Below are 288,358 nucleotides of genomic sequence, written 5' to 3'. Positions count from 1 at the left end.
AATTTAAAAACCTATCTTGAAGTTTCTACACTATTCTATTTCTGTGTCATCCCTTTCTGAAAACTAACTATATGTAATCCTATTAATGTATTAGCCTCTTTTATACTTAGTGATTTTTATGTATTTCAACCAACTTTTGACTGGCTCACCCCTGTATTTGTTCCATTTGCTATAAATATTTCTAAATAGATATACTCTGAACTGGTAGGTACAATTCACAGATTCCCTGGAGTTAAGCAATATCCCAATTCCATAAAGGAGACTTCATGGATTTTGCAATGTTGCTATTGAATATGGCTTATTTGTTATCAGTCTTAATAATATTTTTGTTCTTATTCATTTAATATTTTTCAGCTCTTACATTTTTAAATGATCTGGCATATTTAACTGTGGGCTCATTATATGTTCATTAAAATCTAAAATTTCTTGTTAATCTGCATCATGTAAGACAGACAAAACACATGCTGGATGAAGATTGCCATGACCATACCTTCATTCAATTTATCCTTGATGAGACTGGATTTATTTGGAAGCAAGAAAATCACAGTGAACAGCTATATTATACTTAATTTAAGATTCATCTACCCATATTACAGGGATAGAATTAAATTTAAAGTTGGATTTTAAAATGCTCCTTACCTGATTTTTCAGTTCTTCAATGGTTTGGTAGTATTTGCTGTAGTCCCGAGGCTCCCACTGGCTTGAGTTGCCATGCTTTTCATACCACTCCTTGATTTTACCTTCCAGCTCATAGTTTGATTCTTCCAGAGCCCGAACTTTGTCAAGGTAGGAAGCCAGCCGGTCATTCAGATTCTGCATGGTTACTTTTTCATTTCCAGAGAGAAGGCCACCATCTCCTCCAAATCCACCACCAAAGCCTCCTCCATAGCCACCTCCACCAAAGCTGCCCCCACCGAAACTGCCACCTCCAAAGCTGCCTCCTCCATAGCCCCCACTTCCATAGCCCCCACTTCCATAGCCCCCACCAAAGCTGCTGCTTCCGAAGCCTCCACCAAAGCTACCTCCACCATAACCTCCTCCTATTCCTCCAAAGCCATCTGAAGAGCCCCCAAAACAGCCTCCACCAGAGCTCCCACGGCTAAAAGAGCCACCACTGAAGCCCCCTGAGCTATATCCTCCACCAAGGGAGCCTTTGCTGCTTGAAATTCTGAGGGATGATCCTCCTCCACCTCCTCCCCTCCACTGCGGGAGGAAGAGTACTGCTTGCTTGAGCTGTATCGAACAGACATGTTGATGCTGTTGAGCTCAGGGAGTGCCTGCTACCAAGGACAGTGGCAAGCCTTTATATACTGAGAGGGTGTGCCTCTCAGATGTTAGGGTTTGCTTACTTGCATGGTTTTCTTTTTGTCAACTTAGCATCTTTGACTCATGATTGCATAAATTATCTTCAGTAATAACCAATACCAATATGTATGCTTTTGAATATGCCCTAAGAAAAAACAGGAGATTTACTATGTTGAAATTGAAAAATGGGTGGAGTTCAGATGAGCATGTTTCATTATTCTTTTTGTCTTTTGAAGAACATTGGGCAACTATTAAAATCCTTTTTCCTCAGCATTAATTAAGTTTGCACAGAATGTTTGCAAAGTTTTGGGGAAAAAAATTTAGCTACAAAATTATGGTTAAAATAAGATTTAAATAATTTATGCTTTAAACTGTTTTAATTAATTGGAACAACAAGTAGCATGAAGACTACCAGAATCATGCTATAGTAAGAATATCTTGTAAAAACCTTTAACCAACCAAAAAGAAAATAAAAACATATGGAAATAATTTAATTAGCATCCAAGAGTTGCTGCATATAAGAAGTAAAAGCCTAAAAAGCACAATTTAGGAAATTATATGTATGTGTGTTTGTTAGGGAATCTTTTATTTGGAGAGTGAAAATATATTAATATATATTTTTAAATTTTTTTAATTGTACATGGATATAATACCTTTACTTTATTTATTTGTATGTGGTGCTGAGAATCAAACCCAGGGCCTTGCATGTGCTAGGCGAGCACTCTACCACTGAGCCACAACCCCAGCCCATATATTAATATTTTGTCTAAAATATTGGAAGTAAATATTGATTGAGAAATTTAAAATTTAATGATTTCATTGTTTTTAACATTAAAAAATCTGAAATATGTAGGGTAGAAACTGGTCACACCAGAAATGCCAATCAAGTGATTTTAGAGTGGGAAATTTGTATCATGTATCTGCCAACCTGGGGCTGAGTTTCTACTAGGTAGGCAATCAATCAGTCATGCTTATCTAATGCAGCCCTAATAAAATTTCTGCACATGGAGACTTGGGTCAACTTGCTTGGTTGGCAATACTCTCTCTATATAGTCATATATATCAACACTGAGAAGGTACAATATCCTGAGACATTTGGAACCCTCCGTGTCCTTGCCTTACAATAAACTATAACCACGAGTATGATAGCCAAAAAAAATCTGAAATATGACGTAATCCTGGGTTATTTTGTTTCTAAATTCCTCATAATTAAATTTTTTTAATGAAGACTAGCATACAGAAATTCTTAGCACAAGAACCAAAAAAATCTAATCTCAATACTAATTTCTAGTACCTTACAATAAGTTTTGATTGACCAGAAAAAGAGAATTTAGATACGGTAGTTTACAAGTAAATATTTGCTTGCAAAAATATATATCCATGGTAAAGAGTACTTGCTTAAAAAGTTATGAACTATAGTTGTATGTTTCTTAATAAACAAAACATTTTCTTAGGTGTACTGTTTACAGAATCTGGTATAATAACAGTTTGTCTAGTGAAGTATTTAATTGAAACTTTATTAATGCATGATATGAAATTTTGTAATGCTTTTTGTGATACTATAATGTAAAATACTCTGGAACAAACTGCTGAGGATAGAGATGGTGGTTATCATCTGTAATTTGTATCTCAGGAAGCTAAAGCTGATAGAGGTGATGATTTTTTTCCTAAAGGCATGTAATAGATGGTTGAACTGATTATAAGTTTGGTTCCTTGACTTTGACTTTCTTAGTATATCAATGTGTATATGTATTCTCAGTTGTGGTGTATTTGGTCTGATAATACTGAATGTCTCTAATTCTTACCATGAACTTCTCCCCATGGAAACAAAATAAAACAGGAATAACTTTGAGAAGCTTGAAGATATTGAAAGAATAGGGATTTGGCACTCATTATTATATTGAGAATTGCCTTTTTAAATTAAATTTATAGCTGTATCTTCAAGTTTATGATCTAAAGAAATAGTTTCTGCAGGGAAAGGGAATGTGGTTGAGAGCATTAATGAAGAGTTGATTGTTAGAGTGGAGATTACTACCCAACAAATTGCAACTCCTCCAACTTGTTGGTACATGGTGCAGGTGGAATTTAAGCTGAGCGTTGGGAAGGATAAGTGGGGTTTTTCAATGTGTGCAACATAATTGAGAGAACTGTTCTGGGAAGTGGGGACTGTGAATATGCCAAGCTGGTAGAGACTCCAAATGGACCAGTTTGGCTGGAACAGATTGTTCATATTCGTCAATGTATTCATTCCTTCAACAGGTTTTATTGAGCACATGCAATTTGACCTGGGTTTACATAGGTGACTAAGATATAGTTCTTGCTCCTTGAGGAGTTCATAGTCAACCTGGAGAGGCAAACAAACATACATATGAATCAGGGATAATAATACAGAGTCATCTAGGCTACATCTGAGGCATGGGTAGGGGGCTGAGGGAATGCAGAATGGCATTCCATCAATCTGGTGAAAGGAGACAGGCAGGGAAAGGAGGTGTACACTTGATGGATTCTATGTCCTCCTTCTCTTCAAAGTAGGAATAATAACTTTTGCTTAGCCTATAGAGTTATACTGGGGATCAAATGAGTTTAATTAATATAAAACATTTAAAACAGTGGTTGTCATACATAGAATAAGAGCTTAATAAATGGTTTTGTTCTCATTATTACTTTTACTGTAATCTCTGTTTCTTAGAGTCTGACCACTGTCCAATCCACAGTCAGCCTGCAAAATATGAATGAATGAAAGGATAGAGTTGGAAGTTGGAAAATGGCCAGTGAGGAGGAAAACATGGCTTTGCAGGAGAGTAAGGGCCAGGGGAAGCTGTTGAGTCTGACTGCTATGTAATGAACTACACCATCCGTTTTTCACTGGATGATACTTTAATTTCTGACTTCATTCTTTTTTTCCTGCACCCACCAAGTCACCATTTTTTGTTGCTTTGGCCATATCGGATGTATTTCTTTCTTTCTCTAATATCACTGCAAACCCCTAATCCGGCTTTCACCACTTCTCTCAGGATTACTTCACCAGCTTCTGAAGTATTTTTTTTTTTTTTTTTTGGCTCATCACTATGTCAGTTAAGTTCTATCCTGTTCACTGTGGCATGATTAGTAATGTTCTTAAAAAAGTATTGTCATCACTTCACCAGCATTCTCAAGCCTCTGTGGATGGATTAAGTCTTTTCTATAATGTTGCTTGCTCGTCCAACCTCATGCCCCTGCGGTAAGGGTGGTAGAGTGGAAGGAGTGCTGCATTCTCCTCAGGAGGTGATTATGTGGCCTTGAGCAAGACACTCAGCCTTTCTGTGTCTCAGTTTATTGTCCCATAAAATATGGATAATACTAATATTAAATATTAAAATATATATGATGATAATAAATAATTATAATCTGTGATCCAAGGGAAAATGTTAGCATTTCCTTAAAAAAACCCTTTAATTATAAGCAGACCTTTCTTTTCGCTCTGGACCAAGACATTATGCTTTGTTCCATTTAGGACCTTTGTTGCTCTTGGTGAGGAGTGCCTTTTTTACCTTTCGCTGGCTTATTCAAATCATTCTACCTGAGCTTCAAACTCAAGCTTAAATGTCATCTCCTTCATGAGATTTCTCACCATTAGTCTACTTCATGGCCATCTCTTTCTTCCCATTTCCTGTGTTGTACATCTGATTATTTTATAATGTTATAATACTCTGGCTTCATTATTGTTCCTAATGCAACATGGTACTTAACTTCTTCCATAGAAGGGAGGGTGCCTTATAGTCTTCCTGTACTGCTGGGTACTCAGTGTTTTCTGAATATTTTCATATCACTTTATGCCTTTTCCCACTTTTTTCTTCACCTTTATTTTGTTCTCTCAACTTTTGTCCTATATATTTTGCTATTGCCAAAAATTTAAACAAAGACTGGTTGGAGACAACTAACTTAATTTTGCTTTGAAAGAAATGATGCTTTTAGAATTGAGGATATTGTGTAAAAATGCTAAGAAATCTAAGATTCTACATAGGAATTTTGAGATAGCTTAAAGAATATAAAATATATACCTAGAATAAATGTACTTTATATATGTAATGTTTCGTAAAGAAAACATTTTGACTTTCACTTTTTCTTCTTCATTAATGGTTATTTTTTTGGCCATGAAGTTACTGAGATGATCTTGAGGCTAGTAAACCATTAAAATCTGTGGTTCTAATCTAAAATTTGATTTTCATATATTAGGAGAATAGAAAGTTCCGGTTGGGTTTCTGGTTAGCTAGCCTATAAGTATGATGTAATTTAAGGATTAAATATAACACGACTTAACTTTTAAACTTCGTTGACCTGTCATAGGTTTCTGTTTTTGGTTAAGTTCATTCTGTGAAAGACAATTTCTCAATACAAATAACCTGCATTAGGAGAAGTTATTGATATAGAATAGAAAGCAGAAATATAATACTCTTTTTAGTTTTCATATAAGATAGTAAAAACTGAAAGTACTAAACCAACCAACCAATCAAACTCTACAGACCCCAGTGTTAAATATTGAAATTAAACATTGTCAAAAATTCAGTGGCTATTTCTCCTGCCTCATAAATTTAAAAAAATTCCTTTAGGTCCAGTTGTGTTTTTCATCCAAATCAATAATTTCACGGATGGCTGCGTGTGGACCATTGGCACGTTTGGATATAACTTCTTGTTAAGTTTTAGCTAGGGAGTTTGGGCCAATCTAAATAGAATGGAGAAAATTTTAGATTAGAAATGGTGCACACTGAGGTTAAAGTTCATAGAGAAAGTAATAATCCCCTACTCTGATGACTTTAAGTGAATATATGTGAGATATATATATACATTTAAGGGAAAAGTCTTATGAAGTTAAATTAATGTCTTAATTTTATTGTTTAGAGATTTTAAAAAATGCTTCATAACAAATGAAACTCCTTCTTTGAATCACTTTGGGAGAGGTTGGAATTGCAGAGGAAAAGATTTAAATAATTATTTAAATGTAACATATGGTAAAGGGGAAATTTATCATAATCTTTTTGGCTCCTCAGGGCTGATGGTTGATAATGCCCAAAGACCATTTAATTTTTTTGGATTACACAAATTTGCAGATAACATTGCAAAGTTAGTTCTAAGATTGAGTTTATAGAGCTATTCAGACTTTTTTATGATCCAGGGCCTGTGCTAAGCATTTACCTGCATTTTTCTCATTAAATCCTGATATCAGCTTTATGAGGTAGCTTTTTAAAACAGTTATTAAAGTAAGTGATTTGCCCCAAATTATTCTATAAAGGGGCTCCACTGGGATTTGAACACAGGTATATCTTCTGAGCCTTTGCTTTATTTAGTACAATGACTCTTTCGAAGTAACCTGATATTGTATTTTCCAGCATTGTGACTTAGAAAATTATTAAGTACATAAGGGATTTTATTTCCCTTTTCAGAGTGGACAAGCTTTCTTTATTATCATTGTTTTGTGATTAAAAACACTCTAATATAAAAAGAAAAAGAACTAATGAGACTAGATTTCCTGCCCTTGAAGAGGTTAGGCATGTAGGTCTTGCCTGTACCCAGCCTAGACTCTGCCCCAACTTCCTGAGGGTTCCTTTTGCTTGGATTTCTGGAGGTTCCTAACTTTGTCAGGATTGTCCTTAGTCCCAGCATCGTCATTAAAATAAATCACAGCAATTAGCCCCATGCATAACTGCTCTGTTAATCCTTTTATGCAACTGGCTTTTCCAGGTGCTGGTAATACCAGTTATGGAGATTAATCCCTTTTCATCAGGTTTTTACTCTAAGTCCTAGGGAATACAATGGTGAACTCATGATATATGTCTGAATTAATTCAATAGGTTCTATTGCTTTGGAATTCTCCAACTTCCATATTCAAAAGCTATCAAACTTTTTTGTGTCTTTCACAGATATTATCAATATTTCCCATATTGATCATTTTGGTTAAATGTGGAGCTAAGTAGAATTTTCTGGTCTTAAAACGTAGATAAATAAGTGAATATTTATAGAGTTATAAGATGTTAGGCTTTTTAAATTAATTAATTGGCTAGTTAATTGAAAATTTTTTTCAAGAATGAAGACCCCACAGTCTATATTGGGATGGATTGTTACATTCTATCACATTGATACCACCAAGGTGCTCTAAGCAGAAGAATAGCATGAATAACAAGAACTTTCATTACTAATGTTTATTTAACATTTGTTGTGCCAAAAATTGTGTTAAGGGCTTTATGTACATTTTCTCATGTAACCCACTTTATTCTGTAAACCAGATACTATCCCTTGTATACAGAGGAGGGAATTAACACTTAATAGTGGTTATAGGGTATACACAGAGTAAGACAACTAATAAGTTAGTAGCCAAGCCAGAATTCACACCAGATTGTCTGTCTCTAGATCTTACATTCTTTACCATGATCTTTCACTGATGGATATTTAATTAGACTTGGATTTGTGGTTTTAAAGGCCGTCCAGAAATGCAAATAACAGTGGTATGGGTGGAATCTGTTATTATAGCAGGTCTGTTTTAGTATAGGCTGACATTTTCTATGTATAAATGAACTAAATGGAATTTTAAGGTAAAAATTTAAAGAATGTTTTTCTTTGTTGAGCTTATTTTTATGTGCCCTTCAATCTTATGGGACTCTCACTGGCCCTGGTTTTAATAAATGTCATGCATGCCTCATGATCAGAGGTCCTTTCAGGTGCAGTATCCGAGCATGCATTGATCCTAGATATCTATGCAGACTTGAAACTGGATAGAGTTGCTTTTGGACAAGATGGTAAAGCTGATAGTTTGTCACTGGTGTCTCCAACTCTATTTTTTCTTCCTCTTCTCTAGGTTGAACTATGTCTGCATTTCTTGGAGCTATGACTTTTTGTCTTTAACTTCTTTTTTTCTCTGTCTAGGGAGGATATATGATATTGTTCATCCATACTAATAGAAACGTAACCACCGTATGTTGTTTCGAGAACCTTGGTATTTGCATTTTGAGTTTTCCTTTTAATTGTGAAATGAGAGATTGTTCCTTATGTTAGGAATTTCAGTTCTTGGTAAGAAAAAGGAGAGAAATTATTTTGGGCATAAATCTGCTGAAATTACACTTGGCCCACTTAAAAAGCCATCCTTAAACAAAAATGTAATTTAGTTTTTTTATTATTATTTATAATGCATGTGGTGGAGTACACTGAAGAAAAGGTACAAGTATCTCACGTTTACCCTCTTTTTACTCTATAGTCAGATACTTTCTGCTTCACTATCCACAGCTCAAGAGTTCTGTTCCTGTAGTCTCCTCAGCATTTTAGGAAGTTGCCTCCTCTTCAGAATTTCCCCCCTCCCTCCCCCTCCTTTCTTTCCTTCCTTCCTTCCCCTCCCTCCCTCCCTCCCTCCCTTCCTTCCTTCCTTCCTTTCTTTATTTTTGGTATGGAGCATTGAACCTAGGATTGCTTCACCACTGAACTACATTCCAGCCCTGCAGCACCCATTTAAAAAAAAAAAACATTTTGAGACAGGTTCTCACTGAGTTGCTTAAGGTCTTGCTAAGTTCCTGAGGTTAGCCTCAAAATTGAAATCTTCCTGCCTCAGCCCCCTGAGTTGCTGGGATTAAAGGTGTGCACCACCACACTTAGCTCTCTGAAAGCTTTTGAGGATGTTATCCCTGATCAACTCCGCCCTAGGTGCTCAATTCATTTGTTTGTGCCTTTTATTGGTAAGGGGAAGACTTCCTCAGTGGGTCCCCTCTTTGGGATCGATCTGTCTCTCTTGAAAATATTTCACCTTTTGTCTCCATGACTCGATTTTCCATCTACTTTTGTCTTTTGGCTGACTCCTCATTCCCCTCTTTTTCTTATTTGAGGTCCTTTTTGTGTTGTGTTCCCAGATAGCCATTTTGTTCCTCAGTAGCTTCCCCTTTCCTTCAATGCTTTGCCATCCCCTGGCCTCTCTTTTCTTCTCACCCATCATACCCTTCCTTTCCTTCTCCTTCTCATCTACTCCACTCCATCCCATATTAATCAAAGGCCCATTCTTTGCCTTTGAGACTCCGACAAGGTGGGCTTCAGGTTGGAGTTGGAGATGTGCTGGGGAAATGCCCCAGTTACACAGCTGATGGGAAGGCATAAACCCTGCTGTGTTCCAGGGACATGGTGACGAAGGACCCAAACTAAATGCATCAAGACGCAGCTGACCTACATTTAAGACCTTGAAATAAGTGATAGATACCCTATGTTTGGAGAAGAGAGGAGCCTGCGGGGCTGGCTGGAAAAAACCAATCCAGCAGAACCTATCTTGTAGAAGAGAAAACTATCATGTCTGTAGATCTGGAAGAGGCCCAATCGCATGTATACCTGTCAACACACGTGTATCGTGTTGGCATTGTATGCCATCTATGAGCTGTGTAAGGACAAATTTGTGAACTTTTATAAAGGCATGTGAGCTGGAAACTCTGATTCTCTACTTTTTCTAAAACTCTCTGGGTGAATTGCAACCTGTACTACGTGTGAAACTGTCATACACAGCCAAGGTGAGCAATTTTCCCAAGTGGAGGAAAAGTTACTGCTCCTACTGGATTACCTTTTCCAGGTGTCTGTGCACCTAACTGACTAAATATGCTACAGACTGTAGAACGTTGGGAATTTATAAATGACCTGATATGCAAATAGAGCAGAAGTCATAGATATTTACTTCTATCTTGTTCCCAATCCATTAGATACTAACTTAGATTTAAACTTGATTCCTTCAGAAATACAGTTGGATCAGTTATTGAATAGTACTTCTGTTCCTGTCTTTGAATAGCATTTTTCAGATGGGTCACACTTAAATCAATCTTTCTGGCAAAAAATGAAAGAACCTTGAGTTTTATTGTATCTCAGTGGTGGTGAAATCAGTCTTTAACAAACAGTTAATGTAAGAACTGTGCACATAATAAATAGACCTAGGATTCCAGCTGGCATGGTGTCTGATTTTAGATTGAATGACAACCAGCTATGGTATTTTCTGTTTTCAAGGGATGGTGGGGGGGAGAGTCACAGAAATGGAAATGTAGGGTTTTTTTCTTTTTTTTAAAAAAAGATGCTATTTAAAATAGTCTTGAGCGTGAAGTGCCCTATTTTTGGATTTAGGTCATTTGACATGCTTTTTTAAGATGAAAAAAAAAAAAAAAAACAGACCAGGGGTAGCTGCATTGGAGGTTAACATCAGGAGGACTCTGCCCAGTGTGGGAACTTGTTTTTCTACTGCCTTGGCTGCTACACAGGCAGCTCAGTGACTCTGCCTCTTCCCTAGCCCCTCTGAGAACACCATCTTCCAGACTGGGGAGCAGAATAGAAACCAAATGAGTCTTCCCACTTCAGGTACAGCTCTGTGTTTTATTTCCTCATTACTCATGCCAGTAGACAGGAAGCTTCAGATGCTAGACCATAGCTCTGCCCTTAAACCCCCTCTCTCTCATTCCCTACTTCACTTTCTTAGGCAGAAGTCCTGACAGGGATCTGGCCCCAAGGATTATAAAGATATTTGCTTCTTTTTACTCATCTTCCAGTATTTCATCAGCAAGGGATGCTGGGACATTGTGAGTGAGAGCAGGACAGAAACCTTGAGAAATAAGGGGGTCCTTTGGCTGTGCACATTGGATGCTAAGATTCACGTGCTGGGGTGTGCCCTCCTCAGACAACACTGCTTCTTACACCTTCACTCACCAGCTCACCACAGGGGAGTTCACATGTTTCAACAGCCGTAACACATGTTCCATCCCAATAAGAGACACCAGATTTCCACTAGGCCTTTTAATATCAATCCACCTTAGATCTCTTCTGTTACATCTGTCATATGTTTTTAATATCTCAATATATACAAAGTCATCTTATTTTTTAAATCTCTACCAGGTAGATGTTTGTATATTAATACCTTTAGTTATTATTTGAGAACCTCATTTATCTCAAGTAACCTAATCGGGAGCAACTTAAAGTGTGAAGCTCTTTTAAATGTCACTCAGATGTAATAAAGGTGTTCAACGGTGGATTTACCAGTAGGAATTTGATCTGTTTTGAATTTTCTGTCTACTCTGTTATTGTTGATCATTTCCAGGGTTTCACCTCATGTACCTTAGGTATTGAATACAGATCTGTAAAAATTGGTGTGAATATAAACAGGTAGAAAGGAAGGCAGAGTGTCGGGGAAATGCTCAAAGATCTCCAGCCACCAACAGGCCTCAGAGAAAACTCTTTAACAATTAGCTAGCCCTTGTTAGTCACACAGAAGATTTCACTCACTTGGTAGCTAGTGGGCTCAGACACAACTTTTGAAGTACCTTCCAAGTAGGGGTGTCATATCAATCCTATCAGAAGGCTATCTCCAGGCTCCATTCTTTTAATATCAATCAAGGACCCACAATCATGTTTGTCTAAGCCATTAACTTTTACTTATATTTTAATCTTTGTCCTCTTTCCCAGTAGATTACTTTTTCTTAAAGTGACAAGGAGCCGTCAATTGGCTTGGTGTCGTGGCATTTCTGTATCCTCCTCCCTTCTGCTAGTGATGGTCTAAAATTTGGGGGCCAATGGCTATATGCTGGACCGGTAGTCAGTGACGGGTATGATCCAATTGCAGTGGTATCAACCTAAGACAGGAGGCTGACGCCTAAAGGTCAGTTTTCCGATGACGGGTAAGAACCATATGTTGAATTGGACAACCTACCAGGCACGGTCCTTAAGCCACATTAACCTCACTCCCCCACTGGCACCAAGGCCAAATTTGGGGGCCAACAGAGGTGAGGCAAAGAACCTCACCCCCCTACTGGTGCATAGACCTATCCACAAGTATGGCTGTATGCTGGACCGGTAGTCAGTGACGGGTATGATTCAATTGCAGTGGTATCAACCTAAGACAGGAGGCTGACGCCTAAAGGTCAGTTTTCCGATGACGGGTAAGAACCATATGTTGAATTGGACAACCTACCAGGCACGGTCCTTAAGCCACATTGCTTGTTGTTTAATTAATCAGAAGGGGGGAGATGCTGGGAGCCATTAGCCAAGTAAGTAGGTATGACAGTTTCCTTGCCAGCGTACCCCATGTTGCAGTGACATTGAATGTAGGTGACCTTGCTCAAGGACCAGGGCGGATTAGGGTGTTCCGGGTTTAAGATAATCGTGTTTAGGGCGTTCCCAGTTTAGGTTCCAGGTTTAAGGTTTAAGATTATTCCTCCTGGGAATAGGGCGTATCTTGCTGCCTGAGTTCCCCTTGAGTTCTCACGGGATTCAGACAATATATTTTGGGAGACAGAAGCCCAGTGGGTGTGGATTTGGGCAGAGAACGTGGATTTCCCCAGAACGTGATTGTAGACGGCTGGTGTGAGTTCGGGAATAAAGAGTTGCTGTTTGAATCTACAAGCTGTGTGGTGGCTCGTGATTGTGTGCCCAGCCAGACACACTGCGGCATTTGTGCCCAGCCAGACTGTGGCATTGACAAGATCTGCGGTCATGTTTTTATTCATTTAACATGTAATTATTGACTGACCTGAGCTGGACTGAGTTCTGTGCTGGAGGTAGATCTTTGACAAGGCCAAGCTTCTTCTACCTTCCTGCATGTTAGGTTATACTGAGGGAAGATAGTTCACCCTCCCCATACACACAGAGATTAATAAAATGAAATAATACCGATTATTAGTATTGTGAAGGAAGTTAATGAAGCATGAAGAGACGAAACTGGATCAGAGCAAGTTAAGTATGAGGATGAGGAGAACTCTGTGGAAGAGTGTTATAGTTCAGGATTGAGAAATGAGAAGGCCAACTGTAGAAGGAAGGGGGGGAGAGAATTCCAAAATCAAGGGGCCCGTGTGTGCAATGGTCCCACGTGAGAAAGAGCTTAGTCTGACAGATGGTAAAAAAAAAAAAAACAACAAAAAAAAAAAACAAAACAAAACGAAAAACAGTTGTCATATTACAAGTGTGAAGAGCTGAGCAGTGGGCCTCTGAGATAGTAGAAGTGTGCTTGGGTTTTATTTCTAGGGCAATGCAGAGCTATTAGTGGGCTTTAAGTGGAGAAGAAACCAATGTGCTGGCTTTGAGACAAGAAGGCTGCTGCCAGGAGAATTGCCCGAGAGGGAGAGGCTCCCAGGTTGAAGACTGATGTCTCAGTGTTGGGCAGGGGTGACTGGAGTGTCACTGAGAATAGCAGCAGCAGATGTTGCTAAATCCACACATTGGGCGGGATTGAAAGAGGAAAGGTCTCTATTCAGCAACAGAGGAGATACTTCTGTGGGGTCCAGTTTGTGTGAGTGGGGAGTAGGTTGGCCATTAGAGCTACATCTGCCCTTGTTAGGTTGGAGCCTTGTTTCATAAAGGGTACAATGCATAGGCAGCTCTTCTGGCAAGATAATATAATAACATAATGGTTATATTACACAGTGAGATTATATGTCTCTGGATTTTGATATTGGTTAAAATTATGTATATGAAATGTGCACACTTATGCAATATGGTTGTGTTTTAGGCTAGAGCTTCTTGGTTCCCTATCAAGTCATTTAGGGAGAGAAAAAAAAAATTTTGACAATATGGGTGTCCCAGTCTTTTTTCTGTTCCTACACAAAACACCAGAGGCTAGTGATGTGTAAGAGATTAATTTTACTAACAGTTCTGGAAGTCCAGGAACATGATATGACAAGGAGTCAGCCTCTGGTGAGGGCCTGGTGCTATAACATACCATGGCAGAGAAGTGAAGGGTAGGAAGCAATCACGTGTGAAAGGAGCATGTGTGCAGGGAATCAACAGAGAGGTTCCAGGCTCACTTTATAACAACCCACTCTGGTGGAAACTTATCCAATCCTGTGAGACCTGAAAGATCTAATCCAGTTTCCAGAGAATTAACCTATTCTCTTGGGAAAAAAAAAAACAAAAAAAAACTATTTATTCATTCAAGAGGATGGTGCCCTCCATGAGCTAATCACCTCCCACTGAGCCCCACCTCTTTAATGTCCCACCACACCTCAGTCTAACTCTGTTGGAGACCCTGATTCTAACACAGGAAGCTTTAGGGAACAGATCACACCCAAACCACAGCAATGGGTGTTACTTTAATGTCTTTGTATAATTTTGTTACTTACAGAAGTCACATGCCCAACCTGTATAAAAATGTAGGAGATGAATTGATAAGAGAATGTGATGTATAATATGTAACTCAAGGGACATGCTGTCTGAGTTCCATTCTCAGACCCACATTAGTTACCTCTGTGAGCACCCACGATATAATGCAGATAACAATGGTGCCTACTTTTAATAGAGTTGGTGTAATCCCATGATCCCATCCAACCTTCAGCCTGATGCCTGCAGTATGTAAGGAAATAGTAAATGTTAACTGACTGTGGTAATTTCAGCATTAGAAAGTAATCTAGACTTGCTTTTGTTTTCCTCTCTTGTTTTACAGAGGAGAAAGCCTTAGCCTTGTGTTTCATGAAATATGTCAACTCAGCTTGTTAGAGATAGTCCCAGACTTGGGGTACTCTTTTCTTTAAACCCTCAGTGACTGCTCTGCAGAATTCCTTTTCCTTAGAAGAATGACATGTCACCACATGCTAAGACTGAATTTGGATGCTGTAGGGTGGGGTGGGAGGGATTGAGATATCTGGAAAGAGAGAGAATACCACCCTCCCAAATGCAGAATACTGGTAAGATAAAGAAAATCAGAGACATGTGGAGTATGAAATGGATAAGAAGATGCCTATCTTTGGATTGAAAATCTGAGATTTGTTAGGAAGATGAATCGGCTAAGAATCCAAAGCTAAGTATTATCTACAAAAATACTTAATAATAAATTAGACATCACTAAGACACAAATTCAAGAATGGGCTGCTTCCAGAGGGTCTTAAAATCTCTGTAACTTTAATTTGATAACAAAGAAACCTTGAAAACTTTGGGATGAGAAAAACCATCACGAAGGGTGAATGAGACATAGCAGAAATACTCAACATGTCAAACATTTCACTTAAGTAGAATGAGAGCATCTCCTGGGACTTCATGTGTGTGTAATGTTTCTCAGAAGGAAAATAATTATATTCAGGTTTATTGAGGGCCTGAGAACGTGGGTATTAAGAATGGGGTCATGCAGTCTGCGAACCTTTTTTTTTTTTTTTTTTTTCAAAAAGCCTTTGGCAAATAGAGACAGCAGAGAGTCCTGCATCCTTATACCCATAGAACACATTCATTGAAATTATTCAAAGGAAACTCTGTAGAAAGCTCAGCTAGGAACATAAATTGATGTCACATTTAGAAAGAAGAAAAACGGGTGGGAAAGGATAGAGTAACTGGAAAGGTTTCAAATCAATGAACAATCCAAATGGCAAAGAATTCTATTGCTAAAAACAGTCTAAAGCAATTCATGTAGGTATCTTTCCAGCAAATGAGTGTCTACTAAGTACAAATAACTGTTAAGAGTTCTGAAAAACATAGATGTGGAGAAACCATGAATCTTACCCCCAAAGAGCTCAGAGTTCAGTCAGAAAGATGACAATCATGCCTCCACCCATTTATATGTGGGGTGTTCATTAAGCATGCATGAAACAGACTACACTTTCTCCACATCCAACCTTGATCACAGACACTGCACATCAACCCTGCCCTCTTTCCACTCAATTGTCCATTACTCTGCAACCAGTTGCATCCAGATTATCATCTTTTGTACATTTCTGTCATTTCTTATCTCAAAGTTTTAAGATTCCTTGAGCATTCTGTTTTATATTTCTCATAACACCTAGGAAAGCAGCTTACACTTAACAGGCAAGATAAATGATTCTCTTTGTTTGAGTCAATACTAAAATAAAACCTAATCTGTAAAACTACATTATTTTTCAGTCAATGAAAGATACCAAAATCTGATCAGATTTCTAATTCAAGGAGTTCTGAGGAAAGGAGTTTGGGGGGACCTAGAGAGAACTTCAGTTTTAAGAAGAACTTCTTTCATGAGACAGAGAATTAGAGCCATAGAGTATCAGGAGGGGAGACCTGGAGAAGGGACATAACTGAGAGAGTCACAGGTTTTGTTTCATAGTGGCAGGGCTGGGACAAGGATACAGCCACTGTGACTTGAGATGAGGAGTGAAGTGTAGGGGCAGTAAGTTATTTTATCAGGATAGACATGAATCAGACAAAATGAAGGCCTGAAATATGAACCATCTTCTACAAACTACTAATCCCTTGGTAGGTGTGGGGTGGGTTGACATGGAGCATGCAGTGGAAACCTGGAGGAGTTAGGGTATGGACATTCCTGTTGTTCTTCCTAGGCTTCATTGGTCTCACTTTCCAAATCTGTAAAGTGGACATAAATTTTATATTTCTGGGAACATCATGGAACTTGATTTTTTTCTTAAATGAACATAAAGCACTTAGAATCATTCTAGGTAGAGATGGAAGACTCAAACTTTTATTGTTTTTATAATTTTAACCACAATAATACATAGAGCACTTGCCTGGCATGTATAAGACATATGACTATCTCTGAACTATAGCTTTAGCTCTCATTTACTTTTCTTTTTTTTTTTTTTTCCTTTTGTACCAGGGATTGAACTCAGGGGCACTCAACCACTGAGCCACATCCCCAGCCCTTTTTTGTATTTTTAAATTTAGAGATAGGGTCTCACTGAGCTGCTTAGTACCTCTCTGTTGCTGAGGCTGACTTTGAACTCAAGATTCTCCTGCCTCAGCCTCCCCAGCTGCTGGGATTACAGGCCTGCACCACCACACCACTACCAAAAGTAATTAATTAATTAAACTATTAAATAAAGTATAGGCTGGCTTCTTCACATTCTTTTGAGGCAGGTTTTAGGTTTTGGCTTATTTCTCTTCCTACACCCCTACACATCCTAAATTCAACTCAGTTTCAAAGCTTTTCCTTTAGAATTAAATCAGCAAAACCCCTCAAATTGACATAATAGTGTTTTGGGTGTCTTTTTGTTTTGAGTTGTAGGCTTATGTCTCTGAGTTCTTGCCTTAGGGATTTTGGTGCAGTAATTTTTTTTGGGGGGGGGGGGCAGTTGCTAGGATTTCAGGAATTTAACCCAGGGGCGCTTTAGAACTCATCCTCCTCCTGCCTCAGCCTCCTGAGCTGCTGGGATTACAGGAATGCATCACCGCTCCTTGCTGTCCCAGCCCTTTTTATCTTTTTTTTTGTGTGTGTGATATTGGTGATTGAACTCGGGCACTCAACCACTGAGTCACATCCACAGCCCTATTTTGTATTTTATTTAGAGACAGGGTCTCACTGAGTGAGTTGTTTAGCGTCTCACCATTGCTGAGGCTGGCTTTGAATTGCAATCCTCCTGTCTCAGCCTCCCGAGCTGCTGGGATTACAGGCATGTGCCACTGTGCCCAGCCTTTATTTTTTTCTTTTGAGATGAAGATTCACTAAGTTGCTGAGGCTGTCCTTGAATTTGTGATCTTCATGCCTCAGCCTCCTGAGTTTCTGGGAGGCACGCAGTACCATGGCTGGCTTTATTTTGCTTTTTTACCGTCAGTAACATTATGTAAGTCACAAAGTGAGTATGAATTCCTTTGATACAGTAGGTAGAAAATCCATATCTATTTTTCACTCGTGTGATTTTTACTTCTTATCTGTTTCTTTCCTTCCCATATGGTTGGCATTGTCGTTGACACTGTTCCTGGTATTTGCAGTCATTTGTTTTATCTCTTGTTTTCCATTTACTTTTAGTTAAATAAAATTAAATTGAAAGATTTCTTAACTTTTTTTTTAAAGTCCTGGGAAATAAAACAAATTAGATAGTCAGTTACTATTTCAAAACATGAGTCTAGGAATGATTTGGCTTAGTTGATCCTTTTCTTCTCTGTGGATGTCAAATTGTCAGGTTCCTTCTGGTGATAGGTTTCACTTGGTCCTGACTACAATTAGGTGAATGGAATTTGTGTAGAATCTGCTTCATAAGTATGTTAGCCATGGCTAAACACTCTTATAATATTTTGTTTGACCATTTACAGTACTGATACCCTGTTTCTCTAATCCAGAGACGTGGTTCTTTCTAGTTCCAACTATTCCTTTCTTAAACTTTGGGCACATTTATCTTTCTCGGAGTACTTGGTGACTAAGGGCTGCAGAGGGATTCACCTTCCCATCAATGTTTCTGTTTGCTTTTAAAAGGATACTCCTGAATGAACCAAAGTGTGGAACCATAGGGTTTTGGTCATAGGATCATTTGCTCTATTGGCTGCTTACTCCTGGTCAGGTTTATGCCCTGATAGGTATTCATGGGAAATCTTGTTATATAATTTGACTATTTTGGAGGGGGGACGAGTACTGGGGATGGAACCTAGGGCTTCCTTAGCACTCTACCACTGAACTACATTTACAGCCCTTTTTAATTGTATTTTGAGACAGAGTCTGACTAAATTGCCCGGGCTTGCCTTGAATTCCTGATCCTCCTGCCTCAGCCTTCCAAGTGTCTGGCAATTTCCAAGTACATTTCACCATGCCCTACTAAAATCCCAAAATTCTATTTAGGCATTAATACTATCAGAGAATGAGTAGTGGTGTTAAAATATAAATCCTCAAGGGCTGGGGATATAGCTCATTTGGTAGAGTGCCTTGTATGTACAAGGCCCTGGGTTTAATCCCCAGCACCCCCCCACACACACACACACACCAAAAAAAAAAAAAAAAAAAAGAAAGAAAGAAAGAAATATATTTATCTCCTCAAGAAGGAAGCTCTTTAGAATCAAATCTGCCATATTATTTTCTAAGTTTGTGTGTAGGCTTTTGGGAATGTTGATCATGCAGAATAAAGTAACAGTGGGAAAATGCCATACATGCAAGAAGAGTTCCCTTAAGTATACTCGGACACTCCATATATTACTGTAAAATATACAAGATATAAATTTACTATTTTAGCCTTTTTTTTTTTTTTCTGTAGTGGAATTGAACTCAGGGGTACTTTACCTTTTTATTTTTTATTTTGAGACAGGATCTTGCTAAGTTGCTTATGGGCCTCTTTAAGTTGCTTTGGCTGGTCTTGAGCTTGTGATCTTTCCGCCTTTTAGGCATATAGTGGCATTAAATGTATATAATTATACAACTATAACCAATATCCATGTCCAGAACTTTTTCATTTTCCCAAAGTGAAACTTCATACCCATTAAATGATAACTCCTTTCCATCCCCTGGCAACCTCCATTCTGTTTCCTTCCTTCCTTCCTTTCTTTTTTTAATCTACAAAATGTTCTATTTACTACTTTTACTTTTAACATTCTTTGTGTACTTCTAAACATCTAGAAAGACTAGATGTTTCAAATAGGACCTAAGTTTGTTCACTGTGTACATAGTAGTGTTAAGTAAACTACCACAACAATGGTTATATCCAAAAGTTTTTTCTAAGTAGGAGCCTCCTGAAGTAGAAGATTTTATTTCTCTGCACCATTCTCTTTTTCTGACTCTGTTTCACTACTCTAGTTACGTCATTTGAATGAAATCATACAGTATTTGTCCTTTTGTGATTACCTTATTTGATCAGGGTTCATCCATGTTGAAGTTTATGTCAGAATTTCCTTTTCTTTTTGGTGGTGCTGGGGATTGTACCCAGGGCCTTGTGCATTCAAGACAAGCATTCTACCAACTGAGCTATATCCCCAGCCCAGAATTTCCTTTTTTATTTTTATTAAGTCTAGGATTCTGTTGTAAGTAAATACCACATCTTATTTATCCATCTGTTGATGGACACTGGGATTGCTTTCACCTTTTTTTTTTTTTTTGTTACCAGGGATTGAACCCAGAGGTGCTTAACCACTGAGCCACTCTATATTATATTTTCTTTAGAGACAAGGTCTCTCTGAGTTACTTAGGAACTTGCTAAATTGCTGAGACTGGCTTTGAACTCAGGATCCTCTTTCTCAGCCCAAGCCACTGGGATTACAGGTGTGTGCCACCATGCCTGGCTTACCTTTTGATTATCGTGAATAATGCTGCTGTAAACATAAATGTTTAGAGTCCCTGCTTTAATTCTTTTTTTCTTTTTAATATTTATTTTTAAGGTGCATTTATTTTTATGTGGTGCTGAGGATCGAACCTGGGTCCCAGCCCTCTGCTTTAATTCTTTTGGCATGGTCTGGGCATGGTGACACATGTTCTCATACCCAAGGGCTTCCGGTGCATTCCCTGGGCCTGCATCCTAGCCTGGTCTGGTCTTATTAGGTTAAGCTGCTTTTCACAAATTCCTGTGAGCACAATTGAACAATATCACTACATAGCTGCATGTTACCTGTCCCTTAACTCCTTGTTGCTGGCCTTGGCCCACCTGCCCTTATTATCACTGTTAGAGTATCAACCTTAGCACGGAACCTCACACATTGTAAATGTTCAACACAAACAGGGGCAAGGGGGTGGAAAGGGGAACCTCCTTCCTGGACCATCACAGGCTCTTAACCTTCTCTTGAAGCATTATAGACTTTATCTTCAGAAGGCTAAACTAGAACATCCACCATCTGAGACCAACACCAACCAGTTTAACACATGAACCAAAGAACTGAGAAGGACCATTCCATTTAAGTGTGTACTATATTGCAGTAGCTAAGCTGACAAATCAGTGTTAAACCTGGATTCAAATTCTCCTGAAGCCTCCTACTAGCTCTGTTTGAGTGAGTTACTTAACCTCCGTGCAGCTTATTTGACAAGAGCACTGTGAAGGTAAAATGACTCCCTGTGTCCAGCACTGGTGTTCAGTGTTAGCAAGTGCTTTCATTGGAAGGCTTCCATTGCGGATCTGCCATCATATCCCCTGCCCCCACTAAATTTTCTCTCCTTTCTCCTTCCCTTCTAAAAATGAATTTTAGGTTGCAGCATCTGACCCTGGAAATTGCCCTGCTTCACAATCGTCGGTTTCAGGTCAACTGAGGAGTCTTGCCAAAGGCACCTGGAGAATCACAACCCCCTAGTGCCATCTCCAACTGCTCCCTGCCGGCCCAGTGGGTAACAGACCCTGGGCTATGACGGCTACCCCACTGGAGCACAGGGAGGTCTCCTGGTGCTGAGGGATCAATATGTGGTGGAATCAGGACCAAAGAGACGATGGTTCAAATTCCAGCTCTACTAAGAGTAAAGGGGGTATTTAACATCCACCTCCGAAGTTAGGGAGCCCTGCAGCCCCCGCTTCCTGTACAAGGACCACTTCTGCCCTCTAGTAGTCTCTCAGTGAATTGCACAGCAGATAGGGCAGGGGGAGGAGCTTGTTCCCACTTCTCAATCTACCTGATGCTGGGTTCTCAACCCTGCCCAACCCTTAACTTCCTTTTCACAAGATTCATTTTGTGTAACAATACTAATTTTTAAGTATTTTAAGTACTTTTTCTGAGGTGTTGATAATACAGTAAACTGCATAACTTACAGAGTACAATTTGATAACTTTGGACATATAGACATGCCTGGAATTATTATCAAAATCAAGATAGTGAACATATCCATTTCTTCCCAAGTTTCCTTTTGCTCCTTGATGACCCCCTCCTTTCCCTTCCTACTTCCCCAGTTCCCAAGTACCTACAGCTCTGCTCTCTGTCATTATAGATCAGTTTACACGATTCTAGTTTTGTTCAAATGGAATTATATAGATTGTGTTAGCTTTTTCTGACAAGAACAAGTACCTGAGACATGAATGAAGTATCATTTTCTAATAGTGCTGAGATTATCATTTCTGCACGTTTTTGTGCTCCTATTCATGATTCTGGAGGTACTAAAAAAATTAGTATAGTTTTGCCTGAGAGGCCTCTGAGCAACACTGAAGTAAAAACTGAAAGTGGATTTTAAGGAAGGAAACGGAAGGGGAAAATGTCAGAGGCTCAATACTTGGGAGGGGAGGAGCCCCGCGTGCCATGAGTGGGTGGTTAAGGGTTCTTCACACCAAAAGCTGCTCCCAAAGCCAGTGCCTGTGGGATGGGGGCAGGGATAAGGAACCAAACACTGATCTAGGATACAAAGGGGAGGCTTCAGCTGAAGGTGCCAAGAACCAGGGGGATCGGGACACAGAGCTCACAATTAACACTGAAAGCCGGGGGTCCTGTGGCAGCTTCCCAATTCTTGTCCCCTCCAGGGTCTACCAGCTCAGCAGTGGAAAACCTAAGTGGAGCAGCACCAAAATAGAGAGAGCTCTCTTCCCACACTTCTGCTTCTCCTGGGGTGGGGGGCCAGGGATGTGTCTAAACAGACCAACAGGAGTCTGCTTGCAATTTACCCCTAACCAACAAGGCACAGAGGGCGCAGTATCAGACTTCTCCAGTGGAGAATAAGAACTTGTAAAATTCTTACTGGTATAAATAGCATCTATAATCTAATGTTGTGGCCACCCAAATCTATAAGCAAAGAATGCCACTGCCCAAATAGTTGGAAGTCAGTACAACATTAAATCCCTCAGGGCAGCTGGCTCCCTCCTTGGACCTGAGCAAGCGTGAAGGTGCTGTTGGAAGGCCTGGCCCCCAGCAGCTTAGGTTGGGAGGGCCCTCATATCTAAACAAATCTCCAGTGACTACTCTGCTGGGCTTCAGGGGAATTAAAAAAAAAAAATGGTGTTTCTGCTCTCTCAAGTAATTGTGACCCGAAGAAGTTAACAGAACCAAGGAATGTGACATAGACTGCCTCATTTAAGCTCCTCCTAGTCACAGCAGTCCCATTTTATTATCTCCACCTGACAGATAAGGACATGGAAGTTGATAAGGTCAAGCAACTATCATAGGTGCCATGGCTCACAGTGGCCTGGCTCCATAGCCCCCAGGGTAATGCCAACCCCAGCTCAAGGGAATTCCTGAGTGAGTGCCATCCTTAGAGCCAGGACTCCAAGGTGGGCTGGGAGAAAGACACTTCACCTGGGGGCCCAGGCTGGGATGCAGGGACAGCAAGACCAGCCTGGAAGCAAGGATTACAGGAGAGTGGCAGAGCTTGAGGTCTGAGAAGGAGAAAGCAGGGTGGCCTTCAATGAAACGCTGCTTCAATCTATGGCCTCTGTGGTGGGCCAAGAATAAACACGCCACAGAGAATTAGGGTCTGAAGCAGACCTTCTAAGCCAGGCCACAGAGGGAGGCAGGTGTGTGTGGAAGGTGGCCCTGGCAGACTGCCTGGAAGAGCCCTTGGCCCTGGCTACAGCTCCTGGTTGACCACCTCACCCTTTGCCACATGCTGCTGCTCCATGTACCAGTGGATTCTCAGAGCTTCCTGAGACCTGCTCTACACACTGGGCATCAGAGGAAGAGGAAAAGGGATACATACTGTAGTCAGTCATGCCTGGCAACATGCCTAGATCCTGGAAGCTGGGTTCCTTCAAAGTTAACCTCATGCTGTCCAACAGGTAAAATCCAGCCCCTGGCTCAAGAACCAGGGATGCAAGCCTAATCCACAATTTCAGTGGCCTAAACCACTCCCTCAAGCCTTATAGACAGAGCCCTTAAGCTTCAAAGTTTCCCTTTCCTCAACCAGTTATAAGGACCCTAAGGGCATAGACTTCAATAATCTGTATAGTAGCTTGGATCCATTAATACCTCATTAACTAATTAGCTGAGAGTAACACAGCACTCATTAGGAGAAGCTATCAATAATTAAGTGCTCTGGCCAAGGACCAGTCTGCTAAAACAAACAAAATAAACTGAAGTTAAGAGCGGTCAGCTGGGCGTGGGGGATATTCACCAGCAATCCCAGCAACTTGGGAAGCTGAGGCAGAAGGATCCCAAGTTCAAGACCAGCCTCAGCAACTTAGGGAGAACCTGTCTCAAAATTAAAAGGGTGAGAACATAGTTCACTGGTAGAGTGCTCCTGGGTTCAGGAAAAAAGAGAGAGAGATGGGGGGAAGGGAGACAAATAACTTGATAAGAGACAAATAACTTGCCTAAAATTAAGGGTTAGAAAGCCACAAAATTACTAACAGCTAAGAGGAATTCAGAACAGCCATTTCACAATTTACAAAACAGAACCAAGACTTTGAGGCTCAGGCCACAATTCAGGATACCTCTACCTTTCTTTGTAGGAAGCCCAAGCAGCCTACTTATTCACAGCTCTTCCACAGTACTTCAAGGAGGCAGGAACGTGACCATCAATGACGTAAGAACTTTCTGGTGGAAACTAATGGAGGCTTTGGTCACTGTTCCATTATCCATTTGGTGGCTCAGACCCTAAATCTGCCACTAGACCAGCTGGTGTCATTTCCTGTCCTCAGAATATCCCTTATTGACACCAAAAACCAAACTGGAAAGAACCATGGCTTCACTGAAAGAGAGAACTTGGGCAACACTACTAGGGAAAGAATGGCAGGGGAAAGGTGACTACCACTATTTAGGAAACCCTGAATCACAATAAGGCTATCTTCACCCCTAAGCTGACATTAATTCAACCTTCTGCTGCTTTCCAAAGTAAACAAAGCAAGTTTCTCTGATCTCGTTTTCCAATCTCATTTAATTCTTAGGGATGATCCATAAAGATGATCATCACTATTTTACAGAGGAGAAAATAGAAGTTAAATATAAATAAGGCTCAGCTAAGGGACAGAATTCTCTGGTCTCCTTGTCCTTTCATCATATCAAACTATCCTAGGTCTTTGGCTTGAAAGTTTTTAAGGAAACTACTATTTCCAGACTCTTCAGAGCTGTGGTCAGAAGCTCTGCTTATAAGGCCTGTAAGCAACAAGACACAATCCTGTGATCAGATTCATAGTCCCAAACAGCTAAGCCCAAGTCCTTCTCAGGGTACCTGAGTTTCACAGCTGTCTTTTCTAAATGTTTCAACACCAGGAAAAAACCGTCCTAGTTGTTTTTCTTCATTATACTGCTTGTCCTTCTATATACAGAATGTCCAATTTCATTTCCTCCAGAGATCAAGGAAGAAATAAAAAGAGAAGAACAGCTTAGACAAGACTTACATTAAATGAAGAAATGGATAAGCTGACGTTACCACTCTCAAAACATTCAACCCATCAGTAAACAGCAACCTATTCTCTTCAGAGAATTCTCAGCCTCTCCTAACAGCCTTCTGTCTACTGTCTGAATCTTACCATGGTTGTTCAGAACAACAGACTGGTGTTTATGCCATCTAACTGCTGTACTAACTGATGAGTCATGTTATTTCACTGGGAAAAGAATGACAAAGTTATCTTCTGATTCGGAAAGGCAGCTGATCTTTCAGACATGTGAGTGCTGAATGAGTAAACAGCATCTCCTTCTATATGAAGCAAGGTGGATTTCTGGACCAGTGTCCTTCCTGGATGGGGTGGGGTGGAGGGAGAGGATAAGTCCTTCAGAACAATAATTTCAAATGAAATTTGCTGGAGGATGAGGCAGTGTGTGGTGGTACACCACTGTAATCCCGGGCTGAGGCAGGAGGATCACAAGTTTGAGGCCAGCCTCAGCAATTTGGCGAGGCCTTAAGCAACTAGGTGAGACCCTGTCTCAAAATAAAAATAGAAAGGGCTGGGGGTGTGACTCAGTGGTTAAGTGCCCCAGGGTTCAATTTCCAGTTAAAAAAAAGAAAAGAAGAAGAAAAAATACACTGGAGGGTGAGAAATTTCTAGCTTGTAATTCTTGGACCAAGGATTAGTGGGCAAAGGCAGAATTGTGAAAATGGTAAACACTGAATATCTTTCTTTCCTCCCTCCTTCTTTCCATCCAAAAACAACTATTTCCCCATATTCTTGTCCCATGTGCTGTAGAATTCTAACAAAGTGTAAATTCTGGTTTTGTTGTTTGTTTACTGGAGCTTGAATCCAAGAGCACTTTACCACTGAGCTACATCCCCAGACCTTTTGATTTTTATGACAGTCTCACCAAGTTGCCCAGGCTGGCCTCAAACTTGCAATACTCCTGACTCAGCCTCCCAAGTCACTGGTGTGTACCACCATGCCTGACAAGGAACAAACTCTGAATGAAAGAAAATAGTAACTCTGCCTGAGTCATTCACATTGCATTTCTATACCTAGAACTGTGCTTAGCACACAGTAGTACTTGGAAAATGCTTGTTGAATGACTTGATGAATAAAATTAAAACAGGGCATAGTGCAGGTAGATTCATTTTTAAGACTGTGGAAAACTGAGGTACACCATTCTGAAGTGGTAGGGGTACTGTGGAACTCCCGCCATTAAACAAAGCTGCCAGTAAGGGTGAAAGCCATTCATGTAAGTCACATCTTAATGGCAGGATATTGAAGGTAGCAGTGTATTCAGTTTTCAAAAGAAAAGACCATAGTGACAAGCAAAGACAATGGGTCCTCTTGGGGGCCCTATAAATCCTGCCAGGGCTTGGGGTGTAGCTCAGTGTAAGCATGTGCAAGGCCCTGGATTAGATCTCAGCACCAAAAAAAATAAACAAACTGCCATCAAATGGCTAACCCTTCTGAAACCAGGTCATCAGAATTCAGAGGAAATGTACATCAAAAAGTCCCCAGGAAACTAACCACTGAGCATGAGCCCTAGGTGCCTCAGAAACATCCCTCTGCCTCAGTTACTGTGAGATAATGTGGCTTCCTGTGTTCATGAAACCCAAATGGCTAAAATTCAATGACCCAGCACAGAAAAGAGGAAGCAATTCAACAGCTTCTGCACCCACCTACACTTCAGCTTCCTCAGGACCCACCACCTCTACTGTTCACATGTAACATGCCTCTGACACCATGTGATCCCTGTGTTTAGTGCTGGAACTGATCTGCCATCAGCTCTGGCAAGGAGCACTGGGACAGGATCCTCCACAAGTGCCAGGACAAGACACATGGCCATGGCTCTGTAATTACAGCCAACCCCACTGGCATTCCCTGAGGTTCTCCAGAGCCAGAATACCAGTCAAAAGGAAGCAAGGGCTTCATCTGCCCCAGGGTGAGTGAGCTGGGTGAGGGACCATCTCTCACCTTGCAGGAATTTCAGTGACACCTACCATTCCAACAGTCAACACAAGTAATATAATATGAACGGTGAAAAAACAATCCCTGGGGACAGGTATAAGGACCAGACATCAGGGTTGGGGTTGTGGCTCAGTGGTAGAGCGCCCGCCTAGCACGGGCAAGGCCCTGGGTTCGATCCTCAGCACCACATAAAAATAAATAAACAAAATAAAGGTATTGTGTACCACTAAAAAATAAATAATAATAATAATAATAAAAGGACCAGACACCAGGAAAAATCTCTGACCCAAGAGTAGAGGAACTCTACTCCCCTGCACTCATTAACCAAACAAGCTGCATGGTCTATCAAGCTGCTCACCTCTGAGCAAGCACCTAGACTTGACTGTTCAGGGTTAGCTGGTGGGGTTGGCAGGGAGCTCTGCACTACAATTTCAGGCTGAATGGGAGCTGTCAAGGGAAGAATGGGCAGAGTTGATGTGAAGAGTTGCTACGGGGACAAAAGGTGAAAGGACATGGAGGATCTCTGTTAATAAAAAGGAAGAGGGTGATAGGAACTGAGGCAACTAGAGATGGGGACAGATAAAGACTTAGGAATGGGGTTTCCTCGCGATGGTAGAGGAGGGAAAAGAAATACATAATGAGCTAGGAAGGTAAGGGCAAAGTCTGTGAAGAAGCTACACATAAAATTTGGGAGAAGGCTGAAAGAGGAGTTAACACAAAGCGGGTGAGCTCAACAGGGCATGAGAGGAGGAGAGAGGTAGACGTTTGGGATAAACAGACCTTAGGGGGCTGGGTAGACATTGGGAGCTGGGGATGAGAGAGCTGAGCCAGAAAAGGGGAAACATGAATGGTGAATTTAGGGGAGGTTTGTGCGGAGTATTAGGATTGCCAGGGGGGTTGTGGGGTGAGGATTAGATAAAAAGGAGGTAAGGGATACATCCAGATCGGAGTTGCAACTAGGTTAAAGAGAGGTCACGAGTGAGGCTGCATTTATGCAAGACCGGTGGTAAGAAGATGGGAGCAAGAGCTGAGGTTGGGTCACGGGTAGGAGAAAATGGACGGAACAGGCCAGCGGTGGCAGCGCGGACCGAAGGCTACGGTGGGAGCCCGGTGCGGGCTGGGAGGGCAGAGGGCTCCGAAGCCGGACTGTCTCGAGGCAACCAAGATCTCTGGGATCACCGGGAGGGCTGGAGTACCTACTGCCCGTTGGCTCGATCGGCATCAACTGAGCGACTCTGGGGTAGTGACTTAGCCTCACAAAGCCGACGACAGTCCACTTGAGTAGTACCAATAATACCCACTCTTAATACCTACTCTTCCTTTGCCTCCCGAAGGCATCAGTCCAACCCAGTGGGTAGAGCCTGGGCTCAAATTGGAGCCTTCCTCCTGGCTTTTAAGAGCCGGGAATACACACGTATTTTGAAGGCACCTAATACCACGTGATCACCTTGAGGTTTCTCTGGGCAGTCTCATGTGTTCAACACAATCCTGAAGACCTGAAGCCCAGGGGTTCGCTTTTCCTCTTCCAGCCTTGTAGTTGTTTGTTTTCTTGAATAAAAGGCTGAGATGATCCCTTAAGTTTGCTTCTGGCCTGGTCTTTTTGTGCTAACAGGCACCAACTTGGACCCCCACCTCTGCAGAGAAGCCTCTGTCCCTCTCTCTCTCTGTTCTATTCTTTAAATAAAACTTTTTGTGCTTGCCTTGGAGTTTCTTGGGTGTTCAGTCTTCAACACTGGGGGAACAGGATTCAAACTTGATTCTCAACACAGGTATCACTAAATGTGATTTATTACCAACTTTGTTGCTAAAGATGGGAGTGGAGAAATGCTTGCATCTTTTGCAAATTATCACTTGTAATCCTGTAGTTGTGGATGGTGCTGGATGAGGCCGGAAGTGGGTAGGTTTGGGGTTGGATGGAGTTGAAGGGAGCTGAGTACACATGTGACCCTAAGTGGGGTCAGGAGAGGCTGATGCAGTCCATATGAATGGAGAAGTAGCTTTATACATGTTTTCCAAAATAAAAGCTCAAGGAGGAAAATCTAGGGAAATTACTGCTCTAGCATGTTCTTTACCCTATCCTGCTAGATGTCCAAGGGTCAACATTTTAAAAATGAAAAACCACTAAACCAATATTAATTTTCTACCAGCTTTTAAAGGGTGGAGAATCCCCTACGAAGACAGGGTATATGTTTGCACATGATTTGAAGGCTTGGTAAGAAAAGCACAGCTTGGCCCCACAGTGCAGCAAGTTCAATGATTCAAATATTCTGGCAACCCCAATACCTGATGAGAGGGGCCAGAAGGTGGAAGATCTTCATGGGCATGAGGTCAACTAAGTTTCAAATGATTGGTTCTTGAACCAGAAAGAGCGCACCAGAATAACTGGTATTTTATTTAGAAATCCACACTCCTGGAAGATGATGTGTTTTCTGGCCCTCTGAAAGATGATTATTTACACTGGGGCATGAGGCCTAGAAGCTCTTTCCAACTCTGCACACACTGCCTCTTACAGAAGCATGGCTGCCATAGAGGATTCTAGCTCTAGACCAGCTCTACTTGCCTATGCCCTTGTTGTTTATATACACATATTTAACTATTTACATGTTACTTTTTACCACATGGCTAGGATTGGTTGTGAATTTTGCACCGTTTAATATGAGAAAAAAAAGTATTTTATAAGCACTGATGAGAAGCCAATATTAGAAAATAAAATTTGCCAGTCGCTTGAGGCAAGACAGATTTACTCTCCGCCGCCCTCAGTAGGAGCAGAGGTCTGTGATGGGGCTTTATCCCTGGGAGAAGAACAAAGCCAAGGTTGTTACTCTTGAAAGGAGCAATTAAGCTTTTCCTTACCTCTTCACTTGAGAATTTTATATCACCCCCAGTCACTTACCTAGCATCCTTATTGAAAATCTCATCCTCATCATCTGTGCCATGTTTTTCTTACGTGTGGCATTGAGAGGTCTGTACGTATCTCTAAGCCAAAGTGGCCACCTTTACCAGAAAAAGCCCTCCTAGAAAACAGAAAGTGGAACATTAATTCTGCTTCCCGCTGCCTTCCCTGGCCACAGCACTGGGTTCTCTTCAGATTTACCTGATTTTCACTTTCCGTTGAGCTTCTCCTACACAGAAACCCGAAACAGCTCCTGGGGGGAAACACATGCACAAGACAATTAGTGATGGATGCCATTTTTCATGTCTTTTTGTAATGTGCACCTTTGGTCTTTTTAGGACAAAGCCTATACCTTAGTTCATAAGCACAATGAGCAAAATCATGCTAGACCTGGGGTCCTAAAAACAATTCCCTGCATGCTGGGCTACCAGAACTCTCTATGTATGTTCCCAAAGAGCCACATGAGCATAGGCAGGATTAGCAACTCTGCTTACCCTCTTGGCTAAGTACCTTGTACAGTACACAACCATACTGGGCTGAAGTGTTTTACTCTCTCCAGAGCCTTTCACATCAGTCCTCTTTGGACTTAAATCTCAACATGTATCATCATTTTGGGGTGGGGAGCAGGGTGGCTCTTGAGGTAGAAGGTGTTTCTATTTCCTAGCTGCTTTATCCTACAAGTTGTATTACATCAAGTAAATACCAAAGTCCAATTAGTAAAGTTGTCTAGCTCACTGATTTCCATATTGCAGGCTGTCACTTATGATTGAGTTGTAAAATCAGTTTAGACATATACATAACAAAAAAACAATAGGAAAAAAAACCTGTGCATTGTTTCAAACATTGCTGATGTTTACATTGAAATGTGTCTACTAATTCACAATATCAAATGTTGCTCACAGCCCAAGTGTGGGTATAATTAATGGAGAAGTACCTAGCTGGAAAGGAACCATTTTCTGACACTAACTGTGATCACAGGGTAAGATATTTTCCCTTTCTTATTCTCCGTTTCTTATTATAAAAGGAAGAGACAAACTACTATTTCTAAGCTCCCTGTTAAAATTCTATGAAATCTAGGTAAAAGGAATAGAGAGTGGGGGTGAGAAGGTGACCAGTAAGGCAAGAAGGTAAAGTTTTCCTACCACCTGGAGGAAGGACTCATACATTCTACTTCTACTTCCGCCAGCCTGGAAGGGGAATAGCACAGCACGCTAATGACCCAAGGTCTTCCCTGTCCCTGAAAGCCTCAAAGAAGGGCTCCAGCTGAGTCTGATGCACGTGAACAGTGGGAGCAGGCACAGCCCAAACCTCTTGCCCTCCACTCTCTTTCCTTAAGGACTGGAGACAGCAGATGCATCCCTGCTAGTGCCTTTGACCTCAGCAGGCTGGGAAACTAGTTTTCCTGGAGCCAGGGGAGACATGAGAGGAAGTATTCTTCGTGCCTTTAGCAGTTTCCTCACTGTTAAGATTGAAATAGATGAGTTCTAAAATTCTCATTTAGGGGCTGGGGTTGTGGCTCAGCGGTAGAGCGCTCGCCTAGCATGTGCGATCCTGGGTTCGATCCTCAGCACCATGTAAAAATAAATAAAGATATTGTGTCCAACTAAAAACAGAAAGTGGAACATTAATTCTGCTTCCCGCTGCCTTCCCTGGCCACAGCACTGGGTTCTCTTCAGATTTACCTGATTTTCACTTTCCGTTGAGCTTCTCCTACGCAGAAACCCGAAACAGCTCCTGGGGGGAAACACATGCACAAGACAATTAGTGATGGATGCCATTTTTCATGTCTTTTTGTAATGTGCACCTTTGGTCTTTTTAGGACAAAGCCTATACCTTAGTTCATAAGCACAATGAGCAAAATCATGCTAGACCTGGGGTCCTAAAAACAATTCCCTGCATGCTGGGCTACCAGAACTCTCTATGTATGTTCCCAAAGAGCCACATGAGCATAGGCAGGATTAGCAACTCTGCTTACCCTCTTGGCTAAGTACCTTGTACAGTACACAACCATACTGGGCTGAAGTGTTTTACTCTCTCCAGAGCCTTTCACATCAGTCCTCTTTGGACTTAAATCTCAACATGTATCATCATTTTGGGGTGGGGAGCAGGGTGGCTCTTGAGGTAGAAGGTGTTTCTATTTCCTAGCTGCTTTATCCTACAAGTTGTATTACATCAAGTAAATACCAAAGTCCAATTAGTAAAGTTGTCTAGCTCACTGATTTCCATATTGCAGGCTGTCACTTATGATTGAGTTGTAAAATCAGTTTAGACATATACATAACAAAAAAACAATAGGAAAAAAAACCTGTGCATTGTTTCAAACATTGCTGATGTTTACATTGAAATGTGTCTACTAATTCACAATATCAAATGTTGCTCACAGCCCAAGTGTGGGTATAATTAATGGAGAAGTACCTAGCTGGAAAGGAACCATTTTCTGACACTAACTGTGATCACAGGGTAAGATATTTTCCCTTTCTTATTCTCCGTTTCTTATTATAAAAGGAAGAGACAAACTACTATTTCTAAGCTCCCTGTTAAAATTCTATGAAATCTAGGTAAAAGGAATAGAGAGTGGGGGTGAGAAGGTGACCAGTAAGGCAAGAAGGTAAAGTTTTCCTACCACCTGGAGGAAGGACTCATACATTCTACTTCTACTTCCGCCAGCCTGGAAGGGGAATAGCACAGCACGCTAATGACCCAAGGTCTTCCCTGTCCCTGAAAGCCTCAAAGAAGGGCTCCAGCTGAGTCTGATGCACGTGAACAGTGGGAGCAGGCACAGCCCAAACCTCTTGCCCTCCACTCTCTTTCCTTAAGGACTGGAGACAGCAGATGCATCCCTGCTAGTGCCTTTGACCTCAGCAGGCTGGGAAACTAGTTTTCCTGGAGCCAGGGGAGACATGAGAGGAAGTATTCTTCGTGCCTTTAGCAGTTTCCTCACTGTTAAGATTGAAATAGATGAGTTCTAAAATTCTCATTTAGGGGCTGGGGTTGTGGCTCAGCGGTAGAGCGCTCGCCTAGCATGTGCGATCCTGGGTTCGATCCTCAGCACCATGTAAAAATAAATAAAGATATTGTGTCCAACTAAAAAATAAATATTAAAAATAAAATAAAATTCTCATTTAAACACTGCCAGGCTCATAGTTACCTTAAGGACTTTTCTTCATCATCTTGTGGTGCTGTTTTATGGGAATAAATCTGTTTTGGAAGAAAATACAGTCATAAGTATCACAATGACCACTAATCTCCAAGTCTCTATTCATTCCTTATATTTATTTTAAGTCTTATCTACCCAGTGAGATAATAACTTTTCTGAGGGCAGGAATTCTATCCTTTTAATGGTTCTCTGACTCTTTCATAGTACCTAGCTTAGGGTCTTGCATGCAGCTGGCACTTAATATATTTTATTGACTGTTTTAGATAAAATCCAACAGATAATTCCTAATAAAAACACTTAATAGTAGAAAAAGAAAGAACTACTTAACTTGATAAACATGTCTGCCAGAACTTTAAACAACAGTGTCGTTTTAAAATCAAGAATAAGAGTAGGAGGATGCCTGTTATTGCTGCTGTTCAACCTCATTGAGGAGGTCTTAATCAATGCAGTATGAAAAATAAATGAGGGCATAAATGGGGAAAGGAACTGAAACTATATATCAAAATGGATTCTACTGTCATGTATAACTAAAACGATCCAATTAAAAAATCTATGTAGTGAAAATACTAAAATTCAGCTGGATGTGGTGGCACACACTTATATTCCCAGCAGTAGATATTAAGGCAAAAAGATCAAGTTTAAGGCCAGCCTGGGTAACTTTGAAATACCCTGTCTTAAAATAAAAAATATTTTTTAAATTTTTTTTATTGTAGCTCAGTGGTAGAGCACTTGCCTACCATGCGTGAGGCACTTGGTTTACCGCATAAAAATAAATATGGAAGGAAATGCTTCCTTCTAAAAAATAAAAATAAAAAAGACTGGGAGTGCAGCTCGGTGGTGGAGTGCCCCTGAGTTCAATCCCTAGCACCACAATAAATAAATAAATAAATAAATAAATGCACATTAAGAAGAAATGAATATATGGCATGAGATTACATGTTCCCAGAATGTTGTAGAGATGTTAATTCGCAAATTCATTTTCAAATTCAATCTAGTCCTATTCAAATTCAAAGACAGTTTTTTTTTGTTTGTTTGTTTTTGTTTTTATTTTGTTTTTCTTTTGGCAGAGAAAATATATAAGAATAGTGATGAAATGTACGAAATGATCAGGAGAGCAGGAGCTTGCCCTACCAAATATATAGCTTGAAATATGTTATAAAGCAACTGGAATTAAGTGGTGTGATGTTAGTACTGGCACTGTGTTAGATTCTCAGCAACACATACAAACAAACAAACAAATAAATAAATAAATAAATAAATAAATGTCCATTGACAACCTATTGAGAAAAGTAATAAACCATCATGTAAGCAAACAGAAGGTAAACAGAAGCCAGAGCCAGGAATATACTATTATCACTAGGACCTGCTCTGGAGTAGCCTGATGAGAATTTAGCTGCAGTGCTTTACCTGAACACCTACTTAGACAATACCTCACACTGGAGGAGGAGGAAGCTGTGTGGATCCACTGAGTCTACATATAGCACTTTTATCTTTTAGCCCTCTCCTTTTACCCCAGGGTGATGACTGCTGCTTGAGAGTGAAGTCATTTCTTGTCATTTCAGTAACAAGGAAAGAAATCAGTGGTAGAATGAAAGTACATCAAAACTTTACAAAAATGAGAGTAACAAATTGTGGACATGGTTTTGGGTTGGACAAATTTTGCTACGATGACATCTCTGGCCATATTAGTCTTAATTTCTTAAGAAATTATAGCTTGTTCTCTTGGTTTCAATTTCTCAAAGATTCCCTGGAAATGAAGTTCCTTTAAAAGTCTCTGGGGCTGGGCACTGTGAAGCACACTTATAATCCCAGCTGCTTGGGAGGCTGAGGCAAAAGGATTGTGAGTTCAAAGCCAGCCTCATCAATTTATCGAGGTACTAAGCAACTCAGTGAGACCCTGTCTCTAAGTAAAATACAAAAAAGGGCTGGAGATGTGGCTCAATGTTCAAACACCCCTGGGTTCAATCCCTGGTACCAAAAAGTAAAATAAAAAAAAATAAATAAAAATCCCTAGAATATATTTTTCAATAAAAGAACAAAGCATAACTCAGTGTTAGTGACTGAAGAGAAATGTCAAGTAGTACGTGGGGAAGGAACTTTGATTTTCAGGGTATACGTTCTAAATCTATTACAATGATAAGATGTATTCTGGAAACCTGAATTGATTGTTGTCCTTACCTGAATCACACAGAAAATTATAATCAAAATCATCGCCACTACAGTCACAGATATTGTCAAGATGAGTTTGTTGTTATAACCATATCCCGGGACTCCTTTTGTGAGCTAAAAGAAAGAAAAAGAATGTTAACTATTCAAAATTTCCATTCTTCCAGGTGAATAGCTTGCAGTTTCTTAAAGAACACACCAAATTTAATATGTTACATCTTATTATCACACATTTTTCTTCCTATTATTTGTTTATCTTGTGTGTTAAGTCCACTTTATTCTCTAATGGAACAAAATGGGGATCACTGTCTTGGGCAAAGTTATGTGGCCAAGACAAGATGTGGACTAGAAGCCCCTGGTCTTCCCGCTTGAATGCTTCAATTGTATACCCTAAATGATGAAAAAGTCTGGGCTTCTTGTTCAATAGTTTCCCTCACCTCACTTGTCTCCTCATGCTCTTTGTTATCACCCTGGGAGTAGGAGACTCAGCTTGATCAGAACCTAGAGAAGAACCTGTCACATCCTCACCTTCTGGAGATAGATATAGTTCCATATAGCTATAGGGAACGATGAAAGAGCTACAGGCTTCTTCTTCGCCCTAGAACGTTTAGTGGGTTTTGGAGTCGAGGTGAGTTCCAGGTCCAAAGGTTGAAATGTAACACTGGGTGATGTTAAATCCTGAGCTTGATTCTGACTTAGGACCTCAGTTGAAGTTTCCATCTGAGTTGTGGTTGCTTGTTGGGCTGAAGAAAATCCAAAGTTTTCAGGGAATCCTGGAGACTGGGAAGGGGCATTCGACTGGGTTGGATAAAATGTAACTTGCTGGGTGGAAACTGGCTCAACTTCTTTAGTGGCTTCTGAAGGTACAGTAACTATCAGAGCCTCATGTTGAACTGTGGTTTTAGGCAAATTTGAAGACCCACTTCTGAACATTACTTCTAGATCTTGAGGTGAAAATGACATGGAATCACTGAAGGAAGCAATAGTCGGGACAAATGTGGATTCTGGAGGTTTAGTTGGGAGTGTTTCCTGGACTGGTGGAAGTTCAACACTCACGGGGGGCGTTGAGGGCAGAGATGAGCTCTCCTGCTGACTTGATAAAGATTCCTCAGGCAGCTCTTCAAGCTGACTGGGGACCTCTTGATCAATTGGAGGTTGTTCCTCCTCTAGAGGGGGGCTTGGCTGAGGTTCCAACTGCTCAGGGGACACTGAGGACTCATCTAGGGTCTCCTGTTGCGCTGAAGTTTCAACCTCACTATTCAATTCTGGAGTAGGAGACTCAGCTTGATCAGAACCTAGAGAAGAACCTGTCACATCCTCACCTTCTGGAGATTGACCTACATCGTTAGGGAGCTCTGGAGGCACAGTTGGGGCTTCAGGCTGGGATGCAGAAGGTCCTGACTCATTAGTTGGAATTGAGGGAGGAACTATAGCCTCACCATTGATCATAGAAGTTCCCACCTCTGTAGTGGGTTCAGGTGTTATAGTCATTAGTACATCTGCAGGTTCACCGGTCACACTGGGCAAGTCTAGAGATTGCACTGGTACTTCCAGCTGGCTTTCAGAAGACTGGTCCTCCCCAGGAGACTCAGAAGGCTCAGTTGAGGTCTCTTGCTCACTGAGAGAAGGTTCAGTCTCCACAGGAGGGCCCGGAGGCTGAGCTGGGGTCTCTTGCTGGGTCAGAGAAGGTTCTACCTCCTCCACATACTCTGGAGGCTGAACTGGGGCCTCCTGAACTGGGGCCTCCTGAACTGGGGCCTCTGGCTGAACTGGGGCCTCCTGAACTGGAGCCTCTGGCTGAACTGGGGCCTCCTGAACTGGAGCCTCTGGCTGAACTGGGGCCTCCTGAACTGGAGCCTCCTGAACTGGGGCCTCTGGCTGAACTGGGGCCTCCTGCTGGGCTAGAGAAGATTCGGCCTCCTTGGTAGGTTCCGAAGTTATGGTAATTTCCACGTCTGCAGGCCTACCTGTAACACTGGGCAAGTTATAATAATGAACTTGATCCTGACCTAGAGATGGAACTACAGGTAGAGTTGGTAGAGTTTCAGCTATATTCTCCATAGGGGACTTGGGAGCTTGAACTGGAGTCTCTTGCTCAGCTAAAGAGGGTTCAGAGAGCTCTGAAGTCTGAGCTGGAGCCTCTTTTTGGGTTGATGAAGGTCCTACTACTTCAAGACCCTCTGAAGGCTGGGTTGGGGCCTGCTCCTGGCCTGAAGGAAGGTGAATCTCTTTATCTGCCTGCGGAGTTACGGTAACCAGATCTGCAGGTTTACTTGTGACAACCGGCTGAGTGTCACTTCTTAGAGATGAAAGCTTATGATGCATTGATGCTTCACCTCCTAGAGCCTCCTGGTCCTCAGGAACTTCTTGCTGGGACGAAGAGGACTGGAGCTCCTCAGGAGTCTCTTGGGCCTCCACAGAAGGTTCAACCTGGTCAGGAGTTTCTGGAGACTCCTCTGAGTTCTCCTGGGATTCCGGAGGTAGGTTGCCAGAAGAAGCTACATCTGTACTTGGATACACATAATCATCCTGCAAGTTGTTCTGAAGCTGAAGTTTTGCAAATTGCTTTGGAGTTCCACCAACAACTTTAGCAAATCTCGGATGCTGAGCTACATCCTTCTTCAGATTCAGTGGTGAAACAATAAACTTTGCTGCTTTTGCACTCTATCTAGAGGTGGAACAAGTACTTCAAATGACTGGTGATCTGTAGACTGATGCAGATTGACAGTATGAATCTTACTTTTGAGTCGAGCATTGGAACCAATTCTGGGAGCCTCTCTTTCGGAATTAGTTTGTCTTGATGCAGCAAACTGATCCATCTCTGGGGCCGGCTCTCCAGGTGAAACCCTGCCCAAGAATGGAAGCAAACTGTCAGTTAACTTCCGTGGTGAGTCCAACATCTGGGAGCGAGCAGAGGACCCCAGGTCATCAAAGACTCCCGGGTCTGCCGGGGGTGTAAGCGCATGGGGCGATAAGGGTGGGAGTTCAGAGGAGAGCAGAGACCAGGGCTTGATAGGCCCTGGGTGCTCAGCGGTCAGCTGGAGAGGGTCCTGGGGCGACTCCAGAGGCTGAGCTGCCTGGACCAGCAGCCACAATGGTTGCCACGTGAGGAGAAGCCCTGGTGCCCAGAGGCGCAGCAGGGACATGACGTGCGGAGGCTTCGGGGCACAGCGACCTAGGCCAATGGGGCGCGGGGCGCGCCTGTGGGAGCCTAACCGCCTGTGGGAGCCTAACCGTTATGGCAGCCCCTTGAGGCGAGCCTGGGAAACCTCAGTGGCCCCGCCCCACCCTTTATTTATGACACCTTTGATTATGACACCTTTATTAGGCTCAACCTTTATTAGGCTCGCTCAGACCGGGAGCCTTTTCCCACAATCAACCAACCCAAGCTTCCCTTCCCCAAGCAGGGGCCACAATCGACCCCCACAGGCCCCCTCCCCTACATCGAAGCAGGATCTGGGCCCTAGATGTGGGTGGCACCAGGACTCTAGCAGCCCATTGGGTGGGGGGCGGCAGAGATTCCCAAGGAAGTCACAGGACTGAGCCTCTGGGGATATTCAGTAGTGCTAGTCCAGTTCTGGCGGCCTGAATTCTTCCTCTTCCAGGCTGAAATCCCAGAGATATTCTTCCTCCCCTTGGCTATACTGCTTCCAAGAGAAGCAAGTGACCTGTAAAATGAGGGCCAGTTAGGTTAACAGGCAGACTACACATTAAGGTTATTTATTCCAAAATGTTGCCATTTGCTCTAAACTCTCTATCCTATTTCATGTTTGATAATTAATTCATCACTCTGTTAGGCTGGGGCTACCATTGAAATCAGTGATGACTCCGAAATTTCTGTAGGAGGGGTTTTAGGCAGTGGGCAATTCAGTCTGAGAAAGGGGTGTGAATCCGTGTGGACAGCCCTTTACACTGGCATGGGAAAACATCTCCTTCCCACCTTGGCTCAGGTAGGCGTGACAACACCACTTTTTTAAAGGTGACTTTTTTTTTTTTTTTTAAGAGAGAGGAGAGAGGAGAGAGTGAGTGAGTTTTGGCATCTAGTGGCCAGACACCAGGGATGCTGTTAAACATCTACAATATACAGGACAAAACTCCACAGCAAGAATTTTCCAGCCCAAAATGTCAATAGCATTGAAGTTGTGAAGCCCTGTTTTAGAGAAGTAAATATCACAAGTATTTTTTGAGCATTCACTGTTTTATAGCTAAGGCTCTGCATGTATAAACGCAGAAATATAAGTCATAAGTCAGGATCTTCCACAGCAAGATTTCTTTAGTGTGTGGAAAAAGTATTGAGATTACATTTAATCATATATAAGTTAGAATCACTGCCAAATGATAAATGTTCTGAAAGAATATCTTTTTTCTTCTCCTTCTTCTTTGGCTTATCTTTTTTGTAGAAACCTTGGTTGCAATTTACTGACAGAACTGAGCTTTGGAACATTTCAGGCATGGCATGGACTGCAGTTTTTACACAAGTTGTAAGTGAAATAGAAGATACACGCATGTACAAAAAAAACCCCAAAACTATGTGTTAAAAACATTATACAGTTATTGGTTAGCTGTCTTAAGAAGTATGTCTTAAGATCCATTCATTCTTTTCAAATGAGGAAACTAAGGTACAGAGAGGCCAAGACACTTGTAATTTATATAGGACATGCTCTGCTTTCCCTAGCACTGATCTCTGGCATAGATAATAGAAAGCATCATGCAAGCAACACCCAAATTAGCATTGCCATGGTCTTCTCAGTGATGATGCTCTGACATGTGAATTGTCCTTGAATTTCATTTTTGAGTTTAACTCTGATTCCATCTCACATTTAGAGTCCCTAACTGCTTAAATATATGCAACAGGGCTACAAAGAATGAAGTTTAGCATAAAGCCCTCCAGGGAGCACAGATGTAGGTGCTTTCTCAATGGAAAGCAGAAACGAATTCTTTTAAACCTCATTCAGGGGACCTCTCTCCCCAATCACCCAGAGCATTATTTTTCTAAAAATACCTGCCTCTGAAGTCATGAATTGTATGTAGGCAGTAGGAGTCTTTGAGGTGTGAGAAAGTGTAAAAAATATTTGTAAAGAAAATACATTGCTCTGACCTAATTACATATACTTTCTTTTCTGACTACCCTCAACAAGAAGTATGGGTTTTATTTCCTTTCAGCTCAAAAGGGAATTTTGTTTTTACTTATTTATTTGATTTGTTTTGTTTTTCGGTGCTGGGGATGGAACCCAGGGGCCTTGGGCATTCTAGCCAAGCACTCTGGCACTGAGCAACATATACCCCTAACCCTGAAAGGGATTTAAGACTCAAGGTGAAAGTTCTCCCCTCAACTCAATTTTGGAAAAAATTGCTCACCTGTCTCGTGGATCAGAAATCCAGGTTCACATGGTTCATTTTGGGTTCCATGAAGGGATGGTTATGGTATGCCTGGAGCTGGATTAACTTTTCCTTCAGATGCTCATTTATTGCAGCCACCTCCTCCCCTTCATCAATTTGCTGAAGCCTAACTTGGGGAAAGAATATGGAGGGTCTACTTTTCAAACAAAGCAGGGATGAGTGGTGGGTCAGAAAAGACTCATAATGGAGGAGGCAACAACTTATCTCTAGTTTCTGTGTTCATCTGAACAGAAAAAAGCATTTGCTTCATGATGAGAAATCAGAGCCAAATGGCAATGGACATTAACACTCATGCAGTGCGAATGGAGCTCTGCCTCTCAGACCAATTCATAGTTGCTTTCATAAATTGGCACAATGAGCCAGACAAGGTGCACAGCTGTGGTCCCAGCCATTTGGGAGGCTAAGACAGGAGCTCAAGGCCAATCTGGGCAACATAGTAAGACCTGTCTCTTAAAAAAGAAGAAAAGAGCTGGGCACAGTGACACACGCCTATAATCCCAGCAGCTAGGAGGCTGAGGCAGGTGGATTATGCATTTAAAGCCAGCCTCAGCAAGTTAGCAAAGTCCCTAAGTAACTCAGTGAGACCTTGTCTCTAAATAAAATACAAAAAAGAGCTGGGGGTATGGCTCAGTGGTTAAGTGCCCCTGAGTTCAATCCCCAGTACCAAAAAGAGAGAGAGAGAAAAAAAAAAAAAAAAGATTGGCGCAATGGTCACGATCCACCAAGTGTGTATTGGGAGCTGAGCACTTTTGTTTTGGGTAAAATTTTTCTAATAGATAAAGCCATTTTGCTTCAGGAAACACTTGCCATAGTGAGAGATAAGCTTCTTAAATTTCTTTCCAAAGGCAACTTGCCAAGGGAAGATGCCAGTAATTTTATGATCAATATGAATGTACTGGGGTGTTTATAAGTTAAAATACCAATTTTCTCTGAACTATAAAAGTTTGTACAGAGGTCTCAGCTGGTGTAGATATATCATGAATTGAATGGAACCTAAGTTCTGGGTCTCCTCCCTTGCTCAGGTCTCTTGTAAGGTTCTGATTGGGGCCCTCACAATTTCTTTTTCTTTTTCCTTTCCTTTTTTTTTTTTTTTTTTTTTGGTTGGTACTGGGGATTGAACTCAGGGGCCCTCAACCACTGAGCCACATCCCCAGCCCTATTTTGTATTTTATTTAGAGACAGGGTCTCACTGAGTTGTGTAGTGCCTCTCCATTGCCAAGGCTGGCTTTGAACTCGCGATCTTCCTCCTTCAGCCTCTCAAGCCACTGAGATTACAGGCGTGTGACACCACACCCGGCCCTCCCAATTTCTATATACATAAATTTTGCATGTTTTTATCAGAGGTCATTTCCCAAATTAGATAAGTTTCAGGCCCCACAAATTAGATAAGTTTCAGGCCCTGTACCTGCTCTGTCTTGTGAATGGGGAAACATGGAAATAAGAAAATTGATATAACACACCACAAAAAAGCAACATTACAAAGCACAATTCAGGATATTCAATGCATTCATAAGGTTGTGCAACAATCGCCATTATCTACCTGAACGTTTCCATCACTCCAAAAGGAAACATGGTTCCAGTTAGCTATCACTTTCTCTTTCTTTCTCCCCACAGTCCCTGGCATTCACTACTTTCTGTCCTTCTGGATTTGCCTATACTGGACATTTCACATAGACAAGTTATATTGTAACGGCCTTTTATATCTGGCTTTCACATGGTTTATTGTTTCCTAGGTTCACCCTTGTAACAGTTATCAGTACTTTCTACAGCTGAATAATATCCCATTGTATAGATGTACCATTATATCAATTCATCTAAACATTAATTAATGAATATTTGGGATGTTTCTACTTTGAGGCTATTATGAATAATGCCAGTTTTTGTGTAGACACATGTTTTTAATTCTAGGGTACATACCTAGGAAGGGAATTCTAGGGTGCATACCTAGGAAGGGAATTGGTGGGTCATGTGGTAACTATAGTTAACTTCTTTGAGGAATTCCCAGACCGTTTTCCACAGTGGCTTCACCATTTTACGTTCCCAGCTACAAAGTATGAGGGTTCAGGTTTCTCTGTATTTTTGTCAACACTTGTTATTATCTGTCTTATTTTTATTTAAAGCCTTATATTAAGGAACAATGCTTAACCAGTCTTTCTCTTCATAACATTATGAGTATAAAGTAGTATCTTGTGGTTTTAATTTGCATTTTCCTAATGACTTGAGAAACTGAGCATTCTCTTCATGAGCATGTTGGCCTTTACATATCTTATTTGAAGAAATGTTTATTTATGACTTCCCCATTTTAAAATTGAGTTGTCTTTTTTTTCTGAGTTATAGGAGTTCTTTATACATTTTGGGTATTCTGTGTATTATCAGCTATATGATCTATAAATATTTTATCCCCTTCTATAAGTTGTCATTTCACCTTCTTAATAGTGTCCTTCAAAGCATAAAACTTTTAAATTTTGATACAATCTAATTTACCTAATTTTTCCATTGGTTATTTATACTTTTGGTGTCATATCTGAGAACCTTTTAACCTAAAACAAGGTTGTGAGCATTTACTCCTATATTTTATCCTAAGAGTTTTTTGTTGTTGTTGTTGTTGTTTTGGGGTACTGGGGATTGAGCTCAGGGGCACTCAACCACTAAACCACCCCCCAGCCCTATTTTGAATTTTTTTTTAGAGACAGGGTCTCACTGAATTGCTTAGCACCTCCCTGTTGCTGAGGCTGGCTTTGAACTCATGATCCTCCTGCTTCAGCCTCCTGAGCCATTGGGATTACAGGGTGCACCACCGCACCCAGCTGGGCTATTTTTCAAAGCTATCACTGAGCTAGAGAGTGAGGAATGGAAGAACAACACAAATCTCACTGTTCGTATAGAAATTCAGCTGTTTTTCTGGAATAAATGCTTCTTAGTTTGCTGTAAGTCTTTGATTAAATTTCCAGAACACTGGAAAAAGTGATTTTGACCATTTTGCCATTTTGTTGTTGTTGTTGTTGCCTTTGTGGAGGGATGTATTTTCAGATATCCTTACTCCACCAATTTTCACTGATGTCACCTATAAAAAGGTTTTAAATCTCTACAGTCTCAGTTCTGTGGGCTAATTATTTAATCATGGAAAATAATTAGGGAAAAGAAGTAGAAGTATAATTCTCATAGACTTTTCCAGATGAGCAGATGAAGTTTATCGAGGCATTTCTGAATTTAGTTCTCTCAAAGCTAAGGTTAAAGTAACATCTGTCTTCTGTCTTAACCCCCCCCCCCCTTTTTTTTCTTTATATGGGCTTTGGGGTCAGAAATGAGTTCAAATTCCAGCTTTGCTTCTTACTAGTTTGGTGGCCCTAGGATAAGTTATATAACCTCCCTGTGCCTCAGTTTCTTCATTTGTAAAATGGGGTCATGATAACATTTACCACATAAGCTTATTATGAGGATTAAATATGAAATGCTGATCATAGATGCCTGGCAGCCTAATAGATGTTAGCTGCAATAATTATTCTTAAAAACTATAAGTAAATAGCAGAAAAATCAGTAGAGTAGAAGGGAGAGAACAGGGGGAAGGAGAAGAGGGGGAACAGGGAGTACTAGGGACCGAATTAGAGCAAATTATATTACATGCTTTTATAATTATGTTAAAATGAATCCTAAAATGTTATGAATAATTATAAAGAAACAACTAAAAAAATGTTCTAGCCAGGTTCAGTAAGACATTCCTATAAACTCCAGTAGCTCAGGAGTCTGAGGCAGGAGGATCACAAGTTCAAAGCCAGCCTTAGCAACTTAGTGAGGCTGTATCTTAAAACATAAAAAGGGCTAGAGATATGGCTCAGTGGTTAAGTTCCCCTGGGTACTATTTCTGGTGACCCCTCAAAAAGTGTTCTGTAGGAATACACTAATGATTCTTGAGTAGAGTTAAGCTAAAGTCAGATTTTCTTTTTCTTTTTTCCTATTTCTTTTGTCTTTTTGTTTTCTGTTTGCTTGCTTTAATGAATTGAAGAAATATCTTTCAGTATTTTAAAGTAAACATTTGCATAAAAATAAATTTACACTGGGAGGCTGAGGCAAGAGGACTGCAAGTTTGAGGCAAGCTTCAGCCAGCCTCTGGGTCCCCTTCCCATTTGTTTTGTTTTTCTCTTTTCTGTATGGTAAACAAATATAGCAAAGTGCAGTGACCGCAATTCTCTGTGAATCTTTACAAGTGCTCTCCTGATTGTGACCACCCCCTGGACGCTCGGAGCCTGTCCAGGACCGCGTGTGATCTCCTCTCGCCCATTCCTAGCAGGTGCCTCCTCAGTGGAGTCCTGAGGCCTGCGGTCTGCCGAGTCAGCTTCTCCAGCGTGACAGAAAGTCCACAGGGGTCGTTCATGTTGTGTGTCTCCGTAATTTATTTTTCATTTTGGTGTTGTTAAGTGTTGTGTGGTGTAAATACACCGTGGCTTGTTTACTCATTCTCCTGGTTAATCTCCAAATTTTGATGATTTCAAATAATGTTTCTGTGAATATTCTGGACATGTTTTTAGTGGATAATGCAATCATTTATCTTAGGCGACATATACTGGGCTTTCATAATCTTGGCAAACGTGTGAGAGTTGCTGCTGTTAAATAGACTTTTTGAGGAGAATTAGAAAATATCCTTCAAGAAATGACCCAGTGTATTTTCCTCAACAAGGACAAGAGTTTGTGGTTGGTTGTGAGTTTTTTCCTAATGGGTTATTGAATATATCCTCCAAAAGAAGGAAATAATTCAGAACATAGAATTTTGTTGACTATATCATGACAGATGGAACCACACAATAATTAAACCACATATTTTATTAGAATACATGTCAGTGCTTTTTACTTAAATCTATAATTAAAAGGTGCACATTGTCTTCAAGAGCAGTGTGCTGAAGATCTGAAACCACTGGTTTCTAACTCTGCTTCTGTAACTGTGAGGCTTAGGCAAGTTTTGTGTCAGCTGCTGACCCCTTTAGATCTTAATTTTTTTGTTTGAACATAGGCATGATGGACAGGAGTCTGGTCCATGTGATCTCTTAGCTTCTGTCCAGTTTCTGTCAATTAGATATGTAAGGAAACAGAACACATGGATTCTTTATTCTATGATTTTAAAGAATCCATGTGTTCTGTTTCCTTACATATCTAATTAAAAATTAATCTAATTAAATTTCGCTGACTGAAGAAAAAAAGATAAATACATGATTTGAAGTCATGAAAGTGAATCTAAAATTTTAGATTACTGAGATGATATTGGGTATATTAAATTAAAAATTGTGTGTTTTTGAAAAAAAAAAAAACACTAAAAACTTCATGGCAACTTCTTTGGTTCTGTAATGTGTCACAGATGTGGCCCCTCAGCTACGCATAGTGGGAATCCTGAGGGACAGTCCACTTGTAACGTTGCGAAGGTTCCACGTTGGTCAGGGTTGTCAAAGTCAGCTTGAGATGCTTACAAGTGCGACTCTTCAGACCCTTCATTGACGGGGCTTCACATGTGGTGGGCCTTTTCCTTAAAGTTCTCAGGAGGTGCTGTGGTGTACGGGGAAAAGCTCGTTAGCTGTTTCTGTGATGATTGAAGGTAGACATTTCCTGTCACAGTCTTGCCATTTTAAAATCTAATTCCCTCATTACATCCACATGAGACTAAGTGGGGTTTGGTATTATGCTCTTTCTTCCTGCAGAAATGTATGATTATTTTTAGCAATGCAAAGTACTATGAATGCATAAGCAGAAAGCAGAGGTTAGGCATACAGATTCTGTGAAGTCGAGCTGTATTTAAAACCACGGTGTTCTCATGCTCTTTTAGTGTTACAGCCTAATAGTTTTATTACCAAGTGATGACACACAGTATATCTGCTTGGAAATGGACTGCAGGAATTTCTCATGTTGCATATTTTAATGTTCAGTGAAAAAGATGAATTGATTATAACTTTATAATTGGTCTAAGGACATCAAGAGTGAAATGGCTAGTGAATGTAAGGTTTTTAAAAAATTTTTTAAGAAACAATTTTTATTTATTTTGAAAGTCTTCTATTTTGCACAGGAAATTTAAAAGAAGATTAGGCACTAGCATGGTATTTGAATAGTATCCTTCCCTCTTTGAGTGATTGATCTTGTTAGTTGATCATGCATCTTATCTACCCTAAAAAGGGTTTTCTTTTCAGGCTCTGTATATACTTTGTAATATTCATTATTTGTCTTTGTTTTATTTAGCTTTATTTTTGTCTCTGTGACCAAAACAGCCAACAAGAACAACTTAGAGGAAGAAAAGTTTATTTGGGCCTCTTGAGTTCAGAGGTGCCTGACTCAACTTCTGTAGGCCTAAGAGGAGTGGGCACATGAAGGAGGAAGGGCCCAGCCAAGGAAAGCTGCTCCCCTCATAGCAAGATCGAACCAGGAGGGGGTGACCTGGAGGATGCACCCTTCCAGGGCACACCTCCAGTGAGCCTCCAGCCACACCCCAGCTGTATGTCGTTACCTCCCACTCATTTAAGCTGTGACTGGGCACAACTCTGATAATCCAATGATTTCATCTCCAAACATTCGTGCATTAACAGGAGCTTTGGGGGATACCTCATATCCAAACCATGACATTCTCCACTTGACCCCTCAAAACTCATGTTCGTCTCACAATGCAAAATGTATTTATCTTACCTCTAAGAATCCCATAGTTTTGAAAGTTCTATCACTTTCCGAAACTTCAAGTCCAAAATCTCACCTGAGGCTCTAGGCAAACTCTTGTGAGCACCTGTAAAGATCAAAAGGAAGGCCAGGTGGCACATGCCTGTAATCCAGTTGGTCAGGAGGATTGTGAGTTTCAAAGTCAGTTCTCAGCAACTTACCAAGGCCCTGAGCAACTCGGCAAGACCCTGTCCCAAAATAAAATATAAAAAAGGGCTGTAGATGTGGCTTAGTGGTTAAGCACCCCTGAGTTTCAATCCATGGTACCAAAAAAAAAAAAAAAATCAAAAGGAAGCTATATATCCAATATACAGCGCACAGAGTGAATATTCCTATCCCAAAAGGAAGGAAGAAGGGGTGGGACCCAAAGTAAGACCACACTCTAGCTGGGCAAACGGGTCACGTAGCCCTACCCTCAGCTTGGTGTGTGCTCTCTGAAGGGCTCGGGTGGCCCCCTCTGTGGCCTAATTGCCACCCACACTGTGTCCTTTTTACCCTGTCTCTCTGCAGCCAGCAGCTTTTCTGGGCAGACAGTCCACGTTCCCCTCCGTGATGACGGAAATCCAGTTACTAGTTTATTAAGAAAAAAAATAAAGCCAAACACCCAAATGTGAATCTCCCACTCGCCGCAGTTCTGGTGAGCTGTGTCAGGTGTCACAGCTGGCTTTGCCTCCCTGCACTTAGCTGACAGTGTGTCCACGTGTTCCTTTGGCTCAGGTGGACCCGTCCCTGGTGTGGATTTGTTCATCTGGGACGTGCTCTCCCACTGCTTGGCACCATTCCTCCAGGGACACCCTTGTTAAGCAGTGGCCACGTTTTCCTCTGGTGAACTGGGCACATGGGTGAATTCCACGGAGAGTGATCTAGAGGCGTCTGAGGAAGGGACAAAAGTCATCTTCTGCACACACAGAAAACCACCTGTGGTTCTCCCCCGTCTCCGTCCTGGTTCGCTGCAGCGCGTCACACATTCTGTTATTTCTTGTTACTCTGTCTTCTGTATTCTCAGACTCCTGCCATCTTTTAAAATATTAAAAGCCAGATTGTTTAATTTGGCAATCATTTTTTCTCACCTAATGTAGAAGGAAATTCTTGGTGTCTACTACACTATGTTAAATCTCCATTGTGATTTGCTGTGTTTATCCAATCCGTAAGATAAGTAGAGTGCATTGATATTATGTATTTAGAGTGCATTTGATCACTGGAAATATTTGGTCATTGGAAAGAACTGGAGAGAACTTTGCAAATTAAGCTCAGTTATCTAAATTTTTATATCAGTTAGCTTTTTCTCTCTCTGACAAAATTACTCAACAAAAACAGCTCCGGAAGAAAGGTTTATCTTGGCTGCTGGTTTCAGAGGTTCAGTGCTTGGTCCATTGCTGTGGGCCTAAGACGAGGCACAGCATCCTAGCGGGAGCACACGGTGACAGTGACGGTGACGGTGACGGAAAGCTGGTCAGCTCTTGAAGCAGGGAAGGTGAGAGACGGAGGAGGAGGGACAAGATACAGTCCCCAAGGGTACACCCCCAGCGACCCACCTCCTCTAGCCACACCCCACCTGCCTACAGTTAACTCCCAGCACAGCAGTCTTATCAGATGGATCAATCCACTGACTAGGTTACAGCTCTCATATTGGAATTATCTCATCTCTGAACATTCCCTGCACTAAATGGGGAGCTTTGAGGGGACACTTTATATCCAAACCACAACAGTGGTGAACTTTAATCTCCAAATGCTTGTGATCAAATGACTGCTTCTGTTATCACTAGGCAGAACCTTGCCAAAGGGTGCATTAGATATTTATATTTGTAGAGGCTACAGAATGACAGAAAAGAGGAAAATAAAAGTCTTCCTTTCTCCCTCTCAACTGAAGAAGTGTATTTTAATTGCATGAAATTACAATTTTCATTTGATTAAAAAAAATAACTGTTGTAAAGGCTTAAGTCTTAAAAAGTGAATTTGGCTCATGGAATGGGACTTTCTCCTGGTTTTTCTGTTCATGCTAGAAGAGCTGTCTGATTTTTATCTTTTGAAGCCCAAGTGTTTAAAAAGCAGCAGGTTCGGATCTCAGAAAACGATCTGACAAGGTGTTTTGAGACAAGCTGGCCTGGCACGTACTAACTGGAAATGCATACATTTTAGTTCCATTTAAAGAGCTGACGTGGGAAGGCAGTTTTACCAAGTGAAAACGTTGTAGAAACGGGGAGAAGATATGTTGCTCATTGTTGCCCTATAAAACATTATATTCCTCTTTATTAATTTATACTTAAAATTCATGTTATTCAATAGCAAAAGATTCTCATGAAATTGTCACCTAATTTCAGGTAAAAGCCATTTAGTTTAAGCATTTGAAATACTTGAAGTATCCACACATTTCTGATAAAACTGAATGCTATGGCTTGGATGGGACTTAGGTATGTCCCCCAAGAGTTCCTGTGTTGAAACTTAGTCCCAGTAGTGGGGCGTTAACAGGGCAGAAACTACTTTATCTAGGGTGTGTAGTGGTGGGGCCTCCGGGGGGTGATGAGGACCAGATAAGGTGGTGCCCCCTTTAAAGGAGAGGGGGAGAGACCAGAACACACGTGCACTCCGGTCTCTTGTCGTGTGATGCCTAGAATCACCTTGGACTCTGCTCACACAAGGGCCATCATCGGATGTGGCCCTTGGATTTTCTGTTTGTAAGCCAGAACCTCTTTTTTTTTTTTTTTTTTTTTTTAAACAAAGCGTTCAGAAATTTTGTTATAATATGGACTGATACACTGACCAAAGGAAATTTTGCAGATTGTAAAAATTGGAAACTACATTTAATGTATATTATATGGTATATAAATATATGCACACGTACATACAGTTCCTGATTTATGATGGATTCATGCATGATTTTCAACTTTACAAAGGTACAAAAGCAACAAGCACTGAGTACAAACTGTACTTTAGATTTGAATTTTGATTCTTTACTGGGCTATATGGTGTGCCCTGTAATACTCTCTTGGGGTGACAGCCCAGGCTGTAGCACTCCCAGGCCTGCAACTGGAGAGTGCCCAGATGCTGTGTGGGAGAAATAGAGAGAGAACCTGGTGGTTCATGGTCAGTGTTCAGCCTTAATTGAATCACTTGTAGCACTTTTCTTTTTCCTGCTCTAATTATAAAATTGGCCTTTATCCATTCCTCTAGGTCATCACCTGAACTCCTCCAATCAGAGTGAAGGGCAGCCCTGCCTTAGGTTTGAGATAAAAGCAGGTGGACTGCCCACTCAGGTGCGCCCGCTAACCCCATTCCTAGCTCTCTCGCCACCCAGAAGTAAAGGTTGGCCTTGCCCACCACTTTCAAGCGTGTGTTTGATGTGCTAGGATGTTGGGTAGACTGTTAGGTGCAGTTTTTACTTCTGATATTTTCTGTGATGTGCTCACTGGGATATAACCCAGTGTTAGCTGAGGAACATCTGCATTTTATCTCATTTTGTGAAGACTGCTCTCCAATGTTTCCTTCCTCCCCAACTCTCAGAAATGGTTTGTTGTTAATACTTTTGTGCAAATTAGTTCATCTATTTTTCAAGAATTATTACAGGGTTAGGAAGGACCACAGATGGATCCGTCCATAGGAGGTATACTTTCGGAGACCCATCTGCTCCGGCAGTGGCAGGGAAGGAAGACGTTTACATTCTAGCCCCACCATTGTGCTCTGGGCCTGTGACCGACTTGCTGAGTCTTACATGAGTAAGATGCAACCTCCCAGGGGTGTCCTAGAGCCTCAGTGGCTACTGAATGAAACTCAGAACAGCGTCCAACACATAGAATTGGTCATCCTTGAATTTGCCCCTCAGGTGTAAGGTGTTGGGAACTTGGTCTCCAGAGCAGCAATCTTGAGAGGAGGAGCTTCGGGAGGTGACTGAGGCACTTGGTTCCTCCATTCATGGGAGAGTGGAGCAGAGGGCTCCCTGAGAGGGGCTCTGTTGTAGAGGCGAGCCCTGTGGTGTTCCTGCTGTGGCCTTACCATAAATCACCCTGCTTTGGTGTTCCAGGACAGCCACAGGTAACAGACTAACACAGGTGCGAAATGCTAGTATTACTGGTACACTGCTGTTATTGTCCAGTGGTCTTTAGTGGGGTTAGGAGGCCAGTAACAGGCCATGGCCTATACCCGGTTCCCTCAGGGCTCTGGGGTAGGTGGTGACAAGTTAGGGGAAAGCACCTGGGGACAAATGTCTCATTGCACAGATACAGTCTCTCTGGTGGTTCTTCTGCTTCGCCCCCGGAAGAAGGGATGAAAAGTCGGCCCTGGCTCCTCAGGGACTCCGGGACACTCTCTCTTCTCTTCCCTGGTGACTGGGTTTCCCTGGGAGATGAGGTTTTAGGGATGGAGACCAAGGGCATAGCACTTTTGGAAGAATTTCCTTCAGACCAGGAACTCCAGAGAGCCCTACCCTGTGGTTGGGGGGAGTAACCAGGGCCTGTTAGAGACCCTGCTCCTCACGCAGCCCCGTGTCCCTTAGTTCAAAGCACCCAGCCTGTTGAGGTGTCTCACATGACAGCCTGCTTCCTGAGCCCCAGGTCACTACTATTTGGAAGGGACGGGCCTTCTTGTTCCTCAGTAGTCCTCCATCTAAATGACTTCTCGGGGTCCCGGGTTTCAGCCTTGCTTGCATTAGGGGGATTGGGGAGGGGGCCTGCTGCGGGCCCTCCTTCCTCCTTCCTCCTTCCTCCTTTCTCTTTCCTCTTCATTGTTCAGCTCTTCTCCCACAAGCCCTTCCTTTCATGTCTGTCTGTTCTTTCCATTCTCACCTCTGAGCTCCAGGGACTGCCTTTCTCTGATGTGCAGAACCCCAGCACTGGTGGGAGGTGTTTTGCTGATCCCACAGCCTCTCATTGTGTGTTTTCATATTCAGATTTCTCCCTCCTGTTATGCTAATGTGCAAGCTTGGGAGGGGGGGGGGTGGTAGTAAGTGCCTGGGTGATTTGGACCCTGTTTAGAAGGAAGGTTTTCTTTCTCTACTTTTGAAGAAATAGAGCTCATCCCTGAGGATGAATTGTCAAGAAACATTGTTAGCTTAATATTTTGGTCTTTGAAAATCATTTCACATTCCCCAAGCCCACTCGATAGAATCAGATACATTTTTATAATTTAGTTTTTTCAAAATGATGTAAGAGTAATGAATTTTTCTTTTAATAATCTTTTTTTAGGGGGGGCAGGGGGCGATAATTAGCGTTTCTTCTATCTTTGGTTTTCAAACATCTTAACAGGAATATGGCATTTCTTTTATATTATGGGAAATCATTTATTTTTTAATGTTTTCCTGTTATATTATGTGCACTGGTTATGCATCCTTTTCTAAAGGAATGTAACAAGTTTAGCCCTGTAAAATCCTATAAGCCCAACCATCAAATGGACAAATTTCTCTTTAGAATGATTTCAAACAAAAGTGCATTTACTACAAGAGTAAATACATAGAGAATCATTAACTACTCCCCGTGGGCTTTTTTTTCCCAAATGTACAAGTTGTACAAGTGATTAATAGAAGTCTAAAAAAATTGCGTGTCACTGGGCTACTTTATAAAATATAACATGCAATAATTTTAAATAAACATTTTATGTAACATATAACATAAAATATATATTTGTCAAAATTAAAGTCACATCAATTTAGGATCTTAAGCATTTGTTTTACATACAGAAGAACAGTTGTGAACTGGGAAACCGCAAACCAAAAAGTGGCCTGCAGTCTCCATTTCATGTCAGTCACAGAACAGTTTATTGGGCATAAAGGAGGGCAACTTGGACCTTTTTTCAGGATGATCAGTCATGATTTAAAAAAAAAAAAAAAAAAAAAACTGGTAAGTTGATTTGTTTATAGTTGAGTGGTTTAATTTCATTGCATCATGAGGATGAGGACAAAAAACTCAGACTGGTCTTTTGGTGTTTATGGTTAGGTTTTGGGGGGGTGGGATCAGAATTTCCTATGAACAGTTGACCTGGAGCTGCTGAACTCTGGCCTCTGTTTGCATTTCTGCCAGTTCACATGTCTTACCTCTTGCTGTTTGCCTAGAAAATGTTTTGTTTATGATTCAAAATTGAGCTCTCCCATGGGTGAAACCTTGGCTGCCCATCTAACAGAATTCCTGCTTTCCCTTCCCCATTGTACCTTGGTAAATGAAGTTCTTTTCCATTCTAGGACTTACTGAAAGTCTGTTAGGAAAAAGGACCTTCCCTGGACAGGCTTCAGTTCTGAATCCACTGAGTCTCCTCCTGTTAATTATAGACATTGAATTTGAACAGTCTCTAAATGCTTTTTTTTTTTTTTTTTTTTTTGGATCTGTAAGATGAGATGTGTCATTCCATCCATAAAACAATTAATTGGGGTTCTCCAGAGATGCATATAATACATGTGCGTATATACACACACGGCACATGTACACAGGTGGGTGGGTGGGTAGGTAGACGGACGGGTGGGAAAGTTTATTATGGGAATTAGCTTGTCACAGTGAGAGACTGCCATTTGCTTACTGGGGGACTAGGAAAGCCAGTGGTGTAGCTGACCCTGAGTCAGATGACTTAACAACCAAGGGATTCACTGGTGTAAGTCCAAATAACCGAAAGCCGAGGTACCAGGAGTACCTGTGTCCAGAGTAAGAGAAGATGGCAGTCTCATCTCTGGAGAGAATCCCCCTTTCCTCTGCTGTTTTGTTCCATTTGGGACATCCATGGATTAGATGACGTCCACCCCCACTGACGAGGGGAGAGCATCTTTTACTCTGTCTGCTGATCTGAATGGTAGTCCCTCCTGGAAACACCCTCACAGACACCCAGAAATAAAAAATCACCAATTATCTGGGCATCCCTTAGCCCAATCAAGTTGACGTTTAATGTGAGTTATCAGAGCCAGTAAAGGTAACTGTTGTTAATAAATGACCCCTAAAACTCAGTGGCTTATATCAACCAAAAATTCTTGCTCAGGCTGGACATCCATCATGGATGGATTGTCTACATCCAAGTTGTCTTCTCTCCACAATTTAGAAGGGGGAAAGAGAAAAGCACTGGCGTAACCTACATATGCAATTTCTCTCCCTATTTTATTGGCATGGCAAGTCACATGCTACTCCTGAGTGTGGGGGAGTAGACTGCACCCCAGAGATGGAGCACAGATGGGATCCCACTACTTCTACAGAGTCCTTGGCAAACAGTAATACAATCGCCAAAGAAATCCCAGAAGTGCCTGTTGAGCACTGCTCCTGCATGGTGAGGAGCTGGAGGAGATAGATACATGGAGCTACCTGCAGAGCGCCTGATATTGAGCAGGAGGCAATTACGTATTCATTCATCTGCTCATACAGTGTAGAGGGGCGTGTTATCAGCTTTTCATCCCAAATCCTAGAAAGACGGTTTGATGTTCCACAAGTCTTGCTTAGCTGCGTACATACCACACCACGTACATACCATGTCACTCATAACTAAAGCAGTTAAATCACTAGGCCATTCAGCAAGACGGTACAGTTACCTAAGGTAACCTTCAGTTTGGATAATCAGACCATAGATACATCAAGGATCTTAAAGTGAACCTTTAGCATCTGCCTTTCCATTAGACTCCTTAATTATTTATGTCATGTTTTAGAGAAGCCAATAGAACTATCTCAGCGGATTGTTTAACTGCCTTTTCCCCATTAAATTGATCAGCTGTCAATTTGTTCTTTTAGTGTTTCACATACTCAATCTTTCTTTTAAATGGGAAGAAAGGCAATTCTAGGTGGATTGTGCCTCTTTTTGGAAAGTGTATCTATTCATGTTATAGACAGCATTTGGATCACAACAGTTTGCTGTTAGCTTTTTTCTTTGTTGTCTTAAGCTAATACAGTACTGATAACTTTTTGGTATGTGTTCAGTTTCGTGAATTTTAACTTTGATGTAGATTTGGGCAGCTGCCCCTACAATCATGATACAAGAGCTTTCTTGGCCTTGGTCTTATCGGAGCAGAGTAATAATTTTAAAATAAGATAAAATGCTAATGATGTCAGTTGAAAATAAATTGTGTGTACAACCACAACTTTCAGCCTTTTGGCATTAGCATGAAGTCGTGCGATGTGTGTTGATGTGCAGAAAGATTGGCTGATGCTGAGCTGGAGAGGTGTGGGGGAGGGGCGCCCGCGTGCCCAGGTCTGAGAAAGCTCATTAAAAGGGATGTTTTATCTCAACCTGCTTTACCGCATATCCTGAAGATGTGAACCCTTTACAGTTTAAAAGTGAATTTCCTATTACGATGAAGTTACAGGTCAACTGTAGATTAGACTGTTCACGCCTCCAATCCTGTCCATTCTGGAGGTAAGGACGGGAATTTCCCTTCTGAGGCTTTCTCCTCCCCTTTCTGATGCTTTTAGTGGTAATTTATTATTAAATCTCCGAGTGTAAATGCAGGTCCTGGTGATTCACTTAATGGCTGTTATAATGATATAATTAAGTGATGGATGAAATATGCCTCGGGTCCTGTTCTGTCTGGACTTGTGTGACTTTGCGGCTGTTGAAGGTGACTCTAGAAACAGGACCTCCGGAGAACACGGGTGCTGCCTTCTCCAGTGTTCCCTGGGCGTGTTGCAGGACTGGCTGGAAATCATGGTGCATGCTGCATGATGGTGTCATCTCGTCGCTCCTGCTGTAGCTCAAGGGTGCGTGCCAGCACTGAGAAGCAGACAGAGAAGTAAAGATAAGCAAGTTCTGCCCTGGGCGTGAAGGTGTGTGGTGCGACTGCGGCAGAGAGATGTGGAGACTGCGGTGAGCTAGGGCACGGAGCCGTGAGCTTCCAGCTGTCTGAACAAAAACAGATAGAAAACCAGTCACATGACATTTCCACAGCAGGAAGGGGCCTTGGAAACATGCTCAGCCGAGTCAGCCAGGCACCAGAGCACAAAGTCTGTATGCCGCTGCTCTGAGGCACCTTGAACGGTCTGCTTCAGAGGTAGCAGGTAGATGGGGGCTTGCCAGGGACGGGGTGCTGGGAGTGGGAGCGACAGTTAATGTGTATCGAGTTTCAGATTGGGAGGGTGAAAATGTTCTGCAGATGCTTAGAGGGTGATGGCTGTACGGGTTTTACTGTCCCTAATGTCACTGAACTGTTCACTTAAACATAGTTGAAATTTTAAGTGTTATATATATTTTGCCAAAACCAGGAATTTAAAAACCCACATAATATCATCTATATCTCATTCTTCTCATTTTAAAAGAACCGATTATTTTTTGGTTTGGTATTTGTTTTTGTGGGCACCAGTGAGCTAATGCCCTCAGCCCTTTTTCAATTTAACATGGTCTCACCAAATTGGTAAGTCTGGCCTTGAACTTGTGATCCTTCTGCCTTGGCCTCCCCAATTGCTGGGATTCCATGTGGGTGCCACCATGCCTGGCTTTTTTTTTTTTTTTTTTTTTTTCTTAAGGAAGTGTCTTAGATGACCTTAAACCAGTATAGAAGCACAGAGCTCAGCATTGTGAACTACAGGAGAGCAGGGCCTTCTCATGATAGTCGTCAGTGTGAGTGTAAAGGAATCTGACCAAGTATTACACGTTATACTTTCACGTCCTGAGGACTTTGGTAGCCAGTAGTGTAAATATTCAAAACCAGGTAAAATATGGTGATTAATTTGAACATACCCACATATAGGACAGTTCTTTAAAACAAGATTGTTTCCATTCAATTATTTACTTTCCCTCCTTAGTATATTAAGAGAACATAGCAGACATTGAGTTTGTGAAATGAGCCGGTCAGGTGGACGGCACCCCTGCCATGTTGATCAGGGAGGAGCCAGTTCTCCAGGCCCTGCCATCTGTGTCTTAGAAGCCTGGAGACATGGACCTCTGAATTATCAGTGGCCTTATGTTCCAATAGACGCTGTCTCCATGCTGCTCACTGTCAGAGCTCCGATGATGGGAGCACACGCAGGTGCACAGTCGTGCCACCACTACCTGCCCTCTGCCCAGGCGCTCAGCCAGCTCGGAGCAGAGTGCGTCCATGCTTCATCAGAGCTAGGTGCTCCCCAGCCTCGGGAGCCTGGACCCCACATTATCTCCATGGGGAAGTACGTTGGGATTCTGTATGTCAGTCTTCCTCCATAGGCACACCTGGATCACCATCATTTACTTGCACAATAGGCCAGTGGCTCTGTGAGGAGGGTATTATCAATACCTCCACTTCATAGATGAGGAAACCAAGGCACAGAGGCTACGGGCAAGTTTGTTTTATAAAGTGTTAAGATGTCGTCTCTCACTTCACCTCTGTCTAGTATGAGACAACCACATGTGGGTTGGCCTCTGGGCCTTCTGTTCTGTTCCACTGGTCCTCGTGTCTGTACCATGCGGTTCTTGTCACTCTAACTCTGTAGTATAACGTGAGGACTGCATTATGATGCCTCCTGCTTTGCTCTTCTTGCTGAGGGTTGTTGTGGCTATTTGGGGTCTTATTTTTCGAAATGAATTTTGAACTGTGTTTTTAGTTCTGTGAAGAATGTCATGGGTATCTATATTGGCAGAAAGCCTTTTAAAAAATATTTTGTAGTTGTAGATGGACGGCATGTCTTTGTTTATTTTTATGTGGTGTTAAGGATCGAACCCAATGCCTCACATGTGCAAGGCAAGTGCTCTACCACTGAGCTACTGCCCCAGCCCAGGAAAGCCTTTTCAATAAATGGTGCTGGGAAACCCAGAAATCCATATGTAGAAGAATGAAATTTGACCCCGTCTCTCACCCTGCACAAAAGTCAACTCAAAGTAGATAAAAGACCTGGGAATTAAACCAGAAACTCTGCAACTGATTGAAGAAAAATGTAGGAGTGCTACCTGCTCCTCAGACAGGGCGTTCATATCCAGGATATACGAAGAACTCAGAACTTAACACCAAAAACAAATCACCCAGTCTACAAATGGGCAAAAAAACTAAACAGACACTTCTCAAAAAAGAAATACAAATAGTCAACAAATATATGAAAAAACTGTTCACCATCTCTAGCAATTAGGGAAATGCAAATCAAAACTATATTGAAATTTCATCTCACCCCAGTCAGCATGGCAATTATTAAGAATACAAGTAATAATAATGTTGGGCAAAGATGTAGGGGAAACGGTCCATTCATACATTGTTGGTGGGACTGCAAATTAGTACAGCCATTCTGGAAAGCAGTATGGAGATTGCTCTAAAGACTAGGAATGGAACCACCATATGATCCATGTAGCTCACTCCTTGGTATATATCCAGAGGATTTAAATCAGCCTACTTCAGTGACGCCGCCACATCAATGTTTATAGCAGCTTAGTTCACAATAGCAAAGTTATGGAACCAACCTAGGTGCCCTTAAATGAATGGATAAAGAAAAAGTGATATTCTCTCTTTCTCTCTCTGTCCCCCTCCCCCCGCCTCACACACACACACACACACACACACACACACACAATGGAGTATTACTCAGCAAAGAAGAAGAATGATATTAAGTCAAAAGTTTTCTCTGATATGCAGAAGGTAATCCAAAATGGGGTGAGAGGAAAGGACAAAAAAGGGGAGGGGCAGAGAATTTCATCAAAATAGAGGAAAGATCAGTAGAACAGACCATGGAGATCGAGTGGGAAGAAGGAGGGATGGATTAGGGAAGAACAGGGGAATGAATCTCTCTGAACTTTTGTATGCACATGATGAATACACTGCGATGGATCCCAACATCAAATACATTCACCACACTAATAGAAAACAAAACCTAAATAAATCGCAGAAAGGTCAATGGAGTAGAGGGAGGGAGCAGGAAGAGGGGGAAGGGACAGGGGAGTGCTGGGGACTGAATCAGCACATTCTATTCCATGCTTTGTGAGTATGTAAAAATGCATCCTGATGTCATATATAACTAGAAAAAATCAATTAAAAGGGACAGCATGTCATTTGTCACCATAGTAGATACACTGAAAGGCCTCTAAAGCTGGTGCACCTGCCCCACCCTGTTAGAGCATAAGGTCTTTTTGCAGTTATTTTCCTTAAGCGTTTTGGGATCCTGTTCAGTGTGAACACCTGAGAAGCAGAGAGCACGTTTGGGCAGCGTGTTTTCTGTAGGGCACGTGGGACGAGGCCATTCTGCCAACAGTGCCTGTGCAGTCGGTGCTGAGCCAGAATGAACAGCTACCGAGTGCTCAGCCCAGAAATGGAAGTCTGTGAAGGTGAACCGCTGTTTGACCACTGGGTAGGGAGTCAGCTGCAATCCCAGTTTAGTAACGCAGAGATTCCTAGCACAGGAACCCCAGGATTTCTGTAGGAGAAACTGTAGATAAAGGATAGCTGTGAGTACTTCTATTTGGTAATCCAAACTCCTTAATGGAAAGAACTTTTCTAAAAACAACTGAGCTTCTGCTAAGAAGCCAACTGATTCAATTCCTCTGTCTCCTTGTACTTCAGTAGAAAAGCTGATGTTCCCAGTGAGCATAAAGAAGATAGGGACGCAGGGGGCCAGGTTGATTCTCATGCAGGGCTGACTGGTAACCAAGAGGTAACCATGAGAATTGGCCAGCTCTTGGCTCTAAGATCCTTCACAGTGTCGTCTTGAGGACCAAAGGCTATAACACATGTGCAAGTGTCATACTTTCAAAGCTGGGCACACACAGGTTATTAAAGAGCAGCTCGTCCCGACTCTGTGCATGGTCTGTCTCTCATGGGTGACCTGGCTGTGTGCGGTGGAGAAGGGCTCAGTTTGTCATTGCTTACGGCCTGTGCAAATGGTTACGTTACCCTGGCTTTACAAGTCTGCCACTCTTCTTTGTACCCACGTAGGATCCTCGGAGATTTTAAGACATTGAGTTTCCTAGTTTCATTCACTGTAATTTGTTCTCTTCAGTTTTGTGTCTGAGGTTCTTCTCTTTCCCTTCTCTCCAACTCTGCAACTTAAATGTAGGTACCCAGTGTCGAACCAGCTGATCTCATTGGTCACATACCTTTCCATAGTAGGTACCAAAATTATACATGATCGATCAGTAACCGAGTGCAGTAAGAAAAAAGAAATATTAAGTAATAATTTAACAATACTTTATAAATAATAAAGTGATGTTAACAACAACAAATGTGTTGCCCTAACCTAAATCTAGAAACTTCCTCCAATCAAATGCACAGGTCTCAACTGCTGCTCAAATCTTGCTGTTTTCCTTCTTACTTGATAAAGCAGAATAGGAAATTGGGAGGTGAAGGAGGAGTGATGTTTACCTTGAAGTACTTCAAAATGCTTTTGTTCTTTAGGCATCTTTTGATTTTATGTCCTTTTTTTTTTTGGTTACCTAAGAGGGACAGTGAACGCGAGGAGTGAACCTGAGAAGGGATTCTTCTGTGGGCTCCTGGAAGGGATACTAACTCGCCACATGTCATCGTAGAAATCGCCAGCCGAGGCTCCCTTGGAGAGCGCTGAAGCCCATTTTCAGCTGTTTTGTGCTCGCACCAGGTGCTGATCTCGGGGAAATCACCCTGATTTGCTGCAGGGATTAATGTCTCCTCCTTCCGTTTCTTTAAGGAAATGGCGAAGACCCTTAACCATCCCCGAGTCTACTCCTTCCTGCACATACCCGTCCAGTCCGCCTCCGACAGCGTGCTCATGGCCATGAAAAGAGAATACTGCGTGGCTGACTTCCGAAGAGTCGTGGATTTCCTGAAGGAGAAGTAAGTCTGCTGGCACTTGTGAAAGTCACCATTTCTCTTCGTTCAGAAGTGGGTGGGGACGAGTAACTTAGCGCAGCTCACGGGGAAAGGTGCCAGGGAGAAGGTGGGTCTCGAGGCTTGTAGGCCCTCCTTCCCTTGGGCACTTTCGCTGTGGGTTCTCCTGTCCCCGCAGTTTGTGCCCCTGCCACCTGTGCAGGTCGCCCTATGTGTTGTCTAGTCTCTAAGGAAGTGTGAGCCGTGGTTATTTTCATACCTCACCTGGTGGATGAAACCTGTGTTGGCTTTGCTCTGCTTTAAGTCTCCTGAGAGCTTTCTGAAGTCATGAGTGGGTTTTGAGATGGACATAGGGACCAAGTCGTGGCACTAAAAAATGGGTGATTTTCTACTGACTTGCATTTTTTGAGGAGTGCTGGAGCGTCGTTGCTTTTACCCACTGATCCCAGTTAGTTACTTGTGATGTCAAGGAGGCGGGAGGATTCTGGTGTTCAAATTCCTACTGACCAAAGTTAAGGCATGTTTTCATAGTCCCAGATGTGAATGGTAGTTTAGTTTCCGTAAAGAACACTTGCAGCCCGTAATTATGTTCTTCAGAATCCTGCTCAAACGGGGAAGGGTCTGAGATTAGGCCAGGCAGGGAGCAGAGGTGCCCGCCAAGGCCCCGAGACCGTCCCAAGCCCAGGCCACGGTTCACCCTCAGGGAACTTGTCTTTCATCTTGGTGTATTTTGGGGTCTCCTCACTTTCCATAGATTTTTCCACTGTTGTTTTTCTTGATTAAGATACAACTTTTTATTTCCATCTTCTTGTTTATAATTGCATACCTTTGTACCATGTCGAAGGACTACATAGATATGGTTGCTCTGTACTGATGGTAAGCAATTACTTTTTCCACCTATAATTAGTCATTCATCCGCATAAAATTGTTTTAAGATATTTTTCTTCTTCTTTTTACTCTTTTCTCATCTTTCCTTTATGTGTCTCTTAATTTTTTTTCCACCTCTAGACTTTTTTTGATTATCCTAACCCTAGAAATAGGCACTTGGTGGGCATCCACACAAATGCAGCCAATCATTCAAATATTCAATGTAGTGGAAAGAAAGCATATTTATTCCAAGATACCATGATTATAGTCCGTATATATATACAGCTTCAAAACAGCAGAATAGCAACGCTCTCTACCGTGTCTAATACTCTTGGATCTCTAACAGAACTGGTCAAGGCTAAAGAACACACATTTTTATATTAAACATCTCTTGTTGGTCTATGGCCTGACCTTGATGTTATTCAAGCTTTTGTAGGTAACTTGTCTCAGGAGAGTCGTTGAAGGCACGCTGGCACTGGTGAATGGAATGTGTTCAGAATTGGAAAAAAAAAAAAAATTGTTACACCTGTGAGATTCCTTCTCTTGCTTATTGAAACAGCAGCCGATAACGCACACACTTCGCACATCTTGCACAAGGCTTTGCCAAGCACAGACATGCAGCCCTGGTGAGGAACAGACCCGGAGGCTTCCCAGATCGGCTGTTGCATTGTGCGGTGGAGTGAGCTGAAGGAATCATCACTGCTCTGGCCTTCCTTTGGGCGAGCGCTGACTCAGTTTGTGGAATTACTGTGGCTATTTACCTAGACAGCATTTGCCAACAAGTTCAGTCCTTTCAATTGCTCTGTAGATGGACATGTTGAATCTGCTGCATCTTGAACAGTCTGAGCAGCCTCCTTGAGCTTTGTGGAGGTCAGAGAGGATGAGCACATCGAGGCGTTAGAAAATGATTTCTTGCCATCGTTCATTGACTACATTCAGTTCAGGGTCTTTTCTTTGGACTTTCAACTATCTGAGTAGCTTTTCTAGAAGTATGTGACTAACTAGAGATCCTAGAACAAAGTTCTCTGCCCAGTGATCTCCAGAGCAGAGAAGTTTGAGAGGATGATGGACACGCCTGGAGAAGACCTTGCCTCCTCCCATACAGCCCAGCCTTCATTTCAGTTTTAAGTGCTATTAATTCCTGGAATATAGATAAACCTCCAGTCAGTCAGGGTTTTAACAGATGAAAATTAACTCTGTATTGTGTATGTGCAAGCACAGAATCAATCCTGCTGGATAAATTCACATTTAGATAGTAACTAATATATATTGGAAAACTAGAGTAAGCAGCCAATATGATATACTTACTTTGTATAGCAGATAACTGAGAAAATTTGAGGTTCTCTACTTGGAAAAAGTCCAATTATTGCTGTTAATGTAACGAAGTGATCATTGCATAGCTTTAGGCAGCTCATTGGAACCCTAAAATTGTCTGTTTCCTCCAGTCCATTTTGTTGCTTATGGGAGTAGTACAGCCCTTTCCCATGGGGTGGTATGTTCCAGCTTCTCTCTTCAGTGGGAGGAAGTTTCCTGTCCTCTTGGGAGGACACTGATCCAGTGAGTAACTTTCCATTATGGTGGATGTTTAGGCAGAGGTGAAGTATATGAAGCAGACTTCTGATCTTTATTTTCTTACTTTAGACTAGTGCAGCTTTGTGACAGATTAGTGCTTGTTTTGTAAACACCACGGTTTCAGGGCTTCTGTGGAGGCACCAGTCAGGATGTGCCCCGTGTGTTCATCCTAAGAAGGTGTGACCTGTCAGTATGCCCAGCACTCGTTCATAACACACCCCGACTTAAAATGGCAGGTTTGCTCCTTTCTTATCTGTTTGCTCTATGAATCCTGTATAAATGTGGCCCTTTTCATTTCCTTCTCTTTTCCCCTAAAGTCTTTGAACCTTTTTTAGGTTTTTGTAATGAAATTTTCACTAATAAGCGGAGCTTCTGCCTTTCTCTCCTTCCTCAAGAGGCTTCTCAGCTCTTCACGTCGGGAATGAAGGAGGAGGCATTTCCTAGACTGTTTCCACAAAAAGCCCATCTTCAGAAGAACCTGTAGGATTTAAGGCAAAAATCCAAACTAGGAATTTACCTGAAGCTATAGACTCTTAAGCTCTCCATCCGTTGGTGTTTGTGGAGCCCTGTGTCTCAAACAGTAGAGGTGAAGTCTTTTGAATTAATGTTCCTTATGTTGCACATGGCCCCCTTTCAGCTGGGAGCCATGGAAGCTGACATTTGAGCCAACTTGAAGCCTAGTCATTATTCTCTGCAGTTGTTCGAACGTTGGCAGCCGTCCTCCCCACAGCAGCTGGATTGAAGATAACCTGGTGGTGTTGGCACATGTCGAGGCATATGGGGATTTATTAAATCATGCAACCTTTGTGAAAAAAGGGTGTCTAAATTACTTAATATACTAATTTAAAACAGCTGGTCTTGAGCAGACACTCATGACTTAAATGATTCTTTTCAGTTTTATTAATCCAGTTGAACATTAAGTAATTAGATGTTTTTATTTAAATGAATAAGATGATTTCTTGAAGTACATAATGGGATTTACAGGGTCTTGGAAGAAAACTACTTAGAACAAAGTAAGAGGTGCAGTTCTGATTCAAAAAAAATGTTTCATGTTTTTTAATAAGTACCTCATCAATTTTACTACATTCATAAATTGTCACAACTGGTTTCACTGTTCTCCTTTTAATGTTACTGGGATTTTTTTTTTCAAGTGTAAAATTTGGACGGTGATTTTGAGATACTTACTTCCCAGTTCTGGGATTCTTAGAGTGCATTATGTGAAGTATGATATGATTAGGGTTCTCAGGCCGCGTGGCCTTGGACATGGGCTGTAACTGGGGACCCCTCATTTGCAAGGCAGTGATTGCACAAAAACCCTCACCAGCATAAGCCACATAGTAGCATTCGGTCAGGAATCAACACCGTGCAGAGCGCTTCTCTCAAGCATATGTTCGAAAGCTAAGTAAAGGAATCTGAAACCTCAAATTCACACATAAAAGTGTGAAAAAATTATGAAAGACATCCTATTGATTTATATGTTTTAAGAAGTGAATCAGATTATGTATCCAGTGTCTTTTTGGTTTATGTTATTTAGACCCTAACAGTCAACATCTCTGTCCTCCTCGGGCTTGGAGACATTTTGGGTGATTAGTGAGCAGTAGCAGGTTGCATCTTATTATAGCGCTTGTGTTGACTTTTTATCCCATGACATTGTTAATGTCAGAATTCGCCATGATCACTTGTCAAAGTCCTGTGCACCTCTGAGTTTATTTGTAAAACATTAACCCTTTTTAGTGTGTGACATTGGTTCTCATCCCTCTAAGTTTACAGAGACTGCCCAGGGAATTGCCACAGCTAACAACTGGTGAGCACCTGGGGAGGAAGAGAAGGGGTGGACCCACGAGGTGGCTTTCCCCTGACAGCTGGTCATCCTCTGACCCCTCCGCCTGGCACTCATGCACAGAAGTGGCACAAGGGCATGAAGCCGGTCTCAGGCTGGCAGGAGATCTCAGAGTCACAGTGGTGACTCACATGGCCTATCCTATCCGGTGACCTACTTTTCCAGTCTGTCTGCAAATAATAATGCTAATTCATTAACATCCCAAGTCATTTTCCTTTCCTGTCGTTAGTCTGGGCTGCCCCGTGCTCTTACGGGAACAGATCTGATGAAAGTTGTTAAATTTGTATTTTATTCCATCTTGTCCATCTAGTTTCATTCCTAGTGGCTTAGAAACTGAAGTAGCAATTTTTATCAGAACAGGAGAAAAGATCTTGAAAAAATAAAAAAGAAGGATTCAGCAAGGATTAGGCAAGTAAGCTTGCTTCCAGCTGTACCCTGGGTGGGTTGCTGCTCCCGGAGGGGGCACCTCCAGATGGACTTGGGCAGAGCAGCCCCTCACAGCTGTTTCCTGGGGGCCTTCATCGTCTCTGATAGCCAGGTGGTTGAGGTGTCCCAGAGGTATGGGGCACTATCGTATCTGTTGTCAAATTTCTTCTGAAGGAGAGAACTTCTTTTCCCTTTCCTATATTGCTACACCCTGAGTTTCTCAAGAGGATGACGGCAGCATGGGAACAGTTATCTAATAGGGAAACACATGCACTTTCTTTTCAACTCAGCACTGTGTATGCGGATGATTATATGCCAGGTAGATTTTGGCATCCTGTGCTAATACCATATGATTTGGGGACTACCCCAAAGTTAGTCCACGGGTTGAATGTGAGCAGACTTCCAGACAGCCTAGCTTTCCATTTTGTGTCTAGTTTGGTCAAGAGAATAATCTATCATTCCCAAACTCCTTCCACCCTAAATCCTTTCTTTGGGATATGACTGTGTTCTCCTTCTCAGAAACCAGAAGCTCTGGTCCTTTAATCTTGGGGTACTTCCCTCCTGAGTGCTGTGGCCCAGCCACCAGGGTCCCTCCTCCGTCTGTGGTGCAGTGAGCCCTTCTCTGGTCTTGGGGTGCTTTCCTCGTGCGGCGTATGCGGCCCCCCACATGTTGCTGCAGACTCTGCGTTTTATGGCGTGAATGTCCGGGTTCCAAATGGCCAAAAGCCTGCCGCAGGGCCAAGCCGCAGGGACTGGCCCTAGTTTCTGCCATGGCTCCTCCCCGTTCCGGCCGCACAGGTAGCGGTTGTCTGCCTGGAACTGAGGTCCTGCAGCGATGGCGGGCGACAGCGCTCCCACACAGGAGGAAGGCCACATCTGAGGTCCGCGCAGGGCCCTGCAGTTAGCCAGGCTCTGATGAGCCCCGGCTCAGAGCCATCGCCACCCACCTGGTCCCCTCAGGGCGCCCTGTGTCCCATGCAGCAGGAACCTGCATCCAGCCAAGGCGCAGGGCGTTCCCCCCGACCGGGGCTGAAGAGGGCCGCACAGGTCCCCACCTGGCTCCTTGGTGTCCCCTGTCTTAGGACGTGGCAATGTGGGTGACCGAGACGGGGAATGAGGAGGAGGCGTTGGGGCGGCGAAGCCCGGCTTGCGCTCAGGCTGGAGCTTGGGAAGCCACGTAGGGAGGGTCCGGGGGCCAGAGGGAGACGAGGGCGGGGGTGGGGGTCACCAGGACCTGAGCAGTGGAGAAAGCTGGGGACGACGAGGTCATCCAGAGGAAGGAGACGAGCGGCAGAGAAGAGCAGGGCAGGGAGCCCGAGTTGGAGAGATGGAAGGTTCTGGACAGGTCCAGAGGCAGAGCCGGAGGTTGGGGGAGACCTTGGAGGGATAGCTCCAGGGAAGCCAAGGGACGGTGCAGCTCTAGGAACAGCAGGTGCCAATGGTCACCTGTCAACCAGAGTGACCTCCTGCAAGCAAGCGCTGGGCCGGGTGCTCTGGGGATTAAGAAGAAGAAGAAAAAAGTCCAATTATTCTCTCTCCCAACTACCACAGGGGTTCAAAAGCAGTTGCAGTGTCCTAGGTCTACACTCAGAAGTCTTCACAGTCTCCTGTTGACAGCTGTGTCCCCGATGCCTAGCATAGCACTCGGGTTGTCCTCTGACATCCCCGCCCCCACCACACCTTTCTACACTGCTGACAAGAGACCCCAAATCAAGAAACTGGGAAGCATGCACTTGTTGAATGAATAACAGTTACTCGGGAACCCAGAAGAGTAAGTCAGGGCGATATTTTCATTGTTTTAATTAAAGCTGTGTTTTCTTTCATAAACAAGAAAATATCCTGCTCCTTGCAGGGAAACTGATATATTCCCTTTCAGGGAACCCACTTTTCCTTCTAGAGACTTTGTCTTCGTGATCCCCTGCTGCCTAATAGCTAGCATACTTATTAGGCAATATTAATTGAACCTATAATATGTTGAAAGCAAAGAGGTAAGTGCTTTGCAGGGCCTCACTCCTTTAATCCCCACAATTGCACCTGTTAGAAAATATTATCACCCCTATTTATAGGTAAGGAGAGGTTAAGTGACTTGCCCAGAGTCACAGAGCCGACAGCTGGCAGAGTTCAGAGGTGGCCTCTAGCCTCTAACTCTGCGAACTCTATTCATCGTCATTTGTGATTGTTTCCGAGTGGATAATGTTTGGAAACTGTAGAAACTGATAACTTTGTAAAAATGATACCATGCAATCAATCAGAACTTTTAAAATTATACATGCCTTAGAGCTGGGGTGTGACTCAGTGCTAGAGCACTGGCCTCGCACGCATGAGGCACTGGGTTTGATCCTCAGCACCACATGAAAATAAATAAATAAAATAAAGATATTTAAAACAAAAAGACTCATTACACATGCCTTAATGCACCCTCCCCTGCCTCCCTCCCCTCCCTTTAACTCTCCCCCTCCCTCAGGCTGAGGGCTGCTGGGTTAGGGGAGATAAAGAGGCCCCATGAGAACTGGACCAAAAGAAGAAAACCGTAAAAGCAAGCAATGAGGGTTTAATCTGGAGGATGTTTTGAATTACAAAATTGCCTGTTTAGAGTCAATGCCCTGGGGACGCTTAGTTGCAGGGCTTTTTCCCCCAAAGTCCTCCTGTCGTCTTCCTCCTTATCCTTTTTTCCCCAGAATCGGGAAGCCAAATATCCAGATGGAGCTCAAGCCCCCTGCAGTCCTGGCTCCCAGCGCTGCCTGTCCTCGTCACCTGTCACAGGCACGAGGAGAGTCGGCTCTTGGTGCTGTTGGAGGCTCCTGGGGCACATCCTCCCTATTTGCTCGACTCTAGGACCTTGGGTTCTTTCTGAGAACCAGCAGGGCATCGAGGGAGCATGGAGTCCTCCGTGTTCTCCTGGGCTTTGCGGCAGGCACTGCTACTAAGACGACAGTGGACGGTAGGAAGAAGGCTGGTGGTGGACCACAGTTACTGTTTTTAAAGAGTGAACCTCAGATTCCCCAGATCTGGCCAATTTAAATTCTGGAAGTGAGATCCCATAAAATCTTCATGAATCATTAATTTCCCAAAGACGTAACTTGTACATTTATTTGACTAATATTTATTTGTTCTAGACTGTCAGACACTCATTAGGGATTAACCATAGGAGATTTGTGAAACTTGGTAACTGTCTTTAAGGGAATGACTGTGTGTGTGTGTGAGAGGGAGAGAGGGGGAGGGGGGGAGAGAGGGAGAGGAGAGACAGAGATCCTTTTATTTTTTTGAGAGACAGTCTTGCTAATATCACCCACGCTGGCCTTGAATTTGTGATTCTCCTGCCTAAGTCTCCCAAGCAGTGGGGTTACAGGAGTGGCCCACTGTGCCCTGCTAAAGTTTTATTTTTTTAAGTTTCTGTAACCCGCTTGCCCCTAGTATGGGTTCCTCATTGCTAAGTGCAATCAGAAGGATCCCTATGATGGTTGACATTCTTTCTCTCTCCTGACACTGTTACAACATAGGCGTAGCCCTTAGTTGGCCTTCTGAGTCTCAGCAGGTGATGATTTGACCTAGCATTTTGCTAGCCTACTACAATAATTAGCTTTCTATTCTGCAATGTGAATCCTGGTAACCTGCCGCCCAGCTAAACTGAGGCCATAGTTTTAGGTTTAGAGTATCACACCTTAGATTTAATTTGTTTGAGCTTCGAGTGACCAAAAATAAAATATTATCTCAAGCAAGATTGCCGCAGTCCGGCTTCAGCAAAATAAACGGGGGGTGACGATCAACTTGTGTACATTGATACAGCAGGAGTGGGAGCCGTTTATTGTAGGACAACAGAGGTATTTATACATTCCACACAGTTTATCTTAATTAACATAAACTAGATACAGCAGTCAACCCATAAGGAATCTCCACACTTAATGGCTCGCTGGCGCCACCTCACAAACCACTCCCCCTGGCAAAATACCAGGCGCCATCCTGACTTGTTTACAGACTCTAACACAAGATATATTTTATTCTTTCACATAAAAAAAAAAATACTACAAGTGGCATGTCCAGAGTATCCAGGGTCTTAGGATTCTGTCTTGTTGTTCCGATCTCCTCAGCAGGAATTTCTCTCTCCAGTCCCAGGCTCTGCTTAAAGTCCGACCCTCAAGGCTGCATTCTAGCCAGCTAGTGCGTCCCCCTCCTACCACCTCAGATGTCGTACGTGACACTTCCACTTAGTTGGCGTTGGCCATTCCTAGCCTGGAAATACAGCATCTATTCCAGGCATCTATGTGTCTAGCTCAGAATTTGTTTTTCTGGAAGAAGAGGGGAATGGGTATGGAGGGGCCATTGCTTTAGTCGGCTTTTTCACCACTGCGCCCAAAAGACTTGACAAGAACAATTTTAGGGAGAAGTTTCTTTGACTTTGGTCTCAGAGGTCTCAGTCTACAGACAGCCGACTCCGTTGCCGTGTGCCTGAGGTGGGGCAGAACATCAGGTGGACAGGTGTGGTGGGGGAGGAAAGCAGCTCAGAACGTGCAACAGGAAGGCAGGGAGAACTCTGCTCACCAGGGAAAACTGGAAACCCCCAGTGCACGCCCAGGGACCTCCAGCCACACTCTGCCTGCCCACCGTTACCCTCCAGTAACCCTGTCGGGGGCTGGTGCGCTGCCTAGGCCAAGATCTCCCAACCCCGTCTTCTCACCTCTGAACTTCCTCGCACATCTCACACATGAACTTCTGGGGAACATCGCATGTCTTCACCCTAACAGCCACCAGAGTGTCTACTGCAACATGAACTTTTAAAAATTTCACATGTTGCAGTTAGCAATTGCCCCTAAGAAGAACGAATTTAATAATCACACGCCAAGCACCTAGTTTCTCTCTGACGTTAGACCTGGCTTCGCACAGGCTCCTGCCAGTGTCTCTAGAGCGCTTGCCAAGTGCGTATGAGACCCCTCAAAGGAAATCCTTTAGAAAGTATGTTTTCATCCTGCTGCCCAGTAATGACTCTTTCTTATACACTTGTTAGTGATTCAGTCTTTTAGTTGTATCGTGGGCAAAATATTGACTTCTTAGAGTTTCTTCCTGGAGACATGTTTTCATTGAGCAGCAAGTTTGATCTCCTGTTGACAGTTCGGCCCACTGGGTTTCTTTCTTTTTCTCTTGCAAGTAACTAACTGGTGCTTTTAGGACTCCTGATAACATTCAGTCCTAGGTGACAACAGCGTCATTTAAATGTGCAGGCTCTGAGTGGTGGGCAGAGATGCCTGTGCCTAGGGTGTGGCTTGGTAGGTGCCACCTGCCTCCAGAACCTCACATGGACAGGCCTGTGCTTCAGAGCAAAATAATGATGTTCAGTAGAATAGAAAGCAGTATTTTCTTCCCGGAGCTGGCTTGTTAATTCTTCTCTGGACGACAGTGATTTGTTATTGTTTTTGTAAGCAAGCTTGTTCCGCTGAGCTGTTTTGTATTTTTTAAATGATCAGCTTTCATACTGCATTGTTGTCCCTGTTTAGCAGCAAAAATTGTTCTTAATTCCCTTTCTTGGGTGCCTAATTTAAAAGACTATAAAATCTAATCCTTCTGAGATGTTTTCAAGGGTGTAGGCTGGGGTTATGAACGCTGTTAGGTTTGGTGAGCAGCAGGAATTTGACATTTGTATGAATAAGAATAATGTCCACCTTCTCAAAGCTAATGTAGACCTGCAAGGGACCTCGGCCTCTGTGCTTGCGCGGGCCAGAAGTCAGTGGGGCCATACAGGAGGGCCTGTGGGTGCATAGCAATAGGGTAATGTGAATTTCCACCTTCCCCAAAACAAATTGCTGGGATGTTGTCCTCTTTAGAGAGGTGTGGATTAATAGCACTTCTTACATAGGTAGCTAAACACAGAATCCAAGAGTGTTTCCAGAAAATAATATCAAGCCAGGGGAATACACCTAATAATTCAGTCAAGTGTCTGCAGTTAGGTTGTGCACTCTACACTGGTGTATTTGCAAATAGTTTTTTTTTTCCTTTTTTATGAAAGAACTGCTGAGAAAAATAAAGGAAAAATGATTCCAAATGAAGCAGTTGCTTGCTAATTTGCCTGAAACAAAGTGCTAAAACCAAAATTCATTAAATCGTTTAAAACATGAACATGTAATGTTATAATTTTTGTTGATTTCTGTTTTCTTCATGTCGCCTTAGTAGAATGTATTTTTATAAAAATGAAATTGCCTTTTATTAAGTCTTGGATTAGCTCCTGTCTATATACTGAAAGTTATATTTGATGTAAAATGGAAGGATTGCTTATGCTTTTTTTTTTTTTTCCTTTTCCTGGACTGGGGCTTAACCCAGGGCCTCGCACATGCTAGGCCACACCACGGAGCTACATCCCCATCCCTTTGTATTTGGAGATGTGCTCAGTAGGTTGCCCAGGCTGCTCTCGAGCTTGCCTCAGCCGCCTCTGAGTGGCTGGGATCACTGGCACACAGATGGTCTGCTCCCGTACAGGTGGGATGTCGTCCTTGGGTGCTTTTGGTAAAATGAACTCATTTAGATCACAACAAACTTTTGTTTCTAATCAGTACTTTTGGATTTTGAGTGTGAAGGGAGGGCGGGTCTGTGGTCTGCGACCCTCAAGTACAGAGATGTCATGTGAAGAAGGTTTGCTTTTTAGTGGCAAATGGCCCATTTCCTTAGTGCTCTCCCCTGTCATGCTCCTTGTTTTTTAGGGTGGGCTTTTTGTTATGTTTTGTTTTGTTTTAATAAGTTGGTATCTATTTTCCTAATCCATGAACTGTCCCTTTTCTTTCTGTGTCTTAAGAGACATGGTTTCTACGGGTGCCTGTTTGTTCCAATACTGTACAGACAGCCCATGACCCTAATGAGCTTCCCTGTTGCATTCTTTACGCTGCTGGGTGAGGTGCTGCGTGTAGATGTAGAGTTCCTGGCAGGATTTCATTTTGCATTAAAAGATAGTCTTGAGGCTACATAGCACAGATATTAGTGATGTAGGTGTATGAAATGTAAATGATACTGTTACCACAAGCTCTGAGGGTCACTCAGCTGTCACACAGCCTGTGGTTGTGCTGGTGTGGGTGATTCAATACATGGGCTCGTACTCTGTGCCTTGCAGTGATTTTTTTTTGTTTTTCCTAAAAACAACAACAACAAAAAAAACCTTCCTACTCAATTAATTGGATGTACATAGGAAACATTATCCAAACTCTGGTAGACGAAATGGAGCCTAGTTAAACTCATGCTTCAGAATGCTTCATGTGCCAGCAGGCCACTAGGAGATGCTAAATAGCAACATGGCCATTTAATTTATTTCTACTAGCATTGAGGAAATAATCCTAAAAGTGTCTTCCTGCTTAGTTTTTTACCTTTTTGCTCCCCCGCCCCCGACAGTTCTATTTGCACAGTGGTTATGGTCTCCCTTCCACACCCCAAACAATAAAATACATGTTACCCAGTACATACTTTATCTCCAGAGGAAAAATGCTTCTCTAACACCAGTATTTTAAGTGATGTAGTTAGAAGTCTGAGGAACTTTCTTTCCTTCTTCTAAAGAGAGTGGGGGCTTGAAGGTAAGATAGCTTTGGCCAGTTCACCTTGCACGGTCACAAGCATGTCCAGGGAGGAGAAGCTTAGAAGGCGTGCACTGTCTGATTTCATTTCCACCTGAAGCGCAGAGACATGGACTTTTCCCCTCCCTTTCACGTTTATGGCCAGGTCTGTTCACTCAGAATGTCAGTGGAAGTAGGGAAGTTGGTTGGTTTTACTGACAAGAGCCTGTATCTTCAGTGGCTTTTTTTGTTTTGTTTTTTTGTTTTTGACAGAAGGGGTCTCTAACAGAGTCACAGATGCTATTATCTAAATAAAAATGAAGACCAAAGGAAAAATGCTGAAGGCACCATCCTGTGAGCCCAGACACTTGGGAGAAGTGAAGTACCACTGGAACGTTCTCCCAAGCGTGGCTTCTTGTGGTAGTAATTGCAGTCAGAATGGTGGTGATGCAGGAATGGAGCACAGCCTAGGGTCAGCTGAGCTGGTTTAAATTTGTGATCTTGATCAAATTTCCTGACTTGGCCTACCTTGGTGCACCCCACCTGGATCACGGCACTATCAACACCTAGAAGATGGGAATCTGGTGCAGGTTTGGTGGAATCCGACACTCGGGGACCATTTACTCTAAGATGCATGAAACAGTACGGAGGAAGAAAAACAGCAAAAGCATTTTCCTGTTTTGTTTTCTCCGAGTTTTCTAATGTGTGCTGTTAGGGAGCAGGTGAATTTCCCGGGGATGGGTGAGTGGGGTGCCTGGAACAGCTGTGCACTCATGAATGTCCACCAGGAACGATGTCATCAGTCGGGGTCTTTGTTTTCAAGTCACCCCCAGTAGTTTGAGCCCTCCCGACATGCCAGTCTTTCCTCTTGTGAACGTCGCTTTCCTGGGACACCTGCAGTCCTGGTCCCTGGTGGCTCATCTCATATAACGTCATTTCCATTAAAGTGTTGTTGGTGAAAATACCTGGAACATTATCTTTCTTAAGTGTAATTTGTGTCTGACCAGGGTCTTTGGGGTCCTAAAGCAAAAGAAGTAACAAAATGACAAAATAACAAAATGAAGGGACTCCGGCGGGCCAGTGTGCAGATGCTGTTTGTGTATGGTTTAGTGTCCCCAAATGCTCACATGCTGGAAGCTCTGCCTCCAGGGTGGTGGTGTCAAGGTGAAGGGACCTTTAAGAAGTAGATAGAGCCCAGCAGAGGGCCTTTGGCATCAGTATCCTGAGAACAGAACAGCAAGTCTGGCCCCTGAATCTCCCTTGTTTCCTGTCTCTCCATGTGACCACTCCTTTCTGCACACAGCCAGTTCTCTTTCTGCTTCTTTGCCTTGTGGTGAGACAACCAGGCATCCATTGCCAGGAAGCTGATGTCGTGCTGTTTTGACCCTCCAGCTACCAAAGTCATGAGCCAAATAAACTAGTCTTTTCTTTATAAACTAGTCAGCTTCAGTTATTTTGTTATAGCAACAGAAAAAGGACTAATACAGGAAGACATTTTGTTTAGAAAGAAATTTCATCAGTTGTGGTCCCTGAGCAGAAATTGTATGTGCTTCTGATAGACACACCAGCACTCTTTAGACAAGCTGCCAGGCTGCAGAAGGGTAATGATTACCAACGCTGCTTCCTCCTTGCTGGTGTGAAATTTACTTACACTTAAAATCAGCATTAGCTCTTTGATCTTCAAATAGTGTTAAACATTATCTCATCCTACTGTTAGCTTAAAAATAAATAAAAATAAACAGTGTTTATTCCAAGTTGTTCTACAGGTTCATGCCTAGTTACAGAGTTAATTTTGAGCATTATTTGCAGGGGGTGAATTATGTTTAAGAGTCTCATGGACTGGCTGCTGCCCAGAGTCCTGAGAGATGTAATCAGTTTCAGTTAATTCTAACAATAGATTGTGGCGGGAACTCAGCTCAGTGGCGGGTTGACTGCACCCACACTGTTGATTCAGGTTGTCAAGAACTTGACTCATGCTCAGACCTGACACCGGCTTGGGTCAGCTGGCCGAGCTCTACGCCGTTACCAGTAAGCCCAGCTGCTTTTGTGTGTGTGCACAGGGCGGGGGTGACCCCTCAGGTCAAGCTCTCCCTCCTGGTGTCCCTGCAGACTCCAGGGCCGCGCCCTGGGGCCCTGGTGCCTTTTGCTGTGTTCAGACCTCAGGTTCTGCATACCACTCAGGCCCTGCCTGGTCATCTCGGGGGCCTGTGGGAAGCGCTGGTGCCTGGTGCTCTCTGCTCAGTTCTAGCCGTTGTTGCTGAGGTTTAATGAGAAAGGCGTCATTGTTTTCTGTTTCGTCATCCTCGTCCATACCCTTAGCACTTCATGGTTCACAGAAACTCATGCCTGTCCAGCCTATTCTGGGCGAGGGCAGAGCAGGAATCACATCGTATCAGCATTAATCACTCTCTGCCTGTTGATTAGATCGCTCGGGTTAAACACCGGTGGGAAGAGTGATCTCAGGGTGAAGGCATGAGGAAAAATACAGGGGAAGAGCAGTTTGTTTACATTCTTTTTTCTTATAATGTTTGGAGGTAAATATTTCTGTACTCATAATTTATTTATTTTTTCTACCATTAGCCTTTGACATCAATAGTAGCAGTTTTTTATTTTGAAAAATATATACACAAACAAATGGAAGTTGTCGCCCCCTGGGATACATTTTTGCCCTGAGTTGAAGCCCCTGTGTGGGTGTGGGTGTGGGTGTGGGTGTGGTGGTCAGATGAGAGGGTGCCTGGTCTGACAGTGAGTGCAGTACAGAGCAGAACCTCACGGGGAGGGGCCCCAGGTGACTGTGACCGCAGGCTCTCCTGTTGGTACCTGGCTCTGTGTCTCGGGGAGCCTCGGCTTGCTGTTGAATTTTAATATGTGGCATTTCCTTTCTTATTAATTTTTAAGTAAATAGGTGAAGATATGACAAAATAGCAAGGCTTGGCAGTTATATTTTAACCAAGAAAAGAAGAAATACAGCTTCTCTTAGTTGATATCTGCTGTGTTTCACATCACTGTTATGAGATAAAGATTCACTTTAGCGATGAGTCAATTAAAAAAAACCAAAAAAACAAGCATTAGCAGTTTTCTTTCCTGAGACACGGTACAGAGCAGTTTGGTAGGTGACATGGGCCTGTGCAGTTGTGATGTATTAACAGAATTTGTTTTTCTGCACTCGGGAATCAAAGCAGTTTACAGAGACACATGTGAGGTGTAGGAGTTTAAAAAATGCAGTTGAAGAAACCAAAGGACACGATTACTGTAGGCAGATTCCAATGTCAAGGTCATTATCCCAGCCACAGGCCTCCAGTCCCAAACACCGTTAGACGGGAGTGTGTGTCACCCAGGCTCTCTAGAAGCCAGTCAGAGAGGCCAGGTACTATCAGTTACAGGACTGAGGCATGTGGAGGGCTGACGTGTCTGCATGCAGGGTCACAGCTGGCCGTTCCTGAGACTGACTCACAACAGTTCCTCCTGCCACCCCTTCACAGCACACGTGTCCTCATCGCTGGCCCCAGGAGAACTGTTCCCTCTCCCTCGCTGCAGGTGAGGTGCTGGGTCACGTGCAGGAAAAAGTCCAAGCACACAGCGTGTTCAGAGCCCGACTAAATCAAGAACAGATTCAGACGGGACCAGAGACCACGTATTCTTCCGCATCTGTTGACGTCTTCATCAAGTACTGAGTAGTAGAAAACCTGGTCTTACATTACCCAAGTACTACCTGGAAAAAAGATGCCTTTCATTGCTAGTAAGGACAGATACCCAGGGTCTGGGGTGGACACTTGTCTAATGTGGTCAGCTGTACATGTTTCCAAATGGCAAGAGAAGGGATGCCCTGAAAGTTCTAGAAGAAGAAAGGAAGGGATATTCATCCATCTTTTCATTCTTTAAAACTTACTTCAATACAATAAAAATAAGAAAGAATAGCTAGAACAGATATAAGTCTTTAAGAAAAAAAACAAAATCATGTACAAAAGCAGGTGGGTAAGAGTAGTTAATTAAAAACGTGTCTGGCTGTTCATTACACTGGTAAAGGTACTCTCTTAGCCCATTTTCATAGTTTGAAAACCAAAGAGAAGTTTGAAAAGAAAGACAAGTTGGGGGAGGTGACCCGTGGCCCGAGCCTCGGCCAACCAAGCAAATCTGAGGATCTTTCTTCCGCATCAGCACAGGTTGGGAAAGATCCATTTGTCTTCATCTAGAACTTTCTGCCATCCATTCTGGCTTCTCTTTCCACACGTAGATTTTGATTTGTTTATTTGTTTGGTGATGGGAAGGTAATGAGCGATGAAATGAAGTGACCAAAGGCAGAATTCAGACTGCTGCTTCTCCAGGCCACTGCACTGACTGTCCCAGGGTGTTCTTGGAGTAGTTGGGTGCTCCAGCCCTGCGCTTGGACCCGAGCACTAGAGGGGTGTTACAAGTCCCCGTCGCTGTTTCTAGCTGCAGAGAAGTGCGCCCCGACAAAGTGCTGCCTCCCCCACTGCCTGACAGCGGGCTCTTCCTCTGCTTGCTTTTCTGTTGGCTTAGACTTTAGAGAAGAAAGAATACGATGAATATTAAGTTTCACCTGTTTATGTTGTTCTCTGAACTCACACCTGAATCCCTATTAATTCGTATTCATTCCTCATCATTTCTATGACTCAGTATCATTCCATAGAGTTAGACCATTTTTTATAGGTTATGTGATGTTTTGAGTTTACTTCCTGTCTTTGCATTGTCCTCAAATACTTTGTCCTTAAATATGTGGGTTGTTTCATTTTCTAACTATCACAGAAAGAGGGCGTTTCTGTAATGTTTATTTTTTCAAGGTAGAGACCATTGAAGCAAGTTAAAATTAATTAAGTACCTATGTGTCATATTGTGGCAAGTAATATACTAATGGCAGATAATATAAAACTAGCATAGAGCACATCTGCGATTTGTTTTATAGGTTCACTGTAAATTCACTGCATATCCTTATAAATTTTGGTCATTTTGTGGAGTTCATTTGAAATAGGTAATGAAGACATTTGGAAGGCAAGAAGTAGGTTTTATTGGTGAATTGGAGAAATGACTCTGTCTTCCACTTGAGTCCCATCTTTTTTAAAAAATATTTTTTCGTTGTTGATGACCTTTATTTTTATAGTATTTATTCAATGTGGTGCTGAGAATTGACTCCAGTGCCTCACAGAGGCTAGCCAAGTGCTCTTCCACTGAGCTACAACCCCATCCCGAGTCCCACCTTTGGAATGAGAGAATTTGGTTAAGCAAACTCCGAGGCTCACCTTTGTTCTAGAATTCCCCACTTTGGTAACTTGGAACCTTTCCACCCAGTGACTGTGATCTGTTGGTGCCTGATGGTCTGTTCTTTCTTGGTCTTACGGTACTCGAGTCACGGTCGGTGTTCCACTGAACCCATGAGAGCAGGCCGGCTGCGTGAGCACGTTCCAGGAATTCCCTGGGGAGGGTGGTGGAGATGCCTGCGTGTGGACCCAGACACCTGTGCCGTGCCGGCTAGGATGTTATCAGAGGACACGTTTCCTCTCCAGACACTCAGGTCATCTGGTCATCTTGATCTGTTATCGGAGCGAGTTTATGCAGTACGTTGCTGGTCACAGTGGTGACTTGCTGCTCGAGGGGCCCGGAGACTCCCCAGCGAGCCCCAGCCCTGTGTGCTCCCATCCCTGGGCCTCTCCCGGTTCTCTGGTCTTCGACTTCTGCCCAGCCTGCACCTGTGGTCCTCTTGTGGTCATGGCTCCCACAGCAGCCCAGAGTCCTTCCTCCTGACCCCATCGGGCTCCTCCAGCACCCCCCACTCTTCACATCTGGCTTGAACCTCACCAAAGAACGTGGCAGTTGGTCTCTGTTGAGCCCTCTCTGTGGCTCGCTGCTCCGCTCTCCTTTGTAGTCCCTCTGCAGCGTGCCATCGGCCACCATGGGGTCAGTTCACCCCAGTTTCCGTGCTGACTGCCTAACCTGTCCTCGGCAGCCACACGGGGCCTCCCAGCGAGGCCACCTCAGGTGCCCTGCTCATCAACCTGAGGTGGCAGGGATGTGCTGGCCAGCTCCTCCTCCTCCCTGCGTGGGACCTTGTCGCCCCTCCCTTCAGCACACTGAGGCACGTGCTAATGCAGGGAGATGAGAGGTGGTGGGACAGCGAGGGAGACTGATTGTCAGCCTGGTTCTGGAAAACAGTCAGGGACAGGGCACACAGTCCGCAGGAGGCCCTGGCCAGGACTGTGAGGTGGAACTGTCTGGGCCACCCCTGCTGAGTACGACCAGAGGGGAGGAAGTAGGATGGAGAACACAGGAGCCGGGAAGGCATCCGGTGGACCCGGGGGCTGGGGGTGTGGAGGAGGAATGGGGAAGGTCCTCTGGGCAGAGGGGAGACCCGGTGGCCTGGGTGCTAGGACATCTGAAGGAGGCGAGTGGTGGGGACCTTGGGGCACAGGGGTGCAGGCAGCCCTGGGTCTGTAAGTCCTTCTGGACTGCTGGAAGAGCTTCCCGTTTGGTCACTCTCCCCAAGTCTGACTCGCCTCCTAGGATCCCAGCAGTGCTGCGCGCCCCAGGTCAGGGTCTGCTCTGGGCCAGTGACCGGGACTCATCTTCAGAGCTCAGCTGGGGTTGGCCGGTCTGCTCGGCCACCAGACTGCAGCTGCACAGGGAGCCCACAGAGGCTTGTTGCCTGAGGGCTCTGGGGGCTGGAGTCCCAGGTCAGGGCAAGGGCAGGTTCTGTCTCTGGCGAGAGCCCTTCTACTGACCTGCACCAGCCGCCTTCCCGCTGTGTCCTCCCTTGGCCTGTCCTCCGCTGTGGCACAGGAAGCCATCTCTCTGGCGTCTTCCTTTCCTTGTTAGGGTGCCAGTGCTAGGGGCCAGGTTCCGCCCCTACGACCCCTGTCAACCTCAGGGGCTGCGAGCGATGTGTTTGGGGTTAGGGTTTTGATGCATGGATTTTATGGGGGTGAAGTCCCATCTACTGGCTGGGTATTGTCCTCGATTTGCACTTTCAAAAACAGAGACTTACAGTGGCTCTGAGTCACATGGCTAGTGGCAGGTGCCTGCTAGGCCGTAACTGGATGACACTGCAGCTTCAGCTTGTTGGTGAAGAGGGAGACGCACATAGTAGGGCCCTGTGATTTCTCTTCATTGTTCTTACGCTTTTAGGTGATCAAGACTTAAAATGTGGAGATAATGAGATTGGCACCGTTTTTCTTTTTGCTTCTTATATCCAGCATTTCACTGGAGGCTTCAAGCTCCTTTTTCTTTTTCTTTTTCTTTTTTCTTAATTGTAGATGGACACAATACCTTTATTTTACTTGTGTATTTTTGTGTGGTGCCGGGGATTGAACCCAGTGCCTCACACATGCTAGGCAAGCGCTCTGCTACTGAGCCCCAGCCCAGCCCCTCATTGTTTTTTTTCTGGTTTGAATGTGGATCACTCTTAGAATGAACGTGAACAGAAAGGAGAGATGCTGTAAGAGTGAAAGTAGGCAGTGGGAGTCGGGGGCACACTCACCCTCAAGAATGAGGCGGTGACACGGGGGTCAGTCTCCCCAACTTTTAGGTAACGTGGCAGCGTCAGTCCCACGTTTTAGAGTACCCCTATGATCCAAGCACTTCCGACACTGAGGCAGAAGACTACGGCCAGCCTCAGCCACTTATCAAGAACTTGTCTCAAAAATGAGAAAGGATGGGGCTGTGGCTCAGTGGTAGAGCGCTTGCCTAGCTCGTGCGAGGCACTGGGTCTGATCCTCAGCACCACATAAAAAAATAAATAAATAAAGGTATTGTGTCCAACTACAGCTTAAAAAAAGAGAGAGAGAAGGGAGGGCCCTTGAGGCTCAGCAGTAAGGCACCCTGGGCTCAATCCCCAGCACCACAGGGGAAACAAAGTGTGCATATGGGAAATTTTTTCAAAAAGTTTAGAAGGGAGCACTTTGAAAAGTCATCCCCTCGCCCTGATGGGCGGGGGAAAGAGCCCATCGAATCTCCTGCCTGTCCCCTGTCACTGAAAGCCAGGGTGCAGGAGGAGTTGCCCCATTTCATGCTCTGCATGTTTGTTATCTCTTGCCTCAAATTGAGGCGCTTAGGATAGTACCCACACGTCATCTCCGTCTGTGTGGATGGAAGTCTGGCTAGTACCAGCGGGTTCCTCTCCTCCGGGTCTCATGGCTCTGGAATGAAGGTATTGGTCTGGATGAGGCCCTGCCACCTCAGTCCCACCTCACTGCACTGGGTCAGGCCCTGCCACCTCTGTCCCACCTCACTGCACTTGCAGATGGTGACTCTGTCCTCTGGGAATTGACAGAATTCATATCCTGACAGTTTTGTGGCCTGTTCCTGCCGGTGGGCTGGCTGGGAGCATCCTTAGCTCCTGGAGGAGCTCCGAGTGCCTTCCACGTGGCTCCCTGGTGGTTTACACCCGGAGGCTGGCTTCCCTCCAGGCCAGCGGAGCCCGTCTCTGACTCCCCCAGCCAGCAGTGGGAGGGAGTACATGGGGTTAATCTGGTTGTCTTAAGATGTCCCCTGACCTGGGACCTTGATAGCACTCCCAAGACCCTTGTGTAGTGTTACCCAGATTGGAGTTGGGTGGACTAGCCAGGAGCAGAGCCCCGCATGCCAGGGCCCATGCGCTGGGACCATTTGGAGACGTGCCATCTTGCTGTGGAGGTTCCTGCCAGCCCTGTCCCCTCAGCCCCTCCTTCCTGCCGTCCTGGTGCTGTTCTTGTGCTGACAACCTGTGGACCTGGCTCAGCCCAACCTCGTCTCAGGCTCAGAACCTCCCAGCCCATTTTGCGCCTGTCAGTAGCTGGGAGTATAGTTGGGAAGTTGTGGTTCTTGGTTTCTCTGCAGGACGGGATGGTGTCTGTGGGCTTGGCATGAGTTTTGGAGAGAGCTGCAGGTAAGAAGCCTTAGCTGTTCCATTTCATTTCTTTACTCCCCAGAAGCTCAGAAGCGGGCTGGGGCTCTGTCCAGTTTTGCTTAACAAGTTACTTAACCGTTCAGTTCTCTGGTCTCCCAAATGGGTCTGATTATACCGGTCTTCATCAATTTGTTGTAAAAATTAAGTAATTTTTAAAAAATACTCCAAACATTTAAATAACGCCAGGTCTGTAGTAGTCACTTAATAAATGTTTACAAATGGTTTCCGTTGAAGATCATCTCCTAAGAGTTTCTGCCTTTTGCATTTGGCTGGATAGGAGGGGTGCCTCCAGTGAGGGTGTCCCCAATGCCAATTGCAGCACGATCATCAGGGCGCATTAGTGTGCCACTCTGGAAGGTGGTTGGGTTTCTGAAGAGAGTATAGTTGGGAAGTTGTGGAAGGCCAGGCTGGTGAACTGTGGTGGACCCAGATTTTGATGGGCTCAGAAGCCCCGCCTGTGTGTTTAGACTCGGGGCAGTCAGTGAATAAGCGACCATGTTTTCCAGCAGGCTGAGGCGTTGAGTTGTGTGCTGGGTCTGCTGATGAGCTCCGAGCTGGCAGCGGAAATAGGGAGGACTGCAAGCTCTGCGGACATGTCCAAGCTAATGCTTGACTAGTTCCAAAGAACACAACAGATGAGTTAAAATCAACTCAGGTTTTCTAACTCTAGTGAACAGAAACCATTGATATCATTGGAAAAAAGGTACCCAAAAATTTCAAGAGAGAGAGAAGGGGCCATTGGATGTGGAGGAGAGACTTCAAAGGTACCAGCTTTGTGAGGTTTAGAGAACCTCAGGAAGGAAACACTTGGAATAGTTTTCAAGTCAGCCTGAAAGCCAAGCTAGGGAAGGAGTGCTGCAAGAGGAGGCCCTGGTGTGTCACTTTCTTGGGTACCTTCCCTGCCTGCCTCGTGGGTCAGGCCCTGCTGCCTCTGTCCCACCTCACTGCACTTGCAGATGGTGGCTCAAGGCCGTCAGCACTGCTCCAGATCTGGCTTGGATGTAGTTGCACGGTACATTTGTGAAATGGGCAGCTACAGTGGATGTTCAGTAGTGTCAAATGTAGGTAGGTCGGTCATGTAGAATTAGGACAGAAAGGAGCATTTGCGGATTTGCCGGGACTGAGATCTGAATTTTATCAGCATGATGGGGCAGGAGCCAGGATATAGACTGCTTACCAGAAGATTAAAAGTGAGGAAGAAAAAGCAGCAGCTACAGCCTGTCCTTGTAGAAATTTGGAACAGAAAATGTCTGGAACCAGCCAGAGAAAGGGTTTGAGGAGCCACAAGACAAGCTGGGTTGATCTGGTCCTTCACTGCAAGGACAGCACGCTTGGAATCATGAGGGGACTTGCAAGGCAAGAGAGGAGACGGGACAAAGACTGTGCCCTGCTCAGGTTCTAGAAGCCTGGGATCCAGAGCACGGCTGCTGAAACAAGACTCCTCAGCAGATGTGTCTTCAGAATCTGGAAAGAAGTTACGGAAAATTAAGCCAAACCACGCTGGGTTCTGAAGGTGAGATGGAGTTCTGGGGCTGCCAGGTGGTCTCTGTCCTCTGGGCTGTGGAGACAATGTCATCTTCTGTAGCCACGTGTTGGCTTTGTCATCGTCACTCTTGAGAGCTCCAGTCTTACCTTTGAGCCTTCGATGTCTTCTCACAGGAGACTTTAACATCCTTCAAGTCTTTTCAATAAAAAATATTTATAAAATAAAACTCCATGTTTGGAATTACACGTGCTAAGTTTCAAGTAAGTGGCCAACTAAGGCAGCTCACAGACGAGCTAGTCTGGTAAGTGCAAAGAAAAAAGTAACCTGATCTTAGCAAATTATTTTTGTTGCTTGTATTTTAAAAAATAACCAATCTTGGTTTGACTTGATAAATACAATTATAGAAGTCAAATATGACATTTTCCCTATCTAAAAAAAAAAAAAAGGTCACAAGGGTACGAAAATTCATTTTAGGAATCTTATTTGTAAATTGTAAACTCAATTACTTCAAAAAAATATTTTAATTTACAAAGTTTACAGTACAGTAGATTATTACACATCACATATGAGGCGATACTGTCTTTTACCGGGCTTATTATAGTGAAATAGAACAAAATTGAAATGGCATTTAAGAATTTTTCATATCGAAATATTTATTCTGTTAATGTTTGTGCATATTGATCTTTATACTTATGATTCTGTATGGATTTTATTTTAGTATCTCTCTATCTAAAGCAATCTCAAGTAGTCATGGCAAAGTATAATTAAACATGACTTCAAGAGTTAGTTTTTCAGTAAGCAAGAGTCCGAGTCTGAGGTTGAAGACTGGGGTGGTTTAAAACCCACTCAGCTTTTCTTTATAGAATTATTCAGAATAAATCCTGATTGTCATGAAAATAAGACACATCCAGCCCGGTGCCTTGTGGGAATCTCCTGAACAGTGATGTCTTGTTTACTGTTTAGAACATTATTCAGCATCTACGTAGTTTGTTTTGAGCATAACTCATGTTTGAGAGGAAGGTTTTACATGAATTTCAAGCTAATTAGGATCATTAGATAAGCATCTAGTCTGGGAATCAGCAGGCTTCTTTGGTTAAAAAAAAAAAAAAATTGAACACATACATTTTTTTACACACACAAACCCATTCGCATATGTATGTATTTTTATACATGTATATTTTAAAGAAGGAAAACACGTTTGTATTGATAAAATTGAAAATATTAATATGATTTATTAAAATATAGGTTTGCTATTAAGAATGGGATTGCTTTGTTTGGGATAACATTTTACTCAATGCAGTAAAAAGTTTAATATTCCCTATCAGCAAAATCAGTTGTTAATATTGATTTTTCAGTGCTAATAAATAATGAGGTTTTATGTATTTCACCTTTGAAAATGTCTCTTAACACAGATGCATGCTGCCAAATGTTAGTATCAATTTGTGATCAAAGCATATCATTATTTGAACTAAGCGTATTTATCAACTGAAAGGCATTTATAGAATTCTACTAGATTCTTCTATTTCTACAATTAGATCAGTCACTTTCAATTGAAAATAGATGTAAGCTTCTCTCAGTGGCACAGTTCAATGGATTTTTAAATATGGACATTTCCTTTGCATTTGCATTGAGATCTGAAATATGCTGTAAGTGACCTCAGAAAATATCTGCTACGATTTTTTGTGGGAATGGAGAATACATTTTACTTTGTTATTGTAAATATAGAATGCAAAATTTATTTTAGGTTGAATTTCTTAAGAAACATTATTAAGTCTGTAGCAAAACTAACTTACAAGTGATTCTTAATAATGATTTTAGGCAGTTCTCCATCTGAGGAAAAAATTCAGTCTTGGTCATGAGAAAAAAAAAAAAAAAAAGGTCCCATAAAGTGTACTAGTACTAAATCATCAAACTACTGTGTAGCGGGATGAGTTAAGATAGTCTTTTTTTTTTTTTTTAACAAAAGTTCACAGAACTGATGAAAGTTATTCTGAGAATGAAATGTACTTTCGACATATGTATGATATTTGAATATTTTACAAAATACCTGCTGAGGAATAATACAAAGGCTTATATTTCACAAACTTTGTAATTTGTTCATCTAAACCTTTTTGTGTTTCACGTATTTTTTAGCCACCATCAGTTGTAGCACATCATAGCAGATTCCACTTCAGATTGTAATGAATTAGTGTTGTTTCAACTGCTTTGAAAATCTTCTCTGTAGTTGTTCCATGAAAACTGTTTAAACAGGCAAATTTTACTCATTTCCATTTCGACCTTGACTTTACAAATAGCAACTTAGCAGTATTAGTGAAATTAGTCAATTCCTCAAATCATCAAAGCCAAGTAAAACCACTCAAAATAATTGCTTGTTTTTGAATTGATTGCTGATGTTTGTTCCAGTGTCCTGAACTCAGTGCATGTAGAACATTTAAAGGATGGTAGGGAAGGAGGTGATGCTGGGGAGTCAGATGGTGCTGGGCCTTTCTGCTTGGGTTCACAATGCCTGCCTGAAGTTACAGCTTCCAGGACGTTGGTTTGGGGATTTTTAAAGTTTGTTTGCTTTGCCTCATTGATAGTTCTTTAATGGGGGAAAAAAATCTAAAGGGGAAGCTCCATATATAAGGATTAAATCTGAAGCTGTTTTTGTTGAGTCAGCATAGGAGGCCTATAACACCATGTCTCTACAGGGCCATTCGAGCTCTTTCCCTTTCCTGCAGAATAAGCTGAAAACCACTGTTTTAGCCCTGAACATAAATAGGAGGGGAACATACGATATGTGTTGTTTGAGCAGAGTACCTTTGCATTATGAGAGGAGAGGAAGGGTGCTGATTTGATCCTCCCTCGTGTGTTAGACAAAGAGCAGGTGTTTTTGAGCATCATTTCATTCACTCTTCATGGTAATTGGGTATTTCACTTTTATAAAATGAGGAAAGGAAAATTTAAGGGTTTGTTTTTAAGTTCTATCACTTTCAGTTGCCAACTCCCTGTACAATGCCGTCCAGTAGAACTTTGCACAAGGATGGAAATATTCTACATCGATGCTGTCAAATATGGTATGCTGGCTGTTGGGCACCTGAAAGGTATCTAGGACAACTGAGGAACTGAAGCGTTAACTTTGTTTTCAGCTCACTTTAATTTGGATAGCCTCGTGTAGTTAGCTCCTATTGTGTTGGACAGTTCAGCTCTAGTTAATGGCCTTGTTCAAACTGGTTCGTTCTCCAGTAGTTCGTCCTTAGTTTGTTAATTGCTTTGAAGGCTTATTATGCAATTTACATTTATCTTAAAATATGAAATGTATTACATTAATATTTAATTTCAACTATCCCAGATAAAAAATTGAGAGTCACATCTCAGTAGATATTATTTATGGGAATTGATTTTTCTTCCTTACAAAGGAACTTTGAAGTCTTCCATTGACTTATGTGTGTATGAAACACCTCTTCTGTGCCAGGCACTGAGCTCTGGACCCCCGGAATGTGTGGCATGAGAGACAGACATGGTCACTGTCCTCAAAGGACTTGAGTCTTAGTGGGGGAAATAAAACAAGTAATAAGCAATTGTGATAGAACATTAGAAAATACAGAGGGTTTAGCTGCTTGAAAAAAGCACAGAGTAAAGTTTAAATTCAAGGATGTTCTAGAAGAAAGCTCTTTGAGGTCTGAATAGAGCAGAAGCTAGTCCAGTCAAATAGACTCAGAAGAGCAGTAAGAAAAAGTGCTATATGTGTGGAGGCCCAGGCCAGAAAGCATGGGGTCTGAAAAAGGGAAAGGAAGTTCAGTGGGTGGAACTGTGCAAGGTCTGATGCCCCTGTGACCCACTCTGTGGGGTCCAGCCTCCTGTGCACCCAGCAGCACAGAGAAAGCGGGAGTGGCCAGGGCTGGAACGGAAAAATCAGCACAGCACATAAACCCAGAAGATAGTTAGGGTTTTAATTAAAAATTTCTACAGCGATATTCCTGTGTTATTACAATTCCTTGGTTAATTAATTCAAGCTTCACAGAAATTTCTGAATATCAGTAAAAGTAGAGCATAAATCTACATCTTAAGAGACTAGATATGCTCTGCAAATGTTGATTTTCTTCTTGCATTTCAGAGATCTCCGTGTTGGACACATCTGAAACTCCTTTGACATGGCCATCTCTTTTTTCTCAAACTGCCCTTACAGAGCACAATACCACAAAGGTGAATTTGAAAGATGGTCAATCTAAAGAGCTTTTCCTTGTTTTATATTTAACCCTTACTTTTCTCACCTATGATTAAAGAAAATATTATCTGGTATACCCAGCAGTAGTAATAGCATGATTTAGCAATGAATACTCAGGAATTAGTAGTGTACATTTATCCTCACATTCAGCCTCTCAGTTGAGAGCTGAGTCTTCTGAAGGGGCTTATACATGTCTCATGTAAGTGGCATGAGCTTAGTCCATGTTGGTCACGTGGCTACCCCTAATTTCACTCAGCAGTTGGTTTTCTTGTTCTTACACTGTTAACCTGAGGAGAATCGCAGCCACTGAGAGAATCCAGCTTGGAATGATCACTTTATAAAACAGAAAGGACAGGTAGAGGTCAGATACTTTTATATCTGTATATTTTTGTATGTTTAGTTTCTTGCTAAACATTAATGCACTTTGTGGTTCCAAAAGGATTTGATCAATTTTAATTTTTGAAAGGATATCTTAAAAATATGATTTCTGAACAATATTACATTCTGAATGAGTTAGTGTTAGGCAAAAAAAAGGGAGAGATAATGCAAAAATGTGGTTGAAACACGGAGGACTGAACCATATAAACCAATGTCAGTCAGAAGACACGCTGTGTGATTTTCTCTTTTGATGTCTGCTACCCCATTTTTTTCTGTTCATGCATGACAGTTTTAATGTCTTACATGAAGAGTTATAAAAAATTAGTATAGCTTCAGTGGCTGATTTTGTGCAGCAAACATTAAGTCAGTTCCCATGAACATCCCCCCGGTGCAACCCTTAATAAATGCAGACTTTATTTTTAGTAATGACCTTTCGTAATGTGAGCCTTGATCCGTTGAGATGCTGTTCACTTTTGATGCATCTCCAAATCCCTTTTTTTATGCATTTTAAATCAAAACACGCTTGCTCTGAATTTATGCATGTGGATAGACGGAGATGTAATTTAAACACATCTGTTCAAATATGCATTTCAGATCAACTTGGTGCCAGTTCTCATAATACGATGGAGTTTTTGAGGGGTATTATATCCCTAAAGTACACAGCAGATGGTATTTATTAGAGAATGAATAGAAATGAAGTTTAAGGATGTTGAGCTTTTTGTCTTAAGTCACTCATTTTTCAGTCATAAAGCAATAATGGTCTAAAGGCCTGAGTCCCCGTGATAAACCTGAGTGTGCCACTGTTCTCTGTGAGATGAATGTCAGTCAAGTTGAGATCCGATGTTGTTTTTGTTGAGTAGTCAACGTCACTGTGAAAAGTGAGATGAGAACGAGGTGGAATACATAATAAGCTATTAACAGTTAGTTGCTTGCTCCAGTTAATATTTCATGTCATGTAAATTATAGATGCAGGTGGCTCCAGTTGCCTCACTATTGATGCTTATTTGCTTGAGGACTACGTCAACAAATCGTTTTAGGTACATTAAACCATCTTATGCTTTGGATCATTGTCTCAGTTTCTAAAGTAATATTTCTTTATTAATCTTCAAAACTAGCCTTTCTTTCCTCAAATGCTTGTACTGGGAAGATGTGACGTCATCTATCCGTAAGATGTGACCTGGAGTTAATGTACAGAAATTCATTACTTTTCAGATTTACCAGCTGCTATTACAGGTTGTACCTAAACAACTGTCGTTTCAGTAAATGTAGAAGAATGTGACAGGCACCTCATTTCTCGCACCCCTCTGAAGCCTCGTGCCCTCACGTACCTTCATGCCCTCACCTGCGGGTGAGGAGCTGCAGAGAGGGATAACAAACCAAATCTCTGCCTGCCTACCTTTCTCCTGCATTTGGTAGGAAGCTGTGTTCTCACATCTGCAATCAGTTGCAAGTAAACCAGGCTGAGATGACTTGGAAGCTACTATTGACTTCTGTACACACCACCACAAGTAAGTCTCTTTCTCATAGATTTAGACAGAGTGCGAAAGGAATGTGATGATTTGTTAGGTAACCTGCAGTTATGTTAGGCAGTAATAGAAAACATTTTAAAATATTTGAAATAATATAATTGCTTTGCACGGAGAACACGTACACGAATAAAAGATGTTAGCAGGTGTCCTGCCGGTATGGAATCTCACGCTGTTGTATTGATTGGGAATATGCACACCATCAGCAGATTTGAATTTGTAAAAAGTAATCGAAACAGAAGGTTTGAATAAAAAACTCAAGCTTAAAATCATGTAATGTGGCGCTGGGATTGTGGCTCAGCGGTAGAGCGTTCGCCTAGCACGGGCGGGACCCGGGTTCAATCCTCAGCACCACATAAAAATAAAGGCATTGTGTTGTGTCCATCTATATCTAACGCCTTTAAACAATTTCCAATTTTATACAAATTTGTGTATCAAATTTCTATGTTGGGTTTTTATCACTGATAGTATGAAAATGATATTTGTTTTTCTTGTTATTTCAATTTTTTCTTAAGATGTCTTACCACTTAGCATAGAAATACTTAGCACATTTGGTATTGGATCATTTGATAAAAGTTTTTGGTAGCATTTTTAATTTTTGACATATAGGAACTTGATGTTCAGTATTATCTCTGGGCTACCATATTTGTGGATAGTTGCAAAATCACATTATTATAGTTAAATTTCCTTTCTGTTTTGTGATCATCAGTAAAGTCAATTTTGAGAAATTATTTTGAAACAGTGTTAGCTTCTTGTATTTCCTTTTCAAATCTTTAATGTGGAAATTATTTTTGAAGCGTGCATGTAATCCAAGAGTAGAGGGGGTTTGGTGTGCATTTTGAACCTGATAAAGAAAATAATGCTCAACTAGAAAGTTCAGAGCTTCCTGGTGAAAGTATTTTTCTTATTTTTCCCCCTCTTCTTCTGCAGTATTTTTCTCTCTTCAATTTTTTCCACTACCAGGGAAAATTTCGAGTCTAAGTGTCCCGGTCTTAATCCATTCTGAGATTGCGGTGGCTTCTTCCCTCATTAAATCCAGCCGCACACTCATCTGCCCTCTGGCTTATCTTAGAACTTCATGCCTCTTTCCAGCCTCCCTGCCCCCACCACACCTCCCCTCTGCTTCTCTGCGGGCACTTCTTCAGCAGCCCTGGGCCTCCAGCCCTGGGAGATGAACTCTGGATGTCACCTGTCTCCCGTCTGTCCGCACTGGGTAGGTATGTGGGCTAATGGCCTCCTTCTCTTTTGGGTCACTTCCAGGACTGGAACCCTGGCGTTGTCTGGCTTCCCTGCTTTTCGTGTCCACCTCTTCCCACCACCAACCGCCTCCACCCAGCCTTCGCCCCAGTCCATCACACTTCCAGGGGTTGTGCTCCTCCTCCTGCCGCTTCCCCTCTGCCCCTGCCTGTCACAGAGATCAACGTTGTCTTGTGCTCGGTTCGAAAGTTCTCTCCAGAATCTTCTCCCTGATGTCCAGCTGTGAAAGCCTTGCTCCTCCCCGCAAAACCTGAGGTGTCAACTTTTAGCTGCTGCTCTTGATGCTGCTTCTGCCCTTCGCTGGAGCCCAGGGCTCCTGTCTGTGTGCACCAGGCCCATGGTGGCGGGGCTTGGTGGTTTTTACCTGAATGCCTCGTCATGCTTCTCCTCCTGCTGAGAGTGTTTGCTCCTGCCTGTACTGGGCCACCCAGTCCTGTGGCACGTGTCTGATGAGCGTGTGGAATGTGGATAGTCCAGATTGAGATGTGGCATAGGTATGAATTACATGCCAGATTTCAAGTCTTTATATATATATATATATATATATATATTATATAAATAAATTTAACATTTCCCATTAGTTTTTATATTGACTACATGTCGAAATGATATCGTATACATGTTGGCTTAAGAAGGTATTGATTTCACCTCTTGCATCTCTGCCTCCTGCACACTGTGTCGTGGGGTCTGTTTTCTAAAGCTCTCACTTATGCGTGATGACTTGAGTTATGTTTATTTACCTGGAGGTCACACAGTCCTGAGCAATGAGCTCATCATTTGGAACCACACTGCTAGATTCAGATCGCACCACTGATACCTACTAACTTTGTGACCTGGGGGATGTCATGTAACCTCTTTGAGCTTCAACAAAAAAAAAATATTTTTTTAAAAAATAGAGATTATAGAATACCCACCATGTTGAGGATTAAATGAGTGTGTGTGTGCAAAGCACTTAAACAGGCCCTGGCCCAGGGATGGTGCTGAGCCAGGCAGAGGTGAAACCTAATGATGGGTCAGTCCACTGCTCTGAAGTAACTGGTTGTTGGCTGTAGGCAGGGGGGGGGTGTGCCTGGAGGAGGTGGATGTCACCCCCTGAGGGTGTGACTCTGGGCAGTTGAACCCTCTGCTTCCTGGTGCCATGTCTTGAGTCGCTTCTTCCTCCTCATCTAGGGCCCACAGCTATGAAGTCTACCATCTATGGACTGAGCCCTCTGTTGAGCCCCAAATGAACTTCTTCTCCTCTGATTGTTCTTGTCAGGTCTTTGGTCCCAGTCATGAAAAAGCTGACAGAAACACTTGGGTCAGTCCACCATCTTTACATCAAGCCTTCACCCTGTAGACCTTTCGGGTGCGTTCACACCCTTGCAGTGTGTGTACACTGGTGGTCACAGGCAAAACGTTGGACTTTAGGTTCTCTCAGATCATAAACCAAAAGTCGTCTGTGCATGCAAAAATTAATACTAGCATATTAATTATGTTCTAATTAATCTTCATAAATTGTAATCAATAATAAAATCATTAATTATTATTTTAAATGATTTGCGAGGACTGTTAGCAATTTTTTCTCTCATGGTACTGGAGATGGAACCCAGGGCCCCACACATTCTAGCCTCTACCTCTGGGCCCCCCCAGCCTGAATCAGCAGTGTTGAGAGGCAGGAGTTAGCGTTCAACTTCTGATTCCTCCTTGCAAAACTTTGCCTTTCTGAACCTCTGCAAAGTAAACATATCACCCGCTTTTATAGGGTTGTTTTGATGTTTTAGTCTCATAATTAATTTGTGCTGCTAACAAAATAACCTGATTCAGGTAGTTCATACACAATAGTAATTTATTTCTCATGGTTCCAGGGATTAACAAGTTCAAGTTCAAGGCACTGCAGGTTGGGGTCTAGTGAAGTCGCATTTCTCACAGGTGATGCCATCTAGGTGTTCCCATGTGGCAGAAGAGACAGCAAGAGAGATGGCCTCCTTCAACTGGAGTCCCTTAACCAATGCTGATCCTCAGGACCTTGCCCCGTCCTGAAACCGAAGGCACACCTCTGCATGCTGTAGCACTGGAGATTCAGTTTCAACGTGAATTTTGAAAGGGACGCCATGATGCCAACTCTATGCTGATAGAGATAGTGTAGAGAAAGGGCCCTTTGTGAGTGACCCTTCCAGGGCCTCAGTGGCCGTGCTGACTAGTCACATGATTGACAGGTGCTTTGGTTTGTGCCTCTGCTTTGAGACCACTAGAGTTTCCTAAATGTTCCTAAGGTTCCTCTGCCAAGAACGATGGCACTTTTATGCGGGACATGCAGTAAAGTGTTAAACATTAACAGGATTTTTTGTGTTCTTGCTGAGCCAGGGGTGAGTTCTGCCTACTAATGGCTCTCGTCTCCCAGGATCCCCTCTTTCCCTCGTTTCAGCACCACTGAAAACGAGCCTGTTGGCATCTGATCTTTCACTTTGTGTTGGCTGTTGGCACCGGTGTGGGCTCTGTGGAGAGGTGTTCTGTACTTCTCCTCCTTGCCTTCAATGATAAATGTGTGGGTAAAGCACAGGAGCCCGAGGTCCGAATCCCAGAGCAGCTCTGCTGTACAGTGGCTCTGTCCCCCTGGGAGGAGGGACCTTCTCCCAGTGCCCTTGCTCTGCAACCCTAGAGGAACCTGTGTTGAAGGAGGAAGCATGTGAAGATGGCGTTAAGTGGGTTTTCATTTAGCAGCGGTGGGGTTGTCAGCCAGCTCTCCTGCATCTAGACCAGGGTCTCAAAGGCACTGCACAAAGGCACCTGATGGTCACTGTTTCAGGGAAAGGAGGCCTTTTGGAACAAATGTGTCCAGCACTAGTCAGTATCCACAGCTCTCCATCAGGGGAGGCGGCTCATCACTTCAGATCACAGACTCACTAAATGGACAGTGAGGACTCAGATCCAGGATTTACCTTTAATGTCGTGTGATCTTAGGTAGGTACCTTAACCTCTCTGTGCTTCTGCTGCCGCATCTATAAATTGAGGAAAAATTTTGCAGTGTGATTGACTTCTCTGGGGATTAACAAGCCACTATGTGAGAAGCACTTAACAGAGCACCTGGCAGAGTAAGCACTCAAGAGCATTCGCCGACTCACCTGTTCTCCTAGATTCAGGGAGGCTGGTGTCAGGAAGTGCCGTAATGTCAGTGTGCTAGTGAGTCTGTGACTGAGGCCGCGCTGATCCCTCACGATGGCTGGGGTCTAGGTAGTGTCCTGATGCTCCCTGAGGGTGGCTTTGTTCTTGAGGTTCGCAGTGCTTCTTGGTTTGGGATCTGCTCCCACCAGCATGGCTGCTGACAAGGAGTGTGGGAAGCAGGCTGCCACCCCAAGCGGCTGGGTGGCAGGAAGCAAGTGGGGTGCGCGGGAGCTGGGGAGCGCATGCAGGTCAGTGAAGCCCATCTTGGGCAGCGCCAGGTGGCTGTGTGGACGTAGGAGCTGGAACAACTGCAGCCGACAGGCACCCAGGAAGCCGTGTCCTAAAGCGTCACAGGCCCTTGACATCAAGCCGGGTGTCTGATGAACAGGCGCGTCATGGGAGTTCTCTGTGGCAACAGACGTCCTCATGGATGCTCACGACTGAGGGCCGCTGGAGAGCGTGTCATCCGCTTAGTAAATAAATTTGGAATGATGGGGTCACCGTCTTCAAGCAGAGTTGAGCAGCAGTGACCTGGCGTCACAGACGCCCCACAGCTCTTGCCCAGCTCCCCAGCCTCTAGGGGTACCTGCTCCCCCACATTTTAACTAAGCTCTGCACATGAACTCATGTCATTTAATGTAAGCGTCACTCCGTCTCGCCATTCTCATTATGCGTAGATATAGAAATTTAAGGGGCAGGAACGCTCATCACACTTTTTAAAAAAATGTTCACTTAGAAAGTGATGCCATCATCGTAAGCAGCTTGGTCATCTCGTGCTTCTTCATAAGGTCTGTCCAGACTTTCCCCCAGAAGAACCTCGTTGTGTATAAAGCCCTGTGAAGCCCGGCTGCCTCCTCTGCCGCTGTTTAACTTCCAGGACTTAGACTATTCATGTTGACATCAGTCACAGCAAAGACTGATCACTATCACCACTAAGTAGGCACACAGACTTGCTTCATTGGGTGTGTGGATTCGGTTCCCCGCCCTTCTCGGCTCCCCCTGCACGTCGCCCCAGTTCTGGGAGCACCTCTGCCCAGCTCGGCTTCCTGGGGGGATGCGGCCTCGTTGCCACAGTGGGCATGAGCATGGGTCAGCTTGTCCACCAGGGCGTGGAGCTCCTCGGAGGCTGAGACAAGGATCCAAGGGGAGAAGCACCCTGCGGATCCTCATGGGATGTCGCAGGAGTACCAAGGGAACGGGGTGAAGTAAGGTGCCCGGGGAAAGTCCATCAGAGCGGGGCCCAGGTGCATACTCCAGAAAGGTGCTGAGATGGTGTCTCAGGAGGTCACTCAGAGAGCAGGTCTAGAGAGCCGTGTGTGCCACTGCCCCTCAAGTTCACCCTGCAAGGTCCCTGGGAGCATATGTCCAAGACCAGAGTCCTGGACCAGGTTGGTTGGAGGCTCGGCAGACGGCCAGTGTTTCTGGTTCTCTGGGCCATGTGGTCTCTGTGGCAACTGTCACATCCACTCAGCTCTCACTTGGAACTGCAGCAGACAGCATGTAAATGAATGAGCAAGGCGTGCCCCAAAAAGTTTATGTATAAAATAGACATCAGTTAGATTTGGCATAGGAGCTCTACTTTACCAGCCTCTGACCTGATCAGGATCAACTGAGTTAAAAAACAAAGTGAGTTCAACTAATAAGTAATAAAGAAAGTAATAATGAAGCATTCTGTGTTTGATTTAGAGAATTTTTCATTTCTATCACTCAGGTGTAACATCTCATCTCTCCTTATGTGTGTGCAAACGTGCACACACTCATTCCCATTTGTATGTGTCTACCAGTAGCAGGGTGATGGTGCCGTACAGATCGTACCTTAGAATGGCACATGACTTGGAGTACAGTGTCTCCAGGTGCCAGTTCTGGATGCAACACACCATTACAAGTGATGATGTGGCTGGGCACAGGGCAAGGGCCCAGAACCCCAGACACTGAGGAGACTGAGGCAGGAAGGTTGCAGGTTGAGGCCAGCCTTAGCAACTTGGCAAGGCCCCATCTCAAAAGATAGAAAGTGCTGGAGTACATCTCAGTGGTAGAGCACCCCTGGGTTCAATCCCCAATTTAAAAAAAAAAGTAATAATTTGCCCGATTTCTTCCTACTAGTAAACTGGAGACTAGGGCCAACTGCATTGTCTTTATAATTTTATAAATTATTTCTTCCTGAGTCCTGATGGTTAGTCATTTTCCATTTGTGCTTTCCAGAATGAGAGCTATGCTTTGGATTTAAGTCTCTCAAATTTCAATAAGTGGTTTTTTGAAAGTTTAATTTTAAAAGATTTAAGAAACTTGCCCAACTCTGTAGTTTTGTGCCCTGTCCTGATATTCGTTTAATTGGTTCTGCTAATGTGAATGCCCTTTCAAATATGAAAAAATAAAGCAAGAGGGAAAAGTTGATTATTTCTGTAATTGGATTTTCTCTTGAATAAAATGATTTCACCCACTTTATCTTTCTGACTTCAGGGATGGGGGCGGGGACCAGTTTCCTTTCATATAGTAGGCAGCGGCGGAAGCGGAGGTAGTCTGTTCCAGGGTATCAGAACGGCGACCTGGTTTTGGTTGTAATTAATTACTGATGCTGAATGTACACCGGCCCCTGCTTTCATTCCCAAATGTAAATTTCCACTGTGGGCAAAATAATTCCATCCAGGAAGAATTCTAATTACTTTAGTAATTATCATCTTATCTCCAAATGGAATTCAGACATTTGCTGCCGTTTATGAATGTTAGAAATGTTTCATTTCCTTTTCACCTTGAATAACAGAAAAATACACATCACTGAATCCGGCCTCATTGAACCTTATAATTCACGTTACCATAGAAACAGGAAAACTCATATAAGAATTGTGTTAACAGTACCGCAGACAGTAAATACCTTCACTTTAACCAGCAGTGCCATAAAAAATGATTTTAATAACAGATGTGTAAAAATTCTGTGAAATTTAATCTGGCTCCTTTTAAATATTATAACAGTGTTACGCAGTGTGCTTACTTTTAATTTTTAAAGCAGTATCTTTGGTCTTCTGTAAGTCTTTGTGCTTATTTTATTCCAAAATATTTGCTGTGGAACACAAGCATGATGTTACAGGATGAAAAACTTACTTAACACAGTATGTATTTAGTTTTTAGTTAAGAGCAATGATTCATTTGGGTTTTGCTTGAAGCCAACTGTATATTTTGGATTTATACGAGGCTTAGAAATGTCACGGGTGACATGAGATGCAGTGGCATCACATCTTTGGGTTGTCCCTACCTGCCCCCTTATTTTTTGCCTCTGTTTTTTTCTGAGTTTAGGAAACAATTTCCCCATATACTTGATCAGTTTTTGCTACAGGAATTTAATAGTTTTGTTGTTTTATCACTTTTAATCCTGATCTCTCAGTATCCAGACATTTATGAAACGTTACCAGATCCCTTGCTGTTTTTTCCCATATATTTCTTCCTTCACTCCTGTCGCACATATTCCCTTCTTTCTTCAAAAAAGTAAAAATCTACCAAATTTAGCCAAATGACTCACCTAGATAATTTTGGTTTATTATAAGTTGATTTGTTACTTTTAATAACAAGGAATAGTTAGGGCTGGGTTTGTGGCTCAGTGGTAGAGAGCTGGTCCAGCACTTGTGGGGCACTGGGTTCAATCCTCAGCACCACATAAAAATAAATTAATAAAATAAAGGTATCATGTTCAACTACAACTAAAAATTTTAAAAAGGGAATAATTAAAAACTACCAAATTTTCGTCAGGCAGAGGTCTTTGAAAGTCTACTTTTAATTATAAATATCATGACAATATGTTAATTACACAGTAGCATGCAGGTTTTGCCTATATTTGAAAACAGTTTCTTTAAACAAGTAGATTTAAACTTCTCTCTACAGGGCAGAAATTGCTGGAGGTATTCTGTGAGAAATGTCACACTTGATATATATTAACAGGAATACATTTATAGTCTTATTGTTTTCAGTTTCCAGACAAATCAGGTTGAGGCTTTGTTTTGTGAGTCTTTTTATTATTATCTTCCTCTTTGAAACTTTATCCTAAGAGAATGTGGTGTGTGTCGGTGGGCCTCACTGAAGTGGCAGGAGCTCAGCATCATGAGTTTGATGGGCTTCATCAGGGTGTCGTCAGGAAGAGAAACTGCTGTTTGCTAACAGAGGATATTTAATACAGGAAATTGGTCATAGAGACATTAGAAAGCTAGAAAACGCCAGTTTTCATCTTCTTAGAATCACATAATAATTGACAGGATGGTGCCTCATTTTACATTTGTGATCTTCTCTTAGGTTAACTGTATGAAGATGATCATTTCTACTCAGATTACTCAGATACTTTACCTTCTCTGTTAATGAAATCTGTGTGTTTTTGTTTTTAAGTCAAAGATTTCCTAGTATCCTGCAGTTCATCTTTCTTACATTTTTTGGTTGATCCAAAAGCATTACAGAAATGTTTACAATTTGTATTTGAGTCACAGAAGCCTTTAAGATTCAAAAGAAAACTATGAACACTTTCTCCATAAAAGTATATGTACGTTTCTATGTGTAATTTTGGGGGGCCCAGACACCAAGAAAATGAACCTTAGAGTGAAATTTTAAAAAAGAGCAGCGTTGGCAATGCCCTTTGTTTATTCTGCATGCCCGAGGTTGGTACTTGTTACATGTACGGCTGTCTGAACTATATTTTGTACATCCACATGGTCCTTCCATGAGCTCCTAGTAGGAGAGTGATTCTGTGTCCTTCAGCAGTGAATGGCGTACTTAGAAGGACAGAGGGATGGGTGGATGGATGATGCATGAACTGATGGATGGGAAAATACTCATGCATTGCAACAAACTTCCCCAAACAAAATTGTGTGTAGAACTGCTACTTTAGCTGAATACTTTTTAAGTGAAAATTTGCCTGAGTTTAGATCATCTTTAGTTTTCAACTTCTATTGACCTGTTTTTACTAGTGCAGTCAGTTTTGTCATAATTCACTTTCATAAACAGAAAAAAATGCAAAGTATGATTCTTCATTAGATATTGGAAGACTTGGTCAGGTTTCACTGCAGCCAGAATGTTGCTCATATCTAGAGCATTTTAAAATTTCTTAACTTTACACATAAACCATCTCACCAAATGTCAATGTCTTCCAATTTTAGTGAATATTGTTTGTGGTAAGAAAATCAAACTTGTTATATAAGCTCTCTGTAAGTATGTTTTATATTCTGATTATACACTCCTTCTATAAATTCTTTTCTGTTTTGAACTGAGGGGTCCTTTTATTTTTTAATTTGAGGCAGAGTCTAAGTTGCTCAAGCTGGCCTAGAACTTGCCACCCTTCTGCCTAGGTCTCCTGAGTAGCTGGACTGACAGGTGTGCACCACCACACTGGCATCCTTCTATATAATTTCCTAATATTGAGCCGTGGCACCAGGTCACAAGGCACTTGAACAGAAACATGAGCCATATGTGTGCTGGAAGGGGAGAGCCCAGGTTGGGGAGATGTTCCCCACTCATCAAGCAGTAGGTCAGTATAAGTATTCCTGTCTGTGGATGGCTCAGAAAGAGGAAGAAGCAGTAGTGTCAGAGGAAGGAAACTGAGATCCAGGAAGATTTGCGCCCAGGGTACCAGCCACATTAGCACCAGGTGTCTTCCTCATCTGAGCCTCAGGAGGAGGATAAAGGCTCATCCCTTCTTAGACTGTTGTGAGGATCAACTGAGCGCAAGACACACAGAACAGCAGCCAGCACCCAGCAGGCGTGATTGGATGGCCACTTGCTCTCCCATTCTGCTGTCATATGTACCTAATTAGAATGAATGAATGAATGAATCAATGAATCAATGAATGAATCAATGACCTTAGGAAGAATAAGTTCAGCCAGTAGCCATCTTGGGTTTGAATCATTGGTATTCACAGGGCTGGTAGAGAGCCGGCCCAGACCAGGTGGGACGGTTTGGGTAGGAATTCCAGTCCCACCAGCAGTACTCAGGGTGACCTTTTACAATTCACTTAACTTTGATGGATCATGATTACCTTCTTTTTAAATGTGATTCCAAATATACCAGCTGGCAGTACTGTATTTCAGCAAATTGATATACAAGTATTGTTACTAATAATGGTTTTGTTTTCTGTTAATTTATGATCCTCTAGTGCTCATAGAGCATCAAAGCAGGGAGCACATCAGTGAGTCAGGTAAAAAGGAAGATGGCCATGGATGGGGACTGAAAACTTCAGAATGGGTCCCTCCTTCACACCCCAGCTTGTCTGTGACTGTTGGTAATTTACTTTTCTGAATCTTAGTTATCTAAGGTTATTATGGTCATGTCTCGTGGAGACTGAAATAGAATCTACCTCACAAGAAGGTGGTATTAAAGAAGGTATAAGTTGTTAACATATTGTCTGACTCTTAGTATTTCTATAATAAATGGTACTTGGTAGCATTTCTGACCTAGTTACAGTAATGTAGCAGATTCAGTTCTGCACTGTGTGGTCTGCACCATATTGAACAATGTATTAATTAAGCTTCTCTATGAATGCCTTTAACTATACCTGTTTTATGGAAGAGAAAACTGAAGCATATTAAGGCTGAATAGTGTGCAGCAAGATGGGGTGGAAGGTCTTAGTTACCTGAGGGAAGGTTTTGCAAGCAGCCCTGTTAAGGGATCAGGAATGGACTAGCCTTTTTTTTTTTTTTTTGGTCTGAATGACTATGGCTTTTTAACCTTTATTATAATGTTTTGATGCTTTTTCTGTTTTTAGCCCCAGTTGTTTAAGAATTTTTTTTTTTTCATAAAATCATGAAAAAAAATTTAGAATTGCTGAAAAAGTCCCTAGGTTGATGTGAAAATGTTGCATTGTTTCTCAGGTTTCCTGTCAGTGGACTGATTGTTTAGTGTCACACGATAGTATTTGGCAAATAGGTCCAAGTTTTCTTTCAATTATTTGCTGATTTCTGGCTCTGAACCTAATTCCTTGCAGCCTTAGCCTTGCCTTTCAGCCTCCTTACCTTCAGTTCCTCTCTGTCCGCATTTAATTGACTACATCCCCATCAAAAGTTCAAGTCCTGGGACCTGTTAGAAGAATACATTATGGAGGATTCCTGCTTTCCATGTCTTCAAAAAGTCTGCCTCCCACACAAATGTTTGACAGATTTGTTGTTGGTCTCATCTAGACAGCATCAGACATTCACCCAGTGTTGAGCAGAGAGTGTGAAGGTTTGTAGTAAATGCATTTATGGTGCAGCTACCAACAGGATCTGATTTTGACACTGGGATTGTTCCACAGTGCTTCTTGATGCCTGTGTTATTTAGTCCTTCTCCGGCGCTAAGTCTTGGGCAGCCTTGACTAGCTTCTGTCTCCTACAAGGTATGCTATTTCTGGAAGTTTCAGAGGAGTGGAGTAATAGGTAGCCCTTTTGTCCACCTTCGTCTCCTGTTTTTGAGATCATCCGTGCTGGTGCAGGCTCCACCCGTGGCTCTTTTACTTGAAGCACCTTTCCACGGTGTGTGCATGCCACATCTTGTTTTCCCTTGCACAGCCGACACACGTGTGGACTGTTTCCAGGTTGGGTGTTATGAAGAATCCCACCCTGAAAATCCACGTGCAGAGCGGGGCATGGCCGTAGGTTTTCATTTCTCCTTGGTAGATAACTAGGAGTGGAATCGCTGGTCACAGTGTTGTGTTTAACTCTTTAAGAAATTGCCCCAATGTTTTCTAAGGTGACCACATCAGGTCACCTTCCTGTCCAGGATGGATTGGGTTCAGTTCCTCTGCATGTGCACCGACTTCTCAGCCCTTTCAGAAGAGCCTTGTGTTGTGTGTGGCCCTTGACGGGCGTGGTGCCCTCGCCTGGCAACTGGTGGCTCTTTAAGACTTTCGTGGAGAACCCTTGGTCACAGGCCTTTCCCCATGTGGGACTGTATTCCTCATCCTGTCAGTGAGCCGAAGAGATCTGAATGAATCCTGGGAATAAGTCTTTTCATGAAATATAAGATTTAGGAATATTGTCTCCTAATCTGTGGCTTGTCTTTTCAGTTTTTAGCGTTTTCTTATAAAGAGATTTATTAGTTTATCTAGTTTTTCTTTCTTTCTTTTTGCAATTGGTGTTACAGCTAATAAATCGTTTCCTAACGTGAGGCCACAAAGATTTTCTCCCTTACTTCTTCCTACAAGTTAAATAATTCTAGCTCCTACATTTGGGTCTGTGATACATATTGAAATTTCTTATTATATTAAGTAAGGGCCTAGTAAGTTTGGGACTGTGCGTGTGGCACCCAGTTCTAGCATCATATTAACAAGAGCACTGTGTTTCTTTCCTCATTGAGTTGCTTTGGCAGTTTTGTTGAAAACTGCTGCCACACTGTATTGGTATTATTAAAATTTATAATAAATATTTACATCAGATTCATTCATTCTACCAATTTAAAAAAAAATGTTTTCACTCTTCTGAAGTTCTTTGCCTATCTATATAAATTTTGGAATCAGCTTGTAAACTTGTGTAGAAAAACATGCTGGTGTTTGTTAGCAGCTGCATTGAATCTCTAAACCAGTTTAAAGAGATTTCAATCTTCCACTCAGTGAGAATGTTCTATTTTTCTTTTTGATTTCTCTCTGCAAATTTTAAGAAAATTTATTTCTTTCATTTGTAGCATACAGCACTTCTCAAATTTATTCGTAGGTTTAGTTATTCTGTGGTTTTCTTGACTTCATTTTCAGATGGATCATTCCTGAGATATAAAAATTCAGCTGAGTTTTGCGTGTTGGCCTCGGCCTCTGCCTCTCAACTCTCTCATTCTGGAAGGTCACTGGGTTCCTTAGAGTCTCTGAGCATGAGCTCATGCCACCTGCCCTGGGGACACTTGCCTTCCCCCTTCAGCGGCCATGCCTTCACCCCCGTCCTCTCCTCTGTGCTGACACGCCCATTGGTCGATTGGGTTGAAGAAGGAGACGGAGATGCTCTGGCCATTGCCAATCCTGGAAACGCTCTCGGTCTCTCACATATAAGTATAGGGGCTGCAGGTGCCATGGATGTCTGCTGGGTCGTGGGAGTTTTCTGAATCTCTTAAACTCCCAGGAGGCCTTTTAAAGTCCTTGAGTATGGTTCATCACATTGAGGGTATTTGCCTGTGTCAGACCAGCCTTGTGTTAAAATGGGTCATGGCATACAGTCCTCCTTCCCTGTCGCTGAGTCTGTTTGCTAATACTATTAAGAACCCTGATCCTGCTCTGAGAGAGACTGGTCTAGAATCACTGCTCATCTTGGGTTCCCATAGCAGGGTAATGCTGGACTCATAATGGGTTCTTTTTCCCGTCTCTCTTAATAGTTTCTGTGGTCAATTTTACTGTCTCTTAAATGTTTAATAGAATTCACCCTAAAGCCACCTGAGTCTGCCTTGTTTTGTCTCAGTGACAAGATGTTAAATCACAAATTCAATTTTGTAATAGTATAATCAGATTTTCTGTTGTTTTTTTTTTTCTGGAGCCCATTTTATAGCTTAATTTTTCAAAGAATTCGCCCAATTCATCTAAATTGTGAATGGGTTGGCATAGTTGTTATGATACACTGAATGTTTTCTTAATGTTGGTGGCATCTGTGGTGACATCCTCTCCTTCATGCCTGATGTGGTCATCTGTATGATCCTCCTTCTTGGCGCAGCTAGTACCTTAGTTAGTAAGTTATTGAAGTTTTCTTTACAAAAATACAACTTTTGCTTTTATTGATTTTTTTTTCCTTCTGTTTTCATTGATTTCTTCTCTTATTTTTTCATCTCTGTTTTACCTGGAGTTAGGTTTGCTCCTCTTTATTAGCTTCTTGAGACTAAAAGCTTAGATTATTGACTATACCTTTCTTAGATACCAGTTCTATGAATTTCTAAGAAGTGCATTAACTGCATAGCACATATTTACATGTTTTCAACTCTACTCAGTTCAAGATATTGTGTTCCCTGTCTACCTCCAGTTTACTTTTCTGAAAAGTTTTGAATAATTGTCCTGAAATAAATCTTGGCAGGACTCAAAAAGATGTCTTTTAATTATGTTTTAGTTATGCTTATATAATTTTGATGGCTCTGATCTCTGACTCTGGAGATAAGCAGCTTTTGCATTGGTCCTACTTTTTTCACATGGAATTCAAAGCTCATAATTTATTGATTTAAAATAGCATCACTTTTTCATGTTTTTGCCAGTAAAACAACAAATTGCAAATGGAAGTCTTGAGATGAATTAAAGTACCTTTTAAGTAGTATCTCAAGTGTTCAAAGTGTGTAAATTTACATATTTTTATTCTAGGCAAAATAATAAACTCTTGAAATATTTAAGGATTCTTCAATACCAGCCTAGAACTTGCAAATAGTATGTCCTCCCTTTATGTGTTCCTGATATATTTTCCTAACTGAGCATATCACTGCTTCCAATAAGGTCAGGTGCATAATTGCAATCTTTCTTATTCCATTCCAAGTTATTTAACAAACCAATTTTGCCAGTAAATGTAAGATAGAAAAAGAGTGGGTCAAAATTTCCCTGTTACTTAAACTAATTGAACATTTTTTTTATCTTTATCTTTCAGAATTATTCTCTGAAACTACTATGAAAACATGAATATAGAAAGTTTAAAAAAATTTAAAACATAAACTAATGATCTCATACATTGCATTCATAGCTTCAGTAAAATTGTGGAAATGATAATTTTAAAAATTTGAATGTTTTGAAAATTCATACATCTTAAACACAGTGTTTATCCAGAATTAGCATCTTGCATAGTTGGATTAATATTCTCTTTTACACTCCTTATGATTTCTTCTTTGCTACTTAAATCATGTGATATTGTTAGAATTTGCTCCACTTCAAATTTCTGTGATTTTCCCATACATAGGAGAATTATTTCCTACGTAAATTAACAGTATGAGATTTGCTTTCCTGAGGGGCCAAATGATTTTCAAGAGTGTAAGTAGCATCATTTGCATATATAAAATTAATGTCTAGATAGATGAGCCTCACCTCACGCTAATGTGTAGCCTTCACTTTCAAAACATGGTCTAGGAAATTAGCTCATCTTGTTTAGTGGATGGGACGCTAGGCTTTGCGTTTGTTTTAGGGGGGATTTGTTTTTGTTTTACTGCCATGTGTTTTCTTTCTAAATAAAACCTTGCTGATATAAATCTAAAAAAAGAAATTAACTTATGTTCTTATGTACTTTGAAACCAATTAAACTGCTTCTGCTCTAAAATATTGACTATAATAAGTCACTAAATCATGCCAACCCCTCCCCTCCTGAGTCATTGATCCACTTTTTGTGTCAGTTATCAAATACCTGGGTGAACAGAACATCCCCTCTGTTAACATTATGACTCCACTGGACCCCGAGGCCAAAGTCAGCAGGTGTTGCTTAATGTTACCAGCTCTGCTGGGCAGGATCAAGGGGGACAGCGGAAATCAGGAAGGGGCTTTCCTGCGGGAATTCCCTGCGCTGTATTGCCAAGTTCATTCCAATTCATAGGTTGGGACAAGGACCAATTGTCTCTGTCTCTGCAGTCTTTCACTGGCATTCTTTTTCTTCTAATTTCCCAGGGGAGACGGGCTTCTCTGTCATTATCTGCTATGATCTGTTACTTCTATTCTTAGTTGTGAATTTCTTTTGATTAGGTGTAGTTAAAAGGCAAGTGGAAGTCTGGCTAATTGAATATTATTTATGTAACTTTCCTGTTCCACATGCTTCAGTTAGTCCAGAGAAGTGGGCTTTTTATTGCACCTTACTGTAGGAAGCATATGATTTTATGCTTTTTTAAAATGCAGTTTTGATAATTGCCCTTTAAAGAAGAAAAATGCATTTATATCAGTAAAATTAAAATTTTTTTTCTTTTGCCACAGAGAAAAGTTCTAGTCTTTGGAATTTGTCTTACTAATTAAAGTTTGGCCAAATTAATAGCTAGATGAGACAAAGAAGAAATCAGAAGTGAAATATTTCCTAAATAAATTTTTCATCCTTCTTTGAGTGTGCAAAGTGTGGAAAACTGTTGTTCTTATGGTGGTGCCTGTATGGAGAACTTAGTGATTTGACTTTCCTCCATAAAACATCCCTGTTCTCTCTTCTGCCCCCAAACTGTTGAATTCATCTATATAGAATTATATTTATATGATAGGAAATCTGATGTGGGTTTTTATTGTGTGATTTGAAATGTTTTTTTTTTTCTTGTTCATGGATTCAGAATAATATTAAATTTTTGAATTCTTTTAATACATTTTTTATTCAAAAGTTTAATGTTAAGTTGTTGCTGTTGAAGTACGAGAGGACTTTGTAGCATACTTTGGAGAAACTGGCCCACACAGAAATGACCCCGAGACCCTCACATTGGGCCTGTGAAAGACAAAGGCACCTGCTACCCAGTCACTCTGTGATAAAAAGCTCTTCGTGCTTTGCCCTTACAAATGAAGGGAGATCAAAAATCACTGTGCTCTCATAGAATGTCTCAAACCATGAGGGAGACCAAGTACCAGCACCTGGAGGAAAGAGGGACTGACTGCTGGAGTGAGTCAATACTTTTTTTTTTTTCAGTTACAGTTGAAAGAGTTGCTTAAGTAAATCTTCCAGAAAATAGAACAATAGCTAAAACATGAAAAATAAGAACAAACTGAGGACCAATCCTAAAGTCTCAACATTCAAAAATGTGGAATCCTTAGGAAAGAAAAATTGCAGAAGAAATTAAACAAGATAGTTTCCTAGACTGACAGAATGATTCCGCTGGGCCTTACCTTGTGTGAATGTTTAGAGACCTAAAATCATGAAATTTTAAAACATTGAAAATTTGTAACCTGAAAGTCTATGAAGAGAGGATTGTGGAGCACCTATAAGAACTGTGTGGGGCCTCATCGGTCTCTCTCCTGCCACCCTCTTTGGAAAAGTACCCAGTTCCATGTGCATGTACCAAGGTGAAGCTAAGGAAGATCAACCCCAGCACGTCTCTGATAATCTGAGGTTACATTCTCAGTCCTGAACTCTGCGCCGATTTTTAAAATCTGAACAACTTCCTCAAGTGTTTCCACGGCAACCAGTGGTTGTTTGCTTTATTGGTAGAACCGTAGTCAGGTGTGTGCCCAAGCCTTTATTCCCCTGGACTCTCAAGGCAGGAAGATCCCAAATTTGAGATCAGCCTCAACATTTTACTATTTAGGACTTTTAAAAAATGATTTGCGAATTTCCTTTTCTTAAAATGTAAAGAATAATGTTTTGGGTTTTTTTTTTTTTTAACCTGACAGAGAAATGGAATAATTAGGGCTTGCCGTCAACCTCTTACTCTCTTGTCTTGTTATTTTCTAGAGTTCCTGGAATAACTATTGCTACAGATATCATCTGTGGTTTTCCTGGAGAAACAGATGAGGATTTTCAAGAAACGGTGAAGCTGGTTGAAGAGTACAAATTTCCAAGCCTCTTTATTAACCAGTTTTACCCAAGACCCGGAACTCCTGCTGCAAAACTGGAGCAGGTGCCAGCACAAGTGGTAAGATATTTCCTCATTAGGTGTTAGTTGGTGCCGATGCAATGCCCGCCCAAGGGTCCTGGCTCATGGGGTAACCCTTGAGTTTCAAAATATGAGAATCCCAAGTTGGAATCAGGGTAGGGGGCAGGACCACAGAAGAGTCAAATGACCTTCGGTAACTAAAGATGGCTAAATATCACCTTTTTCTTCGTTTGAGGAGTGAGGCTTAAATATCATCCTGAAAAAAAAAATTAACTATTATGCAGTATTTGCCTGCGTGTAGGAGATTGTTGGAGGTTTCAAAATTAGGCAGCATTTAAATATTTAAATGTCTAAATTTAAATATCTAATATTAAACGCAGAGAGCATGAGTTGCAGTAGCCTAGCAGGCCCCAGGTTCCATCCCCATTAACACTCTCTCTCTCTCACACACACACACACACAGACACACACACATACACACACACACCACACACACAGACACACAGACATACACACCACACACACACATACACATACACATACACACCACACACACACATACACACACACCACACACACACACAGACACACACACATACCACACACACATACACACACACATACAACACACACATACACACACACACCACACACACACATATACAGACACACACAAAAGTTGCAACATTTACGTTGCACTACCAAGACTTATGATGAAGTCATGGTAACCCACTTTGTGTGCTGATGAAAAGATTAACAGAGAGACTGACGTTCCAAGACAGACCCTGACCTACACAGACACTCAATTTACTATAAAGGTGACCAAGCAGAGAAGCGAGGAAAGAATGAAATTTTTCAATACATGGCACTGGCTCAAGTGGAAGTCCTCTCGGGAAAGCACCACAACCAAACCCTGAACCTCCTCCTAGTGCACCTCCTGCCACAAGAGGAGTAAGCTCCAGGGAGGCGACAGGTCCAAGGGTGGAAGCTTTCTAGAACAGTCCAAAGGAGGGTCTCTTATGACGCCGTGGAGAAGGACACCGTTTCTTAAACAGAACGCGGACGGCAGGACTCTAACAAGACAGGAACCTGCACCAGGCTCAAATGAAGACTGTGGCTCTCAGAGCACCAGGAGGAGGGCGTGGACACAGGCCGCAGGGTGGGGGAATCTAGAGTGGCCTCCGCCTGTGGGGAGCAGCACCCATGTCACATACAACTCCTGTGAACTGGGTGGGGACAAATCCAACTGCTAGGCACGCAGGTGAGCAGGCAAAACACCCAAACTGCACCTCAGGGGAAGGTACGCAAGTAGCTAGTAACCTGTGCCCCATACCACAGCCACAGGGGAATGTAAAGCCGAGGGGATGCCGCCACGTGTGGACACCGAAACAGGGCTGCCAAGCGCTGCCGAATTTCTATGCCTTGCCATGGGGACTGTAAAGTCACTCAACTACTTGGGAACTCTGTTTGACAAAATCTAGTAAAGTCAATCCATTACATTTCCCATGACTCAGCAATCACACTCCTTGGTAAACACAAAAAAACCCTTCTCAAACCAGTGGGTAAAAGCAAGAATGTTGCCAGCTGTATCAGTGACACTATTATTTACATGCTGAAAATACCTACTTCCATTTTAATAAGACGGATAATTCATGCTGTATGCAATGGAACACTATTTGCCCATGAGAATGGTTAAGTTACAGCTACATTTAAAAACAGGCTAGATTCACCAACTTAATATTTAGAAAAAAAGTCAAATTCAAACACTGATAAATTCTTCCATTCACATCAAGTTTAAAAACAGTTCAAACCAATTTACAGAGTTAGGATGATGGAAAGTGGCTTGCTCTGGGGATGGAAGAGGAGAGAAATGCATTCACAGCACGACAGGACCCTCTGACAGCTAGTACAGTTCCAGTGTGAGTGTCTGTGTCTATGTGTGAGTGTGAGTTTGAGAGTGTGTGTGCGTGGTGCTGGGGATTGAACCCGGGGCCTTGGGCATGCGAGGCAAGCACTCTACCAACTGAGCTACATCCCCAGTCCCTCAACTCTTCTTGAAAATTATTGTACTTATTTCTGTTCCTCTGCTTTTCTAAATTTGTCAAATTTTACTGGAAATTCTGTGGACTTTAATTTAGGATGATGATGATCCTGTTGAGCATTCTGAGAGCACTTAACATGGCATATAAAGCTTTCTGATTCTGAATGAAAATCTCTCTTCAGGGATCTTGATCTTCTCCAGCTTGTGTCAGTCATGTTTCAGAGTCATCTGCATACGAGTCTCATAGATCACTGAAAGTCGTTCTCTTTGATATTATTTTCATTTTTGTCATTTAGAATTGGATGATTTAAATGTATTTACCTTTTATTTGTGTTGTTAATTCTAATTGGCTTTCTGTATTTTTAGATTCTATGTATGCTGTTATGTCATTAGATGGTTATAGTGTCATTTTAGCCTTTCCAATCCTCAGAATTTTTTATTCCGTGTTTTCACTGGGTTGGCCAAAATGGCCAGCATGCTCACAGATAGAACTGACCACCTTCATCTTGTTCAAACCTGAGGGCAGGGCATTCCAGCACTGAGTAAAAGTCAGCTGTGGCAGGTTTGGGGTTAGAGAAGTTCCTTTCTCCTCCTAGTTTTCTGAGAGTTTGGAGATATTTTATGAAGACTTTGCACTGTTGTCCATGGAAGGTATTGATCTGTGGTTTCCTTGGAATCTCTTCTTGATGTTGACATCAGAGTAACATTGGCCTCATCAAACGACTTGGGAAATATTTTCTCTTCTACATTTTTCTAGAAGACTCTGCACAGAACTGGTTTATTTCTTCCTTCAATATTTGTAGAGTTGCCTGTTGGGGTAAGCTGGATTCTAAGTTGGCCCCCCAAATTCCCTCATCCCCTTCGCCCCTAGGTCCGTCCCCACATGACCCCACGTGGGACTGTGAATTTGACATCGGTCTGCCCTCCGACTTCTTGGCCTGCCCTCTTGAGATGACTTTTCGGTTTTATGAAGGGAAGCGCGTGTTTGCAGTGGGTTGATTTCTCAGCCTGACCTGCCATAAATATCAGGAGTCCAGCAGCCTCTCTTCCTTTTGGGCTCTGTCCTGTGTGGGCTTTGCAGGGCCGGGCCTGGAACCCAGGGCTCACCCACTCTGGGCACACACTCATCACAGCCCTGTCCCAGCCTCTGCCCCCTTTTAATCTGTGTTTGCACTTTTATAATCTTGTGTGTGTGTGTTCTGAAGTAATTTCTCAAGAACTCTGTGGGTCTCCCTGGGTTTCTGTGGGATAGAAGCTGCCCCCACAGGTCTCACTGAGATGGCCCCTCCCTGCGTGGCCTGCTGCTTGAGCGCATCTCACTTGGGAGGACTTTCCTTGGGCTCTCTCATGAGGTCTGGAAACCTCGACCATCCTCCTCAGAGGTTTTTTTCCTGCTTCATTTTCTCCCATGTCTCCCTCTGGGATTTTAATGGTATATGTTGATATTTTCATTATGTCCCTCAATGTCTGGTGTGTCTTCTCCCATACTCTCCATACTTGTTCTCTGTATTTCTGTCTGGGTATTTTCTTGTTCCCTGCTAGTTACTTCATATTCAGAATCAATACAACAGCATCTTGGTCCCTGAGGAGCAGCACCAGTTACCACCCAGGAGGCTGTGTGTTATGCAGCTCTCTGTCACTGTGACAAAATACCTGAGCTAATCAACTTATAAAGATGGGAGGTTTATATTGGCTCGTGGTTTCAGATGTTCTTGTTCATGCTCAGTTGGCTCCTCTGGTTTCAGGCTGTGGCTGCACTGGTTACCGTGGTGGGATTGTGTGGCAGAGGAGACCGTTCACCTCCTGACAGCCAGGAAGCAAGAGAGGAAGGGGGTGATTGGGTCCCCAGGTCCCCTTCAGGGCATCACTCCCAGTGACCTAACTTCTTTTTGCCACCATCTCCCAGTAACATCACAAGATGGGAACCAACCTTTCCACTCATGGGCCTTTCGGTGTGTTCAAGATCCAAACTATAGGAAACTGCTAGAAACTCAGACTCTCGCGCCCTGTCCTGTCCTGTACCTGCTCACTCGTGATCTCGCTCTCTCTCTCTCTCTTTTGTTTTTTTTTGTGGTGCTGGGGATTGAACCCAGGGCCTTGTTCATGCAAGGCAACCATTCTACCAACTGAGCTACATCCCCAGCCCCATCCCTCCTAATCTTTAATTAAAGATTAATTGAGTAATTAAGTTATTTATTTAATTATTTCATCATTAAAATTTGTGAAGTGCTGTTCTAATTCACTAATCCTTTCTTCATTTGCTTTGGTCTGCTGTCAAACGCACATATAGAATTTCTAATTTTAGTTAATTTACTTTTTTGAGGGGTGGTAGGTACTGGTAATTGAACCCAGGGGCACTCAACCACCAAGCCACACCCCCAGACCTTATTTGTATTTTATCTAGAGACAGGATCTCTCTGAGTTGCTTAGTGCCTCACTTTTGCTGAGACTGGCTTTGAACTCACTATCCTCCTGCCTTGGCCTCCCAAGCTGCTGGGATTACAGGCATGCACCACTGCGCGCACAGCCTTACTTTTTGCTTCTAGGTCTACAGTTGGATTATTTTTCAAGGATTCCAGGGTTCTGGTGAAATTCTTTTTAATGTCCTGTTACATCTTGCACCTGTGACTCAGTTATCCAAAAGTGCATTCTGCAGTCTCCGGTAGCTGCATCTAAGTTTGATTTGTTCTATTGTCTTTTTCTTTTCTTGATCTTGATCATCGGTCTTCTCTCTCTCTAGTAAATTTTTTATTGAATAATGATTGTGATTTATAGCACAAAACAAGCACCAAGCCATTTGGGTTCCAGACCTCACTGTGTCCTCTCTGAGGCAGGGTTATGTTACCTCTGTCGGAGGTCAGGCCCGGAGTTCTAGTCTGAGACTGCCCCCTCTATTTCGGATGAGCCCATGGGACCTGAGTGTTTTCTCAGTTCCTAGCTTTTGCTCAGCTGCTCCGCTGCTCAGTGACAAGGCCACTTCCACAGGATAAATCTCTAGAAGAGAAAAGGGCTGCACTTATTGAACGCTCCTTCCCCTTCCACCCCATTCCCCTTCTGCTCCAGGCCTCATTCCTTGTAGCCTTTTGAGGCTCAAATCATACGTACCGTAAGAAGCATTCATCTTGTGAGTGTTCTTGGCAAGAGCGCTGCTCTGGTGCAAGCCAGTCTGCCTCACAAGGAGTAGGTCCGCTGCCCGGAATCGGCTTTCGAATGCTCTCCCTGTCTTGCCTTTCATTTTCTGAACATAGCCCTATAGTGCTCCCTTGCATATTCAGACTTACGCAGCCCTGGCGTGGCAGATCTTAAAGATTTCATTGCTAAAGTGGGTTTAGGCGTTCAGGGAAATGGAGCCGGAAGGGCACAGGCTGGCCCAGTCTTCCCGGCCCCATACATGCCCAACATCCCCTGCCAGCGTGGCGCAGTCCCCTCGGCAACACACCGTTTTCACCCCGGATCCAGGGCTTACGTGGGTTCCCTCTGGGTGGGGTACCTTCTGTGGGCGTCGATAAGCACGTCCTGATGGGCACCCACCACGATGGCACCTGCATGATGGCACTCCTTTGCTCTGAAAATCCTCTGTTCTGCATGGCCATCCTCCTCCCCTGACCCTGGACAGCCACTGGCCCTTTTACTGTCGGCCTGGTTTCACCTTTTCCTGACTTCCATGTTTGGGAACAAGCAGTGTGTAGGCTCTTCAGACTGGTTTCTGGCACTTAGTAAAATGGATGTGATCCTCCGTGGCTTTTCCTGGCTTGGCAGCTCACTTCATGTGAGCACCAACCATTCAGTGCTGAATAACCCAGATGTGCCCCAGTTGATCCATTACCTCCTGAGGGACAGCTTGGTCACTTCCAGGCTTTGGTGATGCTCCTGAAGCTGCTATAGACATCTGTGCGCAGGTTTCTGAGTGACACCGTTTCAGCTCAGTAGTGGGGGTGTCGGAGAGTGTGGTTGCTGGTCACATGGTTGAGATCTGCGAGGAACTGCCACACGGCCTTCCAGGGGGCTGGCCTTAGTGTGTCCCAGCAGCCCTGAGTGGGGCTTCTGTTGCTTCACATCCTCCAGGACATTTCGCTCTCTGTGTTCTGGTGTCAGCCCTTGCAGTTGTGCGGGCTGGTGTGTAGCTTACTTCTTACTTTGGGCCAGTGTTTTCTGCGCCTGGAATCCAGCAGGGCTTGCTCTCTTGCGCTGAGCTCCACCCCGCATAGCACATTGTATCCTAATGTGGGATCCGCTGATGCCGCGTTATCTTCCTGTACCTGGGTTTGTCCTGTGTGTTTTTTCTTAGACGAGGTGTCTGTTCATGTCCCTTGCACATCTGTGTTCCCTTACTGATCGGTTTTAGGAGTTCTTTGTGCAGTTTGGACAGCAGTCCTTTCTTAGATGTGCGGATTGTCTTGTCCTTTTCTTGAAGCAGAATCTTTTTAGGGGGTTGTTTGCTGGGAAAGTTACTATTTTCGACTGCACTTCAAATCGAAGCAGCAGCTGTAGGTTCCGGGTTGCTGGGGCCTTCTTATGAAGCGGTTTTACTTTATCATTTAATTCCACTATTTTGTCCTGAGGGATCAATATCTTAGGATGTTTTTAATGAATTTTTGGTTTGGTCAGTTTTTAGGATTGTTCACCTCGCCATGAAGCTGATGCTTCAGTAAACCTATTTGATATTCTCCCAGGGCCACTGAAGTTGGGAGACGTCAAACAAATTTTCTCTCACTCCAGGGCTGGAGATACAAAGGCAGGCCCCAATCCCCACACCCTGCTGAGGAGCCCCCCCCCTCACTTCTTTACAGCACCTGGAGGTTTGCCGGCTCTCTCTGATGCTCATTGGCTGAGACACCAGCCTCTGCCTCACTGTCACAGGCTGTCCTGTGTCTTATGTGACTCTTTCTTACTAGGACCACCAGTCCTTTTGGACTCGGGCCCACCTGCTCCTCACCTTAACTCATCCTATCCATAACACCCTAAATCTTTGGACTTGTTTAAGTTCCTTTTATTTTATAGTGTTAATATGCATGTTTACGGGTAAATAAATTGCAAAAATATCAGTACACAAGTAATATTAATGTAGATTTTTTTCCATTTTTTTATTGGTGCATTATAATTGTAACCAATGGTGGGGTTTGTTGTTACATATTTGGACATACACACATGTGACAGTAACTTGACCAATATCATTCCCCAGTATTTTCCCTCTCTTTTCCCCTCTCCTGTCAGTGATTTCTTTCCACTATTCTGTTAATGTCCCTTTGATTTTTTTCATGAGACCCCACACGCACATTCTTTTTTCTTTCTAGTTTCTACATATGACAGAAAATATGGGGTTTTTAACCTTCTGAGATTGACTTATTTCATTTAACATAATGGTCTCTAGTTCCATCTACTTTACTGCAAATGCCATGATTTCATTTTTTTTCTTTATGGCTGATATGTAACCACATTTTCTTTATCCACTCATCTGTTGAGAGACTCCTAGGCTGGTTCCCTAGTTTGGCTGTTGTGAATTGTGCTGCTGTAAAAGTGGGTGTGTGGGTGTGTCACTGTAGTGTGATGACTTCAGTTCCTCAGGGTAAATACCCAGGAGTGGTACAGCTGGGCTGTAAGGTGCTCCAGGCCTAGGATTTGGAGAGCTTCCGTGCTGATTTTCATAGCCGTTATAGTCATTTCCATTCCCACCAACAGGTAAAAGTGTGTCTTTTCCTCCATCGTCTCCAGCATTTATTCTTGTTTGTATGTACTCTTGATGGCTGCCATTCTTACTGAAGGGAGATGAAATCTAGGGTATAGTTTTGGTTTGCTTTTCCCTAATTGCTAATGATTACCAAACCCTATTCCTAAGTAAGGTCCCACTCAGAGGTACTAGGATATAGGACTTCAAAACAACCTTTTGGGGGGATATGCTCCAATCCCCAGCACTCCTCTGTGTTTCTATAATGATGCTATAAGTAAACTGTTGCACTGGAGGTTTATCTCTATACAATTCAGAAGCTTAAATAAAAGAACTAAGTATTAGAGAGGAAAGTTTAGAGATCTGCGGTCAAGACAAGACACATCTTGTACAGTGAGTCTTATTGCTACTCCTAAATTTACCAAAAAATAGTAGTTGTTATTCGCCTATGTCAGGTAGTTTTTGAAACTAGAATCCACTAAACTACAACACTGCTGGAGCATGGTGACAATTATGTCCTGTTTGATTTACTTCTAGTTTCCTTGCCTGCCCTCCTCCCCTGCCCCAAGGAGAAACAGTGAGGGTGAGTTCTAAGTCATTGTTGGAGGTGGAGCCCACCACCCCTGTTCAAGTGACAGCTTCCTTTTCTGCCTGTAGCGTGACAGTGAGAGATTTCATTTCTGCTAAGCACAAATCTCCAAATATATTTTCCCTGTGTCAGAAAATAGATTTCAATATAGTTTCCCCTTTTCTCATAACTGCTTTTACATAAATACTATCATTAATATAAATTAATTTCAGTGTTTGAAAGTATTATAATAGAGAACTGCTAGGTGACTTGGGTTATGTATTTTTCTTAATCATGTAAATCACCAAAGGGGTAAAGTACTGGCTGGTCTAAATTTGCAGTTTGTAAGGCAAGGGTTAAATTCTTTGCCAATCCTGAAAAAAAGAGTCAAACATTCTTAAGTTCTATGAGGAAAAAAAAGTAGATAATGCATTGTCACGATCAGGGTAAACTGCATTTTTTTCTTAGCTTTTGCAAGATTAATTGTATATAAGATATTTGATAGTGAAATCACTTGAACCAAGTAAGACTTGGAGATGAAAGGTCAAATTGTGCACGTATGCCTTCCCTGTTCCATGAAGTCTTCCTTCAAAAGTCTTCCAATAGTGTTCTACAGTTGTGGCTGAGCTTCTGGGTCTGCCTACTAGAAAAGGCACTGAAGTCTAAAAACTCTTTTGTTCCTATGCTATCGATCCCTGACTTACCTTGGTAGAAAAATTTGATGAAAAATAAATTGTAATGAAATCTTTAAGAGGTCCAAGACTTGGAAAAACTTTCCAGGTGTCAAGGGGGGCTGCCGGAAAGGTTTCCAGTGTTTCCCTGTAGTGGTAAGTCCACCCACTTGCTGACCCTCCTTATTTCAGTGAACATAGTGTCTCCCATTTCCATCCATGTTGCTGCAAGTGACAGGATTTATTCTCTTTGTGACTGAATAGCATTTGTCTATGGGAGGGACAGGCAGACAGAGACATTTTCCTTGTTCATTTACCTGTAGCTGGACACCCAGATTTGCATATCCTGGCTATTGTGAAAAGCAGGAGGGCAGATAGCTCTTTGGCTTGCTGATTCTGTTCCTTTGGAATGTACCCCCTGCAGTGGAATTGTCACTCCATTTTAACTCAGGTGGAGAGAAGGTGGACTGTCTGGGCATGCTCAGTTGCTGCTCGGTGCAGTCACCAGGATCCTTGCAGGAGGAAGACAAGAGGGTCACAGTTAAAAAGAGAGAGAAGCAGAGGTCAGATGGGTGCATTTTGCAGGTCGAGCATGCAAAGAGGCTGGAGAAGCTGGGAAGGCAACCGTGGGTTCTCCCCAGACCCTGCAGAAGCCCAGCCCTCCCAAAAGCCTTGCTTTTATCGCATTCAATTTATTTTCTATTTCTCACCTCTAGCTGCAAGATAAGAGATTGATTGTTTTGCACTAAATTTGTGGTAGCCTGTCCCTGCAGCAGGGCTACATTTGTGACCGGTTCTGGGGTATTTCCATCTGAGAGTGTTGTCTGGCTTTTGGAGACAACTGGGCTACTTGATCTGTGGCTCCTTCTATTCCTCAGGGTTTGCTGTGCCACTGGACACACGATCACCCTAGGGCTTAGCAAGGTGCTTCCCTGCAGGCACAGTGATTGTCAGGCCCAATCAGAGGGACAGAACAGAACTTGTAGAGTTAGCATTTGTTCAGCCATGAGCATGTCAGGCATTGCTCAGGGCACTTTGTATGTAGTATGGAAGCTCCTTCTCACAGCAGCCCTGAAGAAGGCCACTGTTAGGTCACTTTACGTACCAGGAGACTGAGCTCAGAGCAAGGAGTTCACCTGCCAAAGATCACACAGAAGAGCCCCCACCTGCCTCTACACCCCTCTGTCTTAACCGTGCCTCCCCACCCCCTGCCACTTCCTGCACCCACATCCTCTGACCTTGTGCAGGGCTCGGCCTGTTCCCTATTCCTCTTCTCAGCCCAGACTCCTTTGTCATCCTCCTGCGTGTCTGGGGACAGGGCAGCCAACAGAAGTGGGGTCATCTGTGCTCTTCATTTAGGCCTCCACTTAGTCTTCCCGGGTCACCCCAGCCCTGTTTTCCTATTCCTCAGTGTTCCCAGAAGGTTCTGCCCACAGCTATACCACGGCTCATCATGAACTGCGGTCATTGTCCTTATATCTCTAGGCTTTTAGAAATTTTGAGGCCATTTTTCTGTGTCGCTTGATAAAATACCTGGTACGCAACAGAAACCAAGTACAGGTTCAACCAACAGATGCTATAAAATTTAATTCTAAAGGCTGAGATGCTGTCATCCGTGAGGAATGGAGGGCACCCGTGTGGGAGAGAAAGAAGGCTTGCCCGTTACAGTGAGCAGCGGGGCAAGAGACCTGGGCATCAAGGAAATGCGGAACATTTAAAGAGCATGAAATTCATTTATCTGGGGCAGTAAGGTGTGTTACTGGGGTTGATGTATGTTTTGGGTGAGGTGAAGGACAACATGCAAAAATAAGGTTGCTGTTATCCAATGAGTCAGGAACTCCAGGCAAGGCTTAGATAAGATGGCCCGGAGGCTGAGGCAGGAGAGTTGCGAGTTCAAGGCCAGCCTCAGCAACTTTGCAAGATCCTGTACAAAAATAAAAACGAAAAGGGTTGGAGACGGAGCGCAAATGTACTGGGGATTGAACTCAGGGTAAAATGCCCCAGATTCAATACTAGCTTTAAACTGTCTTGAGGTAGTAGAGAGCACCAAGTAGTTGTGCTCATGTGTTTGTTCTAGAAAGTTCATCCTAGTACTATGTAGAGGATGAAGTGGAGAGGGGGCGAAGGAGATTTTGCAAAGGACAGGGTTGGAAATCATGTAGTAAGTGGATTTTAGGGATCTCTGCAACTCATTCCAAAACCCTAGACAAACATTCCTGTTTGGCCTTAATAATTCTGAGCCCTAGACTTAGCGAGCTGCGTGTCAGCAATGCCACTGTGTGTTCTATGGGAACATTAAGTCACTGAACAGAAGGTCCCTTCACTGGCTTTTTGTGTACCCCAGACCCTCAGAGCAGACATGGGAGGGAAGAGCATCTTACAGGGCTGGTGAGCAGTTCCTGAGATGGAGACACCCAAGCACAGACCGAGCCTTTGCCCCAGCCTTGCTCCTGAGGGTCCTGAGGGTCCTGAGATTGCTTCCTGGACCAGGCCTTTGAAGTAGAACCCCCCACGCACACCCAACTTGCCCTTCTGTCGACTCCCTTTGACTCCCACTTGGTTTTCTCCCTTTCCAAACTGCTTTCCCTGGGCAGTCTCGGTATTGGCTCTTTCCTTGTACTCTCTCCATCTTTCTTTGTGTTTTTGCTGTTCTGAGCCCCACAAGGTAAGTTTACTAACTGTGTGTCTGAGTGGGTCAGGGGTTGCACCTGCAGAAAACTCTGCAGGTTGGAGAACATTTGAAAAGCTGAAACTCTGGGTAGATCTTTTCCCTCCCTTTCTTTTTTCTTTCTTTCTTTCTGTTGCACCCTTAAGTCAAATGCTTCCCTTTTATCCTTTTATCTGCTCTTACATTCAAAAACTAAAGAAATGGAGGTGAGAATGTCTAGAACTTTGAAGAATGTGAAAATAACAGAGATTATTGTTAAACCTCAGCCATGCACAGGGTGCTAGCCTTAGCTGTATTTTTGCTGAAGCTTGCTCCTGCTGGCTGGGCTCTGTCCTTGGCTGTTCAATATACCCCTTTGATTGTCCGCCATCTTGCACCTGAAATGTTAGGTTAGCAAATGTGGTTAGTCCAGAGCAGACTGAAGCAGAGTCCTGGCACTCTCATGAGAGGACAGTGCTGTTTCTAAGGAGGAAGTGCTCCCCAGGGTGGACACTGCAGGACTAGGGCCATGGGCCCAGGCATCCCTTGCTCCCCAGGGACCTGCCCCAGTCCAGTGCCACCAGGAACCTGCTGTGCATTTTTATGCCCACAGGAGACTGTAATTAAGAGCCTGCTCCTGGTTCCTCTCAGTGGGATGCTCTGTCAGAATCCGGACCTTCTTTGTGTTTCTTCACTGTTCCCCTGATTCTCTGTGCTGTGACCTGACCTCTTGACTACCTGCCCAACTTTTTCTTCAGTTCTGGTGTGACATAGATGAACTGAATTCTATTATCAAGAAAATTGACTTCTTCCAGCAGTCAGACCAGAGCCAGCCTGTTTACTTAGCGGGTGTAGACTTAACCCAGGATGGAGCCACTTGTTCCTGGGTTGGTTTTTGTTCAGGATGGTAAAGATAAGGGGGGAAACAGATTTTTGTTTGATATGGAGAGCTTTTTCCTATGGCTCTTTCGTTAATCATAAGCCTTTTCAAGAAGAAATCAGTGATGGCCCTGTTTGGGGACTCATGGATGGCCATGGGAATCAGCATTTCAGTTGTCTTGAGCAGTCCACCGTAGAGTCAGTGCACTCTGAGGACCTTGAGTGCAGTGTGGCAGCCTTCATCTGTGCTGTGTGAGCTCGTGGAAAGTCGCTCAAACCAACCAACAAAACCCATAGCTTATTATAAATGTTTGCTTTTTGGCTTTCCTTTTGGCATTTATTTTTATCCTTCTTATGAATTTCTAATTGCCAAAAGAGTAAGAAGATTGGTGGTTATAAGTTTTTTTCCTAAGATGCCATGTAGTGGTGAATATAAGGGTTGAGAAAGAGGGGATTTATATTAAATAGAGAATGTAAATTCTATGCTTTGAAAACTCATTTTTATTGTATTTCAATCTAACTTTTTTCTAGCAGTGATTACATGGTTTATACAAGTTTCAAAAATATTGCAAGGATCTACATAATTCTTTTATGCCTTTTATATGAACTTGATTTATTAAAATTATAATATTCAATTTGAACTCATTTTTATTACCTTAATAGCAACTTGAGAAGTGAGTAGACTTTTTGGAGTATGTTCCAAAATGAAAGAATCTTACAGTGCTATATCTTATTTTTTGACCTTATATTTTTTTCTGTGATAACTGTGGTTTGTGAACATCTTTCTATTTATAATCTTCCCAGGGACTTAAAAGTATAGCTCCAAGTATTAGAGCTAATGCTAAACGTGTGTTCAGGTCAACAGGACACACCGGCATCCTAACATGCGACTCTTGGCTCACTCTTGCCCACTGGGATCATGTGCATTTCATAATTAAGGACAGACTCATCAAGTGTGAGCAGGCCGGCAGTCAGGAGGGTAAACTGCGCTGGACCGTGTTCCATCCGAGACCTTAGAATCCAGGAGTCAGACCTGATTCTTCATTTTGGTTGTCATAATAAAGTGTCTTCAGGGCACCATGAGAAGAGCTTGAAAGTTGCGAGTGTCAGCAGCAGCGAGCTCTGAGCCTCTCCCTGCTTGTCTCCTGGTCGCCTTTCACCACATCCTGGTGCCTCATCCCTGTGCTCTGCAGACCAGTCAGCTGAGGCTCAGAGAAGCTCCTTTGCACAGCTACTAAGTGAGATGATGGAGACTCCTTTCTTTCTGACTATTGTTCCTTGATGTTATAGACAGTAAATATTTATATCAGAATTTCAAAATAATGTTATGACCAAAAATGGTATTGACTTTCAAGACGTTTTGCTCTTATGGCAATTTTGTCTTGTAGCTCAGTGGAGGCCCAGAGTCACTCGCCCTCACTGGGAGGCGGGGGAGGGGAGCGGAGCCCAGTGGAAGCCCTCTGTGCTTGGTTTTCTGTCTCACAGTGTGATCTCTCCCTCTCACGTGTGTGTTCACACCATTGTGGTCACATCCTTCATGAGGGCCTCACGAGAGAGGAGCTGATACCAGCACAATGCCCTAGAACTGTCATTACAAATTACCCAGCCTCAGGCATTACATTACAGTAATGGAAAATGGACTAATGTAGGTGCATGTGAAGATAAAGACCTTGGAAGATGCTGGGGTTGAATAAGAAAAAGCAGTAAAAAGAACATACAGCTCCCCGCCACTATGCATAGATTGACAAAGAACCTCCGACATTTCATAGAAATAAAAAGGTCAGTGAAGAAGTTACTGGTGGGCAGTGGCGCTCACTGATCAAGGAAGCCAATAGATTCAGACTCTGGATGAAAGTAAGGGCACTAAATTACCCATAAAACGGATGGAGCAGAATTCACAAATCTTTGAGTGAATGAGTGAATCTTATCCTGAAAATATAGTGATGAACACTTTAAAAATATAAAGCTCTACAGAGATGCCACAAAAATCTGGCCCTTCCACAAAGCAACTCCTAGCAAATGCAAAAGATAGTATCTAATTCCTTGCATCTTATCAGATCATGATGGAATGATATTAGAAATCAACACAAACCATACAGATACTATATGAGCATAGGGAGATTAAACAATACTCTTTTGAATGATGAGTGGTTGATAGATGAAATCAAGGGAGAAATTTAAAAATTCTTAGTCTTAAGTGAGAATATGGTATAATATACCTAATATTCCAGAACCTCTGGGACACTGTGAAGGCAGAGCGAAGAGAAAAGTGTATAGCTCATGAGTGCCTACGCAGGAAAATCAGAAAGATCCAAATTAACAACCTGATAATGCATCTGAAGGCCTGTGAAAAGACAAATTCCAAAAACTGTAAAAGGAGAGAAATAATTAAGATCAGAGCAGAAATCAATGAAGTTGAAAAGTAAAAAAGAAAAAACAAAAAACAAAAAAGAATGATGCCAGATGCAGTGGCACATGCCTGTAATCCCAGGGGTTCAGGAGGCTGAGATAGGAGGATCGCAGGTTCAAAGCCAGCCTCAGCAACTCGGTGAGACTCTGTCTGTAAATAAAATACAAAATAGGGCTGGGAGTGTTGCTTAGTGGTCGAGTGCCTCTGAGTTCATTCCCCAGTACCCCACCCTACTTCCCCCCCCCCAAAAAAAAAATCAATGAAACAAAGTTGGTTCTTTGAAAAGATAAAGATTGATGAGTCTTTTTCCAAACCAGCCAAAAGAAAAAGGGACACCTACCAAATTAATAAAATTTGAGATGAAAAAGGAGAAATCAACTAAGACATCTCAGAAATCCAGCAGATCATTAGGGACTATTTTGAAAAAATATACCCAACTTCTGGGAAACCTAGAAGAAATGGACATGTTTCCAGACAGATATGATGTGCCAAAACTGAATCAAGAGGACATAGAAAACCTAACAGACCAGTAACTAGCAATGAGGTACAAGCAGTAATAAAAAGTCTTTCAAAATGAAAACCCCAGGACCCAATAGATTCTCAGCTGAATTCTACCAAACCGTTAAAGAGGAACTTTGCCAATACTCCTCAAAGTATTAAATGATATAGAAAGGGATGCAATACTTCCAACTTCATACTATGAAGCCAGTGTCATACTCACACCAAAACCAGGTAAGGATTCGTCAAGGAAAGAGAACTACAGACACATCCTGATGAACGAAATAATGCAGAAATCCTCAGTACAATATTAGCAAGTCTTGTTCAACAACATAATGAAGAGATTGTACACCTCTGGAGTAAACCGAGTTGGTTTACTCCAGAGGTGCAAGAATGGCTTAATGTACACAAATCCGTAAATGTCACTTGTCACATTAACAGAATTAAGGATGAAAATCACTTGGTAATTGCAATAGATGACGAGAAGGTTTTTGACCAAATGCAGCACCCATTCATGATAAAAACACTGAATAAGCTACAGGGACAAGGAACCTACCTCAACACTGTAAAGGCTATGTATGAAAACCAAACTCAACCTCATAGTAAGTGAGGAAAGCTGAAAGCATTTTCTTTAAAATCTGGAAAAAAACAAGTATGTTCATTCTCACTGCTACTGTTTCATGTAGTCCTAGAAATTGTAGCCAGAGCAGTTAAGCAAGAGAAGGAAATTAAAGGGATAAGGAAAGGAAGAAGTCAAATGATCACTGTTTGCAGAAGGTATGATCCTATACCTGTAAGATACAAAAACTCCACCAAAATACTGTAGAGCTAATGAACAAATTTGGCAAAGTAGCAGGTTGCAAAATCAACATACAAACATCAATAGCTTTCCTGTATGCCAGTACCAAATCTGCTGAGAAATTAGGAAAACAATTCCATTAACAATAGCCTCAAAGGAAAAAAAAAAAACCCTAGGAATAAATCTAACGAAGGAGGTGAAAGTCCTCTATGATGAAAACTATAGAACCTGAAGAAAGAAATTGAAGAAGAACAAGTCAGAAGATGGACGGACTTCCCATGTTTATGGACAGGCAGAGTTAATGTTGTTAAATTGATCATACTACCAAAAGCAATACATGGATTCAAAGCAATCCACATCAAAATACCTATTAAATTTTTTCACAGACCTAAGGAAAAAACCATCCTAAACTTCATTTGGAAGAATAAAAGACCCAGAATACCTGAAGCAATCTTAAGCCAAAAAATCATTGCTGGAGCCATCATAATACCTAACTAAACTGCATGGTACTGGTATAAAAATAAACACACAGACACATACTGTATGGTACAGAAGACACAGAAACATATCATGCATCTATAATCATCTGATCCTCAACAAAGGCACCAAAGACTTTGAGAAAAGATAACCAGTTGTTTCAGCACCGTTTGTTTAAAAGACTATCCATTTGTAGAATTAGATGGACCCTTATCTCTCACCCTGCACAAAAATCAACTTAAATTGAATCCCAGACTTCAGAATTAGACCAGAAACTGTGCAATTCCTAGGAGAAAATATAGGGTTAACTCTCCTGCTTTTAGGCGCAGGCAATGACTTTTCAACAGGACCCTTAAAATTCGAGAAATAATGTTAAGAGTTAATAAATGAGGTAGCATCAAATTAAAAAGCTTCTGCACGGCAAAGAAAACAATTCGGAATGTGAATAAAAATCCTACAGAAAGGGAGAAAACCTAGCTGCTCTTCTGACAGAGGATTAATATTTAGAATATATAAAGAGCTCAAAAAACTTGAAGCTAAAAAGCAAATAGCCCAATTAATAAATGAAAAAATGAGTTATATAGACACATCTCAAAAGAAGAAATACAAATGGCCAACAAATACATAAGAGAATGGTCAACATCATTAACAAAATGGGAAATACAAATCAAAACAATGCTGAGATTTCTTCTCACTCCAGTCACAATGGCAGTCATCAAGAATATAAATAATAATGCTGGGAGGATGGAGAAATGGGATCACTTTACACTGTTGGGGGGACTGTAGATTTGTTCAACCCCTATGGAAGTCAGTATGGAGGTCAAAGTCTAGGCATGGGACTGTCATATGACCCAGCTACACCACTCCTCAGTACTTACCCTGAAGCATTAAAGTCATCTCACTGCAGTGACACATGCATTTCCATGGTTACAACAGCACGGTTCACAGTTGCCACCCTGGGATCCAGCCTAGCTGTCCATCAGTGGATGAAAGGATAAAGAAAATGTGGTAGATAGACACAGTGGAGTTTTATTCAGCCATAAAGGAAAATGGTTGGAACTTGAGACCATCATATTAAGCAAAATAAGCCAAACTCAGTAGGTTGAGGGTCCCGTATTTCTCTCACATGTAGAATCTAGTGAGGAAACAGGAAAAGGAAGATGGGGGTGGATATTGCATGAAGATCAAAGGGAGATCAATAGAGGAAAGGGACAAGGGAGGGGGAGGTTGAGGGAGGAGGAAGCGCTGGGGAATAATATTGATCAAAACTGTCGTGTTGTATATTGTGTTCACGTACAAATATGTACCCACAAATCCAGTCCGTATATACAGCTGTAATGCACCAATTAAAACAAAGTGTGAAAGAGAAATAGAAGTTCAGCCTTTGACATTGATTGCACTCACTTTAAGTTCACTTCCTTTACAGCATCGCAGGTAGGCCATGAGCTAAGAGACTCTTTTTCATCCTAAACATGTGTATTTTAAGCCGTTTGTCTCTAAGGAAAACCACACGTACCCATCGTAGAATCCTGTCCCTGTCAGAAAGCAGAAAGCAAGTGACACCCAAGAAGTGGGTGGCAGGGTCGTGTCTCCCTCAGCTCTTCCCTTGCAGACGTTGGGAAAGGAGAGGGGGCCAGGTGGGAAGACTGGCAGAGCTGGGGGCTGCAGCCCACGGCTGGGCTGAGCCCCTGACAATCTGCAGACTCCCTCAGAGAGGAGAGGGCCTGCGAGAGAGCAGCAGTGCTTCAGCCTTGGGGTGCTGGGGTGGCCTGTGGGAGCATCATTTCTGCCTATTTCTTCATTCCTGAAAATGGCCAAGCCTGGCACTTAGTGTAGGAACCTGCATGGTCCGGGGTCTTTTTTCTTACTCAGATGAATGTGGATTAATCTCCGAGGAAGCATTTTTTTTTTTTTAAATATGTTTTTGGGTTGCGGTTGTAGCTCAGCAGTAGAGCGTTGACGTAGCACATTACAAAGCCCTGGGTTCAATCATCAGCACCACATAAAAGTAAAAAATAAAGGTATTGTGTCCAACTACAACTAGAAAATAAATATATTTAAAAATATATGTTTTAGTTGTAGGTGGACACAATGCCTTTATTTATTTTTATGTGATGCTGAGATGGAACCCAGTTCCTCACACGTGCCAGGCAAGTGCTCTACCACTGAGCCACAACCCCGCCCAAGGAAGCAGTCTTTAACAGGCACTGTGTACATGCCTGGGATTTTTCGAGGCTGCAGGGAGAGCTCAGCCTCTCTATTCCCACTGTGGCCTCTCCTGTTTCCTAGCCCCTCCCCTGCATTCCCCTACCCTCCCCCACCACACACACACACACACACACACACACACCTGCACTCTTCCTGCTCTGGCTGAAAATACCACTTTGTGAAAAGCCAGCCTCAGACATTTCCACCCACTAGCCATCTCTGTGGTAACCTCTCGCTGTACATAAAATATAATGGACTGATTTCTGAATTGACATAAAGTCGAGAGAATGGGGAAGATAGGACTGTATATTAAATTGTCTGCTGGTTATCAAATAAAGACTCCTTTGTCATAAAGGCCAAAGATAAAAAGAAAATATGTATGTTTAATATATGGAACAAAAATAAGTCTATTTTTGACTTAGTACTTGAGGAGAAGATAGGTCAAAAAGCCCAGCCACCCCTGAAATGAATTTCAGACTCTGGTTATTGGTGTGCTGGGGCAGAGGAGATATCAGAGATGTTGCATTGCTGATAGAAATGATTTTTTACAGTAGGTGCTAAATTAGATGTGGAAAGTAGGAGAGTTATCAAACCGACATTGTCACGTCTGACCTTCCAGGTCCCAGTCACAGGATCATCATAAAAACGAGTTGCGTGCTTATCCAGAGACGCAGCAATAACTGGCACAGAACAATTTTCCAGGCTCTCCTCAAATGCGGGTGACCCCAGGGGCTTTTCAGGGTCACGAAGGAGTTGCATTGGTTTTGATCAGTTTTTAGAGCTGTATAGCAGCTTATCTGTGGGTCACAGAAATTTCGTTTTCTCTATTCTTTTTTCATCATTTCTTACCCCTGGGCACTGTGTGGATTCGCCTCTGGAAGGCTGGTCCCAGGCATGAGTGTTAATAGGGTTTGTGCAATCCTGCATTGCACGCCTAGATCAATCCCTGAATGGTGGATTCACTAAGGACACATTACCATCTCTCCATAAGTCAGATTATCTTTAGCAACAATTTAGAAGTGCACAGAACTCTAGGAGGCTGATTAGTAAAACCCACATGCATTGATCTTACCCAGTTGCAAAATGTTACTCTCTGTCCTTGGTACAACTCTAACTTGACTTCATTTTTTGTTTTCTTTTTGCTTAATTGTAAACAGTCTTTACTTAATTTACAGCTATCAGACACCATTATTAAGCAAATGGAAAAAAGCTAAAATCCCCTCCCCTACCTCCCTGATTTCAAAAAATTTATCACATGGAACCTTAAAGACAGAAATGAAAGCAGAGTAGTACACAGTCGGCACGTTTGTGGCCCTGAGCAGCCTGCTGGGTCTGAGGAGGGAGCCAACCTTGGAGTTTCACCACTAGCTCTATTAACCCTCCTGAATGTCACCAGGGAAGACATGCCGTACACTAGAGCCATGTCTTATGCTCTAGAAGTAACAGTGAAACCTCTTCCAGCCTCGGTAATGCTGTACCTGGGAAACACAGGTTGGGTTTCCCTCACCTGAAATGCTTTGCACCAGGATTCCAGGATTCAAGGTTTTCAGTGTTTGGAATATTTTTATAGACTTTAACTGCTGAATATCTCTAATCAGAAATCTGAAATCCAAGGATGTCAGATTTTTGGACTCAACCAGTACTGAAATTGTTGGAAACAAAATTTAGTTAGATTAAACTTTTCTTTCTTTGCTTTGTCAAACAGTTTCTTCAAAGTAAGCACAGGGAAGGGAAGACCTTCGTAGGACACAATATTTATTCTTACACTCTCAGGTGCTTGGGTATGTTATAAAAACAAAACCAGCATCTACTACATGGAGAGATGATAGTCATCTAACTACATTCCAAACTGTTACTGGTTGGTTTATTATTTAAGGTAAGGTAAACCACAATAAAAACTGAAAATTTGTGTCCCTCCTAATATTTTTCTACCAAGCACAAGATACCAAGTGATGTCATTCCCTTATCCTATGTAGAACTTTTTTGGAAAAAAAAGTTTGAGAGTGCAAACATGCTAATAAATTCATGGCTACAGTATAAATTGAATTAAAGCAACATCCCATGGCAACATGTTTCAAATTCGGAGTATTTTACAGTTCTCACCTGAAGGAACCATTTGTAGTTTTAAAAGTAGTAATTATATCCACAGTGAAAGTTTGCATTTAATTTAGTAACCTTTTTAAGAACCATGAAAAGGTCTTTCTTTGCCGTAGCCACTTTGTGAGCAGAATATTAATATTCAGAATTGTGGGAACATGGCAAACATTTCAGTACTTGCTGTGTCTGGTTCCTGGTTAAGGATCTCCATTGATGGTATTCCTCAGGTTCTTAACCTCTGTTGAGTCCCGCAGCCTCGTCTGGGGTACTCACTGGTACAGTGTCTGCAGTGTGGTCGGCAGGTGTGGAATGAGATGTGTGAATGGGATTTCCAGTTAATGGATTGCATTGTGGAACTCAGAATGGATTTTAGATGGAGCACGTGAGAATGAGGCAGAACCCTGGCTGGGAATAGGAGGAAGAGAAAGAAACACATTGAATATAAATGCAGAGAGCAGTGATCAGGTGGTGCTCAGGTGGTCTCAGTCCCCAGATACACAGGGATCGGGGGACTGGGAGAATGCATGGGGGCGTGGGAGTCTGCAGGGTGAATGAGGACAAAGAAACAGGGAAACCGAGGTTACTAAAAAGTGCTTTTGTGTCATGAGTTTAGTCTCGTCAGCAAGGGTATCCCCGGCTGAGAGCTTGAGAAAGTAGAAGGCCCTCTGCAGGTGACTCTGAAATGTGGGATGAAGGGGTGGCCACCTTGACATCTCCCACATGCAAGCACTGTAGTGAACGGGTACAGAGGAGGGGCCGTTCCTCAAGGAGTTAACACAATGAGAACAGCTAAGAAACTGCAGGAATGCATAGTTAAAAAGTTTGCTTTGGGTAGAGGATCCGGCTTGGAGGAACCCACGTGGAGAAGGTGGTGGAGAGGTTCTTGGCCAAGGAGTGGCTTAGTGAGATGTGGAGTCAGGACGACACAGGTCTGTCAGGAGCAAGGCATTGTCTCCGGTGTCAGTGGCGAAAGTGGGACAAGCTTTAATGATAACTGGAAACTTGATTCTTTGCACAATAGGAAATCCTTGAAGGTTCCTAAAGAAAAGTGTGATGTTAGATGACTGTGCACTAGAAAAACTCACTCTGGCCTCAGTAAAGGGGTGGTCCAAGCAACGTTTCTGACCCTGGCTTCACATTATGTTCACCTCAGAAGATTTTTCAAATCCCAATTCCCAGGTGATTTTGCAGGCAGGGTTGTAAAAGAATGATATGGAGCTGAGATTGGCAAAGTCTAGAAAAGAGGCAGCTACTAAATGTTTTCCCCTTTGCTGGCCCGTATAGCCCCAAAGCATAGATATTACATGAGGAACTAATGTGGTTGTGTTCCAGTACAACTATACATAAGTTGTAAAACCAAATTGGACAGTGTATAAAACTAGAGGCCAGCTGGGCATGGTGGCCTGTAATCCCAGCAACTGAGGAGGCTGAGGCAGGAGCATCACAAATTCAAACAAGGCCTCAGCAACTTACCAAGGCTCTAAGCAACTGAGTGAGACCCTGTCTCAAAATGGGGGTGGGGGGAACAAGACAAAAAAACATTTTTTTTTCTTGTTTGTTTTTAGGGTTGGGGATTTAGCTGGGTGGTTAAGTGCCCTTGAGTTCCATTCCCAAGGCCAAATTTTTTAAAAAAGGAGCCGGGGAGGCCAGCAGTGTTTGGCCCATAGGCCATATCTTGCCAACGCTTGATTCAGATTGGGCTCAGGTAGTCCAGAAAAGAAAGCATTGCTACAGTAATCCAGATAAGAGTTCAAGCTTGCTCTCCTGTTGTGGTCATTTAGAGGACAGAGTGAAGGTTAGTGATATGGAGTTGATATTTATAGTGACTCATGGTCTTGCATGCCACTTTGGGCACCCAGAAGTCGCCCTACAAAGGACGTGTGAATGAGCCATTGTGCAGTGTGTGCTTCTTGGTGCCCTTTGACTTGGTCCATTTGCTGTGCAGGGATTTGAGTCTGTTGAAAGCCTGTTTCCGTCCTGTTGCTTATAATGGCTGCTCATTTTAGCAACAACTAGTACCTTCTCTCCTAGTGCCTGCCGTGCCCTTGTTGCTGAAAAATGACCTTTTCTTGTAAATTACTGTTCTCTTTAGAAAATAAGGTGAGCTTGACAGGACAAAGTGTGGCTGTTTCTGCGTTATCTACTCAGGTACCCTGAGGTAGTGCCGATTTCCCCTTCGCCTTCCTTGCCGCCTCCTTAAGGACCTACCAGGGAAGTGGCGCCTGCTCTGCCTCCACCCCAGTCCCTGGCCCTGTGAGCCTGAGGGGCTGACGGTTGCACCTTCCTTCCACTGAGGTCGGTTTAGAAACCATAAGGCTGAAACCTGCTGCTGGGCTTTACAGTCAGCTGTGCGCTCTCACGTTGGCCTGGTCATTTTCTTCGAATACCATCTCAGTTGGGTGAACAAATTGACTCACCTACTTTCTAACCTGTGCTCTTAGACTCTGGCCATGTGGGTGTCCTCTAAGAAAGGCTTACACTGTCCCCTGCTCCCTGAATTCGCTGCAGCTGGATGGAGATGAGGAAATTCAAGACTCATCCGAGCCTTATGGCCACCTCAGTTACTTTGCTGGTCTTACTAGAGGCTAAGCTTGTTTTTCTTCCATTTCCCTACTGTCACAGGGGGTCATTTCTCAAAGAAGAACAAGGAAGTATTTTATATGCCTTATGGAAAAAGCAGAGGGGCTGGGGGAGCGCTCCCTGGGTGCAAGGCCTGGTTCAGTCCCTGCGTAGAGGGACAGCAGGTGAGGTGGTGGGCTTTGCCTGCTTCCCTGTGTGTTTTGTTTTATCACAACCATATTTTACATCAGGTGGTGGGCTTTGCCTGCTTCCCTGTGTGTTTTGTTTTATCACAACCATATTTCACATCATTGATTTTTACAATTGATCTCTAAACTTTGTGGTTCATTGTTTTAAAGCTGATGAATCCATTCCCCCTGTTCGACCTGGATCTTGACTGAGTGTTACCATCTTAGCGACACCCTCAGCACAGCACAATAGAATAGTAAGACTGAGATCGAGTGCTGGTATTGTCGAGCGCTCTTAATGAAGCTCTCTGGTGTTCTGTACATGAATAACAAAGTGGAGGTTCAGGTTTGCTAAAGTAGCTTTCCATTTATTTTACAGAAGCACTCACCAGCTGAGGGACTAGATAGATAGCAGTAGCCTGTCCTGCAGCCGAAGCCTCAGTGTCCCCAGAGGAATTCCCACGTGTGGAGTGCGTCTTTAAGTCAAGGAAGAGGCCAGGAAATAAGGCAGAGCTTCAGGCATGAGAGGCTAGGCAGGACGTGCCCGTAGGCTCCAGAAGGCAGAGCGCAGCAGCTGAAAGGCAGCGGGTGCTCTAGCAGCTCAGAGGTTAAAGAGTTGGAAGTCACCTTAGAGATGATCCTGGCTGGTGGCTTCACTTTCCACATGTTGGAAATACCCTCCAGCTTGCCAGCGTCCACAGAACCAGTGAAATCGGAGAGCCTGAGGAGCAGGAAGGAACTCTGGTGAATTCTAAAGGTTACCTGGTGACCTAACCCGCAGCAAGGCCGAGAAGCGCCAGCCTCCCTCAGTTTGTGTAGGAAGTTCAGAGTGAACACCTCGCCCAGGGTCCACAGCCATTGCTTCCAAGGACTTCAACCTGTCTCCTCCTCCTTGCTCTGTACGCGCCTGTCATCTCGCCCCTGCCCTGCTTTAAATGACACCAGGGTGCTCACGACTCCCAGGTCTGTGGCCACATCTCTCTCTGAGCACCCACCCTCACATCCGACTCCTCTCCTTCTCTCTCCCTGTTTTCCAGCCACTGCAGCCTCATGGTATTTGAGACTGAACCAGGTCCTCAGACCCACTTCTCATTCTAGATTCGCGTCATGAGCCAAGCCAGAAACTCGACCTTGTCTTCTGCTTCTCCCTCTTGTTCTGTAACTAGTCGCCGATGTTGTCCCTCCCGCCCCTTGGCTAGTTCTCAGTCTGCCCACCTTCTCCCTGGCCCTCCTCCTCTGGGCCATCTGTTCCTTCAGCACAGTCACGGTAGCCTCGGGTGCCCCTGTCCTTGGTCTCCAGCCTGCTCCCACGTGGCCTGTATCTCCAGCACCACTAGGAGGCTCTTTGGGAGATGCAAGTCTGATTGTTCATCGCCCGTTCATCTGGCCCGTTTCATGTGTCCTAATCACTTGGCCATGCTCCCCACCCAGCACTGGGGGTTGAACCAGTGCTTTACCCCTGAGCTTCGTCACCAGCCCTTTTCATTTTGGATTGTGAGGTAGGACCTTGCTGATTTACCCAGGCTGGCCTTGAACTTGAGATCCTCCTGCCTCTGCTCCCAATTTGCTGGGATGACAAGGTGGGATGACAAGTGATCCCTCTGTGTCTGCAGGCCAGCTCCTTAATCAGCCTTGCCCCTTCCCTTTGTCCCCTGTGCCTGTGTGAGTCTGCTTCCTTACAGCCCTCACCTGGTGTGACCTCACCTGGCGTGACCTAGCTGTAGACTCAGTTGGGTTTTCTTTTACTTTTATCAAGAAACTGTCCAGTAGGCAACAATATTTTTCTTCTCCAACCAATTATTGTCACATTGCACACTGAAGTTAATGGGCCCAGGATGCCCACATGCTACCACCGGAACCTGCCATTCAGGAAGTGTAAAAGAAGACCTCAGGGCAGACCCGGAGCTCCCTCAGCATGGGTCACATCTTTGGTCCTGAAACCTTCCCTTGCTTGGCAAGGGTTTGGGGCCACCTCATTTCCTGTCCCTACTCCAGTTCCCCTATTGCTAAGCCCCGGTCCTCACCTTCACTCTCCCAGGCCTGACCAGTTCTTCACCAACGACCTTCTGGCTGTCGCCATGTGAATTTTGTCTTTTCTTGACCTCCCAGCTGTTTACACCCCATGCCTTAGGGTATGGCCTCCCCACTGTGGGTCGCAGAAGTCCTGGACTCCCAGCTTTTACCTTGGAACCCTGACCCCGGTATCTCTTGGGACTTCTTTAGAAGGCAGCTCCCCTGTTCCCACAGGCCATCACTATCCTGGTGCCTCGGGCACCCTGCGTGGCACAGAGGCACGCCAGGAAAAACCCGAGTGTCCAGTCTGCAGCTGTCTTGGCTCCTGATCTTTACCTTTCTGCTGCTAACTGCCGGCTGACCAGCTAACCACTTCTTACCATCTTTGCCAGCAAGGGAACCGGAACTAATGAGTGTGTTGAAACCCAAGCCTCCTCCTTGGACTTCTTACCATAAAGGGTGATGAAGGCTTGCTGAACACCTCAATGCTGTTCCAACATGCCAAAGATATATCAGTTCTCAGCCTTTGGGCTGCACCATTTGAAAATCTTTTTTTTAATGAAGTCCATGGCCATATTATAGCTTTACTTTATAGCAGTATTTTATTTAAGAAAGATGTAATCTGCATCTAGAGAAAGGGCACAGAAATCATTGCATTTGTATGGGAAACCAGAATAAGTACGTAACTGTTGGTCAAATTCAGTTGACTGTGTGTCTTCACGTTCAAACGGCAGCTTCTCATTTCATCTGGAGCCGCCTCCAGGTCTGAGCTCTGGTGTATACCTCTGGTCAAATTGAAGTGCTTATGTCATCTGGCAACTGGGCTGTTCACAATGCTCCCTTGGGGCCTTTCGTTTTGTGTGGTTTTTGTCTGAAAGGAGGATTACTCATGAGTAGAAGAAACAGGGTCATCAGTGTCTTGGGTCCTCAGAGTGGAATAAAAGCAGTTTGTAAAGTGCAGTCCCTGTAGGAGAGGGTGTCCTGCCTCTCAGGATACTCAGGTTTTACCAGACTTGCACGCTGACGCCTCTTTTTGGGACCCGGCTGCAGCCCGCGGAGACTGCAGCACCCAGCATGCACTTTTCAACATCTTCTCACCATCATGGCCTGTGCCTTGGCTCAGTGACGAAGGTGACTCGAGGGACCTGGTCCAATTCTGGGAGAAACGTTTGTGGCCCTCACTGCACTTTGGGCACGGTTGCTCAAGTTCATCACTGCACTTGTTTCACATGTTTACTTTTCAAACACTTGGAGAATGAACAGGTGGTTGCATGACTGTGGTGTTTGTTTTAACAGGCTGAAAGGTGGAGGTAACTTAGACATGTCCTATGATGCAATAGGAAAATACCCAATTATTCCGTTTTGGGCTCAGCTTTGGGTTTCAGTTAAAACTGCTGATGGCAAAGCTCAGCAGGTCTTGCCGAGTAGCACTCTGGCAGCTGCTGCATGGGAAGTGGGCTCGCTGGTAACAGTGGCCTGGTCTTGGTTACCTGTGACCTTCCCAGTGGCTGCAGTGCGGGAACTTGGTGAGGGAGCTCCTCTCAGAGCCTCTGAGATCACCTGTGCCACTGTGACTCCCGAGGAGCTGGAAGCCCCCATCTGTTCGGCATGCTCTAGAATCCAGCTTGCAGGACCCTCGGCCTGAGTGGAGAACACGCTGAAGGCAAATCCCCAAAACGACAGCTGATTGTTGCCACCTCATCCTCATCCATTCAGGACAGAGGCCAGGATGGGCTTTGGAACCACCATCACCAAGCAAGTGGAAGGAGCAGGGGTTTCACTGGATAGCTAATCACTCACGATTTCAGGGTGTTTCTTCCTGAACCTCAATGACTTTAAGATTACGGGTGAACACACACCGCCTTTATGATTCACAGCCAACTCTACTGGTGTATGACCAAGTTGTTTTCAGTAACAACAGGGCTGGGGGACATTGTTTCCCTCGTGGCTTCTTCTGAGCCACTCCAAGTAGCTTTGTATTTCCCTCCAGAACTTATGCAAAGTCGCTTATGATAGAAGGCGTTAGGGCTGGGGCGTAGCTCATTGGTAGAGCACGTGCTTAACACACATGAGGCCCCAGGTTCCATTTCAGCACCAAAACCAGAAAGGGTAGGGGGCGTGTGGTTCTTGGCTGTGAACATGGAGGTGCCAAACCCACACACCAAGGTCACACAAAGATCACACAAAGCAACTTGCTTATCTATCTGCCAGCTCAAACTAGTAGCTCAACCATTTCTAAGACTGACGAGTCCTTGGGACACTTCCTAAATTAAATATTGATATGCTGTGCCTATTTTATCTTCCCTGGCACCATTTCCTTTCTGGAAAAAAAATAAAATGTTCCCCAGTGTGGTATATCAATTCCTCTACCAAAGGAAGTGTTAGTATTCGTGAAGCATAAGCCAAGAATAGTTACATCAGCTAAGTGTGTAAAAGGAGAGGGAGAGAGAATCGCCAGCTCATGAAAACTTAGACGGCAAGTGATGTGTTCAAAGCAGATCCCAAGGCTCCCAGAGCAGCCTTTCATAGCCAAGGGAGCTGCATCCAGTCCCTGGAAGGTGCAGCTCACTGAGCAGCACTCTGCAGGGGAGAAGGAGGGCTAAGTGACTCCCAAGCCAAGGGGTCAGAAGGACCATCCAAGCGCAGGACACACAGGGCAGGAATTTCGGCAGAATCTGGGAGGGGTGACTTTCAGTGGGTATCAAAATTGAAAGTAGTTCTGGAATAGTGCACTGGCCTCTGGGAGACGACGAGTGTGACGACTGATTTGAACATCAGAGGTGCTGTTGAGCGGGGTGGCTGCAGAAGTTGCACAGGTCCCTGCAGGGGATCTGCTGTGACCCCCAGCACTGGGGAGGTGTGGTGACGTGCCCACAAGGGTAACCAAGTACGTAGGGCGTGCTCCCCGATGCCAGGTGGATACCAGGCAAGGAGTCTCTCCCAAGCCAGACAGAAGCAGCCCCAGCACCTGGTGATTGGAAGATCAGAGGAGAAGCAGGACAGGGGCGGTGTTAAGGACACGTGGACGACCGCCTTCATGACAGAATTTTAAGATGTGGCAGCGGGCTAATTCTATGATGGAAAACAATTACGTAGAATAAATTATCAGCAGCTGAGAACGTTTCATATCCATTCTAAAAATGTGTGCGTGCACACATGGACACGTGGAAGACTCGGCCCCGGGCACAAAGCTGTTCGTAGTGGTTGTGGGGTGGGCAGGTCACAGTGGAGGAGAAAGAAAGCCATGGCTCTAGTTGGCTGTAATGAGAGACGCCCACACTTCCCACTTGTTGCAGGAGGTGGACAGGGGACTTGAATAGCGCTATTCAGCTTGAAAGGTGCTCATCATTACAGATGTCAGGTCATGTGTATAATTCAGATGTACTTATTCATTAATTTAGCCAACGTTTATTGAGTGCCTACTGTAAGGGACACTGTGCACAGCACCTGGGCTCTGTAGCAGAGAAAGAACAAAGTGCTTTCACCTCGTGGACTCGGGCACACAGGCTCAGGCTGTGCCAAGGAACCGAGTGGCAGAGCCTCCAAGGGGATGCATGTGGCCAGTTCTGAGGAGGAGCACTTGTTGCTACAGTGAAATCAAAAGTGACCAAAATGCATGTTGAGTTTTCTTTATTTTTACTATTTTTTTCTTTCAGTCGCTGAGTCATGCATTCTGTGATAGTTTTTGATGATAATTGGTTTTAATTTTGAAACTTAGAAAGAGGGTGCACAGCCGCTTTGTGACTGTGATCTGCATGACCGTCACGTCACTGGTTTCTGCTCTTACCCATTTGTCCCCTCAGCTTGCACAAAGGAAGAATCTCTGAATAAATCTCTGTACAGATGGATGCAGGCTTGTGTGCCTGGTGTGAACTGTGCCACCATCAACCTCAACGCTTATCTTTTTCTTCCACAGAAGAAACAGAGGACCAAAGACCTTTCTCGGGTGTTTCACTCCTACAGTCCGTACGATCACAAGGTAAGAGGAGCACGCTGTCATGCCTCGGGTGTTGGTTATTGGTGATGATTGGCATTTTAATATGAAAACCTCCAGGATTGTATTCAGTAATGATACCTTCAGACTGAGGTCTTTCTGAACATGGAGCACAGTTTTTATCAATGTATGCTTATTTTAAAGTACACTTACCCGTTAAATTTATGTTTCAATTTAAATTGTCAATGCCTATAAAGATAACAGAAAATTTGAATTTCTAAACTAAAATAATTATATTTCATTTACATTAAAAGCCATTGATAGGGCTGGGACTGTCACTTAGTGGTAGATCACTTGCTTAGCACATGGGTTCTATCTCTAATACCGCCAAAAAAAAATTATCAACATGCCAGTGACATCTCAAAAACTGAAAAGACAGATTTGGGGTATTTGTTTGGTTTTTGCTATTTTGTTGTTATAGTTGTTGTTTTTGGTTAGTTTTGTGTATTATTTCCAAACAGTCCAGTGAGTAAACTAGGTTTTTAGATTGGTAAAGGTAGTTGAAACGTTGACTGCCAAATCTTGATTACCCATTGCTCTGGTTGTTATTTTCCTAAATGATAATCCTTACAAAAAGTGTGCAGCATTATATCTGAAATATTTACTATTAAGAGTTTTGCTGGGCCAGTGTGGTAGTGCACACCTGTATTCCCAGTGACTCGGGAAGCTGAGGCAGGAGGATCACAAGCTCAAGGCCAGCCCCAGCAATTTAGTGAGGCCCTAAGCAACTTAGTGAGACCCTGTCTTAAAATTTAAAAAAAAAAAAAAATTAAAAGAGCTGGTGATGTAACTGACTGGTAAAGCACCCCTAGGTTCAATCCCTAGCACAAAAATAAATAAATAAATAAATAAACAGATTTTGAAAAGAAAGTTTTGCTGGACAGAATAAGACCAAAAACTTTCATGGCCTCCATGTACCATGGCCTGCTTTATGAAGACTTTTGGTCATTCTTGCTTCATTTTATACCCACGCTTTCCATCCCCTCCCCATTTGAAGAGTTCCCAGATTTCTAAGTATTTTACTATATATTTATAAAAGATAAGGACTCCCTTATAAAAAAATCACATACTTTAATTCATTTTTGAGAAAATGCTTAACTCTTCATGGGAATATATCACAAGATCTGTAAGACTCATGTTAAGCTTCTGAGCTAAGTGAGGTTCCAATAAATCTGCTAATTTGAGGTGATTTCAGGAGCAAACGAAAAATGTGCACAGTTGAAATGCTAATATAAACTGAAATCTTATTCTATGAAATTATAGGCTGACATGTGGTGGGGATTGTTTAACTATCCAAAATAAGTGGTGTGAAGGCCACTTCTCTCAGCTGGGAGCAGAGTTGTCTGCCTCTGGAGGAGGTGCTCATGGAAGCAAAGAGAACTGAATGGTTTCTGGTGTTTCTAAAGTGACCATTGACTTAAGAACCAGAAATTTGTAAAAAATGTTTATGCTGAACATGACCATAGCGCCAGGCAACACTAAGTCATTTCTTTTTTTTTTTTTTTTAATTTTATTGTTGGTTGTTCAAAACATTACACAGTCATTTCAACTTAGCATTTTTGAAGCTAAATCAGTCACTTTGCAGAGCGTAGAACTTTGTTGGTGACTGAGAGGGCCAGTGACCTCTGACCATGCCGGGGTCGGAGCAGGCTGATGGGTAATGCAACAGCAGAAGGAACCCGACTGGCCAGATTACTGATGGGCTGTTGCCTTTGGGGGGGGGGGGAGATAAAGCCTTTAATTAACCCCAGCACTGGCTAAAGTTAGCGTTTAGCCCCAGCAACACACACACACAGGCTGTGACATATCAAAGGTTTTGCATGGCTTGCCTAACTTTTGCCCACTTCTAACATTCCTGAATTTGTAGTTCAGGGAAATTCCACGACTCTTTTATTAGAACTCCTGATGGAACCTGGCCATCTGCAGCCCTCCTGGCTTCCTCTTCATATCCTTTGTGGCACTGTATCAAAGTCACCTCCGATTATTTTGGCTTCTCTTGTGAAGACTTCATTCCGCTACAAATTAGTCATCAGGCAATGAAGAGTTGGATATCCCTGCTGGATGCAGTTCCCTTTGATCTTTGCTTTAACCTTGGTAATAAATTATTGTAAGTAGGTAGGTTGTTTGATGAGTGATTTCTGAAGCTCCAGGTTTGGTCTGTTGGCTTTCTGTTTCTTATTGTGTGTGTGTGTGTGTGTGTGTGTGTGTAGTGAAGGAAAAAGGGAACTTTTGTTGTAGGCAGCCCCTGGGCCCTTTGTAACCTCCTCCGATTTTCTCAGGCAGCATTCAGGCAACTCTAACCAGGTTACTCTTGACTTCTTCTCTTGTTTGGCCTGTCCACCAAGACTGGAACCATATAAAGTAACAGGCACTGTGTTCTCAATTTAGCATGCTGTTTTTCCCCATAAATAAAATAATAGAGGGTTGTGTTTCAAGTTACTTTGTCATTTTAATTACCCAATTACATTCAAGCAAATTAGTTCTAGGCAGATAGGTTTTATTGTAAAAACATTTTACAAGGTGTGGTTAACGTTGGTTCTAACATCTCATGCTCAATGAGCTCGCTAGAGTGATCGTCAGAAAAACACACACAATTGTAAATGAAAGCTTCTACAAAGCACAAACCAGTTGCTTTCGATTTGCTTTCTGAAAGTCAAAGAGGGGGTGAGTTGGGACAGTGAAATAAGAGGGACAACTGCTGATCAACAATGGTGAGGGATGGGCTTGTGGTGGCTTCTCCTGTGTATCTTGTCATATGATTGAAATTTTCCATAATAAGAAAGATGCAAAAGTAAAATGAACCCTCGTTGCCCCGGGGAGCGCATGCTCCGATTCTCTTCCTTGCTGGCTAAACCCCTTTAGAGTTAATTTTCTCCTTGACCTACATTTGTCCCAGGGGAGGAACACTCAGCATTCAGTGGGTTCATCATGCTGAGTAAACTAAAAAATGCCACTCCTGCTCCAAAGTTGGCCTGATTTCCTGGGATTTCTTCCCAAATTATAGTGGGTCATTTAAATGCTAGCCTTGCCTCCTAGAAACTGTTAAAGCGGTTCTAATTACAGGGGTAGCCAGCGCGACCGTTTTGTTCTTGGTGAGTCAGCTATATCACTCTTTCCTGCCCCCAGCCCAGATTGCTCCTGCCTGACCCCAGACACAGGAAAGTCACCAGGTTAAACAAACGTATTGTTCGAGTGAGGCCAGGTGCGTTTCTTAATCATACCCCAAAACCCTTGCTGAGGTTGTAAGTGGTCAGTTGGTTTTCTCTGAAATGCTGTTGCAAAAAGCAAACAAAGCTCAAAGCAAAAAGTGTGCCCAGAATAAGTCCTAGGAAATGCATCATTCCTTACACTAAGAAACGTGGCTCCAGATTGGAAGAATTTTATTTCAGACTTTTGTCTCTGGTTTCATGTCCAATTTTTAAAAATTGTTTTCAGGAATTCTTCTAGTCTTTAAAAAAAAAAAAAAAAAACTTGCACAGAAAGGCTTGACCAGAGCCGGTTCCCATTTATCTGTAATAAAAGGGAACATTAGTAAATGTAATCCAAAAGAGTAGGTAATCTGATTGTATTTTAGGCATTCTTTCCCACGTGATTTTAATAAATAGCAAACATGGCTTGTGGTTTCTGAAAGCATGTCGTAATCCCTACCGGGAAAGGTCGCAGGGCAGAGGCCTTCCAGGTCACAGAAGGTCAACCTTCCGTGGGTTTCCTTCAAGTAAGTCACAAGTGAGAGAAGGCTACAATTACAACACTTTATACCAGCCATGTGTGGTGTGTCCTTGGCCTGAAGAAAATCTTAGCGTCTCTTTTTTTTTCTTTCTTTTTGTTCGATTTTATCAGAATTGTGTGTTCAGGGGGAAATCTACGTTTATTAGCCATATGCAGATGTTTAGAATCTAATATAAAATCATAAAATATGAAAATGCTTGGAAGGAAAAAGAAAATTCTGTTTAAGTCTGTGACAGTTTACAACATGTGGAAATTTGAGTAAATTCCTAAATGCAATTCATCGTTGTGACTTAACATCTACTCCACCATTAGAGTGAGCCTTCAATAGGTTGTCACTATTGCGCTGTATGTGCCTTGTGAAGAGGGCATCTCGTTTTCATGTTGGTCATCTTTTCACAGGTACAGTCATAGATCAAGGTGTGCTGAGGGGGTCATGTAGTTCATAGCTCCGTGTTGGGCTTTGCTTTGTGTCTGGTGACTGACCGTTATTTTAACTATCTTTCTCCATACCTAGATTTATCTCAACTAAGCTTAAGTAAATTCATGCGTGTCCAGGGGGCAGCTCTGAGTGAGTGCTCTTGGTAAGGTCACTCTGTGTGGAAGGAGGGAGAACTAGCTAGTCCTGTGCTCAGCCAGCACTGTGCCAGTCTGGGCGGTTCGAACCCAGCTTGGAATTTGCAAGAAAGCCAGGCAGGCTGCTCAAAGCATTATTTCATTCTCTCCCGCGACCCCATTACTTCTTCAGCCCTCATCTACCCACACCCCATTCTTTTCCAAAAAAATCAGTTCTACAAAGGTAGAGTCCCGGTTACCCACGCCACAGTCAGCCTAACAGAGGGTGGCTATTGCTTCGGGAATTCAGAGCTTCAGAGAGCAGTGACAGCACACTAAACGCAAGCAAGGACAGGTTGTAAGACTGCAGGTCGTTAACAGGGGAACTCGAAAATTGCAGCGTCCCAGAGCACTTAGCTTAGACCCAAGCCCAGAGCTCCCAGTACAGGCTAGTAGTCCCAGGGGGAAACAATTGGGATTAATTTACATTGAAAAGCAGATGTTTTGTTTAAAAACATTAAGATGTACATATCCTATTTTTTAAAACATTGGTGTTTTAGGAACAAATTGCACTTCTCTTAAAAATTCTTAGGAACAGCTAGTTCTTAAGATCGGGTAAATGAACTGTAGACAGTGGTGGGGTCAACAAAAACAAAGAGCGAACATGTGTGGGCAGTCAGGTAGGGGACAGCAAATATGTGCTCAGGAGACACAGGACGCAGAACCAAGAGTAGCCCACACGATTCACTTATAATTAGATTTTATAGAAGTACTAAAATCTTTGAGAATTATTACATTTTTTATCTTCAGGAAAGATTGTTGCAGACATAACTTGAATGGAATGACTGTGAGAACCATATCAGCGCAATTAATTCTTAATTGCAGTATTAAATGCACAAACGGTATCCATTTGTGCTTTGGTAATCCACACTTCCTAAAACTACCTTAAGTACTGTTACTCCAGATACATCTGGGATTCATTTCTACTAGGGCACAGTGAAGTATTATGTAATGCAAATGTAAAATAATGTTTTCTGCAGCCTTGCTTGGGCAGAAGCATACAGTAAAACTGTGTGTCAGAGGTCTTGGGTTACTCTACCATCCCTCCTTCCCTGAGAGTCTAGTAAATCTCTGTGACATCAGATTTCAGAAATACTCTTGTCATACCTCATATGCAAGAGGCAGTTTCATTTCAGAAATCACTTATTGATTTATATTTCTCTGTTCATCAGATTTGTCTGGCAATTTAAGATATCAAAAGTCACTTCACCCAACTCTTTAGTTTGGAGACAGAGGGCCCTTTGCTGGCTCTTGAGGAGGCCGAGCATCGTGCAGCCTTCAGTAGCCTCTGGGCTTTGAATAACATCATGTGCCCCCGCCCTGGGTGCTTGGAGCTGCCCTAGAGAGATGTGAACTTGGGCTTCCGCCTGCTGGCCCTATGGAGCTCTGAGCTATCTGCTGTCTGGAAATAGCAAATATAGTCTGAATGGATCCGGCACCCTAAGATAGCCAGGTTTTCACGGCGTGTGCAGATAAGGAAATAAGCCTGGATTTGGCGTGTTTACGTACGCCATGCTGAAAACAGTCCTCTGCAGCAGGTGGTCCAAAGCCAGTTGTGCACTTAACTCTCTTTCCCATCCTTGGCAAAGATAAAAAATGTTAAAAAGTAATTTTAAGGATGTTGCTAAATATTGGATGCATGTCTAATTGATGGAGTGTCCTCATGTGAAAGCCATGCTCAGGTCGAGGCCTTGGGATACAGGGCACAGAATACTGCAGTAAACATGAAATCCATTTTCTCAGGCTCACTCTCGGGCCAAATGAGTGGCCCAGCCTCGGAATGAAAGACAGGCCAGAGTGCCCCCCTGGGGTGGAATCCGCCTGCGGTTATTAAGATGCCACTTCTCCAGGTGACCGTACAGTGGTTGCTGAAGCTGCAGACCTAGCTCAGCTGAGAGCTGTGGCAGCCAGCGTCTCCGCCCATGCCCTGCTTCCCGTCTCTGCCAGGGTCCACAGCTTGTTCCCCTTTGTAACCCTCATCAGTTTGTGGTTCAAGTTGCAGAGCAGATCCTGTTGCCTTGGACCTAACTTTGATATTGTACCTGTATGTTTTCCCTTTCCTTTTAATGCAATACAGTTCTAAAAATTAAACATTTTATACATAGTGGTGTCACTGCAGGGATGGGTGGCTGGCAAGTATGTACAAACGCAGAGAGTCTGATGCTGTTGAAATGATGTATCCAGGCACCTACAGATGCCAGAATCTGCTCTGCCAGTCACCCTGAGAACTGGCAAAGGGAAGGAAAGCTGCCTAGATCCTTTTTAATGATGATGATGATGATGCTACCTTTTAAAGCCCACCACATAACTGCACTATTCTAACAGCTTTTCGTGTGCTACACAACTCACTCACTACACTGGCTCTCTAAAGTGAGTGTGCTTCTTGTTCCTTTTTACACATTAGCAAACAGAGACAGAGAAGTTCAAGACTAAAATAAAAGCAGGTCTGTTGCAGAGCGGCCTCACTCCACGCCCATGCTTATCACCTCCAAGCCACTGCGTCACAAGGTGTGATGGCTGACAATCCCAGCATGAGATTCTCTGATGGAAGGGGGAATGTCAGGATCGGAGTGGGCCTTCTTACTGCTGGATGGCAGCGTAGTGTCCAGTGGACATTGAGTTCCTAGAGCCCAGGCTGCAGGGGATACCCTTAGGCTAAAGGACAAAGAAATAGGCTAAGCTGCAGACTACAAGCTTAAGGCACTAAGCAAAGCTGGGGCCAGGGGCCTGGAGATGGGGAGGTGGCAGCAGAGCCAGAGAGAGCGGCCAAAGTGCTGACCTGTCCCCCACCAGGACCCCAGCTGTGCTAATCACCAGCCTGCAGTACAAATCCTGCTGCACAGAACAACTTCCAGACTCTGTTTACAAAGAACAGAGAATGGAAGGTATTTCCACAGACCAGCAGTGGTCTTCTCTAGGGTTTGTGTGCAGGTAAGCAGCCATGATCATAGTTCGCATTCATAGCACTTTTTAAATGTATGCACTCACATTCTTCTCTTGCCATCCGGAGACCAGAGGTTTTTAGCTTCCAGGAAGAAAATAAGTAGGTAAACTTTGTGACTTCTTTATGGGCATATTAACCATTATAATGCAGAAGTGAGAGTTTGCCAGGCCGTGGTTTAAGAACGTGGTAGTTCGTACAGTTCTCCCCTCTACCTAGTGATCCAAGCACCCCCAGGAATATCAGTAATAGAGGAAAAGCTAAGTTCATGATCAAATCCTTTACAACATTCATTGTAAAAGTGCTGATTTTAAAAATTAACCCAAAGATTTACATAGATACATACCTCCTGTGTTTTCAGATTATTTGTCACGCTTAAAGGTACCTCCATTTCTGCTGTTGTGGGTTAGTCACTGCCTCTGTGAAGTTCTCTTCCACAGGAGGAGGCCAGCAAAGGTTCAGAGAGGTTTCTGTGTTGGACCAAGAGCCACAGTGGGCACCGACCATTGCTATGCTGGTGGCCTGCCACTCTTCCACCACTCACCAGTGTCCTCCGTCACCGCTCCTGGCACCCAGGAGGATGGTCACCATTCCCTTTCCTTCTTGACAGTGCTGGGCTTGCTCCATCCCTGCCCCATCAGCCTTCTTGCTCTGTGTCTCCCCAGCCGCATGCACTACCACCAACCAACTTCTCTCCCTCCTGTTGGGGTAACGCACAGCCAGCACGCTCCACTTGGTATGTGAGGCCAGTGGCGTGCAGGCTGCCAGAGTCAGCAAATAAAAATAAAAGACACCCAGTTAAATCTGAATTTCAGGTAAGCAGTGAGTGTTTTTCAGTAGAAGTATGTCTCATGCAATATAAGGGACATATTTATACTAGAAATTTATTCATTGGTCATCTGAAATCTATGTTTAGGTTTCAATTTTTTTTTTTTTTTTTTTTTTTAAGCTCCACTCTGGAGTCTAAGGCTGTGGAGAGCCCTGTGCTTGGTGAAGTGTGGCTCAGGCTGTTAGAGGAAGGCCCCGGGCCTGGCCTTCGTCTTCCACAGCACATTATTTACCAGGCCCCGAGCTGTGTGGGGCTCCCAGATGACCACAGGCCTTCCACCTGGGTTCTGAGCTGCATCAGACAGCTTCCAGAATGATCTACAAAGACTAGTGAACCAAAATGTTCTCATCAGCCAATAGTTCATTCCCTCTAGGGTTTTTTTTTTTTTTTTTCTCAAGATTAGGAAGAAATAATTAGAGTTAGCCTTTATGGCACTTATAAATATATACATTTAACACTCTTCTCTTGAACTGGGAACTAGAGTTTTTACATCTGAGAAGAAAATTCATTAACCATCTTCCCCTGACGAGGTTACCATCTCCCACCATGCCACACTCGGTCTTCAGGTGCCTCCAGAATTCCAAGGGCATCTTACTTGCACATGTCAAATAAAAGTAGAGGAGTTTTAAAGATTCAAGTTCTTTTCATTTAACTACCGTTATAACCAGACGGGTGGTGCATGCCCGTGATCCCAGTAACTGGGGAAGCTGAGGCAGGAGAAGCTCAAGTTCGAGACCAGCCTCTGCAAGACTCAAACTCAGAATGAAAAACAAAAAGGGCTGGGGATATGGCTCCTTGGAAGAGCGCCCCTGGGTTCAATCCCTGGTGCCGCGAAACAACTACAGCCGCCAGGATCGTTATGTCAGACACATCAATTAGAAAGGAGGCTTCCATTTTTAATTACTGGAAAGTGCAATAGTAACCATAAGACAGAACCTAAGGAGCGATCTTCTAAAGTGTTTCTTTGTATTCTCTTTCTCCGTGCAGTTCTAGGGATGGAACCCTGCGCGGGGCCTTGGCGTGTTGGGGAAGTGGTGTGTGCCCTCATTCCCCTTATTTCTTATTTTCTTTTATAATTTAATTTAAAATGAAATTTGAAGCTGGTACAGGGAGTGTCTTCATGATGTCCTGCCGTCTGTCCTCCCTGCTGTCCACGGCCTCTGTTCTCCAGCTCACTCCCTTCTCTGTGCGCGCTTTCCTCACTCTCCTCCCACTCCTGCGCCTGCCTCGCCGTTTCTTGGGTCTCCTGCTCTCTGCCCTCCTCACGCTGCTGGGTGGCTGTGGAATTGGTGGGCTGTTCAGTGGGGCGGGAACGCTCGGTGCAGCTTCCTCTGCTCTCCCCAGTGAGTCTTGCCCTCTGGGTGGGGAGGGCCTGGGACTCCTGGACCCCCCACTGCTGGACAGGAAGGGAGGGGAAGGGCTCTCTCCTGCCATCATTCTTCTTGTCCTTCAAGACCAGGGTTGCTCTCCTTCTGATGTGGAGTCTGCCCTCTGCTTCCAGTGTGGCCTGAGGGCGCCCAGTGTGACTTGCCGTGCTGGGAGACAGACAGGCCCACAGCTGGGGTCAGGTGCTTGCCATCGAGGGGGCAAGGCCGAGATGGCTGCATGGTGACTGCTTTGATTTGGTGTGTGTGTCTGTTGACACTACTGTCAGGCTGTGGGTGTCTTCAGACACAAGGTCACATCTTCCTCTCCCTCCCTCCCACCCGGCCCTGTGGGCTGGGATTTGATGTGTCGTAGGTGCTGTGAGTATTCTATTCTTCTTGGTTCTGGGTCGTAACTACACTAGGCCTTTTCCTATCATCCCACGGCCAACACAGGACTGAAGTTCAGCCCTTTAATTCCCAGTCTGGGGCTCTGTCTACGGGAACAGAGTGGCATGTAGGAATGTCCTGTAGCAACCCCCAGCAGTGGGAGGTTGTGCTTTAATTACAAAATAGGTAATAAGTGCACTTAATACCATATTCAAAGACACTCTCCCTGGAAACCCTGCCCTAGAGCCCCTGTTTCCCTCTCCAGAGGAGCCACTGTTTCTTGGTTTTTGCGTCCGCTTCTCGAGGATGTTTTTGTTTTTGCTTTGTTTTATGGGACTGGAGATTAAACCCGGGGGCATTCTATAACAGAGCTACAATCCCAGCCCTTTTTATTTTGTGAAAGGGTCTCACTAAGTTGTTGAGATGCCTCAGCCTTCTGAGGCACTGGGATTATAGGGACGCACCACTGGGACCAGTTTACAGTCATTTTGTGTGTATAGAGATGTCCTCTTTAAAATTCAGACCACATACTATAAATCTTCTGTTTATTTCTTGCTTTGCAGTGTATTTTGAAGATAATTTCAGTCAGTGTGCAAAGAGCTGCCTCATTTAAAAAAAAAAAAAAGGTACACATTCTATACTAGATGTTTACTGTATTTATTTAACTAAACTCATTGATGGGTCTCCTGGTGTTTTAATCTGAATGCTGCAGAGTGTAGCGTCACAACATGTTGTCACATGCATGTGCCCCATGGTAGCGTGGAGCTGAAGGGGAGCTTGTGCTTTTAAACCAGGTGGCTGCTGCCTGCTCAGCAGGCCTGAGTGCACACACACTCCCACCAGCAGGGTGGGAATCTGGCTTCCCCACTCCCTGCCTGCACACCGAGTCACCCAGCTTTTAAGAAATCTCTTCCTTATAGAGGAAAAAGCATCTTATGGTGGTTTTGATTTATGTTTGTCTTATGGGTGTCTCAGATCTCTGACTCTTCTACCTGTCAGCTTTGTGATGTTGGGAAGAGATATAAGTTCTCTTAATACTTCAGTGTTCTCCTGTTCAGTCAATTATAAGACTCCCATTAGTTTATACGACAGTAGGAAAAAAAAATATACTCCTCACTACAGTGGTGAGAATTTCTCCAATTCAGAGAAGCTAAAATGTAAGGGGAAAATGTGTGTCTCCGAGTCGGGGAAATTTGCCTGTTTATAGGGTTGTCACAGTGAGATGGAGAGCATCTGGGACAGTGCCAGTGTGTGCTACCTGCTCAGTAAGTGACTGATAGCGCTTGTCTCCAGAGTGCCGGCTCTACCACTCGTGCCACATGGTGTATTCCCATAAGTGACCAAGTGGCCCTTGTTAGTGTGGAGTCGTAGTTGCTACAGCGTAAGCAGCAGTTCCGTCCGTTTGTTGAGTCATGTTTTCTGACACCTGGCACAGTGCTTGGCAGATGGAAGTGCCGTATAAATATTGATGACTGGAGGGACTGACCATTTCCTCCTCAACACTCGAGTGGAATTTGTGTAGGAATCTTGATTTTTTTCTGAGGAGCAGGTGCAGGAGTTCTAGGGTCTTTGCCTGCCCTCTCCACACCTCACACTCCAGGGCTTCTCGACCTCATCGCAAACTGCGTGATTCCAGTTAAAATGACTTAGCCCGACTAAGCATGGTTTAAATGTGAAGATCCTTAACTTATAAAATCTGTTTGGAATCCTAATAAGAATCTGACAGGATTTCTGTGAATCCTACATTTTGGAATTTGTATGTTTAAAACACAATATATGGTTATGCGGTTCTTGCAACTGATGTGGTCTCAGGCAGTAATTCCACTACAGAAAGAATGGAGAAGCACAACCTTACCTTTGAAGTCCCGTGGTTTTCTTGGCTGAATCTGAGCTGGGATGATCCGTTGTTTTTGCCTTAACTGAGGCGCGGGCCGTGAGGACGTCCTTGCACCTGTGGTCCACTCAGTGGTGACCTTCCTTCTGACTCGGGGTTTTCTCACTCCGCAGCTTCCTCTGCACTTGTACTTTATTTACCTTGGTGATAGGTATTTGAATATTTCTATACTGCCCAGGTCTCTGTTCTGAACCTTTGAGACTATAAAAGATAAACTGCCAGGCCTGATGGCGCACCCCGGCAATCCCAGCCACACGGCTTCCAAGGATCGCAAATTCGAGGCCAGTCTGGGGAACGGAGCAAGATTCTGTCTCAAAATAAAAACTAAATACAAAAGGTTGGGGATGTGGCTCAGTGTCCAGTACCAAAAAGAAACAGTAATACCAGTTTAGTTGTTTGAAGAGGTGTAAAAAAGAAATGTTGAGAATTTGTAAGTGGAGCTCTCTACATCTTTAGATGCACCTGCTGTGCCTAATGCTGAGCTCTGGCCGGAATCAGCGTTCATTGATGTGAGTAGCACCTGTCTTCTGTCTGCATTCTGTTCCCCGCCTTGTGACGCCCTGCCACTCTGCACCACCCGGGGTGTGCGCAGGGTTAAGCCTGGTCCGGCTGCTGGAAGTCGCTGAACACCGTGAGCCCATTTTCTTGGAAGCTCGTCCTTGCATCCCTGCAGGCCCCGCTCACAGACCTCACAGAGGAATGGAGGTGCTCTGTGGTTCTCTGAGTACCTGCACGAGGCCGAGGTCCCCTCTCCCTGTCCCACAAGTCCATCCTTAGTAGAACGTGTGCCGGGGTGTCCGTCTGACGGTGTGGTCACTCTCCCTTCACTTGCTTGAAGACAATAAGGTCAAACCCTGAAAGTTTGCTCTGAAAAATTAAAGGGACCCTAATACCTCCCACTCCACCACCATCCAAGTCTGCAGGGAGGCCCAGAACAACAAGAGCATGGGCACCGCACTGTCCCCAGATGAGTGTCCCCAGAGGCCAGCAGCTGCCCCACTCCTGCTCTGCGGCACCTCTCCAGACTGACTACTGACTTAACGTTTGTTTTTTGTCCTTGATAGATCTAAACATTCAGCACTTGGAACATGCTGAAATAAAGCAATGCTTTTGGGCCAATGGGTGAAAACTGTCTTTCCAACTGAGTAAAGTTTGAACGTGTAATTCACGGTCTTATTATAACGTCCCTCCAGGATGACAGCACGCTTGTCAGTGTGTGTGTTTCACAGTATTTAGGTGAGGGATTAAAACAGTCCTTGTCCACCACGGGTTGGTCTCCCACCCTCATCCTGGTCCTCTCCCACCATCTCTCTTAAGGCGTGTTCCCGGGCGGCCCACCTGGCTCCCGGGCATCCCTGAAGTGCGTACAGCAGAGAAGAGCAGCCGCCTTTCCTTTTGGGTGGAGCCTCACCCCCACCATCTCTGGGCACAAACTGTCCTCCCCAGCCCTGCTCCCGGGCACTGTCAGCACCAGGACTAATGTCAACACAGCCTCCCAGCAGCTAAGCCCCAGACCATGCCATCTTGGGCTCCTCCACCGGGTACCCATGACTTTTGATTGATCAGGTTTCCCCCATGACTCCCATGACCAATCTAGAGCTGGCTCACTCTTCATGGTCATTACCTCCGTGGAGACCTGGGCAGTGCTCTCCTGGATTTCTTATCTCTCCAACTGCTGTTCCTGTTTCCATGCTGACCAACCTCTCCCCAAACCCACTTTGCTCTCCTGCTGCTTTGATGAGGATACGTACAAAATGCAGTGAGACTACACTCTGTTCTCGCATCTCTGCACATTGTTCTAGTAGCTGCTGCTTCTCCAGCCCCCCGTTTTACTTTCCCCTTCAGAACGCAGAGCTCCCCTTCTCTGTTGTCTGGCTTCTGTACTCAGCTTCTCGTGAAAGTTAGGTGTCCCTTTCACGTGCTCCCATGCTGTAGTCCCGCTAGGTTAAATAACCAAGAGGTGACAAGCAACTTGAAGGTTGAATCGGGAACTACTTTATTGCGAGTGAACTCAGCAGGAACTGAGAACTCAAAGTAGCGGGCACCCAAGGTAGCAGGAGCCGCTTCTCTGCTGAACTGCAGAGGTACATATACCCAACTAATTACACACAGCTTAACTTAATTGACATCTAGACACAGCAGTCAGTCATTAAGGAATCCTCATCATCTTAATGGCTCATTGGCATTGGCTCAGAAACCACTCCTCCTAGCATACTGCCAGGCGCCATCTTAACTTGGTTGTGGCCCTCATCACTCCCACAATCTCTGCCTCCCCTTCCTCCTGGTCTCTGTCTTCCCTGCAGTGGTTGACACAGAGTGGATATTTAAGAAAGTTCACTTGAAGAATGGGTCTGTTGTCCAAGGTCTAATTCTCTCCCACACAGGTGCTTTGAGTACAGATGTCCAAAACATCTTTTTGTTCCATGCACTCACAGGAAATGAAACGGCGTATGTGGACGACAGTGGTCCCGGAGGATTTCCATATTCTGTACTTAAAATCTCTCTCTTCTGTTCCTGGTTACAAAATGAGAGTTTGGATGAAACTTGATTCTCCACTTCTGTTGGCGGGTGGGGTCTGTGTAACCTGCAGGCCTCTGCAGCTGAGCAAACCTTCTAGTGTTAGAGCCACCAGGGCTTCAGCTAATGCTGGCGTCGCTCTGAGGGTCTCAGTTCTTCTCCATGCCATCGAGTGTCCTGGTGCAGCTGTAGAGGGGCCTGCGCCCCCAGTGTGCGACACACCTCAGCAGATCACCACCAGCTTCTTTCCGGGTTCTTGTTTCACAGATCCAAAGAATGAAGTTCATGGGACGACAGAAGGCAAGAGTGAAAGGAGTAGGATTTATTCAAGTGTGGATAATAGAGGAAGGACTCTGCAAGGGTACGAGGGCCCCCTAAGCCAGCTGGTCTAGGGCTTTCCGCAGCGCCTGGGTCCACACCGTTGCTCCGTGTTTGTGCCAGTTGGGTTTGGAGGAGCACCAACACTGCTGCTTAGCCCTGCAGTCCTGACCGCTCCTTCCCTACGGCCGCTCTCCCGCTTGTGATGCCTGGGGCTCCAGGCTGTGGAGCGGCGTCTGCACCGGCCCTGGACCCGGCTGCCTGAGTGCAACAGGTCAGCACCTCGGGCCCAGGCCGGCATGCTGGGCTCCAGCTCACCTGGGCCCCCACTCCACAGCTCTAGGACAAGGGCTTGGCTTCAGAATTCTCCAACTTGATGGCACACTATTGTCACCTGGGTGCTTGGGTCCCACGTGTCTGTGCAACCCGTCTGTGGCATGGCCTCTAACAGTTGGAAGGGAACAGATATACAGATTGGTTTCATTTCCTTCATTCCCCTCTCAGTGAGCGCCCCACTTTGGCCCCTGCCTGGTTCTGCAGTCAGGTCCCTTTCCCGTTTCTCCTGGTGTCCCTTCTAAGCCTCACGCCTTCCCCTAGCCCACCTGCCTCACCTTGGTCTCTGCGTGCCACCTCCCAGCCCCCTCGTGAGTTGCTTTCTGTTTCTGCCACTCCGGCAGCAGTCCTGAGTCGACCGCCATTTGGAATTTCTTGTGTTACCCACACTGTTCTTCATCAGAGAATGCGACACTTCCCTGGGGATCTTAGTTGGCTCATTCAGGACTCTGTTGTGAATAACTTAGCTCATGCTCTTTTAAACAGAGATAATTTATAATTTATTAGCTTCCTTACCTGAACTGTCAAGGTAGTTTTGCATTAAGCAGGGTTTGATTCAGGGCTCCAGTCGCGTCACCAGGAGGCCTCACTTGGCAGACTTTGGTATTTCAACTGTTCTCATGCTTCTCTCCTTGGAGGAAGCAAAGTGGCTGCTGCAGCTCCACACCTCGTTCCTCATACTACCAAGTATAAAGAGAGGAGGCCTCTGCCCTGGGAAAGCCAACCTGAGTTCCACTACACCTGATCCTGTGGGTCATGGTACTTCCCTAAATTGGGACAGTGGGCTCATGTTTTGATTGAAAACCCAGTCAAGGTTTTCATTCCAAGATCTGGTGGTGAGGTTCCCTGACGAAGGTGTGAGGGACTCGGAGCAGAGAATTCTCTGAGGAGGGAAGGAAGGGAACAACCTAAATGTTCACAATACTGCAAATTGTTATCATGCCATACTTCTGTAAGGGCTTACCAACATTGAGCAATATCTATTTAATTTGAAATCTCATACATGCATATATAGTAGAATTGTTTAGTTGTACTGGACCATTTTATAGTTCTAATGAAGTGAATAACACACATGTTCTATTTTTATATACTGTAAAAGAAATAACTTGTCATTGAATTTATGAATGCAAGTTTTCTTACAAGTATTGTAACTTGCTCCACTAAATATAAAAAGAATGGTACGGCAGAGTGTGAAGAACCGGCTTTTGTGCTTTGCCATTTAACTACCTGGATGACCTTGAAAAGTTCTTCGTTTTCTCTGATCACTGGTTTTGTTAACTGCTAAATGCATATCTAAATAATGCCTTTCATGGAATGTGTATCAGGTGAGATCATGCGTGTTAAAGCATCTAATGGAAACACAGTTACGTGTTTGTTCATTTTAGTACCTCTGCAGGTTGACTACCTGGCACATAAATGCGATTCCATCTTACTAATACTTTGCTTTATTACTTAAAACTTGTTTTTATTTTGTGTAAAGAAACCTCAGAATAGCTTATATAAAAAATATATTAGGGCTGGGGATGTGGCTCAAGCGGTAGCGCGCTCGCCTGGCATGTGCAGGGCGCTGGGTTCGATCTTCAGCACCACATAAAATAAAGATGTTGTGTCTGCCGAGAACTAAAAAAAAAAAAATATTGAAAGATTCTCTCTCTCTCTCTCTCTCTCTCTCTCTCTCTCTCTCTCTCAAAAAAAAAAAAAAAAAGTATATTAAATCTAGACATGGAGGTGCGCACCTTAAATCCCAGCCACTTGGAAGGCCAAGGCAGGAGGGTTGCAAAGTTGAGACCAGCCTGGGCAACGTGGCCAGCCCCTATCTCCAAATAAAATGGGAAGGGCTGGCAGTGTCAGATCACTGGAAACTGCCAGGCTCAGGACCCAGTGCCCACCAACACACACACACACACACACACACAGTCTAATAAGAAAAACACAAAATCTGAGTCACTGCTGTAACTGAAGAGAAAAGCTGGGCTCTGGGGAACAAAGGCAGAAAGACAAACACAGCCTGAATCCCAGCTACTGGGGAGGCTGAGGCAGGAGGACTGCAAATTCAAGAGCAGCCTGGGTAACTGAAGACCCTGACTCAAAGTTGAAAAAAGATTAGATAGGCTGAGGATGTGGCTCAGTGAACCCTTGGGTTCAATCCCCATTCCCCCCCTGCCCCCTGCAAAAAAAAAAAGACAAGCACACTAAATGCCCTGTTGACATTCTGTAACAGTGGGAAGGAGACAGTTCAAAAGTAGTGAGGACCTGTGCCCAAGGAAGGCCTGGAGACTCTTGGATCCTGTTCAGCGGAGATGCAGGATTTGGATCCACTGTCTCCTGGGTGTGTGTCAGATAATTCGCCTTCTCTGAGATCAGCTTTCTCATATCTAAAATGGGAATTAAAAGGTAGTACCTCTCCCTTGAAGATATCATCGGGTTTGAATAAGGGAATGCGTGTTGAAAAGAGTGTCACAGTGCTCTGAATGCAGTAAGTGCTTAATAAATTTCAGTTATTATAATAATCATTATTACAAACTGTATCAAACATTTATTGCTCTAATTAAATATCTATAAAAGAATATTAGCAGTGAGATAATGTCTTCATTGTTAAAGAAATCATGGGATTGAATACTGAAAAATATTACCAGGGTCCTTCAACTAGACAAAAAGAAATCTAACCAGCTAGAACCCTAAAGGAGAAAAATGAAAATGGTATTCTGAACCAATGGAAATTGTCTTGTTTTGGGAAACAAATCATTTTAGAATAGCACTGAAAGTCTCCCAGAAGCCACCTCAGTGACAAGCCCGAGGTGGGAGCAGTCAGAAAGCTCGCTAGCCTGAGTGCAGAGGGAGCCACAGTCCACTCCCTGTCCACCTGCACCGGGCGCGCTGCTTCCTCACGTGGTCTGCTCAGCAGATGGCCTTCATCGGACGCAGGCTGCTGTCCACTGTATGAAGGTGTACGAGGCGCTACCTTCCGGCTCTAGTCCACCCCCGAAAAGAACAGGGGAGAAAGCAGAGGCACTGTCCTAACAACGCTGGACGCCACCCAAACACGCCTCCCTACAGCACTCCCAGTGCTCTGGGCGTTGGTGGCAGACCTGTCCCTTAGGTGATCCATCAAGTAGCAGAGTGTGGTCGGGGAAGTCATGAAGTGCAGGCACAGGGGAAGCAGGGGCTGACTGGCCTGCTGGATGGAGCCCTTCCGCCGCCTCCTCCCCGGCAGGGGGACAGGGCCCGGCCGGCCAGCGGGCTGACCACCGCAGAGGGGCTGGGTGCTCTCCGTCTGCGGCCCCCTCACTACGGGGCGCTCCTTCTTTGTCGGTTGGTGGTTTCGTTGTTTGGTTTATTGTTTCCCCCTCATTATTGTTTATTTTTCTTTTTAACTTTTGTTGGTTTCCAATTTTTGCTTTCTACAGGACGGAGGAACCTCCATTTCTGAGATGGAAACTCTAGCACATTCCCCCTTTCGGCAGCCCCCCAGCCCTGTGACAAGGCCTGGGGTGGCTGTGCTGGGGAACCTGTGCACCTGGCTGCCTGCCTTAGCTGGGGCCTGTGCCCCACTGCAGCCCGTGGAGCCTGTGGTCAGGCGCCTGCACCCCACTGCAGCCCGTGGAGCGTGTGGTCAGGCGCTGCGCCTGCTGTGGTGTCTGGGACCGGCCTGCCCCTTTCCCCCAGTTCAGAGCCACACAAGTGGCCAGGCTGGGGGAGCTCTTTGCTTCGTGGCAGCCTCTTCACAGGCAGCACCCAAGGGAGAGTGTGGCTCGTTGGGAAGTGGGGTGGGGTGAGCGGCCTACTGTCAGAAACCCCCAGTCCTCACAGAAGACCCCTACTCCTAAGCGGGGAGTCAGGTCCCTTGTCCCCAGTGCTCTTGCGCCTCTTTCCCCTGACCCGCCACCTCGTGAGAGTAAAAGCCGGGGTCTGAAGTCTGCGCGGTGGTGCAGGATGGCGCCTGAGGTACACCGGGGGTTCAGTCTGATGCCCGTGCCACGTGGGTGTCTGTCCGTAACTGTCCACCTTGGAGACAGTGCTGTCTGGGGCGGGGAGCAGAAGTTGTGACTATTACTGTTTTGAAAAGGTTGATTGTGTGAGAAAACATTTGGGTGTCTCTGATCAAGATCAGGTTAGCTCTGATCCGTGAGTGTGTGCACGTGCCTGTGATTTTCCTCTTTGTCGTCTACTTTAGACATAAACACTCTTGAATTTGGAAACCCCAATTACTCACCATTGGTGCTTCCTTTTAGGGGTTTTGCCTCAGTTACATCTGGTTCCAACAGTGCGTACGTCCCCACCCGTGTAACTGCCATTTGTTGGGATGTTTCCGTGACCTTCCCGCGTGCACTTAAACCTCGGCCACCCGTCTGCTGTGTTCGGCGGCGCCTCTCTCACCCGCGTGGCCTCTTGACATGCGCTGAGGAGCCCCAGAGAGAGGCAGGAGCAGGCTGCCAGCTGTCCACAGCCAGGCTCCTTCCACGGGAGGGGTCAGTGAGAAGGACAGCTGTCACTTAACATTCCTGAGGATGAAAAAGAGGCAGAAATGTTATTGATTAGCTCAGGGCCATTACTCCTGTCCGATTTTCACCACTTTGAAGCGGCTTCAGGAGACATGCATCTGAAAGTCTTTATTTTAAAATATCTTCAAGGAGTGCAATTATTACTTCCAAGTAATCAGACAAATTCAAAGTTTCAAAGTGGGAAACATTATGAATCATTGAATTAATAGAGAAGAATGATCTATTTTTAAGCCATCGATTAAACTTTAAAAAGGAAAAGTAGTTATTTAGCTATGGATAATTACAGCGATACAAACTTCAGTTGTACCATGGTATTATTTTCACCTATAAAATTACCAAAGATATTTGGGTTGAAACTATAGAGTGTTTCATGAAAATATACATTTTAGAGAGGGCCTTAAGTTCATGTCAGCCCAGTAGCTCACCTTCTGTCTCCTTAGAATTATCTTTACCAGAAATACCTCTCTTCATGAAATGTTCTCTGCATTATTATTAGTAAGAGAGAAAACACAAATATTTGCTATTAAGGAAATTAATTATATAAGTAAATCACAGTTTACATAAGTAGTGGAATAATAACTGATATTATTCATGCAAAATTTTACTGGTGTGCAAAATCCTCATGCTGTTAAAGGCAATGATGTAACAAAATTCTGTGTATGTTAGGAAGCCAGTCCTATTTTAGAACTACATAATAATGAAGAGAGAAGGAAATAGCAAAAATTCACAAATCTCTTCAGTGCATTGATCTTACTTAAGATCTTATTTATGTCAATGAGTAGTCAGACCTTTTTCTGTTAATGGTGTAGGTAGGAGAGAAGTTCTCTTTTCAAACTATCTTGCACACTGAGTTACGAGGGTCACAGTGTAGTTTTTTGCCTTAAAGCAGAAGTGTCGTTAAGTAATGTGTGCGTCCCTTTCCTCGTCCTTCATGTGTGTGACTGCTAATGTATTATCATCACCCTGCCGCAGAGCTCTTCTGGAAGAGGCTGGGTTCCTGCAGTTTTCTCCTCACTTGCACATGGGTCCACCCCTCACAACTTCACAGAACGAGAACTCAGAGGTGCCTTTTCATCCACTACTAGAAGGTGGAGCCTCTATATTTGTCTAAATTTTTTTGTGAGGCTCCGCTGTACCTGGGGATTATTCCACATTTCTCTAAGCACACAGGAGCCATCTGCGAAGACAAAGCACCTTGTGTTTCTATATTATTTTTATGTAAAGTTGTTAAAGGAACAGGAAACATCTTTCAGCTGCCTTTCTCCCTGCAACTGCCCCAGAAATAGTCGTTCCTATTAAACGTAACAGAGACCGAGATGGTTTCCCGTGGACCCGTGGAGCATGGCTGCAGAGCACCCGAAGGCATGTGGTTGTTTATAATGAAGCCTGTGGAAAGGGGCAAGAGGCCGCTCACGTGTCAAGCAGACAGTGGCAGCTGCTTTCTTGCTATGTGGCACTGTCCCATCCTAAATCAAAGGGAAATGGGGACTGTTTGACAGATATTGTCATCAGTGCAAAGCTGCTTCTTTTTTTTTTTTTTTTTAACTTAAGGACAGGCTGCTGCTTTGTTTGGGTTTTCTGACTCTGGAGCTTAGGATTCCAGGATCAATATTCCTGTACCAGATTTTTTGTCTAGCCAAGCCTGAGCTGTGACTTTTTATCCCAGTGGGGCAGGGCCGCAAGGTTCTTGGCGTTTCCTGCCTATTACCAGTTAGGGTCTGTGAGCAGAATCTCCATTTGTGAGAACCTCATTGTGGGGAGCACGCAGTGGTCTTTTCATTTTGATTGATGGTTCTGGTTCTGCACCATCTGGCTTCTGCTAGGCCGCATTCATCATATCCCGAACTAAGACGGTGTAGACATGTCTGCTTAATATGTACCCATACATAATGTAACATTAGTTATTCATTCAGCTTGTAGAGCAGAGTCATAATGTATGCAAGGTCTTTATATAGTAAAACATAAATATTAATATGCGACCCATTAATGCCGTTTCTGCTGGTACTAACCTCCCCCTAGTACATTTGTTTATGAAGAGTGAGGACTTAAGAGAAAGAAGACCATGTGCACATTAACATGAACACATACAATTTTGCCTGCGTCGTGTATGAATTTAGAGTAGTTGTGCCTGTCACACTTATTTACCCATTTTGCATTATTGGCCCTCTGATTGCCTCTGGAAATACAGGTTAAACTCAAGCTGAACACAGATTCGTTTTTTCTCATGTGAACTACTTGCACCAAATGTAGGTCATCCATTTGCAGGGGTTACTGGAGCCCATGTGGCTGTGCTCTTTTGTGCTGCCTCTGGCTGGATCCACTCTTGACACATTGTCCCCTGCTGTGTGATAACTTCAAGAAAAAAAGAGAAGCCAAGAGAGGGAGGATAGGAATAACAAGTCAGACAAAGTTTGCTCCAGATTGAGGACCATCGTACCCATCAGTAGCTCAAATTTTGTTTTTGAAATTTGCTAGGCCTTTTTCCAGTTAGGAGAAACGTAGTGTGCATTAATCATGATCCTTTCAGTACCCAGAGGAGGGAGGGTAAGGGATTTAAATTCTCCTGGGAAGTTACCTTATACAAAATTTCTAGAGCATATTTCTTGAGGTAGCAAATTAAAACTACATAAAACACATTTTATGTTTTATTAATTACGTTTTGTTGAAACAGCACTGTATTCCTGTGTGGTTACATCTTCTATATGTGCCCCAAATTCAAAGTATGTATTTTAATGAATTATACTATTGAGGAGTGAGCGAAGATTAATGCTTGTGAGCCACAGAATGCGAACGCGGCCCACACTGTACTAGTAATCAATCATGGGATAATGTGTGGGAAGCAAGAAGTGATCGCGGCTTGTGTTGAGAAATAGGTGACTGCGCCTCTGTTTGAAATGGGATTGCAGTGAGTTTAATTAGGCACATAAACACCAGGAGCAGCTCCAACAGTGAGAGTACGTAAAGTGCGACACCCAGGCACAAACTGTCATCTCAGAGTTGAAGATATTGAGATGGAAAACATAATTCTGAGAGAAAAATCAATAATTTAGTACTTGGTTCATCTATTTCTTATTTTAAAACTACTTTTTAAAAAAAAAAACCTAATTTTTTCCAAAAATTTAGATCCCATTATTGCTTAATTCATCGTATTAATTGATTTCTTTTTCTAGTGCTGGGGATTGAACCCAGGAGTACTTTACATCTTATTTACTTATTTATTTATTGAGAAAGGGTCTAAGTTGCTGAGGCTGGTCTTGAACTTGCAAACCTTCTGCCTCAGCCTCCTCTGAGTTGCTGGGATTACAGGCATATGACGTCATGCCCATCCTATTAATTGATTTTTAAAAAGTACGTCCACTTCCTAGAACGCTGCATTGACTTAACCAAGTAGGAACCCTTATATAAGGAGGGCACTGACGTGGTCCTAGCACCCTGGGAAGAGGACTGGTTTTGCTGTGAGAGAGAGGGGTCGAGTCTCGGCTCTGCCTCTCAGCCAGCTGGATGGTCTTAAAGATGGTGCACACTGGCCAGCCTGTTTCCAAGTTAGCCCTCATTTTAGGATATAACAGTCTGAGCCTGGTCTCCTGCCTCCGGTTCTACCTGCCCTTGGCACTCTGAAGACGCGTGTGCCGTTGTTTTGTCAGCGTAGCTTCCTGAATTCCATCTGCTGTAAGGCGTGCCCAGTGGTACGTTCTCCTCCTGGGTCTCAATCCATTTTAAGAACCAGTGGAATGATGAATACCTGTGTTTCCTGGGGCCTGCATTTCTCTTCTTATACAAGTTCCCTCTAGGGTCTACAGCAGAGGGTGAAAACTATTTTCCCCTACGAGGGACCATATGCTAGTGAAATACAACATAATTTAATTTCCTTCTTCAAGCAATGTATAAACTATTGGGCTCTATGTCTTTAAAATCAAGGACATCCATCCTGAAGCGTGGGCAGGGCTGGGAGGGAGACCTTTTAAAGCAAGCCCCTTCGTTAGCTCGGGGAGGAGGGCAGACACTTAGGAGGCCAGGGCCCCACTGCCTGCGGTAGCGCTGGCGGGGTCCAGCAGGGAGGCAGGGCAGAGGGGCCAGTGGGCCAGCCTGGGCTTTCCTCCGCCACCGCCCTCCGTCCACCAAGGGGGTGCAGCAGACCCACAGAACGCCAGGGAACTTCTTTCAGGGATATAAACCCCAAACACAAGGATTTTTTTTATTTACAACTCTTCACAAATCTACCTTGTTGTGTTTCTTTGCATCATAACCAACCCATGAGTGTCTATCCTGGTATCTGTGGAAGTATTCCAGCACCTTCTATGGCTGCCACTCTTCCAGAGGACAGCCAGACATGCGTATGGTCGTCCAAACCAGGGAGAAGTGACTCTCAGTCTAGGAGCGTTCTGCTCAGTTAGACCCCGGTGAAGTCAGCGTCCTCATGCCACTTGTCCCTCATGTCAGCAGATCTGCGTGTGTGTGCACAGTAAGTGTATGTGAGTGGGACTCGGTCGCCGTCACATAGGGTGTTATGAGTCACATTCCTGGAGTCAGTGGCTCCGCTTGAGGCACTGAGAACACAGCTCTGCGTGGTCCCTCACGTTAACACTCGTGCACTGAGGAGGGTGAAGGGGACCAGCTCGTTTGGATTCTGGAGAGCATGTGTAATACCAGGGACACCAGTCCTGTGCTCGGCAGAAGCCACAGCCTCAACAGGAAGCATGACATGGGTGAAGGAGCCACATTACCGCTGTAACTGAGCAGGTGATCTGAAACCTTGTTCCACGTTCAGAACTCACATTCCTGAAAAGGATCGCGAGAACCAGGACGCCGTTCATTCCATCCCTCTTTCTCGTTAGACTTAAAAGTGTCCACTATTTTCTCTAGGATCTGTATTCAGAGGTTTGTAGAATTGTTGTGGCCCTTATGCCCACTTCACCAAGGGCATGATGGTACCAAGGTGCTGTTCTGATTTTCACACCTGTCTTAAATTGTAACCCCCCTGCAAAAAAAGAGCCCAAACCCATCCAAATAACTGTCCAGTGTGTTTTCCTTAGTAACACAGAACTCGTGTGTGAGTTCTTTCGCCTCTATCAGAAATCATAGATAACACTGAGGAATTCCTTCTGAGCTCTCTTTCCTGTGCTGCACAATAAGTGATTTGCCCTCTGCCCTTTCCAGAGGTCTCCAAGGTCACTGATAGCCCAGGTCAGTGTGGACCATTACCATCCAGCACCCATCTGGCACCCATCCCACCCTGCAGAATGCAGATTAACTGTGGTGGGGCAGCTGTGGATCATGCCGTCAGTCAGTTTACACAAACCAAGGTTCACCTGGGGTCTATGGTGGATCTGAGATGCTTTTCAAAATTCCTCATTTCATAGTCAGCCTACTACCCTGCGCTTGTTTTGTTTCTGGTTGAAGCTAAAACAAGACACCTCTTTATTTTTAATCAGAGTTGATCCACCTGCATATCACTAAGGATGAATCATTTCAGCTATTTGCAGATTGACCAGAGGAAGGAGGAGCCATCCACTCCTCAGCTTCCTGGTGTTTTCCCCCCATAGACTGTACGGCTTCTAGAAGGTCATTAAAGGACACAGAAGCCCTAAAGTAGGCTGAAGTCATTTTCTAGCCATGTAAGATGCTTGGTTTTTGAGAGAATCTTTGTGACTTGGGAACTCTTTAAATCAAATGCTTATAGAAAATGGTGGGTTTTTTTCTTTACCAAAGCAATAATTTCATTCCAATTCTTCATCAAGGACCTGGTCACGGGGTAAAGTGACAGCGGGATTGCTGTTCAGGCTTGTTATGTTCAGGTGGCAGAAACAGACTAATGAAAGGAACAGCCCTGGAGGCGCCGGGAAGGTGCCTGTCAGAGCCGAGGATCGTCTGAGCCAGGGTGCCCAGGTGCCTCTCTGGAGGGCAGGCCCCTTGTCACAGCAGCCAGGTCCACATGCACCATGGGGGACACGCTCCTGAAGCAGCTCAGGGCGCTCTGCCTGTTCCTTTGGTCTTGCTCCGGTTTGACTCTTGTTCTACTCCCTTCCCTGTCTTTCCTCCACGTCAGCCCAGCGGTCTCCTTTCCTGTATTTATTGGAGCCGTATTTCTGTTTCACATGACACTTTTAGCCCTGCCCTGAGAAGGCTGGGTAAATGTTCTTGGTACCTTTGTTCTGTCATGCAGAAGAAGGAGATGCCTCCAGGTGAATTCGGTCAACCTCCACCACCACCATGACCCAGGGCCTCCCGGGGCCCGTCCCGTAATAGGCACGACTTCAGTTTAAGGTTTCCGTGCTCGAGGTGCGCTGCAGCATCTAGCAGTGTCACGCTGCAGGAAGAGCCAGAGCTTTGCAGCAGGGGGACTGGCGTGGAACGTGCATCCTCCCATTGACTGTTCGGAACTGTGGCACCGTCCTAGGCTGCCTGGCCCTCATTTGTCTTCTCAGAAACAGGAAACTGCTCGCTATTCTTTATGAGAAATAGAATCTGAAAACAGCCGATTTGTGGTAAGAACTCATAAAATCTCTTGCCCATTTTCCTTCCCTTCCTTCTGAACAATCGCTGTGTAATGCGCTCCGTGTTCTAGACAGTTGGAAATACCAGGTTATGAATACCTTCGTGCCCATCTCTCACTCCTCCCGTCTCCTAGGGCAGTTGAAGGAAAGACGTACTATAATGGAGGCGCGCACGCGGATTCGCTCAGTGGGTGCTGCTGTCGTGTGTATGTTCAAGTCAGATCCAGCCTGGAGGAAGCTGGCGTTCACTTTGCCTCACCCAGCAGTGACCTCCCCTTTCCTCTGTGGGTACCCTTCTTGCTGCTGCAGAGTGGGGTGCTGCCCGCTCCCGCTGCCCCGGCCCTCCACAGTGAGGCCTGCCCTGAGGAGGTGTGAGAAGCCCCTCCACCGGGATGTGTGAACTATGGAGAATTGTCAACAGGAGAGTCTCCGGGCCATTCTCAATTTTAACCCAAGAGACGAGGATTCAAGCCAGTGTATGAACTACTGACTGTCCATTCCCGTGTGTTAGTGACCGCTTCTGCTTTCTAACAGGACTTTCTGGAACTTTTCCATTAGGATGTCTCTGACAAGTCTCATTCTTAGTTGTCTCTTACTCCTTGAAGATGTTACTTTTGACGACTGGTGACTGAGCCGAGACCCGCAGGTCTCTGGGAACTGTCCCTGAGGCAGAAGTGCAGTGCCCCTCCTGATCCTGTTGCCTGGCAAAACAGTGCCATCAAGGAAGGGCACCACACGGAGCAGAGGGCAGCACTGCAGCAGAACTATTGAGGTGGTTATTTCCGGTCATCAGCGTGTCCCAAGAAAAGCAGAATAAAGCTGAAGAAGGAGAGGGAAAGTCTATATTCAGTGCAAAATCATTTTCCCTGAGCCTTTCCTTAAAAGCTTCACGGGTAGAACATACTTGAAAGCAAGTGGAAGGGTGGATTACGAAAATATCTAGCACAGGCAGGAGAGCCACCTGCCCCGACTCGGGTGAATGACGGGGTGTCTTCCTCACCACCTCCACGAGGGCAAGACCGTGACCCCAGGCAGCACTGGTCAGTTGGCTTTCTGTTGACTTCTTCTTTTGTTTTCTTTGTTGTTCTCTTCCAACGGGGGATTTGGGTCAAATATGAAAAATCAAGAAGGAGCAGAGAGGACCCAGTTAATTGCTAAACGTACCCAAGAAACGTGAGGATGATACCCTTTCAGACACGGTATTATATACCGCCCTGCGTGCTGGCTCCGTTATACTTCAGCAACTAGACTGTGAATTTCTCAAGGTGGGGACTGGGTCTTGTTTTCAGATGCCCCTCAAGGGGCTGACACTGGTAGTTGACATTCAGCAGGTTCTAAGGAGAAGCTCGAGAGTGGAGCTCAATCAGTGGCACAGTGCCTACCCGGGACCTGCGTGGAAGCCAGACGTGGAGGCTGGCGGAGGCACCTGTGCTTTCCTTTGGACACATCTGGTTGTCTTGTTCCCCTTGAATATAGCTTTAAGATGGTGCTTTAACCCAGGCCGACTGAACCACAGCACCTTCTTAAGAGACCTGTCCACGTCCTGACCAAGTCATCCCTCTCCTGAGGTTCTCCACCAGGTCAATGTCACTCTCTGTCACTCTGGGGAGGGGGAGGGGTTGGTGATGGGGCTGCTGGTCTTAGTGCCCAGGGGCCAGAGATGCTAAGTAACCTCAATGTTGAACGGTCTGCCACACGAGACGTCGAGGTGCTCGTGGTACCACCAACACATTTAAAAACACTGTTTTGTTCTGCTGATTCCTCAAGCCTCTCATTTTGCCACCCGTCTTTACTCTGTACTTGAGGATACAGACCTGCTTCATACTTTTTTCTTTTTTTGGTGCTGGGAATTGACCCAGAGTCACTTAACCACTGAGCCACACCCCCAGCCCTTATTTTTTGAGACAGGGTCTCACTAAGTTGTTCAGGGCCTCACTGAATTGCCGAGGTTGGCCTTGGACTTGTGGTCCTCCTGTCTGAGCCTGCTGAGTCACTGGGATCACAGGTGAGGGACCCTGCACCCTCATGTGCTGCTGCGTCCCTGATCCTGCAGGCTCTCTCTGCCTCTGGCTCTTTGCGGGTTCCATCTCTTCTGCTCCTGCCCTCCTTTCTCCTCTAGCGCATGTTTCTGGGGCCAGGCCTCAGGGGTAGAGCGCTTGCCTGCCACGTGTGAGGCCTCAGGTCAATACCCTGCAACACACACACACACACACACACACACACACACACACACACCCTCACACCCTCACACCCTGCAGGACGGGCCCAGACATCATCTCCTCCACGGAACCTCTGCCGGTCACAAATGACACTGGGGTCACGGGCACTTTTAGGTGCTTTCAGAGCACTCTGGACTTGTCTGCCTTGATGGTTGTACCAGTGGGTTGTGGTTATTTGGTGACATTCTGCCTCTGGCACTGGACTAGAAGCAGCTGTGTGCCCCAGCAGTTCACTCGGCGCCCACACATGGTGGGTGCTTAATAAATGACTTTCACTAAATGAATGAGTTGGTGACATCGTCAGGCAGGAATTGTCATTTAACAACGTTCATTGTCTTCTCCATGCAAGGCAGGGACCCGGCATGACATGTGCCTGCCCAGCAGCAACCCCGGTGTAGTGGCCGGGAGCCTCAGGGTGCGGGAGGCCGGAGGCAGGAGGTCCGAGGCCAGCTCAGGCCCTGAGCAGACGTGGCAGCCAGCGACCGGGGCAGACAGCGCTCAGTGCGGTTCTCAGCCCCGCAGGTCCGTGGCGTGGGGATTGGCAATGAGGTGACTACAGAAGTGGGAATAAGGGTTAGGAATTTGACCGATAACCTTATGTATCTTGAATTTTATACCAAAGCCCCAATGTTTTGTGTGGCGGACGGAACAACATTTAGGTTATCTGGCGTCTCTGGCCCCTGGGCACTAAGGCCAATAACCCCATCAACAACCAACGCCCACCCCCATTCTACATACCGCCCCCCCAGAGTGACCCTGGCCCTGGTTGAGAACCTCGGGAGAGGGCTGACTTGGACAGTAAGTGGACAAATCTCTTTTAGTATAAAATGAAATAATGGATTTGGAATAATAGATTTTTCTTGAATTCCATTATTCTAGTCCTTAATTTTTATTATGTTTTATAAATAAATTAATTCCTGATAGATCTGAATTTTTTTCCAAAGAAGGAGGACGACATTTAACTCAGCCGGTCTTTGCCCTGGGAGGGCCCCCAGCGCTGCATGGCCATTCCCAGTAATGCACTGGCCTGTTCCGGCTGCAGCAGGACACTGCCAGGACAGGAGCCCACGTCCAGGTCCTCCTGGCCTCCCTGCCCTCCTGACAGAGGAGCGGCTGACTTGAGATGGAGGCAGTGGGTAGGGCTAGGTCCCCTCTCCTTACAGTTCTAGGGCAGGCAGTGCTGAGCAGAGCTGCCATATCAGGTGGAAAACCGAAGCAGCCTTGTGTGGATGGAGCCAGTCTGGCCAGCGCCTGGGGCAGGGTTTGTGGGGCTCAGTCGACGCCAGCCCTACCTCCAGGCGCACCCTGGCTGCCAGTGCGCTCTCCACCCTGACAGTGCCCAATGAGTGAGGCTGCCCAGGTTCATAGGCTGATGCGGGAGACAGGGGCTGGTTGCCCAGGATCTGAGCAGCTCTGTGTCCATGCTGGGCCTTAGGGAGATTTCAGATGAGCCGTGTTTGGTCCAGAAGCAGGTGGGAGCACACAGAGAATACTTCAGAGGAGAAGGGGGATGAAAGGCATAAAGCAGCCTGAAAGAGTAATGGGAACTAGCCTGTGTGCAGATGCAAGCAAGGGAACATGACTTTTACAAAATTATTAGAAGTTGGTAATGGCAGTGGTACATTTATTGACTTTTAAATGAGAAGCAGGGTGACCCTCATAAAGATTGTTTATGTACAGCCGGGTTGGAGTGCCACATGATCAAACTCGTAGCTTTACTGACAAGAGCTCTAAGTAGTGCACAAAAAAATCCTGCCAGACAGCATGTCTGCTTTGTTTGGAATAGAAGCATAAATATCTAATTTGCGTTGTTACAGAGAAGAAAGCATGATCTACGCAGCTCGCAGCCAAATAATCATCCTATCAGGCTCAGAGTGGATGGAACATAATTAATTTGCTGATTCGCCCTAATCCTTATTCTCAGATGCTGCAGCAGAAATCTCTAAATTCATATTTCATTTAGTCATATTTTATTTCTTAGAAGTTAAAAATGCAATTTTGCCAGAAGATCAAATATAAAAGCAGCCAATAGCAAACGCCAGTGTGTCCTGTGTTAGGAAAGTTAAAGACACACAGTAATAAATTTCTAAAAGTTTGTTTTCCTCTCGGCGGCGTTTCTCAAGTCTGAAGGGTTTTTTGTCTTTTCTGTTTAAGTGGTGTGTCATCAAAGCAACTGTGTCTATAATGATAAATTTGCCTCTTGAGCGCAAAGCAGACCCTTACTGCTGCATGTCATCACAAAAGTTCTCATTTTCCTTCCGAAGAAAAATGAGGGTGAATAGCAGCCTCAGACCAAAGCTGAGCTCTTGTTTTTAAACAGAATTGACATGCTATTATTCAAATTAGAAACTGGTGTTTTTTAATTTGCCAGGCTTTTGCTTCTAGCTGGGTCTTGCCAGCCACGCCGTCCTGCAGTGGACGTTTCAGTTTCCTGGTGTATTTGCAATAAACAGAAACTGGTACACTTTTAGAAACCGTGAACGTGGTCAGCTGCACCCTTGTATGTATAGAACACGCGCCACGGAATCATTTCACATGCTTTCTTCGCACTTCCAGTCGACCCGAGAGACTGCTGACAGGACCGACGCCGGTTCTTAATGCTCAGTTCTGCAGACCTGTGTCTCAGGGACCTTGGTCAGGAGGGCAGAGGTGTGTGTTGCTGCTCTCTGCTGATCACTGGTGACGGCCTGTCTGGAAGGGCTCAGGCTGTCCACCGTCCACTTCGTGAGGCCTCTTTATGGCTAATGAAGGAGTGTGGAGCGGGAACCAGCAAGACTTTAGTGGGCGTGGTGTACTAGAAAGCCCATTCTATGTCAAATTTTAGATCCTGCCTTATAGACCTGTGCCAAAATTGTCATATCGATTTTTCATTTGCATAGAGCTTTGTAGAATCACCTCGCCATCCAGCCATGCTTTCTTGAACAAGTTCTCTAACTTCCTCCATCCTGGGTGTTCTGATCTGAGAAATTGGGAATAAAGTTGCAAGTTGCCCTGATGCCCCTGGAGCTGGGAGGGCGCATGAGGGGGAGCTTGCTGAGCCTGCTTATGCGCTGTAGGTAAAGGTAAAGTCCCCAGAATTGACAGCACTTGTACAGCACCTCCGTGTGCCAAGTACGAGGGTGAGTGTGCATGCTCACCTGGATCAGCTGTTCTTGAGCACCCAGGAAGCGAGCCCAGGACAGCTTGGGTGGGCGAGAGGGCAGGCAAGGAGAATGCCACGGCTTCACGTATTTTCTGAGATTTTCATTTGACGTCTCCTTCCCTCTGCATCTGAGGTCTACACAAAGTGATTTCAACCTCATCAGGTGCCCAAAATGAGCTCTGCTGTGCAGGCTGGAGCCCTAGTTGGTCAGGTCCCCTGGGCTGACCTGGAGCCTGAGGAGCTTAATGTGTTGCCACGTGCTGTGGGGCTGCAGCCCTGGGTGGCATAGCACAGGTTGACACTCCAGATTAGCTCTCCCCACTGTCAGAGGTGCCAGTCCTCAGCTTTGTTCCCAGTGATGAAGAGCACAGGCCTGTGGAAGGCGTAAGATAGCGTGAAAGTATAGATATATTTATTTACTGGGCTGATCTTTGCACATTGAGAATAAACTGCTTTGGAGTAAAAATTCCAAAGCTTTGTCACATTATAATAAAAAGAGGTTTTCTTCCTTTTTCTCCTGTGAGACTGCGTCAGCAGCATCCAAGGAAATTGGAACTCTCTCCCATGCTGTAGGTCAAGCACCTGTCTTCACACCCAGCTCTTGTATTCCACCTCATCTGTGAAGCAGTACTTTATTCCCAACTTCTGTGTGCGTGTGTGTGTGTGGCACTCTACCACTGAGCTACGTCTCCAGCCCAATCCCCAGCTTCTTTTTAGGGGACAAGGACAATCTCAGCAGAGAACAATATATTGCATTTGCAGTCTGTGATAGTGACAGTAGAGTGAAATCAAGTGATCTCTGCATTAGAATCACAGACGTCATCTTATCTAACTACTCTGCAGAAGAGAGGAGCTGAATCTCTGTCTGAAGTTCCATGGTAGGGTGTGTGGCTCAATGGGAGAGCACTTGCATACACACTTGAGGCCCTGGATTCAATCCCCAGTAGTACAGAACAAAAGAACTGGAAAGAAATCCCTAAATGGCTAGCTTATGGCTGAGCCTATTAGTTTGGTGCTGTTTGTTGGCACAGCAATCAGAAAGTGATGTAAAGGTTTTATTTAAATAAATGTACATGAGAATTGGCTTGTAGAGTATTTGCTTCTTAACTTCTAACATCCAATGTGACATCTGTCTACTGTCCCTATGTCTGCACTATGTGTAATACCGTCACCTAGTGAAAGAAAACGTCATCAAACGTTGCTTTGAGTGTCAGGGACAGGCAGTTGTCTCAGCTCCAACATATATTTTCTGAGTCTTAGGTTTTTTTCCTACTTTGAAATCAGAACAATAGTGCAGCTGACACAACTAGCCTACATCTCCATGGGGTGACATTCCTCTATCAAAAAAAAAAAAAAAAAAAAAGTTCATATGCCCATAGCCCAGGGGGAAGGGGTTTTGATTTCTGATTCTCATCTTTCCAATCTAGCCTGTAAATTCTAGGTAGGTTCAACTCAAAATAAAGTGCCAAGTCCCAGCTGGGCCCAGTTGCCTTCCTGCAGAATCATCGTAGTTTGGGGAGGAGAAGGAAAATGTGTAGAATCATTTCTAGTCTAGTGTTATTCATAGGATGGACTGCTTTCTGTAAGAGGCTCTTTTCATTTGGGGTTTGTTGTTATTTATTTGTTCATGTGGGGTTTTCAGTACTGGAGATTGAACCCATGCTACTCTACCACTGAGCTACCGCCCCAGCCCCTTTTAGTTTTTACTTTTAAGATGGGGTCTTTCTGCATTGTCCAGGCTGGCCTTGAACCTGTGGTCCTCCTGCCTCTGCTTTCCAAGTCCCTGGGCCTACGGGCGTGCACCACCAGGCCGGACTTCTGTAGGATACTCTCTAACTTACCTTCCTACCCAGGGTTCTCTCAGTCCTGTGATCAGAATAAACCTCTGCTTTCCTCTCTACTTCCTTCATCTGATCCAGGCCCAAAGCCACACTTTTAGAAGCCTGCCGGTGTCCGTGGTGCATCAGCGGTAATGTCTACTGACGTGACCAAGGAGGGCTTCTTCAGCAAGCCCAGGCAGGGGAGGGAGCAGGAAATGTCCCCTCCAAGAACACATGTGCCGAGAGATGGGTTTCCATGGGTTTCCTGGTGTGCGTCACCAGGGTCAGGGGAGGACCAGCATGGGCCTTTAACCCAGAGCTGGGGTGATTCAGACGCTTCTGCCATAGAAACAGCCCTGGGCTGGGAGTAGAGCTCCTGCCTAGCCTGTGTGTCACCTGGGTTTCAGCACCAGCTCTGCAAAAAAAAAAAAAAATACCTTTGGTACAGAGAACGCGTGGTAAGATGCAGGCATGGAGAATTGGGTTCTTGGCTCTTCTGCCTTTGAAAGTGTTTAACCTGTGATCATCTGAAAAGTAGCACCATGTAGGTAACTAACTTCCTTACCAGGTTGTCAGAGTGTCCTGGGGACAGGAGACCTGTGGAGCTGGAGGACACGAGGGAGATGTCACTCAGGGCTTGGAGGTGAGGTCTCGTAGCAGTTTCCTGCCAGTTCACAGGGAGGCCAGCTCATCCAGATCCCTACTAGTGCCCTGCGACTAAGACCTCCCTGTCCCCTGGGTCAGGCAGACTTGATTTGACTGGCGAAAGAATGATCAGCCACCCCTTCCACGTGGAGGCCAGCCGTCTGTGGAGGCAACACTCATGTTTTCACTACTGCATGAACCGAGGCGAGGAAGAAGGGAGAAAAAATCTGCAGAATCTTTTGCAACATACTATAAAATGATGTATTTATTCCTTATAATTAAACAAAAACATTTTTCTTCACATGATGTTACAGTCACATTGCTAATACAGCTTAATGCTTACTTTTTAACTAATTCATTTTCTCATTTGTGGCAATCTAGAAAGGTTTATTAAATCTAATGACTGTTTTAGGATTAAGTAGGGAAAGAGCATGTTCTAATTACAGGGGTGGATAAAAGCAAGCTAATTAACCAAAAGCGTGTTTCTTCCTCGTAGATGTCTGGTCAGCCATAACCGAGGGGAACCTGGGTTACCTAGCTCCCGAGTTTTTAATCATGCTTTTAGATTGCATTTTTACACCATCTGTACCATTAACCTAACTATAATTTCTGTCACAGTTGGAAGCTTCAGTTAATAAATGTGTTGTTTTTTGTGAGGGGGATGGGAAGGCAGACAGGATGAGAGGGTTTGTGAGTCAAAGAAACCGCCTCCACCGAGGGCCTGAAAGGCAGATGCTGGGCCTCCACCCTGTGGACTGGAGGCAACCCTTCCCTGGCCCACTTAGTGGGGAAGATGCTCCTGACTCGTCTCTGGGGAAAAAATCCAACCTAATAAGAAGCGTTAACCACCAAGTCATCAAAGTCCCAATGTCCTCATCCATGCCCAGTTTCTCAGAATAAAGAAGAATGTGTGATTATTTCACATAATGCAGAAGCATCTAATTTTTTAATGTTTTGTATATTCTGAAGAAAGCACAGGATCGGAATACTATAGAGTTCCAGAAAAAAACATTTTCATCCTTTTTTTTAATTTATAGATTTTCTGGGTTTTTTGTGTGTTTTTGTTTTGTTTTGTTTTTTTAAACTAGTAACTGTTGCTGCAGGCTTTTTCAAAATGCTGATTATATTTCTGAAATTAATGAAAATGGTGAGAGTTTTAAGCATCTGATTGTGATTTGGAAGAGTAGAAGTATACGGATGGAAAGTTCTTAGAGTACATAGTAAGAACTGGGAGAATGGAGAGGCAGGACCCGGCTGCAGACAGGCCACTGACCAAACAAGATCGCTGTTCAGATCCAGAAACTGCAGACTATTCAAGTTCTGGTTCTTAGTTAACTCCTAGAACAGAAGGTGAAGTTTTATGTCTTCTTATGTTGTTTGTTTGTTTGTTTGGACAGGGCCTTGCTATTTGGACAGGCTGGCCTTGAACTCACAATCCCCCTGCCTCAGCCTGCCTGAACTTTTATGTCTTGAGGATCAGAGACCTTGGCTTTAGTCTTGTAAAGGACACATCTGTGTGTATTGGTATCTGCTGGGTGCCCAGGAGGCAAATGCTTAAGACAGATGTCTCCCTTGAGGAGCTTACAGCAAAGCAAACATTTAGGGGACTAGGAGTTATCACAAAATAGGAAATGTAATTAATTTTTTTTTTTACATAGTGAAATTCTTTTGGTAGTAGACAATAGCACTTTTCTTATCTGATTGCAATAATTTGTGGGCGATGGTCTTTTGACCTTTGCTAGTGATGCATCTCACACCTTTGTGAGTCCTCAAATTCCTGACAGCCCTTGGTATGGTACATAGCTCCCTAAGTTATGCTAATGAAAGTAGGTGAAAATCGGGTGACACCTCCAGACTTTCTCACATGACTGTACCCAGGCAGGTCAAGAGCCTGGTAGGTGCAAACACTGGGAAGTGGCAGCAGTCGCTCCTTGAGTCCATTCCATCTCTCCCCTGAAAGCAATTTGGAAATTCCAAGTGCGCCTCAGCAAAACAAGGAGGCGTGTCCCAAGCATCCCTGTTCAAGCAAGGAGTCCTGGGCATCCACAGCCACATGAACTGCTCATTTGCCAAGCAGCACGGGTTTCCAGAAGCCAGGAAAGAGGGTTCCCTACGCCCTGGACTCCTGGCTCCTGAGACTCATGGGGAGCACCTGGTACCATCCGGCTTTCGTGGCCCGCCCTTCCCCCTGGGGCCTGTGTTCCACCACTCTCAAGGGAATTCCACCAGGGCTGAGCAGTCCCCACCTTGAGTTCTCCCTGCACAGCTAACTCTTCGAACCCATTTGAGATGATAACACAGGAAAGTGTTGCCAAAGCCTCCATTAAGCTGACTTGAAACTTGACTTTCAGTGTCTGTAGCCAAACACTGGTCAGCGAAGCCAGTGACCTTGGAATTGATCTGGTGAAGCCTCAGGTCAGAGTCTCATTGAATACAGCAGCCTGGTTTCAGGTGGCCCTGCAGCCTTCCCATCCCGCCAGGCTTTCCATACCCCCTGCTGGCTCTCCACCTCTCTCCACCAGACTGAAATCAGAGTAATGGAAACAGTCGAACTGCTCATGAAATGTCACATTACTACGAAAGCACACATTATTTCTACAGATATTTCCTGTCACTCACTAGATCACGTCTCAACTGACAGCCGTGCCTGCCTGAGACAGGCTTTAAAATGACAGTCCCATACTGTCAGGGTGCCTCAGCAGTGAGATCCACTGATTTGTCCCTTTGATCTCAGCCTACAAAGATACCAAATGTTACTCAGGAATAAATAAAACATCTCTAGGAGGGGAGTGGGAAGGTTATATGCTTCGTTTTGCTTATCAACGTCATTTCCAAGCCAACGATTTTATTAGGGGTAGGGTATGGTGACATGCTATTTTTAGTTTGTGGGGGAGAAATGTGACATTTAGAACAAATGTCATAGCATTTCTTCAATAAAAATCCATGCTGTCAGCTGCCTAGCTCTGGAGAATTATAGAAAAGCTGCACTAAACCAGAGAAGTGACAATAACTTGATTTTGAGCTTAACCCTCTCTGGCCCAGCCTCCGGGTGGATGGAGGGTAAAAGCAGATTGTGTTGCCAGGTTCTGGGACACTGCTCCGAGGTGACAGGAAGGGTGTTTTCCTCTTAAGCCATCTGCCCCGTCTACCCAAGAAATGACCCTGGCCAGCCAGAGTCCTCTGGCCTGTTTTGTCCACTGAACCTTGAGAGGAAACAGTATTTTTCACAAAAGAACTCAAATATCTACTAAATTAACTATTTCAGTATAAAAGCAGGAAACTTACTATTTATTATAAATAAAATAATCAATGTAAACAGATAATTAGACTCTAAAAAAGAGGTACTGTGTAATGAACAGGAACATTTCTCCCTCATCGCTTCCCTTTTTGGGGGGTGGGAGGCAAGTATTCACGTTTTACCATGAACTATCTCTGGGTGGTGTGTAACTTTTCCGGGACCAGAGCCACATCTCGACTCTGTCTCAGTCTCCCACCGTGCCCAGCACAGTTCCTGATGAAACCACAGAACAGTCGAAGCATTGGTTTGAAATCTGTGATGCTTTTACCTTTCTGACTCTCCCCAAGGCACACGGGTTTCCTTCAGCCTTGGCCACTGTCGGGGCTTAGATCCGCCTGCTCCATCGTCGTCACCCCCCTGGGTGAGAGGAGGTGTCTGCCGATGATGCCCTGTGCACGCTGCAGTCGCATGTGGCTTTCACTAAGAAGGTGAAGGCACCTGTGCCTCCTTTGGTCTCTCCTTTGCCTCTGCAAAGAATTCGGTGCTTCCTGCGTGATCTCTTTTCTGGTCTCCTCTCTCGGTGGCAGAGCTCCTCCTCTTCTGTGTCAGGTCTCTCCAGCCTTTCCTGGAGTCCTGCCTGTTGTCCCCAGTAGTCTCCGTGTCATCCAGCTTGTTCCCTCCTTTCAGGTGGGCTGGGCACAGAGGTCTCAACTGGACCTGCCACCTTCTCTCACAGCCATGCTTCGCTCACCGTGGATTGAGCGCACAGTAGGTGCAGCACGGAGCCAGTACGGAGGGTGTGCCCTTGAAAGAGTGCTCTCACCTTAAACTGCTGCACGTGCCAAGCCTGTTCCGCCTGGGTCCTTCCTGTGTCACCCCCCACACCTTTGCTCATCAAGCCTCACCGCGTCAGGTTCAGGAGATGAGCGACTACTGATGGCAGTCCTCACTCTCAGCAGCGCAGCGCTGTGCCATCCCCAGAGCCTCTGCCAGCTGCACCTTGGAACTTACTTACTGCCCCACATTATAACGTATGTTTGGTCGTATATGTAACATGCTTAATGCCATTTTTTTTCCATTTACCAGAAAATCGTTTTGAAGGCAAGGGCTGGTTTCAAAAACTGATTCGTTTTTTATCTTGCAAGACCATTGTGCAACAGGGCACCCTTGACCTGTGCCACCTCCTCCGGCCACTCCAGCTGTGTGCTGCACAGCTCCAGGGGACCAGGCGTGTTGGGGCCTGTGGTCTTGCACGTGGGTGCTCTTTCATTTGCCTGAGAATACCAGCAGGTTCGAAACCCTGTTCCCTTTACTGAAACTTATTTTTTGAGTCTTTTCTTCTTCTTCTCTTTTTGATCCCCCTACTATATAAAGCCATGTGAATAATTCATATTCGCTGGTTCAGCAGTAGGTGATGTTTTGAAAATTCATTTTTGTATGAAGTAGACATATATGATTTAGTAACTTGTATGTGCCCCCAATTATATTCTTAACCTGTTTTTTCTAATGGTGTTTTGACACGACTTTTTAGCACTGTCATCTGTATTGACAACCTCATTGGCAGGTTGGAGGTAGGCGATTTCCTTTTCTTATCATTAAGCATTGTCATTTCTAACCATGGATTCTGAAATACAAAGAAAATAATTGCTTCTGAATGGATTTATTTAAGACGTTAATGAATTAACCTAATGTCATTTGAACTTGGATTGCTTCTGCCTCTGTTCTGATAAGTTAGTGAGCACATGTCAGATTTGTTCTATTACAGCAGCTGTTTAATCAATAGTAATACTTTATATTAATCACATTATAGGATGGCTCACCTCCGTTGGTGTGCACATATAATTGTTCTCTCCTAGCAGCAGGGTTTATCTTCAGAAGCACTGGCTTTGCGTAGGAAACTGCCTTAGTAAACAGCTGGGTGGACAAGGTAAGGACCCGAGGGCCCAGCTGGAAGGAGGGGAGCTCATGAGAGAAGCACTGACTACAGTGCAGAGGAACATTCCGGCACGGTGAGAGAGGGCGTGATGAGAAGAGGAAGAGAGGGTACTCCGCTTTAGTTGGTTGCGTTTCTTTCCCTGATCTGAATCACAGAAGTAAATCAGAGGACTAGACGTTGGAGGCCGGGGAGGGGGCGGGGGCGGGGGGGGGCGTGACAGTTCGGGGTTCCTAGATGTTCCGAGACCTTTCCAGAAGGGCACTGCACTTTTCCCGTAGGGCCATCAGGGGTGGACCAGATCTGTAGGCATGTGAGTTCCAGACACGCTGGTGTCTGCTCAGTTCCCAGCTCACCGTTAACTTGCTGTGCACCTCTGGGAGAGATACTTCCTCTCCTCGGTTTCGGTTTCCTCATCTGTAAACTGGAAATAGCCAAAGTACGTGTTTTCAGTGAGGTGTAAAGAGATGGGGGAAGTGTTTCGCATCTAAGAGTGGATAAACACCATGCACATCACCTGCATCCTGGAGAAACACACCATAGAAGACTTGGGCTTGCTTTTAATTTAATTATGAAGATATAATACAGAAAAACCCATTCTATGGAAAGAGTACCCCAGTACCCCTTATTTCTAACAACTTCATTTCTCCCTTAATTATATAGTGTTTTATATATACCCTAAACAAACGAATCAAGTTAGGGATCATGTATGCCCATTTTTGGGAGTCTCCATCATGTATTTGTGAAGACCAAAATTTGTCTCAACATACTTTCTAGTTTTTGTGTATTTACTCTTTTTTAAAATAATTTTTTAAATTTATTTTTATGTGGTGCTGAGAATCAAACCCAGTGCCTCAGGCATGCTAGGCAAGTACTCTACCACAGAGCCCCAGCCCCAGCCCTAGCCCTGTATTTACTCTTTGAGAGAAACTGTATTGCTGTTCCTAAAGCAGGGGTGTAGCTGGGTCCCACTAGACATGATGTTAAAAGTTTTAATCATTTGGTTCTTATCTACATGTAATGGAAAAGTAAATTACTTTCTGGTTAGGCTTCAGTGGTGGCTAAATGCTAAATTGTAAAATATTAGAATATAAGGATGACATTTTAAGAAGATAATTGCCATGTGTTTTGATTGTTTTCATTTAAAACCTATCGGCCATTGACTGCTGACCAATTTTGGTAGCCATTTATAGTCACTAAAATTGTTTATGTATTATAACATGTAAAAACTTAGTTATGAAAATATTATAATTCAAATCCTCATAATCTAGAAAACATTTAAATTTATATTTTTAAATGTTAGAAAACATTTTCTCTAAGTGTTTTTTTGTTTTGTTTTGTTTTGTTTTGTTTTTCTAATTTTCCTCCAAAATGACCCCATTTGTCACCAGGGTGTATGTGGGTGTGGGTGATTTTGAGAAGTGGCTGTTTTAGTAGCGATTCTTTTCACAGTTGGAAGGAGCTTTTGAGATACAAGACTGTTTTACCCAGGTCCAGCTAGAAGGAGGAGGACAAGGCAGGAGGCCAGGTGACCCTTGTGTGGCGCGAAGGCTGGGGCTTGGCTTGAGGAGGGGTGGGGAAAACTGGTCACCAGGTCACCTCTTATGGCCGCCTGCTGTGGCCTCTCAGGCTGCTGCCAAGGCTTTGTCTTTTGTCTGGAGACAGCTGAAGCTCCATGACAACAGGCCCACGACTCCATGCTCTGTCCCCAGGACCCCAGATGTGTAGAGATGAGCATTTGTTGAATGAATCAGTTAAATCACTTATAAGTCACTTTGCAGTTTCGTGATTATTCGTTGTGTTTAAGAGACCCATGTCTCCTGCATTAGTTGTAAGTCCTTCTAGGAATGAAACGCATAAACCCTGTAAGAGGGGCAGCCTACAGGGTGAACCAGCGTCTTCCAAATGTGCTTAGGAACGAGTTAGAAAAAACTGGCCATGGAGCTGAGTAAATAAATCTCTGAGATGTTTATCATGGAACTGTTACAAAATGCTACCTAAAGAACCACCTGAAGTCAGGTGTGGTAGCATACCTGTCATCCCAGCTCTGTAAGAGGCTGAGGCCGGAGGATTATAAGTCTGAGGCTAGCCTCCACAACTGAGCAAGACTCTGTCTCAAAATAATTTTGTTTTTTTTTTTTAAACAAAAAGGGTTGGGGATGTAACAGTGGTAAAGTGCCACTGGCTTTAATCCCAGTACTGAAAAGAACGAACAACCTAAATACCCAGTAATAGGTGGTGGGTTATATAAATAAGCCACATTCGTGAACATAATGCCAGGCAGTCACTAAAATTACATTATAGCTGAATATTTAATGATGGGAGGGAATGATTATTGATGACAGGTCAAGACTTTTACAAGTATTTAAGATAACGCACATATATGCCAGCCAGCAGGTGTATACAACTGCATGTTTGCTTAGACAAATAAGACTGGTGTGAGTATACAGCATAGTGTTAATAGTGGTTAAGTCCAGGTGGCGTCATCCCAGGTGGTTTTATTTCCTTCTTATGCCTTTCTATAGTTTTGAAAATTTCTGAACAGAGTATTTCTTTTGTAAAGAAGGGAGGGAGGGAGAGGAAAGTTCTTTTGTGGAATGATGGTTCAGCCCGTCTGTCAGGAGCGGGAACTTGGACGGGTTGTGCAGGGAAAAGCTTGCCTGTGAGGAAGAGGGTGCACAGCGAGGGTGTGTGGCAGGCCCTCTTTACAGCCGGAGCAAGAGTGGGGTGTGCTGTCCTCTTTGCATCGACAGGACCCCAAGGGTCACAGCGTAGGAGCTCTGGGAAACAGAACCCTGGCCACCTGGCGTGTTTGGCCAAGGAGCACAGTGGACTGTCCCCCTGGCTGGGATTTTCAGCATGGGCTCCTTTGGTTCTTTTTCTGGACCCTGTTCTCTGTTTTTGCTCTGCTGTTTAGGGAGGTGCTAGGTGGCAGCGGAAAGAGCTGCTCTTGAGCTTGGCAGACCCCAGCAAGCATGCGGTTTGACCGGCTCGGTGGTTCAGAAGCGACGTGACCTTGGGCACATTGGCTCCACTGCTCTAGGTCGCAGTGTTGAAACAAGGCTAGGAACGATCACTTTTCAGGGTTTTAAACAAGGAAAATGTAAGCGAAGTCTCCAGCTCTGTGCCTTTCAGGAAGCAAACAGCTCTTGAAGGTCACCATTTGCCCTTAAGATGGTCTCTTCTCGTTGGTCTGGATGAAGCAAGCACAGTGCGTCTTATAATCACCAAACCTCGCTGGAGTTTGTCGATAGTCTTTACCTAAGTAACGTGAAGAAATAGCGAAGTCAAGACCCTAACAGAGAAGTCACGCTGCTTGTGCTGGTCCTGAGTCGGCCTAACCTGAATCAGCGGCTCGGTGGCCCTCTGCCTCCTCACGACATCTGCCAGTCCCCGGAACTGGCCTCACTGAGACAAACCGCCTCTGAGAAAGGCAGCGCCTCCCTGGCCCTGGCTGTGGAAACTGGCGGAGCACCGCGTGCCCAGAGGGACCAGGACTTCGCCTCGCACTCCACAGTGGCACCCTTCTGCTCTGAGCCGCGACTTTGCAGTCGGGTCTGCGTCTGCTGTGCGTGTTTGGTTGGAAAGAAATGGCGTTCAGGGGCGTGTTGTTCTTGGCAGTTGAGGAGCGATCGTGATCTGGTAGCGCACCCTCTCCATTCCAGGGTTGCTTGCAAGCGCTTGTTCCTCTTCCTGGCTTTACCGTCCCCTCTCATTAGGTCAGCAGACCAGGCGTTCCTTGCCTGTGTGGAAGTGTGATGTTCGCGAGAGTGAAAACAGACCGTGGAAAATTAGAAAATGCAAATTAAGGAAAAATATGAGTCACCTGTGGTCCAGGATGTCTCCTGGCCACGGTGTGTGGAGGCGAGTGGAGGAGGATGCCCACCCTCCTGGGACACCAGACCAGCCTGCAGTGGCTCAGAGTAGCCACCTGCTCGCCCAGGTCCAAGGCATGGTGAAAAGCTCACCTCACACAGCCCGTCCTCCTCGTGTGCCTGATAGGACGGCGTTTCCTCCTACTTCCAGATGTCAGGCACAATGGACAGTGTCACAGTGGAGATGTTCCTTGGTGGGTCTCTACACAGCAACAGACGTAGGAAGACCAGTCTAAGCAGCTGACTAGTGCCACATTGTAAACCACATGTGTCCTGGAGAAAGCAGAGTGGAATGGCCCTCGGGCCGACACTGCATCTCCCCATCAGTGCAAGGAAGAAGGTGTCTGCCACAGTGAGATGCTGCTCTGGAGACTTAATTACTCTTTACCTTTCAGCAGGATTTATCCTTTAATATGTTCACAGGAGTGATCTTTCAGATTTCCGCTTTTGACTGTATATGTTAAATGTACACATAGAAATTAAATTTAGATGAGAGCCTCAAAACTCACCCTCTGTAAAGCCGACACCAGCCCTGCCTCCCGTCTGCTCCCTGACGGCTGGGCGTGATTAAGCAGACATAATATAACCCAGAGAGGAGTTTATTAGGCTATTATTAAGGCTTGATCGTTTGTGTTTCAGATTTTAAGTCTCAAAGGACTCATGATTGTTGTCATTTTCTACTAAAAGCTGCGTTTAGAAAGAAGTTAAGCTGTGATACAGGGACAGGCACGTTGGAGTGGGAAATGCAAAGTGCCACTCGCTGTCGCTGGTTCAGCCCTGAATGCAGCCCTGAGTAACTGGGCTATGTGTAAGGACTGGGTTCTGCTGCTATGCTCCTGAAGAAGCGTCTGCTGCAGGAAGCAGAGGGGTGAGGTTGAGATGCGCTTGGGAAAGAGACTGGTTTCAAACTCCAAAAATGCCACTTGTAAGCCAACTTCAGCCTGATAAAGAGGGTTTTCGGTTTGTCCATTGACTCAAGGAGAACACTGGGTGCGTCCCAGGGCTCTGCTGCGTGAATCTTGCCATGATCAGTAACTCTGAGCAGCTGTCTTGGTTAAACAGAGTGTCCTTATAGTTTGAGTCTTTGTTTCTAAATTTCTAAATTTGGTTTTGATGAGTATGGCTTATTTGATTCTTATGGATCTCTTTTCTAAATTTCTTTGGTACTGAAATTGCAAACTCCGCTAACTTCTTTCAAATTTTGACTTTGCAAGATTCCTTAATTTACAGCTTTTTCCCAGGAGTCTACAGAACATCCAGAGGCATTTCCTAATAGGGTGGTTGTCAGGACAACAGATCAGGATATGTCTTACTCTGTTTCATGCTACTATGACAGAATACCCGAGACAGGTTACTTTATAAAGAAGATTTATTTGTCATAGTTCTGGAGGACAGGAAGTCCAGGTCAAGGGACCCAAACCCCATGACTGCTTTCTTGCTATGTCATCTCAAGGCAGAAGGCAGAGGGCAGGAGAGAGTGTCTGTGCAAGAGAAAGCAAGAGATTCCCCCGCAGGGGCTGGTGTGATCACCTCGGGCCACCCATGAGAGTGGTGGCCTCCTGACCTGAGCTCTGTCCACTTCCCAACACTGTTGTGCTCAAGTTTCCCGCACAGGCTTTGAGGGGACCATGTTCAAACCATAGCAGGCTACAACTCCTACCTGTCCCCCGTGGATTGTAATGACCCATAAATCTCAGTCTCTCTTGGGTCCTGAAAATGCACACACTCTCGACAGAGGCAGCGCTTTACAGTCTAAGAGACACTGAACAGAAAACGGTGCCTCTGTAAACGAGGCCCAGAGCTGAGATCATTCTAGGGCTTGGCCTGTGACCAGCTCTGGCCCTAGGACTCGGGTTGGCAGTTCCGTTGGTGGAGATTTTCAGCTGGCGCAGGCAGACTCCACAGCATATTTGTAGCGTCCTGCCACTCGCTTGCTCTGAAGATTCTAGAAAAATCCCAGCGTGAATCCCTGGACCAGCGCCACGCCTGGGCCACCAGAGAGGCCACTGTCCCCATGTCTGCCTCTGCACTGCCAGCACGTGCTCGTGACATTGGCTCTAAGTGACATTGTCACTAAGCTGTGAAGCCCCACCACGGGAATGCCCCCCTCGTCCCTGTGGCCACAGCACACATCAGGAAGATCGTTCACGACTGGAATGAATGAGTCCAAGCCTCCCTGTGGCCCATCAGTGTGATGCACAGCCCGTCCCCTTCCCCCAGTGTCCATGGGGGGCAGCCTGCCTTCCTGGCCGAGGCCCAGCGCAGAGGGACTGAGCATCCCGTGCCCGTCTTGCCACTCCCAGGTTCCCTCCCCAGTGTCCTGAGAGGAGGGGCCACCCGGCCTGCTGCAGTGACTGTGGTCCCAAGGGTTTCTGGGCACTTGCTCCACTCCTGAGGTCGGCTTTGTGACTGCTCGGCTCTCCTAACGCATGGTGTTGAATTTTTTGTCTTAACAATAAAAAGAACATCATCCTGTGAGTTCTGGGGCTGACCCAAGAAGAGCCAAAATTAGTCGGAAGCTAATGAAAAGATTAAATGATTGTTGTTTACTCAGAGCAGTTCTTCATAGGTACAACAGATACACAAATAGCTTCACGTTACATCTTGGGGTCTTAAAAACTCTTTGTAATTATCCATCTTATTTATTCTGCCTGATGCAGCAGGAAATGTTGAACAGTCTCATTGAGAAAAAGCTGTGTTAGTAAAGGATGGTGTTAGTATAGTACTGTCACTTCTCGTGACACCTTTGGATTCAGCAAGGCCTTTCCATAGCACCAGTCATGTGCTGAGAGTGTGGGAGATGCTCACTGCTTGGTCAAGGAGGACCGTGTTCAAACCATGTCCGCACTGAGTGTCCCAAGAAGAGCGTCCTCACCCACCTGAGGACAGGCCACTTGGGAGGCTTCAGGAGGAGGAGAGGCCTGAGCTGGAAGGCCACCTCCCTGACGAGAGGCCACTCTGGCAGCACACTGCCTGGACTCATAGCCAGGCCCTGCCATTTACTTCCCCTGTGGTTCCCCTGTGGCCTTTGGAAAATGACCTTTCTGTGCTGGTATTTTCCACGTCGTAACATGGGACTATCAGACTGACCTCACAGGGTCGTTGGCGTCACTCAGGTGTGTCACACGTTCCACATGTGAACCACTTAGAAAACGCCTGGTGCAGGATCAGCTTCCACTGTGGTCCCGGCTGACCTAGTGATCGAACCAAGGAGGAGAGCAGGGCAGCTGCAGGCCTGGCTGCAGAGAGAGCCCACCGCGTCCGGCATCGCCATGAAGCGGGATATTGCAGGTAGAGTGCTACGAGGCCGAGCTGCACAAGCCGGGGTGGTGGGAGGCGGGTTTTGAACTTGACTGCAGGTCAGGGAAGACCATTAACCAGTTTCAGGTTGTGAGATTTGAACTGTGGGAAGGAAATCCTGTTGTCTGTTTTAAGGCTTAATTAAAGGGAAAGGGAGAGATGGAGGCTAGCACCAAGTGGATCACATCTAACATGCTAGGCAAGAATCTGCGTAGACCTAGCCGGGTGGCCGTGTGCACCCGGGTGTGTGGAAGGCCGACTCTTTGAGCTCCTCCTTTATGGGCCAGGTCCATTGGTCCACTGGCCATCAGCCAAAGCAGATCTTGTCATCTGACACTGAACTATTGAAAACTGTTAGGTGGAAAAACCAAGGAGAGTGTTGACAGGGAAAGGTGGACCTCCCACGAAGTGTTTGAGCGTGGGCTTTGGTGGAGGAGCAGCTGCTAGGTACACCACAGCACGTCATCTGCCCCAGCGCTGCTCCTGTTCACGCCCACATCACTGCCCGCCTACTCCAGGACAGGTGTGGAGAGGAAGGGAATCGCCCTTGGAGACACTGGAAACGGAAAGCCCAGGGACGCCTGCTTCCACCATCTCCCAACTGGCTCCCCTTCGCCTGTCGGGAGCCCCAGGAGCTCCATTTCCTGTCTGTGTCCTGAGATGGTGGTGCTCCCGAGGGCTGTCCTGGAGAGCAGAGGAGATGATGTGGGTGAAACCCTGTGAGACCAGAAAAGCTCGACAGGCGCCGCGGCTCGCTGGGCCCAGCGTGGAATGTGGACTGTGATCAGCTTTTGTCCTTTCTCAGGTTTTCTGGATTTAGGTTTCAGTGGAGTTTTTGAGCCAGGAAAGGAGGAGTTTGAGTAATGATTCTGCTAGATTTTGATTTTCCAAAATACTCTGCCCAGTGCACTGTCGAAGCTGACAGTCGATTGACTTAACCACTTCTGATGAATGTGCCACTAAAAGTAACCATGATTGAACTTGGGAAGACTGTTCTATAAGCACCAGCAAACATTTAATTAGCTTAGAATGAAAATGGCAACCAAGGTAGAACAGACGTGAGGATGTAGCAAACAACAGCTACCCAATATCGCTGACCCTGTGTAACCAGTTATTTAATGATTTTAGGCCTCGCTGTGACCAAGAGCACACACTCTTCTCACATCAAATTTATGGCAAGTGCAAGGGTTTCCGTGTTCTATCCTTGACTTTCCCTTGACATGTGACTGCCCATTCAGAGACAACTTGTAAAGCCTGTAAATTGATTAAGTGACCAAAAATCTAGGTGTATTATTAGAGGATGGCCAGGTGACAGTGTCCTGTCTAACACACTCTTCATACCAATGAAATAAGTCAGGACTATCATCAATTCATTTCATTGAATAAAATCTATTTTCTAAGTGGTTTCATGAGCCATACGGAGGCTCAGGGACCTACGAGCTGACGTCAGAATACATGGTTGAGCTTCGCAGGCATTTTATTCTACAAAAGCCCCTGAAACTGTCGTGTGCTGATAAAGAAACTCCCGCTGCGCCCACCCAGGACGGTCTGCTGGGTTATAAATGCTTTGCAGCTGGCCGACATTGCATTCTCATTTTTCACCAAGCCTGAGGAATGGTGAGGTGGTAATTCCAGGCTGCATTTGGACATCTTGCGTGTCACTAAAGGTTGCAGCCAATTCCAGAGAACCGGCTGGTGGCTTGTGCACAGAAGTGTAATCACGTCGATGAGCATCGTCAGGTCGAGATCAACGCGATCGAGCAGCCTTGGTCCAGCACCTTGCACCAGCCTCTTCTGGCTCAGGAGCACCACGCCCCACACAGGTGACAACACGTGGCAGTTGCTTCCACAGCATTGCTCACCAAGGGCCCCAGGATGAAATCAAGAGGAGGTCATCCTCAGGGTCCTAAATCTCAGCCAGGCTGGAAAGACAGCTCATTTGAGTGGATGCTATACAGACAGCACTGGAGGTTGCAGACAGATTCATTTCAATTCACTACTGGGAAGAATTCTTAATACTTAACCGACCTCATTACACACGAGCAAAAAAAAATTTATGTGTGATTGCTTATTTCTTTGGACTCAGAGCTATTGTCTTACAAACCAGAAAGTAATACACCTCCGTTGGGAAAAGTCGGAAGGGATAATCTGAAAATAAAAAGTGTACCATCTGTTTCTAAGGGCTGAAGGGAATATTTAAAAATCAGGGTAGTTTCAAAGAGCTATGAAACAACTTCTGATGCACTGTGGTGCCCACAGCCCTGTAAATAGCAGGCTCTGAAGCAGTTTTCTTTTAGGTAATGTCTTTACCCATGAACCAACAGAGCTTCCAAGTCTCTTCATGTCTTTCTTTTGATTCCTCTCCATCTCGGTCTCTCCCTATCTCATGGCCCTCCTCTCTGCCTGTTGATAAGCACCCTCCCTCACCCAAACATGAATGTGAAGTGTGTTCTTTTCCACCTGAGACAAGCCTGCTTTATGGTGGACGCAACTCCTGGCCTGCAAGACCAAGTTCCAGGCCACACAAGAAGCAAGGAGGGAATTACTTACATCAAGACAGCAGGAACCCACAAAGGGGGACTCTTGCCCACATGAAAGGAGTGCAGGCACAAGAAGAATTAGGGAGGGAATCCTCAGGGCGGATATCACGAAGTTCACCCGAGGTGGCAGAAGTGAGCAGAAGTTCCAAATGCTGGGCCCCACCAGGAACTTGTGTGACCTGACTCACGTGGCCCATGGTGGCTTTGTCAGTTTTCTGACAGAATAAAGAAAGAGAGACAGAAAAGCCGTCCAAATCTGATGAGTCTGGACAAATTCATACCCAACAGGGTGAGAAACAAAGCTACGATGAAGACAGGGTGACGTGCAGGACACAGCCCATGGAGTGAGTGGACGCCTGTCTTCAGCATTGTCCCTTAAAATGCCAGGCACATGCCCCAAGTGGATGACCACGTCTGTGCTGGGCTCCGTGGAAGACACACCCCGCCATGCCCGGGTGAGGGGGCGTTAGTGGTCAGCTTATCTCGCACACAGTATTCGCAGAGGCCGCCAGGTCTCCTCCTTCCCAAGGTCTGGGGGAAGCGTCGCGGCACTGGCGAGAAGACGGTGCTGATGGGGTGGGTTTCCTCTGTGTTTTCTCCTGTTGGTTTTGTTTTGGGCAGCACTGGAGGATGAACCAGGGTCCCTTGTGCGTGCCGGACAAGAGCTCTACCACCAAGCCACGCTCCTTCCAGTCTTTTTGATTTTTTGTTTTGAGGGCGGTGTCACTAATTTGCCCAGGCTATCTTCCAACTTGCCATCCTCCTGCCTCAGCCTCCTCGGTAGCTAGGATTATAGGCCGTACCACCTGACCTGGCCCCCTTGCTCTGTTTGAACATGACATCGGTGATGGTTTAGGAGAGTGCTTTTGACATTTCCTCTGTGTTATTCTCATAGGTTTATCATTAGGCATTAGAATTCTAGGTTCAACCCTTCAAGAAGCACAACTGTTGCCAAGAAAAATGGACATGCATTGGAACCCACTTCTGAGAAGAGAAAGCTGAATCTGCACTCGGTTCTATCTAGTGCCCAAGCACTTATCAGTCACCCACTGCATACTGGGTAGAGAGCTGTCCTGGGGAGTGGAGCAGGGCACTGAGGTGTGGAAATGGCTTTCATTCTCCTCCATAGTCTGACATCCAGAGAAGCACACAGACAATTACAGCAAACCCTACAGAGTTAACTGAAAAACCAGTAAGACAATTGAATGTGTGCCAGCTACAAAATCCCTGGAAAAGTAAGACTGCCAGAAAGGGACAATTTAAACAAAAACATGCAACGGAAAAAGATCTCATCCCCAGAAGAAAGTGAGCAAATATGCCAGGAAACAAATCTAACAGGAGAGAGAAATGTCCAAGACCTTTGTGATGAAGACTGATACTTTCCTGAAGATTACAGAAGATATATTTAAACAATAAAACCTAATATGCTCTTGGGTAGGACAGTGTAGTATTCTCATATCAGCTCTCCCCACCCTATGCTACAGAGCCAATAGAATCTTTTTTTAATTGATATATTATTTATACAGAATGGTGAGTTTTATTGTGGTTTATTCATATTCGGTGTAATCTTAATCAAAAGCCCAACAGGGTTTTTGATAAATTTTTGCACAAAAATACTAAAATCATCTACATAATGAATGATATGCTAACAAAGTTAAAAGATAAGCAGTAAGCCAGGGAAAATATTTGTAATAATTATAATCCAGTAATTGAGGTACAACAGAAAAATGAGCAAAGATATACAATAAATTTATGAAAGGTGTTTCCTCTCACTGGCAATTAGGAAAATGAAAATTACAACAAAATATTTGTTCATCTTTTATGTTGGCAAGAGTTTTTTTTTTTCTTAATTGCTAATGTACAGTGTTGTTGGCTGTAGGGAGAAAAGCTCTCATAAGCGATGTGAGAAAGTACACATTGATAAAGCCATTTTAGGAGGCAATTTAACTGTGCATGTGAAAATCATAAGCATAAATATTCTTCCTTCAACCTAGTAATTCCACTTCTAGAGAAAGGCTCACCCATGTATCCAAAGAGACGCGTGTTACCGTTGGTAATAGCCAGAACTTGGAACCCGGCCAGGTGTCTATTAGTAGGGAAGTGGTTAAATGAATCGTGGCATCTTCATCATGCGGCCTCCCCGGCGCTCAGCTGAGGATGAACAGGGCTTCGTGCAGCAACGTGAGGTGCTGGGCTCTCTCCTGAGAGGGAGGCCCCTGCAGAGTTTCAAGTGGAGCCTCGACATGACCAGACTTGAGTTTTCAAAAATCTCTTTCTGGATGGATTATGGAAAATGGATCAGAGAGACATAAAATAGAGTCAAGAATCCCATTAGGAGGCTGTTGATCCAGTTGAGCATCAGTGACACTCTGTGACATGGAGGAGCTGAACTGCTCTTACCCAGCCCATCCGCCGTGAGTTAGATGTGGCAGTGCGTTTGGTATTCTCTTTTGACATGTTCTGGGCAGCTCCTCCATAGTCTCTTTGATCCCTTTGTGACTTTTTAAAGGTGTCATTGACTTCTATCTACTGCAGCTGTGACTATTTCATATTGGTTTAGCAAAGGTCTTCTATTAAGATAGGAATGGCTGTAGCTCCATGGCCAACCACCTGTAGGAATCAGCCCCAGGATTAGGTCAGGATTTGGGTGTGACTCTGTAACTACAGTTTGCCCTTAAAATTAAAGCAGCAGCATAACTTGACGGCTTAGAGCTTAGACTTGGAGCCAGACTGTCCCACCTGAAGGCTCAGTGTACCTGTCACCTACTAGCTGTGCAACCCATAACTTAGTCCTTCAGGGTCTCCAAGCCCTCATCCAGAGACTCACATTGCATGAGGGGGTTCCAAACATTCATATTGCAAATACCAATAAAGTGCTTACTATTGTTATGTGTTAAATGAGAAAACAAAATGGAAATCCTTTCCTAGCATATATCTTTAGATGAACGGGAGTTAAGTATGTCATTTAAAACTATATGGTGAGGGGACCCATTAAAGGTTTGCTTTGGCTTTGGTTTGCATGGATCCAAATAGAGCATGTAAGTAAAGAACAATTTTCTCTGCATTAATCGGTTTAAAACCTGGATTGTTTGAACGTTTATGATGATTACCGTGGTGGTACTGCAATGAGGCCAAGCAGCGAGATCCAGAGAGGTGACCAGGATGACATTTAAGAGATGTGCTGTTACCACAGTCAGGGCTGCTAACTCAGTGGCTCGTCTCCTCAGTGCCGAGTCTGAATCAGCTTGGTCTCTTTTCCAAATTGTAGTCTAAATAAAGCAGACAGAAATATGACTTTGAATTCATTTGTGCAGAAGCTGCCTGCCTATAAAGGGTGATGGGTGTGCTCTGGAGCAGCGCCCGCAGAGGGTCTTCCTGCCCCTGCAGTGTGCAGAGGACATCACGGATGAAAGCCGGTTTCTGAGAAGCAAACCTCAGAGAAGGGTGATTGGAGAACTCCCCAGCTTTGGCGTTCACTTGAGTTATCTGCATGAGCAAGGCTCCTTCTCCTTAAATTAGAATCAGACTGAAATACGATTTTAGACTTGGGGGTATTCTCAGTTCATATAAGCAGACTTGAGCAGAATGCAAATCTCTAAAATTCTACATTGTGTTTAAGGCCAGGTCTCTTCCCTTCTGCTTAGAGGTTTCCCCTCCACTTTGATGTATCACCCTATTTCCATTTTTATGACATTCAGTTTTTATGTATCGTGGTAATGATTGTTTTGATAAATTGACCAACACCCCCCCCCCAACCCTGCATACAACACTTTATTTTGCAGAGCTTGTATCTGTTATCAAAAACAGGAAGAGAGAGTTCTGGGTTGAAATGGTTATGAATTGCTCCTAGGTTTGATTTCACTGCTTAATTCTGTTTAGAAGTTTCAATTCATGAGATGTCTTTTCTACTCTCCTTTCATTAACTGCTAAAACTGAACACATGAGGAAAGTAGGCGTTTTGAACACAGTCCGACCTCTTGATTTATAAAACGAGATGCTTGATTTGAAGAGTGAGATACAGCCTTCGGCCTGGCTGGACGTTATTTCAGGTTTTCAACAAGTCTGTTTTTTCCTCTTCACTACTGATCTCAGAGAGAACCATTCCATCTCCTGAAACATTGGTTCTATATGAAAACCGAAGAATCCTCATTAACTGGTACACTCGATGATTTTCCAAAAATTGATGAGGGAAACACGTGCTATAAATAGGATTACTTTTGAAAAAAATTTCCCCATAGCCTACAACCTACCCAGAACGTTGAATAGACCAACTCTGAAATGAGACTTTGAAGGGCCTCCTCCAGCCTTTTAGTTGATAACGTCAGCCCTTCCCATGTCATAGTTGTGGAACTGAGCAGCTGCTCTCAAGTCTGAGTCTCACTTCCATCGAACCTCTCTTCACCCTGTGGTGATTCTTAGTCAACTGCTAAGGAAACGGGACTTAGAGTAGAATTCCAGCCAGTGGCATAAGCAGAGGGCAGAGGAGAGGGAGAGATTACAGACCAGCACTCAGTATCCAAGGGAAGGACAGTGTCATGGGGAAACGCAAGACGACAGAGACTGCCTTTCTCGCCTAGCACGTGTGAGGCCCTGGGTTCGATCCTCAGTGCCACGTAAAAATACATAAACAAAATAAAGGTATTGTGTCCAACTACAACTAAAAAATAAATATTTTTGAAAATGTCAAGGTGATCAGTTTTCTCAAATTAAATAGGATATTTTCCTTACTGTAGTGACCCCTAGCCCCCCATCCTGTTCTTAAACTTCATGCTGTCCTACATCCTGTTTAGTAACAGAGAATTGTTGATTGTTATGATTCTCATATGATAATGAAGAGGTACTCATTTGCAAATAACTGTTTAATCTGTAATTAAAATCTGGCAGCTCTCTTAAAAATAAAGACAGTTAAAATGCATAGTCACTGGTCTGCTATATTGAATATGCAATTGCAGAGCATTAGGAAAGGCGTATCCTATTTATCACTTTTAATGAATCTTTCACCCTGGTCCCACTTTAAGCCCTTGATGGTATTCCTGCCATCCCATCCATATGCTTCTAAAAGCATTAACTGCTTCTGGCTCTGCACATGCCTTGGTATAAAATCAAAACTCTAGGTTTTGATCACATATCAGCAGGCTAAAAAAAAATCATTATCATTACCATATCCTCATTAAGAGGATGGGCCCCCTGACCATATCTCCATGTTTGCTTAGCAATCTGAAATTCATGTATGCAGAGGAAATTTTTCTTATCTTTTTGAAAGAAGAATGATAAATATTTATACAGCCTTAACTCTTTCAGGCGGGCACAGGATCATGTTTTAGAAATGACAAGAAGCTGCACAATTCATCTTTCCATTAGCTACTGGAAAACTGAATTGCAGATTTATCAGTATTGGAAAATTTTCCTCTTTTTCTGCATTAAATGTTTTTTGTCTTATCCACGATCTTTTTGAGTTATGACTTTGAGATGGGAGCAAGAGGGTTCTGTCTGGTTTGGGGGACTGGTCCCTCAGGAGGGAGGAAGGAATGCCCAGCTGTGCTCCTCAGGGCCAGAAGTCTGTTCCTCCCACAGCCTTCTGCTTTGTTAGCATGTTGAACAATAATCTGGACTCTGAATAATTCCTATATATTCATACTACTTTGCTCTCTAAAATTTACTCCCGCTCTGAAGCAGCAAATAGAAACAGCCGCAAGACAATTTTTGACTTAAAATTGTCTCTTGACTACTTAAATAAAGATATCCAGGAGTACCATCAAAATCATGAATGTATTTCAAAAAGAGATACCTCTTTTGGGGGGAACTGGTGACTAAATCCTCAGTTTAGTATACCACTGAGCTTCTTCCCCAGGCCTTTTCTTTAAAAAAATTTTTTTTTTTTTTTTTTGAGACAGTGTCTCTCCAAGTTGCTAAACCTGACCTTGAACTTGTGATACTCCTGACTCTGCCTCCTGAGTCACTGGGATTTACAGGCGTGCACCATCTAGTCTGGCTCACAGAGCTATCTTCTTATCGTAAATGGAAGATGTATTGAAAGTTGGGCCTTAGTTGAATACAGACCTATCTCGAGTGCGGCATTGTTAATAAGTTCTTGGAGGCGGATTGCCTTTAAATGCAAGCATATATTCAAACCAATCATCAAACAGAAACAATTAATGCAAAATTATTGGGTGTGCTGGAGCACCCCAACTAGCATTTAATGCGCACTAATTAAACACTACACGCACAGTACACAATCCTAGGGCGACCATGAGCCCTAAAATACCTCCGATGCCACGCAACTTCTCTTAGCTGAAGAGCAGATGTTGTCATTGTCCAGAGTTTCTCTCCAGCCAACTGCTGGACATCAGGGAATGGTGGAGTCCACCTGGGGATGGACAGCAAGGCAGCCGGTCTCACTGATGTCCTCAGAGCAGCCTCGTTGATGTGGCAGGACAAGTGGTTTAAATATAGTTGCAAGTTGGTGGTGTATGTTGGTGATTGGTTACAAACAGTGAAAGTCAGTGTCCATGGGTTATGTCCAGTGAGGTGATGTAATTGCAACAGGGCATGTTCTTTGCACATGTCCACAGAGCTGTGCTCCCTATCGATCGTAACCAGTCATTGATAATGTGCCTACGGCTAGTGCTCCTTACAGCTCCTTATCAATTGCAACCAGACATGACTAAGTATGCCTATGGCTGCTGTTCCTTATGGCCAGCAGCTCAGTGAGTCCCAACATGTCCCGGCATGTCTATGGCAGGTGCTCCTTACAAGAGCCCACCCCCACCCCACCTGCAGGCAGCAGGAAAGCTCTCCGCCTCTTTTCCAGGAACCGGCTCCCTTTCTTTCCATCACCTGCTGTTGGACTTGCTCTGCACTGTTTATCCTTTGGCCAAAATTGTTGACCTCAAACTCTGTGGGCACCAGAAGGGAAAGGAAGAAGCCTTGGTGGGGAGGCTGACTTCACACTCTCAGGCTGAGTGGCCCTTTCTGTGTCCACAGGAAGGGCTACTGCAGCAAAGCTAGGAAGACTTCCCTTTTTCCAGCATGCACTGGGACCCTTTGCTGATTCTCCTAGTTTAGAAACAGAATAGTTGACCCAGAAACAACTTGACAAGCTATTGATAGCCCACCTACCTTTCCCCCATTTTTTTCAGGTAAAAAAACTGAGGACCAAAAGTGAAATAATTTACTTGCAGTTGAAAAAGCTAGTGTAGTGGCAAAGGTAAAAGGGACCAGAGGTTCCCTGATTCCCCGTTTAGTCACCTTCAGGTTCTTATCCATCGGCTGGGTTTTGCCTCAAAATAGAAGACAATCTTACTAACTTACCCCCTAGGACCATGGTTCATTTGAGAGATCTGGTCACTGATTGGGGACCAAACTACAAAATTGTGTGTCTGAACTCTAAAAGTAACATAGTGTAATCCCAGTGGCTTGAGGCAGGAGGATCTCAAGTTCAAATGCAACTTAATAAGGCCCTAAGCAACTTAGCGAGACACTGTCTCAAAATACAAAATAAAAAGGGCTGGGGATGTGGCTCAGTGGTTAAGTACCCCTGGTACCAAAAAAAAAAAATGCAATATAGAATTTATAATGTGTTACATTTGCATGCTACACTTTGACAAGACTTCAAGGCAAGAAGTAAATATATGTACATGTTTGTATGTATTTTTCCTGTCTAACAGGAAAAATTCAGTGGGAGAGAGAAGCAAAAATTCCACCTGGGGGTTGGAAGGCAGAAACTGACTCTTTGCTGAGAATTTCACCATGTAGAGAAGGGCATTCTGGGATTTCAGTGATATCCCAAGGTTTATTTTAGCTGTATGCTGTCACATGCAGAGTATCACAGCATGAAACCGCTCACCCCAGGTCCCCAGGCCTTGGCTTTGAAAGTTCTCAAGGTCTCAGCTCCTGTGCTGCAGACATCTTTCCTGGGCTTGGAAAACCAGGCACACCGAACAGCTTCAGGAGATTGCCCACCACTCCTGTGACTTGGCTGGCTTTCTGCTATTTAGTCTGTGGAGGATTGCAGGGTTCCTGTCTAAGTCTGTGATAAACAGCTCCTTCTAGAGAAGCTCACAGCCATGGCAGTGCTCTGGCAAAGGTAGACGATGCAGCATTGTGTTTGGCTGGAGAGGCCATTAAAATATATCAAAGCATCTCTCCTACCAAATTCCCTTTTGAAGAGTGTCACTGATCAAAAACTACAGACCAGAATTCAAATTTTTTTAGATTAAATAACTGCAGTGTAACTCAGTGGAAGGGCACTTGCCTGGTGTGTGCAAGGCACTGGGCTGATCCTCAGCGCCACATAAAACAAATAAATAAAGGTATATTTTTTTTAAATTAAAAAAACTGATCCTTTTTCTCCCCTCCCCACTCTGTATTCCTCCCAAAGTAGATTGATATGAAAAAGTACCTTGAATTCCTTAAAGCTTCGTCTTTCTTCATAATCTCCCTGAAAAAAAAAGAAATTCTTGGTTTAGGTGTCATCTTTAATGCTTGATTTAACATACACAAAAGCTACCCATTGCTTATCTGCTGCCTCTACTTCCTTGTGGTCATTTCATGTATTTTCTTACTTGTCGTAAGAGGAAATAGGGAGAACCAAACTACCTCATTTATATCACACGGTGGGTGCCTGCATGTGTGTGTGTGTGTGTATACACGTGTACATATGCACACCCGTGTGCACCCAGCTAATTACTGGTTGCACTAAAATTGGTAGAATTTCAGTTTAGTTTCATTGAGTCTAAGATGGGGAAGTAACGTTAAAGAGAAAATCAAAATAGAAGTGAAACATAGATCAATCAATGTTCTTTCAAATAAAGATATTTCAAGGGGGACTACTCTGGGGTTTTTTAGGTGGCCATTGACCTTTCTCCATATTATATTCCTATAAAGAGCATAACAGGACTTGTGTGTGCTTGAGGAAGCTACATTTTCGCAGCGGGAGAGGAATGGGAATAAAGGATGGAGATGCAGGTGCACCTAACACAAGCGGGCTCTTTGCCTGCAGCCTGAACGCCTGGCCAATACAGCTGAAGCTCTGCAGTCAGCTCTCAGGGTCCCCGGAACCCAGCCAAGAAAGGGGGGCTGGGAGGGAGCCCAGAGCACAATAGTCATTCAGTCTTCTTTAATGAGATGTATTGCCCTCTGCTGAAAGATGGTGGCCGTGTCCTTTGTTATGCTGATTAGACACCATTAGAGCTGGCCCTCTGTGACTTCTGCCTAACCCTTTCTGCTCCCTCCACTTCAGTCCTGAGTGGAAAATGGTTGAAAGATGGCGGGCTGTGCTGCACATGTTACTTAGGGCTCACATCTATGCTGAGCTCTTTGGTAATCGGGTGGGTTAATAAAAGATTTATCTTACCAAAGGCAGTGTGTATTTTGGATTTTTATTTTTGACTTATTTGAAAATGATCAATTTCTGCCTTTGAAGTCCAAACGCCATGCCATTGTCCTTTATATGGTTGCTTTTGCAGCCATACAAAATGGCAAGTGACAGATTGGAAGATTCAGATAGCCTCTCCTTGGCCGCCTGGATTTCCTCAAAATGACCAGCAAGTAGATCTTGCCTTAAGATTTTAGGGCGACTGTACTCAGCCAGGAAAATGGAAGCCAGAGGAAATTAGCAGTCCAAAATCCCGCCTTTACGATTTATTGACAAGTATCTGTTCTTTCCTAAAATCAAAGAAAGCTTTGCATTTACATGATTGCCACAATGATAGTTTGTTTCTGGTGAATTTAAAAATTTTTGTTTTTGAAAAGTGACTGAAAAAATCCTTTCTAAATAGCAAAATAAGGGATTTCTGTTAAGTCCTTAAAAACAACAACATAATGGTTTAAGACAACCCTGGATAATAGAAATACAGTATGAATGACAGTTGTTATTTTAAATGATCTGGTAGCCACAGTTAAAAAAAAAAAGTTTAAAAGGTGGCATTTTAATAAGTTTTAATAATATATTTAATTGAGATCAATGTGGCAAGAGTATTCTTTTCAACATGTAAACAAAGTAAACATTAACAGGAAAACAAAGTAATCATTAACGGATGTCTGACATTCTTGTTGAGTGTTGGAAACAGGTGTGCACTTTACTCTGCTGCTTAGCACATCTCAATCTGGATTTGCTACATTTCAAGTGCTTAATAGCTGTGTGTAGCCAGTGGACACGGTGTCGGACCCAGCAGTTTCAGAGTAAATGAGCAATTTGCCCCTTGCTTAGTACACCTGTCAGGACGAGATCCATTTTTGATACTATGGATTAGGCACTATGATCTGCATGACCTTGACCAAGTCACATTCTCTAAGGAGCCCTAGCTTTCTCATCAGAATTTGAACTAATAATCTGCTAATTCTTCCCTCATCCACGCCAACTCTGAATTAATGATTTAAAACATTCATTCTAGTTTACGCAGCCTCTTATAATTTAGTACATGGAAGGAGCTGCCCCAGGCCACCAGGGGGGCTGGAAGTATCCTCTCTCTCTCTCTCTCTCTCTCTCTCTCTCTCTCTCTCTCTCTCTCTCTCTCTCTCTCTCTCTTCGATGCCTGGATCTTTGTTTGAATGCTTCTGGATCCTGTGCTGTGGACAGTGTGGTGGTGGCCAGGAGGTGTTGGGTTCTCTGCAGCCCCCTCCCAGTGCCCTGGGATGAGGCCTGAGCAAAGACTGCAAGTGTGACTGCAGGTGACCTGGCCTCTGACACGGAGCCTGCTCTCAAACTCGGCTTTGGCCTATTTTCTTTTTCATTTTCTTTCTTTGTTTTCCTTTCTTTTTTCTCCCACCCCACCCCCACTTTTGTTTTTGGCTCACATACTGTGTCACCAGTGAAGGGACTTCCAAAAGCACCCCAAGAGGCACCTGCGCAGGAGCTCTGACAGCAGTGTGTCCTCTTGTGCCGTGTGTTTGTGTGTGTGAGTGTGTCCCTTCTTCCTGGGAGCACGGCCCTCCTTCTTACAGACTGTTGCTCATTTGGGGCAAAGGGTATTTCTTTTTTCAGTGTTTATTTCTTTGCTGAGAGTGAGGTAGAACTTTTTCATGTATGTATATAAATGATCTGGATTTTTATGTTTTAAGTTGCTTTTTCAGCATGTTCTGTTTTAAATTACTTCTCTATGGGGAGCATCCATTGTTTTCTTACTGTTTGGTAAGGCGTCTTTATATATGTAACATATATCTATCATATATTACCTATTATATATACTACATTTAATGTATAGTTATATATACGCACTATATATACACACACATATATACCTATATGTGCCTATATATGCCTATATATATTATATAATATATACCTATTATATTACCTCTTTATATAGGTAATGTATAATATGTAAGTAATAGATAACATTACATGCATTCTAGCTCATTATGTATATACAGAACTCATTGTTACTGCAAATAAGCACAGAAAACTGTTTATTTCAAACAACAGAAATGGTTCATTTCTGGAATTTTCCATTTAACATATTTAGGTCATAGTTGACCAAAAAATAACAGAAACTGCTGAACGTGAACCAACAGATAAGGGGGGATCACTGCAAACTATTTTTTTTTTTTTTGAGGTATAATTGACAAAATTGTACTTGAGCCATACAGCACACTCTTGTGCCTTTATGAGAAGCCCACCAAAGCAGACTGGTCCAGGCTTGCCCACGGCGACTGCTGGAACCAACGGGGAAAGATCAGGAGGGTGAAGTGTGAACAGAGTGTGTCCACATTTTAGGAGGAGCTTTAAGTCAGAAAGGGCTCCACACACACATCTCACGAGGGCCCACGTGGTCTCATCAGTAGGAACTCACAGAATGATTTTGCTGTCACTGTCTGGCCATAGGACCTAGCTCCAAGTGTGAGCACCTTCCCGTACTCCTGACAGTGTGGCGCTGCCCAGTGTAGGGAAGAATAGATGCAGCATGCTTGTGCTGAGTCTTGGTAAGGAGAGGATAGGTCTCATGTTATGTTCTTACCACCATTTTAAAACTTCCACAAAAGCATGGTAGGTAATGCCTTAGAATGTTCTAGAATATCCAATGTGCCAGCATTGGTTAAAACTTGGCAGTGTTTCAAGCTGGAGGTACAGTCAGCACTCAGTGTAGGTCTTTGAGGCTGATCAGTCATCGCTTGTCACTTAAGTATGTGGCATTGTTATGAACTCTCCATCAGCAGGTGAAAAGTGCTCTGTTATGAAGAAGGAGATTTTTGTCTCCAACTAAGAGGAGATTCCCAGGAGTCATCTTTCTCTCACTAGAGTGGGCACATGGCTAGAAGAAAACCAGCCAGCAATTGAAGAGAAAGCACAGGGTTTACAGAGGCCACAGCTTCACAGATCAGTGTGATGCAGTTGAACTGCTTTGAGTCTGGCCTTTGTGGCTTGCACCACTGGTTTGGAAGGAAAGACTCTTGAACAGTCAAATTGTTCTGCAGTTTGTTTATTTTCATGTGTGGGTTATTTCTGAAATATGGGGAAGAAATAATAGGGCCACTAAGACACTCATGGCACCTAACCATTGAGCCTGTATTAAATATTTAAGCCGGACACGGTGGTTCATGCCTATAATCCCAGCAGCTTGGGAGACTGAGACTGGAGGATGGCGAGTTCAAAGCCAGCCTCAGCAAAAACGAGGCACTAAGCAACTCAGTGAGACCCTGTCTCTAAATAAAATATAAAATAGGGTTGGGGCTGGGGTTCAGTGGTCGAGTGCCCCCAAGTTCAATCCCCTGGTACCCTAAATAAATAAGTAAATACTTAAATGGCATTGCTCTTATAACTGTTGAGTGTTTTTAACACAAAGAGGCCTGATGGGGTTTTGTTTTTTGTTTTGTTTGTCACGCTGGAGATTGAACCCAGGCCTTGTGCATGCAAGGCAAGCACTCTACCAACTGAGCTATATCCCCACCCTAGGCCTGGTTCTTTAATTCCAGCATCTGCAGGGCCACAGAAACAGCCAGGAAAATGACAGGGTACCCTGGAGACCAGCATCGAATGCTCTGCCTGTTGTAAGTGATGAGTCAAAATGGAAAGGTTATCGTTTTCATTTGTTGGGAAAGAACAAGACCAGACTTTATCCCAGTGTAACCACAGCCGTTCACTGGCCCCGGCACACTGAGTAATTAGTCTAAAGGTGTGAGTGAGGCAGGCTCTTGTACAGACACTAGAAATATTATTTCAGAGTTTAAGGTCACAGCCTTGAGTTTAACATGTTCCAGGCAGCTTAGGGAAAAAAAATAAAACTAATTTGACTGCAGCTAAAGGAAGACATTTGACATTTCCCAGAGTTACACAGAAAAGTTGTATTTTATTATCTACAATTAAAAAAAAATTAGCTTCAGAAGTAGCATATCAGAATACTTTGTAGAATAAACAGATAAAATTCAAATTTATTAGGACATGATATAAATGACCATAAGAACTTTTGATGTATGGTTTTAATCTCCTTTTTTTGCCTTAGGAAAATAATGGATAGGAAAAGTCATTGTTAGAAACTTTTCAAGGCAAGCAAAATAATTTCTTTACTACCTTATAACTATTTTCTAGAAAGAAATGTTTATCTTTCATGATCCTCAAATACATATAATCTGACCTTTGTAATTTTTTTGTTACTATTGTCAGAGTGAAATATTGAAATTTTTCTCAGTATTTGAAAATAGAAATTGAATTGACATTATGTTCTAAAACCATATCTCAGGTTTTCCAAATATAAAACAAAGGTGAGAAGAAAGAAAAAAGTAAACTTTGTGCAAAGTTGATGGTTAAAGCCATATATAATTTTAAAAGAAAACTTTTGCTTTTTCTAGTATAGAGTACTTAATGCAAGTAACATTTCCTACTGAGTTGATGGTATTAGCCCAAATACTCTAATGTCTGTTTAATTTTGGGCAGCATCTGCCTTTCTTCAAACCATTCTTTCCAGTGCCTCTCTTTAAATCCTTATATAGCCTTTTGGATTTTGTTTGTTTCAGGACAAATGGGGACATAGAGTGTACGTGAATGAGCATTCATTCAGCAACCGAATTCCATTGGAAACCACTGCTTTTTTAATGCAAGTGTGTGTTTTATGCATATTCTTTGGCCATATGGTTAGAACTGATGTTTCTTGCAACTTCAGGCACTTGGGAAATTTTAAGCAGAGATGTGACACAAATGACACAGCTAGCCAATTATGTAACATGGTGAAAAATCCACCCAGAGATTGCATTTTAAAAACTTTGCTTTTTGTTTGTCACAGCTGTTTCTCTACTTAAGGAAAAGTCACATGCTGCAGAATTAGATCAGTGGTGTTGTAAGTCTTCTGTAGCCAGCAGTTAGGCAGGAGGCAGGGTGGCAGAATGGTTCGGAGACTTCCTTTCCTCCTCTCTGGGCTGAGCACATCACCTGTCTTGAGGACCTTGCTTCCTTCTGAAACAGATTGCCAAGCCCCCTCCAAGTTCTTGGTCTTGGGCTGTCCAGGGGAGACTGCCTTTCTATTGTGCCTCCGTGGTTTAGAGAGAAGCACAGTGCTTTTCTGGAATCTTCTCACCCAGGCCTAGCCCCAGGACCACACTCACTCTTCCTGCAGCATCCCCAGGAGCTCCCTAGTCACGCACAGTCTTTCTCCAGTGAAACCATTTCACCACCTGTGAAATGCAGAGGTGGTTTTACAAGACTATAATTCAGTTTTTTAGTACAATGGCTTTTTAAAGTAAGGTAAAGCTGTACTAAGTGAAGATCTGGGCACCTGTACCTCTCACCTGTGGAGCTCGTCCCTTTCTTTAATTAGCTCTGTGGACTTTTGAAAGTGCCTCCAGTCTTGTTCCCATTTTAACAAGCTAGGTGGACCTTGTAATTACTCATCAGCTGTCAGTGGAGAAAGTGATTTTTCCTAGGAAGTCCTCTGACAATTGTGCGGGAGCTGGGCTTTGTGAAAGGAACCGTTCCCCGCAGGAATACTCCAGTGGGGTCAAGTCCCCAGGGAAAGCTCTCCAGCGCTGACACGTTACAAAAAATTAAATAAGCATTTTGTTTGAGCAACTATAAATATTGCTCACTTAAGAAAGCAAACAAGAAGTAAGAGAGGCATCTTTCCTAGGATTGTAGAAGAGTCTTGGTTGACATTTTGAACTTCTTTAGGGAAACTTCCGGTCATTTCACAGCCTTTTGAGAGACTTCGTAAGCGTTCTTCGGTGGGTGTTAAAACTCAAGTTGCTAGTTTAAGAGCAATAAGAAGCAGCTGTACCTTGCAGAGGGCTGAGCCTCTGTGCGCTGTGAGAAGAGAGCTCCTTCCTCCATCCGAGTCCCTGAAACCTGGGGCCTGACAAGACTCCAGCCTGGGCAGTCCTTGTGTGGCCGTCTCCCTCCTCTTCAGCTTGTAGGTGAGGGAAGCGAAGGCCCATGCACAGGCAGACCCCTGGTCTCCCCCTCCCTCCCGTCCAGTCCAGACATGTGGCACTCGGTGCTTTTGAGGCCCTCTTCAGTGTCCTCTCCTAGGCTCTGCTAGAGCCACCGCTCCTGCTCCTGAGCGTGTGTCTTCCTGACCTGAACGCCACCTAAGCTGCCCTCTGGAGCATTCTGTGGCCCTGCAGTTCTGGTGCCAGCTCTGTTGTCCCTGCTGAATAGTCACATGGCGTTGCCAACCATGAATTTTATGAAAACCATGATTTTCAGCCTCTTGCGTATTTGCAGGATCTTGTTTGGCCATTTTCAAGGTGATGTACCCTTCATCCCTGTGGGTGGTTCTGCCTGGGCACCACAGTCCCCCCGTGGTGGTGAGGTGGCCAGGGATGCTGCTCAGCAGATGTCACGTGAGTGCACATGTGGCACAATGCTGATGAGGCCCGTGTCCTCTCATCTTTCTCTATAAAAGGAGCTTTGCCCCTTCCAGGGATTATCCCTGTCATCAGCATAATAGGAGGCTGGGTGGTGAGGTCCTAGTGGCCTCTGGAGAGCTAGCTTGGCCATTGGCTCCAGAGGCCCTGCTTTTTTCCTCTGGGGTTGGGGACTTCCTCGTGGTAATAGAAGACTCCTAGGACACTGGCGAGTGGGGCTCATGACGGTAATCTCGTTGTCTGAGGCTCTTGAACCACACTGTTATCCTGTGGGCCGGGGAGACAGCAGTTGGAAGTGCAGGGAAGTGCTTCATTTGGAAGAGGGATTGAGGCTTGTGCACGTTTGCCGTCCCATAGGCTCCTTCCCCATCACCAAGGCCAAGCTGCCTCTTCCAAGTTTTATCTGAACCACCCCCTTCGTAATTCTTGTTGCTCTTAAGATTTGTTGAAATACTTGATTGTCTTAAAGGTTGTGTTTGATATTCACTCCAACACAACTTCACTCATAAAAAAAATATGCAGGAGAGTTCTTTATTGTTTGGTTTTGTTTTTTAGTGTATTTTAGGGCAACCGGGATGGGTTGCAGGAGCTTTTGGTCAAAGCCCTAGCCTCCTGTGCCCCTTGGGCTTTCTGCCCCAGCCCCCTCCTCCATACCCTGGGAAACTGGAAGGGTCTCAGCAGGGAGGCCAGGTCCGTAGCTGAGGGCAGTGGCTGGAAAAGAGTCCTCACTCACTATCAGTCACTGCACACAGGTCCCTGAGCCCTCTGGCAAACAGTATCAGATAGTCACCTACAAATAGTTCCCTGCCCATGGAGAGCCCAGGCCTCTGTCTGTGTGTGTGCTCCTATCGTTCTTATCTCCAGATGAAATGGAACAGCCCAAAAATGTGGCCGCAGCTGTCCATATGCTCTCTAGCAAGAGCAGAGAAGCAGTGTGTGTGTTCAGGGCTCTCTATTCTCACATTGTTGTTAATTTCCTGAAACCTTCATGCTAGACGAGGCTTAATTGCACATTTCCTTAAGAATCATCAACAGACACTCATCCTGAGTCGCAAGCAACTCACCCTGGGAAATGTGCAAACATCCCAGGTTTCCTTCTAGAAGAATAATACACTACAGCAAAACCCCATAGTCACCCGTCTTTTTGACATGCAGAGCCATGAAAGCTCTGGAACTTTCCTCTTGGGCTACCTGATTTTCTGAAGGAGATAAATGCTACAGTTTGGTTTAAAGTCTTGATAAGTATCCTCTCAGAAACGGTGTGGCCTTTGCTACGAGGACTCCATTCTGAAGGGAGTGCAAGCTGGGAGGTGCTCTGTGGCATGTTGGGATACTGGCACTGTGCGGTGGCAAGGGGAGCTGGACTCTCCTCATTGTTCCCACGTAGTGCAGCTGTGTTTGTGTTTCCTAAATGATAACTGCCTGTGTGTGGTGACAAGTCCCTGCAGATGGGGGTAGGAATTTCTCTTTAAAAACCATCTGACTGGTGTGTATCAGTTTGGGAGGGTCTGTTTATCAAGTAGCAACAGCAGAAATAAATCCAGGCACCATGGTTCAATACAGATGGTTTGCTAGAGCAGACATTTGACCACCTTGGGGTGGGGGGAAGCCATTGTCACTTTAAATGCTGTGTCTCACAATGGAACACACTTGGGAATGGTAGACTTTTATTCTTTTTTCTTTTTCTTGGATAGTTACATTACCATTGTTTTGGCTGATTTGACTTCTTGGTTTATTCAAAATGTATGCTTAGGTTGTAAATGTAGTCCCATAAATTTGCTCTCTCTCAAAAACAAAAATAAACACAAGGTCTGGGCTGCAACAGAGACAGTTGCCTGTGGCAGAGAAAAACGTGTATAATAAGTAAATACCTGGGCATCACGTGGGCCGTTGAGTTGGACACAAAGACCCGGAGACTAGTTTGGGAGGCACTTCCTTTAGTGTCCCGTCCCTTATAACTCAAATTAATGTTCATTACTGCCCTTTCCTATTGCCAAAATATTTTCATGACTTTGGATTAGAAGCAGCTTGTTCTGGCTTGTTTTGTGACTTTATTTCAAGGAGCAAAGTGATATTTACAAGACTTTGTGTGTCTTAGAAGCTTTAATTATCTTATGCCAAAGGAGGAAATACAATCAAGTTCTCTTTTGTAGCTATGTAAGAAAATAAGAGTTCATACTATGCTAATGTTAAATCACCACTCAGTGCATGTTTTTCAAGAAATTTGAGTCAGTGATGGGAACAGTGTGAGGCTGAATATCTGCCCGTCTGCTGTCTAATGCAGCTGGACATGACTGTGACCAGGACCACTTGGGCTGGATTTATTCTTGGATTTTCAAGTTTTTGTCTTCATCTTTCCATTTTTTCTCTCCCCTTCTTTCCACAGATTGGTGAACGACAGCAAGTGTTAGTAACAGAAGAATCTTTTGATTCCAAGTTCTATGTTGCACACAATCGCTTCTATGAGCAGGTAAGAGGCACTTCAATAGATTCTTGAGTTTTCTGCAAAATCAGAAAGGGTTTTGGAAGTTTAAGTGAAGGGGATTCAGAAGGGGAAAGTGTCGAATCTTGCCACAGTGAGGCTGTTCTGCAGCATCAATCCAGCCAAGTTCCTGTGGGGTCTACCTTGGTGGCTTGTTCTCCAGTAAGATTGATACAAAGGAGTAAGTGTCGTTAGTGTGCTGCAGTCCTCCTTAATCTTTGGCAGGACAGCCCTCGGCTTTGGGGAGTTTGGAACCAGGCGGTTAGCATTTTCCAAATCCCCACAGCCTGGCAAAGCTGGGGAGGAGAGACCTGCTCAGAGACAGGAAGGATGTCTGCGTGGGCGCCATCGGCGTGAAAGGGCAGGGCTTCCTCTCACTGTCGGTCATGGACAGTGTCTTTGTTTGGTCAGTGGGCTGGCTTGCAGTTTTGTTTAGTTCTAGCATTTGTTGTCTTAACTTCTGCCTTGATACAAATGCTGGGAGCAGAGGAGAAGGGCCCATTCCTGACTCAAGTTAGAACGACTCCGTGTGAACGACTGCGAAGACCCACGTGAGGATCCTCCAGCCTCCTTGCCCTGCCCACCCCACCAGGAGCCTGACTTCCATGTCAGCCCTCACGGGTCCACCTCCCCGGGTGGGAAAGCAATCCATAAGCACCTGAAGGAGACAGGCCTCCCTCAGGGCCCAACAGGCAGAGGCCATCAAGGAGGTGGGATGCCCCTCCCTGGCGGGGCGCCTTTTGTGAGGGTCAGAGACACTCATGGATCATTCTGGATCCTAGTTACTTTTGTCAGAGTCACCAGGGGTTTCCTGCTTTTTTGCTCTTCCTCGTCAGATGAGAAGTGTTTTCTCCTGTGGGTCCTGGCTGGAATTGGAGCCTGGAGGCTCTTGAGGTCAGCATGGGCAGTCAGATAAGGGCTGGGCAGGGGTGGCCATTGCCTGAGATAGCAGGCCGGACGCAGTAGCTGAGGGGGCCTCGGCTTGGTGTCTCACATGCGGTGATCTCAGACTGGCCGTGGGTCTGTGGTAACCCTGGGGACATCTTCCCCAAGGCCAGCCCCCAGTGGACAGCAGTGAGTCCACCTTGAGCCTCATTAGGAAATGTCTCCCAGAGAGCGCCTTCACGTTCGTGCCTGCCTTCTGCTCAGCCTGGGGAGGGACTTGGTTGTGTTGGGGCTGCTTCTCCACGACCTTCCCTGCCATCTGGGTCTGTGCCTCAGCAGGGGACCCCCCTTCATCTTAAAGGCAGTGGCATGCCTCATTAGCCATCTCCTCCCATTTCAGGCAGTCGGGCTTTTTCCAATGATTAAAACCGGAGGAGAAAAAACCCTGAGCCCTTGGTTCAGATGAAGGCAGCAGATCAAGGGGACTTATTTTCCCCTGGAGTAGTACCAAATCTCACAGGGACAGTTGGCTCTAGAGATTTTCTTATTTTATAAAAACTGATTTAAAAGGACTTTCACATCTTAAAACGGAAGTTCTTTCAGTTCGTTTGCTTGTCATAAGTAATTCACCACCCAGGTGACCTTTTTCGGAGTCTTTGATGAAGCATTATACTCAAGGGTTATGAAAACCAAACTCAGAAAGACAAGATCCAGTTTTGCTTCCCAGAGAAACTGGCCGTGGAACTTCTGGCTCTGGTCTGATTTTTTTTTTTTTTTTTCCTCTACAGCTAAGCCCGAAATGTCATAGAAATTATTTTTCTAAATAAGATGAGTTTCAGAGATGAAGACTGTATCTAAATATCAAAGTATTGCTGGATTACAATCGGCCTAGTTATTTTGGATACTAACTTGAAAAGACTGGCAGGTTGCTCCAGTACTAAAATAGAAGTGTGAGGCGACGTTATGCACACAAACTACCTCTTAGTCCCCAAGGAGGGGGAACGTTTGCTCGAGGTAAACAAGTACTTTTACCAGTAATCTCCTGTGGAAAGAGACCATCTGACAGTTTCCTACAAACCAGCCAAAGTTCCCTTCGGCACCGCGGCTCTACACGGAGCTCAGCTCCCAGGACTGCGTTTCCTCATAGAGCAAAAGAAGGCAGTGGCGGCCATTAGCAGGGACATCATTCAGCACTGAACAGCAGCCCGAGGTGTCACTGAGGAAGTTGCTGTTAACCAACCTTCCTCTCCTGGAACACACACACGTGTACACACACACACACACACACAGCCTTCATTTGAAGTGTCAACTCCAACTGTTACTCTGACAGCTCATTTGGAAGGAACTGAAAGTAGAAGCTTTGACCATAATTGTCTGTTTTCTTCATCACCTGGGACAGCAGAGCAGTGACTCAAAGGCCTGTCCAGGAGTGGCCGGCTGACTGCTGGGGGTGCCCCGGCCTGCCTGCCACACACACGCCTGAGGATGACAGGCTTCTGGCCTAGAGAGCACTGCCTGCTGCCCGGGGGCTCCTCCCAGAAAGGCCTCCCACCCTACAGAATCACATCCGGGGCATCTGCAAGTGAGGGCCCACCTTGGATGGGACCCCAGGGTAGAAAGAGGACATGAGGGGCCAACTAAAAAACAAACAAACAAAAAAAAAACCGATCAATTAAGGACTTTAGTTAGTAGCACTCTGTCAATTTTGATTCGTTCATTATGACAAATGTGCCATATTAATGTAAGAAATTAATAATAATATGGGAAACTAGGTGTGGGGCATACAAGAACTCTGTGCTCTTTCTATAGATCTAAAACTGTTCTAAAAGTTTATTTTAAAAATTAATCTTTCTTACAACTATTTTTTAAAGGTTTTAGTGCCAAAGAACCCTCCATTCATGGGAAAGATGGTTGAAGTGGATATTTATGAATCAGGAAAGCATTTTATGAAAGGACAGCCAGTATCGGATGCCAAAGTGTTCACGCCATCCATCAGCAAACCGCTAGCAAAAGGAGAGGTCTCGGGCTTAGCACAGGTAAGTAAAGGTGCTTTCTTCCCCCTGGCAAGGGAACGGTGGCCTGTAGCATGGGACTCCAGACCAGGCTCCCGTTGTCATCATGGAGTCCCTTTTTATATAGCACGAGGCTTTGTCCCTTCAGACAGATTGGAACCTGCATTAGAAAGGGGTGTTTCTGCAGATGCCCACGGCTTTGTTTCCCTGCCTGCAAAGGGAATGAACTGTCTCTGCTCCCACAAGCACAGGGTGACAGGCACCGTATCTGCAGGTAAAAGATGTAACCACCAGGGATGATCCGTTCCAATTGTTTCTATATCTGTAGATCCTGAGTTGAAGGGGATGAGGAAAAGAATGTTCTCTTGAATGTTCTCCTGTCTAGGAGCCATTTATGGTGCAGCAGGAGCCTGCGCTAGCGCAGCCCTGACCAGGCTGAGCCACATGGTGCCTTTTGCTTGGGTGGAGCCAGGGAACCACTAACGTCCTGGAGAGTGAAACTCAACGTGTTCTTTTCTTTCTATGAAAAAGAAACCTGACCCTTATTTTATACCTTGGTAAATGTGGCTGTTTGCCACGTCCTCTCTCACATCTCATTGAGCTGCAGTTGTAAAAGCTGATGGAGTGTGAAATGAAAATGTGTATCGCATTTCTAAGCATCATTTGATGTCCCTTCTCCAACACAATTGTTAAGTGCTCCAAAAAAAAGTCCAGAGCAATGCCTTAACACACAGAAAAACATTTACCTGGCCAGGTGATTCCAAAATTGCTTTAATCTCTGTAAAGCTTTCCCTTCAAATGAATTGAAAGAATATATTAATTAAAATGAAGAAAAAGTAGCTTTGCTTGGGCAATAGTGAGTGACACAGAGGGTAGGATCATCTGTGCTCTCGCTGATGTGCTGCAGAGGTCTCATGTCTAGCAGGAGTGGAGTTTGGGCATGACAGGTATAGGAGAAGGAACCGTATGCATGGCCCTGTGACCCCAGTGGAATAGCATGGACTATCTGTCATCGAGATCCTGACGGGTGTCATCCTGCAAAAACCTGATGAATATAACCTTTCACCTTGCTGTTGTTTCATTTAAAAAAAAAAAAAAATCTTATTTACAGGCTAGGATGGATGTCCTGCGAGGAACAGTAATCTAGCATTTAAATTGTATTGCTAGAAACTTGGCTTTTTGTATATTAGCCTATCCTTTTGAAATTTTTCAAGGAAGTGGGCTAGTTTTTTATTTCTCATTTTCCTACATAGAGCACTTTTCTAGGTTGATTTCAAGTTGTCTCCATGAGTAGGACTTCACAACAAATGGCAAATTATCATCTCAAAGACGTTGCCAGGTTTAATCCCTTCTATGTGCCTGTGGAAGGGTGGCATTCTAAAAGATTGTGGTGATCACAAACAGGGAAGACTAGCACCCTTCTCACCCCTCCCCAACTACAGCTAAGGCCGACCTCACTTATATTCTGGGGGCCAGATTTTCCGCCCCACCCTACCACCAGCCTTTCTCAGCATATGGCCCCAGGGTCCTAGGTAATACGGGGAGGAAGGTCCGGTGGCTGATGTCCCACCTGGACTTCTAGAAATAGACTCTTATCTCTTGTATGGAGCCATAGAATCAGGAACATTGTGGGATGTGCATTCAGGGAAATGCCAGGCAAGTCTTTATCACCATGTGACTTCCTATAGATAAATGGACATTGTTCTCACTCTGCATTATTACTGTCAGTTTTTAAAGATATGCCAAACTTTCTGGATCAAAAGGGGCTCTTAGCGAATTGCTCCTAGTATTACATGTGTTTCTGCTGATAAGAGAACCGAAACAAATGAACGAGGAAGAGACAACCTTCTCTTTTCATAGGGTTTAACGGGGTTGATAGATGTCATAATCGTGTCTACGCATTTTGAGCTCTTTGACAGTGGGTAAAGGTGCAGGAACTCTTGAGCGGGGACATCAGCCTAACTCAGAGCAGATGCAATGTGGCCTTGGGGTCTAGGACCTCAGCTTGTACCTGGACTCGCCAATTTACCCCTGCCCAGAGCTCCTCAGGGCTTCCGTTTCTCCTGTTACTTGGGAACAGTCGCGTCGGTCTTGGTGTTGATGTAAGAGTGTATGTTTAGCAGTGTGTGTGAGACACCCACTGCTGTCCCTGTACACAGCATGTAAAGGTCTCTCCCTTCTTTCCAGTTTATTGGTCCTTAAAAAATGAGCAGACTGAAGACTCCCTCAGTATTAGCATTTTCTATTTCTGTTAATTATTTGAGCCACGATCATGCAGTGCGAGCTGTCTTTGGCAGGAGTAGAGGGGTTTCTCTGTTAGGATGCTGTGCTCAGTGCCAGGGAACCAGTCCCAGCAGAATTTCTTCTGTGCCCTGCCACCGAGCTGCATCCCTGGCTGTGTTCATTTTATTTGGAGACAGGCTCTTGCTAAGTCATGGGACTTGAACTTGCCATCCTCCTACCTCGGCCTTCCAAGTAACTGGGATTATGGGCTGTGCCACCACACTGGCTCATAGGAGTTGTCATAGATTCTGCGGGACAGTAATTCTCCAAGTGTGTTCCCAGACTCACGCAGCAGCATTATCTAGGAACCTGTGGAAACTCCAGATGCTCAGACCCAGCCTGGGCCTCCTGAGTCGGGAACTCTGGGGGCACAGCTTGCCGATCTGCTTTTGAGCAAGCTCTCTGGTGACACTGTTACACACTTTTCTGGGAAATGAGTCTCACGTCAGCAGGAGGGCTCTGCACCCCCAGGAGCAGTGTTCGTGTCTGATGCTGACCTCCCGGCTTTCCCAGGCCACCTCAGACACCACAGCAGGACACGTCCTTGGAGGGAGATGTCCCCGCCTGTGTGTCAGTAGTTCCTCACAGGGTGACAAGATGATGTGGGGATGGCAGAAGGGCATGTGTGTTAAGTGAAGGGGCCTAGAGGGACAGGAAATGAGAGAAACACGGTGTGGGGATGTTGAGAGTAGTGCCTGATGGTTTTTCTGGGCACTGCTGCCACCTGATTATTGTGGTGATCCTTCTAGACGGTTGAGATTTCCATGGAAAATTACTGTGCTGTCAGTCCTTCCATCCGAGGAAAACTTGTGGGAGGCGATGTGGTGTCACCTCTGTCCAACCCCCCACCGCTCAGCAGTGCAGAAACTTCCCTGCATAGAGACCAGAAGAATGCAGTGGTGCCAACCACCCCTGTCACCTTTACCACTGTCACCTCAGCCAATCTAGTGTCATTGTATCCACATCTACCACTGCACTGCTACCCTGGTCTTCCCTAAGGAAATTCCATTTATCATTTTATTTTATCTAGACACATTTAGATAAGTACCTCTAAAAAAATGAAGATTCCTTTTAAAAACATCCATGATCAGATCTCAGAATAATCATCCTTAGTTGTCGCTGGGGAAATGCTCCCTGCCTGCTGCTAGAACCCAAAGCCTAGGCCTCTGGGATATTTATTAGGGTCAGAAGGAACCTGAGCAATAATCGTCGCGGATAATGACTTAACCAGAATCACAAAATCAGAGAGTGGGAAGGGCGAGCAGGAGTCAGATCCAGGTCTCCCCAACGGTCAGACCCACGGTCAGGCCCACGTTTCTGCCTGGGTCCCTTCACTGTGCCAAATTGCCTTGCTGCAACCGTTTTGAAGCGCACGGTTCCGCAGCGTCGGTACCGTCACCTACGGTGCCCGCCACCCAGACCCGTGAGCAGCTTGCACACCTGAAGCTTTGTTGGGGTAACAAGCGCTGGCCCCCACCCACCTCCGCCCCGGGTGGTCTCCGGGTCTGCGTTAGTCCCTCCCGTACCTGGAATCGCACAGCGGCTCTGCTTCATTTTTGCCCCCGTCACTCAGCACGAGGCCCTGGCGCTGTGTCCATGCCCTGGCCTGTGGCGGACTGGCCCTTCTCGGGCTGAGCGGTCGTCCATGTGCACGCGGCGGTTCACTTTTACGCTCACTTAGGAGACACCCGTCGCTTCCGCCTTTGGCTCTCGTGAAGATGCTGGCCGGACCCTGGGAGCGCCCGTCCCTCTGCAGTTCCTGCTCTAATCTCCAAAGCTGGGTTGCCGGGTCCTTCCTGACTCCCTGGGGATGGTGAGGAGCTGCCTCCTGCGCTCTCTGCTGTGAGGCGCACGGTGCACAGGCTCCAGGCACTCATCTTGGCCCTCCCTGGGTGCAGCCCAGGCCCAGGTGATGGTGAGCACCTTCCCTGTGCGTCCTTAGCATGGCCTTGGAGAGGGTGCCTGCCCTAGAAGACACAGCCCGGGAGCCTCTGCCTGCCTGTCCTGTTCAGAGCTAACTAGACGTGCTGCTACCTTTCTTTCTCCTTGTTCCACCCACCTTACAGCAGATCGCTTGAATCTTGGCATTTCTCAAGTTAATACTTAAGAAGGGAGCTGTTTTGTGCCTGGTGAAATACTGGGAAAAAAATATGTTCTAATTTTAAATGTATAAATCGCTTTGTTGCAAAGGTTTTCTGCTTTTCAGTTCATTCCTTAGAGGTATCAAGTCACTTTTTTGGGCCGGGGGTGGAACTGGGGATTGAACTCAGGGGTGCTCAGCCAGTAAGCCACATCCCCAGCCCTATGTTTGTTGTTGTTGTTAAAGTTGTAGATGGATACAGTATCTTTATTTATTTTTATGTGGCGCTAAGGATTGAACCCAGTACCTCACACATGCGAGGCAAGTGCTCTACCACTGAGCTATAGCCCCAGCCCCCCAGCCCTATTTTGTATTTTATTTAGAGACAGAGTTTGGCTGTGTTGCTCGCTATTGCTGAGGTTGGCTTTGAATTCGTCATTCTCCTGCCTCAGCCTCCTGAGCTGCTGGGATTACAGGCATGTGCCACTGTGCCCAGCTAATAAATCACTTTAAGGAAAGAGATGGGGTGGTTTTGTGAACAAGCTCAAGGATTTGGAGTCTGCTAGGTTGGAGTGCAAATGACAGTGATAAGCAGGCATGGTGGTGCACACCCAGCTACTCAGGAGACTGAGCGGGGAGGAGCCAAGTTCAAGGACAGCCTCAGCAACTCATTGAGACCCTCTCTCAAAAAATTTTTTAAAAAACTGGGGAAGTAGCTCAGTGGTAAATCTGAGTTCAATCTCAAAACAACAACAGAAAATTCCTATGATCTTGTACAATTTCTTTGAATCACAGTGTCTTCATTTATGAAATGGAGATAACAGCTGATTCACAGAGGATTAAATTAGATAATGTCGACAAAGTGCCTGATGCATAGTAGGTATATTAAATATGTGATGAAAGAACTCAATAGCTTTAAAAAGCTGCAGTTTTTTGGCTTTTGATGTTTAGTACTTTAATTTTTTTTTTTAAATTTCCTCTGCTTCCTTTGGTTTTCACTAATACAGTGTAGTATAGCAATTAAAAACAGGGATTCTCATTACTACTTGAGTCCTTGTTCCACCACTTATGAAAATACATGATCTTGGACAGAGTCCACTTCAGTTCTCCCCTTTGCAAACAGGTTGTAGCACCTGCTTTATCAGACAGACACAGCTTAGCAGTCAGTAAATGTTTGCTGCTATTGCCGCTATCATTACTGACGTTATTTGTAATGCATGTGAAGGCACTATTTAATTAATGAAGGTCGAAAGAGCACAATGTTGTATCATTTCAAATGTATTCACCACCATTGGTTCTTTACAAAATGGCAGCTAAAACCGATCCACTTGGCGGTTCCTGCCCATACTGAGAAGAGCAAATGGACCGATTCGCTTGCGATCCTGTAGCACTGACTGTTCTTGCTGACGGGTGTTTCTTCCTCTTATTTTTTGGTTCCTTCTTAAGGAGGATATTCCAAAATGAGACCTGGCTCCTCTGTATGTCTCCAAAGTGAAGGCAAGGCTGCCCCCAGTGCCTGGCTGCCCCTGTTTCTCTTCCTCAAGGACTTTGATCCTAATAACGGATTCACTTTGGGTGGTTAGATGGCTCAGCACCAGAGCAGCCGGCCACGCTTGGAAAGGAAACAAGGTTTGAAGAGTGGCCTGTTTCCTCATCACAGACAAAGGGCCAGCAGGACACTCGGTGCACTGGGTTTTATGTACAGACTGTACTGTGTTCTCAAAGCTTAGAAAAACACCAGTAAGACACTTCCCACCTAGCCTACATCCAAAACCATCGACGTGAAAGGTCTGTTAGTTCAGGGCCAGATTTGAAGCATATGAAGACTGCGTTGAGGAGGTTAAGAATGGCTTAATAATTAAGTGAACACAGGTGAAAGTGGATCTAATTTCAAACAGATCAGCTAACCGTGTTAGAAGCAAATGAGGGTGTGTTCCTTCCTATTTTCCTTCCACGCCAAGAGGTTGGCTCTAATCCCAAAAAGTTTCTCCAGTTCCTTGTTATTTTTAGTTTATTTTTAAAATTATGTGAATAAGTCCTTTACTACCCATATACTAAGTTGATGTCACAGACACTTAGTGTGGCTGTTGCATGCATTTTTGTATTGTACTAGCTCAGTTTCTGTTGCAGACCAGTTAGGACATATTTGAGTCCCACAGTTGAGACCTGTAGCTCCTATTGTATGTGAGCTGTGTCTTTTGGATATTGTCACCAAACCAGTATGATTATGTCAGTTAAACTCTGTTTAGTACATTTACCATACCTTCCACTATCAATTTGAGTACCAGCCTCAGTATCATCAGAGTGAGCTGATGCTAGACAACGAGCTCTCATTTCACTTGCAACACTAATGATGCAATCCCTGAAGATATTCTGCCTGCTCCTGAGGGCCACATCTGGGGCACAGCGAGGGGAATTGTGCGCATCAAGGAGCTCATTGTGCCTTGATAATAACCGTAGCTCCCTTTAGTGAGCCTCTATTATGTGCTTGGTACTGAGGCTTTTACTTGCAATGCCTCCGTTTGCTGACCAGCCTGAGTTAAGGGAGCAGAACACAGTGAACAGTGCACTCTACGCTGCTGTGCGTACCCACACAGATGGGCCTGCCATCTTTGGCCTGTGTTGGGTAGGGACGGAAGGAGCGGTGAGCTGGACACAGAGGCATTGGCAGATCCCAGAGCAAGGAAGACTGAGGGCGAGAGCCAAGAACCAGGCCCCTGAGCCTGAAAGGCTCGTATTTACAAGACGCAGGTAGCACCTGGCTGCTTGGCTTCTGCCTTCTTGGGCATGATATGATCTAGGCAGTGGGCTCGGTACTGGAGATGGAAGTGATGACAGTGTTGGGTCAGCTTCCTCTCACCGCGACAGAATACCTGGGAGTGACTCCTTAAAGAAGGAAAGGTGGCTCATGGTTTCATAGGCTCGGTCCAGGGTTGGCTGCTGCATTTCTTGGGGCCTGAGGTGAAACAGACTATAATGGCTGCAGGAGCTTGTGGTGGAGGAGCCTGCTTACCTCGTAGCAGCCAGAGAAAGGGGAAGGGGCCAGGGACAAAGTCACCCTTGAGAGACATGTCCCGGTGACCGGCTTCCTCCAGCTGGGCCCACCTCCCAGAGCCCTTTCAGCTATGAACACATGAGCTCAGAGCCCTGGTGAGCCAGCCACTTCTCCAAGGCCACCTCTGATGCACTGCAGCACTGGGGACCAAGCTGCCAGCATCTGAGCCTTTGAGGGACAGTCCAGACCCAAGTCACAACAGCTGTGTGGACTTTGGGGAGATTTGGATCTGGCTGCTCTGCTGGCAGCGCTGCTGTTGGGTGTGACTCTTGTGGGAGGGTTTGGAGAGGGAGGGGGAAGGGGTCCTAACAAAGAGCACCGATCGACCCAGGCCATAGCTGCTCCCATGGACCTTTTCACCAAATCCAGAGTGAATCCCTTAGCCAGAGGTTTGTTCGTCATGAAAGCACCGAGTGGCATTTCAGCAGCTAGCTGACCCTGGAAGGTCACCTCAGCCCCCTCCCCCCCTGGCAGCAGGAGGAGGAGATGCCTGGAGAATGTTGTGTCCTGGTGCCACGACCCCAGGTGTCCAGAACTGCCTTCAGTGCCGTCATTTTGAGGGACGCTTCTTCAGATGTGTCTCCTTGCCTTTTACTCAGTCATCAGTGCCGAGAATGGCCCTGTGTCAGTTTGTCCCTGTTGGTCTGGTGTCATTACGACAGTTCTTTTTTCACTCCCCAAATGTACTGGATGGTCAAGTAAATCCAGCACCATTAAGCCCTGCTTACAATACGAAGGTCCAAGAAGTGATCCCGCCCTGAAGGACATGAGGAGAGTTGGGAAGAGAAAATAGGTACTGTGCTCTGAATGTTGGTGTCTCCCAAATTCCCTGGGAAACCTCCTCAGGAGTGTGATGTGAGCAGGTGGGGGTTTGGAGGTGGCTAGCGTGTGCCGGTGGAGCCGCCGTGGTGGGGATCCATGCCTTTATAACAAAGGCCCCAGAATCTGCCTCGTGCCTTCCACCCGTTGAGGACACAGCAAGCGGTGGGCTAGGAACCAGGAAGTCACTCTCACCAGACCAGTCGGCCGCATCTTGAGCTTCCCAGGCTCTGGAACTGTGAGAAGCAAATTCCTGCTGTTCAGAAGCTAGCCATCTTGTGGCATTTCTGTTACATTAGCTCAGATGGACTAAATCAGACAAAGTACATACGAAACAAAATCAATAATGTGTCAAGTCCTAAATTGGGTGGCATCGGGTCACATGGGGTTGGAAGGTCCTTGGCGAGTGCCAGGGAACGCATGGGTCGGGTTATTTGCACTAGTTTAAATAGGAAGTGGTTTGTAAAGGGAGACCAGCTAGTTCAGGATCCCTGGAGGAGCTGGGAAGCAGAACCCAGAAGCACACAGGGGCTGCCGAGGGGAGGCCCCACACCTGTCCGCTCAGGTATGACAGGGGATTGTGGAACATGGGGGCGAAGGAGGCTGGGCAGTGTTTTTTGGATCTAAATCTGCATGGAGAAGTTTACAACACGGGGAACTGTCACGGTGGAGAGGATATTCAGTCTCCAGTACAGGGAGTCTCCTGGATGTGGTGGGATTAGAACTGGACCTTGAAGTACGGAGGACTTTATCAGAAAAGTGACGGTGAAGTTTTTCTCACTGTGAAAGGAAAATAAGTCAAGTGAGAGAATGCACAGGAATATATCTGTAAGCAATTTGGGGCAGTTGGAAGACAGAAATAATGTTCAGTATGAAGATGGACCACGGGGTTTTGAAGAGATAAGATTCATACCTAACACACTAGGCAAAGCTCATGTATTAACCAAGATCAACTAGGCTGTGCTGCAGGAACAAATTAACCCTGAAATCCCCATCCTGTCCACCCAACAGAGAGAGATTTTCTGCTTACACCAGAAAATCTGGCACTACTAGGGGCACTTTGGAGTCGAGGACTGTCTGTTCCACACTCAGGGAGAGACCCAGGTGGACTGTGTTTCTTCATAGCAGGAGAAATACTGGCGACCCAGGCCTCCCACGGCCTGGGCACGGGACTGGCACGTGGTATGTCTGTGCACATCCATTGGCCAGAACAGTCCACATGGCCCCACTGACTTCAAGAGTCTAGGAGATAGATTCTGTATAAACTAAAAGGAGAAGATATAGGTGAATACTAGAAGTTTCTACCATGCATGCAGGCAAGTTTTTGAGCACGAGAATCATATCGTAAGATGTCCATGTGAGGGAAAGCTCACGGGAGCACGGCAACCTGTAGGGCAGTTCACCACCTGCTGCAGGCCCCCGAACACTGACCACCTGAGAGTCAATGCTCAGCACATATTTTTTGAATGAATTTGGCTTTCAGTGGTATACAGGGTGGAATGGATAGAGTCTCTAGAAGCAGGGAAGTGGGCAGTACATAATATGTTGGAATTTTCTGTTGCTTCACCTTGGGACACTAATATATTCTCTAAGCATTAAACAAATCTGTCAAGCCACTCAACTTTCTCTTTGAAGTCACTTTACCTCTTGATAAGCAGATTGCTATCAGTTTAAAAAGGAGTTTTTGCAATCTTGTTAAGTTAAATTCTTTTCATGGGAACGTAAGGATGAGTACTTTAGAGCAGGGCCTGCTTCTAACCATGAATTTTAGTTTCCTTTCTCCTTTCTGATGATGAGTCACAGCCTGCTTCTCCTATCACACTCTGAATCCTGACTTTGCATTGTGCCTTAAATAAATAAAACTGAGCATGCTTAAAGAAATAGTGTATTTTCTAACATAGTCTGAATGTTTTAAACTTGAAGTGTTGGAAACACAAATTTTCTCCTTTCTTCAGTGAATCACTGAAAAACATAGTCAAACCGTATGTCAAGCCACTTATCAGGGACAGTTATCTGGTAGGAAGTCAACCTCTAAAATTAGGATGCCGTGCCTCTCGAGTTCTCCAGCCTGAGAGGGAGATCTGAGACCCCAAAGAGCAAAGACTGTTACCAACTTTATCAAGATCAGCGTTTCCCCTCCACAGGCCCCTGGAGCCCAGGGCTTCCATCGTGTGAACCTTCTCTTTGAGAGAGAGAGAGCTGGGCACGGGCTGCACACAGAAGGGTCGTAGGGCCAACCTGGGCGATTTAGCAAGATCCTGTCACAAAGTGAAAAGGGCACCAGACCCTGGATTCAGTTCTCCATATCTCAGAAATAACAGTAGTCCTTTTGCACGTGAGCTTTGAAGCAGACTGTGGCTCTTGGGATTCTGGCTTCACCCCTGTTGAGTGCATCAACATCTCCTGGTCAGCCTCACTAGGTATGTCTCATCTATAAATTGGGAATAATAAAACTTATTTGATAGTTTTTTGGTTTTGATTCTGGGAATTGAACCCAGGGGTGCTTTACTACTGGGCTACATCCCTCGCCCTTTTTTTTTTTTTTGAGACAGTCTCTTGATGAATTGCTTAAGGGTCTTGTTAACTTACTGAAGCTGGCCTCAACCTTGCCATCCTCCTGCCTCAGCCTCCCAAGGTGGAATTGAGGTGTGCGCCACTGCTGATAGGCTGTTTTGACAATGATGTGAGACAGTGGCCAGTGACTAGGTGGTGTGGGATTGGCAGCATGACTGATGAAGGTCGATTTGGAGCCTGAGTAATCGAGTCATATTTGTACCATAAGAAGTTGTGGTCACTGGTCTTTCTAGGCATATTTATAAGCAATAATAGCAGTTGCTAAGGTGGTTGCGTAAAATGCTTTTTTTTTTTTTATGGTGTTTTAAGTTCCCTTTTCCACTAACACGGAGTGTCCATTTCTTCTGCACACTTCATCTGAGGTTCAACTCCTTTGAACTACCACAAAGCATCTACGGTAGGGTTGGTGTCGGTCACCAGGAATCTTCTTCTTAAATATTCCTGACAGAGGTGATCTCCCTGCTGTGTGCTGGGTTATCTGAGAATATTTCCCTCTGCCTGTCTAGTGTCCCTTTTGTACCATGTGTATAGCCTGGTGGAGTCTCTCCTCTGCTCAGAGCCCCCTAGAGCTCTGTGTGACCTGGCACTTCTCCTCCCGTATACATACCCAGGAGAATCACCCTCAGGTGTCTGGACTCACAGTAGCCAACCACCTGTCCTGCAGATGGACAGGCAAACAATGTAGTGTGTGATACCGTGGAGTTCCACTCAGCCAGGAAGAGAAGTCAAGTCTGCCGTGTGAATAAAGCTCGAAAACGTTACGTGAAGTGGATAAGCCAGACCAGAGCAGGACAGACACTACCCGATTCCACTGTGCACACTGACTAGAATAGGCAGATTCACGAGACAGGGAGCCCATTAAGTTAGCAGGGTGGGCATGGGGCTGCCCAGTTATCCCCCCCCATGTCTTATTGGTGCATTACAGCCGTACATAGTGATGGGTTTCTTGTTACACAGTTGTACATGCACACACCGTGACGACAGTTTGGCCAGTATCAACCCCCCCCCCCCAGCACTTCCCCCTCCCTCCCCACCTCCCACTCCTTGGTCCCTTTCCTCAGCTGATCTCCATTAGATTGTCATGAGATGTACCCCCACCTGTGTTTTCCTTTCCCCCCCTCTAGCTTCTGCATATGAAATTAAAAAAATATACCACCTTTGGCCTTCTGAGTTTGACTTATTTCACTTAACACCTGACCTCTAGTTCTATCCATTTTTCTGCAAATGCCATAATTTTATTTTTCTTCATGGCTAAATAAAACTCATCTGTGTAGATACAGCACATTTTCTTACCTATTCATCCATTGATGGACTCCTAGGCTGGTTCCATAGTTTGGCTATTGTGAACTGTGCTGCTATAAACATGGGTGTGCATGTATCACTGTAGTAAGGAGACTTTAATTCTTCAGGATAAATACTGAGGAGTGGGATAGCTGGTCATATGGTGGTTCCATGCCTAGTCTATTGAGGGATTTCCATAGTGGTTGTACTAATGTACAGTCCCACCAACAGTGTAAGAGTGTTCCTTTTTCTCCACATCCTCTCCAGCGTTTATTATTATTTGTACCCTTGATGATTGCCATTCTGTCTGGTGTGAGAAGACATCTCAGCATGGTTTTGATTTGCATTTCCCTAATTGCTAATGATGTTGGACATTTTTTCGTGTGTTTGTTGACCATTTGTATTTCTGCTTGATCGGTTATTTCCTAATGGTTACAGACTTTGGAAATAGTGGAGCCTACACAATTTAGTAAACTAATGTGATTAACATAGTAAGTGTAATGAATGTCACTTAATTTGTGCCTCAAAAACGGTTAAAAGTGATAAATTTTGTTGTATATATTTTACCACAATAAAAGTTAAAATAGTTAAAATTATTCTAGATAATGATAGGCGCACACACACACACAAAAAGATTAGACAAAAAACCATCAGGGCTTCCCAGCAAGCTTGGAGTGAAAGCCAGAGACCCTGCAGTGGCCTGCAAGGTCCTTCTCTCCTTGGGCAGCTTGCTGGCCAAGTGCACTCTCTCGGGGGCCCTTCCCTGCTGCACCCACTACTAGCCGTCCCTATGAACTGTCAGTCCTGAGATGTCTGCTGGACCATCTCCTTATCACTGAGGTCACCCTCAGAAACCTCTAGAAAACCACACCCCGGCCGTCCCAGCCTGGCATGTGCAGTTCTTAGTCTGCCATCCTCCATGGCACACACCAGGCCACTGTGTCCCAGTCTCCACCTGTTCAAGGACTTGCTTCCTCCCCTGCTGCACCCTCATGACCACAAGTGCTGCCGTGGAGCAGATGCCCAGGAAATGAGGGGATTTCTTGTGCACCTACATGTGTCCCCTTACTAAAAGGACACAGGACCAGAATCTGGTCATCCTGCACATGGGTTCTCTCTTCCCACCCTAAAGGCCCCAGGCTGACAACCACACAACCTCGGCAAGGTCCACCGCCCCTGCCTGGCCGCTCATGCGTCTGCCTCAAAGGTAGGGTAGCTCAGCAGCCCTTCTGGTGGGGCCCGGTGACGTGCCCACAGGCTCTGCGGCAGTTGGTGGATCCCGACATCCTCACTGGGACTCACCCTGCAGGAGGCCAGCCTGAGCACTTGCTCTAGGTGACCAGAGGAAGGCGAGTCAGACCTGCACAGGTGTCTTCAGGTTTGACCTCCAGGCGCTGATCGCTTCTGAGTTGATCTGCATACGTGGTCAGGGGAGGAGGGACCTGGTTTCATCCTCCGGCGTGTGTGTGTCCAGTCTTGCCGGCACGGGTTACTGAAGAGACTGTCCTCTCTCCTCTGGATGTTCTTGGCAGCTTTGTTGAAAATTAGCTGGCTTCCGAGCTCCCTGGGGTGTGTGTTTCATGACGGTCGCTTTGGCTACTCTGGGTCTTTCGCAGTTCAGTGTGGAGTGTTTATCCATTTCAGTGAAGAAACTTGTTGATATTTGATGGAATCCATTGACCCTATAAATCACATAGGGTAGCACGATTGTTTAACAGTATTAATTTTTCTGATGCAGAAACACAGGATATCTTCCCATTTCTGTGACCTCTGTTTCTTTCATCAATGCTTTATGGTTTTCATTGTACAGATCTTACTTCTTGGAAAAATGTATTTCTATACTTTTTTTCTTTTTGTAGTTTTTAAAAGTATTTTTACATGTATGGACCTTTATTTTATTTATTTATATGTGGTGCTGAGGATGGAGCCCAGTGCCTCACACATGCTAGGCAAGTGCTCTACCACTGAGCCTCAGCCTCAGCCCCTCTTGTTATTTTTTAACTATTGTGAATGGGATTTTTTTTTTTTACTTCTCTTCCAGGAAGTTCATTATTAGTATATAAAAATGCTGTTTTTTGTATGTTGATTTTATGTCCTTCAACTTTACCAAATTTGTTTATCAGTTCTGGCTGCTTTTGGTGAGTAATATTCATATTTTTCTGTGTATAAAATCACATTACCTGGAAGCATGGATAATTGAACTTCTTCGCCCTTTATGGATTTCTCTGCTAAGACTTCTCGTGCCCAGTCAGTACGAGAAGTGGACATCTTCATCTGGTTTTCCACCTCCAGGAAATAAATGCTCTCAGCTTTTCCCCCATTCAACCTGATACTGCCCATGGGTTTTCATGGACACCTTTAGTGTTTTCAAGTGTGTCCTTCCCTGTCCACTTTGTAAAAAGTTTTTATCATGAAGGGAGTTTGAATCTTGTCAAATGCTTTTCCAGCATCTACTTAGGTGACCATATGATCTGAGAATGTGTTGAGCCGTGTTCATTGATCTGAGTTTGTTGAAGATTCTTTCCCTCTCTGGGATGAATCCGCTGCATCGTGGTGTACAGTCTTCTCGACGTGCTGTTTGCCAGGATGTTCAGCAGCTAGTGGGTCTATAATTTTCATTGTATCATCGTTTGGTTTTGATATCAGAGTAATTCTGGTCTCACAAAAGAGTTCCTTTTATTTCAATTTTTTTAAGTTTTTTTTTTTTTGAGAGAGGGGAGAGAGAGAGAATTTTTTAATTTTTCAGTTTCCAGTGGACACAACATCTTTATTTTTATGTGGTGCTGAGGATCGAAACCAGCGCCCCACACGTGCCAGGCGAGTACGTTACCGCTTGAGCCACATCCCAGCCCTGTTTTATTTGTTTGGTCGTAGTTTAAGAAGAACTGAAATTTGCTCTTTGTAGAATTAGGTAGTAAAACCATCAGGTCCTGGGCTTATTTAGCTGTAAGATTTTTAATGACTGTTTCAATCTTACTACTCATGATTGGTCTGTTGAGATTCCTTGTTTCTCTTGCTAAGTTTTAGAGGCTTGGGTGTATTCAGGAGTTCATGCATTTCCTCTAAGGTTCCCAGTTTTTTGTCATAAATGTTCATAGTAGTTTCTTATGATCCTTTGTAATTCTGTGGGATCAATTTTAATGTCTCTCTTTTCCTCCTTGAATTTATTTATTTGGGTCTTATTTTTTTCTTGGTTAATGTAGCTAAATGTTTGGGGGTTTTTTGCTTTCCAAAAAACCAACTATTTCATTGATTTTTTTTTTTTTGGTATAGTTTTAGCTTTTTATTTATTTGTGCTCTCATTATTTCTTCTAACTGTAGGTTTGGTTTATTCCTGGTTTTCTAAATCCTTGAAGACACATCACTAGGTCATTTATTTGAAGCCTTTGTTTTTTTGATACTTGCATGGATTGCCGTAAACTTCCCTCCAAGGACTGCTTTTGCCATATTCCATAGATAAGTTTTGATGTGTGCATTCATTTTTCTTTAATTTCCCCCATAATTTTTGGGTGATTTAGGATAGGCATTCAATTTTCATGCATTTGTATATTTTCCATTATTCCTGTTGTTATTGTATTTTTATTCCACGTGATCTGACAAGATATATGAAACGCTTATTTTATATACTCTCTTCTTATTCGTGACTTGGTAGTTTTCTGTCATGCTGAGATTTTATTTTCTACTTTCCCTTTTATGTACCTGTTCTTCTGGTGAGTTTTGTACATTTGTGTTTCATGATGGTGGAATCATCCTTGTGTTGGTTGTGACTCCCTTGAGCCTCCCTTGGAGGACTGTTCTGGTGGTCAGGAATTAGTCATTCCCAGAAAAGCAGAAGATGAGTTATTTCTTCTTCATTTCTAGAGGATAGTTTTGCTGAGTTTATTCTTCTTCGTTGACAGTTTTTGTTTTCAAGATTGTGAATATATAATCCTGTTTTCTCTCTTCTAACCTATAAGGTTTCTGCTGAGAAATCTTCTGTAAGACTTACGTTTATTCCCTTATGTGACTTGACACTTATCTCTTGTTCCAATAATTCTCTTTTGATATTTTTTACTCTAATACGCCTTTGTTGGAAGTCTTTTTAGTTGAAGCTAGATGTGATATTTTGACTTCTTGTATTTGGATGTAAACGTCTTTTTGAAGACGTGGAAGGTTTTCGGCTATGTTGTGAAATGGGTTTCCAGTGCCTCCCCCCATACCTCTCCTGGAATTCCCGAACTAGGAATGATTGATTGTTCACCTAAGGGTGTTCCATGTGCCTTCCTAACTTTTTCTGTCTAGGTTAGTTCAAAAGACCTGTTCTCCAGTTCAGAATGTTTTTCATGCATTCATTCTAGTATATTTTTATGTAATTTTTTAATTTACACATGACAGCAGAATGCATTACAGTTCGTATTACATATATAGAGCACAATTCTGCATATCTCTGGTTATATACATAGTATACTCACACCAATTCATGTCTTCATACATGTACGTTCCATAGTAATGATCATCACATTCCACCATCATTATTTGCCCCCTCCCTTCCCCTCCAACCCCTCTGCCTATCTTGAGTTTGTCTATTGCTCCCGCTCCCTGTCCCACTATGAGTCAGCCTCCTTATCTCAGAGAAAACATTCAGCATTTGTTTTTTGGGGATTGGCTAACTTCACTTAGCATTGTCTTCTCTAACTCCATCCATTTACCTGCAAATGCCATGATTTTATTGCTGAGTAGTATTTCTTTTTTTAATTGCTTTTATTTTTTAAATACATGGCAGCAGAATGCATTATAATTCTTATTACACATCTAGAACACAATTTTTCATATCTCTGTATACAAAGTATATTCACACAAATTCATGTCTTCATACATATACTTTGGATAATGATGACCATCACATTCCACCATCGTTGCCAACCCCCTGCCCCTTTCCTTCCCCTCCCACCCCTCTTCCCTACCTAGAATTCATCTATTCCATGCTCCCTCTCCCTACCCCACTATGAGTCAGTCACCTTATATCAGAGAAAACATTTGCCATTTGTTTTTGGGGGATTGGCTAACTTAACTTAGCAATATCTTCTCCAACACTATCCATGTACCTGCAAATGCCATGATTTTATTCTTTTTTATTGCTGAGTAATATTCCATTGTGTATATATGCCACATTTTTTAATCCATTCATCTACTGAAGGGCACCTAGGTTGGTTCTGCAGTTTAGCTATTGTGAATTGCGCTGCTATAAACATTGATGTGGCTGTGTCCCTGTAGCATGCTGTTTTTAAGTCCTTTGGATATAGACCAAGGAGAGGAACAGCTGAGTCAAATGGTGGTTCCATTCCCAATTTTCTAAGGAATCTCCATACTGTTTTCCAAATTGGCTGCACCAATTTGCAGTCCCACTAGCAGTGTGTGAGTGTACCTTTTTCCCCACATCCTCGCCAACACTTATTGTTGTTTGTATACATAGTAGCTGCCATTCTGACTGGAGTGGTTTTGATTTGCATTTCTCTAATTGCTAGTGATGAACATTTTTTCATGTATTTGTTGATTGATTGTAAATCATCTTCTGAGAAGTGTCTCTTCCGATCCTTGGCCCATTTATTGATTGGGTTATCTGGTTTTTTGATGTTTAGCTTTTTGAATTCTTTATATACTCTAGTGATTAGTGCTCTCTCTGATGTGAAAGGGGTAAAATTTGCTCCCAAGATGTAGGCTCTCTATTCACCTCAGATTGTTTCTTTTGCTGAGAAGAAGTTCTTTAGTTTGAGTCCATCCCATTTATTGATTCTTGATTTTAATTCTTGTGCCACAAGAATCTTATAAGGAAGTTGGGGCCTACTTTTTCTTCTATTAGATTCAGGGTCGCTGGTTGTATTCCTAAGTCCTTGATCCATTTTGAGTTGAGTTTTGTGCATGGTGAGAGATAAGGGTTTAATTAATAAGGATTTCTAATTTTCCCAGCACCATTTTTTCCAATGCATGTTCTTCGCACCTTTGCCTAATATAACTGTAGTTTTGTGGGTTAGTCTCTGTGTCCTCTATTCTGTACTATTAATGTACCAGTCTGTTTTGGTGCCAATACCATGCTGTTTTTGTTACTATTTTTCTGTAGTATAGTTTAAGGTCTGGTAGAGTGAGGTCACCTTCTAAGGATTGCTTTAGCTATTCTGGGTCTCTTGCTTTTCCAGAGGAATTTCATGATTAACTTTTCTATTTCTATGAGAAATAGGAATTTTGATCAGAATTGAATTAAATCTCTATAGTGCTTTTGGAAGTATGGTCATTTTGATAATGTTAATTCTGCCTATCCAAGAGCAGGGTAGATCTTTCCATCTTCTAAGGTCTTCTTTGATTCCTTTCTTTAGGGTTCTGTAATTTTCATTATATAGCTCTTTCTCCCCTTTCATTAAGTTGATTCCCAAGGTTTTTTTTGTTTGTTTTTTGAGGCTGTTGAGAATGTCCTCATACGTGCCCTTTGGATAATGATGTCCATCACATTCCACCATCGTTGTGTCCGCTATTTCATCACTTGAAATTGATCTGCTTAAATTGTGAAAATCATCCTGATTCAATTTGGGCAAATTATATGACTCTAGAAAAATTTCGATGCCTTCAGTATTTTCTATTCTATTGGAGTACAGGTTTTCAAAATAATTTCTAATTATTTTCTGTACTTCTGATGTGTCTGTTGTGATATTCCCTTTTCATCACGTATGTTAGTGATTTGGGTTTTCTCTTCTCTTCGTCAGCATGGCTAAGGGTCTGTCAATTTTATTTACTTCTTCAAAAGAACCAACTTTTTTTTCTGTCATTTTTTTACAATTGTTTTTTTGTTGTTGTTTGTTTCAATTTCATTGATTTCAGCTCTGATTTTAATTATTTCCTGTTTTCTTTGCTTTGGTGTTGATTTGTTCTTCTTTTTCTAGGACTTTGAGATGTGGTGTTAAATCATTTCTTAAAAGAAGAAAAAGTCAACAAATAAATGAACTCCATGCAATGAACTTTCCTCTTAGAACTGCTTTCATAGTGCCCCAGAGATTTCAATATGTTGTACCTGTGTTCTCATTCACCTCTAAAAACTTAAAAAGACATCTCCTCCTTGATGTCTTCTGTAACCCATTGTTCAGTCAGTAGCATATTATTTAGTCTCCAGGAGTTGATCTTTTTCTTGATTTCTAATTTCATTCCATTATGATCTGACAGAATGCAAGGTAGTATCTCTACTTTTTTTTATATTTGCTAAGAGTTGCTTTGTGGCATACTTATATGGTCTATTTTAGAGAAGGATCATGTGCTGCTGAGAAAGTATATTCTCTCGTTGAAGGGTGAAATATTCTGTATATGTCGGTTAAGTCTAAGTTATTGATTGAGTTCTATCGTTCAGCTTTTGTTTGGAAGATCTATCTAGTGATGAAAAAGGTGTGTTAAAGCCTCCCAAGATTATTGTGTTGTGGTCTATTTGACTCTTGAACTTGAGAAGGGTTTGGTTGATGAACATGGCTGCTCCATTGTTTGAGGCATGTATATTTATAACTGTTAAGTCTTGTTGGTGTATGGTTCTCTTGAGCAGTATGTAATGTCCTTCTTTATCCTTTCTGATTGACTTTGGTTTGAAGTCTACTTTGATATGAGGATGGAAACCCCTGCTTTCTTCTGCAGTCCATGTAGGTGGTATGACTTTTCCCAGCCCTTCCCCTTCAGTCTGTGGATGTCTTGTTCTATGAGTCAAGTCTCTTGAAGGCAGCATATTATTGGGTCTTTTTTTTTTAAATCCAATCTACAGTCTGTCTTGGGATTGATGAGTTTAGCCCACTAACATTCAGGTTTCATTATTGAGACATGATTTTTATTCCCAGCCATTTTTGTTTATTTTGGTATTTAACGTGACTTGCTTTCTCCTCTGATTTTCCTTTAGTGCAATCCCTCCTTCTGCTAATTTTCATCACTGTTTTTTCATTTCCTCTTCTTGGAATATTTTGCCAAGGATGTTCTGCAGTGCAGGCTTTCTAGTTGTAAATTCTTTTAACTTTTGTTTATTGTGGAACGTTTTCATTTCATCATCAAATCTAAAGCTTAGTGTTGCTGGATATAAGATTCTTGGTTGGCACCATTTTCTCTCAGAGCTTGGTATGTTGTTTCAAGATCTCCTGGCTTTGAGGGTCTGGGTGGAAAAATCTGCTGAGGTAAGAATTGGTCTCCCCCTATATGTGATTTGATTTCTCTTTCTTGTGGCTTTTATGGTTCTATCCTTATTCTGTATGCTGGGCATTTTCATTATCATGTGCCTTGGTGTAGATCTGTTGTAATTTGTACATTTGGGGTCCTGTAAGCCTCGTGTATTTGATTTTCCAATTTGTTCTTCATGTTTGGGAAATTTTCTGATATTATCTCACTGAAGAGACTGTGCATTCCTTTGGTTTGAAACTCTGTGCCTCCCTCTATCCCAATAACTCTTAGATTGGGTCTTCTGATGCTGCCCCATAATTCTTGGCTGTTCTGTTTGTGGTTTCTACCTATCTTCACTGTGTGATCAACTTTATTTTCCAGATTGTACTTTGTCTTCGTTATCTGATGTTCTTTCTTCCAAGTGATCTAAGTCTGTTGGTAACGCTTTCTTTGAGATTTTTATTTGATTTATTGTATCCTTCATTTTAAGGATTTCTGACTTTTTTTTCCCCAGAATCTCTTTTTTTTTTTTTAATTTTTTATTGTGGGTTGTTCAAAACATTACAAATTTCTTGACATATCATATTCCACACTTTGATTCAAGTGGGTTATGAACTCCCACCTTCACCCCATACACAGATTGCAGAATCACATCAGTTACACATCCATTGATTTACAAATTGCCATACTAGTGTCTGTTGTGCTCCGCTGCCTTTCCCATCCTCCACCCTCCCCACCTCTCCCCTCCCCTCCCCTCCCCTCCCCTCCTCTCTACCCCCTCCACTGTATAACCCTGAGGGTCTCCTTCCATTACCGTGCAATTTCCCTTCTCTCTCCCTTTCCCTCCCACCTCTCATCCCTGTTAAATGTTAATCTTCTTCTCCTGCTCTTCGACCCTACTCTGTTCTTAGTTACTCTCCTTATATCAAAGAAGACATTTGGCATTTGTTTTTTAGGGATTGGCTAGCTTCACTTAGCATAATCTGCTCTAATGCCATCCATTTCCCTGTAAATTCTATGATTTTGTCGTTTTTTAATGCAGAGTAATACTCCATTGTGTATAAATGCCACATTTTTTTTATCCATTCATCTATTGAAGGGCATCTAGGTTGGTTCCACAGTCTTGCTATTGTGAACTGTGCTGCTATGAACATCGATGTAGCAGTGTCGCTGTAGCATGCTCTTTTTAGGTCTTTAGGGAATAGACCAAGAAGGGGAACAGCTGGGTCAAATGGTGGCTCCATTCCCAGCTTTCCAAGAAATCTCCATACTGCTTTCCAAATTGGCTGCACCAATCTGCAGTCCCACCAGCAATGTACAAGTGTACCCTTTTCCCCACATCCTCGCCAGCACTTGTTGTTGTTTGACTTCCTAATGGCTGCCAATCTTACTGGAGTGAGATGGTATCTTAGGGTGGTTTTGATTTGCATTTCTCTGACTGCTAGAGATGGTGAGCATTTTTTCATGTACTTGTTGATTGACTGTATGTCCTCCTCTGAGAAGTGTCTGTTCAGGTCCTTGGCCCATTTGTTGATTGGGTTGTTTGTTCTCTTATTGTCTAATTTTTTGAGTTCTTTGTATACTCTGGATATTAGGGCTCTATCTGAAGTGTGAGGAGTAAAGATTTGTTCCCAGGGTGTAGGCTCCCTATTTACCTCTCTTATTGTTTCTTTAGCTGAAAAAAAACTTTTCAGTTTAAGTAAGTCCCATTTGTTGATTTTTGTTATCAACTTTTGTGCTATGGGTGTCCTATTAAGGAATTTGGAGCCCGACCCTACAATATGTAGATCGGAGCCAACTTTTTCTTCTATCAGACGCAGAGTCTCTGATTTGATATCTAGCTCCTTGATCCACTTTGAGTTAACTTTTGTGCATGGCGAGAGGAGGGGATTCAGTTTCATTTTGTTGCATATGGATTTCCAGTTTTCCCAGCACCATTTGTTGAAGATGCTATCCTTCCTCCATTGCATGCTTTTAGCCCCTTTATCAAATATAAGATAGTTGTAGTTTTGTGGATTGGTTTCTGTGTCCTCTATTCTGTACCATTGGTCCACCCGCCTGTTTTGGTACCAGTACCATGCTGTTTTTGTTACTATTGCTCTGTAGTATAGTTTGAAGTCTGGTATCGCTATACCGCCTGATTCACACTTCTTGCTTAGCATTGTTTTTGCTATTCTGGGTCTTTTATTTTTCCATATGAATTTCATGATTGCTTTCTCTATTTCTACAAGAAATGCCGTTGGGATTTTGATTGGCATTGCATTAAACCTATAGAGAACTCTTGGTAATATCGCCATTTTGATGATGTTAGTTCTGCCTATCCATGAACAGGGTATATTTTTCCATCTTCTAAGATCTTCTTCTATTTCTCTCTTTAGGGTTCTGTAGTTTTCATTGTATAAGTCTTTCACCTCTTTTGTTAGGTTGATTCCCAAGTATTTTATTTTTTTTGAAGATATTTTGAATGGAGTGGTTGTCCTCATTCCCATTTCAGAGGATTTGTCGCTGATATACAGGAATGCCTTTGATTTATGCGTGTTGATTTTAAATCCTGCCACTTTGCTGAATTCATTTATTAGCTCTAATAGTTTCTTTGTAGAGCCTTTTGGGTCTGCTAGGTATAGAATTATATCATCTGCAAATAGTGATAATTTAAGTTCTTCTTTTCCTATTTTTATGCCTTTAATTTCTTTCGTCTGTCTAATTGCTCTGGCCAGTGTTTCGAGAACTATGTTGAAGAGAAGTGGAGAGAGAGGGCATCCCTGTCTTGTTCCAGATTTTAGAGGGAATGCCTTCAGTTTTTCTCCATTCAGAATGATGCTAGCCTGAGGCTTAGCATAGATTGCTTTTACAATATTGAGGTATGTTCCTGTTATCCCTAGTTTTTCTAGAGTTTTGAACATAAAGGGATGCTGTACTTTGTCGAATGCTTTTTCCGCATCTATCGAGATGATCATATGGTTCTTATTTTTAAGTCTATTGATGTGGTGAATAACATTTATTGATTTCCGTATATTGAACCAGCCTTGCATCCCAGGGATGAATCCTACTTGATCATGGTGTACAATTTTTTTGATATGTTTTTGTATCCGATTCGCCAGAATTTTATTGAGGATTTTTGCATCTAGGTTCATTAGAGATATTGGTCTGTAGTTTTCTTTCTTTGAAGTGTCTTTGTCTGGTTTAGGTATCAGGGTGATGTTGGCCTCATAGAATGAATTTGGAAGTTCTCCCTCCTTTTCTGTTTCCTGAAGTAGCTTGAAAAGTATTGGTATTAGTTCTTCTTTAAAGGTTTTGTAAAATTCTGCTGTATACCCATCCGGACCTGGGCTTTTCTTAGTTGGTAGTCTTTTCATGGTTTCTTCTATTTCCTCAATTGATATTGGTCTGTTTAGGTTGTCTATATCCTCCTGACTCAATCTGGGCAGATCATATGACTTAAGAAATTTATCTATGCCTTCACTATTGGAGTATAAGGATTCAAAATAGTTTTTGATTATCTTCTGTATTTCTGAAGTGTCTGTTGTGATATTGCCTTTTTCATCCCGTATGCTAGTAATTTGAGTTCTCTCTCTTCTTCTCTTCGCTAGCATCGCTAAGGGTCTGTCGATTTTGTTTATTTTTTCAAAGAACCAACTTTTAGTTTTGTCAATTTTTTCAATTGTTTCTTTTGTTTCGATTTCATTAATTTCAGCTCTGATTTTAATTATTTCTTGCCTTCTACTTCTTTTGCTGTTGTTTTGCTCTTCTTTTTCTAGGATTTTGAGATGAAGTATGAGATCATTTATTTGTTGGTTTTTTCGTTTTTTAAGGAATGAACTCCAAGCAATGAATTTTCCTCTTAGAACTGCTTTCAATGTGTCCCATAGATTCCGATATGTTGTGTCTGTGTTTTCATTTATCTCTAAGAATTTTTTAATTTCCTTCTTGATGTCTTCTATAACCCATTGATCATTCAGTAACCTATTGTTCATTCTCCAAGTGATGTATGCTTTTTCCTTCCTTCTTTTGATTTTCAGTTTCATTCCATTATGATCAGATAAGATGCATGGTATTATCTCTACTCCTTTATATTGTCTAAGAGTTGCCCTGTGACATAATATATGATCTATTTTTGAGAAGGATCCATGTGCTGCTGAGAAAAAAGTGTAACTGCTTGATGTTGGGTGGTATACTCTATATATGTCAATTAAGTCTAGGTTATTAATTGTGTTATTGAGTTCTATAGTTTCCTTATTCAACTTTTGTTTGGAAGATCTGTCCACTGGCGAGAGAGGTGTGTTGAAGTCTCCCATGATTATGGTGTGGTGGTCTATTAGACTCTTGAACTTGAGAAGAGTTTGTTTGACGAACATAGCTGCACCATTGTTTGGGGCATAAATATTTATGATTGTTATGTCTTGTTGGTGTATGGTTCCCTTAAGCAGTATGTAGTGTCCCTCTTTATCTCTTTTGATTAACTTTGGCTTGAAATCTATTTTATTTGATATGAGTATGGACACGCCTGCTTGTTTCCGAAGTCCATATGAGTGATATGATTTTTCCCAACCTTTCACCTTCAGCCTATGTATGTCTTTTCCTATCAAATGCGTCTCCTGTAGGCAGCATATTGTTGGGTCTTGTTTTGTGATCCATTCTACTAGCCTGTGTCTCTTAATTGGTGAGTTTAAGCCATTAACATTTAGGGTTATTATTGAGATATGGGTTGTTCTTCCAGCCATATTTGTTTATTTCTGTTACTAAACATGGTTTGTTTTCCTCTTTGATTATTCCCCCTTTACTGTCCTACCTCCCACTGTTGGTTTTCATTGTTATTTTCCATTTCCTCTTCCTGTAATGCTTTGGCGAGGATGTTTTGAAGAGATGGTTTTCTAGCTGCGAATTCTTTAAACTTTTGTTTATCGTGGAAGGTTTTAATTTCATCTTCCATCCTGAAGCTTAATTTCGCTGGATACACAATTCTTGGTTGGAACCCATTTTCTTTCAGTGTTTGAAATATGTTATTCCAGGATCTTCTAGCTTTCAGAGTCTGTGTTGAAAGATCAGCTGTTATCCTGATTGGCTTACCCCTAAACGTAATCTGCTTCCTTTCTCTTGTAGCTTTTAAAATTCTCTCCTTATTCTGTATGTTGGGCATCTTCATTATAATGTGTCTAGGTGTGGATCTCTTATGATTTTGCACATTCGGCGTCCTGTAGGCTTCTAGGATTTGGGATTCTGTCTCATTCTTCAAGTCTGGGAAGTTTTCTTGTATTATTTCATTGAATAGACTGCTCATTCCTTTGGTTTGGAGCTCTGTACCTTCCTGTATCCCAATGACTCTTAAGTTTGGTCTCTTAATGTTATCCCATATTTCTTGGATGTTCTGCTCATGGTTTCTTAACAGTCTTGCTGAGCTGTCTATCTTCTTTTCCAGTTGAAATACTTTGTCTTCATTGTCTGATGTTCTATCTTCTAAGTGTTCTACTCTGCTGGTAGTATTCTCCATTGAGTTTTTAAGTTGGTTTATTGCTTCCTGCATTTCTAGGATTTCTGATTGCTTGCTTTTTATAACCTCTATCTCCCTGTATAGTTGATCCTTTGCTTCCTGGATTTGTTTGCGTAATTCGTTGTCGAAGTGATCTTTCATTGTCTGATTTTGCTGTTTAATGTCTTCCTTGATACTCCAGATCATCTGAAGCGTGTATACCCTGAATTCTTTATCTGACATTCCATCTGCTGCAGCTGTTACCTCTTCTAAAGTTGCGTTGACCTGCATTGCTTATGGTCCTTTCTTTCCTTGTCTTTTCATACTGCTTGCGTATCTTTCCTGCAGGTGCGGGCGGCGGCTCTGCTCTCTCCTTATTCCAATTGGGGTGTCGTGGCTACCACGCCGGCAGGTCACTGGGCCTGTTCTGGGAGCTGGCGGCGGCTCTGTTCTGCCCCTACTCCAATTGGGGTGACGAGTGTACCACGCCGGCAGGCCACCGGGCCTGATCCGCCGGTCGGTTGCAGGTTTGCCTACCCTGCAGGCGCGGGCGGCGGCTCTGCTCTGCCCCTACTCCAAATGGGGTGACGTGTCTGTCGTACCGGCAGGCCACTGGGCCTGTCCCGCTGGTCGGTCGCAGATCTGCCCACCTTTCGGGCACGGGTGGAGGCTCTGCTCTGCCCCTACTCCAATTGGGGTGTCGTGACTACCCCGCCTGCAGGACGCTGGGCCTGTTCCTGGCACTACTCCAATTAGGGTGGTGTTTGTACCACGCTGGCAGGCTCCTGGGCCTGATCCACCGGTCTGCTGTAGGTCTGCCTACCTTGGAGGCGCGGGCGGCGGATCTGCCCTGCCCCTCCTACCACGCTGCGGACCCCTGGGCCTGGTCTGCAGGTTGATCACTGGTCTGCTCACCCTGCGGGCACGGGTGGCGGTTCCGCTCCGCCCCCACTCCAATTGGGGTCACGTGACCACCACACCGGCAGGGCCTGATCCGGGCGTGGGAGAAGGATCTGCTCTGCCCCTACTCCAGTTGGGGTGACGTGTGTACCACACTGGCAGGCCACTGGGCCTGACCCGCCAGGCTGTCACAGGTCTGTTTACCTTGCAAGCGCGAAGGGCGGCTCTGCCCTGCCCCCCCTACCACGCCCATGTACCACTGGGTCGCGGGTCTGCCCACCTGGCGGGTGCGAGTGGCGGCTCCGCTCCGCCCCCTCTCCAATTGGGGTCACGCGGTCGCCACGCTGGCGAGCCGCTGGGCCTGCTCCGGGCGCTGGCGGCGGCCCGGCTCCTCCCCTCTGGCTCGACGACAAATTGAGGAGACTCGGGTGACTGTGCCTCACCCCCCCTACCAGGAGACCAACTGCTTATGTCACCGCTGGTATTGATGAAGTTCTCTCCTCCGCCACTTTCTGCTGACATCAGATCTCTGCCATGTTGGTATCCTATGCGAATGGCAGCATTTCGTTCCCCTTGCCGGGCAACCCAAGCAACGGGTGAGTCCTGACCGGCCCTCAGCAGGACCCGGACCGAGACGCAGTTTCCGCGGGCTCCTAGCCCCGGTCCAGGGAAGTTCCGGGAGCCGGAACTCGGCCTCTCCGTGCTCAGTGTAAGCTCCAAGAAGCAGTCCCCGTGGGCTCAGTTCCGGGAGCCGGAATTCGGCTGCTCAGTGCTTGGTGTTTGCTCTGATAGTAGCAGGGTCCAAGAAGCAGGCTCCGCAGCCCTGAGCCAGGGCGGTTCCGGGAGCCGGAACTCGGCCGCTCCGTGCTCGGTGTAAGCTCCTATAAGTGTAAGCTCCAAGAAGCAGCCCCCGTGGGCTCAGTTCCGGGAGCCGGAATTCGGCTGCTTAGTGCTTGGTGTTTGCTCTGATAGTAGCAGGGTCCAAGAAGCAGGCTCCGCAGGCTCCGCAGCCCTGAGCCGGGACGGTTCCGGGAGCCGGAACTCGGCCGCCCCGCGCTCGGTGTTCACTCCGATAAGATCAGATTTTAAGAAGCACCCAGGCGCTGAACCCTAGCAATCTGTCTGCAAGCCGCAGGCGAATTGCAGCCTGAAATTACCTGTTCTATGGCTGAATGAGCTGCGGTCAGTCGAAAACAGGTATGGTGACGTCGGTTTACCAACATGGTGGCTGCTGGCCTCCTCTGTGGTCTGACCGGTGTGGAGAACCGCGATGGACCGCTTCCTTCCCCCGTCTCGAACCCAGAATTCAGCCCTGAGTGCGGTGCTTGCGCGGCTGGCAGAAACTGCAGCACTGTAACCCTGCGTCTCTATCCCAGCGCGCGTTGCGATTTGCTGAATAAGCAGTTTTACCCTCCGTGCGACAAACCTCTCGCGTTTGAGTCCCCGTAGCCGATCCTCGTGCGATGGAAATCCTTCCTCCAGGTTCTGGCGCACCCCACTATTGCTGGAAATTCCTAACAAGATATCCTTTAGCCGTCCTGACTTGTCATACTCCCACACAGTGAAGCAGCACACAGGGGTAATGCACTCCCCTCGCCGCCATCTTCCTTCCCCCCATCTCTCTCTCTCTTGAAGTAAGCTTTTGCTACCTGTATTTGTCTCTCATCTCATTGTTGGAGTGATCAATTTTTGCCTGTACTTGCTCATTTAGGTCATTCTTTAATTCACAGATCATTTTAACTATGAACCTTCTGAACTCCTCCTCTGACATTTCATCAACTCCGCTGTCCATGGCTTCTGTTATTACAGTGTCCTGGTTGGTTTGGGGCACTTTCCTCCCTTGTTTTTTCATGTTCTCTGAGATATTACAGTTTCTTCCCTCTATTCTTGTAGTACCCAGGCAGATTGTCTGTACCTCACCTTGATGTTGGGCTTCCAGACTCTGCTGGTGTCCCTCAGTGGATGCTACTGCATCCTGGGACCTGGGTAAATTGGGAGTGGGTGGATGTAGGCCGCTGGGCTTGACCTCCCACTGTTATCTACTGGTAGGAAGGGGTGGTTCTGTGCCAAAGGTTAGGCAGTGTCTGGCCCCGCCAGGAGGGGTCAACCTGCCTACTGAAATATTGGATCCCGCGTGGGCTGTTGTGAGCTCTCTGGGCTGTATCTCGGCTCTCGCGGGAGTGCACTGGTCAGAAGGGGGGTCCTGCACCAGAGGCTAGGCTCCGGTGTCTGGGCCCTGCAGAGGCCAGTGTGGACATTCTAGTCTATTGTACCTGCTGTCAATTGGAAGTTTTAGCTCGAGCCTTTCGGAGTGGTTCTTTTATGATTTCTATTTCTTTGGTGAATTTCTCATTCATATTCTTGCATCCTGCTTAGGATAATTCATTATTTTGTCAGGAATTTCATAGATATTCTTCAAACTGGTATGAATATTCTGGAAGCTTACTGTGTTCCTTTGGATGTTATGTTTCAAATTTCTTCTACCTTTACATTGATGTCTGGTATAACAGTTGTCTCTTCCACTTTTATGGAGTTTAGATGGAAACTTAGGTACTAGGTGGGTAGGTCCTTTGGTCATAGATGGACTTCGATGTGTAGCCTTGGCGAGTTCCCCGGCTGATGCCCGCCGTGTCCCCGAGTGCCTCTGTCATGTGGCCTGCAGCGAATCATGAACGTACTTGTATCGCTTTGTAATGTCAGGCACGGATGGGCCTGGAGCCTCTGACCTTAGCTTCCACAGTGTCAGTGATGCAGGACATGAAGACTGTCCCGCACAGGTGACACGAAGGATTGTGGCTGCAGCAGCCATGTCCCAGAGCCAGAGGATGGGAAAGGGAGTCTTCCCCAAGTCACCCAGAATGAATGTGGGAGAGGCCTGCAGCAGCCACAGTTCTAGAGCCCGAGAATGGGATGGACCTTCCCTAGGTTCCGTGGAGGCAGTGGGTTTAACAACGGTGGTTACCACTTTGCTGGAGTTGCAGAACCCAGACGGGGTCTTCTCCAGGTTCCGAGGCACCATCTGAGTAATGCTGGGCTTTTTGCACCAGCAGTTTCAGTCTGAAGGTCAGGGGCTGGAGAGGAGATGTTGAGTGTCTGCTGGACGAGTGCAGGTGGTGTCATGTTTTGTGCAGTGGTAGCCAGGGTCCTGATAGTGTCCCCAGAGCCTGTGGTACAGCTGCAGGTGACCATGGGGCTCTTTACAGTAGTAGCTGCAGTCTTAAGGCTCTGAACTTCAAGGAATACGTTCTCATTTGTGCAGTTGGGATTGGGCTTGTGGCTATGGCAACCCGGGGCCTGTGAGGTGCACACCAGCAGGCCAGCTGCTGGCCCTGCACTAGCTTGGCTTCTGGGTTGAGGGGTGCCAGTTGACCTCCTTTGGAGCAGAGCAGTGTTCTTAGACCAGCCAGCTCCTCAAATGGATGGGAAGCCTGTGAAGACCAGTCTTACGCTATGACAGGGGCTGCTGGTTTTTCCGTACTTACCTAGGTGGGGCAGCGTGGGTCCCCCTCTGTAAGGAGGAGGTTGAAATTTGCTTGAGTTCTTTTTTCCAGGTTGTCTTCCTGTGTGTACTCTAAAGTCAGCTATTTACAAAGCAATTGTTTCGGTTTGAGGCTTGTCATAACCTCCCGTTAGGACCTTTTAGAATACATTTTGTGGCTTAAATACCTGGAGTTAAATCTCATTGCTTTAGGCATGTACACCAATTGTTGCAGAACATTTTATCCAAAGTCTACTTCTCCTACTGGTCTGCAATGCCTCTGTTATAAATTAAGTTTCCTCATGTGTGAATTGGTTTCTAGCCCTGTTCTTGGTATCTTTTGCCATGTAACGAATTATCTCCATTCAGCAGCTTAAAACCACACACAGTATCTGAGGGTGAGAGGTCTGGTGAGGCTGTAGGTAAGGAGCGGCTGGGTATACAGTTTCATTCCAAGGCTCAGTTGGGCAGGACCTGATTCTAGACTCATTGATAGGGGCTTCTGCATAGGGCATGGCAGGCCCCAGATCAAGTAAGCAGAAACCTAAGTTTAGCCCAAAGTCGAAGGCAGGGTATTACCTGAGGGTTTGAATATAGGGGGCCATCTTCAAGGCTGCCTACCACTTTAATAAACATAAGTCACTTGAAATGAAAGATTATTAAAAGGATCTGTATTCAAAATGGAAATGAGGGCTAGTGGGCATAGCTTGGAATCAATTTTTGGAAAAATGCATAAAGGAACTTTAGAGATGTGAGCTTTCTTCCAGTGGTTGAGTTCAGTGAATTATAGTATGTAATTTTTCTTAACTGGTTTATTAGCATTTACCTATCATGATGATCTGCGGGAACATTTTTACCTGTTAGCTCGTCAATTACAAGACTCTCTGAGACAAAAAAAAGCACCTGCTGTCTCCTTTATTCGCTTTATGCAGTTCCTGGAGCTCATTGATGCTAAAACTATATTTCTAGTATCATTGAAAATGATACTTGGGACTTCGAAGGGGGTGCATTACAATAACAGCTCGTATTACACGCAGCTTTTTCATTTAAAACCAACCAAACATCTGCCACTGTGCTCTCTCCTGGTTACCTAGGTGGAAGGAAACTCTTAGGACTGATTATTTTGAGTTGAATTGATTAAATTCAGTGCACCCGATTGTTAGGCTTATCAACACCCTCATTATCCACTTCTTCTGTGCATTCCGTGGATGAGAAGGGCTTCCGGTGTGGTTAAGAGATCATTAAAGACTGCATCACACATAGCTTTACCTGCCCACTTCTCCCGGCAGCACCTCTGGGGCAGCTTTCCTTTGGGCCCGTGCTCATCCCCAGCACCATGTGGCTCCTCCATATCAAGGACCAGTATTCAAACCCTGCCTTCGACTATGGGCTAAACTTAGGTTTCTGCTTACTTGATCTGGGGGCTGCCATGTTGTCCTGCCCAGCTGAGCCTTCGAATGAGTCTGTATACACACACTTGCCCGCACTCTTGCGGCTAAGGTTTAGTTAGTAAGAGATTCACATGACATTTTCTAGAGTAATTCCAAACTTTGACCCAATAAATCAGCAACTTAGAGACAATTTTAAGGGAAACCTCTATGCCTTCTGTTTGGCAAGGAAGAAGTAAACGTATCCTCAGGTGAGACGCCAAGCTGCCAATACACACACCTTATGGGCAAAGCTTACACCTCGTAGCTTTTGTGGATCTAGAGAAGTTATGTACAAACAAATGGTAATGCACCACTGTTGGCAAAGGTTTTTATACTGTTATTAATGCTTGATCTGATACTTTCCCTGTGCCCCCTCCCTTGTTTAGGTAGATAGACTATTCCAATTTTTGGCCTGGTATAAGTTCACTTGCATAAACATTTGGTGCTAACAAAGTATTAACATTATCAGGGGCTGTGGCAGAGTGCTCGCCTTGCACGCGTGAGGCACCGGGTTCGGTCCTTAGCACCACATAAAAATAAGATTGTGTCCAATTAAAAACATTATCAGGGTGTGGTGGCACACCTGTAATCCCAGCAATGCAGGAGGCTTGGGGGTTCCAGGACAGCCTGGCGGCTCAGCAGTAAAGCACCCCTGGGTTCAGTGCCAATACGGGAGGGAAAACTCCAGTCTTCAAGAAGCATTGAGCAGCCACCTCTGTTGGTTCCTTGTTGCCAGGGACCAATACTGCAGTTCACATGAGGTAGAACACGTTACTGTCCTTTGCTAGTTTATGGCAGTACAGAATGTGTCTTAAGATCGCGTCCTCACCTTGGTCACATGCTTGGCGAAGGAGGTGCTCTGCAGAGCCCTGGTGTGGTGGGTACTGGTACAAAGCCTTGTTCATCCTGACGAGAGCAATCAAACCTCAGCAGCTGCTCTTCGAACTCTTCAGTGTCCGAGCAAGCCCTGAGGAAAACACAGGAGGTTTTGAACCCTTTAAAATAAGCCCAGAGATAGAGTGTTTTCATATCGCAAGGCAGATGGGATCTTACGGAAAGTAATGATTGGGCAGAGGCCATATCAGATCTGGTCCTTTGGTGGACGTCGAGGCAGAGTTATTCAGAATATAATCTGAAATTCATTTGATCATACTGTAGATAGCTTATGTTCAGCCATATAAGCAAAGCCCTTATTTACTTTCCTATCAAATAAAAGAAACCCATCCAAGACATTAACAGGGTGATTTTCTTGTGTGTATGTTCAACTGTGACAGAAAGGCTGACAACGTGCTCTTGTGAGACTGACAAATTGTAAGTGAAAAGGCCTAATTAATCACAAACTCAATTTTGTTGATCCTCTTATATTCCAGGGTGCCTATAATGCTGATGGGCTATGCGAGTAACATTTATTAAACAGAGCTCGAGAACTATAAAATACCAACACCTTTGACTTGAGAGATAAGTTGTGTGTTCCAACCTCTAGTAAGATGCTTGGGTGCCTAGAAGAATAATGGAGAAAGAAAGAAAGCTTGGCACCTTGAATCCCCTGTGGGTCCTGGTAGGTGGTGGTGACATGAAGCATAGGGTGTCTCACAATCCGAGGATGGGAGCTGGCACATGCTGTGCACTTGCAGGGCCCTGGCAACACCTGCAGGTGTCGGGGACAGAAGAACTCATGTAGAAGCTGCCCTGCAAGTAGGTGGCAGCTCCCTTGCAGGGCTCCTGTTTGAGCAGACCCAGAGCCGCTGTTCCTCATTTAAGCTCATTCTCGGTGTGTTCTAACAGGAGCACAAGTATGTGTGCGTGTGCGCGCGCCCATGGGTGTGTTCAGAGAAAACTCAGCCATGCACAGGTCCCATTTAGACAGTGTCGATGCAGCTGAGGCGCATCTGCATCACCTGAGGCTGGCTTTCCTGGAGTGACCTTTTGTGGGGAAACAAATCGCCATGGCCTCCACGAGGTCTCAATCCTGAGGGTCATTTTAGTGACCACACAGTGCCTGGTGTTGGATTGCAAATTTATCTCTGGTGGGGGGCTGTGCCCAGGATGACTGAAGCCCAGCTCCTGTGAGTCGGGCAAGTGACTTAACAGGGCTAACTCCCCGACTCCTGGGATACTTTGGAGATTAAAGGAGAGAACGCATATAGGGCACATTCCTTCTACTTAGGGTGGTTTAAAAAAAAAAATACCACAAGGAACCAGTCCTCTACCTTTCCTGCTGCATTCTTATGGAGAGGCTGCAGAACCAGAGGCGTGTTAGTTTATAGATATTTCTAAGAGAAGTTGGAGGGACTGCAGCATTCTCTGAATGGCATGACTTCCTTCCCCTGGGGGTGCAAACCCATCTAGTCCCCAAGAAAAGAGTACAAATATCTCCTGCAGAAGAATAAGTAGAAAGGCTAACAACCTTTCAGCAGCATTGATTGCCCTCTCCACAGGCCTGTCTTGGGGCTGGAAGTTCTGGGAGCAGGACAAATCTGGGTGGCCTTGGAGGCCCGTTTTCTCTGTAAGCAGCTGGGTCAGCAGGTCTGTTAGCTCAGTAGAGAGAGAATGCAGAGCCTGCATGCTCCCCGCCCTCCTCTCCAGGAGCCTGTTGCCCACCCACCGCAGTGCCCCACCTCTGTTGGAGGGCGTCCTCTGGTACAGATAGGATTGATTATGCATCCTGGTGGGTTGAACCTGTAGGACCACTGGTGGCTCTAGAGATGGTCACAGTAGTGACCTTCTTCCCAAGTTGTCCATGTCTTGGGCTTTGGAAGTGGCCAACACGTTACTAATGGAGGAGAATTGATTCAGGATCTCGAGATGGGAAGATGGTTCTGGACCATCCAGATGGCTCTGATGTACAGGTCAAGCGTACTAATAAAAAGCCTCTGCTACGGCTTTGAAAGAGGGAAGGGCCAACTGCCAGTGGATGCACACATCCCCGCCAACCTTGATTTTAGAACTTCTGACCGCAGAATTGTAACAAGTTTGTGTTGTTCAGAGCCCAAGACTCATGGTAATTTTCAGAAGCAGCAGATGCTAGTATACCTTGTCACTTCTCCACCGCAAACTTTGCCCCAATGCTGCTGTGTTTACACCACATAGTGTTAGGTTGAAGTGACAGTCGTACATCACCGACAATCTAATAAGACAGCCAGCAGACGAGTGGCATTTCACATGGAGAGTATTTGTACCTGTATAAAATGAGATTATATAGTACGGAGGAACAGGTAGTAATGCCAGAACCCCTTCAGCTAGCACCGTCCTGGACATCAGTGGAGAGGAAGGCAGACCTCACCGCTGTGAACACACACCTCTAAGGCCCGAGCACAGGATGGGCAGGCGGTTGAGACAGGTTTTCCTGAACAGCTCATGTCCGAGTTATTAAGAACTTTCCCAGAAGGCTCCTTCCACATTCCTGCTCAGAAACCCAGGGAGCAAGAGGTAGACTGTGTGTAGCTTCCTCCTCAAGGACAGTATTCAAGACAGGACCTCACCAGCCGGGTGCCCTAGGAGGCTCTGAGCTCACCTTCCAGGCACACTCCTGTCCATGACAATAACTGCAGCCCTTCAGGACAAACCTCCGGGTTCCAGCAGTATCTTGGGGAGAGGTTGGTAGTGCTCCTTCTCAGGAAGGGAACTAGGCTCAGAGAGCTCAGTCCTCCTGTGAGACCATGGAGCCGTCTGAACTTGGACTCCCTTTCTAGTCTGCCAGAATTCAAAACCCAAGCTCTTCAGCATGCTGCATGAGGAACAGAGCTGTCCGAGAAGGAAACACAACAGTCACTTTATAGTGTTGCCAAGAGAATACCTGAAACCATCGGCATTCTCTTAGACCCCAAGCTGCCATGGAATATGTTAATGGAGGTTTTGGGGTGTGCTTTTCTTCTCTGCACTCATCTGTTATTACCATGACGTTTAATGTGATCTTTCCATACTTGTTCAGCACCCTCCAGTCATCTCCCGTCACCCTTTCTCTCTCCTTTTCCCCACCACACTTTCCAATCCTTGTACTCTCTGTGGTACTTTAGATCAAATACGAGAGAAGCAGCAGTCCTTGTCCGCCTTATTTTACCTGATGACCCTTCCCCCTTCTATCCACTCTGCTGCAAATGGTAGTATTTCCTTTTGTGATACTATGGATTGAACCCAAGGCCTGACCCATGCTAGACAAGTCCTCTACCACCGAGCTACATCCCCAGTCCTTTTTATTTTATATTGAGAGAATATCTCATTAAGTTACCCAGGCTAGCTTTGAAAACTTTGCATTATTTTCCCTTAGCTCCAGAGTATATGGGCTTACAGGCATGTGCCACCACACCTGGATGACAGTATTTTATTCTTTATGGCTGAGCAATAGTCTGCTTTGTATATATATGTGTGTGTGTGTGTGTGTGTGTGTATATATATATATATATATATATGTATATATGTATATATGTATATATATGTGTATATATACACATACACATATACATACACTAGAGAAGACACCAAAAAGTGGAAAGATATCCATGTTCAGGGATTAGACAAATTAACATTGTTAAAGTGTCTATACTACCTCAAGCAAGCTACAGATTCAGTGATCCAACAACGCTCTTTACAGAACTGGAAAAATCCTAAAATTCACAAAGCAGCACAAAATCCCTGAACAACCAAAGCAACGTTGAACAAAGCTGGGAGAATCTCAATTCCTGACTCCAAGACATACGACGTAGTGACCCAAACAACATGGCCCTGGCCTAGACAGAGTGATTCTTGACAAGACATGAGCAGAGTTTTAAGGGCTCAGGACACTATGCCACTAACAACCCTGTGAGGCACAAATGCTTTCATTTCTAAGTGAGGAAATAGAAGAGAAAAAATAATTTGTATAAGAACCTTCAGAACAACCTGGCATTGAAGCCCAGGAGTTCAAGCACTTAATGGCCCTCAGAGTTGGTCCTGTGTCCCCCTCATGGCATTAAATGTGCTCCAGGTAAAGGCACCACTTCTTTCTCCAGTGGTACATGTGTAACTGCTACAGATGGAGGGAACAAGACTATTGGTATCGTTCCAAATGCCCTCATCTCTGGTAGGATTCTGAGCCTTAGTTTCTGAACTTAACAGATCTTTATATTTTGATGTACAGCTTGCTTCTGCTGTGATAGTACTTGATAAGCTCTGCTTTAAAATCAGACTACAATAAGGGACCCACTGAAGAGCAACTGCTCCCTTCATCTGTTAAAACCGGATAAATACATCGATCTCTTTGAACAAAGGCCTTGGTTTCAAGTTTGTTTTGAAAAAATGTAGATAGTGTTTGAGATTTTGCTTTTTAAGAACTTAGACACCTTGATAAGCAATAAAACTTCTTGAATTTGAGGGAATTGGTAATGTTGATTATGTCCAGAAGGTTTAGCTTCCTCCTTCCTTTTAGGGACCATTGGTCACAGTACGTTTTCCTCTGAAGTCAGTTAATAGCATTCATTACCCTGTGCATTGTGTTAACTTTTATTCTATAATTTCACTTATAAGCACTTTTTATTCTATCAGTGCTACATTGTTTTCTGTTCAAAACCCCTGCTTCTGACTAAAATCTGCCATGGCTGTGCATTTACATGTTTGAATACCTTCATGAGAAAGGCCCAGCATTCCCCAGTTTCCTAGATTAATTTTCCTTTAGTAACAAAGCTGGCTGGGGAACGCACCGTCATCTGAGAAACTTTCAGTCTTGTACTAAATCAGTGTCAGACTCCTTTAGTCAGTATCTTGGTTCAGGAAGAAGTGGGAATAATGGAAGTGGCACAGTAGGGGGCCTGTGCCTCCCTGCTGGTTGTCACACCTGCCTTGATCTTGCAGGGGTGGCAGGTCAGGGGCTTCTTGCATCTGCATGATTCTAGGATGTGCCCACCTGGCACAGGAGAGAGGCTTTGCCTCAGATACCTTGGCAGGTCAGTTAGGTTCTAAAACGTTGAGTGACTGAGCAGAAGAAAAAAGCTAATGCCCAGAGAAGAGTGACTAAGGTGAGCGTGAGGACAGATGACCTGCTCTGGCAGCTTAGTGGGCGATTTACATTTTGAGCAAAATTTTATGGCAAATGAGTTAGAAGAAGTCAAAGAAGAAATTTTATAAAACTGTCATCAAAAGTCCCAGGGTATTAGGAGGGGCCAAGAGGCCCATTACCTGACTGCAGGTTTGTGGAGCAGAATGCGTTCTAAATCCTGCCAAATGCTTAACACTGAGACTCGCCCAGCTCCGCCTGGGTCAGCCTGACCCCTGGGCTGGCCCTACCCATCACGAGTGGCAGTTTCTTCAGTTGCAGACCCAGAACCAAGGTCCAGCGTTCTGGGAAGAGGGCTGGGTCTTTCCCAAACCTCGTGGAGCTGAAGGTTCAGGCCCTCTTACTGTAGGTACAGTATCTGTAAAAAGGCCCCATAATTTTTCATTTCTATTTTTTTCCTTAGAGGGAGTCCTGAAGGACTTACCAAACCTGGATTCAGTCCTAAGGGAGGGCATTTGTGAAATCTCTAAATGACATAGCGCGAGTGTGGCTGTGTGCCTGTGCCGCCAGTGCCTCCCCGAGGCCCTCGACCTCCTTGGCCTCAGTTCTCCCCTTAGACCATTCACTTTCTGAGTGTAGTTTCCCGATCTCTCAGGGCAGCCATTCATGAGGCATGTGGAATAGGGCCCCAAACACAGCACAGGTCACATGTGCCACCAGGAGCTCTACACGTCCGTGATGGCTGCACTTCTCATGGGATCTCACGGCCTCATTTTCTCCACCGGATCAGTTGTTCAGTCCTGAACACTGAGGACCAAGAACTCAGATAAGCGAGCAGCGCTGCCTTAAAGCTGGGTTTTGATACAGTCCATACAGGCGTGGAGCACACGCCCATCCCTCCTCTCCACTCCACATCTCTAGTGCTCATTCTCTTCAGATCAGCATCGTTTTGGCTTCCCCATGAGAGAACGTGCGGTGCTTGGCCACGTCTGGCTTATTTCACTTAATGCAGTCACTTCCACTTCTACCCATTTACTGCAAATGATGTATGTAGTAAGGGATTTTATTCTTTACGGCCAGTTAATACTCCATTTTGTATGTAACCAGAGTTTCCTTATCCGTGCGCGGCAGCTCTCCAAGGCCAATTCCCATCTTGGCTGTTGTGAATAGTGCTACAGTGAACATGGGTGTGCAAGTGCTTGTTGGTGTGCCGGTTTCATTTTCTTTGGATATATACTCAGAAGCAGGATAGCTGAATCATAGTAGTTCCATTTTTCACTTGAGCAATCTCCCCATTTTCCATTATGATTGTACTAATTCACATTTCCACCAACAGTGTCCGGCCTGTCCACATGCTGGCCAGCATTTGCTGTTGCTACTTACAATAGCCATCCTAGTAGTGGATGACATGATTTTGGTTTGCATTTCCCTGGTGGTACTGATAGAGCATTTTTTCCCTATATTTGTATTTATTCTTTTGATAAGTGTCTATTCAGATCATTTGCCCATTTTTAATTTTACTATTAAGTATTTTGAGTTCTTTATATGTTCTGGATATTAACCTTATCAGATGAATAGCTGGCAATTTTTTCCCCCTATTTCATAGGTTCTCTTCACTATTTTTTGTTTTTATGCGTAAGATTGTTTGAAGTAATCCCATTCATCATGTTTGTTTCTTGTGCTTTGGGGTCTCGTCCAGAAGGTCACTGCCTGTGCCCGTCTCTTCATGTTTCCCCTGTATTTTCTTCTAGTTTCAAAGCATCTGGACATCGGGTTCATCCTGGGTCAGTCTGCTCTACAGAAGGCTGGGTGGGCCTCAAGTCGAGGCTCCTGCAGGTGCATGTTCGGTTTTTCCAGCTTCACCTCCTTCTTCAGCTCTGGGCCTTTGCTAGGCGATCTATGTTCTGTTCCGTTGCTCTGTGTCCTTTTATATGCCAATGCCACGCTGTTTGGGTCACTGTGACTCCGTCTAAAAGTCGGGAATGGTGATGTCTCCAGCTTTAGCTATTCAGGCCCTTTTGTGTCTCCGTATGAACTGTACGATTTTTTCCTTCATCCTGGGAAGAAGGTGTTTTTATGGGATTGTATTTGAGCTGAAGGTTGTGGTAGGTGGTGTGGACATTTAAACAGTATTACCTTGTCCAGTCCGTGACAATGGGAGCCCTTTTCCTGTTTCTTTTACTAGTAGTCTATTTCCATTGTAGAGGCTTCCTTGGGCAGGTTTTTGCTTTGTTATGAAAACAATTGTATTTATAGTATAATTCATAAAACAATTTATGATTGTTATCGGAGTAGAGAAAAGCTGCTGATTTCATGTCAGCCGCCACTTGACTGAATTCGTTTCAGTTCTTGTAGTCTATTGGTGGTGTCTTTAGCCAGAGAAGTCAGGCAGGAGAAACTCCTCCTAGTGTACAGAATAAGAGCAGTGGGGGTGGACGCTTGTCTTGTTCCTGGTCTGAGGAAATGCTTCCAGCTTTTCCCCCATGCAGTAGGCTGGGGGTATGCCTCTGTCATGTAGGGCCTTTCTTGGGTTGAAGTATGATCCTTCTATATACTCAATGTGTTCAGGGCTTTTATCACAAAGGGAAGTTGAATTTTATCAAATGCTTTTTCTGCAGCTGTGGTAATGATAAGTGTTACATTTATTGACTTAGTTATCCCTAAATCCTTGGAATGAATCCCAGTTGATCCTGGTGAGTGAGCCTCTGGGTGCATGGTTTAGTTTTACTTGCTGGTGTTTTGGTGGAAACTTTTGCTCTGTCATTTTGTTGGTGTGCCCTATGCAGGCCTTGTATAACGAACTCCTGTCCAATCCTGTGAAGTACTTTAAGAAGCATGTGTGCTGGTCTTTGAGTTTGGTAAAATTCAGCAGTAAAACCATCAGTCCTGGACTTTCCTTTATAGAGAGATTTTATTACTGCTCCTATCTCAGTGTTGATTCATTCAGGTGTCCTGTTGTGTCCAGAAACTTGTTCGTTTCTCTACTTTTCTAATTTGTCATAGTTTTTTGTAGTAATTCCTAATGATCTTTTGTATTTCTTTGTATTTGTTCTAATTAGCCATACATGACAGAAGAATGCATTTTGACATACATAAATGGCGTGTAGCTTCTCATTTGTCAGGGATCTCTTGTATTTCTGTTGTTATCATTTGAAATGTCTCCCTTTTCATCTTTATTTGGGTCTTTTTCTTGGTTATTATAATTAAATGCTTGTCCATTTTGTTTATCTTTTCAAAGACAAAAATCTTTGTTTCATTGATATTTAAGTCTGTAGTCCTGCTCTGATCTTTGTTGTTTAATTTGGGACTTGTTAGATTCAGGTTTCATTTCATTGTGATGAGAAGGAAAACGGGATATGATTTCCTTGATTATTTAAAAGTACCAGGGATTGAGCCCAAGGCTTTACACATGATAGGCAAGCACTTCATCACTTAGCTACATCTCCAGTCCTTTTTAAAATATTGAGATAGTAACACAGTATACTAAAACTTGTGGATTCTATTTTCATTCACTTTGAGAAATGTTAAGAATCTTCCTTCCAATTTCTTTAATGCCTTAAAAATAAGTTTAGTCTCCATGCATTGTACAAGTCCTTCAATTTGTTGGATTCTGGTTTCATTTCATTGTGATCCAAAAGGGTACAGGATAAGACTTCAGTGTTTTTGAATTTTCTTGGGATGTTCTGTAAATGTCCATCAAGTCCATTTGAGTCTGTTTTGTCCAAGTTGTCTGCCCATTAACAAAAGGGGCATGTTGAAATCCATATGCTATCAGAGCCTGTCTCTTTAGATTTAATAGTTTTTGGTAAAATTGGCTGCTTCAACCTTAAGTACATGTGGGTTTGTGTCTTCTTGTGGATCCCTTCATCAGTGTACAGCTACCTTGTTTCTCTTGGAGTTTTCATCTTCAAGTCTATTTTGAAGGAGGTCATTGTAGCTGGTCCTGCTGACTTTAGGGTTCCACTTGCTTGGATCATGGTTTCCCAGCCTTAGAGGGTGAAACTTAACTTTCACACACTCTTTCAATGGGAGAATTTAGTCCACTTACATTCAGTGTCATTACGATAAGGACTTACTCTTTTCAGGTTGCCCATTTCCTTCTAGTTTTCAGTATTCTTTATTTCCATTCCCTCTTTCACCTGGTGGTTTACTGACTATTAGTAAAGTTCTATTCTTCTCATGTTTTCCGTCACCTCCAGATGTAGGACTCCCTCAGGTGTCTTTTGAGAGCCTGGTCTGATGGTCCTCAATTCCCAGTTTTAATCTTGGTTATTTTCTTTCCGTTCTTAGTAGAAACCTTACCAGACAGTAAGGGAATGACATCCTGACACATCTGCTGTTGTTTTGATGGGGATGCCTTTATTATGTATGACCTTGGCACTTTTCTCTTGAACATTATCTTGTATTTTTCAGTTAGACTGGTGAAAATTTTTCTGGTCATATTCCAGTCAATCTATTTGGGGTTTTCTTAGTGTCCTGTATGTCTGTCCATATCTTTTCTAGGCCCTTAAACTTTATCTACTTGCCTTCAAGTACAGATATTTTTTCTTCTACTTCATCTTGTCTTTTGTTGAGGTTTTCAACATCTCCCTGATGTTTCTAATTCAGATCCTCATTTATTTTCCTTAAACCCTGTAACTATTTTCTATCCCATTAAAATGTCTGATAGATGAAATCTTTAAATTCTTTATTTCAGTGTTTGTGGTATCCACTGTTACATTCCTTTGGAAGCATAGTTCATACCCCCTTAGAATAGTTGATTCCTTTTTAGAAGACAGCTCTCTTCTGGAGGTGTTGGCTTTGTTTCTAGCTGGACACCACAGAATTGTCTTCCGTACCCTCACAGCAGGTATCAAAGGTAGAGACCCCCCCTCTCAGCAGGTCGCACATTTGGTCTTATTAGCATTCTAGCAGTTTAGGCAGGAAGGGGTGCTCCCTGTGTCTCCTATTGTAATGGGGATGTCCTTGGGCACCTATGAAGCTAGTTCTACAGCAAGAGTCTCTGCCCTGATGGCACCTGAAAGACCTGTCCTCTGACCAAAGTGGGCAGACAGGTGGCAGTAGAACTGTGGTGTTCCCCTCTGCCAGTGCCGTGACAATTCCTCCTGGGAGCAGGACCTCAGCAACAGTGCATTTGGACCGCCTTCGCTGTATGCACTGGGGGCAATAGGCAGCCCCCCCATAGTGCCATCTGAGAATGGGCAGGTGTGGGGCTCAGCAGGAGCCCAAAGTTACCCAAGATTCCCCCCTTGCAAGCTCAGGTGACAGCCAGCGTTGCTTGAGGCCCCCCCTCCAGCCATGCGGCTCTTGAGGAATTTACATACCTTCAATCTTTCAGCTCCAGGAGTACTCTGCCATGTATGTGTGAGGGCTGTTCACAACTCACAGTGGAAACTCATGGTACAAAAAGTCGGACTCACAAGTGCTGTCTCTTAGAGGTGGCAAGAGTGTGGGTGCACCACGGAGCTCCTGCCATCGCCTCCCCCGCTGTGGGGAAGTTGGCTCCTAGTTAAGGACCGAGTGCAGGGAGACCTGCACGGTATTTGCCCAGATGCCTGAGGAGAAGAGAGGTAAACAATGGTTTGATAGCCAACAGTTTTATTGGTTTTGCAATTAGTCTCCTACAGTTGAAATAAGAATTTGTTTCCCACATCTATGACATGTAAATATTAGCCTTTGGAAATTGGGTCATAAACACTAATTTTCCCAGTTCCTATTTTATTCTTCTCCTTACTCACTCAACCTATTGATCCCTTCTGCCATCATTTCCCGCTGCCATGGACACTTACCAGTTGCTTCTCAGTTCTCTGCTCCTCGAGCACCATCCAGGGCTTCTCTGCTGTGTGTGGTGAAGTCCTGCTTCCCCACCCAAGCCAGAGGTGTGCAGTGCTTGTGACTGGGTGGTGGAGTTCCTGCTCTCCCACTGTCTCTGGGTGGCCCCCTCAGTGTGCCTTTATGAGTGTTTCTCAGCCGCCCCTTCCCTACCTCCGTCTCTCACCATGAGGTTTTGGCTGAGGGAAGCCGGGGATTCCAAGGGAGATATAGAAAGTGAAAGTCTCCTACAAAAGGACTAAGTTATGCTTTGACACACAGAACCACTCAGTCTCCGGGTACTCCTCCCTCTCTATCCCCACACCAGAAACCTAAAAAGCAGCAGAGTCCAGTTCCTGATGTCAGTGGTTTCCCAACCTTTTCCTTGTCTGGGAGAAAATAGTTGTTTGTAGGTATGCCAGGGTCCATGGAGAGGACTGGGGGCAGGGAGCCTCCCTCTGGTGACTGTGACCCCTCCTGCTGCTGTAGACTGGCTGCAAATCTGTCCTAAGCAATGTATTTGCTGAATGACAGGAAGAAAAAACAAACATGGAAGACATTTCATTCTCCTGTTGCCGGGAGGATATGGTCAATTCCTAAAAGATCCGTCTGGGAGGCGCCTCCATCACCTGTGCCTTGATGCTGCATGAACACTGTCTCAGTCATGTGCGGCTCTGGAACGTTATGAACTACTTATGCCGGGTCAGAAAAAGGGGCCAGCTTCACTGCCTTGGGGCTGTGGGACCACGGCGGGTGTTCAAGTGTGCCCGTGGTGAAGGAGCCAGGTAGCACCTGGCAGAGACCCGTTACTCGACTGGTACCACACAGGGCTCGCTCTACCTGCAAAAGGGAAAAAACCATTTCTTCTTCTGTTTCTCTTACAGGAATTCAGAAGTCGGCTCGGGGCTGCGAGCTCGATGCCCCCCACCTCTGCAGCGAGTCCCAGAGCCGCTCTGCAGGGGCTCCATCAGGACCCTGCGCTGAGGGTGGCCGTGGGCCTGGCGCTGCTGGCTCTGCTTCTGGCGTTTTTTGCCAAGGTCTACACTTAGGACACAGCTAACTGGAGCGTCTGTGAAGAAGAAATTAAGATGCTCAGCGGACAGGAGAGCCACCCCGCCGGGTCTCAAGGGCAGCCGGTGGTCCGGGCCGGACTGCCTCCTCTGCAGCCTCTTTCTGACGAGGCTCACCCCATCTCGCACCAAGTTGGGCCCTTTGGCTGTTTGACCCCAAACCAAATCACAGCTGGTGTAGCACATCTTTCAAATTAAAAAAAAAAAAAGCCAAAAGGTTGGGTTTGTTTTTTGGTAAGACACGCAAGCGATTGGAAACAAATGCGACCTTCAAGTCTGACCCCAACTCTAGGGCAACTCTAGTTTTCCTCATGTGGAAGGATTTGGGATCCCTAACAAACATTTTTAAGTGTATCTTCCTCTTTGTGCTTTTTCACAGTATACCCGAGAAGTTTATATAGAAACCCATTTTTGGAACTAGAATCCCTTTAGACTGGAGAGTGCCCGCTACTTCAGGGACTCTTGGCAGGGTTGAGAGGTGAGAACCGTCCGCTTAACAGCAGACTTTGAAAGAGTGGGTTGGTCCAAAACAGCATCCCTTTTTGGATCGATCAGGTCACATTTTTATTTCCATCTGATGCCTCAGTCTTCACCTAGTGACTTCCTTCATAACTGAAGGTGCTGGTGTCCCAAGCAGGCCTTCTCTCAGGATTCTACATACAGCCTGGGTCCCTTCTCACTCCCCCACCCACCCTGGGCTTTCCTCTTCTGCCTGAAAGAAAGGACACACCCATCCATTCACCAGCCCCACTCGTTAGCCCCCCCCCAATGGATCCTCCTCAAGGATCCTTTCAAGGGTCGGGGACCCTCCCCGAGACTGACCCACCCTCACTGAGGCTGCAACTCCAGTCTGCACTTGGTGCAAAGAGGGAGCAAAGCCACCGTCCTGCATCAGGGCCTGGACCACAGACCAGGTCAGCCACACTGTTGGTGGTGGCAGCGGTCTGCAAATCTCCTGCTGGAGGTGTGGGGGAGGAGGATGGAAAATACCTCTCCTGAGACAAGAACCTGAATGAGTTGAGCAGTGGGGGTGTGGCCCCAGGGAGCTGCCTGTCCCTACCTGCCCTAGTGCAGTCTATCTACCCTGAACTTAGGCAGCCTTTGAGGCTTCTTTAGCCAGTGGGATGTGAGCAGAGAGTCCCATCTCTAGGGCAGTCACCTGCAGAGCCCTGTACTGGGCCGTGTGCTCTTCCTGCTGCTGCGACCATGGCAGGGCGAAACCTTCCACAGGCAAGTTGCTGAGGCTGGCTTTGAACTCGCAATCTTCCTGCCTCATCTGTGAGGAAATTAATTAAGATGGGGGGATTACAGGCGTGCATCATCACCCCTGGCTACATGTTTTTAGTTTACCAGTCTTTCTACCTGGGTCCTTAAGTAAATGCCAGGAGCAGAGTCCCCACCAACATGCCTCTTGCTGGGGTGGAAGGATTGTCACTAAAGCGTGACCTCATCCAGAAGAGGATGGCGGGCACCTCATCTGGCCTGCAGGTTGTAGGGGTGATTGTCATTATGCCTCATGTTTCCTTTTATGTTCTCTAAACACCAAAATGTTTTTCCGTCGTATTTTTAATGTCTTTTCTTCTCTCTCCTTGCTAAGAGATCGACGCTTTGACCAGTTGTTTTTCTTAAACTTAGCATAAAACATGAAAATGTACATAACTTGCAATGATTTTCAAAATTTGAATATGTACTGCAGACAGCTCCTTGTGTCCTCCTAACCTTGAACTTCACCCCCAAAAGATGACTGCTACCCTTTATCTCCAATTTCTACCTGGAGACATTTCGCCTCTTTATGACATTTGCATAAATGGAATCGTACACTACACACATTTCACGTGTTGAAGGAGATATGTCTGGGTCGTGGGCAGTAGCGGATCCTTTATGTTCCTTGAAGAGCCTACTGGCTAAAAGGCCACATTTGAGTTGTTTCCAGTTTCTTGGCTACCGTGGATTGTGCTGCTATAAAGATGTTTTGGAACAACTAAGTGTTTGGATGTTGAACTCTGATCTAGGAGTGGAACCACTGGGCCTTAGCACTTGAGCATGTCCAGCTTTAGTAGACACTGCCAAATGGTTTTCCGAATCAGTTGCACAGCCCCACCAGCAAAGGACATGAACCTGGCCACTCTGTCTTCTCTTAGTGCCTCTTCCGTTCTCCGTCAGACCTGCTCTGCTGCTCCCCTTCAACGGGCCAGCTCTATTTTAATATTGATAACTGTTACCTGTCCAGCCTTTAAATGCACTAGATGACATTACAACATGAATTTTATTGGTGCCGATGGGTCCTGAAGAAATAGCTTTGGGATAGATATTATTCCCATTTAATGGGGGGGGAGGTGCAGGGAGGGAAGACCCTAAAACTCAGAAATTAACTTGCAGAGGGGACAGAAAATTACGAAGCTGTAGGGGCCGAACTTGCTCCCAGCCCAACCCCCAAGCCAGCCCTGGTGCAGTGGGACGTCTTCCTGCTCATCCCAATCTGGCCTAAACGCGACCAGTTGCCAGCACAGATACCTAGGATTGACCACGTGAACCCCTGGGTTCTGGGGAGCCCAACTCTCAACTCTGTTGCCCTGCTCTGGGAATGTGTGTGGTCTTTGATAAATGTTTTAAACAAATATTAATCTTTTTCTTTTATTCCCTGCTTTAAGCATAAAATAGTCAATTTGAGACTATAAAGAATTCCTTGGTAAAAACTTTGCAACTGAGAACATGTGTCTAAAAATTAGATTTTCAGGTATGCTTCAGTCAAAACACTACTTGTATGCCTCTACGCCTGGCTGAAAATTTCACTGTATGTTAGATGTTATGGAGGAAGAATTCAAGCTAGAAATGGAGCTGCAAGAAGTCTTGTACTTTTTAAATGAGGTAAAGTAGGAGATAGGAAAGTCATGAAGAAAAATGACAAAGGAAAAGGGGAAGAGATCCTCAAGTTTGGCACAACCATCCAACTGTAGAAACCGAATGGTACATCAGAAGCACTGTATAAATCAAAACATCCTGTGGAATACCTTACAGTTTACAATCAAATGTAAGAGTGTGTATGAAGAGGCTTGCCTGGGCCCAAAGGTGCCCCAGGTTGCTGCAGTGAGCTCAGGAGTACCCTGGGATATTTTAAATTCTTGAAGAAACAGCATCAGATACTATGTAAGCTGATAGCTCAAAATGGTTTCTAGTTTTCAACATCAGTTTATGCAATTTTTTATGCCATGTTTTTGTAAGACTATATTCTTAATGGCTGCTATGATTAAGAAGCACATATCCAGTAAAAAACCTATGTGGAGCAGAAATGAACACAGTTGTCTTATTCCAAGATCTGAGATGGGGCCCAGTGCCTGGGAGATGTACACCTGCCATTAATAATTGTGGCAATTTTAATATGAAGTAAAAGTACTTTAAGATACAGGTTTTTTCCTAAGAAAATAGTTATATTAGGACACATACAAGTGCTTAGTAAGTTCTTAGGGCCTACCTACTTAATAAACAGAACGCCCTAGTGTTTCTTTGGCTGAGAGATGTCATGAGTCAAGGAAGTTTGAAAACGTCTGCTCTAGGGTTGCAACCTAATTTAGAAGATCCATGCTTAACATTTCATCTGGGGTCCTACTCACTTCTCAAAATATTTCCCCCTTACCTTCAAGTTGACTTGGCCGTAGCACATCTTTGATAAGTTACACTTGGCTTATCGCTGAATTTGATTTCTAAGGTGTGGAAACCATATAGGAGTTAAAGATCTGAATCAATTGGATTCAGGTTCTAGTTGTTGCCAATACGAATTTTAGGCAGATATCTAAGGAAAAGGAGCTGGGGTTTTGAGCACCAGCAAAACTTTGGTTTAAATTCCAGCCAGGCCATTTCTCGTTTTGAGCCTTGCCCATAAAACGAGAGTCATTGAAAGATGAAGTGAGATCATGTCCAAAGATTGTCCCTCTTCTTTTGACCATTGATATACCATTTCCTCCCATTTCTTGATAACTCCAGCTATTTAAAGGTGACCCCAGTTTTATAGTTGGGTGTTTTAAATTCTGATAAATGCATAACCACCCACAATTCCATATAGCATAGAAAGTCATCCAAAGTTCCTTGAGGCACGAATCTAACAGATACAGTCAAGGAAGAAAAATTCAAAGAAAATGGATTACAGCTGTATTTGAGGAGATCAAATTAATGAATAGTGTAGAGCACAGATCTGGGTGGCGAGCCAAGATCAAGGGGATTTTCTATGGCCCAAGATGAAAAGAGCCGGATTAGTAGGGAGGCCTCCAAGTCATGCCCTCCCCCACCCTGCCTAGAGGGTAAAAGGCAATGCAGATGTTATTCTTCAGTAGTTTCCTGTCAATTATTTCCTCTCAATACCTTTCTTGGAGTTCTGTGGCCAAACATCCCAACTGTGGAGAAGTCCAAGCAAGGAGTGCATCTGGTCTCTATGGCTCTCCCAGCTAAGGACATCTGAACACACTTATGAGTTCTGATGAGGTAAGAGGCCAGGGAGGGGGGGAACGCCAGGGAAGGTGTGGGGGGAGGGCCAGGGAAGGTGGGGGGGGGGAGGGCCAGGGAAGGGGGGGAGCCCCAGGGAAGGTGGGGGGGGGAGCCCCAGGGAAGGTAAGGGTGAAGCTAGAGTCCAGAAAAACCTGCAGAACTAGAAATCTTAACTCCTGTGTTTATCTAATCTGCTTATAATATACCTAATTAATCATAATAGCTAACGATGTTATCCCAGACTTGTTCCAAGGCCTAACCTTTTGACTTCTGTATTTACCCCAATATCCATAAACAATGAAATTATGGTTTTTAAGTAGATCTAAGGATATAAGACATGCCTGTTTACTTAAAACATTTTGTACTCCAGCCTGACTTCATGAACCACATAGCATACCATCCACATAGAATATATGTAAGGAGGGATTCCAGTCACACCCGACAACCTGCTTTCAAATCCAGTATTGTCTCCCTCATGGTCGCTTGAAGTGACTAATGATACTTTTTGCCCTGAAGGTAGGTCCTAGCCCACCTTGTGGAAGGATACTGTCTGGAATCTTTAATTTGTTTGAAATAACCAGGAATGATGTGAATCTATCTGACAAGTGGACCTAAGGTTGAACTAGGTATATAGGGGAAGGGAGGGTTCCTGGGAAGATTCTGATTTTCAGGGCTCGATCCTCTTAAGGAAATGCCTCATGACAAGACTTTCTTCCCCTAGACTAGGTTCCCCCCTGAGCAGCATGAAAGACACATTATACTCCTAACAAAGAAAAGTCCAAACCAGATGGCTATAGAAGTGAATTCTAGTTGAGGAATACAAATCCTTCCTTTCGAAAAATTGAAATGAACACTTTCAAATTCATTATATAAAGTTAGCATTGCCCTTATGCCAGGACCAGAGAAGGACAGTATAAGGAAGTAACCAGCCAATATCCCTTATGAGTATATAAATGCCAAAATTAAGATATTAGCAAATTGAATCCAGTGCATATTAAAAGGACTATTTATATTGATGACGACAAGAGTGATTTATCCTAGCAATTGAAGTGTTAGTCAACATAAGAAAATAAATGTAGAACATCACTAATAGAACAAAGGGGGTTGAGGGAACATGGTCATCTAGTTGACCAGAAAAGGCATTTGACAAAATTCAACTCTTTCACAATGAAGACAGATTAGAAAACAAGGAATAAAGGGGACAATTTTCAGCCTAATAGAGAGTATTTATGACCTGAAGTTACCATCATACTTGATGTTGAAAGGCTGAAAAGTTTTCCCCCTAAGATCAGGGATAAGACAAGAATGCATACTTACACCACTACTATTTCACACTCTTAGATAAGTGGAAGGAGTAAAAGGCTTTCAAATTAGGAAGACACGATTCTCTGTATTTGCAGATGACATAGTTCTATGTCTAGAGAATCCCAAAGAAACTGATAACTCACTAGAGCTAATAAGTGAATTTGGCAGTTGTGCAAGACCAAAATACAAAAATCATTATTTATTGCTGGTGAACAGAAAATCTAAAAAGAAATTAAATAATTCCATTTTCAAGAGTATCCAAAAAGTATTTGGCTGTTTTAATTAAATATTTAGGAGTAAATCTAATCAAGGAAGTGTAAGACTTGTATGCTGAATGCCAAGAATCATTGCTGGAAGAAATTTAGTAATACCTAAAAAATAAGCAGGTATCCCATCTTCATGGAGAGGAAGACCTAGCACCGCTGTCAGTACTACTCCAAAAGAGCTACAGATTCAAAGCAATCTCTTTTTTTCCCTAGAAATGGAAAATTCAACACAAGTTCACTTGGAATTGCAAAGGGACCCAAATAACCAGAACAACCTTGAAAAAGAACAAAGTTGGAGGACTTACACTTCCCAACTGTGAAGCTACACTGTTTAGAACAGGGTGTCACTGTCATATGGACAGACATATAGACCAATGAAATAGAAGAGCAAATGTAAGACCAAATGCCCACATATGCGATCAATTCATTTTCAACAATTCAATACTTTTCCAAAAATGCTGCCGAAAAAAACTGGATATACACGTGCAAAGGAATAAGTTTGTACCTTCCTTGATACCATCTTAAAAATCCAGAAGGATCAAACACAAAAACCTAAACAAAATTATAAACTCTTAGAAGAAAACCCTGAAGGAAATTCTTTACAACATTGGATTTGACAATGATCTTATGGCTTTGTCACCAAAATTACAGGTAATGAAAGATAAATTGGACTCAATGACTTAGGTGCAAAGGACAGTCTTAAGAATGCAGATGACATACAGTGAAAGAACATATTTGCAAATAACATTTTAAAAGGGCTCGACATCCAGAATATAGTAGATAAATACACCTCAAAAAAAATGACCCAATTCAAGAATTGGTAAGAGATTTAAATAAGTATTTCTCAAAAAAAAAAAAAAAAGGATATGAGTGGCCAATAATCACATGGAAAGATGGTCAATGTCAGTGTCATCAGGGAAAGGCAAACCAACAGTTCAGTGAGACCTTACATACCCGTTAGGATGGCTACAAGGGAAGAGAGAATAACATGTCAAGTTATGTGGAGAAATTAGAACCCTCAAGTTTGGGGTGAAAATGTTAAATGTCGACACTGGATAATGGCATAGTGGTTCCTCAGAGTTTAAACCTAGAACTTCCATGAGACCCCCAATTCCATCCCTAGGTAAATTTCCAAATGAATTAAAACCAGAGATTCAGATGTCAACATCAATGTTCATAGCCTCATCCTGTGCATGACCAACGGCGAATACAACCCAACTGTCCATTGATGGACAGTCGGAGAAGGTGCAGTCCATATATAAAATGGGATGTCACTCAGCCCTGAAAAGGGGTGAAATTCTGCACACAAAGCTTTTTGGGTTTTGGTGCTGGGGATGGAGCCCAGAACCTCCTGCGTGCTAAGCACACTTGCACATTAGCCCAAATGAACCTTAAAAAAACTTGGTAGTGAAAAAAAGCCAGACGTGGACAAATTATATGACCCCTGTCATGTGATTGGAGGTGGCAGACAAATGAGTGGTGACCAGAACTCACCAAGACAAAGAGTAGCAGTTAAGAGTTTGTTGGAGGAAGATACACGGTACCCTGGCAGCAAGGCTGACCAAGACCCATCCGTGGACTCTGGGGGAGTGTGGGCTTGTATGTGTTTCTGAGTTGTTCGCCTTTGGCAGGCTTTATGGTTAGGAGTGGTTTATGCCAAGAGGCGATAGCAGAGCCCGTTACTTGCCTGTGATGCCTCGTGCACTTGTGCTTGATGTCCATTCCCAGCTTCTACATCAGATGCATGAGAAGCAGTATGTGTGGAGTCTTAAACCTCCAAGTCAAACCCAGGTCCCTGCACATGCTCCTCATGATAGGTGGGCATGCTGTTTGGAAAACAGGGTCTTGATGTCGATGCTTGGAAGTTCCCACTTCTTGTAACTCCCAGAGGCAGGATGAAAGGGAGTTCCTTAGCCTCACGGCTCCACTAGTCAAGGTAGAGTAGGGCTGCAGACAGGGTCCCTAATCTACCCTGCCTCAACCCACTTACATGGAGTACCTAGAATAGGCAAATTGACAGTGGGTGTAATGCAGATTCCCAGGAGCTGAGGGAAGGGGACCCAGGTATTTTTATGATGAAAAGCTGTAAGTAGCAATAATACACATGGGAATCGATTAAGTTCATTGTCTTAAGAGTTTTGATGCCACGCTAAAGAACCTGGGCTTCGTCCAACAGCTAAAGATGAGCCAGTGTAGGCTTCCAAGCAGACTCCTAGGTATTGCATGCTGCAGGTTCCTCTATGCTTGAGAAGACAACCCGCAATGGCAGGGAGGGGCCAACGCTCCCACTGATGCTGCCAGCAGCAAGCTCCCCGTCCTCACCCTACACCAACCACCAACCCTGGGAAACAACTGGGGGACCACGGTGCCAGGCTTAGGAAGAGTTAAGCCTCTGCCCTTGGGTTCTGTGCATTGTCCGTGACCCAGTTTCCCGACAGGCCGGTTTCCAGGAGAGCATTAGTGGCCCCGCTCAGCCAGAGGGGCGGCTCTTGTCTTGGGCACTGCTGTCACCGACACTGGGGGTGTTGCGGCTCTGGGGTGCGTTTGTGTTGCTGTGTGGCTGTAACACGAAACTCAAGCTGGAGGTGTGGGTCCCACCACTGTTTTAATCAGGAGAGTGCCTCCATCAGAGGCAGCTCCCATCTTTGTAGTTCAGCATCTTTGATCCTTAATCTTTTTTTGGCTCTTCCACCCTGAATGGCTTCTGGGGCCCTAGCAACCCTTTATCCCTGCAGCACCTGCTACCTTCTCTGCTCATCTGCTCCCATTTAAATGGCCGACTCCAGCTTTCTGGATTTGGAACTTCACCTGCCAAGAACACACTCTCTTAATAAATGGATGCGAATGCGTCACAGAAAAGCCACCTGTGATAACTATCTCGAGGGTGGGATCTGAGGGGGCAGATGTTCCTGGTTTTCTGTTTCTCTGTGAGTGTGTGTTGTCCCCTAGCCTGTGTGACTTCCACATCCTTATTTGGTATCATTTGAGAGGTAAGAGAAGGGCTTCTGCTTCCTGTAGACGCCACTTTATGGCCCACGACCCTCAATTCCAAACTTCATAGGAAACTCCACATTCCTGATCACTGACCCATTAAAGTGTTAAAGCTTGTCCTGTCTACAAAGCTGCAGAGAGGGGCCAGGTTTCAGTTTCCACTCCATGGTCAGGGCCTGAGTGAGTGAGCCCTTATTCTGGCACTGTCTATCACCCAGCAGACACTAGTGAGCAGTCACTGTCACGTCTCATCTGTCCCCATAACTGACAGGAAAACTAGAAATCAAACAGAAATGAGCAGGAGGTGGAGCCTACAGAGGCTGGCTTACCTGGAGGGTCTTTTGAATGCTACTTTCAGGTGTTTCACATGGAGAAACATCCAGGCTGGTTTGGGCTTTGAGCCTTCTATGAATGACTGAGCCACCAAAGGAAGGTCTGCCACGTTGTGGCCCTTAACTATTCCTTCTTTCCCTAGTTTTAGGTCTTCATCTCTGATAGGAAGATGTACAAGAAGAAAAACTAAGGTGTAAGATCTCTGACCTCCATACAAAGATTTTCAAGCCTTGAATTTGGATCCCTCTTCCCTTTCTCTTAACCCAACATCCTCCAAGATCTTTTAAAGCAGAAAGTTTGAGAGTTCCCAAGCAATGTTAAGAGAGGCAGAAGCTGAGTGGTGGAGTTCTTGCCCAGCATGCACACGGGCCTGGATTCAGTCCCCAGTGCTGGGGATGGGGAGAAGTTGGTTGAATGCTAGCTTAAAAAAAAAGTAAACTTACCAAAACAGATTGCCTTGGGCCATCAGAATTTTTAAAAGCTATAAGAAAATCCTATAGCTAAAATGTGGTAGCTCCCGTTGAGGAAATTAATACTTTTAAGTATACAAATCAAAAGTTTTAAAAAAGGCAATTTGACACTAGCTCTCCCTTGAACTATTCATATTGAAAGCAAACCCTGTGGCAGGGGACCCAACGTTCAAATCATCAACTTGGAGCCCCAGAAATTCCCACCAGCTGCCTTCTGGTGTTCAATCCTAAGCAGCTTCTGTCTCTCCGTAAGTCAGGAAACTGACGCTTTCTTACAGTGATATTGGAAATTAGAATTGAGACTTGGGAAGGCTGCACAGAGGACCTCTTGGTACATGGCAGAGGGAATCTGTGCATGTCTGTCCCATCGGGAACCTGGCCTGTCTTGATGGCGAAGTCTTCCCTCAGCCTGGGGGAAGAGCCAGAGGCCCAGAGACATGGAGGTGAACCTCCTACCTACAGGTGGAGACTAGCATCAGCAAGCGAGGCAACCTGTCCAAGGCCAGCCTTCCAGCTTGGACCGTTTCCGAACAAGGAGCCCAACATTGTCCTGGTGTTGAGATGCTTCAGGACTCACCTACAGGCTCCACTCCTGAACTGCCTTTAATGAGTCCCCATTACATCACTGAGCCTCTCCTCCCACGTGGAGAGAGAAATCAGGTGAACAAGCAAATGAACGAACAGGAACCGGTCTCCGTGTATTTGGATACCAGATTAACAAAAAAGAATGGCTGAATGGCCCAAGCTTCCAGTTTTGCTAAGAAATGGTGAAGGGTTGTGTGACTAGCTTGGATCTCTCTTCTTCACAACGAATATCCATCTCTTGAGCCCCAAGATCTGGGTTACAGTGTAACTACACACACTGGTCATCACATGGTCCTCCCCGTGAGCAAACCCAGCACCCCTCAGCTGACTGCCCAACGCCGGCTCGTTGTGTGTACTCCAGACCCTGCTGGCCACCCAGGAGACCTCACGTGGTTCCTACCATATGACCACCAACAGATCGAGTTTGGTAAGATTATATTTAGTGATTTAAAAAAGGAAACAGGATTTTTTTTTTTAAATGCTTCCCTGTAAAACAATTTTTTTTGTTTGGAGAGGGAAAAATACTTCTTGGCAGAGAAACGTGGAGGAACCAAAACTTTACTCAGCACCGGCAGGTGAGAGTCAGCCTTTAAATTCCCAAGTCAGGGGGCCAGGGTGTGGGAGAGCCCTGGCCTTCAAGACCCAGCACCACACACTAGAAGAAAACAGGATCTAAGGGGGCCGAGAGGTGGGCAGCTCTGCCCCAGAGCACAACCAGGGCAGCAAATACTCCCCCCGCCCACCTCGGGCACCGGAGACTAAACTCGGGGACTCAGCCCCTGAGCCACATCCCCAGTCCTATTTTGTATTTTAAAGAGAGGGTCTCACCGAGTTGCTTAGCACCTCGCTTTTCTGAGGCTGGTTTTGATCTCAATCCTCCTGCCTCACCCTCCCAAGCCGTGGGGATTATAGGTGTGTGCCACTGCTCCTGGTAAGAAAATACTCCTTCCAGGACAGCCATTAAGGGAGAGATCTGGAAATCAACAAGGAAGTGACAGAGTCAGAGAGGCCACCTGGAGTGGAGACCACAGCCAGCTCCAGCTCCCTGTGTGGAGGGCGCTTCACACCACAGGTGTTTCAGGCAGCTTTGTCACTGCTGTGTGACTAACGACCTGACCTGCACAATTAGAAAAGGTTTATTTGAGGGCGCAGAGTGTCAGAGGTCTTAGTCCACAGAAGGCCAGCTCCATTTCTCTGGGCTCGAGATGAGGCCGACCATCATGGTGGAGTGTGTGGCAGAGGGAAGCAGCTCACATCATGGTGTTCAAGAAGCAGGGAGAAGCAGACATATACACCCCAACGCCACGCCCCAATTCCCCCTCCCCAGCCAGACCCAGCACTTCAGATCCCACTCGGTCCGCTCCCATCAGGAAATTAATTCACTGGTTGGGTTCAGGCTGTCGTAACCCCATCATTTCTCCTCTGAACCTTCTTGCATCGTCTCACACGTGAGCTTTTGGGGGACACTTCACATCCAAAAAGGTAGGTAGGAAGTGCCAGCAGCCCTGACGGCAGGAGTTCCCAGTTCTCAGGCTCTGCGTCCAGTGTGGCAGTGGGCTGGTCTCAAGGTACTGCTCTGCCCTGGAGGAGAACCTTGCAGGGGCCCTCCGACCCCCGGGAGCCCAGCTACTGAAACAGCCGTGACTCGATTCCACCCGACTGGGGCCAGCAGGCAGAGCCCCGGCAGCACCAGGAGCTTGACACATCTCATAGGCCTCAGCACCCTGCGGTTTCAGGACTGGCAGCTCGTCGCAGAGCCACAAGCGGGACCCCCACCCATGCCAGCCCCTCAGGAACTAGGGAAGGCCTCTTGCCCAGCTCACGCCTTGGGGCTGTGGTGCTGGAGCAGAAAGCCCCTGGCATCACTGATGCTCATCCTTTGGGGCCTGGGGAAGGTCCTCTCTGTCCTGAAGCTGGAACACATGCCTACCAAGGTCGGAGTCCCTGCTTCATGAGCACCTGCTCCCCCAGACCTGGGGACACTCCATGTCCTACAACTTGATTACAGGTAAATGTCAAAAGCCCCAGTGTCACTTGCACTCACTCCACAGGACCAAGAGGAGGTCTCCTCCCCGTCTTGACCCTCCAGGACCACATACCAGTGCTGTAGGTGCATACATCAGCCCCACGTGCCCCAGGACCAGTAAAGGTCTCCTCCGTAGTGCACAGCCTTGGGACCACAGGCGGTGGTTCCCAAAGCTCCACCAGCACCTATGCTTGTCCCTTGGGAACTGAAGAAGTCCACATGCACATCCTGCAGCTCCGGGAAAGATGCTGTCTGTGCCACAAGCCCCAGTGCCACTACGTTCACCCACAGGAGCTGGGGAAGGCCTTCTTTACATCCCACAACCTTGACTCTGTGGTCACCAGTGCCAGAGACCCCAACGTCACCATGCTAATCCCACAGGTCCCGAGGAAGAGGCCCCATCCAATCATGTGGCTGCATCTCCCACATTCATCCCAAGGGACATGGGGAAAGTGTCCTTCACATAACATGGCTCTGGGGGGATGGATCCTGGTGTCACAACCCTTGAGATCACCTGTGCTTGCCCTGTGTCACCTGGGGACAGTCCTCTGCATCCTGCACCACAGACCATGGCAGCTGCCGTCACAAGCTCAGTGCCATCAGAGCTTGACTACATGGGACCTGAGCACATGTACCTTGAGAGACCATGTTCACTGCAAAGGTGGACCAGTGCTCAGTCTTGCCTGTTGAGGCACTTAGACACTGACAGCAGTCACAGCTGAGCAAGTCACACAGGGCTGCACGTGGCTCACCTACAACCAAAGCCAGATCACCTGACAAATGACCTATGTCCCATCTAAATGAAAAGACCATTTCCTGAAAAAGGTACCCCATAAAAAATATCAAAAGAGGTGACTGTTACACCAGATGCACAGACATCAAGGTAGAAACCCAAGAACATGGAAGTAAGGTACTTCAAAGGAAAAAAGTTCCCCTGGAATAGAACCCAGTCTAAAGGAAACCTACAAACTATGGACACAAATTCAATAGAATGATCCTATGAGAACTCAGAACTGCAGGAGAATACTTGTGGACAGCACAGAATGAAACAACTCAGGGTGGGAATGAGACAGTTGACCAAGAGATGGAAATCACAAAGAACGAACCAAGTGGAAATGTTGTAGCTATAAACCTCAGTCAGTGAGATACAGATTCCAGTTGAGAGCACTCACAGCAAACTAGAATGAATGGAAGATGCAGTTTCTGAACTTGAGGATAGGTCTTTTGAATTATTCCAGCCCCAAATAGGAAAACAGCATCCAGGCATGGTGGCCCAGGCCAGTGGCTCAGGAGGTGAGGCAGGGGGATTGCAAGTTCAAAGCCAGCCTCAGTAACTGAGCAAGGTCCTAAGCAGCTCAGCTAGACCCTGTCTAAATAAAATACAAAAAAAAAAAAGAAGGACTAGGGATGTGGCCCAGTGGTTAAATGCCCCTGGATTGAATCCCCAACGTTAACAACAGAAACAGCAAGAAAAAACAAGGAAGCTCAGAAGATGTATGTGAAGAAAAGTTCACATTACCAAATTATAGAAGTAGAAGAGGAGAAAGGCACTAAAACTCCGTTTTTATAAAATAGGTGAAAACTTCTGAAATATTCAAGCTCAAAAGGATCCCAACAGGATTCAATAAAAGACCTAACTCTAGGTTGTCCAAAATAAATTTTAATACACGTGTAAAATACATGGAAAAATATAGCATGCGAATGGAAACCAGAAGTGAACAGAGTAGCTACACACAAAGGAGGCTTTACATCAAACAAAAAATAGCAACAAATTCATTAAATGCTGAAAAAAGGATCAGTTCAGCCAAAAGATGTAACAACTGTAAATACATGGGTACCAAATACAGGACCACCACAATATAGAAATTAGATCCAAAGAGAGACTCCAGTGCAATAATAACTGAACTTCAATGCCCCACTTTCCTCAATGGACAGGTCATCCTGAGAACAATATCAACAAAGAAACATCCAAGTTGCACTATAGCAAATGAAAATAGCAAACGGACCCAACAGACATTTACAGAGCATTTCATCCAACAGATACAGAACGCTATACCTACTTCTGATCATTACATGAACCGTTTTCTAGGATAGATCATGTTAGTCCTCAATTCCAAGTCTCAGTAAGTTTTTTAAAACTGAAGTATGATGTGTCCTGTCAGACCACACAGAACAAGTCAAGAATAATGGAAAATAGACAGTTACATGGAAATTGACTGACATGCTCTTCAACTCGAGTGGGAGGCTGGGATGCAGTCCCGTGGGTAGGGCACTCGTCTCCCACAGGCAAAGCCCCGGGTTCGATCCTCTGTGCTGGGAAACTCAGCAACCCATTAGAAATTAGAAGGGAAACCAGACAGCTTCTTGAAGCACACCTTATCAAAATCCGTGGAATATGGCAAAAGTGGTGTAAAACACAAGAAACTAGAAAGACTTCAAATATATGACCGAAGGATGCATCCCAAGGACTGAGAAAGTCAAGAACCAACCAAACCTAAAATTAGAAGAAATAAAGATCAGAGCACAGTATTTAGGGGGAAAATCACCCCCCAAAATTCAATGAAATAGTTAATTTGTTTCTATTTTCAAAAAGCTGACATTTAGTGAAACAAACCATGGAAAAAAGACCCAACTACATAATTCAGAAGTGAAAAGGAGACATTATAACTGATAAATACCGCAGAAACACAAAGGATCATAAGAAACTACTTTGAATAAGTATGTGCTAAAAAACCTGGAAAGTTTAGAAGAAATGGACAAATTCCTGAATACATACAACTCAAACACCAATCACATAGCAATAGAAAAGAGCATCAATAATAAGTGAAGAATTAAAAGTCTCCAGTCTTAAAAAAACAAAAAAACAGTCTAGGACCTGATGGTTTTACTGCCACATTCTACAAAACATAAGAAAAACTAATTCCAATTCCTTTTAGACTATTTCAAAAAATTGAATTGGAAGGAACTTTGCTCAACTCCTTTCACGAGGCTGGCATTGTCCTGACACCAAAACCAGACGAAGACACAGCAAAAAGAAAACCAGCCTGGGGAATAGCTCAGTGGGACAGTCTCACCCAGCATGCATGAGGTCCTGGGTTTAATCCCCAGCACCAACAAAATAAAAAATAATTAAAAACAAGGAAAAAACCTAGACCAACGTCTCTAATGAACATTAATACAAAATTTTTTTTAATACAAATATTACCAATAAAAAAGTGCAAAGTTTGAGGCATAAATATTTACGATTGTCATGTCTTAGTGGGTGGCAGGAGGGGCACTAGGGAGGAATAGAGTTAGCTTAGATCAGATAGAGTGGAGTGAAGGGAGGGCAGGGAGGGGGGTATGGGGATAGGCATGATAGAAGAATGATACAACATTACCACTGTACACGCACACACACATGCACATGCACACACATGCATATATATACATATACACACACGACTCCATGTCTGGTATCAGAAAAATGAGTAATTTTACTATATATTTAGTATATCAAAGTGCATACATGCATCTACAGTCATATATAACTAAAACAATTTTTTTTAATTTGCAAAGTGACTTCATTGTCATGTCAAACGAGTTCCTACAGCATAATCAAGTTGGACCATTCTTTAGATTCAAAGACTATTCAACATTCCAAAAAAAAAAAAAAAAAAAAACCATGATAAACCACATTAACAGAATGAAAGACAAAAACCATGATCAGATTAGTAGAAGCAGAATAAGCATAAGATTCAACTTCCTTCATAATGAAAACTGAACAAACTAGCCATGGAAGGAACTTACCTTGGAATACTAAGGCCCATAGGAAAACCCAGACAGTATCATACCAAACAAGGAAAGGCTCATTTCCTGAGGTCTGGAGCAAGACAGGAATGTTCCCTTTTGCCATTCTTAGTAAATAGAGCCCAGAAGTCTCAGCAAGAGCAGTTGGGCAAGGAAAGAAAGAGGTTAAATCATCTCTGTTGGCACATGACATGATTTTATACATAAATACTCCACCAAGAAGTGTGAGAACCGATAAATGCCATACAGTTGCACAAAAGAGAAATCGATGTACAAAAGTCAATGTGCAAAAAAACAGCATTTTTATACACCAATAATGAATTTGCTGGAAAAGTCAAGAAAGCCATTCCATTGACAGTAGTCACAAAAAATAAATTGAAGAGGAAGATCTTTATAATGATGAAAGAAATTACAGAGAACATTTTAAAAATGGAAAGATATACCATATTCATGGGACTGAAAAAATTAATGTTGTTTAAAATGACCATATGCCCCAAAGGGATCTGTAGATCCATTGTGATTTCCATCAAAATACCAATGACTTTCTTCACCGAAATAGAAAAAAAATCTTAGAATTTGTATGGAACCATGAAAGAACTACAGTAGCCACAGCAAATGTGAGCAAGAAAATTAAGCAAAGCTGGAGGAAGACATCTCAATACCCGACTTCAAAACACACAAGGTACAGTAACCCAAAACATGGTACTCACACAAAAACACACACTGACCCACGGAACAGAAAAGAGCCAGAAATTAATCCACACACAGCCATCTCTTCAATACATGGCACTGGCAAAATTGGATTTGTATCTGCAGAATGAAACTAGATCCCATTCACTCACAAAATGGGTCAGAGACCTGGACGTCAAACCTGAAACTACAAAATCCCTACAAGAATTCTCTCTAGTAGAGGATAGGAAAGGCAGCAGAACACAACAGACACTAGTATGGCAATATGTAAATCAATGGATGTGTAACTGATGTAATTCTGCAATCTGTATATGGGGTAAAAATGGGAGTTCATAACCCACTTGAATCAAAGTGTGAAATATGATATATCAAGAAATTTGTAATGTTTGGAACAACCAACAATAAAAAATTAAAAAAAAAGAATTCTCAGGGGAAACACTTCAAGACACTGGGGTGAGCTAATGATTTTTTTTTTTTTTTTTGAGGTGGGGATAGCACACCAAGGCACAGGCTACAAAATAGGCAAATGGAAGACCAGATCAAGCTAAGAAACTTCTGCACTGCATAGGAGACCATCAGAGATGGCCTGCAGAATGGGAGAAAATATTCGCAAACTTTTCATTGCATGAGGGATTCATGTCCAGAATATATGAGGAATTTAAAAAGCTAAAACATCTATTTAAAAACTGGGCTAAAGATCTGAATAGACTTTTCTTAGACATGCAGATGGCCAAAAGCATATTAAAAAAATGCTCAACATCATTAATCAGGGAAATGCAAATGAAAACCCAAGATAGCCATTCATAACTGAGGTGAGAGATCATCAAAAGGACCTCCCCCCCTCCAAAAAAAAAAAAAAAAAGAAAAAAGGATTCTAACAACACACTGCTGGTGGGAATGTAGATTGGTGCAGCCATTACGCAGAACAGTATGGAGATTCTTTTGCAAACTGAAAACAGACCCGCTATGTGATCCAGCCATCCCGCCATGGGGTGTGCATCAGTGATGAACTCACTCTGCCCAGGTGATACCTGCCCTCCCACGTGTACTTGGGGGCTCCTCAGTAACTCAAATATGGAGTCAGCCTGGATGCCCATCAGGAGTAGGCTAGTGGGTGAATAAAGAAAATATGGTGTGTCCACACACTGTCATTCAGTGATGAGGCAGGAAACCCTGTCCTCACAGGAAAGGGATGGTGAGCCAACACAAACCCCAGTGCTGCCTCTGCTAACTCAGCGGAGACTGCAGAGTTGACCTCAAGGAAGAATGGCAAGGTTACAAGAGGGACGAGAAGTCAAAGCACAGGAGGAGGCCGAGTTTAGGTTTCCTGTAGCCCAGTAAGGCATCTGTTGGTTTAAAAAAAAAAAAAAAATTCAAGATGACCGGAAACTAGTCGGGAATTCAACTTTGGAAGCAATGGAAGTACTTTCTACCCCAATTTGATTATCCCACATTATATGTGTATTGAGTTATCTTACCATACCTCATAAAGAAGTATAAACATCTCTTAAAAACCACTCAACTTTAGTTTATGACAGCAATGACAAAGTAGCACTCAAAAATAACGGTGGCCAAAGCAAGACAGAGCCCTGGCCACTGGTCTTCCCCGAGAGGCCGCAGTGGGCACCAGCATCTTCTAAGCCAAGCCTTCTTTAACAGGGAGTCCACTTTAGCACGTGGAATTCGCCCCAAAATCCGTCAGAGGAGGAAAAGTAAAGCTCATATCCGACTTCTCTGGAATTTCTAGAAGATGTTATGCTACAGTCTCAAATTCTTCTTAGAAAAGGAGCTAAGTGATTTCTTTGGGGAAGGGGGAAATGCGATTTCAGAACCTCTTCACACTGCTCAAGCTCCCGTCCATAGAAGCTGGCAGGTGAGGTCCTCCCTTATGCAGGTAACTCCCCGTCTCCAATGTTTCGTAATGAGATGTGGAGCTCAGGTTCTCTCTGTGCCAACCATAGCCAGGAAGTGATTTTTCAGACAGTTTAACTTTGATAGCAGGTAATTTGAGTCCATCACAAACATCAACTTGACACAGACTTTTTATCTTCATTGTTTTCATTACTCTTTGAGCCCCCCCCCCCCCCGCTGCCCCCCACTCTTTCCAGGAAGCACTGGGTAGAAATTGGTAGCTCTAATCTTATGCCCCAGACTGATAGTTTTTTGCTTAATAATGACATCATCTAACCGCAGACCTTAAGGAATGGAATTTGTTTGTGAAACTCTTTATGTTAACCAAAGAAAGAGGAAAAAGTTGCCTTTTCTGATGAGAGTCACCCACCTCTGTCACAGCCGCTCTGAGCGGCTGACAGTTTCTGTTAATTTAGTTTCACTTCCCAGTTCAGCTTCCCATATGGAAGGCAGGAGTGATTTTTGAGTAACAGCAAGTGATATCTGATGTGGCAGCAAGTGGCAACTCTGACGTGCAGCCTGGCTGTGTCCCTTACCCAGGATCCCTCACTCCTCCTCCAGAGGCAATTACAATTTCACAGACTGGAATTAAAATTCCCCATCGTATGCAAGAGAGCCACTGACACTGTCAGAGTGATTTCAAGCTGCTAATCTCTTGCCGGGGCATGAGTGAAGATACAGTTCCTCTTCACGACAACTTTAAAGCTCAGCATCTTTGATGTGTTTTAATTCGCAGCCTGCCCCGCCTCCCGTCCCCAGGACTCCATTGTGCCCAAGATGGTGGAAGGCAGGCGTGTCTGTGACGACAGAGCCGAAGGGAGGCTGGGAGGGAGAAGGGTGTAGAGATTGAAAACACACACGGGCCCCAGCTCTTGTAGGACCCCAGTGAAGACAGTCGGAGAGAGTCAACCATTCCTGATCTATAACCTGGGGAGGGACAGAGGCAAATGTCCTTTGTGATAGGTTCTCCAAAGGGCCTTCTTGAAGCAGCTCTTCTCACCAATCAGGGGACAGCTCCCATTCTTCAGGAAAGGGCCCAGAGGTAAAGCTCACCAAGAGGGTCCCCAAATCTCACAACTTTTGGCATAGCTAATTGCCACCAGACTTGTTTACTTACTGGTTTCCATGAATTATTGAGACCAATTTATTTTAGATGAAAACTTGACATCATGAGTGGAAAGCCTCTAGTTCTTGCTATGTACAGGTCACCAATAACAGTGAAAGATAAGTGTCAATAAGTCCCACTTATAGGGCATTGCATGAGGCCGACTCGGGGCGTGAGGCCAATGGTGTTCAGTTTAAAACCACCAACCAGAACAGGGAGACGGAACTGACAGGCGTCAGTCACCCCAGCCCATCTCTGCCTCCAGCCCAGGTCTCCGCCCCTGTCCTTGGCAGCTGGCTGCCTGCTGGACTTTGTGGGCCTGGTCCGTTATGTTAGCTTCTGGTTCTTGTCCCCTGTACCGACAGTTTCTTCTGCCATTTGGAACCGGGGAAGCAGCAGCTAGCCCAGAAGTGGTCCAGCCCTCAGGTTATCCTCCCCCTCTCCTGAAATCCACAAGCGACACTTTCTTTCCCACGAAGAAATCTGCAGCACCCACAGACCCTCCTGGGGGGATCCAGCACCACCCGCCTCACTTCTGGGCATCAGCGGTCAGGTGGAGCACAGCCAGCCACGTTTCCCAGTCAGACCTCGTCCCCTCTGAGTGCCCTGCCCTGGATTCAGACCCGAGCCTCTCGGTCACTGCCCAGTTGTCCAGCCCACCCCAGGCTTAGGTGTGCTTTTATTTAAAAAAAAAAAAAATACTTAATTTTTCTGTTGATTCTCCTCCAACTACCAATTCACAGTCCAATTTTATCATTTATCAATTTGATTTTTTTCCAAAAATTTTTCTAAGCTCTTCCCTGCTAGAGCCTGTGTCCACTCTTGGAATAAAGAGCTGTTTCACTTATTTAACTGAATTTGAGCCCAGCGCAGTGGGGCACACCTGTCATCCAGGGGCTTGGGAGGCTGAGGCAGGAGGATCACAATTCAAGGCCAGTCTCGGTAACTCATTGAGGTTCTAAACAACTTAGCAAGGCCCCATCTCAAAATGAAAAGGGCCGAGGATATGGCTCAGTGGCTAAGCTCCCCTAGGTTCCATCCATGTTACCAAAACAAGACAGCATTTAAAGAAAGATCATTTTTAGGTAAAGGCCCAAGTGGGGTAAATGCGGGTTTGGAGGTTTGGACAATGGAAACTCTGCATTTCCACAGCTGCCTTTGTCTGGCTCCTCGTGTGGCCTCTTGGCCACGCAGGTCACCCACTGAGCCGCATGCCCTGCAGAGTGAGTCTGCAGGTCTTCCCGTCCACTACCTGAACCCAGAGTGAACCTAAGGGAAGGTCATTATGCAGGAGGACGGAGGTGTTCATGACATTGAGTAAGAGGGAGGTTTAGGACAGAGAAGATGCCCAAACTGTCCTGCAGGACACAGAGACCAGAGTCACCAAGGTCAGTCCTGGACGCATGCAGGCCTCGGACCCACCTTCTATGAAGTAGCAGCTCTTGGAGTACCAGGTGGCACCTGAGCTGTGGCCTGGGTGGGCACAGAGTAGGGCGTCTTCTAGCTTTCAAACTGTTTGGGCCTACTTCACGCCAAGACTTGTGTACACACCAGACTTTGAAGAGCCCATTCGTATCAGGGAAGGCATTTGTGCTGATAGGTGGAGGAGGAGTAAGAATCTGACAGATATGATTAAGTGGCATCATGGCGTCAGTGAAAATCTAACATTGAAACACAGTCTGATTCTGTGGACTTAGTCCAACTAAAGCAACGGTTTTCCCCGAGTAAGGACTCTGGACCCAACTTCATACAATCATGTTTAGAAAAAACAAAAGGCACTTTCTCCAAGGAAGCAAGCAAGCTCAAGTGGATTGAGAGGTTGTGTCCCCCTGTAGAGTACAGTGCTCTGTAGCTACCTGCCCACGTCTTCCCATGTCAGAGACAAGACCTGCAGGTCGGTGTCTGCGAGGGCGGTGTGAGGAACCCTGACGGGACCCCACCTCAGCCCTTCCTCCCAGGGCTGCACCGCCAGCTCCCATTGTTAAACTGGGGTGAAGCGGCATAAACTCCACCACGGTACAGAGAACTCCCAGTGACCCGCTGCACGTCCACAGTGCCGGGGACCACCTGTCTCCAGGTGTTTCCTTTTCCTGAGACCGCAGCTCTGCCTCCACCAAGCAGTGGCTCGTTGTGCCCCTCACCCCAGCCTTATGCCGATTTTCGGAAACTTAGTTCTTGGTTCTATGAATTTGCCCTTGATACCTGGTGTCCATGGAATCAAAAGGTGTCTCTCTCTTTTGGTGTCAGGTTTATTCCACTTAGAGTACTGGTTTCAAGGTCACCCAAGTATCAGAACTTCATAATTTTTATGGCTAATTATTTTGTATGGCTGAATAGTACTCCAATGTATATACCACACTTGGTTTATCCATCCATTGGTGGACATTCAGGCTTCTTCCACGTTTTGGCCATTGTGAACAGCATGTGAGCCCATGTGCACATGTATTTGAGTACCAGTTCGAAATCCTCTTGGATCTAAAGCAGAGTGGAATTTCCAGGTCAAGTGGCAATTCCGTGTTTAGGTTTTCGGGGATCCACCAAACCATTTTCCCAGAAGTCCACCTTCCACTCTGCTGCCTCATGAATTTCCACTTCCTTAGAGCTGCTTCATGGTTTGCTATGAAGATTTTCAAGCATTTTAAACACTTGAGAACAAATCCCACGCACCCCACCCTCATCTGCAGCAGCCACAACTGTAGCAGCCACTCCCCGACCCGCGGCCCCACCTCTCAGTCTTTGCTCGGGGAACTTTAAAGAAATGATTTCCATGTAATTTCCATCTTCAACTCGAGTGGGAAGTGGCCTCTCCTTATGTAGTCACCGCAACAGAATTAAAGCCGATCCCTTCACATCGATTTGGAGACCATGTTCACATCTCCCTGGTCACCTTGAAATGCCATCTTGCCTTTGGTTTCTTTGGACCAAGATCCAGACAATGGCTATTTGATTTGATTAGTTTATATCTGAAGTGTCTTATTTTGGTGCTGGGGATTGAACCCAGGGCTTCACATCTGCTAAGCACGCGCTCCACCCCGAGCTACAGCTCCAAACGATACGCCCTTGAAGTTGGCTTTCCTCTCTCCCCGTTATCTGTGATGCTGGCTTACGAGGAAAACCAGATCAGTGGTCTTGTAGAAGCAGATAATTTTACCTAGTGGCATTGCTTAAGTACTTTTAAATACAGCATTTTATTTCCGTCAGTGATAGTGCCTGTGGCTGGCAGTCTCCAGCCTTGACATGGGCCATAAGAACCACCGAGATACTTTTACAAAAATGCAGATTCCTGGCCACGATGCCCCCTCACACCCACAGTTCCCAACCCAGAGTGACCCAAGAGGCCTCAGTTGTAGCCTGGAAGTCTGCCTTGAGCCAGCTCCTCAGGTAGTTTGGAGGCAGGTGGTCCCCAACTACAAGGGAGGAGCAGCACCCTTGTGGTAATGGGTTTCGTCAGGTCACCTCTGTTCCACAGCTAGGAGCAGCTCTGTCCTGCTGAAGGGCTCCCAAGGTGCCAGAGGGCCCTTCACAATTTGGCGCTCTATAGTCAACTCCCCCGGGGACCAGCCAACTCTGGGATGAAGACCTCTTTGAAAGGAAGCCATTGTGTGCAAACCACACTTGAGGGGCTGGGGTCCTGCTGCTCCTGCCTGAGGGGAGCCTTACACAAGTTGTGTGGAATTCTCCAGCACAGGACGCTCTGTGGGGACCCCTGGGGACCTATTCTATATAAGTAGTACTTGGTTTACTCTTGCCCAGATTGTGCCCTTTAGCCCTTCAGAGCTCTTTGGTCTCCACTGCATCCCGTTCCTCTGAGGCACTGCCATCAGTTTGGTGCCTTTTGTCTGGTCATTCTACTCCTGGCACTACGTCGTACTCCATGATCGTCTTACACATTTCCTGTACCAGTCTTAAGATGATCCATTTCTCCAAGGACCCCCAATTTCTTTTTAGACAGTGGTTTTAGAAACCAAGATCTGGTGTTGTGTGTGCTTATTGCTATTGGGGTGACATTGCTTTTAGACTCCCTCAGCTATGTTAAGGAAACATGCGTGTACTGCACTGTATGCACATGTAAACATCTTTATATGTAGCCTTCTGTCCCTACACCAGGTTAAACGTGTGCTCATACTGTCTCCTAAGCTAGTACCTCATGTACAGTCCTAGCCTCCTCTTGCTTAAGTGTAAATCCCCATCATAACACTGAGAACTTGACTCCCACCATCTTCTACCCCCTGAATAGTTCCGTTGAGCTCCAGGATACATACGTGCACAGCAGTCTCAGAATCGTCAGCCTGTACCCTGTGGGGAGGTTATCGGCTAGAGTACAGCTTACTGCTGCGCTTCCTTTTCCTGCATTCTTAGGCCCCACTCCTTTCCAAAGTTCATTTGTCCAGCACTTTATTCTGTCACCCCCTTTACTGAAGCTGTTTCATGTATTGGGGATACATTTAGAAACATTTTGCATTCCATCCTGACCTCTGGGATAATTTAAGTTTTCATGCATTGAGGTTTACTCTTCGTTCTGAGTTTTTACAATGCTCAGTGCCTTATTTTCACCATGACAGTGTCATTCAGGTTTTTTTTTTTTTTTTTTTTTTTTAACTTTTGGAGGTTTTTAAAATTGTTTTTATATGACAGAATTCATTACAATTCATTTTACACTTATAGAGCACTTTTCATATCTCTGTATATAGAGTATATTCATACCAATTCATGTCTTCATACATGTACTTTGGATAATGATGTTCATCACATTCCACCACCATTTCTAACCCCATGCCCCCTCCCACCCCTCTGCCCTATCTAGAGTTCGTCTATTCTTCCCATGCTCCCCCTCCTTACCTCCCTACTATGAGTCAGTCACCTTATATCAGAAAACATTCAGCATTTGTTTTGGGATTGGCTAACTTAGCATTATCTTCTCCAACTCCATCCATTTACCTGCAAGTGCCATGATTTTATTCTTTTATTCCTGAGTAATACTCCATTGTGTATATATGCCACATTTTTAAAAATCCATTTATCTATTGAAGGGCATCTAGGTTGGTCCCACAGTTTAGCTATTGTGAATTGCGCTGCTATAAACATTGATGTGGCTGTGTCCCTGTAGATGCTGTTTTTAAGTTGTTGAGTGTAGACCAAGGAGAGGGGTACAAAGGTGCCAAAAACTCACATTGGAGAAAAGATAGTCTCTTCAACAAGTGGTGCTGGGACAACTGGAAATCCATATGCAACAAAATGAAATCAAACACCTCTCACCATGCACAAAGTGGATCAAGGACCTAGGAATTAAACCAGAGACTCTGCATCAAATAGAAGAAAAAGTAGGCCCCAACTTCTTTAATAAGACTCCTATAGTACAAGAATGAAGATAAGAATCAATAAATGGGATGGATTCAAACTAAACTTTTTTAGCAAAATAAACTGAGATGAACAGAGAGCCTACATCTTGGGAGCAAATTTTTACCCCTCACACATCAGATAGAGCACTAATCTCTAGGGCATATAAAGAACTCAAAAAGCTAGACACACACACACACACAAAAAAAAAACCCCACAAATAACCCAATCAATAAATGGGCCAAGGACCTGAAGAAACCTCTCAGAAGAGGATATACAGTCAATCAACAAATATGAAAAAATGTTCATCATCGCTAGCAATTAAAAAAATACAAGTCAAAACTACTCTAAGATTCCATCTCACTCAAGTCAGAATGGCTGCTATTATGAAGATAAACAATAAGTGTTGGCGAGGATGTGGGGGAAAAGGCCACTTATACACTGCTGGTGGGACTGCCAATTGGTGCAGCCAATATGGAAAGCAGTGTGGAGATTCCTTGGAAAACTGGGAATGGAACCCGATTCTTAACTTTTGTAATCCTCTTGCCCATCTTCCATAATCTTGGAAACCATCTGTTTTCATCTCTATTTTGTCTTTTCTAGGATGTCCTAGTTGGGATCATACAGCTTATAGCTCTTCTAGACTGGCTTCTCCTCCCTCTCTGACCCTTAGCATTTAAAGTTTGTCAACACTGTTGTGGATCAATAGCTCGTTTCTTTTTACACCCATCGTGTGAATAGACCACTGTTTCTTTTACCTGTAGAACCCTTTGGCCGCTTCCAGATTTGGGCAGTTATTAGAAAGCTGCTGTAAATGCAGGTACGTGCGCTTGCACATTTTCAACTCATTTGAGTGAATACCAAGGAGCACGGTTTCTGGATCATTGGTCCAAGATGTTCAGTTTCCTGGAACTGCCAAACCGTCTGCAAGTCGCTGCACCATTTTGATTCCCGCTAGCAAGGAAAGATACTGCAGTTCCACATCCTCACCAGCAGTGTTTACTTTTTCCTAGTAGTTGTGTAGTGGTGCCTGTGGCACTAATGCATGTCCTGTGGGGGAGGATGGCACAGGACCCCGTGTCTTGCAGTCTAGCACACAGTTCAGGAGCTGTGGAAACTGGATCACAGTGACGGTGACCCTGTACAGGGTCCCTTTCCTCACATCCCACCCCAGACACCAGAGGGCCAGCTCACAGCTGAGGACACTTAGTGTGGATGTGGTCCCCAAAATGGCATGTTTACCATAAAAGTGCCTGAAGACAAATCAGAACACCCCATGGTAGAGCAGCCCTGTATCACAGATCAGTCGCCAACTCCCCTCCCCCAGGACTCCCTCAGCTTGTCTAGAGAGCAATTCCCGTTACACGCGTCTCATGCCGTGACAGCGACATCTGAAAACCCTTCCTTAGGCAAGCAGTGTTGCTCGGCCCCCGCCCCTTCTCCAGAGCACACGCACTTTGAGCCGCTGCAGGACAAATCTCTGTCCCTTGCATACTGGATGCAAAAACGTGGAAAAAGCCAACACAGAATATGAAGTCCCCAGAACAAACACCATCAAAATCCACACCTCCAAACAGGGAGGTTCAGCACAAGTTCTTAGCTGGCCCTGCTGGCCGGCTCCTTCCAGGTGGCCATCTGCAGACGGAGGCCGACTTGGCTCGGAAGTTGCTCTCCACACACCAAGCTGCGGTTCCCACCCCCCCACGACGTCATCTGTCACCTCGTTGCTGGAAGGAACTGGAGAAAAAGAACTAAAGAGGGGAAAGTGGCCTGGGAGCTACTCGGTTTTACCCTTCGTTTCAGCGATTGCTGCACAGGGGCGCTAGTGTGCGTCTCCCCCTGCCCCTCACCCCACTGCAACCGCACCATGGGCTTCGGCCGCATCACAAAGTCAAATGAGAGTTTGGTAAGTCATGACCTTGGGTCTCTTTCAACAAAAAATGGAGACATAGCTGAAGGGGAAAAGCTGTGTGACAGTACAAGGATCTGCCCCCCACCAAGTGACCCAATCCCCCCTCTTTAGAAGAGCCCAGGTTACTGTCGGTGGGTGTGCTCTGGACCAGAATGAGGACGTGATTCCAGTGGACAGACCCACACTCAGGACGCCGTGGTGAGCCAGGCGCAGTGGCACACGCCTGTCATTCTAGCAGCTCGGGAGGCTGAGGCAGGAGGATCAGGAGTTCAAAGCCAACCTCAGCAATGGTGAGGCACTAAGCAACTCAGCGAGACCCTGTCTAAATGAAAATACGAAGTAGGGGTGGGGATGTGGCTCCAAGGTCGAGTGCCCTAGTTCAATCCCCAGTACAGAAAACAACAAAACAAAAACCCACAGGGAAAAAAGAAAAACCACCCACCAAACCAACCAACCAAAAACCACCATGGCAAGACAGGAAAGATGTGATGTGAATGGACAAAATGTATTTAAGCTTTTTTTCCGGGGGGAGGGGGGGTTGCATGTTAGGATCAAAAATAAATAAAAAAAATAACTAGGGATTGAACTTAAGGACACTCAATAACTGAGCCACATCCTAAACCCTATTTTGTATTTTATTTAGAGATGGGGTCTCACAGAGTTGCTTAATGTCTCACCATTGCTGAGGCTGGCTTTGAACTTGCAATCCTCCCATCTCAGCCTCCAGAGCTGGACTACAGGCATGCACCACCATGCCTGGCTTCGTAACCATGTGTTTTAATTAGCTAGCCAACTTGATTAATTAGCTAGCTAACTTGCCCAGTATTAGAAACAATATTTCCACCATAAAGCTCCCCTAGGCAGTCCAAAAGCAAACACCCATGTCCCTAGCTCCAGTTCAACTGATGTGAACTTGCCTACAACCTCATTATTCAATAAAATGACTAAGTTCAGGCTCCCACCCAGGCCTGCCAAAATATTGATATCCCCAGCCCTGAGGAACACGGGGGTGGTCTGAAACAGAAGTCCCCATTATCCACAGGGGTGCTTTGTAAGACCACCAGTGGATGCCTCCAACCTCCAACAGGTCCAAACCCTGTGACCACCTTTTCCTGTGCCCTGAAGCGTTGCCACACAGTGCCGGAGTAGACGTGCCCTCTGGGTTTTATGCCCCGGTGCTTCCTTGGATCTACACTTGCAGTTGGGGCTACTGAATAAATCAAGGTTCACTTGGACTCCAGCACCGACAGGTAGGTGAAGTCCACCTACTTCTGGAAGAGCTGAGCTTTGGGGTCTTGGTGTTTTCCCATTGTTCCCATCTCTGGCATTTACAAAATAATGAAAGTACTTTTCCATTCATCATTGGCTTTTCCCTTAGAGGTTCTTATTTCTTTGAACTAATTTCTGATGTTGTGAGCCACAAAACATTAGGAGACACCGTCAGTTCACTGCCCTTTCACATGAGGGGGGCAGCCAGGGGAAGGAGACCAAGGCCCGTCATCACGCATGATAAAATCATAGAATTGCTGTCCCCCAGTTGTCAGCCACTCCCCAGCACCTGTTCTGACTTAATCTGTCACCTTACTATTAGAGAAAAAGAACTAAGGGGAGGGGGAGATAGACTGGGAAAAATATTTCAATTTACTATTTAGTTCAGTAATTGCTTTTGATAATTTTTAAAAAAAAATTGAAACAGCACATGGTAGGACCAGATGAGTAATATTCCAATAACCCAATACCTGTCAGCAACCAGGACCGGTACTTGGAGAACTACTCTAGCAGGCATGGAGTGTTCTCAGTCGGAGGAAGCAGAATGGGCTTTTCCTCCCACCAGGGATGTCAGGCACTGCACAGGAGTCATCTCATGGAACTCAAGTCTTTGAAGTCACCAAAATTTGGAAATAGGTTATTAACTCACAGTGTTGAGAGAGGGCTTGCCAATGGGACAGACAAAGGTGGTCAAGCCTAGAAGCAGAGAGAAGTTGAACTCCACAATGAAACAATGTTACAAAGACCTAACTTTTTTTGTGTCCCATATGTCGTTTCATACGCAGGCTGGACAACTAAACTGTCTTAGGCCAACTGTACCACCTACTGGCCAGAAAAGGAAGTTGTGTACAAACTATTCTACCCAGGAGACAGCAAGATGGCAGCCGCGTTCATCTTCCAACAGACACCAGTTTGAATAAACATTCATGCATTGAACTATCTTCACAAGCGAGAAATGATGGTGCCTAATTTAATAAAAAGACTGAAAAAGACAAAAAGAATTCCTTGTGTCAACCCTCCCCCAATTCCAAATGGCATGGAGACAGATGCCTCCTGGTTGGGGGGAGGGAGAGGGAACTCAGCTGGGCACTGGTCCTTAAGACCCAGTACCAGTCCCACCTCAGCACCTGGGCAGAGCCTAATGACCCCTACACCAGGCCAATACCTACAGAATGAGTGTCTGGATCGTTTAAACTAGGTGGCTCACCCCCTTCACCACCCATCACCCAACCTCAGGCAGCAGAGGTGACAGCAAGACTCCACTTACTGGAGAGCAGGGCATAAAAGATAGCATACTTCACATTGGAGCTCAGAGTCAGGTCCACCATGGCGAGATGTGGCACCAGGCAGAAAATGAAGGCCTCTATCCCCAAGCCAGAGCTCACAGATGGAGCCTCCAGACCTGCTCCAGCATCAGATGGGGACCTGTGTGCTGGGGAGACAGATTTCAGTCTAGTCTGCCTTACTGCTAGCCTCGGAGCTGGCCGGGGACAACCTGTTGCCCATCCTAACTACACAGGTACTGTAGCTATGAGGCTCAGGCATGACCCAGATCAGCCTCAGCCTTGGCGGTTGAGGACTCTCTCCACCACCTGTCATTCCTCAACTATGGACAGAAGAGCTATTGCCATGGCCAGTGCTCAGATATGCTAGGACAGAATGGGAGGCTCCTCCAAGTAGAGACCTGTATCATGGTGGGACAGTTGTTTTGGCCTGCATCACCACCAGCTACGGTATGGGCCTGGGCCTGGGAGTACCCCCCAAGATTATGAAGGTCCTTGCAACTGTGAGTCTCCGGCATGAGCCAGCTTTGCATCAACCCTGGCGGTCAAGGGGAATGCTTTTGCCAACACTACCCCAACCTTGGGCAGCAAAGCACAGGGCAAGACCATTCACTGAGGGTAGGAGGGCACTCAGCTCAGGACTTTGCCTTGAAACCCAGGGTGGAGCTGTTGTAAGATCTAACCCTGGGCAGATCCTAATGACCCCAACCCCCAGGATAGTGTCTCTGGACAAAGCCTCTGGAACATCCCTGGTACCAGTGGAAACATGCAGCCCCAGTCTATCAGACATCTGTTCTGAAGACCTGTAGACAGCTGCAGAAGTCCTGGGCTATGAGTCCACCTTGGTATTAGGCAGTCCATCACAGGGCTATCCCCCAGTGCCATGCTTGGTGGACTGTGGGCTCAGTGTGACACTGCTTTGCATGGCATGGCACAGGAGACTGGGCTGGTCACTCCCTGGTGACTCTGTGCCCAGAGCCAGGCAGAATCCCGGTGTCTGACCACAGCCTGTTGACTGTGGATGAGATGTCTGGGCTACCCAGAGGCTTGGGGATGGGCAGTTCTCCTCAGGTACTCTGGAACATGCTGTCCCATGCATCACTCGGGTGCCCCACCAGAGACATTGCACTAAAAGCAGACTTGAGGGAGGCCTGCTCTTAGGGGACGGTCAGTGCTGAAGTGTGGAGTGATACAGGCTTGGAGAAAATAAGCAGCTGCTTAAAGTCTAAGAAAGAGGGGCAGATCATGAAGTCAAGAAAAAATACCAAATCCTTCACCATGCCTAGACAACGTACCCCAAGCATCAAGAGCTTTCAGAAACCCAACCTCATCTAGTGGTCAAAGTAAAGTGCCAGAAAATGGGCAGTTAGTAACAAGGATGGGTCAACTTTTGGATGGAACATTTAAAGTAGCTTTTTAAAGGAGATTCAAAGAGCTTCAAGAGAACAGAAAAGATTCAATGTTCTATTGGAAAAATAGAAGGAAAAGCAGAGGAATAGTTTTAAAAAATCAGATGTAAGTCCTTGAGCTGAAAAATATACTAAGTGAAACTAAAAATACAAAAAAAGGCACCAATAGGAGGACAACAAATAGAAAGTGGGTGAACATGAAATAGAGAAAAATGAAAGAGAACCATGGGAAAACAATAAAAGAGCAAATATTCAAGTTGTTGGGAAGAATTTGCAAGTGCCAGGTGAGTAGAGAAAAAGTTTATACAAAGAGAACAGAAAACTTCCTGAACATGGAGAATATAAATGTCCAGGTACCAGAAGTCAAAGGTCACCAGAGTCTACCCAGTGTCACCAGCCGTCCCTGGGCTGTGCGTGGACTGTTGTGCACTCTAGCCTTGTGAGGGTAAGTCTGGCACTGGGGACGTCCCGTGGCACCCCCACAGGGATTGACTGCCTGATGCAGGTGAACTTCCCCCTCAAGCTCTGCCAAAGATCCCACTCAGCACCTGAGAGGGATGGGACCCGAGAAGATGCCAATCAAGCTGCTGACTGCAGGACATCCCAAAGCAAGCCTCCACCCTCGAAACCTCATCCCTGCCTTTGATGTACCCCTTAGATAAACCACCAGAGCCATCTTTTCTTTGTCTAGTTCCAGAGCCTATGAGGATCCATATGGAGCTTTGTGTCTGTAAATATATTTCTGAATATCTCTTTTGTTATTCACCAATTATTTGAGACTTTACATTTTAGGGTGGCTTACATTCTTTTTTAATTTTTTTTAAATTTTTATTATTGGTTGTTCAAAACATTATAAAGCTCTTGACATATATTTCATACATTTGATTCAAGTGGGTTATGAACTCCCATTTTTACCCCGTATACAGATTGCAGAATCACATTGGTTCCACATCCACTTTTTTACATACTGCCATACTAGTGTCTGATGTATTCTGCTGCCTTTCCTATCCTCTACTATCCCCCTCCCCCCCCTCCCCTCCCCTCTTCTCTCTCTACCCCATCTACTGTGATTCATTTCTCCCTTGTTTTTTCCCCTTTCCCCTCACTTCCTCTTGTATGTAATTTTGTATAACCACGAGGGTCTCCTTCCATTTCCATGCAATTTCCCTTCTCTCCCCCTTTCCCTCCCACCTCTCGTCCCTGTTTAATGTTAATCATCTTCTCATGCTCTTCCTCCCTGTTCTGTTCTTAGTTGCTCTCCTTATATCAAAGAAGACATTTGGCATTTGTTTTTTAGGGATTGGCTAGCTTCACTTAGCATAATCTGCTCTAGTGCCATCCAATTCCCTGCAAATGCCATGATTTTGTCTTTTAGTGCAGAGTAATACTCCATTGTGTTTAAATGTAGGGTGGCTTACATTCTTTGGGGCAGGAAGAAGAACCCCCCAATGAGACACTGGCCTCGCTCCTGTTATCCCTAGATACATTATAATCTATCATAATTAAGCAGTCCAAGGCTGCAAGTAACAAATTACACAAGACTGTCCAGTTTGCCTCACAGTTGACTTCTCGGAAGAAACTTAGAGGCCAGAAGAGAATGGCAAGAGATCATCACAGTACTTCAGAAAGCCCCCTCCTACCCCAGAATACCAGCCATCAAAACTCCCCTTAGGAATGGAGAAGACATTCCTGAGCAAAAGCCGAGAGAATACGTCTTCAGACACGTCCTACAAGAAACGCTGCAGGGGATTGAGGGCGCAGCACAGTGACAGGGCCCTTGCCTAGTACGCATGAGGCCCTGGGGTCTATCCCGGCACCACAACCAGTCAGGAAGTGCTAAAGGGAGTTCTTGAAATTGGAAGACGTTAGTAAGCAGAAGCCCCCAGAAGGTATGAAACTCACTCGTAAGGGTGACCATGCAGACTGATCCAGAACGCTCCGGTACCATGAACATGTAGGTGAGCCGTCCACATCTTTTGGATGAAAGTTACAACCCAAAATGTCTAGACGTTAACCTACATTAACGTTTAAAGACAAGCAGTATAGAAAGATCAAAATGGGTCACCAAAATTTCCAACGTGGCCAGGAGCAGTGGTGCGTACCTGTGATCCCAGCAGTTTGGGAGGATTCCGAGTTCAAAGCCAGCCTCAGCAACTTAGAGAGTCCCTAAGTAACTCAGCGAGGCCCCGTCTCTAAATAAACTGAGAAAGGGCTGGGGATGTGGCTTAGTGGTTAAGAGCCCCTGGGTTCAATTCTCAGTAAAAAGGAAAAATACCAGTGTTTTTTTTTTTTTTTGTTTTTTTTTTTTTTGACAGTACTGGGGATTGAACCCAGTGCCTCGTGCACACTAGACAAGTGTTCTACCCTTGAACTACATCCTCAGCCAAGAGAGCCTTTTAAAGTCAGTGTATTTTCTGTTTTTTTTTTTTTTTTTGATGTTGTTCTTCCCTTTATGATGTTCAGTTGCTATTATTTCCAAACAGCTTGTAATAATCAAAAGAAACTTTTGTAAGCCTCATGGTAACCACAAAGCAAAACTAATAGCGATACCAAAAATAGTAAGATTTAAAACATAGTACTAGAGCAAATCACAGCCACAAGGGAAAACTAAGGGGAAAAAGAAAGGAATTACGATGAAACTAGAAAACAAGTTATAAAATGACTGCATTAACAACTTACATACTGATAATTACCTTAAATGTTAGAGGGATAAATTCTCCAAGTAAGAAATGTAGAGTGAATTGATTAAAAAAAATAAGACTCAACTGTATGTGGCTTATAAGAAACTCACTTCATCTCTAAAGAAGAGACTGAAAGTGAAGGACGGATAAGAGATTCCACATGAGTGGAATACGGAAGAAAGAGGAGCCATACTTAACACTGGGTAAGATGGGCATTAAGTGAAAAGCCGGAAGATAGGCGGGAGGTCATTAAGCAACGCTAAGGGGTCAGTTCAGCAAAAGTAACAGTTCTAAACATGACCCAGATAGATAATGAAAATTATATCTCCCTTTAGGGTCATTAATATCTCTACTACAATAATAGTTGGGGGACTTTAATAATCTGTCCATTACTGAAAGTGGGTTATCTAGACAAAGTCCACAAGAACAGATCGTACCCCAGATGAAAAACACACATTTTCATCAGCACATGGAACACTCTCCAGAGTGGATCAGATGACAGGCAACAAAATAAGGCTCAACAAGTTGAAAAGCTGGAATCCTATCAAGTGTCTTTTGTGATCACAATGCAGTAAGACTAAAAATAAGAAAAACTCCAGAAACTATACAAATACCTGGAAATTAGACAACTTGCCCTCGGACAATCAATAGATCAAGAAAGATCAAAAAAAGAAATATTTCTTGAGACAAATGAAAATGGAGACAATGTACCAAAAACTGCAGGATACAGCAAACACAGCCCAGGGGGGCGGTCACAGATGTCAACATCTACACCAGGAAAAGCAGAAAGATGTCAACAAACTATTGCTGCATCGAGGAGCTAGAAAAGCTAGAGCCAGACTTAAGATGAGTAGAAGTAATGAGGATCAGAGCATAAATGTGAAAGAGAGACCGAGAGACTAGAAAATACAGAGAGACAAAGAGCCGGTTCTTTAAAGAGATAAAATTGATGAGCCCTGACCCAGACTAAGAGAAGACTCAGGTCAGAAAGTCAGGTGAAGAGGGAGATGCTGCAGTGGACACCACCGAAAAGCACGTCCTTGGAGCCTGTGTGAACAGCTGCAGGCCAACAACTTGGATAACCGAGAAAACTGCACAAGTTCCTAGACACATCCCTTACCAGGCGTTTGTTCCTCACAAGAAACTACAGCAGACCAACAGGTGATGGGGCTGAATCAACAGCAGGACCACAGCTTCACTGTGGAGTCTCATGCCAACTCCGCTTCAGTTACTAAAAAAACAACCAACCAACCACACTGGACAGGGAATTATCCCAAACACTCTGAGGCCGGCATTGCCCTCATAGCAAACCATCTCCTTCCCCTCGTGTCCCTCCTCTGCTCAGGGCTGGACTCTCCCAGGGAGCTCTGAGTGGGGTCCTCCTCCACAGCTGGGTGGGAGGTGGGGCTGAGGGTGTCAACTTCCTGGGGGCAGCCTGTCCATCACCGATCCTCCTGCCTGGGATTTTGATTTCAGTGAATTGTCTGGTCGCGCTGTCCTGATGAGTCTGGATGGTCGAGGGTGTTGTCACAACCCACCTGCTTTTAATTTAAAGGGAGGCGAGGAAATATGTGGTTAAATTACTATTACAAATGGAAAGATATTATTGCTTCACTTACGTTTGAGCTGGGTGATTTCACGTGTGGCAGATATATTCACTTCAGAGAGCTTGTGATTTTAGAAGTACTCAGAACATTTCCAGAGCTTGAGGTCAACCCAAAACTTGCTTTAGGGCCAGGCTAAGCACAGGCCCCTCTGGGGAAGTAGAGTCGGTTCCACAGCAGGGTTGAAAGACGACTCGAGACTTAGAATTACCATAAAAGAAAGATTTGACACAGGGACAGATGTAGCTTTCAGGGTGGAGGCGAACCCGAGGAGGGTGTTTCAGGGACCAGTCCTCAGGATGTCACCCCGACCACTCACCCACAGACTGGTCCCTCTTAAAACTTGTCCATAGCCTTTGGAGGCCTTTAGGGCTCTCAAAAGGACTTTGTCACAATAAGAATGACCCAGTACTAAGCACCGGTGTTAGCACTAAGCACAGTGTTGTTACAGGTGTTGTTCTACTGCCCAGTCTCTGGTCATTACAACAGTCTGTTGTACAGGAGAACTCAGAAGTGATGTGACTGAGCCCACGTGGCTAGACAGTGACAGAGCCAGGGTCTGAGGTCAAGGCTCCCCCCTACTGCAACTTTTCAGAGAAGGAAAGTGAAAGAAGTTTGAGAAGTGTCACAGAAATGCTCAATAATCTGCACCCGATTTTCTCGACATATTTCCACCTGAGACTCTCTAGAACATTTATTTCTAGATGCAGGTGCGGCCTTCACCAGGGCGGTGAGCCTGGGGGCGTCACGGTGGGCCTTCCCTACATGAGGCAGCTGAATGAATGAGTGGCCTGTGTCCAGGGTCCTCAGCAGCAGGTGTGAGGGCAGCAGAGCATCTCTGCTCCACCTGGAGAGCGACATGGTGCGTGGGTAGGGCCTGCAGTGTCCACAGCAGTGGCAGGAGCACTGGGTTGTTGGAGGGCATTCATCTGTGTCACTGCATCTTTGGTGGTGTGCGCACTAGCGGCTAAGGTTTGGAGAGTGACAGACAGGCCTCCCATCCTTGCCACGGTCCCTCCCCCTGCCTCTCTGGGCATGTATTCAGGGGGATCCTTCTAGTGCCTTCTGATGTCCAGCACGGATCCAAGCCTCGTGCATGTCCCAACCATCATTTCCAAGCCACAAACTTATTCCAGTTGTTTGTAGTAAGACACCTTAAAGCTAAAGGCAGTTTTATGAGCTGTGACTGGCAGCTGCTTGCTGGCCACCACCGAGCTGCCTTGCAAACTAATCCTACAGCAACTCACTCCCGTCGTCCCGAGATTCGTCATGGTTTAGATGCGAGGGCTCCCCCAAAAAGCTCACACGTGAGACAGCGCGAGGTTTATAGGCAAGTGGACGGGTCATGAGAGCCTTAACCAATCAGCAGACCGATCCCCTGGTAGGGATTAGCCTGGTG

General features: G+C 44.4%; 2 protein-coding genes and 1 long non-coding RNA gene across 3 annotated transcripts in view; 1 reads left to right on the top strand and 2 right to left on the bottom strand.

Annotated features, from left to right (window-relative positions):
• LOC124097925 (keratin, type I cytoskeletal 10-like) overlaps nt 1-1,762 on the bottom strand; it is a 3,462-nt gene extending 1,700 nt beyond the window's left edge. Inside the window, 2 exon segments of the mRNA XM_046452511.2 lie at nt 641-1,199; nt 1,202-1,762. Of these exon segments, the coding sequence (XP_046308467.1) occupies nt 641-1,199; nt 1,202-1,250 (608 nt within the window). The 5' untranslated portion in view covers nt 1,251-1,762.
• Nucleotides 1,763-30,063: 28,301 nt separating this feature from the next.
• On the bottom strand, nt 30,064-35,828 carry LOC124097908 (uncharacterized). The gene is made up of 5 exons (XR_006853402.2): nt 35,791-35,828; nt 35,366-35,470; nt 33,179-33,228; nt 30,232-30,283; nt 30,064-30,151 (listed from the first exon to the last, which is right to left on the bottom strand). It is a non-coding gene; the product is annotated as an uncharacterized LOC124097908 (long non-coding RNA).
• A 20,464-nt stretch (nt 35,829-56,292) lies between these two features.
• Cdkal1 (CDK5 regulatory subunit associated protein 1 like 1) lies at nt 56,293-251,925 on the top strand. The gene is made up of 7 exons (XM_046452522.2): nt 56,293-56,382; nt 60,937-61,082; nt 107,486-107,666; nt 137,264-137,326; nt 204,155-204,238; nt 207,007-207,171; nt 251,329-251,925. Exons 2-7 carry the CDS (start codon nt 60,940-60,942, stop codon nt 251,491-251,493), a joined length of 801 nt encoding a protein of 266 aa, XP_046308478.1. The 5' UTR covers nt 56,293-56,382; nt 60,937-60,939; the 3' UTR covers nt 251,494-251,925.
• The last annotated feature ends 36,433 nt before the right edge of the window (nt 251,926-288,358 follow it).

This window comes from Marmota monax, unplaced genomic scaffold, assembly GCF_021218885.2.
Source record: "Marmota monax isolate L192 unplaced genomic scaffold, Marmota_monax_Labrador192_F-V1.1 WCK01_AAM20220418_F8-fsc00141, whole genome shotgun sequence".
Taxonomy (NCBI): domain Eukaryota; kingdom Metazoa; phylum Chordata; class Mammalia; order Rodentia; family Sciuridae; genus Marmota; species Marmota monax.
The sequence above is the reverse complement of the archived record's forward strand: the minus strand, read 5'-3'. Positions and strand labels throughout refer to the sequence as shown.

Excerpts from the sequence above, each read along its gene's own strand:
- Cdkal1 (XM_046452522.2), top strand. The coding sequence starts at position 60,940 with ATGGCGAAGACCCTTAACCATCCCCGAGTCTACTCCTTCCTGCACATA. Across the intron at positions 61,083-107,485 it reads GTGGATTTCCTGAAGGAGAA|AGTTCCTGGAATAACTATTG; the intron begins GTAAGTCTGCTG and ends GTTATTTTCTAG. Across the intron at positions 207,172-251,328 it reads AGGTCTCGGGCTTAGCACAG|GAATTCAGAAGTCGGCTCGG; the intron begins GTAAGTAAAGGT and ends TTTCTCTTACAG.